Source organism: Hyperolius riggenbachi, chromosome 6 (genome assembly GCF_040937935.1).
Source record: "Hyperolius riggenbachi isolate aHypRig1 chromosome 6, aHypRig1.pri, whole genome shotgun sequence".
NCBI classification, from domain to species: Eukaryota; Metazoa; Chordata; class Amphibia; order Anura; family Hyperoliidae; genus Hyperolius; species Hyperolius riggenbachi.
This window is the reverse complement of record NC_090651.1, coordinates 245781729-246045981: the sequence shown is the minus strand read 5'-3', so window position 1 is coordinate 246045981 and position 264253 is coordinate 245781729. Positions and strand designations below refer to the sequence as shown.

The 264253-nt window shown below is 43.3% G+C and overlaps 2 protein-coding genes and 1 long non-coding RNA gene across 13 annotated transcripts in view; 2 read left to right on the top strand and 1 right to left on the bottom strand.

Moving 5' to 3' along the window:
* Window positions 1-78943: 78943 nt before the first annotated feature.
* On the top strand, window positions 78944-216517 carry NADK (NAD kinase). Of its 11 annotated transcripts, none has more exons than XM_068240634.1 (14): window positions 78944-79159; window positions 88311-88456; window positions 123668-123887; window positions 152550-152633; window positions 183555-183684; window positions 187448-187556; window positions 194605-194690; window positions 198681-198783; window positions 200920-201071; window positions 202200-202247; window positions 203854-203953; window positions 205237-205394; window positions 211190-211272; window positions 215553-216517. In XM_068240634.1, exons 3-14 carry the CDS (start codon window positions 123709-123711, stop codon window positions 215716-215718), a joined length of 1398 nt encoding a protein of 465 aa, XP_068096735.1. In that variant the 5' UTR covers window positions 78944-79159; window positions 88311-88456; window positions 123668-123708; the 3' UTR covers window positions 215719-216517. The 11 variants fall into 11 exon arrangements, with proteins under 11 accessions (XP_068096735.1, XP_068096732.1, XP_068096736.1 ...); XM_068240631.1 differs by having other exon boundaries at window positions 88311-88522; XM_068240633.1 differs by lacking the exon at window positions 78944-79159 and adding an exon at window positions 79295-79312 and having other exon boundaries at window positions 88311-88522.
* Window positions 216518-221697: 5180 nt separating this feature from the next.
* LOC137521423 (uncharacterized) lies at window positions 221698-226315 on the top strand. The gene is made up of 2 exons (XR_011022119.1): window positions 221698-222141; window positions 222227-226315. It is a non-coding gene; the product is annotated as an uncharacterized lncRNA (long non-coding RNA).
* A 20201-nt stretch (window positions 226316-246516) lies between these two features.
* LOC137521420 (uncharacterized) overlaps window positions 246517-264253 on the bottom strand; it is a 58301-nt gene continuing 40564 nt past the window's right edge. The window contains exons 6-9 of the mRNA XM_068240630.1: window positions 259578-259697; window positions 255222-255308; window positions 251682-251829; window positions 246517-247199 (exon numbers count right to left, since the gene is read on the bottom strand). Of these exons, the coding sequence (XP_068096731.1) occupies window positions 247168-247199; window positions 251682-251829; window positions 255222-255308; window positions 259578-259697 (387 nt within the window). The 3' untranslated portion in view covers window positions 246517-247167. The remainder of the gene's footprint in view (window positions 247200-251681; window positions 251830-255221; window positions 255309-259577; window positions 259698-264253) is intronic.

Below are 264253 nucleotides of genomic sequence, written 5' to 3'. Positions count from 1 at the left end.
ATTAAAGCAGGTAATGATATTGGGAAGATATTCATTGCTTCAATGAAGCCCCATTTAGTGAATGTTTTAAGAGTGGACCATTCGGAAAGTTGTCTTAAATGTGCCGCTTGATAGTATAGTTTTAGATTGGGTACTCCCAGACCTCCTTGTTCCCTGGATGCCATTAAAATCGTGGATTTGATTCTGGGTTTGGAGTTATTCCAAATAAATTTTAGGAAAGCACGCTGTAGTATTTTAAACTGTAAGGGTGGTATTTGTATGGGAAGGGTCTCAAACAGATATAATAATCGTGGCAATACATTCATTTTGAGGGAGTATATTCTGCCAATCCATGATATCTTATATGCCGTCCACTTATGTAGGTCTGAGAGTATAGATTGGATTAGAGACGGATAGTTTGCTTTATATAGTGTAGAGTAAGTTTGAGTCAGATGAATACCTAGGTATTTGATGGTATGTGTCCTCCAATTGTAGTGAAAAGTGTTTTTTAAGGTTTCAAGTAGGTTTTGTGGAATCTTAATAGGTAGTGCCTCCGTTTTTTCCTGATTAAGTTTAAAGCCTGAGATGGATTCAAAGTTCCGTAATATGGTATGTAGGATAGGAAGTGTAGTGAGTGGTTGGGTCAAGGTTAACAGGATATCGTCTGCGAAGAGCGAAATTTTATACTCTCGGGTTCCTTGCCTAATGCCCATAATATCTGGATTCTGTCGTATTGCACAAGCGAGTGGTTCTATACTAAGAGCGAATAATAGAGGGGAAAGGGGACATCCTTGGCGTGTACCATTGTGGATAGGGAAGGGTGTTGGGGACGCGAAGGGCAATTTTACTGAGGTGGATGGAGAAGAGTAGAGGAATCGTATTAGAGTTAGAAAGGGTCCGTTGAACCCCTGATGTTCCATAACTCTGAAGAGGAATGGCCATGATAATCTGTCAAAAGCCTTCTCTGCATCCAAACTTAGGAGCAGAGAAGGTTTCCCAGATCTATTCATTAGTTCTATCAAATTGATTACCTTCCTTGTATTGTCTCCTGCTTGTCGGCCCAATATAAAGCCAACCTGGTCATTGTTAATTAGGAATGTGAGGATTGTGTTTAAGCGGTTAGCCAGGACTTTAGTGATTATCTTAAGATCCGCATTAAGAAGCGATATTGGTCGGTAGCTTTGTGGAAGTTGTGGGTCTTTCCCTTCTTTAGGGATCATGGTAATGAGGGAGCTTAGAAATGAGTTGGGAGCAATTTTCCCTTCCATAAGCGTATTGGCTAGGAGGGTCAAATAGGGGGCTAAAATGAATTTAAACTTTTTATAGTAGGAATATGGTAGACCGTCAGGGCCAGGGGCCTTAGAGGAAGGTAAGAATTTAATTACTTCTAGAATTTCTTCAGTAGTTATAGGGGAGTTTAGAAGTTGGACGTTTTCTTCCGTTAGTTTTGGTAGGGGTAATTGATTTAGAAACTTGTCTATTTTAAGCATATGCGTAGGATGGTGGGATGGTTGGGGGAGATTATAAAGTTGTTGATAGCAATCTGTGAAGATTTGGGCAACTTTTTGAGGGTGGAAGTGTGTGGTTCCTTGAGGATCTTTAATAGAGTAGATATGTTGTTGGGATGATTTCAGATTTAATTTTCTAGCAAGAATGGTGTGGGGCTTATTACCCCTTTCGAAAAAGAGTTGTCTGGTCCATCTCAGGCTTTTTTCCAGTTGTGTGGTTTGGAGGGCTTGGATTTCTTGTTTTATATTGTGCAGAGCGGTGTAGTGTGTCTGGGAGGGTTCGTCTTTATAGAGGTTTTGTGCCTGTTTAAGTTTTGAATGAAGGGTTAGGAGTTTAGATGTCGCTGCTTTTTTACGTTTGGTAGCTTCCGAAATGAATACTCCCCTAATAAAAGCTTTGTGAGCTTCTCAGAGTGTCCCTACTGATGAAACCGAGCCCTTATTTATGTCAAAGTAAGATTGCAAATCATTTGTCAGACTTGAAAAAAGTTCTTTATCTTGTAACAAAGTTTCATTTAACCGCCAAAAATTTGGCCTATGGCTATGGGATAATAGGTCAATCTCTGCGGTGACAGCCTGGTGGTCTTACCATGCAATTGGTTGTATGTCAGCTTCCTTCAGCAAGGGTAGTACAGAGGCTGTTGAAAACAGATAGTCTAATCTAGAGTGGGATGCATGTGGTGGAGAGAAGAAGGTGTACTCTATAGAGGTGGGATTAGATATCCGCCATAGATCCAGCAATCTATATTGTCTCAGTAGTGTTCTAAATTTACGAGAATTACGACTGTGGGAGGATGTGGTGGTCTTATTAGGAGGAACATATCGGTCTTTTATATCAGAGAAAGCTAGGTTGAAATCTCCCCCTATCAGTAGGGTGCCCTTAGTGCTTTTAAATAGTTTCCTTAGGAAGGTTGTTAGGAACGATATTTGGTCTTGATTAGGGACATATACATTAGCTAGAGTGATAGGTTTTCCTACTAGAGAGCCAATTAGTATTAAATAGCGCCCTTTGGGGTCTGTGATAGTCGTGGAGATCTGTAGAGGGAATGTTTTTTTATAGATTATGGCCACCCCTGCTTTCTTTTTGGGACCTGAGGCTAAACACACCTCAGAGTATAGTTTATTGTATAGACGAGGTGGATCTGTTTTGCATATATGAGTCTCTTGTATGAAGGCCAAATCGATATTTAGTCTTCGCAAGTCTTTGAACAGAGAGAACCTTTTCTGAGGTGTGTTTAGTCCCTTGGTGTTTAGAGTTAGGAAATTAACCATTGTCAAAGATGATGTGAGCGTTTGCATATAATCTTAAGACAGACCCAATAGACCTAGAAACAATACCTAATATAGATAGAAAAGTAACAATAATAAAAAAGGCAAAGCTATAAACATATGTAATAATCTGAGCATTGATCTGGCAAAACATGCCACTGTTATTACAGTGGTCTGTTGTAAGGGCAACATAAAACTGCTGCCTGTATGGGGACCTCCCCAGGTTGGTCGCTCGTAGCAACGGGCGACCAAATTGGGAGAGAGTCCCCCGAAGGTACATGAGGAGTCTAAGGAGAAGACAAATAGCAATCAACATAGTGACTATGTGATATATTGGTGAGAGAGACCGATTTCCACCGCTAGCTTTGAAAGTGTATTCAGTTCGTTTCTAGAGTTAAGGAGCAGCAAGTCAGATAAAGTTTAACGGTTATAAAAAGGGGGAAAGCAGAAAAGCTGGGTGTGTGGAATGGGTAGGCAGTGTGAAAGCATTATCCTGTCTCTAAAGGAGACGTAAAAAGATATGCTGAGGTCCACTTTCAGGTTCCAGACGGTTGATCTTCCATATTGTCAGCTCTGTCAGGATAGGTGATACTGCGAATCGGACCTTGCGACCATTCTGAGACGTGTCGCACCTTCCGTGGGGGTGATGACATAGGTGACGAGCGGAACGTAGATGATGGTGTGTTAGGAAGTTTAAGTCCCATTTGTTTAAGGAATAAAGGTGCATCATCAAAATCAGATAGGGTGAAAGTCAGGCTCTGTCTGTTTACAATCAATCGAAAAGGGAAACCCCATTTATATGGCATATTAGCATCCCTGAGTAGCTGCGTAACCGGTCTGAGAGCTCTACGTTTAGCCAATGTTATTAATGATAGATCGTTGTAAATAGCAATATCGTCCCCTTTAAAGGAAGTAGTGGTTGTGCTTCTTAGAGCTCTAAACAGGGCGTCTTTGGCCTCATAGTAGTGCAGTTTCGCGATAATATCTTTGGGTCTTGAAGTACCAGGGCGCCGTTCATCTAAAGATCTGTGGGCTCTGTCGATCCTCCACATTTCTTCTGGCATATCAGGCAGAATAGTATGGAACAGTTCTTTCAGATGAGCCCCAATATGTTCACTTTTTATAGACATGGATACCCCTTTAATGCGCACATTTTGTCTCCGCTCTCTGTTTTCCATATCTTCTTGTGCTGTACGCATTGATTTTATATCAGTCTGCATGAGTTGCTGCTCTTCAGCTAAGTCAGCTTGTTTAACAGTTAGAGCATCCATCTTATCTTCTAGTGTCTGAATGCGCTCCCCCAGCCCTGATATGTCTGCCCGGAGCTCTTGTACAGCAGTTAGTATAACCTTTTGCAAAGAGTCATGGAGGCTGTGATAATGTTTGTTTAACGTTTGCTCCAGTAAGTCTGCTGTGAGAAGCTGCGTATTCCCCCCTGCACTTGCCTGGTCGGAGAGCTGGGAGTCTTGATGAGCTGCGTGGCCAGCGCCATCTTGGCTGGGAGGGAGGCGCAGGAACTTGTCCATGATGCCCGCTGGAGGGGTGCTTTTCTGGGCCCCTTTGCCCGTCATAGGTTGCGGAGAAGGTTGCGGAGGTCGTCTCCCTCAATGCCGCCCGTTTTTGAGGCTGGATATGCGGAAGTAATTGCTGCTGGCGGCGGTGGAGTACGGAGCTCCTCTCTTATGCGGCCATCTCCCGCGGCTTGCGCATGCGCCCTCAAGTTTTTGTCCAAATTTATTGTGCTACATGTCTTTGATTAAAAAAATCCAATAAGTGTATATTTATTGGTTTGGGTAAAAGTTATAGCATTTACAAACTATGGTACAAAAAAGTGAATTTGCGCAGTTTGAAGCAGCTCTGACTTTTCTGAGCACCTGTCATGTTTCTTGAGGTGCTAGAATGCCAGGATAGTATAAATACCCCCCAAATGACCCCATTTTGGAACGAAGACACCCCAAAGTATTTGCTGAGGTGCATGGTGAGTTCATAACAGATTTTATTTTTTTGTCACAAGTTAGCAGAAAATGACACTGTGTGACCAAAAAAAAAAAAAAATTTCCATTTTTGCTAACTTGTGACAAAAAAAATAAAATCTTCCACGGACTACTTTCCAAAATTGAGTCACTTGGGGGGTACTAGTACTGCTCTGGCATTTTGGGGGGGCTCAATTGTGAGCACCCCTGTAAAGCCTAAAGGTGCTCATTGGACTTTGGGCCCCTTTACGCAGCTAGGCAGCAAAAAAAAAAAAAAGTGTCACACGTGGGATCGCCATACTCAGAAGTAGTATAATGTGTTTTGGGGTGTCTTTTCACACATACCCATGCTGGGTGGGAGAAATATCTCTGTAAAGGACAACTTTTTCAATTTTTTTACACTAAATTGTCCATTTACAGAGATATTTCTCCCGCCCAGCATGGGTATGTGTAAAAATATACCCCAAAACACATTACACTACTCTTGAGTATGGTGATACTACATGTATGACACTTTTTTTGCAGCCTAGCTGTGCAAAGAGACCCAAAGTCCAATGAGTACCATTAGGATTTCACAGGTCAATTTTAATGATTTGGTTTCCAGACTACTCCTCACGGTTTAGGGCCCCTAAAATGCCAGGGCAGTATAGGAACCCCACAAGTGACCCCATTTTGGAAAGACACCACAAGGTATTCCGTGAGGGGTATGTCGAGTTCATAGATGATTTTATTTTTTGTCACAAGTTTCTGCTAATTACAGCAATATACAACACTTCGCGCAGCTACCGTTGACTGGCCGGTCCGTTCACTTCCTTGCATTGCGCGTCAGACATTAAGCTCCGCCGTACGCGTTTTGTCCTCACCCTGGACTCATCAGGGGCTCCGCTGCCTGACGTCGCTTTACATGTTCGTGGTAAGCTGGTGATTGGCTCAGAGTGCGTACTGCTTGATGGGCATTGTTTACATTAAAATACAATTGCATCACATCAAAATAATAATAACAGGTGGAAATTAGGGAGGCAGACTTTTTAGTAAGACGTAGCGTCACTCTACACAGTAATACCACACGGCAAGAGTATAAAGATAGTTAAGGATACCTTATTAAGCAATGGGACTCTGAAAGGAGTGCAACTACATGTCATCACTAGCCTGCCACAGAACTCCCTAGATCACAATTATTTTTGGTATGAGGGTTCATATTATGTACAGCAAACTGGTTGTGCGATGGGGGTCAAGTTTGCACCCAGTGTGGCTAATCTCTACATGGGAGAATGGGAGAAGCAAGTACAACAAATGGAACTTTATGGGAATGTAGTTTCCTGGTCAACATTTATAGATGACCTCTTTTGTGTGTGGCGAGGTCCAAAAGGACACCTCATACAGTTTTATGAGGCTCTGAATGACATATGGTCAGAAATCAATATAACGGTCAATATTAGCCAGCAGCAAGTTGATTTTTTTAGATTTACAGATTATTAAGGACAAAGGTGGAGTATTTACCAGGATATTCTTTAAAACAGTAGCCATACTATGCCAGGGAAAAAAACATATATATATACTGTAAGTAGATAAATACTTGATCTACTTACATAACACATGTATTATACTGTCCATGTTTTGATTTCAGTGAATGTTATATAGTAAATGACGAGAATTCTGTTCCTGGTGGGGGCCATGTCTTTTGCCCACAGTTAAGGCTAACTCGTGATGTCATTTCTGCCCTTTACTTTTTTTCTTGTCTCCTCCAATCGCTGAGTCGCCTCAGCCTTGCTTGTAAATACAAGTGAGTAGGGGATTAGGTTTCAGATAAGCAGCTGGCAGGGAAATAAAGGGAAGAGGAGGAATAGATTATAGATAAAAAGAACCCCCAGCATGCAATTCTTTGGCACGACTACTAAAGGGCCAGTACTCCTTAAAGGACTTACGATCCCAAATAGGTAAAAAAGAAGTACCTTAATCACTTTTAAATGCACGGAGGCCGCCATCCGCGCCCTCCGTGCAGTTCCGCTGGGTCCCCGCAGTGTGATAGCCCCCCGTGCCGCTCCCGACCCCACGGACGAGGTCGAGCTCCCCTTCCTCCCCTAAGATGGCCGCCGGAGCATAGAGACCTGGAGAAAATAATAAAGAAAAACTGGAACATTATAACAGCGGATGGAACACTAAAGAAAGTATTACCTGAGAAGCCTCAATTCATTTACAGGAAAGCTCCAACACTGAAATCCTCTCTGGTCTCGAGCTGTATTGAACCTGCCAGGGAACCAGGAAGCAATTTGCTGGGTCAGAATGTTTTTTTGTAGAAGCTGCATGGGATGCAGGGAAGCAAAGGCCATCCGGGGAGACCAGATTAGTTCAAGAAACACCAACAACAGTCTCAGGATTAAACAGTGTATAACCTGTAGAACGAAAGGGGTAGTATATATTTTGTGGTGCCCCTGTGGACTGGAATATACAGGGAGGACCACAAAGGAACTCTTCGAACGCATCAGGGAACATGTAAACAACATTAAAAAAGGATTAGAGAGTCACAGCATATCTAATCATTTCAGAGTCCACCACAATAAGAATCCTGCAGGACTAAAGTTTATGGCCCTGGAAAAATATGTGAAAAAATGGAGATGATCCAATTTGACGAAAGAGATTTCTCAAGCAGATGGAAGATGGATATTCAACCTGAAAACTCTGACCCCAGATGGATTAAACCAAGCATGGGCAAACTTGGCCCTCCAGCTGTTGAGGAACTACAAGTCCCACAATGCATTGCAGGAGTCTGACAGCCACAGTCATGACTCACAAAGGCAAATGCATTGTGGGATTTGTAGTTCCTTAACAGCTGGAGGGCCAAGTTTGCCCATGCCTGGATTAAACATAGAGTTTTATCTTAACTGTTAGGGGCGTAACTAGGAATCGCCGGGCCCCCCTGCAGAAATTCTGAGCGGGCCCCCCTCCCCCCTGGGGCCCGCTCAGGACCTTTTTGGGGGGGCTGAAGGGGTCGCAGCATGAGGGGAGAGCTTGGTGGCACATCGGTGGGGAGGGGGGACCAACTGCAGAATACCATAGCTGAAAACACCAACAGATGATTTAATATTATCTATCACATCACTAAGGCCTGCACATGTATATAATCAGTAGTTTACAGGATTGCACTTTAATAATACACTAAGTTTATTTATACATGGTCTTTGTAAGCATTGTTGAATACTAATTTTCTCATACTATAACCTGGAAGTAGGTGTAGTACACATAACACACCACAAGATGGTGGGTTCACAACTAGTGCCCACTAGAGAATATTAAATTGTGGCATAGAGTAGAATTTCAATTATAGTAGTATTTTTAGGGTCTTAATTGATTTTTACAATTCTTTTGATGTGATGCAATTGTATTTTAATGTAAACAATGCCCATCAAGCAGTATGCACTCTGAGCCAATCACCAGCTTACCACGAACATGTAAAGCGACGTCAGGAGGCGGAGTCCCTGATGAGTCCGGAGTGAGGACGAAACGCGCAAGGAGGAGCTTAATGTCTGACGCGCAACACAAGGAAGGGAACGGACAAGCCGGTCAACGGTAGCTGCGTGAACCAGAGGCTCACAAACGGCGGGATAGAGGACCCAAGCGGGACGCCACAGCACCCTCACACAGGACCCACTAAGCGGATGGGCGTTGGACAGCAATTTATGTTACACGCCATACTTTTACCTGGACGCGTAGGTGCAAATCTAATGGCGCCCAGAGGCAAACTTTTTACAGTTTTACGCTATGTTAATTTTATGTGTTTTATTGAGATCGTATTTTGGAATAAAAGAATCCTCAAGAGAGGCTAAGATTTTCTGCATATGCCGTCAAATGTTATTTGGAGATACCCTATGCGCATGATCCACCTGTAACCAGAGGTGGGCTATATCTGGTGAGCGACTAGTGTGGGCTGTGGGGTGAAGGGGACTGTCACTAACACATAGTGTGATCACTTAAGCACTATGGAAAAGTGTTGTATATTGCTGTATTTAGCAGAAACAGTATTACCCTATGTGGAGATGACATATCTTTACAGGACAAGAGTGCAAGCAAGAGGCTTATCATTAAAACTTAAGACCCACCTGGAAGCTGAGGTGGCTTTTTTCTGGTGAGCGCATAGAGTTAAAGGAAGTGGATTTATAAGAGAGGGGCTCACATTTTCACAAATTCACAGACACGGAGGTGGTGTGCTATAGGCAATCTGCAAACAGAGTGTTATTACCATATGTGGAGTCTCTTTATGTGTATTTCAGATCACGGAGAGCGCAGCAGTAATTATTGGATTGTTTGAATTTTGGACTTTTCTGCAGCGATCCCTGTAACGAGTAAATTGTGAACAGAACTTTGGGGACTTGTACAATTGTACACTTTGAATACTCCCCAACCCACTGCACCTTCACTTGAAAGGTGAATTCTCTGGAAAATTGGTGATTTAAGTATGCAGTAAGTATTTGATTATGCCCCCCTACCCATGGCACCTTCACTTTTTACCACAGCCTTTGGGCTCGGTATCCTTTAAAATACATATACATCTCCTTTAGGTCATTGATAGTCTTCCCTGGAAATCCAAGTTCAGCTTCGTGAACTGTCTGCAGGAGAAAGTACTAGTATTAAGACATGAAAACTTTAGGACTTGGGCCTTCAGGAAAACACAGAGATGTGTTTGGGCTCGTAAAAGGCATTGTTAAATGTCTTGCTTTAGGATCTGGATCATTGCCAAAGAGCGAGTTTCCCTGGCCATTGGTTCCATTTCTGGGTTGCACACCTGTGTAGGTAAGGCCCCTTTCAGACGGGGCTGAACTGTGCATTTGCCGGGCAGTTCAGCCTCCTGTCTTACACCCACCAGTGCAATTCAGGTGCAATTCAAATGCAGCTGAATTACAGCGGTTGTAACACCACACGTGTCAAGCGTTGACATGCAGTGGTGTTACTGGGTGGCAGAGAATCCATGTCGAGTCTAAGCATGGCTGCGGCCACACTCAGATCTCAATTCATGGGGTGGGGGGGCACCTATACAGTATAGTACAGGAGAGCAGCTGACAGGCTGACTTCACCGCTTGTCAGCTGCCCATGTGAAAGGGCCCTACACACCAGGTGAGGGATTAAAACCAAGCAGGCTCATGGTTAGGCAGGTCACTTGGTTCCCAGAGATTCAAGGAGTCAGATCTCTTGAAAACTTGCAGCCTGTTGTATCTTGCTCTAGTTAGTCAGAGAGCTGCAGTGAGTAAGGTGGAGATTCGGCCAGGCCACTGTTTTGTTTAATTATTGTTTGTTCTGTGGGAAACATTTGCAATAAAAAGCTACAGACAGGACTCGGTAGTCTTTTTTTTTTTTTTTTTTTCCTTTTACAGAGGATCTGGCTGTGTGCTGTCTCTTATATGAACATAGTCTACACTTCATTGCTACAGGTGATCTCACAACTTGTTGAGGATTGGGCAAAGTTCTCCTTGACTTTGTGTACAGCAGTAAAGATGCCTACAACTTTCCAATCTTGCCTCACGCCACCAGGGAAAGATTCAGTAAAAAAAAATATTCAGGTTAGTTTTTAGATGTTCCCATCAAGTAAAGTGTCAAGTGAAGTGCCTGCATTTACATCACAGGAGCCTCTAGACCAGGGATGTCAAACCGGTCCTTCGAGGGCCGAGGTCCTCACACATTTTTGACACAGCTCAAATTAATTGATGGGTCTGAATCAGGAAAGGTGTGGTCCATCAGGTAGAACACATTCCTCTATTTCTCAGTGTCCATCACAAACACTGGCATGGATCTGGCCCTCCAGACCTGGAGTTCGACACCTGTGCTCTAGACACAGATGACCAGGCACCCTAGACTCCGCCCCTCCATGAATCTACAAACCCCTGCTGAACTGCACCAAAAGTGCAAGCTGGCACAGTTGTCACTTCTCCCTTACTTCTCTTGCCAGTCATAGGTAGCTGCAGGTGCCCCTTAGTATTAGGTAGCCAGAGCTATCTTCAGTATTAAGTACAGTAGCTAGAGGTGCTACTGACTTAAGGGAGATCTGATCATTAGAATGCTGGTTAGTGGAATGCCTAGACCCAGGTGGTTAGCCTCTCATTTACACTTCGCTTGGGACTCTGTAGGCAGGAGGGGGAGGGGGAAGGCAGAGTGAGCTACCTTTCCATCATCAGCCGCCTGTAGGCATGTGCCTACGGTGTCTTATGGTAAATCCGTCCCTGACTGGTGATACTCAAGGATCTGATATCAATGGCAACACAATGCAAACAGTCTTAGGGCCCTTTTCCACTATGAAATGCGATTGCGATCGCAATTCCGATCGCAATCGCGTTTCAATTTCCACCATGCGATTGCGATTGAGCTACTATACTCATTATAGTCCAGCTCAATCGCATACAAAACGCGGCAGGACGACGATTGCGCTTTGACCAAAATCGCATCGCAATCGGATTGCACTAATGGAAATTGCTGCTGCAGTTTCCATTAGTTTAATGTACCTTGCGATTTGCGATCAGAAGCAAATCGCAAATCGCAGGCTAGTGGAAAAAGGCCCTTAAGCTGGGAACCCACTGGCAGCGCTTTCCTAAGTGTTTGTGACTTGAAAAGCTCTTGCTAATGTAATTCTATGTGTGTGATCCCACTAGACTATAGGGGATGTGATTTTTTTTTTTTAAATCTCCCAAAGCATTACATTATGAAGAGTTTTTCAAATCACAGGCGGCTAGAAAAGAGCTGCTAGTGGCTCCCAGGCCTCAAGCTGAATACTCACCTGCCAATGGATTGGGGAACCTCACAGCGACACCTCCTGATGAATGAGGTTCCCCTATCCATCTTCCTGCCCATCTTTCGCCTAATCGTGCATCTGTACCCATGTTTCGAGATCACAGAAACGATTGCTTCTCAATCAAAAAATCGTCAGTAGATGAAAGAATCACGGACAAAATCACAAGGTGGGTATGGGCCTTTTGGCCTCATTTACACGTTTTACTAGAGATTTCAACAGCTTTTTTCAATCGCTGGCAGTAGCTAGTGTTTTGATAGCTTTTCTGCAGTGTAATGTGTATGGCAGTGTTCACACTTAGCGATCGCCAGTGATTTGCTGAAATAAAAAAGCACTGCATACAGCATTTCTTATCGATTTTGGTGTGGATGTATTTCAATGTTATAGAATCGCAAAACGCAATTGCTCCAAAATCGCTTTCCTTGTTCCTTGCTGAAAAATCAATATGCAAAAAGCTAGGGATTTTGATAGCGTTTCACAATTCCCAGTGTGAAGGAGGCCTTAAGGATTGATTATGAGCCAATGTGCCTATCCGATCAATCACACTCCCATCAGAATCTGATTAGATTGTGTATTTGCTTTCTGCCACACACAGCACATCGATTTTCAATATGCTCCAGTAGGAAATCTACTGAAAATCAATCGAATGCAGCGCAGCGCAAATCAAATGCAATTTAAACGATCAGACATTTTGGGGTAATAGAACTTAACAGGAAAATCAATGGATGTATGAGTACCTTTAGGGCTGGTCCAGATGGGCATCTGAACCGGCCGTCCGGTGTCTTGCCTGAATGCCGATACAAAAGAATGCATTGTGAAAAACCAAGGTTTGGAATGTGAGCAGTCCTACCGTCTTTCCCCGAATTTAAGACCTCCCCCTAAAGTAAGACACCCCATATATTTTGAGAGTGCTCGAAATATAAGACATCCCCCTAATATAAACCCTAGTGGCAGACCGGCTCCTGCTCGCTTGCCCGCCCGCTCCCTCTACCTCCCGTTCTCGCCGCTGTCCCCTCGTTGAAGTCCGGAATCCTCTGCTGATTATGCCTGTCATTAATCACACCGCAGATTAGCGGTGACTCGCGGTGAAAGCAGCTACAGGAATGTATCAGGTAACAGCGCCGCCCTACAGGAAGTGATCTCTGTTTACTTCCTGTCGGCGCTGTTACCTGATACATCCCTGTAGCTGCTTTCACGCAAGTCACCGCTAATCTGTGATTAATGACAGGCATAATGAACAGAGGATTCCGGACTTCAACAAGGGGACAGCGGCGAGAGCAGGGGAGGTAAAGCGGGTGGGCAAGCAAGCAGGCGGGCAGACTGACAGGCATAATCAATCAGGAGAGGCTTCCGGAGTTTAACAGGAGGACAGCGGCAAGAGCAGGGGAGGTAAAGGTAGTGGACGGGTGGGGGAATCTATCTGGCTACCATCATTAAATTTAAGACCCCCCCGAAAATAAGACCTAGCACAAATTTTAAAAGACAAATTAATATAAGACAGTGTCTTATTTTCGGGGAAACCCGGTAGTGTAGACCATTATGGCAGCAGCAATTCAACTGTTTCTTCACCAGTCCTCATGTTATAATGGTCTCGATTCATAAAGCATTACCGCATACAGCAAAGCAGCTCACTTTACCAAGCACTTAGAAAAATGCCAATTCGTAAAGGCTGTTACCGTATGAAAAGCTAAAATTACTGAGCAGTGAGTCGGTAAATTACCGACTTGTGTGGTAAATACTTCAACAAATGTCAGTAAATGTCAATTCATAAAGACTACAACATGTGGTAAAAAACAGAAACATTACCGGCAACTCTGGTGTGGTGAAATCAGTGTGGAGACTGTTCGAGACTGTGGGAAGCCATCCATGACTCACACAAGCAGAGAGGGATAAGCTATGATTGACTCCTGGCAGAGCCAATAGAAACATCCCCTGTCTCCTGCAAGTCCTGCTGATTGGATGTTGATAGGTTGCGCACACTTCTCGGGTGGAACAAGCTTTTCTACCCGGCAAGCAGCGAGCAGAGAAAATAGAACAAAGGAGGTTTTCCCTGGAGCCCTTCGGCTGTTTATCCATTGAGGTTCCTGTTTGAAGCGGAGGGACTAGTGGGGAAATCACCTAAGCATGGCATGTGTAATGTCTCTTGCAAGTTCTTCTAAGCTGTGGCAATTTAATAAAATGTTAAGAAAGACTAATAGACAGATTCAGCGTGAACAGAGGCAGTAAAACAAACATGTACATTCTAAAGGGATGTCGGGATGCCTCTTACTATTGTAATGCTGTCACTGCACGGAGCAGCTTGTAACAAAACAGACAATTCCACACTCTTCTGCTGTTACCGAACAAGTTTTTGTCAATAGGCTTCCATAAGCTACCAAACTTCTACATTTTTATGAGTTAGCACACAAAAGTCAAGATTTTTTTAATGCACGGCCTTTTATGAATCAAGGCCATTGTCTGTTTTTGTCTCTTGAGCAATTGTATAGACACTATGGGCCATATGCAATTAACTTTTTCTCCTGAGTTTTCTCCAAGGTGATATTTTTAAACTTGTCAATAAAATGCCTTTTAAGCAACCAGAAAGCAAAAAGCATACTGAATCATTTTGATAGTACTCTTTCACCTACTTTTCAGTACTTTTTCAGTTGAGAGGTGCTGGAAAGATATTTCAAATAGAAGATGAAAAATTATCTCCTAGGAGAAAACTTGGAAGCAAATGGGAATAGCATATGGGCCTATAGCTCATCATTAAGGGTACTCTTATTAGATTTGTCTGATCTTATTACATTCCAAGCATTTGACAAGGAGAACCCTTAACCAGCCTATTCTCATTGGTAAGACGACAAACAACATTTATATTGCGCTTTTCTGCTGGCGGACTCAAAGCGCTTGAGCTGCAGCCACTAGGGCACTCTCTATAAGCAGTTGCAATGTTAGGGAGTCTAGCCCAAGTACTCTTTGCTGAATAGGTGCTGGCTTAATGAACAGGAAAAGCCAAGATTTGAACCCAGAAGAGAAAGTCACTAAAGTATACTAAAATGAAATCTTATCCTGGTCAGGAAACTAAAAGTGTTGCTTTGGGGATATCAGAGTCTGAGGCTTGACTAGGAATGTAGTAGAATTATAGACCAAACAAACCTATGAAGGAGGACTCCATTTACACTTTGTTAGCTGCTTGACGACCGCGTCATGCCGACGGGCGTGGCCGCGGCGGTAGCCCCAGGACCGCCTACCGCCGATCGGCGTAAAGTCCTGGGGCAGCAGCTGAAGCCTATCACAGCCAATCGCTGTGATAGGCTGGTGAGGGGAGGGAGGGAAAAATATTAAAGAAATAGGGGTTTTTATTTAAAAGATAATAAAAAAAATTGTCAAAAAAAACCCATGGAGGAAGCGATCAGACCCCACCAACAGAGAGCTCTGTTGGTGGGGAATCACTTGTGTGCTGAGTTGTGCGGCCCTGCAGCTTGGCCTTAAAGCTGCAGTGGTCCATTTTACAGAAAATGGCCTGGTCACTAGAGGGGTTTAACACTGCAGTCCTCAAGAGGTTAAACAATTAGGGATGGTCAATGAGATGCAAATAATTTCGAGCTGATGCAGCATTATGTGAATATTCTATGCAACATCATAGCCACAGTTTTACACTGTCTGTACAGCGTTAAATGCTGCTGGCATTTGTTGAAATCACCCACTCAACACACATCCTCCAACATGCCCAATCACACTTTTAATCAACAAACTGCTCAAAATTAAGTTGAACAACAAAGTGTGCAAATGCAGCAGATTCCGGGCAAATTCAGTCAAAGTGATCAATTTGCTTGGAAAAAATGATACCTGTATGGCCAGCCTTAGGCTTGAAGCCTACTATGAATCACTGGCAAAAGCACTATTCCAATAGAACCCTATCATGGGGATTCCTCTTACAAAATTGTGAGCCCTTGCGTTCAGCAATCGGGCTGCAGCAAAGATGGACAAAGAAAAAATGGGGCCCTTTGGCTCATCCTTATGGTCCTTTTGATAACCTAAGGTGGGGGAGAGGTCAGAGAAAGTGGCAATTGGGCCCCTTGACACCCACTAGGCCCTAGGCCAGTGATGGCTAACCTTGGCACTCCAGCTGTGGTGGAACTACAAGTCCCATGAGGCATTGCAATTCTCTGACAGCTCCAAGCATAACTTGGGGAGGGAGAGACATGATGGGATTTGTAGTTTTGACACAGCTGGAGTGCCAAGGTTAGCCATCACTGCCCTAGGCACATTCAAAAATGCATTTCCTGACTTCCGGTTCCGGCGCTGAGAGGAATGGCAGCACGGCGGTGAGCTCCGCTCTCAACCCTCCTCCCACTATATCTCCCCAGTGATCTGCCAAACAAATCCGCCCCAAATCGTCATGTCAGAGCCCGGGGACTACCCTACTATGGACGGCTACATTACCAGGTCGGTGAAAGACAAGGACAAGCGCCTTTCCGAGATCCTCTCGGAAAAATCAGCGTGAAGGCAAGATGGCGCCGGCTGATTCCGAACACGAGATCTCTGATGCAGACACAGAATACAGCGTGGAACACAGGCCGGGCATAGAGTATCATCACTTAGCCAAGGAGGTGGTCTCGCTATTACGCCCAGAACTAACTACGCTAATAGCCGATGCTATGGGCCAGCAAATGCGAAAGCTTCAGGATGCTCTGGAAGATAACCAAGCCAAGATGACGCAGCTGGAAAGGCGGGTGAGTGAATCCACCACTAGATCCCAGGAAGCTATTAAGCTGGCCCAGTCTGCTTGTAATAAACAGGTCATTGTCTTTGATCGACTGGAAGATTTAGAAAACCGGTCACGCCGAAATAATCTGCGGGTGATAGGCCTACCAGAATCCATTAAACCAAATGAGCTATCTGCTCTGTGCTCGACTGAGATACCACAGGCCCTAGGCCTAAACACCCTTATGAAGGTAGAAAGAGCTCACCGGGTTGGCCCAATAAACTCGGAAAGAAAGTCACCTCGCCCGGTTATTGTTCGGTACTTAGACTACTCGGAAAAGGCTGCCATATTGAAGGCCTATCGGGTCCAGAAGTTTTTGGAAGTACAAGGGAATAAACTCCTTCTCTTTGCTGATTACTCAGCCGAAGTTAACAGAGCCAGAAAAGCCTTCAATACAGTTTGTCAGCTATTGGTCAAACGAAAGACTCGTTTCTTTCTCAACTACCCGGCGACGCTGCATATTTACTCTGATGAGGGGAAAGTGTCTACATTCCTTTCACCCTCTCATGCTGAGGCTTTTGTTCGATCAAATAACAGCAATGGATCTATACATTCTCAAATTGAGGACTAGTTTGGCCAGCCGACCATGCCTTCAGCTGATGTGGCAACCACTACTCTATCGCAACAGGAGCCTTCCAGCCAGGATACAGCGGCATGGGAAGACTAGCGGTTCAGCTCAGTGCTTTGTGCTATGAGAATTACGAATCTCGACTGTTTGGCTCACAGGAATGCCTTATCTTCTGTTTTTACTAAGGGGAACTTTAAAAAAGTTTATAATTATCCTATGGTCTTGGTTCGTGGGGATTGATACTATGTGCATCATAAATCATATGATCGGCCCCTGCGACCAGACCAAGGGAGGAGGGTGAGACCTTGCTGCTCATATAGGGATTAGAGGATCATCCTCTCCCTTCTGGAACAGTTATATACGCTAGTTTGTCTTTGTTTAATTCTTTACATATTACATTATGTGGGAAAAGTTATTCTCTTAGAAAAAAGGAAGTCATTACGATCTTGGGATGGGTTAAAGGTTAGAGGAAAAAGGGATGCACTCAGTAATTTTGTAGCGTTCTGGCTCTTGGCCAGTTTGAGTGCCCCCTCAGATAAACATAGGATTAATGATGTTATGTGTTTTAAGTTTTGCTGTTTTGGGACGCCGCCTGCCCCTATTGCCCCCGCCTCGAAATTCCCTCAAGTCTCTCATCTAATTTTCAATTACTATGTCCTACTCATATTATTAAGTTCTGATTTGGGTTGGTGCTGCTGGGACACTACCCGAGTCTCATGTGTTTATGTTAACAAATGGGATTTATTGAAACCTTTTGCCTTGGAGCCTTTTCGGCCACCATGAAAGTTCTATCTTGGAATGTTAAAGGTCTCAATACACCTCAAAAGCGCACCCAGGTACTTAGACACTTAGACAAAATGAAGGTCGACATAGCTTTCTTGCAGGAATCTTACCTTAGGCAAAAAGACTTTAATTTGATGAGAAAATTCTGGGTGGATCAGGTTATAGGTGCTCCCTCGGAGGGTAGGAGAGCGGGGATCATTGCTCTAGTCAATAGAAATTTTACTGGTACAGTATCTCTTTGTGATTTTGATGCTAAGGAAGGCAGATGGATAAAACTCGAAGTTCAGGTAAATGGTATGACATATTTGGTCTGGGGTGTTTATGCTCCTAATTCTGATAATTCTCCATTTTTTCAAATGCTAACTCGTGAGGTATTACAAGCCCCTGATTCTTCCAAAATAATTGTAACGGGCGATTTTAACGCAGTCCCAAATCCTTCCATGGACAGGCAAACTTTAAGACTATTACCTAATACTATGCGGCAACAGGATCGCTCTCTGCAAACATTTCTGGAAACTACTAATCTGATTGATGTGTGGCGCCATCTTCACCCTTTCAATAAAGATTATTCATTCTACTCACAGGTCCATTCCTCTAGCTCACGCATTGATAACCTTTTAGTTTCCAAAAATATACTCACCTCCTTTCATTCTATAGACATTAAAGCTTTAGTGATTTCTGATCATGCTCCTATCTTAGCCACATGCCACAATAGATCAAAACAACCTATTAGGGAATGGCGTTTTCCAACGTTTTTATACACAGACGAACAGTTCGCAGCCGATATCATAATTTGGTGGAGGGACTTTTGCTCTAATAATAAACAACATTGGAAACAACCAGTCCTTTTTTGGGAAACTGCCAAGGCAGTCCTCAGGGGACAAATAATCTTTTATACAGCCTCATATAGGAAAAAGACAATGGAGAATTATCAGAAAGTTTGCAATGATGCTCGCCAATCATACTCCGCTTATATTGCTAATCCAGTCTCCTCTTCCTTAAAGAGACTCCGTAACAAAAATTGCATCCTGCTTTTTATCATCCTACAAGTTCCAAAAGCTATTCTAATGTGTTCTGGCTTACTGCAGCACGTTCTACTATCACCATCTCTGTAATAAATCAATGTATCTTTCTCTTGTCAGACTTGTCAGGCTGTGTCTGGAAGGCTGCCAAGTTCTTCAGTGTTGTGGTTCTGTGATGCATCTCCCCCCTCCCGGCCCCTCTCTGCACACTGCCTGTGTATTATTTAGATTAGTGCAGCTTCTCCCTGCTCTATTATCTTTTACAAGCTGGATAAATCGTCCTCTGAGCTGGCTGGGCTTTCACATACTGAAGAATTACATACAGGCACAGCTGTCTGCACTCTGCAGGAAGAAACAGCCTGACACTTCAGTGGAAGATAGCTGATGGGGGAAAGAAGCACACAAATGATCTCTTGAGATTAAAAAGGAAGGGTGTATACAGCCTGCTTGTGTATGGATGTATTTTCTATGTGTGGACATGCTGTACATCAACCTACTTCCTGTTTTGGTGGCCATTTTGTTTGTTTATAAACAAACTTTTTAAAACTGTTTTTAACCACTTTTAATGCGGCGGGGAGCAGCGAATTTGTGACAGAGGGTAATAGGAGATGTCTCCTAACGCACTGGTATGTTTACTTTTGTGCGATTTTAACAATACAGATTCTCCTTAAGAGATAAATGGATAGCTTCAAAAAGGGAGGCAGACTTTTGGCTGGAGAGGTATGACAAGACCTTTAGATCATTTAGAGCAGCACATTTTTTCAAATTTGGAAACAAGGCAGGAAGGATGTTGGCTAACTTGACTAAACCTAGATGGACCAAATCAGTGATCTCAAAAATTAAAAATCATCAGGGAAAGATTTGCACAAATCAAGAGGAAATAATGGAGGTCTTTCATAGATATTATTCACAATTATATGCTTCCAAGACTCCGCTTGAAACAGAACAAAAAAAATTTATCACTTCGGTTAATCTACCTAAATTATCTGAAACAGAGCTACAAGGTTTAAATTCCCCCATATCACCTCAAGAAGTACTTCGAGTGATCAAAACAATGAGTCTTGGAAGGGCCCCTGGGCCTGATGGTCTTTCCATTGAATTCTTCAAACTTCTGAAAAATGATGCGGTGAATACAATGGCAGCCTTGTATAATCATATGCTTAAAGATCACCAGTTCCTCCCCACAGCAAATGATGCCAGAATAAAACTACTGTTAAAACCAGGAAAGGATCCTGAGGAACCTTCTTCTTTCAGGCCAATCTCCCTTTTAAATCTTGATTTCAAGATTATGTCCAAAATCATGGCAGATAGGTTGGCCAACGTCCTCCCTGGTCTTATCTTAGACAACCAAGTAGGATTTGTGAGAGGTAGAAGCGCAGTGTTAAACATAAGGAAAACTCTGGCAGTGTTGGAATAAGGTAGACTACGAGGTGGATGGAAGGGAGCGGAGGCCTTCTTGGCCTTAAATGCCGAGAAGGCCTTTGATAGTATCGAATGGTCATGGCTATTTACAGTTCTTGAATCCTATGGATTCCAAGGTAATTTTCTCACCTACATTAGGTTGATGTACACTAGCCCTACTGCCAGGATTGCTATCCCGGGATCTCTAAGCTCTTTGGTTTCCCTGGGTAGGGGCTCGAGACAGGGCTGCCCACTTTCTCCTTTACTATTTAATTTAGCCTTAGAGGCGAGCCCCTGTCTCGTGCCCTTGTCCTATCGACTGTTTTTGAGGGAATTCGGATGGGCCCACAGACTGTGTATTCCTCCTTGTTCGCGGATGACATATTACTCTACATGGCCAAACCTAACAGGGATCTACCGCAGGTTATTGATTTTATAAACAGCTTTGGCAATGTCTCGGGTCTGTCCATTAACTACCACAAAAGTGAATTACTGTATCTTAATGAAAATTATAGAGCAAGCCCTTTATTCCACACTTGCTTTAAGCAAGCTTCATCTTATATTGTATACCTGGGCATTAAGATCCCTAGAGATATAACACAAGTATACGGCCTTAATTTCTCTCCAGTCATCACAAAAATTTTAAAAGAAATAAAAAATTGGGAACAGTTACCAATATCCCTTGCAGGAAGAGTTCATCTGATAAAGATGATGAGTTTCACCAGACTATTATATCCTATCCAAACTTTGCCCATTCTCATAAAACATAAAGACATTCAACGCATGGAAAGTGCTTTTGTAAAATTCTTGTGGAGCTCTAGAAAACCACGAATTGCTCTATCAAAGTTGAAGGCCCCTATCTCCCACCTAGGCTTAAACATTCCAGATATCCGGTCATATAATTTAGCATCTATCTTTAGGCATGTTCGAGACTGGATGGGAGATACTTCCTATGTCACTAACACGACTCTAGAGAAAGTATTGATAGCTCCTTTCTCTTTCCAAGGAATATTACACACCAAATTAAGTAAACTCCCACAATATGTTAAACAGAACCTTATCATTAGAGATACAATCATAAGCTGGAGGGAAATAAGGAAGAAACTAGGCTTAGAGGGACACATTTCTCCTAGGTTCCCATTATTAAATAACCCAGGGTTTACACCAGGACTACTGCATTCGGCCTTCGCTCACTGGTCTAGAGTGGGTCTAGTTAACTTGGGCGATGCTCTTCGAAAGGATATGTCTCTTATGTCCTTTAATGAAGTGATTGTTAAATTTCCTAGTCTGTCCTCTTATGGATTTTATTTCACCCAAGTAGACAGTTTTTTTTCCAGCATCTTAGGCAAAAAGGGAAAGTTAAAAGTACACATAACCTTTGAGGATATCATAGCTCACCCAAAAGAACAGAGATCTCTATCTTGGATATATGCACTTATAAGAGATACCACTTCACCCACTAGGAAAAACACCACACACTTGAGAAGATGGGCAGATTTATTAAATATTGACCTAGAACAAAGCACTGAAATATTACAAGACAGTTGGATGGCAGTGAGGAAAGCAATCTTGAGTAAAGACTGGAGAGAAATGTTTTTAAAGATTTTACATAGAGCATATATACCGATCAAAGGCCCATATAAGCATGAAGGAGACTCCACCCCTGAGGGCTCGAGAGTGTGCCCAAAATGTAAGCACCCTAATCCTAATTTGGAACACATGCTGTGGTTCTGCCCACATATACAAATAGTATGGGATAACTCTGTAAAGACAATGAATAGAGTAACGAGTTATAAAAGAAAAACTGATTTAATGTTTTGTATATTACATGCATCTAAATCACAACCTGACAAAAATCCACCTATGATATCTAAATTTGAGCACTTATACCTGTTGGCCACACAGAAAGCTATATTAAAGCAATGGATAGATTCTTCACCACCTCCATGTGCCTTAGTAAAGGAATTAGTGCACCATATTATGTTTATGGAATCTTTGCAGCTGGAAAAGGGCAATAAAAAACGAATGGCAAGATTTTTCAAAACATGGAGAAAATACATGGAAATTTGTCTAGACCCAGCGCAGATATACCATGCCATGAAACCATTTGAAAACACATCGTGGTATTTGCTACACAAGGTGGCTGGAACCCTGGGTAAACTAGAGGTTGTTGAAGCAAGAAAAGGATAAAATGAGGGGACAACCAGGATTATTAGCGAGGGATTGGGGAGGGGAGGGGGGTGAAGGCGGCTACGGTTGGGGTTAGGGTGGGAGTTTGGAAGGGGATACGTTAGTTGCTGTGCTTGAGGTAAAGAAGTGTTCTGGAGATATGTTCAGGTTTACTCTGAAAATCAGGAAAACATGTGTATGCTAATATGATTCTAGATAACAAGTTTATAGAACAACTACCGAGGTTCTGATGTTAATAAGAATAGGATATAATGTTCTGATAAATCTCGCTACTCCAAATGCACCTCCTGTTTCATGTGACTGCTTTACTTGTCTTATGTTCTTATAATTGGATAAAATCAACATTGTGTAATTGCTCTACCACTGTGCAATTTGAATCGTTTAATGCTCTGTATCATGTGAGTGCATCAATAAAAAAATTTATTTGAAAAAAAAAAAAATGCATTTCCTGAAAGTTCTCTAGAAGCCTCTGTGTTTACTGCAAAAATCGCTCTCACAAATGCTAAGCATTTAGCAATTCCTAGTGAGCCCCGGCCCTACTGTTGTCTTTGTAGTTGTTTGCCATTGTGCAAAACAGATATTTCATCAGACACCACCATATAGCGTTATCAGTACTTTGTTAGTTTTAGGAGCTGCATTATTCTAAAATGTATACTTATCACCACAAGAAGAAGGAAGGATTGGATCCTGTGAGATCTAGATAAAGCAGCTGAAATGCTACTGTCTTGGTGGCCTAAATTAGGAATATGATTTACTCTTGTTCCATTGTGAAACTAACTCATATATATTGAAGTGTGTATGAGTGGAGCTGGGTTGCAATCATTGAACTTTACGTTGTTGTGGGAATATACTACGTTTATGGTTGCCCAGGTGATAGAGTATGTAATTGATATTTGGGCCGCTTTGTATGCTATTATTGTTGTATTTGGGCTTGAGAAAGGATAGGGATTGTCTGAACTGTTCCTCTTTGCTCTGTTCTATCTCCTGTGCTGCTCTATATAGCCATGCTTTGGATACTGAAGGATAATGGTGCTATTATAATAATGCTAATACTGTGGAGAAATCACCATGACATGAAAAAGAGCTGCATCAGCTCCTTCATTACTGATGAGGTTTGCCCAGGTTACAGCTGTAATGACATCATTGCTGGCAACCTGAGCCCCCCTCTCCCATCTGCAAGCTCCTAAAGGGCTTAAGCCTACTTCTTCACTAATACAAAAGACTGAGGTGAATAACTGCTGAGGAGACAGATGGTGGAGCAGCCCATCACAGTGTTATGAGGTGTGAGGCGACTACCAGCTGGGGTCTCCCCACCTCCTTAACTGATGTTTACTATCAAATGCAAATCTGTGTCTCTGTGGAAATCAGTCTCCCCTTGCTTAGGGATCGGAGGTGTATTACAGACTGCATTGGCTCTTTCAACATGATTATTCATTAATTGGTTTACAGCTAGTGATTTTAATGTAGCTGCCTTGACTGTGTGAAATGCAGATACACACATAAAGTCCATGATTAGTGTAGATGTTAAGGTACCAGCAGTATCAGGACTACAACTAGTGTTAGGCTGATTCGTTTTATTAGTACCCATTTATATTTTATATACATTTTAGGCCATTAGTTAAAGTGATACTTAAGTGAAAACAAAGTGAAGAGATAAACAATTGTATCTATCTTCCTACTCATGACTTTTAGATATCCCACGGTTTTATGTTATGATTAAAAACTTAAAAAAATAACATTAAAAAACAGATTTATTGTTTTGTCCCAGTTATTCGCGTACGTTAAATAAGGGCGTTGGGAAAAAAGGGCGCCTGGTGTAAACCTTATCAGGAAATAACGTTTAACAAAAATTAAAACCTATTTTGACGATTAATTATAACGTTTATTCAAATTAAATCACTAATTTATGTTTATCGGTTCTCATTTGGTGGAAACGCTATTTATCGATTGTTGTACTGTTAAAAAGCTATTTTATAATTAAAGTATGTTAAAAAAGGCGACGGGAAAAAAGGGCGCGTGGATAAAACTTTATAATAAAATTTATTGCTGAAAAAATTAAATGTTAAAATCTAATTTACTTAGATTTAATCATAACTTTAAAAGTATAAATGTTAGAAAATTAAATTACTATTTACTGTTCTTATGCACCGGTTAATACTTACATTAACGTTTACATGATCTTATTAATAAATCATATTTTCACGATTAGTCAAAACTCAAATAAACGCTGTTTAATGCTTTTTGAGGAAACATACATTAACGTTTAACAGATACAAACTAAAATAAGCTTTTAGATGATGTTATGAATAAATCACTTTATAAGAATTCCGGATAACTCAAATAAACGTAGTTTGATATTTAACTTTTGATGTAAATCTAAGATAAAGATTTACAAAATAGATATCTTACAATGTTTATCACTTTTAAACTCAATTTAATATTACAGATCGAACAAGTGTATTAATATGCATTGTAAATGGACTGATAAAAATTATAATTTTTTTTTGTACTGCTGTAAACTTTTAAATTAAGGATACTTATCTTAACGTAATCACTTCTGAGTATATTGTCAGTACGCTCTATTTAAGAATTTAAGAATTGTCCTTATTTAAGAATTTAAATCATTAATACCGAATTCCAACAATTGAAATGTACCCCTTAGGGTGGCTAATAATTATTCATTCTTTTTAATCCAATCTTACCAAATCTATGTAGTGAAAGGTGAAATTCACTGAATTAACTGAATAGATACTTCATGCAGTTACCTTTATATTACATTGAAATAGCAAGATTGTATGAAAAAGATTGGATCATTAGTGGCCAGCTTTAATTGTACTATTTCATACCTTGCACGGTTTATATATTCTCCAATGACTGCTGCTGTGCCTTTTCACAAGTGGATTCCTTCTTCGGGTTCTTCTTCTTGACGCCTCATTGCAGTTGACTTGCCCTTAAAAGGGGGTAGGGGGGGGTAATGTGAAAATGATTTGAATTTACCCTGGGCTTCTCTTGGTACCACGCAGAGGACTCAGGCCACGCCTCCAGTTCACTCCCTTAATTTCAGACTTTCAAGTCTGTGAAGCACTTCGCCTGTGTATCCGGGTCCTCACTCCCGCTGATGTCACCAGGAGCGTACTGCGCATACACAGACCAAGCTGGACTTGTGCCGTACGCTCCTGTTGACATTAGCAGGAGGGAGGACACGGCAATGCAAGCGCATTGGTTTTACCACTTTAAAGTCTGAAATTCCATAAGTGCACACGAGGTGTGGCCCGAGCATCCGTGAGTGGCTCCGCGGGCACAGGACGTCTGAGGGGGCACCATGGCAACACCCGGGTAAGTTCAACACATTTTCCCCTGACCCCCTGCAGTGTCCCTTTAACGTACGCATAGTATGTTACCTTCATGTCTTCTTTTTCAGCCAACGGACGAAGAATTTGCTCATCGTGTATAACACTTGTGAATGTCATGAGGTGCTAATGGTGTGGCCTACTTTTCTGTCTTCGTAATGCTACTTGCTTATTTATTACTTATGAGTTGATATTAACAGTGGTCTGTGTTCTGTAAGGAAAACAGTAATAAAGATTGTAAAACATGCCACTGACTACATTAGCTGATGACCCTTTTCATCAGAGTAAGGTATTCATTTTCTATAATGGAGCATCAGTGGGCTCTTGAATGCTGTTACAATTAGTGTGGAATTCTTAGATTACACAAGGTACTTGGTGTACAAGCGCACTTAAATATAAATGCATGTACATAGTATACTTATTAAATTTTTAGGTATTTGTGTTGGTCTTGTACCACCAGCCCTTGCCATAAGTTTGTTGAACAGTACCTGGCTATCCTTCTCCATGCTCTATTTTTTTGGGGAAGTAGTTTGCAAGCATTGTCATGGTGTTTTGTGGCCTACCTGTGCTTATGCAACCACGGCCATGTGTGCACTTATTTGCGTACTCAACTGCATTAGCATACTGCAGTACCACATTATGCTAATGAACAGGTTATAGAGAAGAAGGAAACACGTGTACCTGTCATTTAAGTAAAATTTTAAAATATTAGTTACTGTAGAGTCCGAGCCGCTACAAAATTATTTCAGTGTACAAAAGTGATGCTTGGGCTGGTACTAGTTCAAGATATTTTTTATGTAGGCCTATGGGTATCTATAATCTTAAAGGGAAACAGAAGTAAGAGGTATACTTGGCCTGCCATAATAACTTCCTTTTCATCAATAAAATTTTCTTGGCTGGCCTTATGATTCTCTGGCTGTAATACTAAGAGCCATAGCCCCTGAACAAGCATTCAGCAGATCAGGTGTTTTTGACATTATTGTCAGATCTGACAAGACGAGCTGTATGCTTTTTTCCGGTGTTCTTCATAAAATATTGCAGAGATATAGAGCAGTAGGGCTGGCAGGCAACAGATATTGATTATAATGAAAAAAATATGGCAGCCTCCATATAGTAGTTTTTACTACAGTTACCCTTTAACATATAGTGTTAAAGGAGTACACACAGTTACCTTTTAACATCTAGTGTTAAAGGTGAACACGTCTAAATTTGAAGATGAATTTTTTTAACAATAGTTATTTCTCAACGATTACTTATGTTTTCTCTAACTCCTATAAGAAATTGTCCACACATTTTTCATTTCAAATAAAACTTTAATAGAACTGTAATATAAATTTTTTTTCTATTTAAATATACATCATACATAAACATTGAAACAGATGTAATAAAACATGTTTTTACTTATTACATACTTTCAACAATCGCATTTGCAAGGAGTGATCAAAACTTACCAAAAATTACAAAAATTTAGCTTTCTCCATTCCCTTGTTGCCGAAGATATACATGTATATCTTAGTTTGCTGTCCGCAAGCATGTTGTTCTGCATGCAAGTTGTAGAGCTGCATTACTCATTAAAGTGAACCTTGAAGAATACCACAACATACATTTGACATTATGAGAAAAAGATGTGTATGTACAGTGCCTAGCACACATATAACTTTGCTGTTCTCCTGTTATTTCTTTCCCTCCCTGCTTGAAAGAGTTCAATATCAGGTATGTAGGTTGCTGACTCGGTCTTGACTCAGACAGGACGTGAGTACAGTGTGATCCTCATTCATAATTAATTTCAACTATAAAACACTTTAATAGAATACAATGGCTCCAGAGAGCAAGACCGATGTGAAAATAGGCGAATTTCTTATCAGTGAGGGTCACACTGTAGTCACTTCCTGTCTGAGTCAGGACTGAGTCAGCCACTTACATACCTGATATTGTACTGTTTCAGGCAGGCAGGGAGGGAAAGAAATAAGAGGAACACAGTGTAGTTCTATGGTAGACGCAGTTGTATGTGTGCTAGGCACTGTGCATACAGATGTTTATTTCATTATGTTACATTTCTGTTGAGGTATCCTTGAAGGCCGAAAAGAAATGAGTGAAACTCAGCTGGGGCTTGCAAAGAGACACTGAAGTGAGACAAAATCTCGCTTCAGCTCTTATATATAGCAGGGGCACGTGTGCCCCAGCTAAAACCCCGCTATCCCGCGGCTAAACGGGGGTCCCTGACCCCCCAACCCATCCCACGCCAAATCTACGAACAACTTGGTCGTAGATTTTGTTCTTTCCTGGAGGCAGGGGCTAACGGCTGCAGCCCTGGCTCCATGCGCATATATCAGACGTGCATCGCCGCCTCTCCCCAGGCTCTTTCAGTCAATGAAGACTGAGAGGGGCGTGGTAGAGGCAGAGGTACGCCTCTGACTGACGCGCATGGGGCAGGTCTGCAGCGGTTAGCCCTGCCCATACCAGGAAGCGCTCACCCGCATAACGGATGGAATTTTGGGGGGTAAGGGACCAACATTAAGAGGCGGGATAGCGGCGTTGTAGCAGGGGCACGCATGCCCCTGCTGTATATGAGGTCTGAAGCGAGATGTAATCTCGCTTCATACTCTCTTTAAGAGCACCGAGCATCTGAAGGGTGCTCTTGAAGTCACTACATGTCCCCCATTGTACTGCGGCGGACACTTCTTGTTCTTTTATGAGAGATTTTGGCAACAAGTTTGTGCAGGCAGCGCTTTGTGAATGTAACATTATGGTTTTTGATTAATAATTCCTTTACAGCATCATTATCTTTAACAATAACTAAAAGAACACTATGTGCAAACAAACAGATAAACAACAACAATGTAAAATTTGGTGTACATTACTTTTCGCCTATGCTGATGTCACTTTCATTCATAAATGAATTTTTTGGACAAAGTCCATTTTTGGTTACTTGACTATGTGTTAAGCTTAAGCTATTTACCACATACTATTTCAACTAGATGCTGGGTGTGTTTCCTATTCTGGACAGACTCCTTTTCTGTCCAAAATTTTGGTCAATAGTGTATAAAAACTTTGTTTTGTCTGATATCGACAATTGACTGTAAGTGACAGTAACATAAGATAAAAGAAATTGTATGGCACCGCAGCTCGGCCGGTGCATTTTCCTCAATTGTGATCTTTTCTCAGGCCTTGCTCTTAAAGATAACCGGAGGTGGGTTTGAAATATATTATCTGCATACATAGGCTGGATCTGCCTATACAGCCCAGCCTCTATTGCTATCCCAAACCCCCCTAAGGTCCCCCTGCACTCTGCAATCCCTCATAAATCACAGCCACGCTGCTGACAAACAGCTTGTCAGAGGTGGCTGTGTTTCTCTGAATAGTGTCAGCATGCTGCTCTCCCCCCCTCCTGCATAACTCCAGTCCCGCCCTGCATCCCTTCCCTCCTTGATGATTGGAGGGAATGGACGGGGGCAGGGAACGAGACCGGAGGGAAGGGCGGTGGAGCAGCTGAGACTGACACTACTGATGTAAACACAGCCTCACACCACGGCTGTGATTTATGAGGGATTGCATAGTGCAAGGGGACTGGAGTGGGGTTTTGAGTAGTAACATAGGTTGGGCTGTATAGGCAGATCCAGCCTCTTTATGCAGATAACATTCTTTAAACCCTGCTCTTAAAGTTCCTCCTTAACTTATTGGATGTATATGACTTATTTGAGTAGGCCATGTAAGTATTGGTGTATTGTAGGCAATGACTGAAGTCAGTGAAAATGACAGAGCCGTTATAAGTATCCAAAGAATGGATACGTTAACTTTTACTTTTACAAATTAAATCTTTGAACAGTTGTGAAGATCAACTTGCATTACAACAACATAAATAACTGTTATTCACACTATGCTGAGATTGAGTAATCCAAAATGATTACTCACTGTGAAATAACCTGAACCAACTGTAAGAAATATCATCTTAGGAGTAAAAAATTTTTTCCATCAATGTGCATAGTTTGAATATGTTACCTTATTTAGCAATCTATTTTGAACATTGTACCCCAAAAATGTTTTTCAAGTAAACAGTAACGTGACATGTAAGCATGTGAAACCTTACACTTATGGATACACAGTGATGGGGTGGAGTGAAAAAGATTAGAAGCTTCCCGATGCTTGTAATGGTTCATACACAAAGACACTTGGTTCCCGCAGCTAATCACCGATGCTCGGGCTAAGCGTCGGCTTCAAGGGAAACAAAGAGGAAAGTGAAATTATTTTATACATACATGGATCTTAACGCAGCTCCACAAACAGTAATCGCTCCCACAACGCGGTCCTACGCTTCCTCCTTTTGCCTGGTGTGTGTCACATCCTTAAAGGGGAGGGTACACATTACGCCAGTGAAGTGCGCTCTGTGCGCATGTACAGCAGCCGCTGGAGAGGTAAGCATGGAGCAGACTTCCGACTGGACAATCGCCAGGGAAGGACGTGACCCACAATACAAAACGGAGTACACTGAGGACCCCGTCGTGGGAGATATTAGTCTTTATGTAGCTGCTGGAAGACCAAGGTATGTATAAATAACTTTACCGCTTTCCTCTCTAGTTCCATTTAATTTATGAAGATTAAGACTTTAAAGTATAAAATCCATGGGCCCTTCTTCCATCTCCTGAATCATGCTGATGTCACTAGTAGCGTACTACGGACACACAGAACACTGTGTGCCTGCGTAGTACGCTACAGCTAACACGAGCGCGAGGAATGGCACGCCAATGCTTGTATAGATTTTATTAAACTTCAAGGTCTCACATGCCTTTTTAGTAAACTGTAGGCCAAGCCAAGAGCATGGTTCATTACCTGGACGGTCATTGGATGCCCGCGAGTGACCATTACAAGCACAGGTAACCTTAAAAAAAAACAAATGTGTGAATCCTCATATTTTCCATAGTAAAATAATGAAATCCTTGATTTACATTGTGTTTACAGATCGCAAAAGAGCAGGGTTTTTTTGGGGGGTTTCTGAAAAAGAACTTCTTATTTTGTTATGGGCATATGTTAATTTTTTTGGCAATGGGAAAAAAAATGGTATTACTGTTGAAGTACTATTCCGTAGGTCTAATCCTCGAAATCGGAACTCTCTGCCTGTCTGTAATTGTTTTTGTGTTTTCTACGCTTGTTTTTTTGTTTCATTTCCTTCAGCATTCCCTTTTGGTTATCCAACATTTGTTTCTGTCCCTCAGCTATGGTAGCCAGTAACTGTAGAGTTGTTTGTTGTACCTCTAGTAATTTGCATGTCATATCAAACTCCCTGTTGTGAGCAGGCACTATTTGCATACTACCACTGCAAGGTGTAGTACTTAGTTGTGCATGTTTGTAATATGGTTGAACGGCTTGACAATCAGATTTGGCTTTACTTTTTCTACCTGATGGTACCTGTGACTTTTGTTTTCCTGCTCTGCCAATAACTATGTCTTCACTAATACTACTATTTTGTGAATCAGAGTGTAAATTACCACAACCACTATCACTTCCAGCATGTACTGCATCATGAACTTCAAAATCTACCGATGGTCTGCAACTTGGACGACTGACATTCGTAAGCACGTTATCAGTGGATTTTTCTTTACCTACACTTCGTTGACTTGATTGCTGCCTATTGTTTACATTGTGTGCACAATCATTATCATTAGTAACCAAACTATCACTGATGTTGTTAACATTTGTGGTAGTAGATTTTTTTTTCGAAACTTTAACTGTATTTTGTACTGCAGTTCCGTCTGTTTGCCTTGTATGTTGCGTATCAGAGACTTTTGTCACGTTAAGTACCTCACAATGTTCCTGGTTTTTACCGTGTCCACGCTTTTCTGATTTTCTGCCATTTTCTGCCATTTTGTTTCCAACACTGCTTTTATCTGCTGTTGCATTGCAAGAATTAGCTTTCTGTGGAATGATAGTGTGATTATTTACCTTCTTTACAGGTAAGTTCCTTGTTTCTTGGTCTCTTTCTGAAGGTTCTTCAGGTTGGTCATGCTGATTTGCAGTGTTTGACGAAGCGTAGCTTGCGTAGTCTGGTGGATTGGAGGTTTTCCTTTTTCTGTACGGTCTTGTAACTGGTTGAGAAGGAGAACATTGAGTTAATGTGGTTTGATATGCATACAACCTTCACATACAACAATTACAACTACAAAAAAGTGTACTTCAAAGTAAGTAAAGTTTCAAAAACCATTAATATATTAAGATGCATCGTAGTGACTGTTAGTAGTTGAAAAACAAAACCACAATGCTGAAATAGTCCTGCAAACACTGTTCTCTTAATATACATACCCATCTCATCAATTAGATCGCTGTTTTCAAAAATGTTTTAACTTTTCATACCTCACAACCTCCATTGGTCTTTATAAAAGCAATATAATAACAGGGCTAATACAACAATGGTAAAATACTGTTAGATTACGCCCCTTTTCACAAGGTCCATAAAATTTGCTTTTTTAGCTTATGGGCTTATAAAAAAAGACTATAACATATGCCGGATGAATTTTGAAGGTGAGCTGTTGTGAAGGTGACCTTGATGCCTATTTTGAACAATGGTTGTAAAGCGGAGTGAGGAAAGTAAAACTTATTTAAGAAGTGATAAAGAGTCTGGCATATATATATATATATATATATATACATGTAAGCAATGCTACTTCACTTGCACTGCTTGTGATCATCTACCTTTAAAAACATTACTACTAACCCTTGAATGAATAAGCAGGATTTTTTTATACATTACAACAGTAATGTACACTTAAAGACACCAAATGGATAACACGGTCATACATGAAAAAATTAAGGACCGCGTAAGACACATTCGGGGCGTCAAAGTGGCAGCCTTACGGACCGCCAAAGGCGCAAACGTGGCGGTTAACGAAGGCGTGCCCGGGTAGCCATCGCGTCACTGACGACGTGCGTTGCCCACTGCAACTGGTTCCGTCCACAAGCAGCTACAGCTTGCTGGCCTTTTCCAAGCGCTGGCGAGCTGCTAACTCAACCATCGACGCATACCAAGCATATGATTTGTTTTTCAATATATACTAAGCATATCATACAGGCTGCCTCCTGCCCTGGTGGTCACAATGTTTAAGGTACCACCAGGGCAGGCTGCAGCCACCCTAGTCTGCAACAAGCACACTGATCCTCCACCACCCCTGGCCCCTGATCGTCACAGCAACACTCCGATCTTCCCCCGGCCAACCGCCAAACCACCTACTTCAAAACAAAACATCCACCTAATCACCCATCAATCACTCCATGTCACTTTCTTTCAAACTTTTTATTTGTTTATGGACCTAACTGCCACCCGGGCCCCCCCAGCACCGTTCATTCTCCCAGACCACACCATCCACCACCCCTGTAAACTGTACACTGTCCCCCCTTGTAATAAGCCAACGAACATCACCTTTCAATCACCGATCAATCAGTCATCAATCGTTAGCTGTCACTTCCAACCATCACATCAGAACATAACATGGCGCTAGTGCGCATCTGATTACCCTTCCACGACATTATTACTCTCTAAAAACTGTCATCCTATATGCTCCCTAGTGCATTGTTTACATCTGTTCTTTCCTCTAAACACCCACTAATTAACCATCAATCAATTAACCATCAATCACCCATCAATCGTTCCCTATCACCCCCCCTAATACTTTGCAGAAGGGACATCTAGTGAACCTAAGGATGCATATTATTTACATTTATTGAACGTTAAAATAAATTTATTACAATTTGTCCTTACCGAACCGTCGAGCAACTTTGGGCATAGACCGCACTGTATTTCTAACTAATTCTTGCCAGCGGTTATACTCTGCATCCTGTATGTCTCGGTCTTCCATCATCTTTACAACGAGACGTCTACACTGTTGAAACCGCTTTCTGCATCTCTCTCCTGTACGCCTAACCTTTTTAATTTCGGAAACCTTGGTAAACAAAAATTTAGCAAGAAAATGAAAAGTTTAAATTAAGCAGTGCAACCCTTAATACATATACAGGCCATTGTGACGCAAAGTGCATACATAAACTTATTGGTAGTTAATACAGGCACATTATGATGTCAATGCAGAACTCTGCCTTCTTCATAGAGTTCTTCTAAATTTATCTTTTGACGGGTGCATCCAAAAATGCTACATATGCTTACATGTACAATTTTGAAGACAGCAGTATTAATTTTTAAGGCATAGTACCTGTGCCTGTCTTCTCTAGAGAATAAAGCGTGTATGGAGTATGAGGTGTTATTGTGAAGTCAACTTATGTCGGAATCAAAGAGTTGATAGTGCCTAAGCATCCCTATCAGTGTGCACCGAACATTTAAACATATACTGGAATATAAATTGAAGGCATGGCTATCAGAAAAGTGTTGTGGTTGACTAAATTCTCAACCACACAAAAATGTTGTTATCAAAAATTTTCAACTCCTGGTGTTCTGTTACAAAAGTAATTCAAATATTAACAGTCATTTGAATGAAAACAGCAGAGAGATGTGGTTAAAATTTCCTTTCTTGAATAAACATTAAAGGATACCGGAGACTGATGAAAATTAAAGTATTATACATACGTTGTGCTTCCTACAGCACCCTTCAGGCTAATCAGTCCAGCGCTGTCCTCAACCATCCGGATCTACCGCTATTAGTACTGGAAATTCAGCCAGTCATCGCTGTCCGTCCACATGTCGCTCCCACAGCCAGGAACATTTTTCACCTGCACAATAGTGCTGCACAGGTGTACTATGCTCCTGAGGACAGAGTGTGTATGCACAGTACATCCGACTGGCTCAAGTACCATCACTACATAGCAGAACATCACGTTGGATGGAGAAGGACAACGATGGACTGATTGGCCTGAAGATGGCTGCAGGAAGCACCAGGTATGTATAAAAAAATATTTTCTTCTTTCTCAGGTTTTCTTTGTTACACAGTAGTACTATACTCTACATATGCATTACTATCCGAGCTGCAGGGAATCCAATTACATTTAACACAGAGGTGTTGTTTTTTTACAATCTCCTCATTCCACAGCACACTACCTGCACATCATTCTTACATGAACCCACATTTTACTTGCCTAGGGCCTTATATTTGTCCTTTCTTCTGGATTGTACCGTTCACAAGTACTCAATCTTAAGAAGGACTATTTTTATTTTACAGTGAAACAATTTAGTACTCTACACTTCCTTCTCACTTCTGCTGTCTGTTAAAATGCATAAGATTTGTAATGTTAGACAAGAATGTAATGTCACTTAATTTTAATAAAAAATATTGTAATGTGCAAATTAGAGGAGTTTGCGTCGAGGAGTCTTAGTCGGAGGCTGAGTTGGAGGAATCTTAAACTGAGGATTTTCAGTTGGTGGTTTTTTGGACAAACTACACATGATGAGGGATAACACCGAGTTACTAAGGATGGCGTGCCAAGCCTCATTAGGATCCTGAGGCTTCACGCTACCTAGGTGAGTAGCCACGCAGGTGATATTTTCGGAATTTCAAATGTTTTAGAATTAATTATATTTACTTAATTCCTATACTATTATTGCTGTTACAAATATGCAGTATTTATGTATGTCAACTTGCAACTGTCTTCCAACTAGGCCTGAAAGATAAATCGAATTTAAATCGAAATCGCGATCAACAAGTTCACAATTTCGGATTCGTGTAAGTGGTCAATATCGTGACATTTCCACAAGGGGGAAGTTTGGAGACACTGCTTGAAACGTCAAAATCACCGTGTATGTGACCCGCAGTGTCAGTCAGATCTTCCACAGGAGTCCAACGCTGTCCATCCTCTCTTGCCGTCTGCTGGTTCTTGTGCACGGCATACTTCCTGGTTCCTGTATGTCATGTGACATACAATAAGTAGGCCATGCATTAGAGCCTGCAGGACACGAAGTTGATAGACTGGCATCGCTAGGCTCATGCTGGAAGGTAGGTATAGAACTACCGCAGCTTAGGGGACAGAGCGTGCACAGGGAGACAAAAAGGGAACAAAAAGAGACACAAAAGGGACAAAAGAAAGGCCCAGAGGGGGCACAGAGAGACAAAAGGGGCACAAAGAGAGACACAAAGGTAGCAAGACAGAGAGAGGCCAAGATGGTGCAGAGAGAGACACAGAGGGGACAAAAAAAAAAAACAGGGGACACTGAAAAAGACGGGGCACAATAGGGGGAGAGACAGAGAGAGAGAGAGAGAGAGAGAGAGAGAAAGGGGGCACAAAGACACAGAGTGCAGAAAGAGAGACGGGACAGAAAGACACAGAGGGGGAACAAAGCTTAATTTGAATCAAATCGTGAATCGAATCGAAATCGTGATTTGCAACAGAAATCGCTCAATTCAATTTTTTCATACAATCGTTCAGGCCTACTTCCAACTATACAGAATATTATAATCAGCTGCTTTCAAATGACCTTTACTGCGTATTCACTATCTTGTCTCAGGGGCTAAATGAAATGGAAATTTCTCATTACAAACAGGTAAGAGGAGATTTCAGTGCACATAACTGCGGTCAAGCAAATTACAACACATGTGAGGGGCATGTAGATAACAACATTATACATTTGAATGACAGATTTGAAAAAAGAGTATGTTACAAAGAGGTAGTACACTATTAAAAAGATACAGTACTTTTGGCGTTAATTCTCAGTATTGAAAAGTAATCAATGAATTGGTAATGATAACTTGATAGAAATTGTTGTTTACCTTTTCTCCTATGTACTTCCACTTCTGATTTTTCATCCGACGAACATCTTCATTCTTATCCCTCTTTAACAGAAACTCATAATCTGCACATACGAAGCGACACAACATCAGATTTTCTGCAATTGTAAATTTTGGCATTCTACTAATCCCACCTTTGGATTGCTGGGAATTATTAGTGATCGTTTCATTAAAACTCTCGTCCACGCTATTTGCATTGGCCTCTTCGTTTGTTTGCATATTACCATGCCTGCCCATGTCAGAATCATTCCTATGCAATTCAGAATTGTCTAGTACATTTTCATTCACAACAACAACATCAGAATTCTCTGGTGCACTGTCATTTGCATGATCTGGAAGCACTGCAATTCGTTGTCGGTTATGATTATATGACCACAGTCATTAACTTCTGAAATAAGTGTGTCAGTATCAACATCTTCTTGTGAATCATTATTATCTTCAGCACTGTCATGAAGTGAGTACTCATCACCAACAAAACTGCTATCATCATTTCCCCAACCGTCTGAGGAGCTTCGGTTTCCTTGAAAATCATTGACGCTGGTTGTAGGTTCATAATCTTCATCATTAGACGAACCTTGTTCACTATCCTGATCCTCTACACATTCTTGTCCTTCTGCAACATCCTGAACACTCTTATTGTCATCCTCCTCTTCATCATCACAATCTCTGTGTTTTGAATTATTGTTATGCTCCTGTACATTTTCTGCATCCTTAGATTGATTAAAATAATTTTCCTCATGCTCATTCGCTTGGTTTGCATCTTGGTCAGATTCCTTTTCTGTATGTCCAATGTCTAATTCCCTATCAAAACTAACATGCACATCATTCTCAAGGGTCTCCACCGTGTTTTGACAGGCAGGTCTTGTACTGAGATCTAATGCTTCCTCGCCCTCATCGTCAGAATCAATGTTATCATCTAGTGCAAGTTTGAAGTTCACAATCTCACTTGCGGTATCAATAAGTAATGGTTCACGCATAGAAACTGCTTCAAAATTGTCCATCAACTCCATATCTATGGGATTTTCACTACTAAGATTGACGTCATTATTAGAATTTGAGGCCTGCTCGTTCATGGAACCTTCGTGCGTTTCCTCAACTAGGCCCTGGTTTTCTAAGTTTTGGTTTTGTGATGATGAATCTTGATTATTTTCTAAATTCACAATATCTACAGGACTAGCCACAGTTGCTTTCTCCATAGGTACTAAAAAAATTGTAACTGTTTGGGATTGCTCATCTACCACTGGCATCAATGGCTGCTGCGTCACACTACTTGTATCAGACAATGTCTGACATGCGTCACCTGCATTGACGTTTTCGTCCTCGGGAATCTGCTCAGATACCTCTTTTTTCTTGTTAACCCGCTTTCCGTGAGCTGCACCGTGCTCGTCGTCGCAGTTCCCACATCGCCGCTGTCTGGAGATCCTAGTGGGACGTCCGCATTTGCCCGGCATTGTGTTTCGCTGTCTCGTCACGGCACGCCACCTCTTCTCCACCACAGCGCCAGAGGAAAGGGCGTAACTGGCCGCAAACCCTACGTAATCACGTGTGCGCGGGACTTAACTCCCGTCACGTGACTTCATTCCCGCGGTACCCGTACTTCAGAAGCGCAGATGAAGTTTCCCTGACGTCAGGAAATTTAATTTAGATTTTAGCGCGCCCATGACCAAAATGCGGGAGAGTATCTGATTTGTGAAAAAATGACACGTCACCAAATAAAGATTTTGCTAACCAATCACATGCCTATTTTTTTTTTTATTAACATAATTCATTTCTGCCTGTTTGATTGACACAAGTGAACACCAATGGGGAATTGAGAATTTTTTTATACTGTACATAAAAGCATCCTTCAGTGTGTGTTAGCACACACTTGTCCGTGCACCAGTGAGCAATTTATTAGTGAGAACTCCGTCAGCATAGTTGAAGAAGGATTCCAGCTTATGAATGTGAGTTCAACAATACTAATGTATTGAGTATATGTTTCTAAATGTAAAGGAGATAATGTATTTTTCTGTTTGCGGGTACAAATATTAATATTATCTGGGCAACCGAAATTTAAATTAAAATTTCACAATAAGTACCAATTACTTTCAAAGATGTTTTAAAAACAGGTGTTTGATAGGTTTTACAGTGGAATATCCTTAGTTTTCAATCGAAAGATGGGTAGTTGAGTCGAGTCTGCTGCAATAACTTTTTATTTACTTGGAAAACTTTTTTTTTTTTTTTTTTGGGTGAACAAAGTATAAATCAATCTTTTCCTGTATGGTGCAAAACCACATTATTTCATACCAATAATAAAACCTGGTTATTGTTGTTTATTGATTGGTTCTTTTGTGATTCGGTTATTTACTTGGAGTCGAGTGATCCAACTCTATGCAGTAGTATGCAGGAACATTTTTTTAGTAAGGAAGTTCCGCTGCAAATGTTCATTCGGCCCTCAAAAACAAAATTATTACAGTTATATTTTCTAGAAGAATACCATTGAAATAGAGACGTTGTTAATACTTGTACACAGAATTTAAAAAAAATTTTTGCTGAGGTTTTTAACATTTTAGGGATTGGGACGTGCCTTACATTTGGCCAAAAAAATATTAATGTTACATCCTCTTTTTAAAGTGATACTGTAGGCCAGTCGTGTGAAAATGAGTTTTAGTTAACCCGGCCTTGTAATGTTCCCCCCCAGACATCCCGTGACCGCAAAGCCACTCTACAATGCTCCTGCCCCGCCTCCAGTTGACTTTTGGTATTTAATACTTTAAAGTCTTAAAAACACTACAACAGCATTGACGTATCCTAGCTCCACCTGATAGCACCAGGAGCATAGTGCGCAGACCCAAGACCACAGTGGACTTCAGCTTAAAAATACATGTGCCATCAGCGGGACCGACGACATGGCAATTTCATGCGCAATGGTGTTATGACTTTAACCACTCATAACGCGCGTCGGCAAAGTGACAGCTGCAGGACCAGCGACGCAGTTCTGCGTCGCCGGCTGCAGGCTAATTAATCAGGAAGCAGCCGCTCGTGTGAGCGTCTGCTTCCTGTCAATTCACGGCGGGGGGATCCGTGAATAGCCTGCAGGCCGCCGATGCCCCCCCCCCGCAACATGCCTGCAGGCAGGAGCGATCAGACCCCCCCTGCACATCATCCCCATATGGGGGAAATAAGGGTGGCGATCTGATCGCTCTGTGTGTCCGTTGATCTGTGCTGGGGGCTGCAGAGCCCACCCAGAACACCTCAAAACAAACAGCGCCGGTCGTTAATGGGGGGTAAAGGGTGGGTCCTCAAGTGGTTAAAATCATAAATTCAAAAACAGAAATGGAGGCGGGCCCGGAGCATCGGTGAGTGGATGCGCGTGCACGTAAAGATTAAGTGATTGATGCCTGTACCTGGTTTGTGCTTCTCCACAGATTGACTTGGACTGCAGACAAACCGCCTGCCTGTCCGTTGCCTTCCTTTTTGTCAACCCGCCTGCTCCTCAGTGTCCACTCGGCACCTAAGTGCGACTGCCTGTTGGCTTGGTAAGTAGTTGAGATCGTGGGAGGAGCTGGGAAGGGCTTTTCTCTCAACTTTACCGAGCTGAAAGACTAACTTAGGCCTGTACCTTGTTTGTGCGTCTCCACAGATTGACTTGGACTGCAGCCAAACCGTCTGCCTGTCCGTTGCCTTCCTTTTTGTCAACCCGCCTGCTCCTCAGTGTCCACTCGGCACCTAAGTGCGACTGCCTGTTGGCTTGGTAAGTAGTTGAGATCGTGGGAGGAGCTGGGAAGGGCTTTTCTCTCAACTTTACCGAGCTGAAAGACTAACTTAGGCCTGTACCTGGTTTGTGCGTCTCCACAGATTGACTTGGACTGCAGCCAAACCGCCTGCCTGTCCGTTGCCTTCCTTTTTGTCAACCCGCCTGCTCCTCAGTGTCCACTCGGCACCTAAGTGCGACTGCCTGTTGGCTTGGTAAGTAGTTGAGATCGTGGGAGGAGCTGGGAAGGGCTTTTCTCTCAACTTTACCGAGCTGAAAGACTAACTTAGGCCTGTACCTTGTTTGTGCGTCTCCACAGATTGACTTGGACTGCAGCCAAACCGTCTGCCTGTCCGTTGCCTTCCTTTTTGTCAACCCGCCTGCTCCTCAGTGTCCACTCGGCACCTAAGTGCGACTGCCTGTTGGCTTGGTAAGTAGTTGAGATCGTGGGAGGAGCTGGGAAGGGCTTTTCTCTCAACTTTACCGAGCTGAAAGACTAACTTAGGCCTGTACCTGGTTTGTGCGTCTCCACAGATTGACTTGGACTGCAGCCAAACCGCCTGCCTGTCCGTTGCCTTCCTTTTTGTCAACCCGCCTGCTCCTCAGTGTCCACTCGGCACCTAAGTGCGACTGCCTGTTGGCTTGGTAAGTAGTTGAGATCGTGGGAGGAGCTGGGAAGGGCTTTTCTCTCAACTTTACCGAGCTGAAAGACTAACTTAGGCCTGTACCTTGTTTGTGCGTCTCCACAGATTGACTTGGACTGCAGCCAAACCGTCTGCCTGTCCGTTGCCTTCCTTTTTGTCAACCCGCCTGCTCCTCAGTGTCCACTCGGCACCTAAGTGCGACTGCCTGTTGGCTTGGTAAGTAGTTGAGATCGTGGGAGGAGCTGGGAAGGGCTTTTCTCTCAACTTTACCGAGCTGAAAGACTAACTTAGGCCTGTACCTTGTTTGTGCGTCTCCACAGATTGACTTGGACTGCAGCCAAACCGTCTGCCTGTCCGTGGCCCTTTCGTGACATTCCGGACCTTGATTGTTGGGAACCCGCCTGCTTGTCCGTGGACCTTCGGGACGTTAGTGAAACAGCCTGTTGGTTAGGTAAGTAAGTAATGTAAGAGAGTGATCATGTGCATTTTGTATGTATAGGTGAGACAAAAATAGAGGATTTATGGCACTGACTTGCTTTTAATTTTTCATAGGTTTATTTCGATTGAGTTGCGTCAGTTGAGGGCAAGCCCGTATCTCTGTCTTCATATCCCCGTCCTTCCTTTGTGGTAAATTAATGTTCAGCTTTGGTTCTGTGTAATTTTTATAAGATATCTAAAGAATAGGTCAATGATGCAGTTTTATTTTTCTTTCATAGGTTAACTCATTGTGTTTGGTCCCCGTTTAGAGTGATTTTAAATTTTTGGACTGTACTCGTCCTTTATCGCTGTAAGTATATGTAAATGTCGGTTGATATTTTGTTACATCAATGAAATTTGATATTGAAAACACTACAACATTATTCACATAACAATAATGTGCATTATTATTATAATGGATGTTAAATTTAGGTTAATTGTGCTGTAGGTCATATGGTTTTGAAGTAATGACCAAGCTCCATTGTGCTACCTAGAATTGTTTAGTAAAGAATACTCACACACAATGGGGTTGCCATGACCATGATATTAAGTAATTATATTTTGCTACAATTATAAGTTTTCACATATACTTAATAACACATTTTAAATATTAAATTATAACAAACTTTATCAAACAACAACGATAAATGCAATTGTTTACAAAAATAAAGTTGATAATTAAAAAAAAAAATTTTACTTACTACAAATTTACTTACTCATACAGGTTTCTTAATACTTAGATTGATGTTCATCTCTCTCTCTCTCTCTCTCTCTCTCTCTCTCTCTCTCAAACTCTCTCTCTCTCTCTCTCTCTCAAACGCTCTATCCATTTCTATCTCTCTCTCCACTCCCTCAATGACTCTCTCTCTCTGTCTCTCTATCACACTCTCCCACCCACCTCCATCAACGCTTCTACCCTCCTGCCATCTATGTAAATCTCTTTTTCTATCGGTCTCTCTGAATGTATGTTTCTCTATCTCTTTATCTCACTCATATTCATTTTCTTTCTCTCTCTCTCTCTCTCTCTCTCTCTCTCTCTATCTCTCTCTATCTCTATCTCTATCTCTATCTCTATCTCTAATTCTATCTCTATCTCTATCTCTCTATCTCTATCTCTATCTCTATCTCTCTATCTCTATCTCTATCTCTCTCTCAAACTCTATCTCTCTCTCAAACTCTCTATATCACTCTCTCTCTCACACAATGTCTACATCACTTGCCCTACCTACCTGCCTCCCTCGCTTTCCCTCACCACATCAAACTACGTCCATATCCCTTACACTCACTCACTGAACCCCTTCCCTCCCTCTTTCTTTACAACGCTCTATCGCCATCCAGTCCCTCCATCTCTCTCTATTTATCTATCTCTATTTAAATATAATTCAGAAAAGTACATAGATATATATATATATATATATTTACATATATATACACACATACAAATATATAAATGTATATATGTATATATGTATATATATATATATATATATACATATATATATATATGTATGTATATATATATATATATATATATACACACTTACAGTTACTTATCGATTAAGGAGAACTCTATACATAACTTGTTAAAAATTTAAATTTGGTTATGAAAGCATATTACACGCTTTACAGGTTATTACACAGGAAACTTAACCTTCTCAATTTGTTTTACTACAGCTGTGGATTTCTCCATTACTGTCAGAAGCAGTCCAAGACAGCTCTTCAGTCCGTCTTTGCTAATTTCTTTATTCTACTGCCGCGTTTTTTAAATTTTTGGACACTCAAGGACGCAAAATGGTAAATATTCTGAATTAAATATAGCGGTTCCTTGTTCAGATTTTGCCATGTGAATAGTTTCACACTGAACTTTAAATTTTACTGTGAACAGAGGCGCAAGCAGGATGAAATCCGATACAATGGTTAACACGTTGATTGGAGAAAGTGGTGTGCTTCTCTCCACATGAGCAGACACGAAATATTGTCTTATTTAATCCTGCCGCCGCCTCTGTGCCCATACAAATTGTATGTATCAAGTACCGGTTGAGGGAAATGTCCACCTTACCTTGTTCATAGGTTCAGAAAGATAATTTGTAATGCTCAGTGAGGAGTGGTGCAATCTCATCACTTGCCTATACCATTGGTTGACTGAATGTTAAAACCAGGTTTTTGATTATATTTCATCTCACTTAATTTGTCATTCACTCTAAAAAAAAAGTACCCAATATTGCCCTCTGAGTTCGTCCATATTATAAAATTAAAGATGAATGATTCACAAAGTGTAGTTCAATATTCAAAAAAAATAAAAAAAATAAAAAAATTAAATAAACTTCATTTAAACAAAAACTGAAAACCGAGTAAGATACATAAAAGAACAAAATCATAACCAAAAATATAAATATATAAATCTAATAAAAAAAAATAAAAAATTCTAGACTTGTAAAATTTTGATGTTAGTGACATTGTTTTCTCCCACAAATGCATAAAGTGAATGTAAGTTACGGAGAGTACCAAATTGGTCAGTAATATAGACCGTGGGTTCCCAACATGATGGGCCGTGGGATTTGTAATGGTGGGCCGGGTCGTCAACCTCTGCCACCCGCACAACCCCCCCCCCCACCCCGGACGCCACTTCTGTTACCTTAAGAGCGAACGGCTGCTTACTTACTTATTTACTTATATTGCCGATAGCCTTGACAGCATCACATACAGCAGTGCTTCAAGCTCAGCTGCTGGGAGGGAAGGAAGCAGGACAGCTGTTCACCTGATAGCGGGCATCGACGCTACTGAACGATGCTGACCCGCCTCCTTCACTCCTTCCAGCACATCTCAAGAGCAGGAAGCCCTGCTTTACGAGATGCTTCAAAGGCAATGGGGAATATAAAAAAGGAACTCAACCTAGATACCGACTTGCCGATATACTACATTCAGGATCTACAAAAAAGGTGGTGTTTGCCCAAAAAAGTTACAACGCACCCCCCAATGGACACAGAGAAACATTTGGGCCCAAGAGTGGCCACCGTGCTTCAAAAGGTTTGTGAACCCTGGTAAAGAAAACTAATAAAAAACACGAAAACAGAATGTAACTTCATTATGTATGTACCATGTTAACAGCGCAAAAGACCAACGTTGTCCTACCATTGTCAATAAATAGTTGGATGTTTTCTTTAATTAAGAGTTTTATAATTAACACGGCTTTTTTGATTACACACTGGCATTTTGATGATTCCCTTCATACAACGTTATATAATTTGGTTTATAAAGATTGGTACCACACATGCTCCCACCAACACCTTAAATAAAAATGTGCAATATATTGACATAGCACTGAGCTGGACGTAATAATGGAGAAGGAATGCTTTGTTTGGTACATCACTGTTATATTGGAAAAATAGTAATTGATTTTCTTATGCAATTACAGGCACAATCTTCTGTTGACCCCTTATTAAAATCAAACAAGGGGCACAATATTTTTGAACACGAAGGATACATTTACACCTTCGATAGAAAAAGCAAAGACGGACTGAAGAACTTCTGGCGCTGTCAGAAAAAAAATGCAGACCCGCCATGTCTTGGGAGAATACATACTGATGCTTCGACAGGGGAGGTGTTCAAAATAGTTCAGGAACACCTCCATGGGGAATCCATAGAGGCGGTTGAGGTAACACGAGTTCGCAACGCCATCAAAGAAAAAGCAATATGCTCAAAGGGTGGTCCCTCCACAATTATTAATTTGGCAATCCAGAATGTGGAACCTGCAGTACTAGCTTCACTACCGCCGAGGGAAAGTTTACGTCATATGGTCCAGAATGTCAGAAAAAGAGAAATGGCACATCCAACAAATCCTGTCTCTCTATCTGACCTTGTCATACCTGACGCGTACAGAACTTATTCTGTGTCAGATCTAGAGACCGTGCCATTTCTCCTTTACGATTCTGGACCTGATGATGAACATAGGATTTTGATTTTTGGCAATAGTTCAAACGGTGCTTGGATTAAAAATGTTAAACAGCTATACGGGGACGGAACATTTAAAGTTGCTCCGGTCCTTTTCAAGCAAGTGTTTGAACTATTGGGAAAAAGAAATGACTATGTTCTCCCTCTGCTGTACTGCTTGCTGCCAAACAAGACGCAAGCTGCGTACCTAAAAATGTTTGATGCTATCCACCGGATGTGGCCTGAACTGAACCCTGATCACTATTCCTCTGATTTTGAAGTGGCAGGCATCAATGCATTCAAAGCAGTTTTCCCCTCCTGTCGTGTTCATGGCTGCTTCTTTCATTTGAAGAGGAATGTGAAATCAAAACTGGAGGAAATCGGGCTAAAAAAACTCTACACAAGTAGTGCAGAGTTTTCTATGCAGGCAAAAATGATTGCATCTCTTGCCTTTGTCCCCCCTGTGGATTTGGAGGCGGCATTAGATGCAATCAGGTTTGACCTGAGACCCGATATTCTACCTTTGCTCAGATGGTTCAGTCGGGTTTACATTGGGGTCAGTGAGAGCGGGCTTCGTAAACCGATCTTTCCTCCCTCCCTGTGGTCGGTTTATGAGCGCACTCTTACTGGCTTGGACCGCACAAACAACTATGTGGAGGCAGCGCACCGTTGCCTGCGGTCACATCTGGGATTCGAACACTCGAGCATATGGCAGTTCATTGATGGCCTGCGAGAATTTCAAAAAGGAAGAGACCTGCTATACCAGCAGTATGTGCGCGGGGACCCAGCACAAGACAAAAGAAAGAAATACAAGGATTCGGATAAAAAATTGAAAAAAATTGCAAAGGAATACAATGACAGAACTTTCCAAGAATACCTAAGAGGGGCCGCAGCAAATCTTGCCTTAGATTAATGCAAGATATTTAATTAAAATTTTTTTGGAGTAATACAATTTTTATCCAAATCGCTGTATTTCTGTTAACCGCAAAGGAAGGACGAGGACAAGGATTCTGGCAAAAGAACACTTGAGTTGTTTCACATGCCATGTGCTGATTATTTATGATCGAATTTCGATCTACTTACACTGCTCGGCACATGAGTTCTTGGGATAATGACCCACTGAGCCATTTTACTTCACAATTATACCATCTAACATAACATTATATGAGCAAAGCTTCCAAAGCCATGGATCCACACCTGCCTACAATTGGAAAAAATGTTTTTTGGATAAAGCCAACATCAGGGTGGTGTGTACTATTTAATGATGAAAACCCATGGCACCTACTTCATGCAAGCCCAATGAAAATATCTGTTATTAACAAAAGGGTATTATTTAATACCTGCGCCTCTAGCATAATATTCAAAGCTAGACTGCTCAGTTTTGCACGCCATAGATAAACACCTGACCTCCATTGGAAAAAAAATTAATATAAAGCAAAAATCAGGGTGGTGTCCACTATTATATGATGAAAACACACGGCACAAACTTCTTGCAAGCCAAATGTAAATATATGTTAATACAAACAGGCTACTATTTAATACCACCTCCTCCGGCCTAATGTGTCAAGATACACTGCTAAGTTTTGCACGCCATAGATACACACCGGCCTACATTTGCAAAAAAAGAAAAATTATTATAAAGCCAACATCAGGGTGGTGTGTACTATTAAATGATGAAAACCCATGGCACCTACTTCATGCAAGTCCAATTAAAATTTCTCTTATTAACAACAGGGTATTATTTAATACCAGCGCCTCAAGCATAATATTCAAATCTAGACTGCTCAGTTTTGCACGGCATAGATAAACACCTGACCTCCATTGGAAAAAAAAAATGGTACTATAAATCCAAAATCAGGGTGGTCTCCACTATTATATGATGAAAACACACGGCAGCAACTTCATGAAAGCCCAATGTAAATATCTACTATTAACAACAAGCTATTATTTTATACCACCTCCTCCAGACTAATATTTACAGCGAGAATGCTAAGTTTTGCAGGCCATAGATACACAACGGCCCACATTTGAAAAAAAAAAAGAAGATGTATAATGCAAAAATCAGGCAACTGTATAAGATTTAATGCTGAAAAAACATGGCACCTACTTCATGCAAGGCCAATAAACATATCTATTAATAACAACAGACTATTATTTAATACCGCCACCTACGACATAATAGTTTAAACTACACTGCTAATATTATTGAAAAACAAACAAAACATCTATTTCCAAAACAATTTGCATTATTAATTGTTATAACTGATTACAACACTATTAGTTATAAACATCTTAGATATTTTAAAAAGTAATAATTTTTATGGGAAGATACAACACTATCTTTTGGCATGGTAATAGTACAGTTTTTTAATAATATACATACAGACTACACACAGTACAAAATGTAACTAGAATTTTACAAAGTCACAACCAGAAGGTGTTGCTTATACAACACTGTCTTATGGCATGGTAGTGGCGAGAGCCAAAGCAATGAGTACAGATGACTCAGCGTGACATAAGTCAGTGGGGTTGTAGGCCACATCTGTTGCTTAGACACTACAGTCTCTTGGCACGTTACTGTAGACAATAGGAATAAGAAGAAACACAGCCTTGCAGACAGCAGCAGGTGTTGCTTATACAACACTGTCTTATGGCATGGTATTTGCGTCAGCCAAAGCAATGAGTACAGATGACTCAGCGTGACATAAGTCAGTGGGGTTGTAGGCCACATCTGTTGCTTAGACACTACAGTCTCTTGGCACGTTACTGTAGACAATAGGAATAAGAAGAAACACAGCCTTGCAGACAGCAGCAGGTGTTGCTTATACAACACTGTCTTATGGCATGGTATTGGCGTCAGCCAAAGCAATGAGTACAGATGACTCAGCGTGACATAAGTCAGTGGGGTTGTAGGCCACATCTGTTGCTTAGACACTACAGTCTCTTGGCACGTTACTGTAGACAATAGGAATAAGAAGAAACACAGCCTTGCAGACAGCAGCAGGTGTTGCTTATACAACACTGTCTTATGGCATGGTATTGGCGTCAGCCAAAGCAATGAGTACAGATGACTCAGCGTGACATAAGTCAGTGGGGTTGTAGGCCAAATCTGTTGATTAGACACTACAGTCTCTTGGCACGTTACTGTAGACAATAGGAATAAGAAGAAACACAGCCTTGCAGACAGCAGCAGGTGTTGCTTATACAACACTGTCTTATGGCATGGTAGTGGCGTCAGCCAAAGCAATGAGTACAGATGACTCAGCGTGACATAAGTCAGTGGGGTTGTAGGCCACATCTGTTGCTTAGACACTACAGTCTCTTGGCACGTTACTGTAGACAATAGGAATAAGAAGAAACACAGCCTTGCAGACAGCAGCAGGTGTTGCTTATACAACACTGTCTTATGGCATGGTATTGGCGTCAGCCAAAGCAATGAGTACAGATGACTCAGCGTGACATAAGTCAGTGGGGTTGTAGGCCAAATCTGTTGATTAGACACTACAGTCTCTTGGCACGTTACTGTAGACAATAGGAATAAGAAGAAACACAGCCTTGCAGACAGCAGCAGGTGTTGCTTATACAACACTGTCTTATGGCATGGTAGTGGCGTCAGCCAAAGCAATGAGTACAGATGACTCAGCGTGACATAAGTCAGTGAGGTTGTAGGCCACATCTGTTGCTTAGACACTACAGTCTCTTGGCACGTTAGTATACACTATAATACAAAAAATAAACACAACCATGCACATACCAGCTGGTGGTGCTTATACACCACAGTTAGTGAGATTTTGATAGTTTAAAAGAAAAAAAACTTCTTATACACTACTCTCTCATAGCATGGTACTGAACATACTATCCCAAAATAATATTGGCCACAACTCTAACATTAGAACTTCTAGGGAATTTGAATACTATGTAAATTATGTATTTGAATTGCATGGTGTTTTTAAAGGTTATATTAAAGATGTAAAATGATAAAAAAAGGATATATATTAAAGATATATAAGAGAATTCTGTTTATGAGAAATGTTTTAATTGTATTACATCCAAATACTGTATGTGATATAGCAGTTGTATGGAATGGTGATTAAAATAAAGTAATACATAAGAAAGTTTAAATAAAGATATTGTACTGAAGTATGTGTTTCTTGGTAATTCTTGTAGAATTTAAGGTTTAGTACGTTAACAATACTACAATGATAGGCAAAAGCCATAACTCTATCGTGTGTAGGTACACTGTCAACTAGTCAGCCATTGAAGAGGTGTTTTGTGAAAGTGAGTCATGTTACTATTTGGAATATCAGGCCACACATACACAGTTACATTGTCATATATGTTTAAGTTATGTAAAAAACTAAGTTAGAATTTGACACAAAAATTGGAGGTGTACATGTATGCTGTAAAGGGAAATATAAGGACATGAATTATAGAAACCAGGAGAAAAAAAACTTTACACAATACTACAGTTAAAAAATTATTACGAGGATAAAACAAATAGTAACGAGTGACACAAGGAGCACAGAGGTTTGCAGCCAGAGGTTTACATACAAGATGAATAAAGAAGAGAACACAACTACAAAAGGGGTAATACAACGAGGGACATAAGGTGAAGTGACATTAGTAAATTAAAACGTTAAAAAGCTGCAATACATGGAAAGAAATTACACACGGGAATGGAATCAACAGAGTTAAAGATGAAAATATTTATAACAAGAGTGGAAAATACAAGTGTCACAAGAACAGTAGGCACTGGAAATTAAAAGTTTAGGAAATAATTTTATCACAAGTAATATAATACCACTGTCACAAGAAGAGTGGGCACTGAAAATTAAAAGTTTCGGAAATAATTTTATCATAAGTAATATAATACCACGTATTTCGGAAATTATATAATATTGGATTTGTAATTTAGTACAAAAATTTCAGATACAAAAATTAGGTAAGGATTTATTGTAAATTATTTTTTATAAATCAATTAGTAGCGTACATTTGTGAAATAGTGATTTATTGTACATATTAAAATTATAATTAATTGGTGGACAGATTTTTAAAGTGTTCATATAATGATTAAACAGAAATAGTATATAAACGTTAAAATATTTATGTAGTTAAACATATATATAAATTTGCAATAGAAAAATCGAAATAGGGTGTGAAAATTCATGAAATACTATTTAAGGTTTATTAGTTGTATAAACTCTGTATTAACATCTGCGCCCTTTTTTCACGGTTGAAATGAAAAAATGAAGGTTTATGAAAAGAATGCTTATAAACTAATTTAGAAGGTGTTTTTTAAATCATTAAATGAAGATTTGTTAATATGCATGTAAAACAGTAATTTATATGTTTGTAAAGCTAAAATGAGGATTTGTGTATGTATAAAACCTATATTAACACAGGCGCCCTAATTTCCCGTTAGGCGCCAGATAAACGCTAATTAATATGGCCGTCTATGGCGGCGCCCTTTTTGTCCACTAGCCCCATGCGCCCAAATTTCCCAGCTCCCAGTTATTCAGCTGTAACAGTCTGTCTCTATAGGCCTCAATTCACTAAGATCATGCTGGAGATAATAAGGCAAGATAAAACTTACCTCCACACAGTAAGAGAGTTATCTTATCTCTGCATTCCTTAATTTACCTCCTCTGTGTGAGGATCCGCTTGGCTGCCTGCGCAGGCAGGCAGCCTTTTGACCACTGTTCAGGTCTGCATTCTGCAGGTCTCTGGAAGAGAGACCTTTTGTCAGTATTGCAGCTTGCTGCTGAGGAATTTGCATACACGTTATGCAAATCCCCTACCTGCTTCCTTTGATGACTGGCAATATAAAGAGCTATGTTTCCCAGAGTTCTTTGCTGGTCATAAGGGTTAGTCCTGTGTACACTCCTGAGTGTCAGCCTTGCTCATTGTTTGAAGATTAGTTTAGAGTAATTCCTGGAACTGCACTAGGCAGATTCCCTAGTGCAGTTAGGATTGCATATCTGTTTTGTTTGTCTGTTGCGATTGTCCTGTCCCAGCGGTGGTCGACAGGAAGGCGTTCTGATCTTTGTTCTTGGAGTATAGCTGGAGCAGCGGTTGCTACCAGCTATCTCATCTGATCTGTCTTGCCAGGATCGCACTCGCCTTGCGCTAGTGCTGTGGATCTGTCTGATCTCCATCTCTCTTTCTATACTTGGATCGCCCTAGCCTCTTGCTCTAGTGCTGTGGATCCTTCTGTTCTGTCTTCCTGGATCGCACTAGCCTCTTGCGCTAGTGCTGTGGATCCTATCTCTCGCTTATTCCTGTTGTCGTGTATCTGTCTTGTCTGCTACGAACGCTTGCTGGAGGCTCGGTGAGGTAACCGTTTAGCAAGCGCTCGCGTCCTCTGTTTCATGTATGTCTGTCGGTGGTTAGTTAGGCGTGGTTGTCTCTGTTGTGCTTATCACGCGGAGACCGCACATAAACGCGTGCACTGTTGCGAATGAGTGCGGTGTTCGCGTTTAGCTAGCGTTTGTTATTTTCCTTATCTTCTCATTGTATGATTTGCTGTGCCTTTGCTACTCTCGTGCTCTGCCTTGCTGTAGCCTTGTGTCACCTCTGGCAACCGCCTCTCTCGCGATTGCGTTCCTGCTTCATATCTGCTGTTGTGTATGCACTGTCGCGGGTTGGCGACTAGTTTGGTGCACACACATACAATCTTTCCCTTTGCTCAATCTCATTCGCAATCGCTTCTCAGGCGATTGCGTTCTCACTCGGTTTCCTTTGTTGTGTGTTCGCCGTCGCAGGTGGCGGCTAGATTGGTGGACATACATACATTCCTCATCTGTTCTTCTTCGGTCTTGTGTCGCTGTTAGCAATCGCCATCTCTGGCGATTGCCTTCTCACTTTGTCTTCATGGTTGTGTGTTCATCGTTGCAGGGTGGCGACTATTTTGGTGAACACGCATACCCTCTGTCACTTTGATCTCTCTCTTTCAGGGCTATCTTGCCCTGCGTTTCTTCCCTTCGTACAATTCCTGTCTTGCGTCTGTGGCAGGGCAGAGGAGATGTTCCCTTGCACTCCACAGCTCCTCCTGCCGACAGGAATTTCCCTCTACAGGTGCATTGCACCTTTTGCTGGGTTCCCTCAAATTACACGCTTGTGGAGGATTTCCGCAGTGTCAGCGCACGTCTTGTGCGCTGATCACGGAGAGAATTCCACAATCGTTACACTCTGTAGTTAATTTACCTCCTCTGTAGTTATTTTCACACGCAGTTAATAAACAGCCTGTCTTTAACTGTGGAGTTATTTTAAGGATTGAGGAGTTAACTTAAAGACAGAAGAGTTAACTTTAGGTTTGCCTGAGGTAAAATGTTTCCTGAATATAAAACATGCCTCATCACCATGGTGACCACTCTAGAAACGTTATTAAAGACAGGAGATAAGCTTAGTGAATTGAGGCCATATGTCTTAAAGGAAACCTTAACCAATGTAAACTATTTATTCTAATGAATCATTAAGTATAGCAGACACTTACTGTAGTGTCTGCACTTTCGTTTCTGCCCCCATCCTCTGTATTAGCCTCCGTAGAGCCCCCTTGTCATTTCTTATCGACTGGCCAGTCGATGAGCCTGTCACTTACTTTCGGCAAGACCGTCCTGGGTCTATGCGCCGATGGTTCTGTATTTTCCAGGAACGCGCGGCTTTTTTCCCCTCCGCACACGTCACCTCTCAGTTTATGTGAGCGCGCGCTCACGTGATCAACTAGCGGTGACAGTATGCAGCCAACACCGCACGCATCAGCCAGCCCCTTCTTAAAAGTACGCATGTGCATGTTTTTCCTACCACGGCCACCGCGCGCCCGGCCAAGACGCCCGTGCACTGAAGTTGAACAGTGCACGAGCAGGGAAAAGGATATTCGTGCTCTGTCAACGGCTCTGCAAAGCAGAGCGGCTGAGCGCCATATTGCCTGTGGCAGAGAAAACAAAACCTGGGCAATACTGCTGCAACATACAATTTGGAGATACGAAAACAGACAGAATAGGCTGGAAAAATGATATGCTAATTGAAAACGTATTTAATTTATTTACTTAAATTTGGTTTAGGTTTCCTTTAAGCCTCATACTCACGGCAACGACCCAGGGAGATGGATCCAGCAACGTCTCACTCATGATGATCGTCCAGCGATTCATGTTTCTGCTGGCGGGTATGCACGATGTCACGATATTACACAACAGGCGCGAACGGGAAGTCAAGTGATCGCAGTACTTTGCGCTGTGTCGTTGGGGATCTTAAAGAATTGCTGTGACAGACGTTCGCATGAACGAGCACCTGTACCCATTTCACGCAGTTGTGTAAACGATCGCTCAAAAAATCGGCTGTCGTCAGGAAAATTATCGGGAAAATCGTGACGTGGGTACATAGCTTCAGAGTGCTCAAATATATGAACTATTGACCTTTTTCTCCTGACAGAGAACTGGGCTTCCTAGAGCAAAGTATTTTATGGCTGTAATTCTTTATCAGTAGTCGACTTGGTCCTGACTGAAGAAAAACTGTCAATTGTAGAATATTAACTCTTTCAAACAGAGAAAGAAGAAAAGCATCACAACATATTTATTTTTGCACTGTGCACTGTCTATCTCATCATGTTACATGTCACTTAAGGTTTCCTTTAAACATTAAAAAACTGCAATTTTGTGAGAAAAAAAAAATAAAATAAACAAAAACCACCAGTTAATATATCATTATCGTCTGAGCAATCTTCTCACCCTAGCTCGTTTCCTCCCTTCACAGACACTATCTATCTACTTAAAAGCTACCTAGAGAGACAAGTGAGATGGTGATACATATATTTCCAATGTTACTTAGAACTAGACTGTCTTCACAGTTTAATTTTTTTCACTATAAGAGTCAATTAATCAGTACATTATCTGTGCAACGGGAGCAGCCACCGCGCAGGCAGCTCTCTTAAAAACTAATTAGAGGCCAAAAAAATGTTATTTTCACTTCAAGGTTTGCTTTAGGGTTTGTTTCCACTTCATGCAGCTGTCAGCATTTTTCTTGCTTATAACGCTACCCTTCTTCTTCAGGAGAGGTAAGCCCAGCCCTATTTCTCCTTTTTAAGGCCTCTTTTTAGACGGACGACTGAACTGTGTGCTTGACAAACAGTTCAGCGTCCTGTCTGCAGCCCACCAGTGCAATTTGGGTGCAATTGAAATACAGCCAAATGACAGCGGTTGTAACACCACGCGTTTCATCGCTTGGCATGAGGTGGTGTTACCAGGCGGCAGAGGTAACATGTCGTGACTGAGCACGGCAGTGGCCGCACTCAGATGTGACTCTATAGGGGGCCGCCTGTCCACCTCTGGTACCGAGCGCTCACAAGCACCTGGCCGGTGAAGGAGAGCTGCTGAACGGCGGTAAATTCATTGCTTCTCTAAAAAAGGCCTAAGCTTGTTTTTAAGTGTTTTATACATAACGGGCTCCTCCACCAGTGCTTTTTGTAGCTAGAGAAAATACTATGTATATTATATTATATAAACTCTGTAAAGCGCTGCAGAAGATGCGCTATATAATAATAATTCCTACCATCTGTGCTATCATGCCATCATGCTATAGTAGCATTACAAAGTGGTCTTCATGAAATCCTAATTAAATAATAACAATTAAGATTTAAATAACAAGTAATAAAAACTTGGTTTTTTTTTAACTTTAATTTTGTGTAGGATGCTACAAAGTGGTCTTCATCTCCTTTCAAAACACAGTCTGCACTTTATTTTTCAAAATCTCAATCTTGCTGTCAAACCAAGTCCTCACGATTTTCTGGGTGTGCGCAAGAAGCTATTTGTGTGTTTGTTTCTACTAGTTTCAATATCTTAACAATCTTAATATGAAAAATTTATGGGGTGAAGTGGGAACAAAAAATGATGGATAACACTATAGTAGCGCCATTTGATGATAGCATCATTTCTGATACTGAGAACACTGCGTTTCTCCCTGAGCAAAATAACGTATATACTACTTTTTTCCCTAGGTTGCTGTCATTTACAGCAGATAGTAAATATCTGACAAATCCGACAGGCTTTGGACTAGTCTATCTTCTCATGGGGGATTCTCAGTATTTCCTTGATTCTTTATCAAAACACTCAATGGAAAGGATTTATGCAAAAAATATTGTCCATTTCACCCTACTGTAACGATCGGTGTCAGCACACAGAGAGAATCTGATTATTGGTGATCTGCAGTATCACCAAGAATACAGATTATACCTGATTATTGATGATCTGCAGAATCACCGATAATCCAAGTATAACTAACCTCTGGACACCTTATAGTGTGAGTGTTTGATGCAACAGTAATAACTTTGAGTAAGACCACCCGGGGAGCGGGTGGTCTTTGGCAGTACGGGCGATACTGCCTTTTGGGAGGAACAGAGACCTTCCAGTAGCCTGAGAACTCCAAAGGGGTGGAGTTTCAGAGTAAGGTAGGCTGAACCTGTGAGTGAGTGACACCTGATGGTGGTAGTCACTACCAGGTCAGGAGACTATCTCTTAACGAGAGAGATAGCTCTCGAGGTCGGGCAAGCCAGGTCGGCAACACACAGACAGATTGTAACGATCGGTGTCAGCAACCAGAGAGAGAATCTGATCCTTGGCAATCCGCAGTATCCCCAAGAATACAGATATACCCGATTATTGAGGATCTGCGGAATCGTCAATAATCAGATATGTCTAACCTCTAGACACCTGAGAGAGTGTAAGTGTTTGGTGCAACAGCAACAACTCTGAGTGGAGACCACCAGAGGAGCTGGCGGCCTAAGACTCCTGAGGAATTCACCCCTGACTGTGGGTGATATTCCTGTAGCCTGTGGACCCCTGGGCGAGGGACCGAGGCTGGGTTGCAGGAAGCCCTGCAGCTAATAAGAAAGGTATTGCCCTGGACTGGGCTAACGTAGTACGGAAATAGCACAATCCTAGTCTGGGTGTGAGGTCCGTAGTCACAACACCCTGGAACTAGTCTGGAATATAACATAAACGATAATACAATTCCCTAGTCTTTGGTGTGAGGTCCGTGATCGTCAACACCCTGGAACTAGTCTGGAATATAACATAAATGATAATACAATTCCCTTGTCTTGGGTGTGAGTTCCTTGATCGTCAACACCCTGGAACTAGTCTGGAATATAACACAAAGACAATACAGTTCCCTAGTCTGGGGTGTGAGGGCCTTGATCTCAACACCCTGGAACTATGCTAGAGAATACACAGAAGATACACAGTATTCCTAGTCTGGGGTGTGAGGGCCTTGATCTCAACACCCTGGAACTGGTCTAACAAATAAACAGTACAAGGTAATCTAGCTCAGTGTGAATTCCCAAGTCCTCTTGGTTTAAACATACTGTAAGGATCTGACTATGGTCTGAATGCTTCCACAAAGTGTTAGCAATGACAGACAACCAGGAACTGACAAGCAGCAGAATATATAGTAGCTGAACTCTGCTGCCCCGCCCGAGCCACTCAGCCAATCATGAGTCCTGCAGGAATCAGCTGATCTTCCTGATCAGCTGACACTTCCCCTGCTGGTATAAAGGTCCTGAGTTCAGGCCCACGCGCGCGTAGCTCTTCCATCTGCATATGTGCACTAACAGACCCAGCCACACAAAGCACACGCCGCTGCATGCAAACCGCCGCGTTGGACGCGGAAACAGCCGCTTTGCTGTCAGGACATGCGGCGGCCTTTCCGCATTCCACCATACTACCAGACACGTGTCTATGCGTGCAAACCGCCGCGCTGGACGCGGAGTCAGCCGCCTTGCTCTTGGCACATGCGGGGGCTTTTTCACGTTTTCTCACACAGATAAGGTACAAAGACAGAAGACTGATTCGGTATCCTAAACGAGCAGGGTTTGGCAACAGGTAATCAGAAGTGCGAGGTACCGAATCAGAAAGCAGAGGGAAAGTCAGAAATGCAACAGGTCATAACAGATAACAACAATGCCTAGTCTTGGGTGTGAGGTCCGTGGTCTCTACACCCTGGAACTAGTCTGAAGTATAACAGAATGGTAACACAAGTTCCTAGTCTTGGGTATGAGGTTCGTGGTCTCGACACCCTGGAACTAGTACTGAGGTATAACAGAATGGTAACACAAGTCCCTAGTCTTGGGTGTGAGGTCCGTGGTCTCGACACCCTGGAACTAGTCTGAGGTATAACAGAATGATAACACAAGTCCCTAGTCTTGGGTGTGAGGTCCGTGGTCTCGACACCCTGGAACTAGTCTGAGGTATAACAGAATGATAATACAGAGTCCCTAGTCTGGGTGTGAGGTCCGTGGTCTCGACACCCTGGAACTAGTCTGATGTATAACAGAATGATAATACAATAACAAACAGAAGTAATCTGGCTCAGTGTGAATTCCCAGGTCCTCCTGGTTCAAACACACTGTTGGATTTGACTAAGGTCTGAGTGCTTCCACGTAAGTGTTCGCAATGACAGACAACCTGAAAGTGCCCTGCAGTGACTATATATAGAGCAGTGCTCTCTAGCGCCACCCCTATGTGATCAACCAATGGTCAGCTGCCTTGAGATCAGCTGACCCCTCACCGTTTGACATAAAGGCTCTGCCTCTCGGCTCAGCCTATGTGAACTAACAGACCCAGCCACACCAGACGCATGCTGCTGCGGAGAAACCGCCATGCTGGACGCATGCTGCTGCGGACAAACCGCCGCGCTGGACGCGGAATCAGCCGCCTTGCTGCTAGTACACGCGGCGGCTTTTCCGCGTTCTCTTACACCTACCTGTTTGCACACTATTTTGCAGTTGGACTGTGTAACAACTGTTCAGTAGCTGTTTTTGACTTAAAGGACACCCGAGGTAAAAATAAACTAATGAAATAAACAATTGTTTCTACCTTCCTTCTGCTAAAAAATGACTTTTTAAGATATTAAGGTATATAAGAGAAACATAATTTATAGCTTCTTTTACTGTGGGCCAAATGCAGTGGCATACCTACCATAAGGCTGCAGGCGCTCATAGTACCGGGTGTAGCCATGGCTAGGGGTGCCGCTGTGGTGCTCAGTCACTGTGTTCTTCCACCTGGAACCTTTTTTCCTAGTTTGGGCAACTTACAAGAAAATAGCAGCAGGCAGTGCAGGCAGTGCAGGGGATTGTACTACTTCCTGCACTAGATGTAGCACCCCTCTCCCTTCCTATTCCAAGGGCAATGTGTCTCCTCGCTCTCTACACACAGCCTGCAGAGAGCGAATGTGCAGAGCAGCAGGGTGAGTGGAGAGAATGATTGCAGTGCTGCAGCTGGGACATTAGCAGGGAGAGGAGGAAGGATGTGTTTAGTGCTTCAGAAGTTGCTTGTCATTAAAGGTGCGTACACACGCACTACATCCGGCAACGACGGGTCCGTCAGACCCTACCGCTGGGTGGACGTTCAGCCGACAGTAGTGCATGTGTACGCGCTGTCGGCGCACTGAGCGGATCGTTCAGGAACAGCCTTATCAGTCTGCCGACAGCGCGTACACACGCACTACTGTCGGTAATACCAGAGTGCAGTAGACTATTGATTATTTGTCCTGATCAGCAGTCCACCGTTGCAGAAGCCATTGATACAGGTGCTGACAGCCGACTTCTGTAGTGAGCAGAGAAGCAAGCTCCAGGCAATTTAGATTAACTTAATTGCAGGTAATCCTATCTCTTTTCCCAGTTTCCCTTCCCACCCTGTTGTCTTCCCCTATGCCCCTTTCCTATTTTCAGATTTTAGTGGCTTCTGTTAACAGCAGGGGCATTCCTAGGGTCCTTGGAGATTGGGGGCACCTATGGGGACTAGGTGGTGGGTATGGCCCAAAATGGGCGTGGTCATGCAGTGAGTGGGTGTGTTCATGGGTGGGGCCAAATGTACATGAACTTAGCAGCGGTGTAAGCTACAGATAACGGGCCTGCCCATCGAAATATTAGACGGAGCCCCCTGTCCTTTATTTAGATGATTTTGATTGGTCAATCACTGACCAATTTTACCCCCCCCCCCCCCCATGCAGTAAGTGGGTCAACAGACAATGAATTTGATGAACAGAGCTAAAATTGGCTAATCAAAATTGTATGTTTGTACCAGGCTTTACAGCTAATACTCTACATACTGAAAGTAGCAGGGATCAGCATACAATACAGCTGGTTTGCAATCAGTAAAGGCACAGAGTAACACCTTATACTGTACACACTGGAGGTAGATCAGCACACAGTGCAGGCACTAGAGAGCAGCTTATACTGTACATACTGTAACCAGCAGAGATCAGCACACTGCAGCTAGCGCACCGAAAAATATGAGGATTACGTTGTGCGGCGCGCATAGCACGCCACGCCGAAAAATAGGTGTGGCCATGGGCCAGAATGTGGGTGTGGTCACGGGTGGAGACAAATTTGCATGCTTAGCAATGGTGGGCCATTAGATTAGGACAGTGCTGGCAAACTTTTTGGAGGCCGAGTGCCCAAACTGCAACACAAAAGTCACTTATCTATCGCAAAGTGGCAACAGCAATTTAAACTAAATACTGTGCAACTGTAAAACTGAATGTTTTAACACATACAAGAACATTATGGAAAATCCAATTTGAAAATAAACTGTGAAGATAAACTATTTCATCCATCCTACTCCTGGAAAATGTATTCATTTTTTTTAGAACCTCCCACTTTTATTTTCTGTTTTAAAAAGCTAAAAAAGTAGGTTTAATGCTATTGTCTCATATGATGATGATTCAGCTTTTCCCATAGCCTCGCAGTTAGCAATCATGTGACCCCCAACAAGACAAATTCAGCAATCATGAGGCCCCTATAGGACAAATTCAGCAATCTTGAGGCCCCCAACAAGACAAATTCAGCAATCATGAGGCCCCCAACAAGACAAATTCAGCAGTTATGAGGCACATACCGGTAAATAGGCAGAATGCTCCCTTAATATGGTAGACACCTCTAATCCTGGCTTCTGAATTCTCGTCTACTGGCTGCTGTGCCTCGCAATACTGTTTTGGGCTGAATTGGGGATGATGTGTGGGCTGAAAGGCCTGGCAGTGATGCTGTGGCCGGGTTGGCTGGCGGTGATGCTGTGGCCGATGCTGTGGCTGGGTTTGCTGGCGGTGATGCTGGGCTGTGCTTGGCTGGTTGAAGTAAATGCTGGCCTGACTGGTGGTGATGCTGTGGCCTTTTTGACAGTGCTCCTGGGCTGGTTGGCTGGTGGTGATGCTGGGCTGGCTGGCCTGCATAGTTTAGGTGGCAACAGGTGAACCCTAGTTAAGGTAGTGCTGGGAGTCCCCCAGTTTAGGTAGTGACAGGAGCCCCCAGTGGCGTAGCTAAGGAGCTGTGGGCCCCGATGCAAGTTTTACATTGGGGCCCCTATGCACTCTATTCATAACAATTGATATGACACACCAAAACCTGCCAAGGACAACTACAGGGTCAGAGGTGCAAGAAGGGGATGGGGAACAGCTTGTTAATGATTACCACTATTCAAAGTATCTATAGAAGGGATTATTATGAGCACAGGACCAATAGAAAGCTAATACTGCAGTTGAGGGAAGGGCCCTCGGGGCCCCTCTGGCCCAAGGGCCCCAATGCGGTCGCAACCTCTGCACCCCCTATTGCTACGCCCCTGGGAGCTGTGGTGCTCAGTCACTGTGTTCTTCCACCTGGAACCTTTTTTCCTAGTTTGGGCAACATACAAGAAAATAGCAGCAGGCAGTGCAGGCAGTGCAGGGGATTGTACTACTTCCTGCACTAGATGTAGCACCCCTCTCCCTTCCTATTCCAAGGGCAATGTGTCTCCTCGCTCTCTACACACAGCCTGCAGAGAGCGAATGTGCAGAGCAGCAGGGTGAGTGGAGAGAATGATTGCAGTGCTGCAGCTGGGACATTAGCAGGGAGAGGAGGAAGGATGTGTTTAGTGCTTCAGAAGTTGCTTGTCATTAAAGGTGCGTACACACGCACTACATCCGGCAACGACGGGTCCGTCAGACCCTCCCGCTGGGTGGACGTTCAGCCGACAGTAGTGCATGTGTACGCGCTGTCGGCGTACTGAGCGGATCGTTCAGGAACAGCCTTATCAGTCTGCCGACAGCGCGTACACACGCACTACTGTCGGTAATACCAGAGTGCAGTAGACTATTGATTATTTGTCCTGATCAGCAGTCCACCGTTGCAGAAGCCATTGATACAGGTGCTGACAGCCGACTTCTGTAGTGAGCAGAGAAGCAAGCTCCAGGCAATTTAGATTAACTTAATTGCAGGTAATCCTATCTCTTTTCCCAGTTTCCCTTCCCACCCTGTTGTCTTCCCCTATGCCCCTTTCCTATTTTCAGATTTTAGTGGCTTCTGTTAACAGCAGGGGCATTCCTAGGGTCCTTGGAGATTGGGGGCACCTATGGGGACTAGGTGGTGGGTATGGCCCAAAATGGGCGTGGTCATGCAGTGAGTGGGTGTGTTCATGGGTGGGGCCAAATGTACATGAACTTAGCAGCGGTGTAAGCTACAGATAACGGGCCTGCCCATCGAAATATTAGACGGAGCCCCCTGTCCTTTATTTAGATGATTTTGATTGGTCAATCACTGACCAATTTTACCCCCCCCCCCCCCCCATGCAGTAAGTGGGTCAACAGACAATGAATTTGATGAACAGAGCTAAAATTGGCTAATCAAAATTGTATGTTTGTACCAGGCTTTACAGCTAATACTCTACATACTGAAAGTAGCAGGGATCAGCATACAATACAGCTGGTTTGCAATCAGTAAAGGCACAGAGTAACACCTTATACTGTACACACTGGAGGTAGATCAGCACACAGTGCAGGCACTAGAGAGCAGCTTATACTGTACATACTGTAACCAGCAGAGATCAGCACACTGCAGCTAGCGCACCGAAAAATATGAGGATTACGTTGTGCGGCGCGCATAGCACGCCACGCCGAAAAATAGGTGTGGCCATGGGCCAGAATGTGGGTGTGGTCACGGGTGGAGACAAATTTGCATGCTTAGCAATGGTGGGCCATTAGATTAGGACAGTGCTGGCAAACTTTTTGGAGGCCGAGTGCCCAAACTGCAACACAAAAGTCACTTATCTATCGCAAAGTGGCAACAGCAATTTAAACTAAATACTGTGCAACTGTAAAACTGAATGTTTTAACACATACAAGAACATTATGGAAAATCCAATTTGAAAATAAACTGTGAAGATAAACTATTTCATCCATCCTACTCCTGGAAAATGTATTCATTTTTTTTAGAACCTCCCACTTTTATTTTCTGTTTTAAAAAGCTAAAAAAGTAGGTTTAATGCTATTGTCTCATATGATGATGATTCAGCTTTTCCCATAGCCTCGCAGTTAGCAATCATGTGACCCCCAACAAGACAAATTCAGCAATCATGAGGCCCCTATAGGACAAATTCAGCAATCTTGAGGCCCCCAACAAGACAAATTCAGCAATCATGAGGCCCCCAACAAGACAAATTCAGCAGTTATGAGGCACATACCGGTAAATAGGCAGAATGCTCCCTTAATATGGTAGACACCTCTAATCCTGGCTTCTGAATTCTCGTCTACTGGCTGCTGTGCCTCGCAATACTGTTTTGGGCTGAATTGGGGATGATGTGTGGGCTGAAAGGCCTGGCAGTGATGCTGTGGCCGGGTTGGCTGGCGGTGATGCTGTGGCCGATGCTGTGGCTGGGTTTGCTGGCGGTGATGCTGGGCTGTGCTTGGCTGGTTGAAGTAAATGCTGGCCTGACTGGTGGTGATGCTGTGGCCTTTTTGACAGTGCTCCTGGGCTGGTTGGCTGGTGGTGATGCTGGGCTGGCTGGCCTGCATAGTTTAGGTGGCAACAGGTGAACCCTAGTTAAGGTAGTGCTGGGAGTCCCCCAGTTTAGGTAGTGACAGGAGCCCCCAGTGGCGTAGCTAAGGAGCTGTGGGCCCCGATGCAAGTTTTACATTGGGGCCCCTATGCACTCTATTCATAACAATTGATATGACACACCAAAACCTGCCAAGGACAACTACAGGGTCAGAGGTGCAAGAAGGGGATGGGGAACAGCTTGTTAATGATTACCACTATTCAAAGTATCTATAGAAGGGATTATTATGAGCACAGGACCAATAGAAAGCTAATACTGCAGTTGAGGGAAGGGCCCTCGGGGCCCCTCTGGCCCAAGGGCCCCAATGCAGTCGCAACCTCTGCACCCCCTATTGCTACGCCCCTGGGAGCCCCCTAGCTCATTTAGTGACAGGAGCCCCCCAGTGTATGTAGTGACAGGGACCCCCTGTGTATGTAGTGACAGGAGCCCCCAATTTAGGTAGAGACAGGCACCCCCCAGTTTAGATAGTGAGTGACAGGGACCCCCAGGTTAGGTAGTGAGTAACAGGCGCCCCCCTGGCTAGGTAGTGAGTGACAGGGACAACCAGGTTAGGTAGTGAGTGACAGGGACCCCCAGGTTAGGTAGTGAGTGACAGGGGCCCCCAGGTAAGGTAGTGAGTGACAAGGACCCCCAGGTTAGGTAGTGAGTGACAGGCGCCCCCCAGGCTAGGTAGTGAGTGACAGGCACCCCCCAGGTTAGGTAGTAAGTGACAGGTGCCCCCCAGGTTAGGTAGTGAGTGACAGGGACACCCAGGTTAGGTAGTGAGTGATAGGCGCCCCCCAGGTTAGGTATTGAGTGACAGGGACACCCAGGTTAGGCAGTGAGTGACAGGGACCCCTAGGTTAGGTAGTGAGTGACAGGGACCCCCAGGTTAGGTAGTGAGTGACAGGAACCACAGGTTAGGTAGTGAGTGACAGGGACCCCCCAGGTTAGGTAGTGAGTGACAGCGCCCCCAGGTTAGGTAGTGAGTGACAGGGACCCCCAGGTTAGGTAGTGAGTGACAGGTGCCCCCCAGGTTAGGTAGTGAGTGACAGGCACCCCCCAGGTTAGGTAGTGACAGGCGCCCCCCCCCAGGTTAGGTAGTGATAGGGACCACCTGGTTAGGTAGTGAGTGACAGGGACCCCCAGGTTAGGTAGTGAGTGACAGGGGCCCCCCAGGTTAGGTAGTAAGTGACAGGCGCCCCCCAGGTTAGGTAGTGTGTGACAGGGACCCCCAGTTAGGTAGTGAGTGACAAGTGCCTTCTTCACCTGACAGCCAGCCAGCAGCGTGTCAGACCTCGATCAGCGGGCACCAGTTAGAGTGGGCACCGGGCGCACCACGCTGTATATGACATCACTTCCGCATATCAGCTGTGTCCGCTAGGCCCTAGCGCCCGCTCTAACTGGTCGCCCACTGATCGAGGTCTGACGCTGCTGGCTGTCTGGCAGCGGGGACAGAGGGGGGGGGGGGGGGGCAGGATGCAGCGGCGGCTGGGAGGGGGCAGCGGGCACCCCTGGAAATAGATTGGGGGCACCCCAGGACATGGGGGCACGGGCCCCCCAAAATAGGGCTAGCGACGCCCATGGTTAACAGTATGTCCCTGCCAAACAGCACTGGTAATGTCTGTAGTCCTGGTGAGAGGTGTTCCTTCCATTTCTCCTCTTCCACCAGGCTCTCTGTCTTGTGCCTTTACATCTTTATTCCCCAGCCCCCATGCATCCCCCTTTTTCGTAAGTCCCCCTTTTTTGATTGTCCTTAGAGGAGCTCAAAATCTAATCGTACCGTAGTGATAATCTAATGTCCGGATAATCTAATGTCCGGAAGTGACGTCAGCCGCTAGAGGGAGAAGTCTCCGATGGAACGCACGGAAGCAGGTATGTATCTGCCCGTCGCTCGCTGCCCACCACAGCCCCACAGACACTTACGAGCTGGAGGGGAGCGCAGAGGGGAGAGCCCCGAGGTGAGGGAGAGGGGGGAACTACCCCTCTCCCCGCCGACTGTGGGCAAGGCTTTCCCCTCATGCTGCCACCCCTCCAGCACCCACAAAACGGCCCCGAGCGGGCCCCAGGGGGGGGGGGGGCCGGGCCCCCCCGCGGGCGCAGGGGCTGCAGGGCCTATTCCTACGCCCCTGGTGCTGAGGTGTGTTGCACTGTGTAGCACTATGACGTATACCACAAATAACTACAGTGTAATGCCATGTGACGCATACAAAGACATGTGTATGTGATTTGGCAAGCAACCAAGTGCATATACTGTGTTTCTTTTCCTGAAAGAGTTACTATTCGGCTATGCAAATTACAGTTTCTCTCCAGTCAGAACTCAGTTGGACTATCGCGTCTTTCACTAATAAGGAATTACAGCCATAAAACACTTTCCTGGCAGAGAACTGGGCTTCTGAAAGCAGGGTATAAATAAAAAAGGTCAATAGTTTATATATTTAACTTTCTGAGACATGAGACAGACTTTGTCATTGAGCTGAGGTAAAACAATAAATCTATCTTTTTCATTTTTTAAACATAACATAAAACTGTGGGATAGCTAAAAGTCATTTTTAGGAGTAGGAGGATAGATATCATTTTTGATCTCAAACAATAGCAACCTTTCTCCATGCTGCAACCCAATTTTTAGTAACACCAGGAAGTAAACCAGTCACCACCCGTATCCACACAAGGGGCCATATTAGTTTTTTCTCCTGAGTTTCCTCCTAGGAGATACTTTTTCATCTTCTATTTCAAATTACTTTTCAGCATTTGGCAACTAAAAATGTACCAAAATGTTGGTGAAAAAGTACTATCAAAATTATTTTGAGTATTTTCTTGTTTACTGGTGGCTAAAAAGGGCATTCTATTGATAATTTTGAAAATATCACCTAGGAAAAAACTAAGTAGAAAAAGTTCATTGCATATGGGCCACGGTGTGCAGCAAAAGAAAGATGGAGTCTTGACCTGGATTTACGCCAATTGGCCGGTTTATTTCAAGTAACAGTGCAGAGCATGATGTTTCCACCAAAAGGCCTAATTCCAGGTCGAGACCCAGTCTTTCTTTTGATGCATAATTTTTGAGCTTTACTTTTTGAGTTATGCATTATTTTTGAGCTTTACTTACCTGGGGCTTCTTCCAGCCCCTGGCAGCAGCTCTGGGGGCTCCCGGTCCCCTCCATTGCAAATGCTGACCTACAGCGCCTGCGCAGCTGTCAATCACTTGCATGTGGTCTGGAGTGTTCTGCGCAGGTGCAGAACTACTGTGCCTGAGCAGAACACTCCAGACCACATGCGTGCGATTGATAGCGGCGCTCACGCAGGCACAGTAGATGCCGACCTCATCTGCAATGGAGGGGACCGGGAGCCACTGGAGTTGCAGCGAGGGACATGTCGGCTGCCAGGGGCTGGAAGAAGCCCCAGGCCAGGTAAGTAAAGCTCATTTTTTTTATTTTCCCTGGTGATTCCTTTAAAGATGAACTCCAGTGAAAATAATGTAATAAAAAAAGTGCTTCATTTTTACAATAATTAAGTATTTAGTCAGTGTTTTCCCATTATAAGAATCTTTCCTCTCCCTAATTTACATTCTGACATTTACCACATGGTGACATTTTTATTGCTGGTAGGTGATGTCAGTGAAAGGAGATGCTGCTTGATTTTTTGGCAGTTGGACCCAGGTGTAAACAGCTGTTATTTCCCACATTGCAATGAGGTTCACAGACAAGAAACTGTCAGGACCATGGTCCTGACATCACGCTGTGGGAGGTGTTTCACCACAATATCAGCCATACAGACCCCCTGATGACCCGTTTGAGAAAAGGTAAAGATTTTTCATGGGAAAGGGGGTATCAGCTACTGATTGGGATGAAATTCAATTCTTGGTCACGGTTTTTCTTTAAGGTTCACTTTAAATTTCATTACAAAAAGATGTACTTTTCATGGAATTACAGCAGCAAAAGCACATGGGGACCATCAGTAGAGGCAGCATGTAATTGATGACCACATAACTTTATACTGCATTAAATAGACGAAGGTAGTGTAACTGCCTTCCGATCAACATTCATTTACATTTCTTTCTTCTAACATCTTAATTTGACAGGCCCAAGACAATAGAGCAATTGATATTCCTTGGTAGGTCAACAATACATTTGCTAGTGTTACGGTAGAACTTGGTGTTATCTTATAATTCAACATGACCAGAATTTCTGTATAGATTTTTGGAAACTGATCTTCATTGGTCAGATCATCAGAACATTACTGGGATGTAAGCAGTGACAGCCCAACAAAAAACATAAAAAAATAAAATGTACACGTTTCAGCTAGTAAGTAGCTCTGACTGTTATGAAAAAACCAGGTGAAGACACATAGCTGTAACCAGTTGCTGCACTGTGGGTTTGATTTACAAAGTTATTGCAGAGACAGAGATCATTAGATGGAACTTCCTAGCCTAGATACTTTATATTAAAAAATGTCTGCTATTAGGCAGCAACAAGATTTGCATCCATCATCTGATTCTGATTCATAGAGCTTTCCCAGTAGGCGAGTGAATCTGTTAGGCCTGGTTTCAAAAGCTCTTCCCAATGTAATGCTATGGGTTTTTTTTACAAAACCTTATTGCTCCAGTGTGCACAGACACATAGGATAACATTAGCAGCAGATTTAAAAACTTAAAACGCTCAGAAAAACTCCTCTGGTGTGCACCAGGCCTGAGAATGTTTAAAGCAAAACTGAACTGAAAATCAAAAGTCAAAATAAACATACACAGGTCATACTTACCTCCCGTGTAGTCTACTCATCAATCTCTTTCTCCTCTCCTGTTTGTCCACTGTGTAATGGCCATTACCCCATAACCTTTCTGGTCATCAAACTGTTAAACTGTAATATTGCCCACTTGAGCCATAGGTAAACATGGACATCGCCTTGCTTATCAGTTGTCCTCCTTTCAGTTATAACAGCAACTGATATATAACAGACATCAACTGCTATATTTCAGCTCTGACTAAATATTGTCAGAACTGGAAGGAATTGTTGTAAGAAGAAAATGGCAAGCTCAGAGAGGAGGTGACAGGCAGGTAAGTTTGTCATATTCATTTGCAGGTACATCATGTGTTTATTTTAAATAACTTTGCTCAGTTCAGTTTCACTTTAAAGGACCGCGAAAAAAGCGAAAAAAGTTAGCAGTTAAAATCTGACAAAACCAATCGGTTTTGGACAATTCCATCTCCTAATAGGGTCTTCTCGGGGTTTTTTCCTGAATGGCCATTGCTAAGTCTAACTACCAAAATAGTGTGCAAATGAGTGGGGAGGCTGGCTGGTACCTTACTATTTTGGCAGTTAGGGCTGGCTGACATGGACGTCCACTCTGCATTTATTGCCGGCGTTTGGGACTCATCGTTAAACGTTCCTATTCAAGTGAATGGGAGCGTTTGTACCGGGCTTTTACGGGCGTTTGCGTAAACCCGGCTTCCTGAACCCGATTTTCCCTGGCGTTTGAGACGACCCTGGATGCTACATGTTGCTTCCAGGGTCGGTTAACCGCGGCAGTTCATGTCCCCCCGTGTGGATGAAAATGCTGCCCGCAACAGAAACCCGCTGAAAGCCCAAACGCACCACCACCGGAAGTCGAGCTGACATCCGTCTGAGCCAGCCCTAAGACTTAGCAACTACCTTTCAGGCAATGCTTTTGAAAACAAAGAAAACACTATGAGGAGATAGACTAGTCTGAAGCCTGTCAGTGTAGTAAGGGCTGGTTCACACTGCAAGAGCACACTGCTCAAGTGAGAACAGACGTAGCATTACGTTAGCAAGAGTTTTTAAAATCACAAGCACTTAGAAAAAGCTCTTGCAGTGTGACCCATCCATTAATGCAATCTGCAATTTCCCTGTACAGTTATGATTAATGCCCACAAGAGGGCACTCCAAGGCTTGAAGTTTTATTTACAGCACTTGGCGAATGCCAAATATATTTTTCTCAGTACATTATTTACTGAACATGGCTGTTTTCACACCTATATATTCCTATACTGGAATGGAATTTCTCTTTCTCCATTGTCAGTTATGTATGTCTGGTATATAATTAGGTATAAATAAATGCACTGTGTAATTGATAAAGAGGCCATGCTGCTGAAAAATGCCACAAGAGCAAACTTACGTTTTTTATGTTGTTGGTTTTTTTTTTATTCAATGCTCTCATTACCGGGGAAACATATCCAACACCCTTTGGCAAGCTTAGTAAAGTCCAAAACAATATATATATATATATATATATATATATATATATATATATATATATATATATATATATATATATATATATATATATATAATCCTGATGTTAACGCCTTAAACTAGACAGCTTCAGTTAATCACACTGATTTACTGTATCTTTGACAGATATATGCTGCTCTGACACCATTGAACCATTTGGGTAAAGGGTTCAGCCACTGATTAACAGTTCTGGTGGTGTGCTTCAAACAACACAAAATAAAATTCCAATATGCAATATTATAATAGCACACATACAGTAGATCGCATAAGTCCTTATGCAGAAAAATTGCAGTATTCTTCCACCAAGTAACACCACAGTGGATTCAAAGTCCAAAGCAACCTTTAGACTATTTTGAAGTAAAACATCAGCACCTCACCCTCAGAGGTGGGCACTCACCCTTTATATCTGACCCTCTGCTAGATGGGTCCACAGCGCACCGGGGGCATCTGGGCTCCTTATGAGTCGCTTCAGGGGATGAAACTAGTAGAGTAGTGCAGTTGATGTGGAAACAGTATGACGTAGACGTGCTATTGGAGGTTGATGCAGCCAGGAAAACGGCGCAACCCAAGCTAGCCCAGCGACCCATGCAAAACTCTGCATGATTTTATGCATTGTTTTATTGTAAGAGTGCACTCTTATTCATATTCAATTTTCCATACGGTTTTACGCTATGGTGACATGAATGTTTTTTATCTGAGGTGTATTGATACATGAGAACTGTGCAAGAGGAAGCCGTCTAAAATGGAAATCACTGACGCCAGCATTTTTGATTTTTTGCGTGATAGTTTTTTGCGCCTCCCAGCGCTTACCTGCGCGCTGTGATTTTTATAAAGTGATTTTCTAAGTGCTTTTGCAGAGCGATTCTTTTTTTTACACTTCCTGACTTCAGTCAGGAAGTGAAGTCTTTCACCCGGAAATGAATAAATACAATGTATTTAATAATGAAAGCGCGGGGGAAATAGACATAGAAAGGTTTTTTCAAGCGCTTTGCAATTTCCCCATTCCATTGAGGCAATCTGCCACAAAAATGGTGAGTGGATCGGTATCGATCCGCTCAGGTGTGAACACTCTCATAGAAGGCTTGCTTACACATAGAGAATCATTGTGCAAGCGCTTTTAGGGCGATTTTGAAAATCGCCGGCGCTTAAAAAAAGGCGAAAACGCCCTAGGTGTAAGCAAGCCCTCAGAGAGTCCTGAGAGGCGGGAAGTATATCACTGGGCGAGGGGCGGCAAAGGGCATGTGTGGGGGCGGCACTAGGCATATGGCCCTGTTGGCACACTCTGCCGCAGGGTCATATGAATTTTGTTTTTTGTGTTGCGTTGCAATGGGGGTGGAGCATTGCACTGCAAATGCAGTGGCCTGGTGTAAAACCACCTGAAACAAGCATACAGCTAATCTTGTCAGAAACACCTGATCTGATTGTTATTAAGTTGCATGAAATTAGCAAAAACAATTATGTGACCATCCCTAGTATTTTAATGTTGTCAAAAATGACCTATATGGAGTACAAGTGCAACAGTTTCCATTGGTTGGGATCTATTGTTTACTGCACACAAAGTCCTTATTACACACACTTCCCTAGAACACAGAGATAGGTAGGTACGGTAGGTAGGTAGGTAGGTAGATAGATAGATAGATAGTCATCCTCTGTGCACTGTCCTACTGAAATATCTATCTAATGGTGCCCATACATGCTACAATTTTTTTCATCCAATCTTACCATTTGTATGTAGTATTATGGTGGCCATACACGGTACAATAAAAACGTTCGATTTTCCCGTTTATTCGATCTAAATGATTGAATTGAATGAAAGTTGAAAATATTTTTTTTTTCGATCAAGAAATTTGAACGATTATCCCGTTTTTTTCGGGAAAAATGATCGGACATGCTGGAAAAATCTTTATATTCGATCTAACAGAATAATCAAACTAAATTATCTCATTGAAAAATTGTACCATGTATGGCCACCTTAAGGGTAAATTAAGTGAATATTCCGAAAGGATAATTTAGGCAGTTCCCTTACATATTACATAGAAATGGTAAGATTGGATGAAAAAAATGGTACCATGTATGGGCACATTACACTTCTGGACAGGCTACTGCTTTCTGTTAATGCACGCTCTTTATAGATATTCATCTCATTGCATAATAAGATTACCTTTCTGAATCCAAAGCTCCCTTCTTACACACCATGCAGTTTGTTCATCTGTGCAAGCACCTAACAGATTATGGGCTTGATTTACTAAGACCTGTTCAGTAAAAATGTAATGTGAGAAACAATTTTTTATAGTATTCAATATGTTTTCACACATGTGGTGGCAGTTTGGTAATTTACAGAAAAAAACATGGCATCAATTCACTAAGTAATAATAGTAATACAGTAATAAGTAGAAGTGTGGAGTAGGTCTTGACAGTAAGGCCTGGTGCACACCAAAAACCGCTAGCAGATCCGCAAAATGCTAGCAGATTTTGAAACGCTTTTTCTTATTTTTCTGCAGCGTTTCAGCTAGCGTTTTGCGGTTTTGTGTAGCGGTTTTGGTATAGTAGATTTCATGTATTGTTACAGTAAAGCTGTTCCTGAACAGCTACTGTAACAAAAAACGCCTGGCAAACCGCTCTGAAGTGCCGTTTTTCAGAGCGGTTTGCGGTTTTCCTATACTTAACATTGAGGCAGAAACGCATCCGCAATCCAAAATCTGCAGCAGCCCGGGAGTATGCGTTTCTGCAAAACGCCTCCCGCTCTGGTGTGCACCAGCCCATTGAAATACATTACCCTAGCGGATCCGCACCCGCAAGCAGATCGCAAACCGCAGCGGAAACGCTCCGGTGTGCACTAGGCCTAAGCTGTAATTTGCTATGTTCTCTCACTTCTGTGCTGTGACAGCAAAACAATAGTAAGCGGCATCCTTGGCATCCCTTTAGACCTGCATGCCCCCTTCTAGTCCCTCTGAATCTATCAGGGTTCAAACCCACTAGCAGCCACTAGCAGCCTTTTCTAAGTGCTAGTGGTTTGAAAAAGCTCTTGCTAATGCAATGTTATGGGGGATTTTTTTTATAAAATCACATCGTTCAATTGGGATCATACCCATAGCATTACATTAGCCAGAGCTTTTCAAATCACAACTGCTTAGTAACGGCTTAGTAATGTGCTGCTAGTGGGTTCCAGGCCTTAGTCTTTCTTAACATTTTGTTTTATAGATTGAGTTTACATTAACTTTCAATAAACATAAGACACATAGGGCTTGATTCACAAAGCGGTGCTAACCCAGTTAGAGACTTTAGGCGTGATAACCATTGCACCACGCTGGTGAAAAGCCAGTTTAGGCGTGATAAGTTTAGGCATGATAAGTTTAGATAAGTTTAGATTGCGTGCAAAGTCCTGCACGCAAAGCAGCGCCATTAAACTATATAGGCGAAGTGCACCAGACTTTGCTAGCGCAAAACTTTTGATCAGCTGTGCACTGCGGTGCTAACCCAGTTGGTGCTTAAACTTATCACGCCTAAACTTATCAGGCCTAAACTTATCATGCCTAAACTTATCACACCTAAACTTATCACACCTAAACTTATCATGCCTAAACTGAGTTTAGGCGTGATAAAGGGCTTTTCACCAGCGTGCTAACTGTTAGCACCGCTTTGTGAATCAGGCCCTAAATGCCTGGATGATTTCACCAGTTGCTCCTCGGCATCTTGGAGCAGGAATCTAAAGGGTTCAAATCTAAAGGGCTGCAGGGGAAACCTCTTCCTTCTCTAGCTTTCTCCTCTGTGTCTGAGGCAGAGAAACTTGTCCTCCCGACAGTATATCAGCACCAAAGGAGGGAGTAGCAGGACAGGGTGGCTCCTCCCAGTGGCGTACCTAGGGCATTTGACACCAGGTGCTGGGTATTAACACCCCCCACCCAAAAAAAGCAAAGGAGCAAGTACGGCATGCTGAGCTACGGCAGGTAATGCCAGGTATAGATGCCCCCAGTGTAGGTAATACAGTTGCTTACAGTATATGTAATAAACTTGCCCCCAGTATAGGTAGGTAGTGTAGTTGCCCCCAGTATAGGTACTATAGTTGCCCCAGTATAGATAGCTAGTATAGTTGCCCCCAGTATAACTAGTATAGTTGCCCCAGTATAGGTAGCTAGTATAGTTGCCCGAGTATAGGTAGTATGGTTGCTCCAGTATAGGTAGTATAGTTGCCCCAATACACAGTAGGTCGGTAGTATGGTTGCCCCGGTATAAGTAGTATAGTTGCCCCAGTATAGGTATAGTATAGTTGGCTCCAGTATAGGTAGTATAGTCGCCCCAATATAGCTAGTATAGTTGCCCCAGTGTAGATAGCATAGTTGCCCCTAGTATAGGTAGCATAGTTCCCCAGTATAGGTAGCTAGTATAGTTACTTGATTTTTTCTTGCTTTTAGGGTCTAAAAGCACATGAAAAAAATTGTACCGCTTTTAGACCCTAAATTCAGGAAGGAATCATACCGCCAGGGAGGGTAAAGGGCCACGATCGTGAAAAATTGTAAAATTTAGCATACATGTAAACACATACAAATAAGAAGTATGTTTTTTCCACATTAAAATGAGCCATAAATTACTTTTCTCCCATCTTGCTGTCTCTTAAGGGGCCCATACACTCAGCCGATTTTCTGGCCGACCGATCGATCCAAATCGATCAATCGATTGATCGATTGCAAATCGGTTGGCCAATCGACCGATCGATGGCCGATTTCGATCGATTTCGATGGTTTTCCATCAAACTGGCAGGGTGGAAAATCTAGGTCGATCTGATGAGATTGCTTATCATTTTGCATTGGCCTTAATGGAAATCTGATGGCAAAAAAATGCCATCAGATCGAATTTCAATAGATTTCAAACTGAAATCTATTGGAATTCTATGCTGGTAAAATATTTTCTAAAAACGCATCAGATAGATCATCAGATGCATTTCTTATCTATCTGCTGCCAATCTGACGAGTGTATGGGCACCTTTACAGTAGGCAGTAGAAATCTGACAGAACCGACAGGTTTTGGTCTAGTCCATCTCCTAATGGGGGATTCTCAGCATTGCCTTAATTTTTTTAAAAACATCCCTCGAAAAGGATATGTATATATAAAGATGCTGGCCAGCCTCCCTGCTTGCTGCACAGTTTTTTTGCAGTTGGACGGTGCAACTGCCATTCACTAAGTGCTTTTAAAAATAATGAAAACCCTGAGAATCCCTCATGAGGAGATTGGCTAGTCCAAAATCTTTCGGTTCTGTCAGATTTCTACTACCTACTGAAAGTGACAGCAAGGTAGGAGAAAAGTAATTTATGTACTTTTTATTGGTATGTATTTACATGTATTTTAAGTTTTACAATTTTCGCAATAGTGGTCCTTTAATGCTAACCAACATTTTGTATCGGTAAGTTATTAAGGTGGCCATACACTTATAGATGGCCACCAGATTCGACCATCAGATAAATCCCTGTCAGATCAAATCTGATCTGATATGGACCTATTACTGTCACACACTAGCCATAGATTTTTAATACGGTAGATTTCAGTATGAAAAGTGTATAGTGTGCAGCTTAGCTAGTAGGCCATTGGCTTGCCTCCTTGATTGCACTACTGTGATTGGGAGTGCTCTGTGCATGCGCACTATGTTAAGACTCGTAGCGGTGCATGCGCAGAATGTGTCCTTTAAGATACTTATCTCATCAGTGTGAAGTCTCTGGATAGTCCAGAGGACACTGATCAAACACTGGGTCCCTCTTTATCTTCTGGCTGGGAGCATAGCTATAAACAAGTGCATCTGCAGTGGGCCTGTGTGAGTATGGTCCATGCAAGTCCAGGAGAAGGAAGCCCTCGTGCACAGGATTTTTCCTTCATAAACGAGTGCTTCCCTCTACTGGGTTTGTGCGGACTTTACTCCACACAGTAAGGTCAGCTTTATTCTTGGAACAACAAAAAGAAATAAGCACCTCTATGCCTCTAACAGAGGTTATGACAGGAAAAAAATCTAATATCATAGGGCCTGCTGAAGAAGACTGAACAGGTGCAGATGTCCTAGAATGAGGTTTTATAGAAAGAGCTTTTTGGGACTCCATAGCACCCCTTTCCTTTATACACCATACAGCCTCCTTTTCACAGATTACTGATGATTTCCACACATCCAAAATCCTCCCCTTTAAATGTTCCTCAGTCAGTGCTGCCAGGAGGGGCATAGCAGTTAACTTCTGCTGTACTCCATTAGAAACCTCACCAGTAATGACCAAAAGATATAACAGAAAACAGGGAAGCTGAACAGATACAAAACTATGAACGCCTTCCTTCCTGCTTGCCTACCTTCTCCATGCTAAGGGTGGAAGGCAGGTGCGGGCGTAACCAGACTTAATATGGACCCCCTTCAAAAATGATAGCATGGGGCTCCCTTGGTCCCCAAACCCCTTGCAGGTCATGTGATTGGGTGCTGATGAATGGCAGCAGAGAGTGTTCTGCTGTGAAGTAGCATCTGGAAGCAGGAAAAAAATTACACACGCTCCTGCATACAGTTTTTGTGAACAAATGGGGAGGGTTTTTTTGCTAATTGACAGCACTTGCGGTTGGGGAAAGGGGGGGGGGGAAGGGCCCCCAAAGCATATGGGCCCCCCTGCGATGGCAGGGGTCGCAGGGGTGATTACTACACCCATGATGGAAGGCAAGGTTGGTCTACCAGATTATACAGGGAGCAGATGTGTGAGAACAGCCTGCCTCCATAACTGCAGCCTTGGTGGTCTATCTCTATCCCACAGGATTTCCATTTTCTTTCTTTAAAAACCCAAGGAAAAGCACTGTCCTTTCTGAAAGCATCAGCATGGAAAGATGAACTGATAATATTATTTAATTTATATGGGGAGTGCTGATGGTTCCTCTGTTTGAGGAGGATCTAGTCTCAGGGCTCTTTTTCTGGAGGGTTACTTGGGAAAGTGCTGTTATTTTATTCTGGCGAGCAGCTGATCACCACCGTTATACCTTGGCCCTTTTGTTTTGTTCACACGCAATGTGCAATTCCTGCCATCGGCAACACTTACAAAAATCAGATCTAACACAGTGGCCCTTATTCAATTCACTTTTTCTCCTAAGTTTTCTCCTAGGTGATATTTTCACACCTTATCAATAAAAAGCCTTTTAAGTTGGCCATACACTGGTCGAATGGATCAAGAATCGAGTTGTCATTTTGATGTAGAATCGATTCTTATTGGCCGATATTCAATCAAATTTTTAAAATGAATCGATTGAGTATGTCAGGTTATTTTAATCGATGGAACAAGAATCGAGAGCTTTTCATTATGTATTTGATAGACCTTTACTTGATCAGATATCATCAGGGTGCTTATTTTGTGATAGAAAATAACTTCCGATCAATTAAAGGTATAAGGTGGAAAAATGGAACAAAATCGACCCTAGTGTATGGGCAAAAAATTGATTCATATTCGAATGATTCATTAATTTTGATTTTGAATTGATTCTAAGAATGGATAGCTCAATCGATCGGCTCCGTGAAGCTGGCCCTCCTACAATCAGCATGAATAAAAATTTCGTCATGTTTGGTTAGTGCTATGTTTGTGCCGCAAAAATAAAGATTTGTGCTGCTTTTGTTTTGAAGATAATAGCACTTATTTTATCCAAAACTATAATATGACCCAGCCCCCTTACAACAATCTATAGGCGTGAAACTGGTATGGATGGATAGTGCTTTGTATGTGCTCATTTGTGCTGCAAAAATCATCTTTCTATTGTTTATAGTTTTTGAGATATTTACGTTTTTATAAAGGTCAAAAGTTCACTCAGCCTTTGTGATGCTGTGAAAGGGCTGAGTGAACTTTTGACCTTTATAAAAATTTGAATATCTCAAAAACTATAATAGATACAAACAAACAAACCGAGAGCCCAATATAGTGTAAATGGTCAGTAAACCATTTACCAGTGGTTTTGGCACTGTGAGCAGGTGCCAGGTCATGCTGAAAAATGAAATCTTCATCTCCATAAAGCTTTTCAGCAGATGGAAGCATGAACCCACTTTTGAACCAGAAACAGCGGCAGAAGCGCCTGACCTGGGCTACAGAGAAGCAGCACTGGACTGTTGCTCAGTGGTCCAAAGTACTTTTTTGGATGAAAGCAACTTTTACATGTCATTCGGAAATCAAGGTGCCAGAGTCTAAAGGAAGACTGGGGAGAAGGAAATGCCAAAATACCTGAAGTCCAGTATCAAGTACCCACAGTCAGTGATGGTCTGGGGTGCCATGTCAGCTGCTGGTGTTAGTCCACTGTGTTTTATCAAGGGCAGGGTCAATGCAGCTAGCTATCAGGAGATTTTGGAGCACTTCATGCTTCCATCTGCTGAAAAGCTTTATGGATATGAAGATTTCATTTTTCAGCACGACCTGGCACCTGCTCACAGTACCAAAACCACTGGTAAATGGTTTACTGACCATGGTATTACTGTGCTCAATTGGCCTGCCAACTCTCCTGACCTGAACCCCATAGAGAATCTGTGGGATATTGTGAAGAGAAAGTTGAGAGACGCACGACCCAACACTCTGGATGAGCTTAAGGCCGCTATCGAAGCATCCTGGGCCTCCATAACACCTGAGCAGTGCCACAGGCTGATTGCCTCCATGCCACGCCGCATTGAAGCAGTCATTTCTGCAAAAGGATTCCCGCCCAAGTATTGAGTGCATAACTGAACATAATTATTTGAAGGTTTACTTTTTTGTTTTAAAAACACTTTTCTTTTATTGGTTGGATGAAATATGCTAATTTTTTTTAGATAGGAATTTGGGGTTTTCATGAGCTGTATGCCAAAATCATCAATATTAAAACAATAAAAGGCTTTAACTACTTCAGTTGTGTGTATTTGAATCTAAAATATATGAAAGTCTAATGTTTATCAGTACATTACAGAAAATAATGAACTTTATCACAATATGCTAATTTTTTTAGAAGATCCTGTATTACTGATATTCTACTCCAGCTAAATCTAATGCTAATTTCAAACAGAACCTTCCCTTCTTCAATGTCTAACCCTAACCAACCCCCCTACCACCGACACCTTACCTTAAAACTTGACACTAACCTTAACCGCTCCCCCCAGCACAACCCCCTTTCTGGTGCCTAACCTTAACAAACCCCCCTGGCGCAAACCCCTTTCCTAATGCCCAACCTCAACCACCCCCCCATGCAAACCTCCTTCCCAAACGCCTCACCTTAACTCCCCCGTCGTAAATGCCTGACTACTAACCTTGTTTCCCAAGCTGCAATTCTGCTGCAAACATCTCCCCCCCCCCCCCCAAAAGAAAAGTACTGGAGTAACTACATAAACAATAATATTAATGATGCATTTTACCATTGCCCCAAATTCTGCTTGGGTGCCCAGTTGTGCCAATGGCTGCGCCCAGATTGTCCATTTGCCGCAGGCGCCCCAAATTTCCTGTTGCCTTTTTGAATCCCTTTCAGCCATTTGTTACATGCAATGTATTAAACAATGTGTATTATTTATAATAAACTGAATATATTTTCAATAGATAGCAAATTCAATGAGTTAGTGAGTAAGTAGCGAAATAAAAATACATGTTTAGCATCTTTCAGTATTCATTAAAAGATCCCAAAAGTTCGGAGTGTATTTGTGTTTACTACTAAAATCGTCATCTTTACATGATCACACAGTGAACAAAACAAAATACACAGGGCGTTTGTAGGACTCCAGGGATAACAGCAAACACAACTGCTTCCAGTAAGAAACATGGCAGCTGGAGAACAGCAAGCATTTCCTCTTTGCATCCTACACATGCGCACTGCCTATTCTAGGGCAGCTTCGGGCCGGGTATGGTATAGCCCTCCGCTCGGGCCCATTGTGGAGCGGAGGGTGGGTGAGAGGATCGTCAGAGTGCCATGGCGCCGACGTAGACTGCAGACACTCGGAAAGACGCCGCTTGGGGCGGAGGCCGCTATGTAGCACCGGAATAGGGCAGCAACCTCTAGAGGAGCCACCGACTGGACACTGACAGTGAGTCACGTGTGTGTATGTGGCAGCTGGGGCTGTGTGCGCCAGACACGGGGCACCTTCCTGGGTAGCCTGTGCTGCGGGGACACTACAAGCAGCAGTGCGCTAAGCTGGGACTTGTAGTTCTATCATCTGAGGAGCGGCATACTGCACCTGGTACTGACAGCAACCATCTTTCCGCATAGAAGACGCTTGTGTGTGTGTTTATATTGGGATCAGGGAGTGTGCCCTGTGCAGCCGTGAGATGGCTCTTGCTGTCAGTTTATGAATTGTTCCCTTGGAAGGCAGTTGGTTGTACAGTGTGAGGCTCAACTCTTGCAGATCGGAATGCCTCTTTTGGGGTTTTATTGCTGTCTCTGTTCTTGTTGAGGTTTACCTTCACTTATAGCACCGGAGACCTCTTTTTTTAATGGAATTGAAGTTACACAAAAAACTAGCTTTGAAAGTAAACATTTGTGGGTCTAGTATGAAAACTCAATCACATGTCCCTCATTCAGAACCAGATCCTTCCGTCCCTCTTTCTCCCTCATTTGTCCCTCTTTTCAGGACTCATTTATGAAAATCCATGTGGTTTTTTTTTTTCTTCTTTTGTACTGAAAAATAAGTTTGACTCTAAACCTCCCCCCCCCACCCCCCCCCCCACCCCCAATCCTTTAAATTGATACATTTCTTATTTACAAATTTTAATATGAAGGAAAATGAACCAGGATAGAAAGGACCAGTGTGGTTTGAATTATAAAACCACTTATTTTTCTTAAGGAAAACCTGTAACAAAAAAAGAACCAAAAACTCCTCTGGGGGGATTCTTACCTCAGGAGGGGGAAGCCTCTGGATCCTAACGAGGCTTCCCCCTTCTCCTGCGCCCCTGCAATTCGGCGCCGTAGCCGCTCTTAGGGCTAATTGGAAATCGCCGAGTCCCTTTGTATTCTTTCTACTGCACAGGTGCGAGACCTTTGCGCTGCGCAGTAGAGCGGATACGTTCGGCTATTTCCGCCCTAACCCGAACGAATAGCCGCTACTGCGCCTGTGCTGGATCACGGTAGGTAAATATTGCTGCGCAGGCGCAGAACTTGTCAAGGAGGTTTTGGGGGAGCCAGCGCTGGATTCCCCCAAGCTACAGAGGACGGGGAAGCCTCATTGGTACAGTGAGGCATCCCCCTACCAAGGTAAGTATCCCCAGAGGGTTTTTTTTTTTAACAGTCTCTCTTTAAGAAATCCTTATGGTATGCATGACTAGGGGTGTGGCAGGGGTGTGGTTAGAGGTGTGGCTTAAGTGTTCCTCTTTCTGATCTCAAAAAGTTGGGAGGTATGCTATCATGTATTTTTACTTGAAGTTTTGGCTGTTAATTGTAGTGTTGTAAATGTTGCTAAACGTGGAGTTTTAGTCTTGTTTACTGGTTTTGTCAGACACTGGGAAACAGTATCTGCTTGTAGTAAGTGGGGCTAGTCTAGTTTAGGGGACCCAGAAGGAAACCTCTTAGGGAACATTGTAAAAGAGAACAGAGGCGCCAAAGGATAAAATGTATTAAAAAAAGTTAACATTTTCCTGGGAGGTAGTGGTGGCCTTACCTCCCCGAAGTAGACATACAACTGTCAATATTCGCACAGAAAAATTTATTCACATACTCCCAACATACAATGCAATGCGTTTCACAGGTATATTCCCGCTTCTTTAGGCAATAACAGGGAGGAGTATAACAGAGTATAGTCTCAAGGTCACTAATAAGCGCCTCTCTCTAAACCATTGGCTTCCGGTTCCCGACGGTGCAGAGGCCGACCTCGCCAGGTCGTTCTCTACTGCGCCTGTGCGATGTCAATTACTCACACGTGGTGTGGAGTGCACTGCGCAAGAACGTAGTTCTCCACACCACGTGGGAGTGACGAGGGCTCTGCACCGGCGGGGACTGGGAGCCAGCAGCTGGGAGCAGAGCTGCGGCAAGGGACATAGCTGTTGCTAGGGGCTGGAGGAAGCCCCAGGTAAGTAGGTGTCATTTTTTTGGGCAGCTCGGACATTCCCTTTAACCTCCCTGGCGGTGTATTAAAACCGCCAGGGGGCAGCGCAGCATTTTAAAGTTTGTTTTTTTTTTTCTTTTTTTTTTTTTTTCTTTATCATGTAGCTAGCCTAGCGCTAGCTGCATGATAGCCGCTGTGCAGCGGCATCCCCCCACCCCCTCTGATCTGTTCAGAACGGGATTTCCTGTTTGGCTTCCCCAAAGTCATCGGGAGTCCCGATCTACCTCTCAGCGCTGCCTGGTGCTGATAGGCCAGGCTGCGCAAGGGGTCGGGGGGGCGCAGCGAATCGGAGCGGCGGCGATCCGTTTGTACATGCAGCTAGCAAAGTGCTAGCTGCATGTACCGAATTAAAAAAAATATATATGCAAATCGGCCCAGCAGGGCCTGAGAAATCCTCCTGCGTGGCATAGCCCGACCTGAGGTCGGGCTTACCGACAGGAGGTTTAGCCTAGTACTCGTGATACAATTTTCCATCAGATAGAAGGATAATCTGATAAGAAGCTGCATGGTGTGTAGACATCCAAACAGTTCCCGATCGATAATGCGACCGATTTTCGGTTGAAAATCGATCTTGTCATCGATTGGGATCTGATTGGACCAGTCGGAAATTATCAGATCGATCTGCCGGAAAATTGTATCGTGTCTACTAGCCTTTACAGTTAATTCTCTCAACTGGCAGATTTTATTTTTATTCATTTATTTATTTTTTTTACATATTTCTAACTACTGTACTAAAGCAATTCTGAGATTCTGGGAAACCTAGTCGGGAATTTTTCTCCTATTCACAGCAGCTTTACACTTAAAGACCATGCAAACATGTGCATGTTAACTGGTCAGTTGTTCTGAGCTTTCTCTTTTAATTGTGTGCATAATGTGCTTGTGCACGTACATGTTATTTCAAAACACGCACAATGTCTATGCAATGTGCATAAATACGCTCACCACTTCCTTGGTTGTTTGAGTCACTCTTTGCATAACTGGGCACTTTCTACCATTTATTGGCATTATTGACTTGGGTGAGGCTGACCATATTGATATGAGATCTCTTCCAGATTTCTGAGGAACTCATAATTCCATGTAATAAAATGACCTAATTTTTGTTCTGTCTTGGGAGTCACATTTATTGGCAATCCTGTGTCCCTTGTTGCATGGACTGTTTATTGATCATACTGTGGTGCAAATGAGAACTTGCTTTAGGTTTACAGATTCTTACTGTTCAATAAAACAGTGTAACAAGGCAGGCAAGTTATCCAAAGACATGGGATGACCATTGCTCAACTTCAGCTATAACACTGGACAATGTTTTGTATGTAGGGATTCAGGTAGGCGCCCTTGAATCCTGTTGGGGCAAAAATACATTTACCAGACTGGAATACTTTGACTGCTCTGACATTGGTAAAATGTCCCTCTCCATAGAAGTGTGGCTGCTCAACTGAGCAAAGCTGGTATATCAATGCTGTGTCCTTGGTTCTTTTGCATATTGTGGGCACATTCAGCTAACTTCAGTCATCATCTGTAGCCAGCCTCAATAATTCTACAGAAACCAGATGGCAGACACTGTTTCTGCCCGGTCAGCCTCAATAACTCTGTCCATTTTAGTCCTGATAATGTAGGAAGGCGTGTGACAGATCATTAAAGGGGAACTGAAGTAAGAGGTATACGGAGGCTGCCATATTTATTTCCTTTTAATCAATACCAGTTGCCTGGCTGCCCTGCTGGTCTATTTCTCTGCAGTAGTATCTAACGAACACCAGAAACAAGCATGCAGCTGGTCTTGTCAGATCTGACAATGTCAGAAACACCTGATCTGCTGCATGCTTGTTCAGGGGCTATGGCTAATAGTATTAGAGGCAGAGGGTCAGCAGGGCTGCCAGGCAACTGGTATTGCTTAAAAAGAAATAAATATGGCAGCCTCCGTATACCTCTTACTTCAGTTCCCCTTTAATAAGGTGAAAGCTTAGCCCTTAGTTTTACATGGAATGAAATTTGCAGTCGGTAGAATATGGAGGCTGCATCTTTATTTCCGTTTAACCCTTTGACTGCCATTAACTTGATGGCTCTCGTCAAGACTGTACTTGTCATTGGCAGCCGTTAATGAGACACTTATTGTTGTAGCCGCGAAGGGGTATAAACAAACTTATGATGGCATTAACAACTGCACACTATTGTTCACCTTTTGATCACTGTCAAAGCAGACCTGAACTCAGATCTTCCTCTCTGCTTTAAAAAATAAGCAACAGCATAATAACTTAACGAAAAACATTTATTTGTTACAGCTTACAGAACTCCTACAATAAATCTGCGGTGTCTACTTCCTGATTTCACGGAAGAAGACAAAGGGTTAACCTTCTGTGTTTACAAGTTAGCTGTGTCTGCAAAGGACTGCCGAATTTCTGTGCTTACACAGCTGAGAGATCAAATTATACTGTGATTACTTCAAGATGGGGGTGGGGGGGGGGGGCTTAGACAGGCTCTTCACACACACACACACACACACACACACACACACACACACACACACACACACACACACACACACACACACACACACACACACACACACACACACACACACACACACACACACACACACACACACACACACACACACACACACACACACACACACACACACACACACACACACACACACACACACACACACACACACACACACACACACACACACAGTGCATTTCTCTCTGTTTTTTGTTTTCTGTGTGTGTGTCAGAGTCGAGGAGTCGGAGCAATTTTGGGTGACTGGAGTTGGAGTCGGTGGTTTCATAAACTGAGGAGTCGGATGACTTTTTTGTACTGACTCCACATCCCTGCCTGTGCGAGAGTTCAGGTCCCACTTTAAGGGTGATGTTGGCAACTCCAGCTCTGACTGTTACAAAGTGCTGCAAAGTCATATGCCTCAAACACAATTTGTTTCAGTATGAACTCTCATTGTTGCTCAGCTCTGTGAGCTCTTGCAGTGTGTGATGGAGGATGGTTACGCTCTACTCTTAATCTCCAGAACTGACAGGAGAGTCACAGAGGCTTGACCCCTGGTGTCTCTAGAGAAGTCCTGTCACCAGTATGTACTGCCACATAGCAGTTATGCCAGCTCTTTCTAAAACGAAAGTCAAAGTAAAAAAATAATACAAGTTTCAAGCAGGTAATGCTCCCATTGACTCAACTCAAATGCAAGTGTACCAAAAAATGCAGCAAGGAATGTTTGCACTTGGAGAGAAATCACATTGCAATAGAGAAGACAGCACACCAAGATATATACTATCTTTGCGATTGTAAAATCGCATACACTCTGAAAATCACATGGAAACACATGCAGTGTGCATGGCCCCCTAAAGTAAAAGGATTGGTGCAGGTCTCTGGAGGTCCCTTCACAATGGGAGTGGAGATCCTTCGGTCTGTAGAAAGGGGGAGAGACTGGGAGCCCAATAGTGTAGTAACGTCTGGTCTTAAACGGTGGGGGATTGTGGGTAATTTATACTCACAAGGATGGGTTGCAGTCCTGCAACCACCATATAGGCATGCGGAAAAAAAAACGTTCCCGCTCGGTATCGCGAAACCTTCTGGAACAGGGTAGTTGCTCTCATCCTGTCTGCTTTACCACTGGTATGACGGATATACAAGTGGGAAGTCCTAGTACCCCTTTTTGGGGTGTGGGTTTAACAACTGTTAAAAAGGTTTGGGGAAGCGCCCAGATTTTCTACTAATGGGTCTGAGTGTATTACTGTATGGTATTATAAAAAGAGGTCAAAGAAGACTCACTCGAATGTAACGTAAAGATTCTTCGTTATCAAGTTGTTAATTGTAGACAACATGTTTCACTGGTCGCAGCCCGCTTCCTCAGGTCGTTGCAAACAAGTAACCTTAAATAGAAGTCGTGTGGGGCAAGGGCGCCTTTTAAAAGTACAGTAATATACCCTACTAATGGGTAACAGACCCATTAGTAGAAAATGTGGGCGCCTCCCCAAACCTTCTTAACAGTCCCTAAAGTAAAAACACTTGAGCAGGAGCATTTCCCAACACATTTCTATAACAGAGAGCTGCAGGCTGTGTTTGCCAGGGCAGATGGAGCGATGCACGTTATTTGGATGCCAGGAAAACAATGGAGATGGTCCGTACAATGCCACGGTTTACCATTTATTTATGGACATATCCGGTAGCTACACATACTTATTTGGATGCTATTTGTGGTCTGGGAAATTGGGTGCTATCATAGGCGGCACCAATGTTAAATTGTGAAGTGAACAGCACAGCAGGTAGCTTGGGCAGCACTGGAGTTCAGATATTATGTAGTAGTGGGAATACAGAAATAGCAGCGGTAAAGTGGCAATGGAAATAGTTGCTGTGGCGTGGACAGAGGAAATGACGGTAGTGACGTTTGGCTAATGTAGCTGAACTCCGTGATAGTGTTAGGCAAAGGCACGTAGTAGAATAGTGTTTGGCATAGGTAGAGGGGGTAAGTTGGTGTTCATAGATGGGGGGAGGTTAGTGTGAGAATAGAATGCAATAAACCGATATGAAAATATCGGTAATGCTAACCATAATTTTACAATCTGCAGTATCTCGTGCCCAAATTAACATGCATTGCTTTAAAATGTACGTCAGACTCTGTGCTCTGTATCGCAAATTGGTGATATTCAGACAAGCAGAAGCAGCAGCCCTGCCCACAGGCCTTGTTCACGTTATGCAACACAAGTGGCCGTGCATTTGCAGTGCAACACATAGTACCTGTGTTGGTCTCCTTTGCTGTCTGATGTGGTGCTGATGCCATTCACTGACAATGAGTCAGTGCTGCTTTTGGATAAAAATGTACTACTGTGCAACTCAGACTTGAGAACACCAGAAAGTGCAGTCTATGCACTTCTGATATCCTTGCTTATCGCACACTTTTTGCGTTGCTGTGCGCATTTCAGTATAATTTAAACAAGGCCTAACTCCCTAAGCTCTTTTGCTTAAAGGGAACCAGAGAGGAATGGAGCCTGAAAATTGAAACCGTTTTTATACATACCTGGGGCTTCTTCCAGCCCCATAAGCCTGAATTGCTCCCTCCCACGCCACTGTCCTCCGCTTCCTGGATCCGCCGGTACCGGGCCCATCACTTCCGGCGGACGCGGCCAATTGTCCGCATCACAGGGGCTCCCTCCACACCCTTACGCATTGCGGCTGCGCAGTACACAGCGGCAAGCGTAAGGGTATGGAGGGAGCCCCTGTGATGCAGCCAATTGGCCGCGTCTGCCTGCCGACTCGCGGCAATGACGGGACCCGGTACCGGCGCATCCAGGCAGCGGAGGACGGCGGCGTGGGAGCGATCCGTGCGTATGGGGCTGGAGGAAGCCCCAGGTATGTATAAAAATTTTTCTGTCCTCCCCTCTGGTTCTCTTTAAGGGAATTTGATGTGAAAATTAAACTTATGATATAATGATTTGTAAGTGTGGTACAGCTAAGAAATAGAACAATAGTAGTACAGATATGAGTCGCATATTCATTCCAGTACAGGAAATGTAAAGAAACGTCAATTATCTATGCAAAAGAAAGGGGAAGAAAAAAGAAGCGCTCTCTGGTGCATTAACTTTTAATATGCTGCCTTTTGAGCAAGTAAAATAACACGTACAGTGTAAGAATAAAAAAGTGCACTTATCACACTAGAGATGCGTATCACCACGTCCTCTGGATGTTTACTCCGTCCTGCACGCCTCCTCACTATGGCCAGTAGCGGGGGAACCAATGGGATTCTAGCGACGGCGGGTCAGAGAACGCGGAGAAGCTAATGGCAGCTGCCTTGCGCCTATTGCGTCATGCGTCATAGTTTAAAATGCAGAGTGTAGTGTGTAAACTGCAAATGCAAGTATTAGAGAATAATGCAATGTTATATATGTATATATAAAAAAAAAAACCCCAAAAAACTACTGGTATATAACTGAAAATAAATGAGACCATTTTCTTTGCTACTAATGTTCTATGAATTATTCGTGATACACATACAATACATCAAGTTTTTTTTCTGTTTCAATGTCACTTTAAGATCACATGACCTACTTCCAGACATTATTTAAAGCAGCACATTGCTTCTTTCAAATGGAACAAGTACCATATCAACACTCTGCTTATTAAGCTATTGTGCATGTATTTACATGTGTATGGTGTGTAATTATTGCTCACCTATTGTATCTGTTTAAGCTCTGTACACACATTCCACAGTCGTCATTATAAAACAAGTGATCCCTGACCGTTAGCAATAAACATCGTCGGTGATGTTTCAATTCTCCATTGAATCATTTATCATTTGATACAAATGACCAACAGCAATTATCATCCAAACCAATCCGAAAGGATGGATCAGTGTACATGGGCAATAATCGCTGTCTTTCATAGGTGTTGGGAAACGGGTTTTTTTTTTTTTTAAGTATTTGTTTTATTGTACCAATAAGCACAGACATGATGGAGGGGGGGGGGGGGGTAGAGGGTACACCAAATATGCTACAAATTGGCATCAACAGGACATCCTTTAAAACGCAAGCGAGAGGTAGACGGTAGATTTATTTATTTTTTAAAATGTTTCGCAGTAGACCAGTCATTTTCAATTCGTTTTGAGAGACATCAGTCCAACATGTGTACAGAGCTTTTATAGTTGTGTGTCTGCTTTTGGATGATTATTTGACACCTGGTAGTGGGAGATGCATCTTCCAGGGTGTGATCTGTCCCTTCCAGCAAGGGTGGAACGTGGGCAGTAGCTATCCCCAAGTTGCTCCTCTGCAATAACTTTCATCTTGCTGTATCCTTGGAAAACCTTCTGGATCTGCTCCTCTTCTGCATGCCTGAGCTTTTCATCCATGTAAATTAGGTGCATTATTGTATTCCGATGCATATTATTGGACTTGGCATTGGGCAGTTTTACACTGAAAATCACAAAACTCAATCGCAAATACAATGTGATTTACTCAGGATTTTAGCAATTCTGTTTTCTACATTTTGTCAGAGATTGCTTTTTGCGATTTTCACTAGATCCTCGGAACACGAGCACAAATGTTGGAAAAATGTAACAGGATCGAATTTTCCGATAAAAGTAAAAACGGAATCGTGTAGTGTAAATTATCCCTAAAGCATATTTCCCCCTCTTGTTTTACAGCTGAGAAAACCAGTCTGCTGGCATTCCAAGTCAGTGTGCAACAGCATCTGGGCGGAATAAGGAAGTGGCAGAAGGAAATAGAGCAGTGATTGGACTAGAGCAGTGATTGGACTGATAGAAGAAACTGTCCAGGATAGTCATACTTGGTATGTTAATGGCTTCACTGGATATCTGCAGACTAGGCTGTGAAGTCTGAGCTGATAGATTTACAGGTGATATATATATCCATTACTATTTCATGTTATTGGTTTTCAGAATGTATTGCTGGCAGGCATCTCTTGGATCTTTTGTTGTCTTGAAAGTATCAGTGTAATTTGTATTGTGAGAATTTTTGTTTTTGTGTCTTTTGTATGTAGTAGACTTCCAGTTACCAGTTTTTCTGGTCTGGTAATTCAACTGTAACGTGGCTTTCTACTTGTAGTTGACATTCATACAGCTATTCAGGCGGGACTATGGTTTGAAACAAATCCTGCATCTAATAAGTCTTTTCTAGGAATCTGAATCTCTACTTTAAAAAAATTTTTTTTTTTAAGCAGTATGTGAATACAGATAAATTGGTGATGTGAGGGCACTCAGTAGAAGGGCTTGCTTATTTTGTGATTAGCAAACCATAGATCACTTTCAGCCGAAATTAGTATATCATGTGTGCACACCTCTTAGTTGGGAGAAAGAATGTCTAGAAGTATGAAGTCAGGCAGTACAATGGAAAGCCTTGAGGTGCCCATACAGATCGACCAAGAGACATAATCTTTCTCTGATCGAATCCTAGCCCATTCACCACGGACCGATTCCCAATGGACAGGAATCGTTCTTGAGACTTCGCTGATTTTGCCCCCTGGCCTCCCCCAAATGTAAATGTCTCCCTTCACCACCCTCACCTGTCCAGCTGCTGTGACTCCTGGTCTCCTCTGCGGTCTCCACTGAGTGCTGCCGCTACACAGAGCGACCTTGTGGTGGCCCGTATACAGCGTGATGCTTGTGTGACACTACACATACTTGGTTCCACACAAGGAAGACAGTCGAGGATCGGAAGGCGTGGCAGCTGGACAGGTGAAATTTTACAAAGCATGGGCACTAAGAGCGACAGAGGCTGAGGGGTCTGTCACGTTCTTTGATCACTGCAATATTGCATGCTGTAACCCCTGCGCACCTGGTGGACCATGTCAAACCGACGTTTTCCAGTTTGCTTGATCGATACATTCAATCAACTTTGGCTCGAAATCTGTCAAGTCATCGATTGGGCATGCTTGTTGTGGCACTGATTTACATCTGATTGGATTAAATACTTGTATAGAATGGTCAAACAGGTCACAAAATCGCTAGATGTGTGGCCCCCTTTACTCTGCTCTTTCAGACAGATGTTAGGAAAGAAAGTGCTCTTCAGTAATTGGGTGAACAGTTACTAAAGGAAGGTTAAACTTCTTTTTAAATATTTTATTGACCAGACAGACATATTATATTACAGCATAATGTAGGCGAGGTACAATGCACAAGTATTGGTTTCCAAAATTTTGTATTGATGTAACTCATACACATAGTGACTGCTGTTTCTTGAAATGTGTGGGGAACGAGGTGTCATAGGTGTGTGTGTGTGTGTGTGGGGGGGGGGGGGCTCTCAGTATAAAAACAGAGGAAAGTTAAATATCCTTGTTGGGGCAGTTTCATAGTAAAGATTTAGATTATTACAAGTGTATGACATCCAGGCCCATATGTTTCTCATAAGGGAGTCAGCAGTGCCTCCTTCAACTTTCCTCTCACATTTTTCTTTAAAGGATACCTTAGCCTTTTTGAAAATTCAAAAATGGGGTTAGCAGGCATTTGAAGGAGGCTCTGCTCATTCCCACTGTTCCCTTTGTTCTCCATCAAGGCCTAATTTCCCCCTGAACCTACTTGAGGGTCGGTGTGCAATGCGCAGGTGCTGCCTGGGCGACGTTTGCCCTTGATTACGTGCCCACGGCTGGGAACGCTCTGCACGTGCACACTACGTAGTTGTGACAAAGTGCACATGCGCAGAATAAGCCATTGATTTTAAGCAAATTAGTTCAGTATCAACAACCCTCCCTACTACACTTTTACTCTACAAGACTTTTTGATACTAATTTAGAGTACAGCAGCAGATTCCATAAAGTGATCAAACCTGCTAAAAATAGATCACTTCGCCGAAGCGCTAATTTTTGATGCACTGGCATACGTCACAGCACAGCAGTACCATTAACGTCAACAAGCGTCGGGAGCGAAAGAGACTTTAAACCATTGCAGTAATTATGTGCAGTTGTAAAGGGATCCTGAGCTGTAATAAAAAAAAAAAAAAAGGAATCTGGACTTACCAGGGGCTTCCTCCAGCCCCCTGTAGCCAGTGAGGTCCTCTGGGATCCTCTTCTTCCTTCCCCTGGTCCCACTAGCGGCTCGGTAATCAGCAACTTCAGGTGAAGTCGCATGTGCGCGCCCCCACCACACGCCTGTCGCCATAAGCCTCCTGTGCATGTGCGGCTCTCTAAAGAGTGAACCTCTCGTGCGCAGGAGGCATACAGCAACTGCCGTAATGACGCAAAGGTTGCAGCAAAGTCGCTGATTACTGGAGCCGCCAGCCAGAGCAGAAGAAGAAAGAAGAGGACCTCACAGGCTACTGGGGGCTAGAGGAAGCCCCAGGTAAGTTCAAATTCAGTTTTTAAGTACAGCTCAGGGTCCCTTTAATCTAGCTCTTGTGCAGTATAGAATCGCTCAGAGGGATTTCTGGAAAGGCTAAGGAGGTAAGTGGACCGGGGGGAGGGACCCTGAGGAGGACAACAACTTGCATCTGGACATGTAGGAAAAGGTAATCTAGCCCACCATGTTTCCATTATGTTTTTCATGGGTCAGGTGTAGTTTAATGCTGTGCAGTGTAGAAAAACAGCAGTAAATAGAGCTGTCATGACAAAGAGCCCCATAAGAAGCGTAGGCGTATGAAACAGTTGTAGGGCCATCGTTCTGCTTAGTCAACCACAGCCCAGATACTCAGCTCTATTTAAAGTAAATGTGAAGTGAGTTGGTAAAAAAAAAAAAAAAGTCAGATACGTATGGACAGGGAAGTTTCTAGATACTATAAACCCTTCCCTGTCTTCTCTTACACCCCTCGTTCCAGCGCTGTCACCCCTGTTAAGCGTACTCGACTAACTGGTCGAATACACGACTGGGAGGCTTGGGAAGCACTTGTGTCCTCAAGTGCTTCCAAAAACTGGCGGATCCGTATTCGTGCATGAGTATACTGCACATGCGCTCTCGCGCAGTACAGAGCCGCACGTCTTCATAAGAACTCAGGGAGGGGACACAAGTACTTCCAAAGCCTCCCTAGGCAGCAAATGTAAACGGGGGTGATAGCGCTGAAAAGAGACGAACAAGAAAAGACAGGGAAAACGCTATAGGATCCAGAGAGCCTTCCCTGTCCATAGCTATCTGTCTTTTAGATTTTACCTCACTTCACATTTACTGTAATGTACATTAAACAACCCTTTCTTCACAGTGTTCTTTGTCTGCAATTCAAAGGCAGTGACAATGCAAAAAAACACAAGGAAGTACCGTAAATCAAGTACCGTAAATCGAGCTGATCTGGAAGCAGTATAGTCACTGATGAGAGCTACTCAAAGTCAGGGCCGGTTTAAGCAACAATGGGGCCCCAGGGCAAAATAAACCTGGGGGGCCCCCCCAACATATACCTCGGAACAAAAATCGGCATTAGGGGACCTATTTTGCAGCTGGTATAGTCAGGGTGTGAAGTCCCAATCGGTCAGAGCTCCACATTCTGGCTATCCCAGCCTGCATGGGGGACAAGGGGTTAAAAAGTTTCAGGAGGGGGGACCCCACATAATTTTTTTTTAAAAAAAATTCCCACACTCTAAACAAAAAAAAATTGGGAAAATAGGAAAAAATGCCAGGGATCTTCATACAGCCATATTGCGGCTGTATAGCGATCCCTGGCCAAAGCACTGCGGCTGCGTATAGACCCCCTGGAAACCCCGTCAGGAAATTTATTGCGTTTTCGTTTGATGCATGTAAAATTACACTACCGTTAGGTTTGCTACTGAGTAGCTACTACTAAGTTACATTTACCACATTTAAAACTATACTTTTTTCCTTCTAAACTTTAAAATCGATTTACTCAAAAACTATAAGGTCTTTTTGAAAAATAGTTTTTTCCTCTTATTCCTAATGATCTCCTTAACATATCCTGCAAATTTAGGGTTTCTAGCATTTAAGGTGGATTTGCTATTAACCATTAAAGTCGGCAGGTTTTTAAGTGTTTTTTTTTCCTTTGAAACTTTAAAATCGATTTTCTCAAAAACTATAAGGCCGATTTGAAAATTTTTTTTTTCCTCTTGTAGCCACTGGGGGCCCCTACAAGCTCTGGGGCCCTGGGGCAGCTGCCTCCTTTGCCTTAATGGTAGCGCCGGCCCTGCTCAAAGTGCTACTCTTTACTGTGATGTTTCATTATCACACTACAGGTCTGCTGCCTGTCAGCTTCAGCGTGTGACTCCTGTGAGCTGGGAGCTGACCTTACTGATAACGATCTTCTCCTGGTCTCCTCTGCCCCCTCTTAGCTGCAGCTGCGCTGACTGTCACTGAGGAAGACATCACAACATTGAGGAGCACGGACAGATCTTCCCTGTTCTGCAGCGCGGTGCTTTGTTTCTAAATTGTGTCCCTCCCTCCTCCACTCCTCATTGGATAGCCTCAAGCAGCAGCTCCAGCATTGGCTAGTGCAAAGTTGCTGCTGCTATTGGCTAGATCTCTCCTTCATATCAATGACACTTCTGTCTGTCATGACTTAGATGCAGGGATTTTCCGGCAGATGACGTGCCGGTATAAATTAGATACCGGCTTCCGGCTTTTCAGTGAAAAAGACGTCAGTACCGGCCATATACCGTCTGGGTGGCAACCCTAAGTACCATAGCCTGGAATGCTAAGAGCAGCTGTGTTGTGCTGGGGTGTTTAGATTTGGCATTACCCGGCTGGTGGTATGTGACATCACCCTCCCATTCCTGCTCCCTTTGCCGCAGCTTACCATTCAGCCTCAGACCCTGAGGGAATTCTGAAGGCCTTCAGCACTGCAGGCAAAGTAACCTTTTGGATTGGTTGGTGATTCCACACACAGTACAATTTTGATTGTACAATCAATATAATCTGCAATCTCCTATAGAAATCTGGTCTCTGCCACCAATTCACACTTTAGCGTGCGGATATGCAAATATACCTCTAGCTAATACTGTAGGAACAATAGTTAATTCCAGGGCTATGGAGTCAGTCGTGGAGTCGGAGCAATTTTGGGTGCCTGTCGGGAGTCAGGAAAAAATGCACCGACTCCTAATGTATTTAAACTGTAATTAAATTAGAAAATATGATAAAATGTTCTACTTCTAAGATAATAGTCATCATAAATAATTTGCATATACAGTAAAAGCTGTGCTTAGTCCACAAAAATGAAATAAACCAATCAAAATTAGTTACTTGTGCTGCTTCAATAAAGCAGTCCCCGTATTTTTAAAGTCAGATATACATATCTGATGGTGCCTGTACAGTATATATGATGTGTACACAGGAATCTCTTATAAATACTTAATAACATCTAAATAAGGCCCGGTTCACACTTGCGTTCCAGGTCCGGTTTCCCCGGAACGCACCGTATACTGTACGAACGGACCTGGATGTGAATGGATACATTGTTATTCAATGTATCCATTCACACCCGTCAGTCTGTCAGGATCCGGATCTGGATCCGGTCTGCGGTCTGGGCTGCGTCAAGGATTTTTCCAACATGCAGCATTTTTCCGGAACGCAGGCTCCGGCCGCCGTACCTGACCCGGAACCTGACCATTTTCCCCGCACCATAGGAAGTCATGAGAAACGGAAGTTTCTCATCACACTGGCAATAGGAACGGGTGCTTACGGCACCCGTCCTTTGCCACATGGGGGTCCAGGCATGGACAGATGGGGGGGAGACGGCAGCGCTGACAGGACAACAGCCCAGGTATGTTTATTATTGTATTGTGGGCTGTTGTCCTGTACTGTGTGCACTGTGTCTACCCCGACTCCCCCCATGCCTGTCTGTGCTGCCGCACCTGTTTAAAGTGCAGTATCGGCAATCCGGAAGTGTTATTTTCCGGATGCCGAACTGATACTTTTTTGTTTTTTTTGTCCGCAACCTGACTGGATCCTGAGGGACCCCCCCCCCCCCCCCCCCCGGACCCGGACGTACGGCCCGGTTTCACACATAACGCAAGAGTGAACCGGGCCTTACATCTATACTGTAAGAATAGATGAATATGGAAATAATTCTGCGTTGATTCTGATTTATGCAAAGGTATGCACTCTTTTTGCTCATGAAATCAAATGATTTGATATGTTGTTAAAATTTGGTTTGGTGACTACGAATTAAAGGGTACCTGAGACGGATGAAAATAAATATTTTATACGTACCTAGGGCTTCCTCCAGCCCCCTTCAGGCCAATCAGTCCCTCGCTGTCCTCCACCACCACCTGGATCTTCTGCTATGAGTCCCGGTTATTCAGCCAGTCAGCGCAGTCTGGCCGCATGCCGCTCCTACAGCCAGGAGCATTCTGCACCTGCGCAATAGTGCTGCGCAGGTGTAGTACGCTCCCGGCGGCGGAGTGTGTGCATGCGCACTACGCCAGACTGGCTCAAGTACCTGGACTCATAGCAGAAGATCCAGGTGGTGGAGGAGGACAGCGAGGGACTGATTAGCCTGAAGGGGGCTGGAAGAAGCTCCAGGTATGTATAAAACTTTAATTTCATCTGTCTCAGGTTTACTTCCTCCCTGCGTCCTCCAGGACGGCCCTCCTGAGATTGTGTTAGTCTCCCCTCTCAAATTGGAAACACCTTTAAAGAAATTAAACAATTAGCTCAGTATAAAGCCCACCCCCACACAATCTTCCTCAGTTTTTAGTTTGTTTCACAGACTCTTCATTGAAGCACCTGGATTGTACTGCTGTAGGGGAGCCTGTTGGCACCTACATGTGTTTGTTAGTACTGGTTTGGTTTTGTAATGGGAGGCGGTTTAGGTCAGCATGGTGGTGCGACCTGCACATGGAGGTATGGACAGAGGTACCTGGACTCCTTGTGGATCGGAGGAGGTTCGGAGAGACCCTGCTCGGTTCACCGCTTTTCTGGCTCTGGCGGCTGTACCGATAGACGCTACTGACATTTCCGGGTGGCGCCGGATGTGACGTATTGTACGCGTCATTGGACGCGACGCGTATCATGTGACGCATTGGCAGAATTTGCATGCGTCAACGTCACGCATACGGTACAGCGTGTGCAGGCGGGGATAAGAGCCATCCCGGAAGGAGGCAGTGCGGTTTGTTTGGACGCACTTGCAGCACGCCTTGCACTAACTCCGGAGTCTCTAGGGGGCTATGCAGCAGTCTATGGAGCCCGCCTCAGAGATACAGGAGCCGCCTCCAGCTGGTAACCCTGAGCAGCCGGGATCTCAACCAGCGGTAAGAGGCATTATTGCTATATTGTATTAAGCAAGTCTTTATATTTACATATATAGTAATACACAATTGGGCCTGTATCTTGTTTATCTTTGCAGAAACCAGCTAAGAGCACCTCAAAATCAAAAAAGTGTGCTAAGTGTGGTGTCAGGCTACCTGAGGGGTCTAGTAAGACTGTATGTGGGGATTGTGATAAGGCTAGTAGGTCTAGCAGATCAACCTCTTCCACAGCTAATCCTGAGAGTACCACAGTGGCTTTATTGGATCTAATGAGATCCATGAAACAGGAATTGGCTACTACATTTACAGCACTTAGGTCAGCCTTTCCTAGTTGTCCGGTTCAATCTGCCCCGGTAGTTCAGCTAGAACCACAGGGCCAATTAACCGCTTCTCCTGTAATACAGCAGGTAATTACAACTCAGGCTCAGGTACCCCAGACTAGCACGTCAGGGGAGTCGGTACCTCCAAGGGACCCTCCTTTACCGTTGCACGGTTCCTCCCAGGGGGGTGCGGATGAGGATTCCGCGCCTTTATCCTTGGAGGAAATATCAGATGAATCAGAGGACGGGGAGGTCTACTCAGATTCATCAGTACCTCAATCTGCGGGTAAAGTGCCTAGGTATTTATTTAGTGCCGAAGACACCTCAGAGCTTCTTAAAGCAGTCTATGACTCAGAACAGATTGAGGTGCCCAAATCTACTACTACCCCTCAGGACGAGATTTATAGGGGTTTAGAGGATCAGGGGCCCAGAGTTTTTCCGGTGCATAGAGCCATTAAAAGTATTATAACTGCTCAATGGAAGGATCCAGAGACTAAACTCTTTATTCCTAGATAATTTAAACGAAGGTTCCCTTTTGATTTAGATGAACAGGAAGCTTTATTGTCCGAGGCTAGACGCACCCCTCTCCCAGTATTCCAAGGATACTGACCTATCCTTTTGAAGACATGGGAGCACTAAAGGATCCCATGGATAAAAAAGTAGACGTTCTGTTGAAGCGGGCTTGGGACTCAACATCGTTCTCTTTTAAACCGGCGATATCGTCTATGTGCATTGCTCGCAATTTGGATAAATGGGTCAGAGGTCTACAGACCCATTTAGAATCAGGCACAGCACATATTAAAATTTTACAGAACCTACCGGTGATTCTAAAATCGGTTGCCTTTTTGGCTGATGCGGCTACAGAATCTTTAAGAGCAGCAGCTAAAACTGCGGCGTTGATAAATTCAGCCCGCAGGGCAGTTTGGTTGAATACATGGGAAGGGTATGTGACATCAAAACAGAAGCTCTGTGGCATGGAGTTTCAGGGGAACCTACTGTTTGGTAGGGATCTTGAAACAGTTTTGGAAAGATCTTCAAATAAGGCTAAGAAATTTCCAGATAAACGTAAGAAAGCAAAACAGCCCTTTCAGAGTAAGAAGCCCTTCTTTAGACCGAGTCAGGACCGCAGAAAACAAGGACAAAATAAGAGATGGACTTATAATGCAGGAAGAGGACGGCCGTTTCTCTTCAATAGGCCCCAACCTACCACCACAACTAAGCCTACAAAATGACTCGTTGATACCGGTAGGGGGGAGACTACTTTATTTTCTTCAGTTTTGGAAGGAGATCACGCAAAACCCTTTTATTTTGAATCTAATACAATACAGTTACAGGATAGAATTCTTATCCGTGCCCCCCTCCCAGTTTGTAATAACAACCTTACCCAGGGAGCCAATCAGAGCAAGAGCACTGATGGATTCAGTCTCATCTCTCCTTCAAAAGAAGGTAATCTGTCCGGTTCCAGTTCTGGAACGGAACAGGGGATTCTACTCCAGGGTTTTCCTGATTCAGAAACAATCAGGAAAGTTTCGTATGATTTTGAATCTGAAGCCATTGAACCCTTACATTGTGGAGAAGAAGTTCAGAATGGAAAGCATAGCCTCGGTCCGGAACTTGCTTCTTCCGGGCAGTTTTTTAGCGACGGTCGACTTGGAGGATGCTTACCTCCATGTTCCCATCCATCCGATCTTTCAGCAGTTTCTAAGATTTGCGATTCGGTCGGGGGACTCGGTATGCCATTTTCAATATCGAGCCCTTCCGTTTGGGATTTCATCGGCCCCGCGGATTTTCACAAAAGTAATTGCGGAGGTTATGTCTTTCCTTCATCTCCACAATGTAAGGGTTCTCCCTTACTTGGACGATTTTCTGTTTGTAGGAGAGACGCTGGAGATTTTACGCGAGCGGCTCAATTTTTCTCTCCAGGTACTATCCAAACTGGGTTGGATTGTGAGCAAGGAAAAATCACAGTTGAACCCAGCACAAAGTCTGGTATTCCTGGGGCTCCGGTGGGACACGACGGTGAGGTGTGTCTTCTTACCGGACGTGAAAGTAGAAAGGATAATTTCGGAAGTCAGGATCAGTTCACGGATTCCGCTACGGAAGATAGTATCGCTTCTGGGGCTGATGTCATCAGCCTTCCCAGCGGTAGAATGGGCTCAGGCTCATTCGCGAGAACTTCAGGCATGGTTCCTGTCTATTTGGAACAGGAATCATCACTCTTTGGACGCACGAGTAGATCTACCGGTCCAGATATCAGGGAGTCTGGATTGGTGGATGCTTCCGTCCAATCTCAGTTTGGGTCGCAAGTGGGCCCAGGAGTTACCCCTAAAGCTTTACACGGACGCCAGTGCATGGGGTTGGGGGGCTCATTGTCTGGGACATCAAGTCCAGGGCAGATGGAATCTGGAGATGTCTCAGAAGTCGTCAAACTTCAGGGAACTCAGTGCAATCTTTCTAGCACTGCAGGCATTACATCCAGTCATTGCCAACTCAGAGGTTCTGGTGCTTTCGGACAATTTTGTGTCTGTGTGCTATGTCAGAAAGCAGGGAGGAACCAGGGTGCGGGAACTCCAAGAGCTAACATCTCAAATATTAGCATGGTCAGAGCTGAATCTGGAATCCATTTCAGCGATACACATTCAGGGGATCTGCAACAAACGTGCGGACGCACTAATTTGAAATTGGGGTCAGGAATCAGAATGGGAACTCAATCCGGAAGTTTTCCAGGAAATAGCATCCAATTGGGGGGTTCCCACTCTAGATCTGTTCGCCACGCCAGAAAACGCAAAGGTGGACGATTTCTGTACCCTAGATCCTTCTTGTTCAATGAACCGCCTAGATGCGCTGTCAATACCTTGGCCGGAGGGCTTGCTTTATGCATTTCCCCCGTTCAAGTTAATTCCGAGGGTTCTAAAAAAGATCCAATCGGAGAGGGCTCATGTGATATTCATTGCACCTTGGTGGCCGAAGCGGGCATGGTTCCCGCTGATTCAATACCTAGCAGTCAGGGGACCCTGGCACCTACAAGTCAGGCCGGATCTCTTGATACAGAGTGGACAGTACCATCCGAATCCTCAATTCCTGAGACTAACTGCATGGATCCTGAGGAGCAGATGTTAACCACTTGAGGACCCACCCTTTACCCCCCCTTAAGGACCAGCGCTGTTTTAGGTGATCTGTGCTGGGTGGGCTCTGCAGCCCCCAGCACAGATCAAAGAGCACTCAGAGCAATCAGATCGCCCCCCTTTTTTCCCCACTAGGGGGATGATGTGCAGGGGGGGTCTGATCGCTCCTCCTGGCTGGCATTTTGCGGGGGGGGCACCTCAAAGCCCCCCTCCGCGGCGAAATCCTCCCCCTCCCTCTCCTACCTGCCACCCCCGGGAGATCTGGGCTGCACAGGACGCTATCCGTCCTGTGCAGCCAGTGACAGGACGTCCCCTGTCACATGGCGGCGATCCCCGGCTGCTGATTGGCCGGGGATCGCCGATCTGCCTTACGGCGCTGCTGCGCAGCAGCGCCGTACAAATGTAAACAAAGCGGATTATTTCCGCTTGTGTTTAAATTTAGCCTGCGAGCCGCCATCGGCGGCCCGCAGGCTATTCACGGAGCCCCCCGCCGTGAATTGACAGGAAGCAGCCGCTCGTACGAGCGGCTGCTTCCTGATTAATTAGGCTGCAGCTGGCGACGCAATACTGCGTCGCTGGTCCTGCAGCTGCCACTTTGCCGACGCACGGTATAAGCGTGCGGTCGGCAAGTGGTTAAAGGGTAAAGGGTTTTCTGATCCAGTGGTTAAGACGTTATTAGCCTGTAGAAAACCTAGCACTAGAAGGAAGTATAACAAGGTATGGTATACTTTCTCATCCTGGAAGCAGAAGGATGCTTCCCGGTCAGATAATATTTGCTCCATACTGGAATTTTTGCAGCAAGGAGTGCATCTGGGACTAACAGCAAGTACTTTAAGAGCTCAGGTGTCGGCACTTTCTGTATTTCTAGGTAGACCTTCATCAACAGATACCCATATAAGAAATTTCTTAAGGTCAGTGGAACGCTCTCACCCGGTCCGGCAGAAGTTGGTTCCTCCATGGGACTTATCTTTGGTTTTAGATTTTCTAACCACAGGGAATTTTGAACCATTAGATTCAGTGGCAATAAAGTTCCTTACACTCAAGGTAGCGTTCCTTATTGCCATAACGTCAGCCCGTAGAGTGAGTGACATACAGGCTTTGTCAATTAAGGACCCGTTTATGGTCATCCACGCAGATAGGATTGTTTTTAGATTAGACCCTTCCTATCTACCCAAGGTTTCCACTTCCTTTCATAGGTCCCAAGAGATCATCCTGCCCTTGTTCGTTTCCAACCCACAGAATGAGAAGGAAAGGAAATTGAATACATTAGATGTGAGACGAGCAGTATTAATTTATCTAGATAGAACCAGGGACTGGAGGAAGTCTAACAGTCTGCTAGTAGCATTTGGTGGTTCGAATAGGGGAGTTCAAGTGACAAAATCCACTATTTCTAGGTGGATTAAGGAAGTAATTAATCTAGCTTATAGGGAAGCCCAGATAGAGTTGCCAGCTCAGGTCACTGCACACTCAACGAGGTCGCTCTGTACTTCCTGGGCGGAAAGATCAGGAGCCTCACTGGAACAGATTTGTACGGCGGCAACCTGGTCCAGACACTCAACGTTCATAAAACATTATAGAGTGGAACTCCTCTCCAGCCAGGACCAGGCTTTTGGGCGTAAGGTTCTGCAGGCAGTCATCCCACCCTAAGGTAAATTTTTCTCGCTGAATCTCAGGAGGGCCGTCCTGGAGGACGCAGGGAGGAAGTGCCAGCTGCTTACCTGGTAGCAGTGTTCCGGCAAGTCCTCCAGGACGGCCGCCTAGTTCCCGGCCCTATTGATGGAATATATATATAAAGGGGTTATAAACTGTACAGTCTTCTCTTTTAATAAACTGAGGGAGATTGTGTGGGGGTGGGCTTTATACTGAGCTAATTGTTTAATTTCTTTAAAGGTGTTTCCAATTTGAGAGGGGAGACTAACACAATCTCAGGAGGGCCGTCCTGGAGGACTTGCCGGAACACTGCTACCAGGTAAGCAGCCGGCACTTTGTTACACAGTAGTACTATACTATACTGAGAATGTTGTGCACACCAAGGTGTTGTCTATCACCCATAAACCTGGTTCAGATTGTGCATGAAGAATGTGTAATAGAGGAAGAATCCCCTCATTCCACTGCAGAGTACCTGCACATCACTCTTACATGTACCCACAGTCACATTGCCTAGGGCCTGATAGATGTTCTTCCGGTCTGTACCTTTTACAAGTACTCTTACCAAGGGCTAGTTTTAGTCTATGACTTAGGGCTCGTTTCCACTATTGCGGTGCGGAATCCCCTGGATTCCACTGCTGATGAAATCGCATGCGGATGCGATTCCCCATGCGTTTTTGCCGCGCATTCGCATGCGATTACGCATAGGTGAGGGTATATGTGATTTTAACCATGTCACTGCCTGTGTGAATTTACATTGGTACCTATGCGAATTCGCGGCAAAAAACGCATGGGGAAAACGCATGCGATTTCCTTATTAAATACATTGCATGCGATTCGCATGCATTCCACTCGCAGGCGAATTCTGCGGCTCTTTTGTGCATTTTTTCACAGCTGAAAAAAACGCACCTCAACAACGCTTCAGTGGAAACAGGCCCATCCACTTGCATTACATGTGCGAATCCGCATGCGTTGGACGCATGCGGATTCGCGATAGTGGAAACGAGCCCTCAAGGGAATAAATATGCCAGTCTACATATCCTTCTCACTTTCAGTTGTCTTTTACAATTCCGAAGCGTTGGCAGTTAAGAGACGATTTTCATGTTACATACTTTCAATCAACAAGATTGTAATATGCAAATTAGAGGGGTCGGAGTCCAGGAGTCGGTGGAATCCTAAACTGAAGATTCTGAGTCGGTAGATTTTTGTACGGACTCCACAGCCCTGGTTAATTCAGCATTCTTTCTAGAGATGGCAAAATATAACTATCAATACAACAGTTATGGTAACATTCTCTTAGGAAATGCGGAACTCTTTGCAGAGATTTCAGAACAAGCGCTTACATAAACTATTTTTAATTGTTTGTTTTATAGAAAACTAATTCATAATATGACTATAGAAAATGAACAGATTGATATGGTATATAAAATAATGGGAATTAAAAGTGAAAAATCACTGGATAATATCTGAGGCAGTCTGTAGAATTACCTTGTCCTTTGAAATTGTAAGTCCAAAACCGAAGTTTGAAAGTTCTGTGGGTAATAGCCCAGTGGTCAATTCTTGATTGTATATGGATTGGCAAAGGAAGGACACTCTGATAGCCTGTGTCCAGCAGTTTAACCCTCTCTCCGCTGGAGGGTGGAGATAACTAGAGGACTAGAGAGACCCAAAGGATATGAGGTGAGGTTGTTCTGCTTTAGGGTTTATTCTCCTCTCTCTAGGGGAGAATAAACAATCACTTCCTATAGAGCCTGGGCTGAAATAAACACTTGTTTTAAAGCAAAGCTACGTAGTTAAGGGGACACTCTGAATCATGCTTTGTGTGCCTGATTTTGTGCGATTGCACAGGCAAATCCATGACAGGTGGCACTATGGCTATGAGTATTGGCAAGTGGTGGCGCAACTGCTATGACATTTGTTAAGCAGCACATGGTTGATCAGTAAGCGTAGTAGAAGTAAGGTAGGTGCAGTGGCAGGAAGGTTAGTGTTAATTTCAAGCCATTCCCCTGTTCCCCTGTTTAGTTTTCAGGAGAGCTGCTCTCCTACTTCAAACATCAAAGGTGAAGAGGCACCAAGGATAAGATAAAATTGAGTTAAAAACATTTAAAAAATGAAAAAAGTACAGGTAGCTTACCTCTCAGGATGACATAAGCATTTTGTAACGAATAGTTTTTATTTACACTGGCATTGCAAATAAAAACTTTGTTTGCTACAAATTGATTGTGTCATCCTGAGAGGTAGGCCACCTCTACTTTTTTTTAATTTTGTAACTGTTTTTAAAGAGAATTAGAGAGGAATGTTAATAAAAAATAGAACAAGCTTTTATACATACCTGGGGCTTCTTCCAGCCCCATAAGCCTGGATCGCTCCCACGCAGCCATCCTCCGCCTCCTGTATCGGCGGTACCGGGTACCGTCACTTCCGGCGGACGCGGCCAATTGTCCGCATCACAGGGGCTCCCTCCATACCCGTACGCATGAGACTGCGCAAGTAGGCAGCCTCGTGCGTACGTATAAGGAGGGAGCCCCGTGTGATGCGGACAATTGGCCGCGTCTGCCGGCCGACTCGCGGCAATGACGGGACCTGGTACCGGCGGATCCAGGCAGCAGAGGACGGCGGCGTGGGAGCGATCCGTGCGTCTGGGGCTGGAGGAAGCCCCAGGTATGTATAACCCCCCCCCCCCCCCCCCCTACGTCTCTGGTTCCCTTTAACTTGGTTTTATCTTACCCTGGGCGCCTCTTCATCCTTGTCGTGCTAGCTCACCTCCCCTACTTCCCAGACGGGGGAGGAAGTTATGGTCGACAGCAGCCTTTCTCAACCGGTTTACCCTGGAGGAACCCTGCAATTAACTTTTAGGATCTCAAGGAACCCCTGTAAGTAATTTTTGGAACTCAAGGAACTCCTGCATTTATTTTGCAGGTGGCATGGTCTTTAAAAGCTGGTGTGGCTGTTTTTGTTTGTCACTACCCCCTATTACAGTGCCCTTGCAGAACTTATTCTAGAGCTTTTTATTAATGTGCTCATAATTATTATTAATTTAGTGTGCTCTCTATCATACTTCCCCCAACCCCCACGATAGGGGAAAATGCCAAGGAACCCCTGCAGAGTACTCCATGAACCCTGGAGTTCCAGGTTGAAAAAGCCTGGTCTACAGTGACTTTGCCACCAAGTTTCTCCTTTTTCTAAGAGTGCGATCACCCTGCATCCAGCCATTCCTTGGGGCTCCCTAGTGGAGACAGGCTTGTGTTCTCCACCTGCTTCATGCAGTTGATTGCCCCTCATGCAACCTACCCTTATGAGTATATTTCTAATACATTGTTTACTTCCACAAACTAAGTGACATACTTCCCTGTTGGGCTCCCGTTGTCTCTGTGTATTTTTCAAGGTGTACATCACCCAATTCTTTGTGGCACATTCTAATCAGCATTTGTTTATGGTGTTGGTGGAAGCTTGAACTAGTCAGCACTGTACTAGGAAAGTTGGTAGTTTGAGCTTGCTGTGGCAAAGAAATTCCCTTTGTAAACATTAATCACATGACCCAGAGATCTGTGCACACAGCTGAATGGGAGTGGAGCTCAGGAATGTGTGTGGTAGAATGAAAGCCTGGCTGGTACCCCCTTCTAGCTCCTCCATGATTACTTTGTGGGTGATGATGGGATGTGGGAGGGTTTTGGACAGATCACAGGCTACTGTTTAGTCTAATTAAGCTGCATCTGAAATTATTACCGGAAGTCTGCATTGCAAACCCATCCAGGTAATTAAAGGGAAAAAATAATACAAAAATGATTTATGCACCCCTCACAAAATTGTATGTATTTTATCTTCTGTACAGTGCCATAAAAACATGACCCTAACTAGGGACTTAATGAAAAGTAATAGAAAATGCTTGTGATTTATACATAATTAAAGTATATTACTCGTAGATGTACATTTGTCTTGAGGTATGTGAGATAATCTATACCAGTGCACACTTAGCAGTCACAGGCTTGCAAAGTCGGGTACATACTCAAATAGTGTTGAGAAATGCTAATATAGATCATGATCTTGTGTATGTGTTAGCCATATGATTTAATAAAGCTTTGGAAATGTGATTTCCTCCATCCATATCTCATTGCATACATGGCACTTTGATCTCTATAATGAATATTCATGGGGAGAATTGGCTTTATGTCAGCTCTAGCTGTGATGTTTTGTGGAGCGACTTTCCTTTTTATGCTGGATCTGGTGCAGTTAACCATTAACAACCTGCATCTTGTGACCAAAGTGTCACTTTAGCATGAAGCTGCGGTGATCAGACAACTGCTATTCTTCTAGTGCGTTCACACAGATTTTTTAAATTTTTGAGTCTTTTTAAAGCGCATGGGATGGATTCTTCTATATTGTGCTGCAGAGGCTTCTGGGCAAAGGTAAAACAAAGTGATTGCGTTGCTTTTCGCATTCTTGGATTGTCTCATGTTCATTCATTTCTTCATGCATATGTAGAGCAGTAGTTCTGTAATGCTCTTATAGGCTGTAGCATTAAGCAACTCACACAGCTAAGTCACTGAAAACATTCTATATATTATGTGTCACAGATATAATATGTAGAATGTTGTTTACTGAGATGCTAATGATCAAGACTGGTGCAAAGAAAACAAAGAAAAATGGACCAGTTGCCCAGAGCAACCAGTCAGCTTCCAGCTGTTTAGTAAGTCCACAATTCTGATTGGTATGGGGGTATCCAGTCTGACAAGATCAAGATGGAGCTCCAGTGACCAGAAAGAGAAAAGACAGAGAAAACGGACTTGGGGGTTGATTCGCTAACAGAAATAGCGCAACCTCCTGTTACTTGCGCTATTTAAACAGCTTGCCTCAAATGTAAATAGATGCATGCTACGTGCGCTACTGGCCGCGTCCCGCTGTAATTACCCTCAGCCACAGGATTGCAGGTAGTGCAACATAGCGAGTGCTAGTAACTTACACACGCTCTTCCTGCAAATAATGAGCGCTCCATTTGTCCAGCCCTCAGCCCCTTCGTGTCCAATCACTTTAAAGGATGTGATCTCAGCACTTTAATTAGCCCTGTCAATTTGCAGGGAGAGTGGGTGTAAGTTACTAGCGCTCACTATGCTTCATTACGGTCAGCATAGCGTGCGCTCCTGTGTTGTAACCTTGACCATATGCTGTTATATACTCCCTCTTTTTATTGCCTGATGAAGCAGGATCACACCTGTGAAACGAGGTGCAACATTGTAATTGGAGTATGTCAATAAATTTGTTTTCTGCTTTAAGGAGGTAAGTCCACCACTGCCTCCTAACCGATTAAAAAAAAAATGAAGAGAATTTTAACCTTTTGGCGCCTCTGTACGCTGTATACTATACCCGTGTCCTCCACAGGTGGATGGGTGTTTTACCCCCTTCTTTCTTCTGATCTACAGAAAGCAACTTCTTAATCCTGAGTGGGGACAGGTCTAATCTCCCCACCTGCATTTACAGTGGTTGCCTTTGAGGTAACCCTGGTTTGTGAGTATTACTTATCTACTCTACATTCACCAACTTGTACCAGTACGTACTACATTATATTGGGCTCTCGCCGTCCTCTCCCCTTTGTATTTCTGTTAGTGAATCAGCCCCTTGGAGCGCCAATAGTTTAGTATGTTCGCAAAAAGGGGAAATTCTTCCACAACAAATACGACTTACAAACACAGGTTGCTATTAGGCAACCACTGTTTTGAGCATTTGGAGAAATCCATCTCCACTTGGATGCAAAGTCCTCTTCCGGACTTGGGTCTCACCCCAATCGAAAAAACGTCCACTGAAACCACTGATTATTGGCTGCATGGATGACACCTAAGAGGGGAGCTAGATGCTCACATTGGGTTGCCTCCTTCGACCCAGTATAGCAATTCTGATTAGTTGGTCTGGATAAGATAACCAGAATTGTTGTTTCACTAATCATTTTTTGGTGGCTTTCTTTCCACCTGTGTAGATACATCAGCCCCTGTGTATTCACACAGCATGAATGTGCGATGACAATGCAAAATAAACAAAATGTGGTTACAGATCAGAACAGCAAGCGACTGTCATGGTAAATATACACAGACGTGATGTCAGTCACCTGATTCGGCTTTGTGCCCACAGTCAGTGCCAGTGTAACGATCGGTGTAACACAGAGAGAATCTGATTATTGGTGATCTGCAGTATCACCAAAAATGCAGACATACACCTGATTATTGATGATCTGCAGTATCACCGATAATCAGATATATCACTAACCTCTGGATACCTGAGTAATATGAGTGTTCGGTGCAACAGTAATACTTTGAGGAGAATACCTGGGGAACAGGTATCAGGGCAGTAGGCAATACTGTCCTGGAGAACAAGTACCTTCCAGTAACCTGGGACTCTCCCGAAGGGAGGAGCCAGGCTAGGGGTAGGAAGGACCAGAGCGTGAGTGACACCAAAGGCAGAATGTCACTGACTGATCTGTGAACCATCTCTTAACTGAGAAGATAGTTCTCGAGGTCGGGCAAGCCAGGTCGGCAACACACGGACAGACAAAGTACAAAGACAGGAGACTGATTCGGTAATCCTAAGGCACGCAGGGTTTGGCAACAGAGTATCAGAAATAGCGAGGTACCGAATCAGTGATCAGAAGAGTGGTCAGGAAAGCAGAAAGTCATAACAGATAATAAACAATGCCTAGTCTTGGGTGTGAGCTCCGTGATCATCAACACCCTGGAACTAGTCTGATATATAACAGAATGGTAACACAAGTCCCTAGTCTTGGGTGTGAGTTCCTTGATCATCAACACCCTGGAACTAGTCTGGAGTATAACAGAATGGTAATACAGATTCCTAGACTTAGGTGTGAGGTCCTTGATCATCAACACCCTGGAACTAGTCTGAAGTATAACAGAATAACAACACAGATTCTGACAAAAGGGTCTGAGTGCTTCCACGTAGTGATCGCAATGGCAGACAACCAGCAACTGACAAGCAAGCAGAATATATAGTTGCTGAACACTGCTGCCCCGCCCGAGCTACTCAGCCAATCATGAGTCAATGAAGGCTTCAGTGACTTCAGACCTATCTTCCCACAAAATAGTACAAGGAAGAAGCAAACGTTTATCATCTAGGGGTAACAATTGTACGCCTAGGGTATTACCCCCAACTACACCTAGGCAGTAGCATTTCCCGATTTCTTAGTCCAATTCTGCACTCTATGACCCCCCTCTGCACAATACAGACAGAGCTGCTCTGATATTCTGCGTTTCCGCTCCACCTGAGACAATTTAGACCGACCAATCTGCATTGGCTCAGGGGGAGGTGACGCGGGGGGAGGTGGAGTTACTGGGGGCGCAGCATGGGACACCATTCTCACATGGTTTTTACCCCGGGTCTGCCTCTGATAACGCAGCCGGTGATCTATCCTGATGGCCGATGAAATGGCCTCATCGATGGATTTGGGTTCAGGCTGACTTAACATAAGATCAGAGACCTCGTCTGACAACCCTGATAAAAAACAATCTAAAAGGGCAAAAGTATCCCACCTGGCCGATACCTACCATCTCCTAAATTCAGCAGCATAATCTTCAACCGGACCCTTGCCTTGACGCAAAAGTTTGAGCTTCCGCTCAGAAGTCGAGGCAATGTCTGGGTCGTCGTAAATTACAGCCATAGCTTTAAAAAATTCTTCTACAGAGGCCAGGGCCAGGTGACAGATGGGAAGACTGTACGTCCAGGTCTGGGAATCGCCAGATAACAAAGTTTTGATAAATGTAACCCTTTGGGCCATAGTGCCTGAAGACTTAGGTCTTAACTCAAAGTATGATAACACTCTACTTCTAAAATTTCGGAAGTCAGATCTGTGACCAGAAAATCTTTCGGGTACAGGCATACGTATGTCTGTGCTAAGAGGAGATCGCACTGATTGAAGTTCTGAAATAGCCCCAAATATCTGACATATCTGGGTCTGTTGGTTCAAAACTGCCGCGGAAAGTTGATTTACCGTGGTGGTCAGGACTTCAACATGGCTACACAGTGCGTCCATTTGGGTTCGGTCTGCCATTCTGTAACGATCGGTGTAACACAGAGAGAATCTGATTATTGGTGATCTGCAGTATCACCAAAAATGCAGACATACACCTGATTATTGATAATCTGCAGTATCACCGATAATCAGATATATCACTAACCTCTGGATACCTGAGTAATATGAGTGTTCGGTGCAACAGTAATACTTTGAGGAGAATACCTGGGGAACAGGTATCAGGGCAGTAGGCAATACTGTACTGGAGAACAAGTACCTTCCAGTAACCTGGGACTCTCCCGAAGGGAGGAGCCAGGCTAGGGGTAGGAAGGACCAGAGCGTGAGTGACACCAAAGGCAGAATGTCACTGACTGATCTGTGAACTATCTCTTAACTGAGAAGATAGTTCTCGAGGTCGGGCAAGCCAGGTCGGCAACACACGGACCTCACACCAAAGACTAGGGAATTGTATTATCATTTATGTTATGCTCCAGACTAGTTCCAGGGTGTTGTGAATACGGACCTCACACCCCAGACTAGGATTGTGCTATTACTGTATTACGTTAGCCCAGTTCAGGGCAAAACCTTTCATATCAGCAGCAGGGCTTCCTGCAACCCAGCCTCGGTCCCTCGCCCAGGGGTCCACAGGCTACAGGAATATCACCCACAGTCAGGGGTGAATTCCTCAGGAGTCTTAGGCCGCCAGCTCCTCTGGTGGTCTCTACTCAGTTATTACTGTTACAAAACACTCACCCACTCTGGTGTCTAGAGGTTAGACATATCTGATTATTGACGATACTGCAGATCCTCAATAATCGGGTATATCTGTATTCTTGGGGATACTGCAGATCGCCAAGGATCAGATTCTCTCTCTGGTTGCTGACACCGATCGTTACAGCCAGGAGTTCAGGAGCAACAATTGATCCAACAGGTTGATGTATATTTTCTGATTCCTTTCTCATTTAACTTTTCAGCACTCTGCAATTGAAACAGTTTCAAAAAGTACTTGAAAAGTGCTGTCAAAATTATTCTGATTATTTTCTTGCTTGCTATATTGCTGTTTGCTTTTTCAGTCCTGACAAATTCTTGTCTGAACTGGAAGGAGTCCTTGTTAGAAAAAAAAAAAGGTGAGCTTCCCAGAAGAACTGACGGCGAGGTAAGTTTGCAGGTACATCATGGGCTTGATTCACAAAGCCGTGCTAACTCTTTAGCACGGGCGTGCTAAACAGTTAGCACGTGAAGTGCCGTTCGCGGATTTTTGCGCGCTCAAAGTGCCGTGATTCGTGGCAATTTGTGCGTGCAAAAGTCAGCGATCGCGCGAATCGCGGCACTTTGTGCACGCAAAAGTCCGCGAACGGCACTTTACGTGCTAACTGTTTAGCACGCCCGTGCTAAACAGTTAGCACGGCTTTGTGAATTAAGCCCCATGTGTTTATTGCAAATAATATTACTTGGCTCAGGTTCTCTTTAACCACTTAACATCTCAGGGACGAGTGAGTAGACCCTGCAAAATCCCTCTACACCTCGCAGGGACGTAGATACTCGTCCCTTGCCACCGCGCACTCCCGCTCGCGCGCTCATCCTCGCCGATAATCGTTAGAGGGGAGATCAATGAATGGGAACGTAGTTCCCATTCATTGATCTAAGTCCTTGTGTGAATGATTGCTGCAATCAATGAGATGCCGCCATCTTTCATAAAAACTGATACTTACACATCCACGCATTACTTCCTGTTTGCGTACTAATAGTATGCACAGGAAAGTTATGCGCAAGGACATCTTGTGGCCAAATAGTACAATTACACCTACACACATTATTCTTCTTATTTTTTTTAAATACCTATATTTACATTTAAAATTAACACCTTACCTCCCCAAAAGTTACACAAATTAAAACTTTTGTTAAAAAAAACAAAAAAAAACACAGTTACCTTAGGGACAGAACTTTTTTTTTTTTTTTTAATATGTATGTCAAAAGGGTATATTACTGTTAGTTTTTAAATTATTGGCTTGTAATTAGTGATGGACGCAAAACTGAAAAAATGCACCTTTAGGCCTGGTGCACACCAGAGGAGTTTTTCTGAGCGTTTTGAGTTTTTAAATCTGCTGCTAATGTTATCTTATGTGTCTGTGCACACTGGAGCAATGAGGTTTTGTAAAAAACCCCATAGCATTACATTGGGAAGAGCTTTTGAAACCTCTAAAAGCTCTTCCGAATGTAATGCTTTGGTTTTTTTTTACAAAACCTCATTGCTCCAGTGTGCACAGACACATAGGATAACATTAGCAGCAGATTTAAAAACTCAAAACGCTCAGAAAAACTCCTCTGGTGTGTACCAGGCCTAATTTCCAAATAAAATATTGGCACCGTACATTATACTAGGGAAATATTTTAAACGTTGCAATAACCGGGACAAATGGGCAAATAAAATGTGTGGGTTTTAATTACGGTAGCATGTATTATTTTAAAACTATAATGGTCAAAAATTTGAGAAATAATTTTTTTTTCAATTTTTTTTAAAATTATTATTCCCATTAAAATGCATTTAGAATAAAAATAATTAGCAAAAAGTACCACCCAAAGAAAGCCTAATTGGTGGCGAAAAAAACTATAGATCATTTCAATGTGATAAGTACTGATAAAGTTATTGGCAAATGAATGGATGCAGTGCTGAAATGTGAAAATTTCTCTGGTTTTTAAGGGGAAAAACCCTTGAAGGTTAAGTGGTTAAGAAGGCTAACTACACTGAGCATTGACTCGGTACAAGAATACAGATCAGGTAGTCTGACTCCATTGGCCTCTTGCCTGTTCATAGCTTTCAATGTCAAAACGATAAAATGAAGACAAATTGCTGACACATGCTGGATTTTTTTTTTTGCAGAGGTGGCCCTTATAGGCTGCCTCAGCTGAGAACCATCTAGGCTCTGTTCCCACTGTAGTGGAAAACTGACTTTTTTTTTTTTGTCCGTTCTCCACTCATTGCTAAGCGGAGAGTGAATGGCTCCTGTTATCCATGGGAGCCTTCACAATTGTCACACTGCAACAGATTTACGGGATCCTTTGCGGTAAGTGGGCTGGCACTTCTGTGCAGTCCACGATAATCCCAGGCCAGGCGGATGCATTCCCCCATATAGCCTATGGGGGAAGCACATCTGCCCCGTGCTATAGCCGGATCACTGCGGACCATCAGAGCGGATATTCTACTGTCCGCTCCTGCTGTCTGCATGTGATACGGAAGCAAGTGGGAACGGGGGCTATGGCTAAAACCACAAAAGTCCCTCATTACTGTCCAACTGGTGTGTCTGTTGCACACAGGCTGCAACAGTGGCTAGCAGAAGGTACATGTTGATTTAAGAACTTAGCACAGCACATATGAATGTTATCAGCTCTTTTATACCTGAGAATGTTATTTTATTTCAGCGTCCTTCAGAGGGTTCTGTGCTTAAGTTCATGGTCCTGTAACTCTGGAAATGTTGACTTTTGACCTCCTTTGCAAGTCAGTAACCTGAAACACAGTGACTAGTGATAAAGCTTATCTGGGCTCAGGGAATCCTGCTTGGTGCAGCATTAGATTATATAAGCTTACTGTTTTCTAGCTTAAATTGTTAACACTTTCACTAGTAAATATCTTTTTATATTCCTTAAAAGAATACCTAGAATACATAAAAAACAATATCTGATCAGAGAGGGATCTATTGACTGTGTACACACTACACACCGATTTCTAATATATTTTCAGCATGAAATCTATTGGCAAATGTGCTTCTGCTGCTACTCCCCCCATGTGCAGTGTTGAAGGCTTTTCTGTCTGCAATAAAACAATACAGAAAACACTGCGCTTTGCACAACCAAACCAATTAAAACAGTAGAGTAAAATAATGGATAATAGTTCTTGACGGTGCGCTATTGTAAAGACTACTGAATCTCCACATAAACTTCTATTGAGCACAACAGTGCTGTCACGTCAGATTCCCCAGTCGTCCAATGCAGTAGAGCTGTTTCTCTGTAGAGTTCTGGGTTTTGATGCCTCTGTAGTGGGGGATATTCAATGCTATAACATGCAGCTGGATTGGAATACTATCGCTGGGCAGGAAGAGGTGTTGTGTTGCTGAACGAGATAAGCCATAGAGCTAGGTTGGGGGCTGAGACCCTTCCTGCGCTTGCTGACTCCTGTGACAAGAGTCAGAAGATCTGGTGAGTGAGCCTTCAATTATTAATCACTACACCAGGCGTATGTAGTGCCATAGCACGGCGAGCACCTGTACCGCATGACACCAGGTGGATGTAGGGACATAGCTGTATTGCCCCAGTGTCACGGCGAGCACCTGTACTGTGTGACACCAGGCGTATGTAGCGCCATAGCTGTATTGCCCTGGTGTCACGTCGAGCACTAGTACCGCGTGACACCAGGCGTATGTAGTGACATAACTATATTGTCCTGGTGTCACGTGGTACAGGTGCTCACAGACTCCAGAAGAGTCTAGGATTTGTGCCGGCGGCAGGTGAACCGTGAGTACTGCACACAGAGGTGGTGGTGGGGGAGAGGGGGTTTGCGGTACACATACACTTGGGGGAACACTGTCTGGGGGTCCGTTGGTTGTCAAGATTTTAAAACGCTGTTATCAATCCTTGCGACAGTGATTTTCCAGCATTCCCAATTGATCCATATGACCGCTTTCCACTGGAAATCAAATGAAAGATTGATCGGGCGGTCATTTAGCGGCACCTATTCTCTTCCAATTCAATAAAATTGGTAAATTGGATGGTCGATTGTCCTGCAGTATCGAGTAATGTATGGGCACTAAATCTCAACAATTCGATTTGTGAAAGCTTCATTTGTTTACAGCATTTTCCACAACTGCCTAAAGGACTTTGTGTGGTGTGTTGTACTGTATATTAATTGGTGGTTAGTAAAATACTCTCCTGCAAATCTTCACTAAGCCAAAGCTAGTAGCTTCTGGTAAATCAACCACCTGTCAGCTTCTGGATGCGATTGGCTTAAAGAACACCTGAACTGAGAGGGATTTGTTCATTTTAAATCATACTAGTTGCCTGGCTGTCTTTCCAGTCATCTGCTTCTTAAAGAAAACCTGTAACGACAAAAAGTTCCACTGGGGGGTACTCACCTCGGTAGGGGGAAGCCTTCGGATCCTATCAAAGCTTCCCCCATCCTCTTGTGTCTCACAACGGTCTCGCTCTGGCCCTCCGAACGGCGGGGATGTGAATATTTACCTTCATGGCTCCAGCGCAGGCGCAGTATCTGCTCTCTGCTTGGAGATAGGCGGAAATAGCCAATCGCTGTCGGGCCACTCTACTGTTCAGGTGCAAGTCTCTTGTGCCTGCGTAGTAGAGCGGACCCGACGGAGATGGGCTATTTCCGCCTATCTCCATGCTGAGAGCCACAACAGCGCCCCCCGCTGGAGTCAGGGAAGGTAAATAAATGTAGCTTGTCAGGCTTATTGAGCCTGGATTGCCGGAGCCTGCAGCTACAGTGGAGGGGGAAGCCTCATTGGGACCCTGAGGCTTCCTCCTACGGAGGTGAGTACCCCCCAGGGGAACTTTTTTTTTGTTACAGGTTCTCTTCAATACTTTTAGCCATAGACCCCGAATAAGCATTCAGATTAGATGTTTCTGGCTGAAGTCTGACTGGATTTGCCGCATGCTTGTTTCAGGTGTGTGATGCAGCCAAAGAGATCAGCAGGATGCCAGGAAACTGGTATTGTTTAAAAGGAAATAAATATGGCAGCCTCCATATCCCTCTCAGCTCAGGTGTACTTTATTTTCTATTCCTTGGTTGCCAGAAATGTGCATGTTGGGAGGTTTTTCTCTCCATTATTTTCAAAAGTTAAAAAAAATTGTATAGCATGTTTCATGAAGAGCTGGACATAATCCCCATAGACTTCAGTACATTTTGTGAAACTGACAAACTTTCACAGAAAGGTAAAGCAAAAATCAGCAGTTTTGCTCATCACTAGTGCTGACTTGTTTCACAGAGCCGCCTTGTCTCTGCTGAATTTACTGCCATGGGGGTAAGGCTGCTGAGTACGCAGCTTTACTAGCAGTGTCTCATTAGCTACACTGCATATACACCCTGCCACAGTTGACTTTTTTTTCTTTAACATACACTGACATAGTTGTAAAAGCCAGCTTTAACCACTAAGTGCAACGTAAATAAACCTGTTCTATTCAGCTCTTTTCTACAGGCATACTCACCAGCACTGTTGCAGTACTGCTTTCAGTTTAGTAAACCTTGATACATCTTCCAGTCACATTGCATGAAGCATAGTCCGGGTCAGAAGGCAGATATGTAAGGATTTGGCCACATATGTGGATAGGGCAAAAAAAAAATCTGAATCTTGATTGCCTAGTAACCAAGCAGAGATTTGTCAAGCGTAGGAAGTCCTCTACACTCCATAGTCATACTGACTACATGTGTTTAAAGCACACCTGGCCCGAGGCAAAGCTACCAAAGGTAAGTGCAGAGGTATTTTCATGCGTGAGCCACATACACTTCTGTGTGTTGTCTGGTCCTCCTGGTCCCTTAGTCACTCCTTGAAAAATGTGACTTTAAGTCAAATTTTCAGTCAGGAAAAGGCAGGCTTGCTGGAATCTACCTTCCTATTGCCCTCTCATTCCTTCTCTTTGCTGCATTCATACCTCTTAAAGCAAACCTAAAGTGAAAATAAACTTATGAGATAATTGTGTGTGTAGTACTGATGATAAATTTAACATTAGCATACAGTACTGAGTGTCATATTTTTATTCTCAGTTTAATGGCTTCATTTTTAAGATTGGATTCTGAACATAAGCTGTGACAGTCTGAGGCAAACTCTGCAAGGTTTAGCTGAAAAAGAAGCAGTAGTAGTAACCCTTGAACTTTCCTGCACTAAAATCTTATCAGAATCCCCCTCCCCGCACCAATAATAGCCTTTTTGCTTCTATTTACTGTTTAAGAAACCATAACTGGGAGCGCACTGCGCATGTGTATGATGTCACTACGTCATACAAAGTGACATCATACGCATGTGCAGTGCACTCCTGGCCACGGGCGCGTGCTGTAGGACTCGCGCAGCCCGGCTGGCACCTGTAAGCCTGACCTGGCCTACTGGAAGAGGATCCTGGGGGGCTTTTAGGTGAGCTACAGGGGTAGATAGAACAGGGGGAGCAATGGGCATCAGCACAGGTGGTAGTATATGCCTGCTCCCCACGTTTCTCACAACATTTTGAGCTCTGGTATTTTTGACTCTTGCTGTATTTAAAAAAAGAAAGGGACTTCAGATAATGTCTTAGTGGGACTAGTACTATACATACTTACTGTATATACTCTAGTATAAGTCTAGAAATTTAGGTCTGATTCACTTCATAAAAGTATAGGGGTCGACTTGTACATGAGTCATGGACAACACTGAGCACACTGAGTAATGTGTGTACTAATAGTGACATTCCCATTTGCAGCAATTTACCCAGTGGTAAGTGGTACTTTGAGGAAATGAAATGCCAAGAAAACACAGGTCTGAAATTCCTGGCCACAACAATTAACAAGGAAAGTGGCAGGGGGGAAATACTGGGCTGCATAAAAGGGAGTGAATAATTGCAGAACCTGGAGGGGTACAGGAGGGGTTAATGGCTGCCATACCATATGCAGTGCAGTCATAACCTCTCCTGAGCCCCAGGTGCAGCCATTAACTTTGCTGGGTAGACTTATACTTGAGACAATAAAAAATTACGCGGGTCGATCGGGATTGATTCGACTATTTCCGACGTGCTCGATTTGGGTTTTGATCGTTCCCGTTGATTTTGCATACTTAAAGGGGCACTACAGCGAAATACTGTAAAATTTAAATATGTGCACACCTACAGTGATGTGAAAAACTATTTGCCCCTTCCTGATTTCTTATTCTTTTGCATGTTTGTCACACTTAAATGTTTCTGCTCATCAAAAAACGTTAACTATTAGTCAAAGATAACATAATTGAACACACAATGCAGTTTTAAATGATGATTTTTATTATTTAGTGAGAAAAAAACTCAAAACCTACATGGCCCTGTGTAAAAAAGTGATTGCCCCCTGAACCTAATAACTGGTTGGGCCACCCTTAGCAGCAATAACTGCAATCAAGCGTTTGCGATAACTTGCAACAAGTCTTTTTTACAGCGCTCTGGAGGAATTTTGGCCCACTCATCTATGCAGAATTGTTGTAATTCAGCTTTATTTGAGGGTTTTCTCGCATGAACCGCCTTTTTAAGGTCATGCCACAACATCTCAATAGGATTCAGGTCAGGACTTTGACTAGGCTACTCCAAAGTCTTCATTTTGTTTTTCTTCAGCCATTTAGAGGTGGATTTGCTGGTGTGTTTTGGGTCATTGTCCTGCTGCAGCACACAAGATTGCTTCAGCTTAAGTTGACGAACAGATGGCCGGACATTCTCCTTCAGGATTTTTTGGTAGACAGTAGAATTCATGGTTTCATCTATCACAGCAAGCCTTCCAGGTCCTGAAGCAGCAAAACAACCCCAGACCATCACACTACCAGCACCATATTTTACTGTTGGTATGATGTTCTTTTGCTGAAATGCTGTGTTACGTCTACATCAGATGTAACGGGACACGCACCTTCCAAAAAGTTCAACTTTTGTCTCGTCGGTCCACAAGGTATTTTCCCAAAAGTCTTGGCAATCATTGAGATGTTTTTTTTAGCAAAATTGAGACGAGCCTTAATGTTCTTTTTGCTTAAAAGTGGTTTGCGCCTTGGATATCTGCCATGCAGGCCGTTTTTGCCCAGTCTCTTTCTTATCGTGAACACTGACCTTAATTGAGGCAAGTGAGGCCTGCAGTTCTTTAGATGTTGTCCTGGGGTCTTTTGTGGCCTCTCGGATGAGTTTTCTCTGCGCTCTTGGGGTAATTTTGGTCGGCCGGCCACTCCTGGGAAGGTTCATCACTGTTCCATGTTTTTGCCATTTGTGGATAATGGCTCTCACTGTGGTTCGCTGGAGTCCCGAAGCTTTAGAAATGGCTTTATAACCTTTACCCGACTGATAGATCTCAATTACTTTTGTTCTCATTTGTTCCTGAATTTCTTTGGATCTTGGCATGATGTCTAGCTTTTAAGGTGCTTTTGGTCTACTTCTCTGTGTCAGATAGCTCCTATTTAAGTGATTTCTTGATTGAAACAGGTGTGGCAGTAATCAGGCCTGGGGGTGACTACAGAAATTGAACTTGGGTGTGATAAACCACAGTTAAGTTATTTTTTTAACAAGGGGGGGCAATCACTTTTTCACACAGTGCCATGTAGATTTGGAGTTTTTTTTCTTACTAAATAATAAAAACCATCATTTAAAACTGCATTTTGTGTTCAATTATGTTATCTTTGACTAATAGTTGATTTTGATGATCAGAAACATTTAAGTGTGACAAACATGCAAAAGAATAAGAAATCAGGAAGGGGGCAAATAGTTTTTCACACCACTGTAAATCTGGCTAATGGCATTTTGTGGAAGGGGAAGACAATGGAAACCTCTATATTCTTCTCACTTTTTGATTTTGTTAAATGATAATTAATGATACATATAGAGCTGGTATCTATTTGGTATTTGTTGTTTTGTCCAGACTTCTTTAAATCTCGCTGGGGAAGTAATAAGCTCCTGGAATGCAGAAGTGTGGGCTCTGTGGTTTATGCAACTATGTGGTGTAAGACAATTCATCAGAACATGGTGTAATTGATTTGTGCATTGTAAAATGGGAAAACCAAACAATGTGACCTGAAATTGAAACATTTAGATTGGGTATTATTCTACCATAAAGAAAAACTTAATGCATAAACGTTTTTAACCATTACTTTTTATAGAAGAATCCAGCTTTTGCTGGCTTGGCTTTAGTGGTGTTTGTTGCAGGACTCCCAACCTTACTCCTGCTTTGCCTTGAGCTATTGGCCTGCAGCTGGATAGCAATATTTTCTCCAGACTCTATTGTAATGAAGAGCTAGACTGGATTCACACTATACTAGAGCATTACTACATCCATTTCATTGGATAAGTTGTAATATGTTGGTTTCCGTTTCAAACCTCCATTGTGGTCCATTGATACCTGCGCTGCAATGTCTTTCGTTCCACAAAGTGCGCACACCATAAAGCGAGAACAATTCTTTATTGCTTCTTCAGGTAAATGTTACATCACAAGTTGTCGATAACCGACAATCGTTTCTGGGTCATAATCAATCAAGGCACAGACAGACCATCTTCCGCAATGGATGTGTGTTTGCTGTAGGATCACGCAAGGCCAGGGTGTTGAAATCTCCATCCTGGCAGAGATAAGAGGCTGCAAACGTGACATAATTTTCAACAGCATGCGTCCGGAAGGGGTAAAATAAAAAGGCGAGAGTTCCATGTATAGTTATTTTGAAAAAGGTCACCTTTCCAGAAAACCTAGATCAGTGCTGATATGTTGACATTGTAACCTTCTGGTTTGCTCAAGGCTGGCTACATTTATGTACGAAGCACTACCTAAGGTATCTTTTCAAGATATATTCACTCTTTTACTATGGAAATCTGGTAAAATTGTACAATCAAGATTGTATCATGGACGTGAACGTTGTAAATACAGCGCAGGAGATTTTGGCGCAGCCGGCGCCACCATAGGCTGTAATAGTAATTATGGCTATAAAGCTCAGTGAATCATTTGGGCGCCATCAAAAGACGGAGCACAAATTACTAAAAAAAAACCACCTTAATTCATCCGCCAGCAACAATAGCTGGAAGCTGAATTACATCTTTACCCCACTATCCATGGCCGCCTGGAGGGTAATAGTAATTTATACAACTAGGACGTGTGCAGAAGCAGGGTAAGCGGTTTATCGGCTTTACTCTGCACCCAAATCTCCCGGCGCATGTTAACTGAAACACCACAGACAAAATAAGAAGTTTTGAATCAGGATGATACCATTTATTGGCTAACTTATAAGAGTAAGCAAGCTTTCGCTGTATAGCACAAACCATATTGCACTTACTAGAATGTAAAAGTTGCAGGCATATAATAAAATTAGTATAATCAAGGATTTCCCTCCAGTGGTGCCAAGTCCTCTCCAAAATCTGATGAAGGCTAAGATCGCCGAAACGCATTATAACACAGTAGCATGCTGACACTGGATCCACCTCTCAGATGGCTGCTCTCGTGGTAGATCTGAATACTCCAATTTACACCCACGCTGCTTGCCAAGGCTTGAGGAGGTCGGATGCCACCACTGGAGGGAAATCCTTGATTGTATTATATGCCTGCAACTTTTACATTCTACTAAGCGCATTATGGTTTTATGATTTGAAAATAAAAAAGGTTAACGTACCCCAGAACTGGATATTTTTGAACCTACTTTTAATCCTGATTAACATGCGGCGATGTGACATATGTCACAGCACTATCCTCAACCTCCAGCACCCTTTTTGCCCCCCCCCCCCTCTGCTGAGCCGTTCTCTCCAGTAAAACGATAGTGCACTGATATTAGTGCACTATTGTTGTGAGCTCAATCTCCCTACACCCACACAAGTCGCAGCTCTCCTGCGCTGCGTGTGGTTACACATAGTGATATCTTGACCAGTGGGGAGTGAAGGGGATGTTCCTAGTAACCGGCTAGGGGAGAGGAACTGCCACATTCTCCGCGCTTTTATTCAACGTTCTGCTTGAAAATGGACCAATCAAGTCCCACCCAGGTGGATTGGTCCATTTTCAAGCTGCATATATTTGCATAAAAATGCACATAAATCTGCAAAAATTATCTCATTGATCATCCGTGGTAACAATTTATGTATTATTTTTTAAATTCCGTCACTTTGGATTTATCTTTTACAAGTGTTTTATAGAGAGACAAGGGATGTATGTATTTTTTAATGCAGGAAGTAAGTAAGCAGGAAGTGATTTTTTTTTTTTTTTTTACACTTAATGATCACTGTTACTGGTTGCAGCAGTAATCAGTCATTTATTAATTCATCAGACACTTTGGCTTCAGGAACACATGTTCCCATTCTCGAATCTCTGCATTGCCACGTGATGACAGGGGCACATGCGGCGCTTGTAAAGGTGGCCATGCAATTATAGATTTGCTGCAGATTCGACCATCAGATAGATTTCTATCAGATGCCTGTCAAGTCGAATCTGACAGGAATCTATCTGATGTGTGCCACACACTAGGAACAGATTTCCAATAGATTACAGAATGAAATGTATTGGAAACCGATCTAAATGCCTTTTTGGACCATTAGATCCAATGCAACTCTATGGGCAATAGATCTGCAGCAGATAGATCTAGATTTGTCAGATCAAATCGATTAAAATCGGCTGCAGATTGATCGATAGATTTGATAATATCGATGTCCGATTGATCAATTCCTCAGAATCAATCGATCGATGGCTGAAATCGCCCAGTGTATGAGCCATTTTAGTATACAAGGAATGAAGATCTTCGCCCCTGGGAGCTAAAGTGAAGTTGTTAGGGGGGTAGATATTTGTCCCAAGGGAAGGTAAGTGGTTAATGGGTGTCAGATAGTAAATTACATGCAAGACACGAGTCTAAAGTGTTCACTAATTATATAGAGCACGCATTCAGCTGAGTTGTTTAGACTATACTTGTATTCAAAGAAAGAAAGGCGTTAATATGTAACTTATTTTTAAGTAATATCACATGAAAGCCCTTAAAACTGATACTAGATCATTATCACAGGCTGTCGCCAAGCTTTTCAAATGTTCTTTATATAAGAAAAGCCTAGTATTGATTTAACAGTGCAATGCGAGTTTTCATAGAATTTTTTTCAGGGTTCTTTTGTAGTTGATAATCGATGAGAATCCCAGCCCTTAGAAAGCAAAATAGTCAAATATGGCTGCTGTAATGAAACCGGTCACCATGCTGTAGTTTCTACTGTGTTTGTTCCCTCAATTCTCAATTGCAACATTAGCCCTAACGAGGAGTGCCACAGGGAGGCTCCCCAATGCTCCCCCATACAACGGGCCCTCTCACCGCTCGGGAACCACACAGCAGAACCCCGGAGGGGGAGGCTGGGGGGGTGCAGGCGACCCCCCCCCCCCCCAGCGTGGCCAGCGCCGGACAGAGCCGCCCGCACCCGCCTCCCAAAATTAAAAACAGGCACTTACCTTTCCATCCATTGCGTTCTGCTACATGTGCATGACCTTGGCACGACACATTGGAAAGGAGTGACGCATGGGCCCCCCAAGCTTGTAGGGCTCAGGGGTAGATCTCACCCAACACTCCACAGGGGCGGAGGACAGGCGCAAACAGCCTGCTGCCGGGCTCTCACCTCCTAGAACAAGCCATTCACCACCCGCCTCCAAAGGATAGAAATACAAAACTTAGTACAACAAGGAAAATGTGTGCATCAACCAAGTTAAAACCTGATAAATCTGGCTTAGCAAATTTGGCCAAATTGGCTTATCATGAAACATTGCTCATGGTTTACTAGGGGCAATTCCCAGTCGCATTTATTTTCATAGCAATGGATGTAAATATGCTGTTTTCAATATCGAAATAGTGAGACTCAACCAAAGTTTTCTACACCTGGATCTGCAACTTACAATGTCACTGGTTTCGGTAAAGCATGAAGTTTAAAGAATGTGCATATATGTAGTGCTTTACTTATTATATCATGCATTGTTATGAGGACTAGCTTATCAATGTCTGGTGATGCCAGTTTTACATCAGTGCAACCTCAGTTTGACATTCCCTTATCCCTAGCATCAGTGAAACATCATTTGATGTCAAGCTCAATGTGAACTCAAAACAAACTGAAGTCATAAGCCCACATACACTTGCCCTATAGACCCACCTACCCTCTTTCCCTGAAAATAAGACCTAGCTGGAATTTTGCGCATGCTTCAAATATAAGCCCTACCCCAAAAATAAGCCCTAGCGGAAGTTAAAGAGGAGGAAGAGGCAGCCAGTAAGTGGGGACACAGCGGTGCAGTGCCAATCGGTCGCTGAACCTGTCATCCCAGCACACAGCAAGGTTTTCAGTTGTGAAGGGAAGACAGGCCAGGTGCCTGATCAGTACAGTAGCATACTTTCAAATCCATGAACATCACAGTACAAAGGAACAGGAAATGTTCTGCTGAGAGACTCTTCCTAATAGAAATATAAGGCATCCCCTGAAAATAAGCCCCAGCACATCTTTTAGAGCAAAAATTAATATAAGACACTGTCTTATTTTCGGGGAAAGACGGTAGAATCTGTGGCCAGGCTTAGGGTAGTGCAAGGCAGAAGGAAACATTAGCTAGACTTGTTTTGTAACGTTTTCACAATGGAGAAGGAAGGTGGATTTGTACCAGAAGTGCGGTATATTCTGCAACTTTGTTGCAATGCTGCTATGTTACAATCAAAAAAAGGTTGATTTTGTTCCTCGTTTAGCAACACGGTATCCTGTTTGTGTACTTAATTCTGCTCTCAGACTCCCACAGTTCTCAGTTCTAACCTATATCAGGAGAGAGGAAGCTGGGTGGAGTTTCCTCAGTTCTCTGACTACACAGGGAAGCTGTACGAGGATTAGGCTTATTGGTGCACTCAGGTATTTTTACTTCTTCCACTTCCCTATTCATGGCGTGCCTTTTTCTGCTGTCTGATTATTTGGGTGGAGATGGCACGGAACAAGCTAGCTTTACAAGTGTGCAATGTGGAGAAGTGACAAGGCTTGTTGCTGTATCTATTATGCAATGCCTGCTGTGTCATTTATGTTTAATATATAAAATATTTGGATTTTTCTCCTTATTCCACAGACATCTTCATTGTACCTGAGTGAGCCTTTCCTGATTGCACTATGGAGAGACCCCAGAGCAAGGTTTGTGACAAAGACAAGAGCCTAAGCTCAGATGAGCCGCTGATCTTCGCACCCTGCGTCTGCGACGAGGACGTGACTCGTGGGAAACCCATCCGAGGGCGGGCGAAGTCCCGAAGCTTGTCTGCTTCCCCAGGACCTGGAAGTACTAAGGAGTTCAGGTATGGGGTATACTAGGCATTGCTTCTCTAAAGTGGACCTGTTACCAACATTATATCTCACAAACTGAGCTCATTATAATCTTGTGTCAAAATCCACCTCTTTTTGCCATGAAGATAAATATGGTTGCAACTTCCTATTCTGGGAATGAATAAAAATGGCTACCTGCAAGCCTCACTTTTGTACATTCAGCAGTAATGTGTTCCCATGCCTGGAATAAATTGCTAAGGGCCTTTTTCCACTACCCTGCAATTTGATTCTGATTGCAAATCGCAAGGTACATTAAACTAATGGAAACTGCAGCAGCATTTTCCATCCATGCGATGCAATTTTGGTCAAAGCGCAATCGTCGTCCTGCCATGTTTTGTATGCGATTGAGCTGTAGTATGAGTATAGTAGCTCAATCGCATGGTGGAAATTGAAATGCAATCGCGATCACAATGGCGATCGCATTTCATAGTGGAAAATTCCTTAGGAACCCGGCTATCTAGACATCACATTATCTTCTCTCCTGCTGATTGCTAAGTGCTATTCTATGCAGCTGTGAATAGAGGAATGGGAGAGAGTGTGGAAGTCTAACAGGCCTGCTATTAGGATATTCTGAGGTAAGGTGCATACACACACACTACCGCCAGCAACGACGGGTCCGCCAGACCCTCCCGCTGAGTGGACGTTCAGCCTACAGTAGTGCATGTGTACGCGCTGTCGGCGGACTGATAAGGCTGTTTCTGAACGATCCGCTTATAGAGGCTGACATATTTACTTTTAACCACTTTATCTACCACTACAGTATATATGTCCTCTGTGACTTAATCTAAGCCACGAATCAGTAGATAAACGTCTTGTAGCAGAAGCAGTGCTGTGCAGGATTGGGCTTGCTCCTGTGCACATTTCTGGCACTATCTGATGCAGCACTAATTGGTGAACAGGAATGTATGTCTCCTGAGCTAATGAGATTGATTTTTACCATTAAAAATACTTTTATTTTCTCAGTTCATAGTGAAAAATACACATGTAGCATTCAGAATCAAATATCTTCACCATAAATTGTGACAGGAACATAATCTAAGTTTTGTGATAAGCGGTAAGAATAGCCAAACAAAATTTTTTTTCCCTATTTTTTTTCCTTGTTTTCCCATTAAAATTCATAGAAAACAAAATTGTTTGAGGGAAAAAATGGCATACAATGAAAGCCTAGTTTGCCTTTAAAAAAACATATATGTTTCATTTCTGTGTCATAAGTAGGGATAATGTTATTTCTTATTAAATATGAACCTAGCTAAACTTTCAAAACTGCTCTGGTCCATAAGTGGAAAACAAGGTCTGGGTGCGAAGTGGTTGAACAATGCCAGTTGCCTGGCTATCCTGCTAATCTTTCTGGCATTAGTATTGTCTGGATCACACACCTGAAACAAGCATGCAGCTAATCTAGTCAGATTTCAGTCAGAAACATCTGATCTGCATGCTTGACCAGGGTCTATGGCTAAAAGTATAGACACACAGGATCAGCAGGACAGACGGTCAGTTTGTAATGTTTAAAAGGAAATACTGTATTTTTGGGACTTTAAGACGCACTTTTTCCTCCCCCAAAAGTGGGTAGAAAAAGTCCCCTGTGTCTTAAATTATAAATACAGGGAATCTCTAACTTACGAACGCCCGCCTATATGTACTCTTAACCCGCCACAATGTCAGGAACTCTCTGCGTCGTCCCCCTGTTCTCCTCCGCTCCTCTCCATGTACTGTAATTGGCAGCGGCAGCCAAGTGCATGTCTCACCTGACCCGAGGGAGCCTGTGTCGATCAGCTGCTTCTCCTCTTCCTCACTTCCCCCCCCCCCCCCCCCCCCTGCGGGTCGCGTAATGACGTGATCAGCAGAAGCTGGGACTAGGGGGGGAGAGTGAGAGAGGAAAAGCAGCTGATCACCGCAGGCTCAGTCGAGTCAGGTGAGTGATGCATGCTGCTGCCACTACCAATTACTGTACATGGAGGGGGATAATGCAGGGGGTCCCTGACATTGTGGCGTATAAGTCTAACTATTCCGATATCCAATAACTACATCAAACCTTAAAGGTTTGTAATGGCATTTAAACTGGCACTGCTTTTTACATGCATGTACCACAAGGTGGCTGTAAGTACCTTTTGGTGTATATATGTAAATGCTTTCTTGTGTAGCCACAGTTTTTGTTTGATAATTGTGCTGCATAAAAGACCGCTGTTGAGCGTGTGTATGGGGCTAAAGTCCTGGGCCTAATTAAAATTCAGCCTTGGATACACAGTCTTGGGGGTAATGACACCACATGCAGCTACTTCCTGATTTGCATAATGCTAATATTTAAGCCCAGATATCTCAGCACTCTGTGGCAATTTGAAGCCCCACTAGTTCACAAGATAGCTTTGATATACCCTATCTCAGGAACCAGCAGGACTTGGGGAATGCAATTTTGCACAGAGGTAGTTTGGGGGAGCCCCTACCATCAAAGTTTGAGTATGTAGGAGGTATGACTGCTGAGATATGGTGGCTTAAAGCAGATCCGAGATGAAAAACTACCTATCATAATTAACTTGTCTATATATATATTATCTAAAGTTTAGATAGTTTACACAGCAAATCTAGCTGCAAACAGCTTTAATTGAATATGATTATTTCTTCCTGTGATACAATGACAGCAGCCATGTTGTTTGTAAACATTACACAGAGGCAGGCTTATCTGCATCTTGAGCAAAAAAACCTAATCCCCCCCTCCTCCTCCCCTCTGCCTCTGAAATCTCTGGCTAGTAATACCTCCCCCTCCTCCTATCCAGACTGAGCTCCCATGAGCCCTTGCTACTGTCTGAAAGTGCCTTTGCTCTCTGAAAACCTGTGGGCGCGGCTTGTTTAGTTTATAGGGAATTAGAGTATTAAAACAAAAACAAAAAAGTATTTGGCTTGAGGAATGCCCTATAAACAATAGGAAAGGAACACAATTATGCCATGAGTAAAGTTCATCTCAGATCCACTTTAAATACCAGTAAACTAATATAATACTGTAGAAAATAGAAAATGGGATCAGACACAGTATTTGTATAACAGCCTAGTGGAGAGCAGAGAAATAGCAGACGGAAATGGCAGAAAATAATCGTGTAAAAACCAGTCTTGCATACTGAAAATCATGGCCAAATTGTGCTGCAATTGCATTTGCAATTCTCATTCAGGGAACTGCAGCCAAATAGATCATCAGGGCTGCCAGGCAACTGGTATTGTTTAGAGGGGAGTAAATATGGCAGTCTCTGTATACCTCTTGCTACAGTTGTCCTTTAACCACCCTGGCGTTCTGATAAGATCGCCAGGGCGGCTGCGGGAGGGTTTTTTTTAAATTAAAAAAAAACTATTCCATGCAGCCTCCGGCGGCCAGAAGTAACACGGAAGGCCGCAATGAGCGGCCTTCCGTGTTTCGCTTACCTCGTCGCCATGGCGACGAGCGGAGTGACGTCATGGACGTCAGCCGACGTCCTGACGTCAGCCGCCTCCGATCCAGCCCTTAGCGCTGGCCGGAACTTTTTGTTCCGGCTACGCTGGGCTCGGGCGGCTGGGGGGACCCTCTTTCGCCGCTGCACGCGGCGGATCGCCGCGCTGCGGCGGCGATCAGGTAGCACACGCGGCTGGCAAAGTGCCGGCTGCGTGTGCTGCTTTTTATTTCATTAAAATCGGCCCAGCAGGGCCTGAGCGGCAGCCTCCGGCGGTGTTGGACGAGCTGAGCTCGTCCAGACCGCTCAGGTGGTTAAAGAGCAACTGCATGGTGGAAATGAACTGGAAATGGCTGGTTTGTCAGGAAAAACCCAATTCTCCGAGGGGAAAAAGTCATGCAGCTAATGCAAACCCAGCTAAAAAGACGAAGCCACTCCCACAGTGTAGGCCTAATTAAAATTTGGTCTGCTGATGCACAGCCTTGTGGATAATGACATCACATGCAGCTCATTGCTAATTTGCATATGCTTATATTAACCACTTCAACATTAAAGGGAACCGAAATTGAGAAGGATATGGATTTTTCCTCTTAAAATAATACCAGTTGCCTGACTCTCCTGCTGATCCTGTGTCTCTAATACTTTTAGCCACAACCCCTCAACAAGTGTGGAGATCAGGTTCTCTGACTGAAGTCAGACTAGATTAGCTGCATGCTTGTTTCAGATGTGTGATTCAACCACCACTACAGCCAAATAGCTCAGCAGGACTGCCAGGCAACTGGTATTGTTTAAAAGGAAACATCCATATCCCTCTCAGTTAAGGTTCCCTTTAAAGGAGTTTTTACCCTTATGAATCATAGCAGTTTTTACCTGTCAGTGCTCCTCCCTTTCATTCAACACTAACTTTAGCACTACTTATCACAACAGAATGATCTATACCTTGTTTTTTTCAGTACAAATAAGGCTTTTTGGGGTGATATTTGTTTTTAGTAATTACTTTAATTTCTATTCATTTTAAAGGGAAAACTAGTGGAAAAAAATACTGTTTCTCCAATTCCATCTCCTATAGTTTTAAAATAAACAATGTTACTGTAAATAAAACCTACACATTTTATTTACCCATTTGTCCCGGTTATTACAAAGTTTATATTTTGTTCCTAGTACAGTTTATGGTGTATGAGTTTTTTTTAGTACCCGATTAAGAATTGCAAGCCCTTATTTGCAGATCTAAGGCTCGGTTCACATTAGCGTTTTTTTTACGGAACCGGACATACGGATCAGGCCAGCTGGATCCGGTGAAATCGGCCCATTTTACAGCCAGTGTGCTGTAAAACATCAATTTCCATTGGTTCCTACATACTGCAAAACCTTCGGTTTCCGTTCCGCGGTGCGAAACGGTCCGGAAAATTGGGTCCTGCAGCATTTGAACCGTATGGCCGGTTCCTAATGTGAACCGGGCCTAACAGTAATATTCCCGCATGATATACATAGTAAAAAAAAAAAAGCTGAGTCCCTAACGTAACTATGTATTTATTTTTTAAATGCTGTCATTTTTTTAACAAGCACTTTATTGTGGTAACTATGGGGGCAGGGGAGTGGGGAAGGAAGGTTTAATTTATCTAATTTATATAGTGTAAAATGTGTATTGATTTTTCTTTTTTTTTTTACCACTAGATGTCCCCACACACACTCCATGCACAATTCCATGTGCTCTGAACATAGTTCAAAGCAAACAGTCAGTATTGTTACAGGAAAGATCACCGGCTTCTCTTTAAAGCCATGATCTTTCCCTTTCAGACACTTTGATTGGTGAACAGAAACAGGTTTCCTGAGCTAAACAAAGATGTGTCCGTCTTGGCAGGTATGCACGGCAGGAGTTCACACAGGCATGCACGGCGGCAGTAGCCAGTGATGTGTTAAAACTTCCTTTTGCCGTTAACAGAGACAAACGTGAGATTTTAATACTACCAGGGGTCCTGTAGTGGTTAAGGGCTTGATATGTCAGCCCTCCTAGCTCTTACATACTCCTACAATTATGAGAGTAGGGATTGAGCCCCCCAAACTACCTCTGTGCCAAATTACAGCCCCCCCAACCCCATTGGTTCATAAGATAGCATCGATATATACCCTATATGGAGTGTGTAGAAGCTATGAGTTCTGAGATATTGAGCCTTTAATATCAGTAGCATAATATACTGTAGACCTAGGAGGATCGGACACAGTATCGGCATATCAACCTAGTGGTGAGAAAGAGACATAACAGCAGCACTGGATCAGACATACAGTGGAGAAAAGCGGAAAATAAGTGTGAAAACTAGCCTTTCATACTGATTTTTTTTTGCTGTGATTGCGTTTGCAATTGTTCAGGGAACAAGCATTGCTCCCTGAATGTTAATTACAAACAGAATTGTGGCAAAATAGTGGGGATTTTGCAGTGATTTTCAGTGTAAGGCCTGGAACCCACTAGTAGCGCTTTTCTGAACGCTTTGTGATTAGAAAAGCTCTTGCTAATGTAATGCTTATGGGTGTGATCCCACTTGAGCAATGTGATTTTATAAAAATCCCCCATAGCACTGCATTAGCAAGAGCTTTTTCAAATCACTAACACTTAGAAAAGGCTGATAGTGGGTTAGAGCCCCAAGTCATAGACCCTGAACAAGCCTGCAGATCAGATGTCTATGACAAAATCTGACAAGATTAGCTGCTTGCTTGTTTCAGGTGTGTGTGATTTATACTCACCAGAAAGATCAGCGGGACTGCCAGGCAACTGGTATTGTTTAAAAGGAAATAAATATTGCAGCTTCCATATGACTCACACCTCGGGTTTCTTTTAAGTCTACCTTTGAAAAAGGCCCACTGGATACATAGTGGTGAGGAGGCAGAGAATGCAGCCAATATTTTGCCCTACTGAAGTTTTAATGAGGTTTCAGTGGACACAACCTACAGATGGCTAGGACTATGCCTACCCTAACTCATGCTTTGTAAAAATACGAAGTTAAAAAGCAGGCATTTTATTGGGCATAAAATCAGTTCGGTCAGTTATCATTTTGGCATGTTATTGCAAATATTACTGCAGTGGATAACAATGGTTAAGGGTTAGGCCTCGTTCACATCAGGGCAGTTTCTGTGCGCTTTTCACAGCGCAATGCCCTGTGTGTTCAGCAAGGTATTGATTTTCCCATGTAATTAAATGTAGCTGGTTCACATCTATGCGCTGCGCTGAGCAGCGTTACAAAAACGTAGGGTTGCATGCATTTCTGTGCGTTGAGCTGTAAAGTGCACATCAATGCAAGTGAATGGGTGCTCTTTTTAAGCGCGTACAAGGGCATAGAAGCGCATGCGTATTTTACCCCTAATTGGAATACATCTACAAATAGAAACAAAGCTTTGACAACTGTTACAATAAGCAAAACGTGCTTTAAAAAAGCGCAGCGAAACGCACAGAAATGCGCACTAAAACGTGCACAAGTGCATGCGGTTTTTACCATGCGCTTTCACACGTTTCTCAGTGCAGCAGATGTAAATGAGGCCTTAGGCATTGATAAGGAAGGCTAGGGTTGGGCAATGGTTAGTGAATGATAAGAAAGATTACCTATATAACCCCCTAACCCCATATGCACAGAGATGCACAAAGTAATGGAGCAGAGGACATGTCAGTGAGAATATGAAGGATGGCTGGAGCCAGCAAAAGGCATTGCACTCTTAGTGGGTTCCAGGCCTTAAAGTATTAGAGGCAGGGGATCATCAGGACAGCCAGGCAATGTGCATTATTTAAAATGAAATAAACAGGTCAGCCTCCATAACCCTCTCACCTCGGGTTACCTTCAAGGGATTCCTGGTGGGTACTCAGATTTTAAGTGAGGTACACAAGCCAATATTTACTGCTGATTGCTGAACGATCTGATCACCATGATCTGATTGCCTTTTGATTGAGTGTAAATTCTTATGCCAGAGAAGACTGAAAAACCATAAAGCCAGCAATACATCTAGTGATGATGGGCAAGAGACAAATTTCTCTAATCCAATCTGATTAAAGAGAGATCTGTCGACTGCCCATACACCGCAGGTCGATTTCCAATTAATTTCATGCTGCATCCGACCGCCTCAGCTTCCCGCTGCTGTCTGCCCTAATGTTTAATGTCCCCACCGGTGGCCAGTGCATGCTATACATTACCTGTCCGCACGGCCTTCGCTTGTTTTAGGCTCCTTCCATTGTCCATACCCGCGCTCCCCACTTGGTTGCCTAGTAAGGGCGCGTGTGTGACACGGAGCAAGTGGTGGCCACGGACAGGTAACGTATAGCATGCTCGGGGGAGGGGGCAACATCAGTTGTTGTGTTGCGTTTGTCGCTCATCCCTATATCGCTTGCCATTACCGCTGTGCACCCGGTTAAGCAAGTTGACCCTACATCTTGCAGCATGTCCTACCGATTAATACGACCAATTTCGGTCGCACATGTATGTGTTTTGTGTGAGTGACCAATCGGTACAGCCAAGAGCTAGTGGCATGCATGCTTGAAAGAAGAAAAAAAAACGCTTCCTGTTTATATCCCTATAGTTATATATCAGAAAAAAGATAACCACTGGTCACTTCATTGTAGAATGTACAGAATAAAATTAAAAAAAAAAGAAAGGAATTTTAACTGTGGCTTTAACATTCTGGAGGGAGGTTGGTGGGTGGGGGGAGGCTGACTGGCTGGCTTTCACTGAGCTCTGGGTTCAGCATTTGTAAACGCTAAGTTCAGAGTTGGTTATGCAATTGTGCTGGCCTGATCAAATTTGTCTAAAAGGTGGAGTCAGGATTAACAGCCTGATATGTAAAGGATGATTTTGGCTTGTACTCCACATAACTCCCTTTCCAACAAACAAGAGCTTGTGACGTCGCAAAAAGACGGAGAAACCATTTGCCTTTCTTCTTACCTGTAACCAATGCTATGCAAGCCTCACTGTGAGTATGCAAACTAAGGGAAGAGGACCTGTAGAGAAACTCTAGCATATGCTGTATTGCTACACTGGTTATAGAAATAATTACACCAGTAACAGCAATACCCAGCTGCTTCTTCCAGGGCCGGCAGTGGCAAGAGAGGATCCACCCTTTCGGGGCGCAGTGTAGGAGGGGGCGATTGTGTTTTAAGCAGAGAGAAATAAGAAAAGCAAATACATGGCAGTGACTGTAAAGGTGCGTACACACGCACTACTACAGAGAACGACGGGTCCGTCAGACCTTCCTGCTGGGCGGTCGTTCTCTCCTGCTGAGCAGATCGTTCAGAAACAGCCTTATCAGTCTGCAGACAGACTGTACACGTGCACTACTGTCAGGAGAACGACCGCCCAGCGGCAGGGTCTGACGTTCTATGTAGTAGTGCGCGTGTTGGGGGCCCTGGGGGGGCGCCTCTTAGTCTAATGGCAATCAGTGTGTGACGGCTGTGGTGGGAGGGATGGAGGGGCATATTTTAATGTCTCAGCCTTGGGTGCTGGAGGACCTTGTTTCGGCTATGGCTTCTTCCTCCTTGTCTGGATGGTGCTCCCTATGACAAGACACGAGCACTTACTGCTGATAATGAAGATGTAATGGGGAGTACATACTAAAGACAAATGTCTCCAGCTGCAAGGCAGACACAAAAGATTTCAGCTTGACGGCAGAAGCGACGGTTCCTCACAACGAAGAGTTGTACACACACGACAATATCCTTAGCGATAATCACAGCAGATGTTGTCTTTCAAGACTACATAACGACGGCTGTTGCACTCTGTAACTAGCGACAATTGTCTTTGCACAGTCTCTAGCAAACTGTCGTACACACGTCACAACTCTGTCTTTGCGACGGTTTGCGCAACAACAGTTGCGAGTGAACGGAATTTTCAATCACTCGGAATGGACGTAATCTGATGAGTCTTTCTCACTTGCTGCACACAATGCAATTGTCGCATGAACCATTGCTCGTCACGTTTGCATAGACATTTGTCTTCCATGTGTATGAGCCTTAAAGCAGGAGGATTAGCCATACTATGCCAGGAAAAAACACATATGTAAGTAGATAAATACTTGATCTACTTACATAACATGTATTGTACTGTCCACATTTTGATTTCAGTGAATTTTATATGGTAAATGAAGAGATTTCTATTCCTGTATTTTACCCACAGTTTGAGGCTAAATACTAATGTCATGTCTTCCCTTAACTTTTTTCTTTTCTCCTCCAATCGCTGAGTCACCTCAGCCTTGCTTGTAAACACAAGTGAGCAGAGGATCATGTTTCAGCTAGGCAGGGAAATAAAGGGAAGATGAGGAATATATTATAGATCAAAAGAACCCCCAGCATGCAGCTGAATGGCAATGGCCAGTGCTCCTAAGCTATGTGATAACTTCAAACCATACCAGCAGAAAGTTTTGAAAGCCAATTGCTTTCAAATTTGATTTTTTATGGTGACAATCCCACTTTTAAGGAGTGCAGAGCAAGACAAAGGTGGGAGAAGCAGGATGTCGGTACATGCCAGGGACAGGTGAGTATAAAAGTACTACCCTGCACTGTACTGCTAAGCATGGGGACATGACACTACTGGAAACAATGACTAAACTGCCATGGTGGAGGCGGGACTTGGGATCAAGGAGGCTTCACATCCTGTGGGTGGGTTAAGGGTATTATGGCTGCACCATTACATGGGAGGCGGAGTAATATTGACCACACTTGTATTTGAACGATGGCTGCAGGTAAAGGAATTGGGGGAGGGGCATGTATGGAGATGCCCTACAAAATTTTTCTGAAGGGCCCAGTGATTTGTAGTTACATACATAACGTTTCTGAGGCTAGCTTATGGTCATTTGGGTGAGTAGTAGCAGTACGGATATGCCCATGTAGCCTTGTCCTCTCCCTTCATCTGACTACAAGGTGTACTTTGGAGTATGGTCAAGTAGACACAGTAGCTTGACTTGCATATTAGAAAACCAACATGTAGCATGACCTGTCACGGATTACTACAGTCTTGTATAGGAGTGCAGCAGAAAATTTACATTTGCTTTTTTGCAATGCATCGACCCTTTGCTTAAAAAACTTCAAGACGCTCTTGTGTAGATTGTACTAGAAATTGCACAGAAATATAACAAAGGGTTCTTATGTACCTTGTGCTTTTGCAGTAATTATTTTTTGTGATTTTAACATGTAAGCATTACAATAATTACATGGACATATACAGTATATGTGTGAAAACTTTACAAAGACAGTAGGTTTACTTTGAAGTGTAGGAGATGGATTTTGTGAGACTATCTCCAGTGTCCAGTGCTTACAGCGTGCATTATTCACACAATAGACGGCTTGTTTTCTGGTGGATACAAACCCCTTGGCCTCCCTGAAGGAATGTCCGTTTCATGTAACTCTTGGCACCATGTAAGCATTGTGATCTTGTGCTTCTGGTATGATTTTATTGTTCGGCCTTCCAAAACGCAAAGTACCAACTTCTAAATTCATTTTCAAGGCTGCATTATGAAAGGAGCTTTGGATGATACAAAAATGCTACTTCTAAGGAAAATGTTTTATATATTCTCTAAGCAGCCGTGCACTATAAGCAGATAGTCAGCAATGTGTTGCAATCCATTTAGGATAAATAACTAGCGTTATTCTAACCAGCTTTAAAAAGCAAGATAATTACAGGATATGCAGTTCTATTTATTGATGTCCATTAAATCATTCATTAGTTTTAGTTATGAAAGCAGTGCCCTAACTGATGACTGAGAGAGACCATCTTTGTAAGTCAGGGTGCTTATAGACTTAAGATGACAGATCTGTAATAGGGCCACTGTTTTACTGGACAGACTAGCCAGCTCTGTCTCCTACATGTCAGACCCATTTTGCATTTCACTGGTCAGCCTGAAGCGGAATTCTGCTCAAAAACAATTTTGGAAAAATACTCCTTTGTGAGCAAAGCTTGTTGCTTGCTGTAGGTCTAATGATATTCACATGATTGTTTGAATGTCCATCTGAAACCTGAGGAAGAGGAATTGGACCTTTACCTCAAAGTACAGTGTATAATAGTTTAAAGCGCATCTGACCCAAGGCAAAGCTGTCTAAGGTAAGCACAGAAGTATGTTCATGCTAGACTCTCATATCTCCGTACATTGTCTGTTCCTCTCCTCTGTTACTAAGGCCACCGAAATCGCTCCATAAAAAATTGATTTTTGGTCAAAGTCAGATTTTCAGACAGGAAAAGACAGGCTTGGTGTGATGTTTCCTTCTATAACCCTCCCATTCCCTCCTCCTCTCTGACCTATTTACTCACCTTAGAAGGTAGAAATGTGACAGCAAGCCTGCCTCTTCCTGTCTGAAAATTTGACTTTATGCAGGGAATACACGGCTCGATACTGAGTCATTTAGATGGCCCAATAGATCATTTCCAACACGTCCGATCTCCCGCCTGATCGATTCTGCATTGAGGCCAATGGAAAAAGATAAGAAAAATGAGCGGAAGATAAAAGAATCGCCCGCAGAATCGAGTGGCAAAAACGATCGGGCGCAGAATCGAGTGCCAGAAACGACCTGTGTATTCCCAGCATTAGTCACATTTTTCATGGAGTGATTACTGTAGCTGGGGAAAATGAGGCGAGAAGGGTCACTGCACTGCACAGGTATGTGAATCCAGCATGAACGTACCTTTGCTTACTTTAAGGCAATATTTGACATTTATTTTCAGAAGGTTTGGTCATTTTCTTTGAATCTGTTTAAAAATGTCTGCTAACCTGAAGATCCATTGATGACTTACGATTTTGGTTTCAGCTGTCTGATTGATAAGTTGGACATTTAGACTGAATTTTCTCCAAAATGTTCACTTTATATTGTTTTGTGATGCACAAATGATTGTAGAATAGTACAGAATATTCAACCAATTTTCATCTGAGCATATTTTTACTGGTTATTTCGGTAATATACAATCTTTTAAATGACCGATTTATTCAATCTATATTTTCAGATAATTTTACAATAATACTGTTCAGTTACTGCTTTTGAAAATAAATAAAAAAAACCTTGAGAATCCCCTATGAGGAGATCAACTAGTTCAAAACCTGTAAGATTTTTACAACCTACTGCAAGTGACAGCAACAGAGGACAATCTATAGTGCATTTAAAGAGACTGAAGTCTCCTAAAAACGAGGTTTTTACTTTAAAAATGCCGCATCCCCGCCGCTGACAAAGCCATAAATCACCCCAAATTACATGGTGGGGCTCCTTCCGCATAGAGGCAGAGCTTTCAGCTGCAGCTCTGCCTCTACATGCGTCTATCAGCGCGGATCGCTGCCTCTCCCCCGCCCCTCTAAGTCTTCCTTCACTGAGAGGGGCGGGGGAGAGGCGGAGATGCGCACTGATAGACGTGCATGGAGGCAGAGCTTGCGGGGGTAATTAGGGGTGATTTATGGCTTTGTCAGTGGCGGGATGTGGCGTTTTAAGAGGGGCAATTAGGTTAAGGAGGTTTTTAAAGTAAAAACCTCGTTTTTAGGAGACTTCAGAGTCTCTTTAACTCTAGGACAAATGTACACCTTACACGTAGCCATATACATGGATTTTACATTTTACAATTTTTAAAGTACGCCTGTTAAAAATGTTACATACTTACCTCAGTTGGTGGATACTCCAGAGGCTTCCGTGATCCTACATGACCCCTCCGCTGCTGGCTGGGACCCTCTTCATCTCTCTGTATGAGCGTGGCCACGCTGCACAGGTGCCAGTGCATTTGGGCATGCGCAGTAGCATGGAAAAGGAGCGCACAAGTGGCTCCATGCTTTTGCGCAAGTTCTGGCTGTCCATGGGGCTTGCACAGTGCAGCCGAGCTCGTACACAAATCGGAGTGTGGTCATGAGACATTAATGTCAAAGATTTAGTCCAAGCGCATCGCAGGAGGGGGTGTAGGAAGCCCCTTGACCACCTGAGGTTAGTATGTAAACTTTTTTTTCCCCTTATGCTTTAAATTAAGAAACAGCGGTACACTCTATAAAGTGTCATATTTACTACAGTACAAGTTTAGTTGGCATCGTTCCCACTCTTTTCTAAATAAACCTCAAGCGGAGTTTCAGCTCACGTTTTTCTGTTGTCTGTAAATCATGTGATTACATTTCTCTCAAACATTATTTTACACGTAGCATTGTGTGCTATAGCGCTGTCTCCTAGCTGCAGGTGAATAGTGCGCTTCTATACTGTAAGATTTTTTTACATTCTCATACAATAAGGTTGACTTGTGCTGTGATCTGCCTCACTAATAATGAATGCTCTAGTAACTCAATAGATTAATGACAGAACTAGCCTATGAATAATGAATGTCAGGTAACATATTGCACACAGAAGCCACTGATTATTCTGTGAAGGTCCAGCACTCGCTGTAACATTTGGGACATTGCGTAAAGCAGGAATACTATACAAATATGCAATGTCTAATGGATACATTTATAATGCCTTATGCCTCACAGATTGATTATGATCCAGTAATGCAGTTCTAATGCGTTATTCATTTTCAGTCTCAAATCAACTTTATCAAAATGAAAATGTTGCCAAAGATAGATTTTGTCATGCAAAAACAGGTTAAAATTGTTCTTTCGAAGGTTTGTTTTAAAGTAGTATTTTACTACCATAAACAGTATAAATTCGACCAGACTTGTATGCTAATATGGTCAAAATGTATTGAATTTGCAACTTTACAAATTATTTTTTTTTGTACATCTCAATTGAGTATAAAGCAAACAATTTGGAGAAAATTAGATCTAAACTTGCCCAATTGCAGTACTAGTTGATCAGTTGTACAGGGTTGAATTTTTTTTGCATCTGAGCAACTTTCACCTCCCATTCATTTGCCAATAACTTTATCACTACTCATCACAATGAATGGATCTATATCTTGTTTTTTCCGCAACCAATTAGACTTTTTGTGGGTGATACACTTTGCAGAAAATTAATTTATTCTAAATCCATTTTAACAGGAATATTAAGAAAGAAATGGAAAAAAATCATTATTTATCAGCTTTTGGCCAATATAGTTTAAAAAACATACATGCGACCATAATTAAAACCCATGTACTTTATTTGCCAATTTGTCCTGCTTATTACACCATATAAATTATGTCCCTATCACAATGTATGGCGCCGATATTTTCTTTAGAAATAAAGGTGCAATTTTTCAATTTGCGTCCATCACTATTTACAAGCCCATAATTTAAAAAAAATATATTCATATACTCCTTTGACATGCATATTTATAAAGTTCAGACCCTTGGGTAACTATTTATGGTTTTTTTTTATTATTGTACATTTTTTTTTTAATTAAATATTGTATGTGGGTAATTAGTGGTGTGGGAGGTAAACAGTAATTTTTAATGTAAAAAGTGTGCATGTATAATGTAACATGCATGTGGGTGTAGTTTTACTATTTGGCCACAGTCAAATAGTCCTGGGAGCGATCGAGCTCGCTCCCAGGAAGAAGAAAGAAGACCTGGAACTTTTTTGCACGCAGAAAAGCTGCAGTGTCTGGAGAGACGCTGTCTGCTTTTCTCCGGGGGGATGCGATCGGTGAAAGGGATCTATAATCCCTTTCACTGATCGCTGGGTAAACGGCAGGTAGCGGGAGCGCGCACGGGGGGGCCTGCGGGAGCGCGCGCAGCCTAACTGGACGAGAAATCTCGTCCAGTTAGGCTTAAGTGGTTAATTACCCACTTAAAGAGACCCTGTAACAAAAAAAATTCCCCTGGGGGGTACTCACCTCGGTAGGGGGAAGCCTCAGGGTCATAATGAGGCTTCCCCCTCCGCTGTAGATGCAGGCAGTCCAGCGCTGGCTCCCCCGGAGTGTCCCGGAATCCTCCGTCGACAAGGCTGATAAACGCTGATTTATTTACCTTTCCTGGCTCCAGCGGGGGCGCTGTTGTGGCTCTCCGCACGGAGATATATATTTGCAAAAATGGCCGATCTCCGTTGGGTCCGCTTTACTGGGCAGGCGCAGAAGACTTGCGCCTGCACAGTAGAGCGGCCTGACAGCGATCGACTATTTCCACCTATCTCCGAGGCGGAGAGCAGATACTGCGCCTGCGCTGGAGCCCGGGAGGTAAATATTTACAACCCCGCCGTTCCGAGAGGATTTTCGCACCCGCCGTGGGACCAAAGTGGACGGGGGAAGCCTCAATAGGATCCGGAGGCTTCCACCACCGGAGGTGAGTACCCCCCAGGGGAGGTTTTTCTCATTACAGGTTTACTTTAAGGACCACAGCCTTTAAACCCCCCCAGTGACTGGGCTATTTTTTCAAATTAGGGCTCTGCAGCTTTAATGCAGCTTTAATGGCTTGCTGCAGAGCCACACATCCGTGCACACAAATGACCCCCCCCTCTTCTGCCCACCAACAGAGCTTTCTGTTGGTGGGCTCTGATCCGCTGCTGCAGGTTGTCGCTGCGCTGTACTATGTAAATAGACAGCACTGGGAGACTGATGAAGGAGCTGAGCTCCGTCATTCAAGTGGGGATGCGCGCGCGATCCCCAGCAAAACACCACCCCCAGGACTTGATGCGCGGCCCTGGGGGAGACGCCACGTTCATGCCAATCGACGTGACGCGGTCGTAAAAAAGTTAAAAGGTTGCAAGTTATCAAGAAATCTTCAGTACAGTGGAGAATTTTAGAAAGTTTCAAACAAAACAACCGGTTCTGCTGAAAGTTCCAGTCACACCATGCATGTTTGTCTTAGGCCACTTTTACACTATACGCTGAAAAACTGATGTGTTTTAAGAGAAACCGTAACCAAGAATTGAACGTCATCCCAATCAATAGCTGATACCCCCTTCCCCATGAGAAATCTATTCCTTTTCTAAATGGATCATCAGGAGGCTCTGTATGGCTGATTTTGTGGTGAAACCCCTCCCACAAATTGTCAGCGACTCAGCACTGAGGTACTGACATCACACTGTGGGAACCTTGTTGCATTGTGGGAAATAACAGCTGTTTCCAACTGCCAAAAAAGCAAGCAGCATCTCCTTCCAGTGACCAGCAGTAAAAATGTCACCATGTGATAAATGTCATAATGTAAATCAGGGAGTGGAAAGATTTTACAATGGGCAAACACTGACTAAATCATTTATACATAATTATTGTAAAAATGTAGCACTTTTTATTACATTATTTTCACTGGAGTTCCATAGCAATGCATAGTGAAATAGCTTTCAGTTAACGTGTATGGTAGGAACTAAGCCATAGGAAAACATGGACATAACTGTGAAAATCAGTTGTCCTTTCAGTTATAACTGAGAGCAACTAATTGAGTGTAAAAAAAAAGGACAATCAAAGAAAGAGTTGACTATGAGGTTAACAGTATTGACTGGATAGAGTTACAGTACTTATTGAAATATTAAAAATAAAAAATCAGCTAGTACACACATCCAATCTTGATTGGCCAATTTTACCATTTCCATATAGTATGAGAGCTTACCACTCAATCTATTCATAGTATTAAAAAAAAATCTGTCGCCTTTCATACGGCAAGGAAGTGTTACAATTGGGCAATCAAAATTGGATGTTTGTATTCACCTTTATGCTAAATGACCTCATTCAGAGGGCACTTTTGGATTAGCAAATCTACTTATAGCAGCTTGTCTGGTTACCCTGAAATGCTGTTAATTGTTCAGTGATTACACAGTCCCTCCTCCCTTCCCAATTGCTAATTTGCATGATAGGTTAAATTTTCACTCATCACTAATTACCATGTCTCTGAGCAGCTTAATATACACAACAAACCTGTGGCAGGTTTGATGCTTACATTGTGCTTACATTGAGTCATGTCTGCTTTAACACATAACTTGTATAAGTGGTGGTCTTGCGGTCTAGAGAAGGATTGCACTGTGGTCTGATTGGTCATGTGGGCCAGTATAGTGCATTGACTGTTACATCCCATTGTTCTTCCTGTAGAATAAGACTGCTGTGGACCCCTGTATGGCTTGCATCAGTGTATTCAGAGCAGGGCAGGGGTTGCAGACAGGTCTCTTATATAGCCTTTGCTAAAAAAAAAAAAAAAAAAAAAAAAAGGTTTTATAAATCTGCTTAAAGAGACTCTGAAGTCTCATAAAAATCATCTTTTTATTTCAAACATTTCTTTAACATGATAGCCCTAACTAAAACGCTGCATCCCGAGGCTGTAATCTAACTAAATCCCCCCAAACTCCCCGGGGGGCAATCCGGGCAGCGCTTCAGTGAGAGGCAGAGCTTTCAGCTACAGCTCTGCCTCTCCACTCGTCTATCAGCGCCGGATCGCCACCGCCTCCGCCCGCCCCTCTGTCTTCCTTCACTAAGAGGGGCGGGGGAGAGGCGGAGATACGCGCTGATTGACGCGTAAAGAGGCAGAGTTGCGGCTGAAAGCTCAGCCTCCTCCAGCAGCAAAATCCACGACAAAGAAAGTTGTGGATTTTGCGGGGGAAAGGGAGGGGGAGTTAGGGGGGATTTAGTTAATTTCAGCCACGGGGATGCAGCATTTCAGTTAGGGAAATCATGTTAAAGACATTTTTGAAATAAAAAGATTATTTTTATGAGTCTTCAGGGACCACCTTCTGGATTTCAGCAGGGAAATTCTGCTTTAGTGTGGACTGCTAATGTTTATTTGTTCAGTTCAAGTGATCTTAATTTCTGCTACTGACCCATGAAGGCTGCAGCAAACCAGCAGCCTTTTGATTGTACTTTTACCAACTACAGTAGGCTTTTCTTCTTCTTTGTTTCGTTAGCTTTAGAGTCTCTAAAGCTATACATTCAATGGATTTTCATCACCTGGGATGATCTTTTGTTATTGTTTCAAGTGACCGTTTAGGGTTAGTACAGTAATCCCCAACATCGCTGTTAATTTGGGTGCCAGAGGCGCTATAGGCGCCAGTGTAAATAGTTGCTATTAGCAGCAATAAGTGTCGTTTTGTGTGCCGGAGGCCACTTGCTACACAAATTGCGGCTACATATAACGAGAGCATTCCGTGCCCAATGTAACACTTGCATCTATGGCGGCAAGAGGGGGTCTTTTGGGCTAGGCATCAGTTTGGGGTCGTTTAGCATTAGGTATGGGTTGGGGGGGGGGAGGGGGGGAGTTGCTTAGTTAGGCATAGGTTGGAGGATGGTTAGTGTTAGGCACCCATAATGGGAGGATTCCAATGAGAAAGCAGTCAGGTTAGGGGAATTGTAAACTATCAGTAAAAATTACAGTTGTTTTATTATTGTAATTACAAAGCCTAAGGCTACTTGCACACTAAGACGTTGCGTTAGGTGCCACGTTAAGGTTGCATAACGTGCACCTAACGCGACGCCTGGTGCTCTTCTATGTGGACGTCAGAGTGAGCTGCGTTGTGCAGCTCACTCTGGCGTCCGTGATGCCGTGATGCGTAACGTGCGCCTGTAACGTCCCTGTGTGTAAGCAGCCTAATAGTAGGATATCGGTAATTTTACTCATATTGCACTAGCGAATATTTCCAGCGCCCAAATTATCTTGACACCCTTTTTACATGTATGACCCTCTGCTTCAACTCCAAAAGAGATTAGATACTTCTCTAAGCCAATTTCTGGTGGAGTCCCTTCTGCAAGTTGCAGTAGAGGGGGATACTCACTACTTCACTTCTCATCCGACTCCATTCTGAATGGCCACCTCGGCCAAGTGTCATCTGTCGTGTGTACCTAGCTTCCTTTTTAGAGCACAAAAACAGTGTCTTCCTGACTCCTATACAGGGCTATATATATATAAATTGAATGATTTTTTTCCATGCATGGATCAATATCACATCTCCATAACTATGTACCTTTTTCTCAAACAATATTGAGCGTGACTATGCTCTCTATATTAATCACCTATATATAAATAACCAAGCTGCTGGGCTGATATGTTAACAAGGCATTCACATGTTTATTTCATTCAAAAAGTGATAGTGATGAAAAATACATAATAATAAATAGTGATAGCACCCAGATGTGAAGAATTATATGAAATCATCAAATTGACAGATTGTTTCATAAACAGGTCTTCTTTATATATTAATACTGCTCATTAGTTCTGTAGAATGCAAATACAGGTAATAGTTCTCTAGCCAGAGATATTGCACATTCGCTCACGCATTCACCCACTAAAGTACAGTGTGCTGTGCAAATTATGGGGGGGAGAGGGGGGCTTTATACGTCAATTCAGCAGTAACTGCATTAATCCAAAGGACTGTATAACACTCTGCTACTGATCACCCAACAGTTCAACTACTGCCGCCTCCTGGCAAACTTTAGAGTGGTCTCATCCAGCTTTATTTTGCAAGAAGCCTGCGGCGTAGAAGTGCCCGCTGAACTGCCCAATACAGCCGTAAGGTGCTCGCCAGTACATGTGGTGAGGACACAGTTGAGCTACACACACTTGCGCGTTTTGAACCACCCACAGGTTCTTTGTCAGGGTGCCTGAGAAAGAATAATGGTCACTATTACACTGCAAAAATGATCTCATACTGTAAGTAAATGGAGCAGTATTTGCAGCCATCACTTGTTGGGCAGCTGTAGTCTGAATTACACTCTCCTTAGTATGCACTGTGCTGATGCTGAAACATTAGGTGCAGCTTGGCACTAGCATAATTCTTCCAGCAGTAAGAAGCACTATTTGACCTCAGAACACTTCACTAAGCTTGTTAAGAGTCGAAGGTAAAGCTTTATGACTGCGCAGTGCAGACAAGGATTCAGAGCAGGGAAAAAGGCCAAATACTTGAAGCAGGCTTTGCCTTGGATTACAGCATATAGTGCTATTCATACAGCAGATACGGTAGTTACTTTGTATCCCGATGCTAGCAGTCCAGTGTAAGGAATCCACATCTAAAATATAACGTGAAGACTAGGAATGGAATTGGCTTTAGTAATTTTGCTGAGTAACTTGCTTCTCCATTTTTGCCCTCTGTATACAAGAATTACAGTAAAGTTACCTGTAGCTCAGCAACACAGCAACTGTGGAATCTGATCCTTCAGTCTTCATGCATCACTAAGCTTTCCTGTACTTGCGTCTGAGGTCATTCCTTGCCTCTAATGGTTGATTGTCCACAAAACTCTATAAAAGATTATGAAGAGAAAAATGTTCTCTGTCAGTGGATCTCCACATTAGGGTTATATATATATATATATATATATATATATATATATATATATATATATATATATATATATATATATATATATATATATATATATATATATATATATATATATATATATTGACTATTTAAAACTATTGACTTGGTACTTGCATATTATACCATCTACTGAATTTGACTGACCCTTTTTAAAAGATGTTACTCCTTTAGAAACCTATCGAGGTGAGATTTAAAAATGACCATAATATACAGCTCTGTGTCTTCTAAGCTGCCAGGATCAGTGGGTGGTAGGGTTAATAACTCGCCTGCTCACCCGTAAATCATTAGCATTGTGAAGCTCCTCCCCCCTTTGGCAAAACAGCTGTTGCAGTATTTATTTTTTTAAAGTGTTTCGAATCTCTTTGGCTACCTCAACCTGCGTTGCCACGGCGCTCCCCAGCTCAGCAGCCACGTCCTAATTGGTGGCTGCCGAGTTGGGGCGGGTGTGGGCAACTGCGAGACCCCATTAATCACAGCCGCGCTGTCGACACGCAGCATGTCACAGCAGGCTGTGTTTACCTCTCTAATGCCAGTCTCGCCGCTCCCCGCCTCCTGCATCGCTCCGGTCCCCGCCCACGTCCCTTCCCTCGCCGCTGATTGGAGGGAAGGGACGCGGGCGGGGACCGGAGCGAAGCAGGAGGCGGGGGAGAGCGGAGACTGACACTAGAGAGGTAAACATGGCCCGCACAGCGCGGCTTTGATTAATGGGGTCTGGCTGAGCGCAGGGGGGGGCTTAGGGGGAATCTGACTAGCAACAAAGGCTGGGCTCTATAGGCAGACCCAGCCTCTGTATGGGGATTACGTTCTCAGAACCCCACCTCGGGTTCTCTTTAAAAGGAAATAAAATAATTCCTGAGAAAAAAAAACCCAATGAAAGTCTAGTTTCTACCCAAAAACCCTGATGTATATATTTCTAAGGTGTGGTAAGCGGTGATAAAGTTATTGCTGATTAAGTAGGGGAATAGCTAAAATGTCGAAACTGTTTAGGTAATTAAACAAGAGGGGATCTAATTAACATGTATAAATACATCAGAGGGCAATATAATAGCTTGGCGGATGAGCTTTTTGTCCCTAGGCATTCTCAAAGGACTAGAGGACATGATCTGTGCATGGAGGAAAAACGTTTTAGCCATTTATTTAGGAAAGGGTTCTTTACAGTAAGAGTGATTAAAGGGAACCTTAACTGAACGGGGGTAAAGAGTTTTACTTACCTGGGGCTATTACCAGCCCCCTGCAGCAGTCCTGTGCCCTCGGCGCCGCTCTGGAATCCTCTGGTCCCCCACTGTCACTTAGTTTCGTTTTTGACGACTCACCAGTCGCCGGCCGCCATGCGTATTATTGGACGCATTCACCAATGCAATTAGCGCTATTGCGGACCGCAACGCCTACAAAAATACGCGTTGTCGCATATCTACGCATGCGGAATGCTGCAACGCGTATTTTTGTACGCGTTGCGGTCCGCAATAGCGCTAATTGCATTGGTGAATGCGTCCAATAATACGCATGCCGGCCGGCGACTGGTGAGTCGTCAAAAACGAAACTAAGTGACAGCGGGGGACCAGAGGATTCCAGAGCGGCGCCGAGGGCACAGGACTGCTGCAGGGGGCTGGTAATAGCCCCAGGTAAGTGTAACTCTTTACCCCCCGTTCAGTTAAGGTTCCCTTTAAGATGTGGAATGCATTGCCACAGGAAGTCGTTATGGCAAACTCTATACCTGCATTTAAAGAGACACTGAAGCGAAAAAAAATATATGATATAATGAATTGGTTGTGTACTATGAATAATTACTAGAAGATTAGCAGCAAACAAAATATTCTCATATTTTTATTTTCAGGTATATAGTGTGTTTTCTAACATTGCATCATTCTATAATATGTGCAGATTACACAACACTCAGCATTCAAAATGAGTCTTTCAGAGCAGTCTGTGAACTAATGACCTCTCCTCTGCCAGATAAAAAGAAAACTGTTCACTTACAGTTGAGATAATAAAAGTCAAAAGACAGCCCTCTCCACGACTGAAAGTCGTAGAGATTAATGGCTTTTTTGCATAGAGATAACAGGAGTTTCTTAACTCTTCCTGTACTGGAAACAATTACACTGATGTATCTGATCTTAATGTTTTATTTCTTAGCTGTGCTATACATACAAATCATATTATCGTATTTTTTTTTCGCTCCAGTGTCTCTTTAAAGGGGGCTTAGCTTGGCTATGTAACTTGGCATATGGACGAGCTCAGCTCGTCCATGACCGCTGCGCTGGATTGCTCTGGCCCTGGTGGGCTGATTTTAATAATTTTTTTTTTTGCTAGCTGTGTGTTTATACCGATCGCCACCGTTCGCTGCCGATGCGCCGCTACTCGCCGCGCCAGGCAGCGCTAAGGGGTGGATCGGGACTCCCTCCGACGCCATGACGTCGACGACGTCATACCGATCGTTGCCAGGAGAAGCCAAACAGGAAATCCTGCTCTGATCGCTGGAGGCGATCGGAAGTTGGGGGGGATGCCGCTGCACAGCGGCTGTCATGTAGCTAGCGCTATGATTTAAAAAAAAAAAAAAAATCAAAAAAATGTGCTGCGCCGCCGCCCTTGGTTAAGGGGAAGACAGGCAGGGATGCGAAGTGTTTAATCGTGATTTTGAAAGGTGACAGTATTGTGTGTACAAGGCTTTAATGTTTGGACATTGTTTACATACAATGTTCTCTTTTTTTTTTTTTTTTACTTTTTTTTTACTTTTTTAAGTGTTTACTTGTGAAGTACATAATTGCACATACATATTTACTCAATATTCCTGGTCTTGTGTTCCTCTTTTTCTATCTGTTGCTATTGCTGCTAAGGTCTCAGTGTTAGTCATACATCTGGACATGGTTAATGATAATGTTGGCTTATGTTTTGAAGTAAGCATGACTCTGCAAGTCCCAGTGCCACTCCTACTCTGCCATTGTTGTTTCTGGCCTGCTATAACGTTTATCGGCTCTGAGGAGGACTACGCATTTGTCATTCTTGTTTTTTCTTTTTTTTTTAGTTTATGGCAACTTGAGCGAACACACACACACTCACACACACACACACACACACACACACACACACTCACTCACTCACTCACTCACTCTCATTCTCTCTCACACACACACACACACACACACACACACACACACACACACACACACACACACACACACACACACACACACACACACACACACACACACACACTCACTCTCATTCACACACACACTCACTCTCATTCACACACACACACACACACACACACACACACACACACACACACACACACACACACACACACACACACACACACACACACACACACACACATACACATACACATATACACACACACTCTCATACACACACACACACACTCTCTCACACACACACACACACACACACACACACACACACACACACACACACACACACACACACACACACACACACACACACACACACATACACATACACATACACATACACATACACATACACATACACACACACACACACTCTCATACACACACACACACACACTCTCTCATACACACACACACACACACACACACACACACACACACACACACACACTCTCATACACACACACACACTCTCATACACACACACACACTCATTCTCACACACACACACACACACATACACATACACACACACACACACACATACACACACACACACATACACACACACACACACTCTCATACACACACACACACACTCATTCTCACACACACACACACACACACACACACACACACACACACACACACACACACACACACACACACACACACACACACACACACACTCTCATTCTCTCACACACACACACACACACACACACACACACACACACTCTCATTCTCTCTCACAGGGCTGTGGAGTCGGAGTCGGGCAATTTTGGGTGCCTGGAGTCGGAGTCGGGAAAAAATGCACCGACTCCTAATGAATTTGTAACTGTAATTAAAATAGAAAATATGATAAAATGTTCTATTTCTCAGATAATAGTCATTACAAATAATGCATATATACAGTATATATACAGTAATAGCTGTGCTTAGTCCACAAAAATGAAATAAACCAATCAAAATTAGTTACTTGTGCTGCTTCAATAAAGCAGTCCCCGTATTTTTAAGGTCAGATATACATATCTGATTGTCACTGTATATATGATGTGTACACAGGAATCTCTTATATATACTAAATAACATCTATGCTGTAAGAATAAAGCCTGATGTGTAGCTGTGTCACTAATAGAGATGGTCAATGAGATGGAAATAATTCTGCACTGATGCTGATTTATGTAAATGTATGCACTCCCTTTGCTGATGAAATCAAATAATTTGATATGTTGTTAAAATTTGGTTTGGTGACTACAAATTAAAGGGTACCTGAGATGGATGAAAAGAAAAGTTTTATACATACCTGGGGCTTCCTCCAGCCCCCTTCAGGCTAATCAGTCCCTTGCTGTCCTCCACCACCCAGATCTTCTGCTATGAGTCCTGGTAATTCAGCCAGTCAGTGCTGTCCGGCCGCATGCCGCTCCCACAGCCAGGAACATTCTGCACCTGCGCAATAGTGCTGCACAGGTGTAGTATGCTCCTGGCGGCGGAGTGTGTGCATGCGCACTACGCCCGACAGGCTCAAGTACCTGGACTCATAGCAGAAGATCGAGGTGGTGGAGGAGGACAACGAGGGACTGATTATCCTGAAGGCGGCTGGAGGAAGCCCCAGGTATGTATAAAACTTTAATTTCATCTGTCTCAGGTTTACTTTGTTACACAGTAGTACTATACTCTACATATGCACTCCCCACAGAGCTGCAGGGAATCCACTGAGAATGCTGTGCACATTGAACACAGAGGTGTTGTCTGTCACCCATAAACCTTGCTCAGATTGTGCATGAAGAATGTGTAATAGAGAAAGAATCTCCTCATTCCCCTGCAGAGTACCTGCATCATTCTTAGATGTACCCACACTTACATTGCCTAGGGCCTGATAGATGTTCTTTGTTCCGGTTTGTACCTTTTACAAGTACTCTTACCAAGGACTAATTTTAGTCTAAAGGGAATAAATATAGTAGTCTACATATCCTTCTCACTTCAGTTGTCTTGTAAAATTCCTAAGCGTTGGCAGTTAAGAGACGAATTTGATGTTACATACTTTTAATCAACAAAATTGTAATATGCAAATTAGAGGAGTCGGAGTCGAGGAGTCGGAGTCGGAGTCGGTGGAATCCTAAACTGAGGAGTCGGAGTCGGTGGATTTTTGGACCGACTCCACAGCCCTGCTCTCTCACTCACACACACACACACTCACTCTCATTCTCTCTCACACACACACACACACACACACTCTCATTCTCTCTCTCTCACACACACACACACACACACACACACACACACACACACACACACACACACACACACACACACACACACTCTCTCTCATTCACACACACACACACACACACACACACACACACACTCATTCTCACACACTCATTCTCACACACTCATTCTCACACACTCATTCTCACACACTCATTCTCACACACACACACACACACACACACACACACACACACACACACACACACACACACACACACACACACACACACACACACACACACACACACACACACACACACACACACACACACCTTGATTACATCTCTTTTCTAATCCTTTGTAGCATATGTTTCCATATGACCTTCTTTTTTTAACTAATGTTGGGTAAATTACTTTTAAAGTACCCGGCCAGAAGCTCCTGCACCATTCACTTCCTGTAGTGTAGTAGACTGCCAGAACTACAAGCTGTGATTTTGGAAAGCCCTGTCTGCACCATGCCCCTTTTGAAGTTTGAATGGAAAAATCATGCCAAGGTACTAGAACAGTCTAAACAAAGGCAGGGCTCTTAACACCTTTAGAGCTGCTGCAGATCACATGACTACATTATTTATATAGTGTTTTTATTGGCCAAATCCTGGTTTAACCCATAGGTCAACTTTTTGATGCTCTGTATGCTAATCGATCAAACTATGAATTTCAAACTTAACATAGAGTTGTTTGTTCTTAGGAATTATTCCCATTATTTGTGGTTTACATAGTCTGTAGTCATGCTCAGGAAAAGAGTGACTTTGTCTACAAATAAAGCAAAATCTTGTCTGTGACGAAGTGTGATCAGTTCTGGCCTATGTATAGTAACATCTCCTTTGCAGCTTGTTTCCAGCATGCCTGCTGTGAACCAGTTTCTGTTTTTTCTTTTTTTGTTATGTAAAATGTATTGCTCCGTTCTCACTATTATGATGGGAGGTTGTTCCTGTGCTTATTCTGACCAAGTGACCTCAGACCACTCAGCGAGAGCCTTCAGTCAGCAGTCTTTAAAGGGAACCAGAGACGAAGCAATCTCATGTATTTTACCATATATATCAGTGGGAACAATAGAGAAATAACCTACCTTGCTTTCTGTTTCATTCTGCACTGCACAGCTTGCTTCTAATCAGCCCTGATAAAATCCCCGACTGAGCATTCAGTCTGGCTTTGCTCAGGAATATTTATAGCTCAGTCTGTGTTCTCTCATGTCTTTTCAAGTCCAAGCCTGCCCCCTGCTGGCTCTGCTCAGAAATCATTATAGCTGAGTCATTGTAGCAAAGACAGACTGAATGCTCAGTCGGGGATTTAATCAGGTCTGTAAGAAACAAGCTGTGCAGTGCAGAATGAAACAGAAAGCATGGTAGGTGTTTTCTCTAATGTTCCCACTGATCTATATGGTAAAATACATGAGAGTGCTTCGTCTCTGGTTCACTTTAATGAATGTGAGTAATCCCCGTACAGCAGAGAGATTTTTCAACAATATGACTGCAGTCCTTATTGGGTGGATTGCAAGTCCTCCCTTATTGGGTGGAGTGCAAGTCCTCATGCCAGTTGAACAAATTGGTGCCCATACATCAGGCGATGTTTAGGCAAACTGAAAATGACTGAGTACTCTCGGTTTGAATCTGATCAGAGAGAGATCTGTTGCCTTTCCATACACCACAGACCGATTTCCGATAGATTTCAGCTTGAAATCTATAATAAAAGGCCTAGTGACTCCTCCTCCAACCCATGTAAAGTTGATAAAGGAATGGTCCCAATCAGTGTGTGTTTAAGTCATTTTTAGAAAAAAAAATGGTCAAGAAAGGCTTTAGTTTTTAAAGAGAATCTGTATTGTTAAAATCACACAAAAGTAAACATACCAGTGCGTTAGGGGACATCTCCTATTACCCTCTGTCACAATTTCGCCGCTCCCCGCCGCATTAAAAGTGGTTAAAAACAGTTTTAAAAAGTTTGTTTATAAACAAACAAAATGGCCACCAAAACAGGAAGTAGGTTGATGTGCAGTATGTCCACACATAGAAAATACATCCATACACAAGCAGGCTGTATACAGCCTTCCTTTTGAATCTCAAGAGATCATTTGTGTGTTTCTTTCCCCCTGCATCTCTCATGCATTGAAGTTTCAGGCTGCTATTTTCTTCCTGCAAACAGCTTTGCCCTTGTCTAATTCCTCACTATGTGAAAGCCCAGCCAGCTCAGAGGACGATTTATCCAGCTTGTAAAAGATAAGAGAGAAGAGAGAAGCTGCTCTAATCTAAATAACACACAGGCAGTGTGCATATAGGGGCCTGGAAGGGGGAGTTCATAGCAGAACCACAACACTGAAGAACTTGGCAGCCTTCCAGACACAGGCTGACAAGTCTGACAAGAGAGAGATAAGTTGATTTATTACAGAGACTGTGATAGTACAAAGTGCTGCAGTAAGCCAGAACACATTAGAATAGCTTTTGGAACTTGTAGGATGATAAAAAACAGGATGCAATTTTTGTTACGGAGTCTCTTTAATCAACTTTCATTTCATGTGTGTGTTGTATCCACACTCTAATTAATTTAGTGAATAATTATCGTATATAGTGAAAGACTACCTTATAATGCTTGGTCAGCACTAATTCTCAAATATACAGATGTGGAGTTCAACAATTTTGTACGGAATTGACTATATCCCCCTTTTTTCTGCAGGAGGACGAGATCCATGCATGGACCATGCCCAGTAACCACATTCGGACCAAAAGCCTGTATGCTGCAGAATCCGAAGGCAATCATGTGAGTACAAGTACTTTAGAATTGATATTATGAATTATATTTGCTTTGCAGTACCTAGGGGATGTGGGATTGTTTTGGGGTCAGCAGGAGAACTTTATAATGGCAGCACCCCCGTTTCTGCCCACCATCGCTTTAGCGATCTAACGGGAACCCCTTGTAAAAGCTTTTCTAAAATCTTTTACCTGGGATTCCCATTGGTCTATTGAACTGTCCAATGAGAATCCTTTGAGTTGAGGAGTTTAATGGCTAGAATTCAGAGTTGCTTTCTGGGGTTTCCTGTTACTTCAACATAACACTGAAAAGTGATCCCCAGAACAAGCAAACTTTGAATTTGCCGTCTTTTTTCATCCATCCTCTGATCTTGGGTAATGAGAATCCAAGGAAGATTCAGTGGTCAGAAGAAAGGGCTAATGAGGAACCCCGCTGGGAGATTCAAAGAAGCTTATATCGGGGCTCACTTTAATCAGTAATGTAGTGGTATGGTATGTTGTCAATGGTTCTTCATTGAAGATTGCAAGAAGAATTCCAGAGAATGACCACTTTATATTTGATTGATAGGGAAGATTATAGCAGGGGGCATAAGAAATGTGTTCTTTTATGGAAACGCAGAATGTTATGCAGGCCTCATAACCTAAAATCCATATCTGGCTTTGCCAATAGCATTTTTCTGCATTCCATTATCAGTATTACATCAATCAGGATCAGGACCTGCATTCCACAGTGTTCCAATTTATTGATCAAAAATCGATTGAGGGGGTCCCAATATTTATTTTTATGTTCAACATTTTCATTATATCTAAAATGTACGAATATTGAACAGTGTATGCCAGGATTACTGCACCATCATACTTTAAAGTGGTTTACATTATTTTATTTGAATGTCTTGTAAGCATGACTTGCAAGTTAGTAACATGTAATAGTTGCAAAGTCATACATGTACTGTTGAATCGAGCATGTAGTCAGTAGACACAGAAGCTCATGTTTAGTAACCTGACTCTGAAATCTTTGTCAGTGAAAGACCATGTCTGCTCTTTCAGTACCTGTTGGTATGGCACTTGCGAGCTTTCTCATTGCATAGCTGGTAACTGGATGGTAAGTGAAGCACAATGACGTTTACAGTAGAGTAAGCTAGTGATTCACCTCATACTAGGATTTTATACAGTACTATTGACGCATTGCAACTAGCTTTACCGGACAAACACAGGATCATAACACTGCCCATACAGGGCCTAAAACAGCAAGTGGTATAACTGATTCAAGCCTCACAAAAACTATGTATAATGTTGAAAAATTATCTACCTAATAAAACGCAAGTGTCTCTGCGTGTCATGTCCCTGTGTGTGTGTGTCTTTGTTGTGCGCATGTGCAGGGAGGGACGCAGATACTCTGAGGAGAGCTGGGAGAATGATGAGGATGGCGGCCAGGAGGGGTGTGTGTGTGTGTGTGTGTGTGTGTGTGTGTGTGTGTGTGTGTGTGTGTGTGTGTGTGTGTGTGTGTGTGTGTGTGTGTGTGTGTGTGTGTGTGTGTGTGTGTGTGTGTGTGTGTGTGTGTGTGTGTGTGTGTGTGTGTGTGTGTGTGTGTGTGTGTGTGTGTGTGTGTCTTTGTTGTGCGCATGTGCAGGGAGGGACGCAGAGACTCTGAGGAGAGCTGGGAGAATGATGAGGATGGCGGCCAGGAGGGGCAGGTGTGTGTGTGTGTGTGTCTTTGTTGTGCGCATGTGCAGGCAGGGACGCAGAGACTCTAAGGAGAGCTGGGAGAATGAGGATGGCGGCCAGGAGGGGCAGGTGTGCGTGCGTGCGCGCGCGGCATGAGAGGTGGGCGTGTGCGCTCACGTGAGCGGGCGCGGGGCGGTTGAACGTTGACAGACCTAGCCTGTTTTTAAACGGGTTAAGGTCACTAGTATAAGTATAGTAGGGATAATCATTGTCTGAAAACATTTGGGAACATAGATTGTTCCCCTTTCCGTACAAGCAAATGTTTTCCTCTAACAATTATCAAGGCACTTAAAGAGAAACTGTTACCCAGGATTGAACTTCATCCCAATCAGTAGCTGATACCCCCTTTCCCACAAGTAACCTTTACCTCTTCTCAAACAGATCATCAGGGGGCTCTGTATGGCTGAAATTGTGGTGAAACCCCTCCCGTAGTGTGATGTCAGCACCTAAGTACTGACATCACACTGTGGGAGCCTTGTTGAATTGTGGGAAATAACAGCTGTTTCCAACTGCCATAAAAGCAGCATCTCCTGCCACAGACATCACCTGCCAGCAGTAAAGATGTTGCCATGTGATAAATTTCAGAATGTAAATCCGGGAGAGGAAAGATTTTACAATGCGCAAACACTGACTAAATCATTTATAAATTATGATTGTAAAAATTAAGCACTTTTTTTCATTACATTATTTTCACTGCAGTTCCTCTTTAAAGTAAACTTGTAGTGAAAATTAATCGATGACATAAATAATTGTATCTATAATCCTAAGCCTAGATCAGACTTTTCTAAAATCCCACAGTCTTATTTTGTACTTAAAGGGGCACTATGGTGAAAAACCGTAAAACTTTAAAATATGTGCAAACATATACAAATCAGAAGTACATTTTTTTCCAGAGTAAAATGAGCCATAAATTACTTTTCTCCTATGTTGCTGTCACTTACAGTAGGTAATAGAAATCTGACAGAAGCGACACGTTTTGGACTAGTCCATCTCGTCATAGGGGATTCTCAGGGATTTATTTATTTTCAAAAGCACTTAGTGAATGGCAGTAGCTCTGTCCAACTGCCAAAAAACTGTGTAGCGAGCAGGGAAACTGGCCAGCATTATTGTTTAAATCCTTTTTAGGGAATATCTGTATAACGAATTAAAGCCTTGCTGAGAATCCCCTATGAAGAGATGGACTAGTCCAAAACCTGTCACTTCTGTCGGATTTCTACTAGCTACTGTAAGTGACAGCAACATGGGAGGAAAGTAATTTATTGCTCACTTTACTCTGGAAAAAACATACTTCTTATTTGTTTGTTTGCACATATTTTAAATTTTACAATTTTTCGCCGTAGAGCCTCTTTAAAGATAATGGTTTAGCTCTGGCTAGTTGCTGTGTAATGCAGCTGAATGGCAGCATTTGACCACACTTTTGAATGGTTGACACACAGTGTGGTTACTGTGCAACAAATTACTGCAGTTGTAGCATCTTGCAGGCGGGTATTGCCTTCTCAGATCTGTATAAAAGGGACAGGCGCTGAGCACTTGAAGCTGTCTGCAAGCCTTTGCCAAATCCATGGGAGCAGCTAACAAGCACTGGACCCACCACTCTCAACTGCTTGTGTGAAAGAAGCCTTAAAGGGGAACTGAAGAGAGAGGTATATGGAGGCTGTCATGTTTATTTCCTTTTAATCAATACCAGTTGCCTGGCAGCCCTGCTGGTCTATTTCTCTGCAGTAGTATCTGATTAAAACCAGAAACAAGCATGCAGCTAGTCTTGTCAGATCAGACTTATAAGTCTGAACCACTGAAACACCTGATCTGCTGCATGCTTGTTCAGGGGCTATGGCTAATAGTATTAGAGGCAGAGGATCAGCAGGGCTGCCAGGCAACTGGTATTGATTAAAAGGAAATAAACATGACAGCCTCCATATACCTCTCTCTTCAGTTCCCCTTTAAAGAGAACCCGAGGTGTGTTTAAAGAATGTTATCTGCATACAGAGGCTGGATCTGCCTATACAGCCCAGCCTCTGTTGCTATCCCAACCCCCCCTAAGGTCCCCCTGCACTCTGCAATCCCTCATAAATCACAGCCGTGCTCTGAGGCTGTGTTTACATCTGTAGTGTCAGTCTCAGCTGCTCCCCCGCCTCCTGCATAGCTCCGGTCCCTGCCCCGTCCCTTCCCTCCAATCAGCAGGGAGGGAAGGGATGCAGGCGTGACTGGAGTTCTGCAGGAGGCGGGGAGAGCAGCAGACTGACACTATAGAGATAAACACAGCCCGCTCTGACAAGCTGTTTGTCAGAAGCGTGGCTGTGATTTATGAGGGATTGCAGAGTGCAGGGGGACCTTAGGGGGGTTTGGGATAGCAACAGAGGCTGGGCTGTATAGGCAGATCCAGCCTCTGTATGTAGATAACATTCTTCAAACCCACCTCGGGTTCTCTTTAAGGCAGCCATACACTGGTCGATTGCCACCAGATCGACCAACAGATAGATCCTTCTCTGATCGAATCTGATCAGAGAGGGATCTAATGGCTGCCCATACACTGAACACAGATTTTGAATCGATTTCAGCATGAAATCTATTCACAACCAGTGGAAGTGCCGCTTGCTCGCCGCCCCAGCTCCCCTAGCCAGCCGCAATACATTACCTGTCCGCCGACTCCATTCCCTGGGTCCCTGCAGTCTCACTTCTTCCAGTGTACTTCATCTTGCCTTCACTTCCTTTTACTTGTAATTAGTGATGGCCTGAACCGTTCGCCTGGCGAACCTTTCTGGGCCTCTTACTACTTCCGGGACGCAATGAGCCGGAGTAGTACGCCTGCGCTGCCCGGCGGAGCGCGTCCTAGATCGCGCTCCCGTTGCCGGGCACTTCCTGCGCATGTGCGTGACGTCATGAGCAACGGGAGCGCGATCTAGGACGCGCTCCGCCGGGTAGCGCAGGCGTACTACTCCGGGTCATTGCGACCCGGAAGTAGTAAGAGGCCCAGAGTAGCAGAGCGGTTCGCCGGCGAACGGTTCGGGAACCGTTCGCTACATCTCTACTTGTAATAGTAGCACCTGCATGGAAATGGATGAGAGCACAGGTTATGTACAACAGAATGAATTGGCTGAGTGCAGAGGGCTTTTTCTGATTCAGGACTCCTCGGTGTGTCTTTTTCTCTAGAAAGGGGTGTTTTCTTACCTTGTGGATAGGTCAGGTTGGGTTCTTGCCACAGTCCAGTTCCAGCATCATTGACCTGGAACAGCCATTGCATCTGCCAGGAGCTAATCGCATAAAATGAGCTTTGAACAAACCAGGAGGATGGTTTAATGAAACACTAGTGAATCACGCAGCTATAAATAGATTTTGTGTACAGAGTTTTTATGATCTTTGTAGTCCTGTCCTTATTGGTTTACACATATCCATTTCCCTCTTGTTCATCACATATAGAGATCTGTCAGGCAGGATCAGCATGTGTCCAGCTTATGTGATAATCACCTCCCTTCATCGCACAACTTAATCTGAGCCCGTGCACAGGAACGTGGCCCTGTCCAGCTTCTCTAAAATGGTCATGTTACCTGTTCAAACACTGAGGTTATAACCTGAAGCTTTATAGCTGCAACCCATGCAAAATATTTTCCCGGGTGTGTGTAGGCACTCAGTTCTAAGGTTTGATTTTGTCTATAGAGCCTCCGTGATTAGCTGATGCCAGATGAGCAAAGTACGTGTTCAGTGGTCCAACCACTATCCACTTTACAACAGACTGTCTGTGCTGCCATCTTCTCAGGAAGATTCAGACTGTGCCTGACCTCTGATGAGGCTTTACATATTAGCATAATACTACCTGAAAGAAACTTTTATTGTAAAATTAAAATACTCAACAGTATTTATAAAACATCAGTTTGTAGCATGGGCATCCACAGAAAATTTTCCAGGGGAGGGCAAAAATGAGGGGGGCTGGAGTTATGAGGCGCGCACAGCTTTAAATGGGCGTGGCCATGAACCACGATGTGGGTGTGGTCACAGATGGAGCCAAATTTACATGAACTTAGCAATGGTGGGACATTAGACTAGGGCTATGGTAGGGATTAGATTGTGAGTGCCCCCCAGTTTAGGTAGTGACAGGGAAACTTAAGCCATGCCCCCGTGTGGCATTAAGCCACACCCCAGATTTTGTAGGAGGGTGCCAGTGGGTGGGAGAGGGTGCCAGTGGGTAGGAGGAGGGTGCCAGTGTGTGGGGAGGACAGCAAAAAGGCAGAGAGAGACTGCAGAGAGAGACAGCTGAGAGGGAGAGTGACAGCTGAGAGGCAGAGAGAGAGAGACGGACAGCAGAGAGAGAGAGAGAGAGAGAGAGAGAGAGAGACAGACAGACAGACAGACACAGACAGACAGCAGAAAGGCAGAGATAGAGAGAGCAGAAAGGCAGAGAAAGAGACACTGGCTGGGGGAGGCAGCAGCTGGCTAGGGGGGGGTGGATGCCCCATTTTGCCCAACATGCGGACACCTATGGTTTGTAGCCAGTTAAAACTACCGTCAAAATCATGTTTCTGTTAGAACTTCTTTCCATCATAGAGGAAAGCCTTTTTCTTCAGGTCCTCCTAAATATGTTGCTCCCTACTGGATATATATAGACATGCGTGTTAAGAGATTTGTATTATAATGGGTGTGATTTGCTATGGAGAACATTGGGGAACATTAAATGCTAGAAACTATATTTTTCTTTTTAAAGGACATCTGAAGTCATAGCAATATGGAGACTGTCATGTTTATTTCCTTTTAAACCATGCACATTGCATGTTTGTCCTGCTGTTCCTCTGCCTTTAATTCTTTTAGCCATATACCCTGAACAAGCATGTGAATCAGAGGTCTCTGACAAAAATCTGTCGAGTTTAGCTGCATGCTTGTTTTAGGTGTGTGATTCATACACTACTACAGCCAAAGAGATTGGCATGGCTGCCAGGCAACTGGTGTTAGTTAAAAGGACATAAATATGGCAGCCACTATATCCCTTGCACTTAAGTTGTCTTTTGAAACGCATTAGGCTCCCTGCACACTGCAAATCCATTTTGCGATTCTGATTTTCAATTCCGATTTTTCCCTGAATGCTATCAACAGAAAAACGGAGGAAAAAACGCAGCATGCAGTAATGATTAAAAATCGGAATCTGATGTAAAAAACGATTAAAAATTGGAATCGCATGCAGTGTGCAGGGAGCCTAACAGCCATAGACATTACAATGTAAACTAATGATAGTAGCCTTTGTATTCCTGTCAGCTCCAGGTATCCCTCAACATGGAACTCCAGGGAGACACCTAATTGCACAGATGAAATGCAGTATATGTATTTAATTATGTGAATAGCTCTTTGTAGTGTAAAAATGTCAGTGCCATTAAAAGTATAAGGAAACAAATGAATAGATAAAGGCAAATTATCCCTCCAGATTCAGGTAGCCCATCACAGCACGTTCAGTTCTTTGCCCTCCACTTTATCACTTGTGCAGTCCAGCATTAGGATGTGGGCAAAGCCTCTTCCAGTCTGCAGGATGGACAGGGCACGTTAGTAGATGATTGACCGTTTTATGCACCCACTTTACCTGTCCTGTAAGGGCCTGAGCCCACTAACGCCGAAGCATGGCTTTTTGGTGCCTGCTTCATGCAGCATGGCGCTGTAGCTTGGCGCGGCTATAGCAGTAATGCAATAGTCTGCGCCCCACGCACGGATAATTTGGGGATACAACGATTGCCGGAGCAGGAATTACTTCTCCCTCTAAGTTGTGATGACTCGGAGGAGGAATAATATTTATCACCCCCCAAAAGGCAACAGGGTGAGCTGTCATTTGGCTCACCCTGCAGAAAAAAGAAAAAAAAAGCCCAGTCGCCGAAAACCAGTGTACGCACTAACGCAGTTGTGTCCGCTTTTCAGTTACACATCAATGTTACAGATGCTGAAAAGCAGACAGAAGCAGACACAACTGCGTTAGTGGGCTCAGGCCTTCTTAAAGGACAACTGAAGAGAAAGGGATATGGAGGCTGCCATATTTATTTCCTTTTAAGCAATACCAGTTTCCTGGCTGTCCTGCTGATCATTTGCTTCTAATACTTTTAGCCATAGACCCTGAACAAGCATGCAGCAGTTCAGGTGTTTCTGACATTATTGTCAGATCTGACAAGATTAGCTGGATGCTTGTTTCTGGTGTGATTCAGTCCCTACTACAGCCAAATAGATCATCAGGGCTGCCAGGCAACTGGTATTGTTTAACAGGAAATAAATATGGCGGCCTCTATATTCTTCACACTTCAGTTGTCCTTTAACATTGCCATATCTGTTTTATAAAGTTATTAGATTTCCATATAAGGTTTGACATAAGCGTCTGGTCTACTTGAGGCACAGAAACGTACTACAACAATACTATGTGTGGTTTATAATGTAACTTATTTCTTAGTCTACCAGAAGGAAGTCCAGTTTAACTTGTCAAAGGTCCCTAACATTATATCAGTTTTGTAGAGTCATTTCCTTTCCATATAAAGTGACGTGAGTCCAGCTTGTGTCAGAGAAAGCCATCATAACTGTGTGGGTATTAAAGTAATTTCCATATAAAGTTTTACTGGAGGAAGTCCAGCTTTCTTGTGAATTATGTTATTACTGCATGGAGTTTATAATGATGCAAGAAGGCAAATTACCCACATCTCTTTCCACTGTATTCTTCTTACCTTGCAGTGGGTGTGTCAGTTTAGCTTACACTGCGTCCAGCCAAATCCACAAACCATCATAAAGTGCATTACATTCAGTGCTGATGCTTCTAAGATGGGTATTTTGATGTAGAGGTATTGGTGATGAAATAAAGTCACTGGTATCTGACCAGGTAGATAGTTTAATTAGTGCCCTGCCTCACCTCCAAACCTTGACTATTTTTAACCTTTTGCCCCTCACCTTGGCCAAAGAATAACATTGTTCCTTATGTGTTCCCCAGTATGGGTGCATGCTACCCTCACAAGACATGCACCACCCAGCTACACCATCAGGACATGATCTGCCTTTAGAACCACATGAACTACAAAAACCTCTTCACCACTCTCATTTTGTTATCTGACACTAGAATAAGCGGTTTCTCCTACAGAGCACCCCTAAACCCTAAAGGGGTCCCAACTGATGTGAGTCATCGTCAAACCACTGGTGTCTGTCATACAGATGGGGAAACACTGTCCAACTGTATCCTGCAAATGCATGGGGGCAGAATAGTGCCCCATCTCCACTTTTCAGTGGTTATTTTTTATTCATACCGGAGGATGGGATGAGGTGGGATGATCCAAAATGAACAGGGTTGAACAGAGCAGGATCATGCATTAGGCAAACTAGGCAGGTGCCTGGGGCCTAGTGTGTGTCAAGGGGCCCAACAAAAAGACCACAAGGAGGCCTAAAATCTACTACCTTGCCTAGGACCCCATTACATCTTAATCTATCTTTGGGGTAGAGATGGGGTGACATTATGTTCCTGCATGTCTCCACTATGTACATAACTAGCATAGACATTACCCAAAACAATCTTTTATCTATGATCAGTGTTCCAGAGTAGCTGCTTGCTTCTCTTGAGAAGCACACGCTGTCCTGTGGAGTGTGCGAGGGTGTGTGTGGTGGTGGGGAGGGTTACTGAGCAAAAGGCGTCCTGTTGAGCTTCCTTTCTTCAGGTTCACTTTTTGTGTTGTAGATGAGCTTTAATAACCGAATGTAGTAACTTGTCTTTAGCAGATGGAGATTACTCAATGTTCTATACCAAACAAATATGAGCTGCCTCGAACTCAAAGATCTGACTATTTATTTATCTTTAAGTATTTATATAGCGCCCACATATTACGCAGCACTGTACAGAGTATATCGTCTTATCACTAACTGTCCCTCAGAGGAGCTCACAATCTAGTTCCTACCATAGTCATGTGTCTGTACCTTGTAGTGCATGTATCATAGTCTCTTTTGGGATGTGCCCAGAGGAAAGCAGACACAGGGAGAACATACAAACTACTTGCAGATTTTGACCTGGCTGGGAATCGAACCGGTGACCCAACACTGCAAGGCAAGATCGCTAACTATTAAGTCATATGGCTGGGAATTGACGTTCTCCCAATCTCTCCACCTTCCACAATACGGGGGTATATATGAAGAGTGCAGTAAGCGTGTAAAATAAGGGCATAATATCCAACACATGAGTAGGTTAACCCTCCCCCTCCCGTCCCCACAGGTGCTGTAATTTACTTTTCTATTCCGAGTAGCTACAAGTAGGTAGCTACTCAGAAGAGCATGCCTACCCGTTGCCGCTTGTGGACCCCCAAAGATTTATGATAAGAGGAGATCCGGAGGACAATGGGGGAAAGTTCTGGAGGATGTGATTTTTGCTTTCACAAAGATTCTGAGGTTAAAAATAATTTTAAACAAAGATCACATTAGTTGAAGCAGCCCAGCTGAAGGAGTTAGCAAAAGACACTATGAGCAGAACAGCTGTTGCTTGACTCAGCATGCTATAGCCTAACTCCATCACCCAAATTACACATAGCCTCATACTGCATTGCTGCCAATGGCAGGGCCCAAATTACTAGTCATGGCAGGCGCCCATTTTACATGTTTTAGGGGGAAGTGTGTTTTTCTTTAACTATTTTTATCTACACTGTGGTGAATCCCTCTATTGGTTTTCTAAACATTTTAGAACAGCCTTAATTTGTTAGTTGCATTTCTGCTAAATCAATACAGTAGTAAGTTTAAAAAAAAGTATCTTTTCATCCTTCTGTGAGGGCGGTGACATCAATGGAGGTGCGTTGTCAGTGACGTAGCTAGGGAGCTTTGGGCCCCAGAGCAAGTTTTACATTGGGCCCCCGAGGATCCTATACATAACAATTCATATGGCACGGTGGCGTAGTGGTTAGCATGCTTGCCTTGCAGCGCTGGGTCCCCGGTTCGAATGCCAGCCACAGCACTATCTGCATGGAGTTTGTATGTTCTCCCCGGGTCTGTTTGGGTTTCCTCTGCGTACTCCGGTTTCCTCCCACATCCCAAAAACATACAGATAAGTTCATTGGCTTCCCACTAAATTGGCCCTAAACTATACACTACACGATACATACGTAGACATATAACTATGGTAGAGATTAGATTGTGAACCGCTCTGAGGGACAGTCATGCGACAAGACAATATACTCTGTACAGAACTGCGGAAGATGTTGGCACTATATACGGTAACACTAATAATCCTATACAATAAAAGGCAAGTGTCACTGCGTCCGTCCGTGTGTCAGTGCTTTTTTCAGCACTGCGCATGTGCAGAGACACTGCCGAGAGCCGGGGGAGGACGGGGCCAGAAGGTGTGTGTGTGTGTGTGTGTGTGTGTGTGTGTGTGTGTGTGTGTGTGTGTGTGTGTGTGTGTGTGTGTGTGTGTGTGTGTGTGTGTGTGTGTGTGTGTGTGTGTGTGTGTGTGTGTGTGTGTGTGTGTGTGTGTGTGTGTGTGTGTGTGTGTGTGTTATGCGTGAGGGTGTGCACATACGTGCGCGGCGGGCAGCGAATTAAAGACAGACCTAGCCCGTTTTTAAATGGGCTAAGGTCACTAGTAATATATAATATTTATGTATAATAAAGCAACAAAATCTGCCAAGGACAACCACATTATGAAAGGTGTAAGCAAAGGAGGGGAACACTTTTGTTAATGAATACCACTATTCAAAGCATATATAGAAGTGATCATTACCAGCATAGCACCATTGAAGAGCTAATATTGCAGTTGAGGGAGGGCCCCAAGTGGGCCCTTTGCTTCAAGGACCCTGATGTGGTGGCAATCACTGCATCCCCTTTTGCCACACCACTGTAAATGGAAGGGCTCTGGATCCAGCTGGGATGAAGGGGTCTGTTGTGGCAGCAGCTCAGTCCCTCCAACACCCTTCCCAACACCACACAACTCTTCTCTTCTGTGAAGAATTGTATTAATCAAAGTAGAGAATTTTTAAAAGTTGACTAAGCACAAACTTTAGTTTAGATCTTACATACTTACATACTTTTTTTTTTTTTTTTTTAGAATACATGTTTACTTCTGTGCTGATAAAAGCCAGTGACCTGCTGTGAACCAAAATGGCTCCCATCTCTGGAGTGCATCCAGAATAGGGAGTACTCCTAATATACAAAGGTTGTGTCCTAGGAATGTGTCATTCAAGTGACAGCTCTTAATTTGAGCATAGAAGCCCTCTTCATAACAATGAAACCTATTATACTTGTGTTCCACATGTATTATTTTGAATGTAATTACACCCTTTAGAAGGGAATGATAGGAACTGCAAAAACTGTGTTTACAAACACGTCACATTGAAAGTCAGATTGTATTGAGAATCCCTGTAATGTGCTGCCTGCACTCATCTAAATTAAACAATGCATGTATGACCACCATACACCAATATATGTATGGCAAATGATGGATATTTGACTGATACTGATCATTTACCTGGGCACTGCCATGCACCCCTCGGTATTCCATTACATTGTCAGCAGCTTCAGTTATTCAGTTTTGTAATTCAGTACTAAAAGTATTTTGGAGCCTGCTGTAAATTTCCAGGTCTGTAAGCTTGCGTTGCATGGAATCTGTACATTCTCTTGGGCCATGTTCACAGTTGCGTTGCATTCCCTTTGACAGCAAGAACGCACCGCAACCGATCAGGACAGTGGCGCTGCACATTATACTCACATTCCGTCGGTACAGTGAAGTAGAGTCAATGAAAAGTATGCTTTACTTTTACTGTAATCGCACAACTTTAGCGGTAACTCATTGCGTGCAATGCGTTGTGATGCTGCAACCCTTTATAACGCAATTATCCAGCCGCACTGTGAACTTCACATAGGCGGTGCATTGCAGTGCAGTAAGCTTCGTTAAAGTGACACGGAAGCGAAAAAAACTCATGATATAATGAATTGGTTGTGTAATACGGATAATTAATAGAACATTAGTAGCAAAGAAAATAGTGTAATATTTTTATTTTCAGGTTTATAGCTTTTTTTTTATAACATTGCATCATTCTCTAATAATTACAGTTTCCACAATACACTTTGCATTTTAAATGATTTCACAGAGCAGGCTAATGATCCTTTGAACTTTTCTCTGCAGAAAAAAACATAAAGAAGAAACAATGAGAAACAGTTGAGATAAGAGCTTCAAAAGACAGTCCTTACTTTCCTTGTACAGCTAGAGAAGCTCTTATGCATAGATAACAACTGAAGTTTCTTACCTCTTCCTGTACTGGAAACCATATGAGTCTCATATCATAATGTTTTTTGCTTAGCAGTACTACACATACAAATCATTATATTATAAGTTTATTTTTACTTCAGATTCCATTTAAAAAGCAGCAATTAAACCAGGCTCCTACTCACCACTGTGGACGTGGCCATACACCTCCCGATCTGCCACCAGATCAAGCATTAGATAGAATGAATCTGATCAGAGAGGGATCTATTACCTGCCCACACACTGCAGATAGGTTTTCAGTATATTTCAGCATCAAATCTTTTGGAAAATATCTTGAGGCGCCGCCCCCTCCTGCCACACCCCCTTCACATAACGATCTATCTGCCAGATATCTGTATTCAATCATCATTCTGATCGAATCAGCTGGATATCGATGCCAAAAATCCTGTAATGTACAGGTGTCCTTACATAAGAACTGCCTCAAAAATGACCATCTTCCGCATCAATAATTAGCTTCTAAAAGCAGGAGTTCTTCTGCAGTTCATATATCTGTTTGTCTAGCCAATTTCTGAGCAATCCCATCACTTTGATCTAATCTGCCAGTAATCTATTACTTAAAGACATCCGGTTTATTGACGTGTTCAATTTCTGTGCAGTTTATCAGTCGAAATTCTGATTGAACATGTTTGATAATCTCTCTGTGAGGAAAGCAGGAACAGTGGGGGACCAATGGCCACATACGGTAACTTCTCACAGTATTGAGCAGTATGAGGATTGTGGTTTAATTGATGCTGAATAGAATTCTGCTGAAACCTATGGTAATATAAATTTGCTGGGTAGGGTAACGCTAGCTTTACAAGGAATGCTTTGGAATGACATTTTGTATGTGGGAATAAAAAAATCAAGCTGGATAATGTTTTTCGTGGTCAAGTACTGTTGTGCTTGCGCCGCGGTTTTAAAATTGCATGCGTTTTTAATTGCAAGGCCTTTTGAAAAATCGTGAAGACCTGTACACACTGGTGCAATGCGAATTTTCTATTTTCATGAAGGCTTTGCATTTTAAAAATCGATTTTAAAAGCGCAGCAGTGTGTACAGGCCCCAAAGATGTGAATTTTTTTTTAAACAATCTGAATTTAAACTGAGGACCTCTGGTGGTCACTGAGGACCCCTGGTGGTGTTTTTTTTTAACCACCAGGGGTCCTCAGTGTACATTAGCAGGCATCTATGTACCTTGTTTCTCCGAGTGTCTATTTCATTATAATGAATTAGTATCCGCATACATATGTAGGTGTGCTAGTTTACTTGGAATATATTTGGGAAATGGACCACTTCTCTCTTTTTAACCCTCTCTTTCTTCCCCACCACTTGGTCATGTTGTGCTGGCTCCCAATAGGGCTATAGATAGGAGGCCTTACTTACTTATGACGTCGCAGCAGCATCCGGGTTGCTACGGTAACCCGACGTCTCCTTCTCTATGACGCGACCGCGTCACATCTACTGGGCATTACCTAGCTACATTTTGATTAGACGGCAGGGGGTTTAAAAGCGGATAGACGCATTCAGAAATTAGCCTCTTTCAGAAGCGGCTTGAGCCCGTGAGATGCATTAAGGCAGCAGGCGGTGGTCTTCACTCTTACCTTCTCCTCCTCCAAGTAAGGCCCAGTGCACACCAAAACAGCTAGCAGATCCACAAAACGCTAGCGGTTTTTGGAGCTGATTTCAGAGCGATTCTAGGTATGTTTAGAGACGTTTTCTAAACACACCTAGTGGTTTTGGGTGCGTTTTTGGGTGGCAGATTACACATATTGTTACAGTAAAAGCTGTTACTGAACAGCTTCTGTAACAAAAACGTCTGGCAAACCGCTCTGAAGTAGCGTTTTTCAGAGCGGTTTGCGTTTTTCCTATACTTTACATTGAGGACGAAACGCGTCCGAAAACTGCAAACGTGCAGCAGGAGGCGCGTTTGCGGCTTGGCAAAAACCTCAAACCGCCGGTGTGCACTATCCCATTGCAATACATTAGCCAAGCGTTTTTACAGGCGGATGCGGCCGGCGGATCGCTCCAAAAACCGCTCGGTGTGCACTAGGCCTAAGTGTCACTTTTTACTCTATCTTTGCACGTTAGCACTTTCACTTTACATAGGATTGTGTGTGTGTATGTATATATAGAGGGATCCTCTGTGTCTGTCCCGTTATGATTATCTGGGACCTCTTTTTTCCCAGCCTCTTCACATGTTTTGAACCTTTGAATTTAGGCAGTATTCACTATTTTCCATGTTATTACAACTCTCCTTTGTGATATTTCTATTTGTAAATTGTGGATAGATCTTTATATCGATTTATTTCAGAGGTGGTGAAGATGCATATTGTACGCTTTATTATTATGACCAGTTTACCCCGCCGCCTTTCACCGTTGGTGATTTTTAATTGTTTTTATTATGAAGTTTGTTCCCAATAAAATTTTTGTACCATTTTATAATAATGGCTTCTTTGTGCGGTTTCAATGGGTACTTTTCTTCTTGTAAATTGCTATGTCCTAATTTTTGCCCATTAGCACACTCCACTTTATTTATTGGTTCCTACCTTATTGTGTGTGGGGGGACCTCAATATTTATTAATTTATTCTACTTTTGTTATGTATGGTGCTTGTCCAATTGTAATGCTCATGGCCTGGCTGTATTGCTGATCATCTGCCTCTAATACTTTTAGGCTGGTTTCACACCAGAAACCAGCGTCAGCGATGCAGTGCGCCACGCCCGACGCATTGCACCATCAAAAACAGGCCTTCAGGGAAACCGCACTATTGCACGGGGTTGCCTGTCTGGCCACCTGCCAAACAGGAAGTGACGTGCGCTTTCCATCACTTCCTGTTTCGGGTATGCGGAAGTGCACGGAAGCGTATTGTTAATATACGCTTCCACGCATGCGTGCCACAACTCCACCCGTCGCCATAGACCAAAATGACTTCTGAGCCGACACAGATTGCCGCAAATCGATGCAGCGCCGCAGCGTTAATGTAGTTCTTGACCTGCGTCAGGGATGCGGCGAAAAGTCACTTCCTTCGCACCACGCAAGTATGAAAGTCTCCATAGACTTTCATTGCCCGGCGGTGGGGTGCAGAAAAAATTCTGCACTGCATCGGTGTGAAAGGGCCCTTAGCCATAGACCATGAACAAGCATGCAGCAGATCAGGTGTTTCTGACATTATTGTCAGATCTGACAAGATTAGCCACATGCTTGTTTCTGGTGCTATTCAGACACTACTGCAGCCAAATAGATCAGCAGGGCTGCCAGGCAACTGGTATTGTTTAAAAGGAAATCAATATGGCAGCCTCCATATATATATCTCCCTTCAGTTGTCCTTTAATCCATGCAATGTGTACACCCTAACTGCAGGATTGCTTCTTTCGCAGCTGTGTTTGGGCAGAATATTGCAGTCCACTGCTTTACATCCCTTTAGCTAAAGCTGATGTTTAGCACAAACACAGCCATACAATGACCGATCCTTGGAATCTATTCAGCATATAACTGTTTTCGGATTACCTAACCCTCGTCAGTGCAAAATACCCATTTCTATGGCTCTGAGGAAAACCGGATTAAAAAGTTAACATCACAGGATCTTCAAGCACATTCAGATTATGTACTTTATTTTCATGTTTAGATTTAAAAATAATTAAATTGGTTCTAGCTTCCCTATTACAGCCTCTTCTGTTTCCAAGAACATTGATAGATAACTGTGTAGCTTCTGTAATTGGAGAAAGGGATGTTGCAGCGGACAGCTTCCTTTATTACATTATTACATTACAAAGGAAAAAGTAATGTGTGTATCTAAACTGGCCACATGATATACTCATGGTACAGTTTCAGAAGACAAGTACTGTGTGTGATATACACACTAAGCCTCTCTGTTGGGTGCAGGGATGTGGAGTCCAAGCAATTTTTGGGTACCTGAGGTCTGAAAAAAAATGCACAGCCAGCGGGTAGTCGGTGTACACAGAGAAGCATTGGGATAATGTCAGGCAGACATAACTATAAGCAAGCATTCTTTTTTCTAACAAATAATCTGAATTTAAGCTGCACAAACACTGAACTGGTAAAAACATTATTTTAGTTGTGATAGCCCCCTTGAATTAGTTTAATGTTTTGTTTAGAAATAAAGCACCTCTGTCAGTACTTATGGCAGTGCAATGCAGTTGAGCTACCCTTTGCCTGTCTGCATGCAGAGTGTTTTCCAGTATGTCAGTTTTTAGGTTTGTACGCACAGTGAAAGGGAATCTTATTTCACGCCCTGCTGCATAGACATAACAGGCGGCGTCCTTCATTCTCAGCATATTCTGGGGCTCGGCCTGGATATGTAGTGTACAGGTGTGTGTGTATTAATGCCAGCACTTCCTGATGTACTGAGTGTCCAACCAATCAGTTGTGGCCCTCCCATCTGTTTGCAGACTGAGCAGAACAGGTTTCCTCCACCTGACTGCTACAGCCTCTCTCCTCCTGCTGGGCAGGTCCTGTTCTATGTCATGCACTCTGCATGTCTTAAGAGGCACTGCTGTAGCTGCCTGCCACTCAGAGCCTGAACATGTTATAATTCTGTCTTCTGCCTCCGGGATCTGTGGTGTACACTTGTCTTTGGACTGCACATGCCACCTGTGCATTGGAACTTCTTAAACTCTTCCAGACTGTTTTTGTTACTTTGAGGCTTTCCATCCAGACTCTACCTTGCTTTCTTCCAAGTGGAATGGCAGATAACTGTACACTCTCCAAGCAAGCATTCAGTGTGCTGCATCCTCCACACAGGGACACGTGCAGCTGTTTTTACTTCGTTCTGCAGGACAGAAGATTTCAGCTAACCCGGCTATAGAAATGACTTGAGATTGCTTTGCTTCCAGGATCTTTCCTGCCTTTCATCCTCTCTCCACGGTCCCATATTTTCCATATTCCATTTTTCTTCTTTTTTCCAATGTCCAGTCAGTAGCATCCTTCCACTATCAAGAAATTCAGGTGGCTGCTTCTCCGACGTGTGAGCGGTTTATGCAAAGCACCATGAAGATTTTTGATTGCAAGAAACCCAGACCCCTCCCCAGGAATACCTGGCATTGGTTAGTATCCAGTAAGCCCGCTCACTACCCTCTGGGGAGATGTGTGGTGCCTCATCAGCGTGAATAAGTATTTGTGGGCAGACTTGTTGAACTGAGTGGAGAGGAGGAGGGATACACAGATATCAGGGCAGCTGTCCAAGCTTAGGTTAGAGCTGCCTGGCCTCTGCTTATTCTGCATTTGTCTGATTTACCAGAAAGTGTGCAGCTGAAAAGGGATGGGCAGCAATGTTTGTATACTTTGTCTGTTTGTTCTTTTTGCTGTGGTTGCATTGACAAGGTGTGCATTTTATTTGCTCCCTGTGTTTACTAGATCTGTAGTGTTCATTATGAGCAAAGTCTGAATTGTATTATCTTGTGATTACATATTTATAAAGATTGTGTTATCCTTCAGTATAGGTTAAGATAATTAAAAGTTAGGTTTGTTTTTTAGTAACTTTGGTTACACTGTTTCTGGGATTTCTTTATTATTATCGGTTAACCTAATGCTATATCCTTCAGTGGCTAATAATAGAGGAGAATACATTTTTGGTTACAATTATCCAGGGCCGTTGACATTCTTGGAATATAGGTTTTATAGTTAACTGCTTAAAATATTTGAAATAATTTAGGTTACAAGTGAGCTGTTAAATTGTCACTCTGCAGTTACCATTTAAATACCAACGCTATTTATATAATACGCATTTAGGCAGTTTCAGTAATCATATATAAGGTTCTGCCTAAATGCATGCATGCATTCCTCGATAGTGCACTGGTTAAGTAAGGGCTTTTCCTGTTCAGTAAGCCAGCTTATTCAGTAAGGAGTCCTTGGGCTAGACTCCCTAACACTGCTACTGCCTTCTGAGCGCTCCCTTTTGGCTGCAGCTCAAGTTTGAACTTTGAACCCGCCAGTAGAAAAAATTTACCATATAAATCTTATTTGTCTTGTCTTTTTTGTCTTGCCATTTTGCATGCAAAACAGTAAGATGCATCCAGGTATGGGACATCACACAGTTACTAGGTACAAATTAAGATACATTTTACACAATATAATTTTTGTTGCCAAAAACAATCTTTCATGATTGTGTCAGGTGACTGCTCTCAAGTGATCATGGTAGAGATTTACTACGGGCTCCCATCTAATCAGCTTGTTCTGTCCTATAGAGCATTTGAGGACAAGCAAAAGTAAACGCATGGCAGCATCTGCACTGAAATACAATATAAAGCAGCCACAAATGTCATGGGGGTCGTTTGTTACACACAGGGGCTTACTGTGAATATGTAGGTAGGGTATTTTGGTCTTATCGTTTTTGCACTAGTTCACAGTGCTCAGTTGCATTGCAGAATAATCTTGCATGTCAACTCGCTGCCTATACAGTTCTATGGGGCTGTTCACAGTGCTGCGTTGTAACTGGTCACGTTATGCTAACTTGCTGCATGCAAGCTTTACATTAGTGTCTATGTCCAGTCTCCATTGCAGTTCACACACATTTTAACCCATGCGCTATGCAACGGACCACTGTGAATCCAGCCTTTGTGTAAGTAGATTTTACAGAAAGAATGAAAATACCTTGATTTTAAACATTGTCTCTGGATTTTAGACTGTCAGGAGTTCTATACATCAGATCACCCTGAAGTATTTTTTTTTCTGATATATTTTTAGGTGATGTATTTTTAAATTTGGTTTAGTTTAGTTTTAGTTTTTAATTTAGTAGTTTCAACATAGCAGTAAGAGGGTGGGGGGATTTCCTTGCAAAGTCTGATTGCCTTTAGATTGAAAATAAAAAAACAAAAAAAATATCCTCTACCGTGTTACACCAACCTATAAAATTGGCGGAATGTACCAAGTCTGTGTAAAGGGGAAGTAACAGGAATTGAGAAGCAGCAAGGGGTGATGAAGCAACAAGTTAAATCAACTGGACCACAGAGCTGCAAACATCAACATAGCTGGTGCTTTGCCTCACAGGGCCACTAACCCCCACCACAGAACCAATGAAGGCTGCAACCCACTGGCTGCAATAGTTGCTTAACGTCAAGAGGACTGCATACTTCATGTTTCAGACCTCCTGGACTTTATAGACAAAGTGAACCACACCGTACAAACCAACTCACATGGTCATGTTTCAAAATAAACCCATTAGTGTCCTTGTTAAAGGACAACTGAAGTGAGAAATATATATAGGCTGCCATATTTATTTCCTTTTATGCCTGGCAGTCCTGTTGGTCTATTAGGATGCAGTAGTGTCTGAATAATGCCAGAAACATACATGAGGCAAATTTTTCAGATCTGACAATAATGTCAAACACCTGATCTGCTGCATGCTTGTTCAGGGTCTATGGCTAAAAGTATTAGAGGCAGAGGATCAGCAGGATAGCCAGGCAACTGGTATTGCTTAAAGTGACTCTGTAACAAAAATTACAACGTTTTTTCTACCATCTTACAAGTTCCTAAACCTATTCTAATCTGTTCTGGCTCACTGCAGCTCTTTCTACTATAACCATCTCTGTAATAAATCAATGTATCTTTCCCCTGTCAGACTTGTCGGCCTGTGTCTGGAAGGCTGCCAAGTTCTTCAGTGTTGAACCGTTCCTCTATGCACACTCCAGTGTGTGTTTTATTTACATAAGCCAGCAGCTTCTCTGCTATCTTATCAGTGATAGAAGAGAGCTGGATAAAAATCCTCCTCTGGAGGCTGTGAAAGGAGCTGGTCTGTCACATACTGAGGAATTAACGACATAGGCAGAGCTGTCTGCAGGAAGCCTGTAATGTTCAGTGCATGAGAGAAGCTGGGGACAGAAGGTAAACACACACAAGTGATTTCTTGAGATTCAGAAGTAAGGCTGTATACAGCCTGCTTGTGTATGGATGTATTTTCTATGTGTGGACATGCTGTACATCAACCTACTTCCTGTTTTGGTGGCCATTTTGTTTGTTTATAAACAAACTTTTTAAAACTGTTTTTGACTACTTTTAATGCGGCGGAGAGCGGTGAAATTGTGACAGAGGGTAATAGGAGATGTCCCCTAACACACTGGTATGTTTACTTTTGTGCGATTTTAACAATACAGATTCTCTTTAAAAGGAAATAAATATGGCAGCTCCAGATCACTCTTGCTTGAGTTGCGCTTTAAAGAGGCACTCCACACGGCAACACCATCTATATATTTTTTTATTGATCGGTCTCTCCACATTATGTCTACCCGTGGACTGACCTACATGATGAGAATAAGTACACAATAAAAAATATACTTAACTTGAAACAAACACATTTGGAATTTTTCTGTGCCTTTCTATTGCCCTATTATAGGTGGTTAGACAAATAATGCCAGTAAGGGCCCATTCACACTAGAAGTGCTTTTCTGAGCGTTTTGCGATTGATTAGCGTTTTTAAAATTGCTCCCATTCACTTTCGCGGAAAAAATCAGCGCAATTTCAAGATAGTGTACGCGAAAATCGCTGTGATTTTTGCACAATTTTTACCACGATTTTAATGAAAGTGAATGGGAGCGATTTAAAAAAATGCTAATCAGTTACAAAACGCTCGGAAAAGCGCTTCTAGTGTGAATGGGCCCTCAGTGCTCCGATACGTCCGTAGGTGTTGTCAGGAATATAGCAGCTAGTTATAAGGCTGAAGATGTAAGGAATACAGGAGTATATTTCTATCATTTTTCTAATCTGCTGTGTATTATGTCAAAGGTGTAGATATGCCAGGCTAGATTCATGGACTTTCGTAACTATAAACAAATTTCTTGCGCTCCTGGACTCAGGCTATCACATATAGATGCTTCCTCTTCAAATGAGCGCACTGCGACGCTCCGTTAGGGGTTGCTTGGCAAAGGATCTCTAGAAAAAAGAGGAGCGCGCCATAGTGCGTTACATCCAAGAGGGAAAATTTATTGTGGTTAAAAGTTATACTCACAATGTTACAGATATAATAGGCGTGTCAGCGGGTTAGCCAGCCGCTTCAGATCTCTGACGAAGGTGCAGAGCGCCGAAACGCGTAATGACGTCATACGCGTGCTAAGCGCCAAGCCACGCCCACTTCCAGTGCGACGGAACCCAGACGATCGGGACTCGCGCTGCTGGCCACAGCGCGCCATCCTCCACTGAACTGAAGCGGCTGGCTAACCCGCTGACACGCCTATTATATCTGTAACATTGTGAGTATAACTTTTAACCACAATATGCACTATGGCGCGCTCCTCTTTTTTCTATAGATTCATGGACTGTTCATGTGATTGTGTGTGTGGGTCAATAGACCTACATTTGCATTGAATTCCTCTGGAAGCAGGGGGCTGGGACATTAGCATACAGTTCCTCTGGACAGCCAGAAAACAGGTAATTAGGAAACACTTAATCAGACAGTTGCTTTGAAGCCTATACAGGTGGTCCGACCCTGTTTGAATACTGTGGCAGAGGTGTATGGTGCTTGGAAGCAATTGTCACCTGGACTGGCTGCAGTATGCTTTGAAGCAGATCACACCAGCCTAAGCCAGGACTTTACACATAACATCCTGCTGCACTGTAAAAACCCTAATCAATTGTCACCTTTAACCTGGGGAAATCGGATGTTAAGGAAGTCTTTTGTTGTGTGTGTGTGTGCTATAATACACTTTTCGCATGTGGATGTTAGATCTCTGGGAATCAAATTATGTCTGAGGATGTAATTAAAACTAAAAAATAGTCCCCCCCCCCCCCCCCGTCCAAACAGGAACCCTTTAAAGTTCGCATATCACAGGAAGACTAGGACAAGCGTTCGGTGATGTCACAAACGGGGAAATTGCATTAGTTCCTGGGGGCTGGACATTAAATGCCCCAGGGGACCCTTCGGACTATTTAAGTTGGTCCAGGACAGTCACAGGTATCTTCTCCTGGAGGTAGCACATAGCTAGGGACGATCACGGCGTCCTCCCGTCAAACAACGTTCTAACCTAAGCTGGTAACGTTCTCTTTTTTTCCCCCGTTTATTTTTACGCAAATATCCTTGTGTGTATTTTTGTAACTTTTATCTGTGTAACTTTTTTACTTTGTTTTTTTGTACATCTTTTGTATATATTAAGTTCTGCATTGTTCCACGTTTTCCTGGAATACTAAAACGTTAATTAAATAAGTTTGACTTCTGCTGTACTAAACCAACACTCATAGCCTAGAAGAGACTGAAGTGCAACTGTGTATAAATCCATACCTAATTGTACGTTTGAGTAACCCTACCGTATGAGATTGTAATTGCATTGTGTGTGGGGGCGTTTGTCATACGTTGGCTTAAAGCGAGCAGCTGACCCAACGTACGAAAACGCCAGTGCGAGTAGCTCGACAGCAGAGTAGCTAACAGTATCGTTCGGAACGACTGTTAGTGGTTTTGCTTCACTACAGTGTAAGATTGCAACTGTGCGTGTGTGTGCGTGGCGTTCCCGTATTCGGCCTAAAGCGCAAAGCTGATCCGAATACGAAAACTCGGATTGCGTGCTGAGCACCCGACAGCCGAGTGGACGTGTCTAGCAAACCGCTAGTGGTGGCAGTAAGGAGCTTTTGAGGGGTCACGGCCTTGTTTGTAGCTCGAATAAGGCTGCTCCCCGCTTGATCTGGTCAAACCCGCAGGCGGGAACCGTATACGCAGGCGTGCCGCGGGCCGGTTCCTGACAGGTGTGAGTACTATTGAAGCTTCATGAGACAGTGTTGAAGTGTACCTGTCAGGACAGAACTATGGTAGCTGCCAACAGCAATCTCTTCCTGAAAATGCTAGCTGTTTTGCTGGAATGCTTACATTGTGACTTCAATATGTTTAACTGTTTGCCTGCCACAAGTATGCATGTAGAAGGCCAGAATGACTCATCTGTTTCAGATGAGGGATTTATAAAGCATTTAACCCAGAGCTGCTCTGTTGCCATAAAGCTAGCATTTACTAGGTAATCAGCAATGGGCACTTCTGCAGTTCTCTCTTGACAGATGTACTTTTCAGCTCATGCTACTGTGCAGTCTAACCTCCTTCTGGACATTATCTTTCACACAGCACATTGTCTTCAGTGTTAGACAGGCAATTACCTTAAGGGGGGGGGGGTTAAAGAACTCCATAGCATTTTATTAACAAGTGTCACCCTAATGTGTGTGGAGATTTTTCATGCAGAGATTGCTGCACTGGGGATGCCGGCTATGTCCCCTTCACTATAGATTGCTTCTTGCCTACCTGCTTCAGAATGAGCCTCAATAAACCCGCTATGTTCTCAGTACTACAGAATTAATGGGGGAGTGAGTGAGATCACTCACGAAGACCCCATCAAATAGCACAACCTGAAAATTCCAGTTGATGATCTTGTCCCCAAGAAATCAAGGATGGTAGTATAAAGAAGCAGTCCTCCGGTCTCCTATTCTTAACTGAAATATTAGGTTTCGGTGGCCAGGTTCACTGATGGTAAAGTAGAGACAGTATATTATGTAAGCTCTGGGGTTGGGCAAGCTTTGTCAGCTGGTTATGTCATGCAGGTATGTTAAGTCCTCTCCATCTGATAGTTAGAGTGGGCAGCTTCTGGGTATCGCATTAAGTGGAGGACCATTGAATGGCATATGTTCAATGCATTGTGCTGTCAGTAGCTTCTTGCTGCCTGTGCATAATTAATCTCATTTATATTGATTGAATCTACATTATATTTTCTGGGCGCCCTTTAACCCTTATTGTGAAAATTAAAAAAAAAAAAAGTAAAGAAAGCCCAGAGAATTAAACAAAAACACAGTAGTAAGAATTGTAAAATTCACTCATTGTAGTCCACAGAAGTGTTTGAAAACTTGCCTTTTGCCCCAATGGTCCTTTTCTGGATGATGCTTGTTTGTTGTCCTGAATGGTGGTTATTGGTGTAGCCTCCATTGTGTCTCGTTGTAAAAGCATATACTGTACACTGTGCCTCTCCCCTAAGTGTGCTGCATGGCAACAGGCCTGATTTACGCCTCGTTTGCATTAGTCAATACAGAAGGCCGTGCATATTCAACGCAATGCACGCCATCTGTGTTGCCATCCGTTGCGCTGTGGATCCCATTCACTGACAGTGAATAAGTCAGTGCTGCATTATGAACAAAAACGCATGCAGTAGTGCGTTACTGCAGCGCAGAAGTTAGAATGTCAGACAGTGAAATTATGCACTTTTGATGATGTTGCCTATTGCACACTATGCACTTTGCTGTAATGTAAACAGCCATGGGTATAGTGTGAACAAGGCCTTAAAGGAAACCCAAACTGAGAGGAATATGGAGGTTGCCAAATTTATTTCATTTTAAACAATGCACATTGCCTGGCTGTCCTGCATATCCTCTGCCCTTTACTACTTTTGGCCATAGACCCTGAACAAGCATGCAGCAGATCAGGGACTCTGACTTAGCTGACTCATGTTTTACTGGATTAGCCATATGCTTTTTGCAGGTTTTTTATATATATATTACTCAAAAAGAAAAAAACCATAACCCACTCCACCATGTACGCAGATGGGTGAGCAGGATCATCCGACACTTCTTGTGCCAGAAGATCAACAGGGCTGCCAGGCAACTGGCAGGGTTTACAAGTAAATAAATATGGCATCCTCCATATCCCTCTGACCTAGAGTTCCCTTTGAGACATCTCCAGTTGGGATGCTAGAAGTAATCCACAAACATTGGCTGTATTTATTGGAGACTGTATTATGTGGTTAGAATGTGCCACCCTCTGCTCGGTGCTCTCTGATGAGAAAGGCTTATGCATTAGTGGTTGTGTGATTGCAAGAGCATGCAACACTCACAACAAGAGTTTATAAATAAAGCTTGTTTTTCTGAAATAGATTGGCTATAGTATCACTTTCAAGATACCAAAGAGCACATTTTGCAGTGTAGTTGGTACAATAATGCTTCTCGTACTGATTTAACTGATATAAAGAATAATCGTACTTTTAAACTTTCAGGACCTCCTTTATGACTCAGGTAAAGGCTGCAGTTTTGTGCTACACAATAGAGGCAATTTTCTATAATCCAATCAGTTAAGAGATTACTTATGATATACCCCACTTGACATGCATCGACATCTCTGGTAATGTCATATTAATTTGGGTCAGTGAGTCAGTTTTAAATGCCCAAAATCTCTGTTTATTAAAGCTTGAACTGTGCAATTTTATAAGGTAAGGCTTTGACTGTTTTCGTTTTGATGCCAGTTTTACATCCCAGCTAATGGCAACCTGAGGTCAGATGAAAGATATTCTAATGGCAAACTGACACTGGTTATGTGCACAAACTCTAAGCATTGGTTTTAGAATAACTTTGCTATGTTCTGGATAGCTATATTCTGCTTTAAAGCGGACCTGAACTCAGAACTTCCTCTCTGCTCTAAAAGATAAGCAACAGCTTAATAACTTTTAAAGAAAACCATTTATTTGATGCAGCTTACAGAACTCCTGCAATCAATTTGCAGTGTGTCTACTTAATACTTCTGTGGAAGCTGACAAAGGGTTAACATCCCGTGTTTACATATCATCTGTGTCTGCCCAGGACTGATGAAATTCTGTGGTCACACCGCTGAGAGATCAAATTACACTTGTGATTACTTGAAGATGAGTGGGAATTAAACAGGCTCTTCTCTCTAAAACACACAGGGTGCATTTCTCTCGGTTTTCCTTATGTCCTGTGCAAGAGTTCAGGTCCACTTTAAGTTGCTTGTGGGCAAAAGAAGGCCATTGTCGATTTTCTCATTCAGTATACCTATATGTTTGTACAGACCTAAACAGATACTCCAAAATAACAGGTGTGAAGGGAGAAACAAGCTATGGCTGGACAGTGTAATGGTTAAGGGCTCTGCCTGTGACACAGGAGACCAGGGTTCAAATCTCTGCTCTGCCTGTTCAGTAAGCCAGCACCTATTTCAGTAAGGAGTTTCTTGGGCAAGTCTCCTTAACACTGCTACTGCCTACTGAGTGCGCTCTAGTGGCTGCCTCGCAAGCGCTTTGAGTCCGACAGGGGAAAGGTGCTATACAAATACTGCCATTATTATTATCATCATCTGGTTTGAAGATTTTGGCCAGTAGCTTTACTCCTCCCAGGGTAGGGAGTGGTTTATATTGCACAAATACATTTCTTCTCACTGTATAGGTAAAACAACGTGATCAAAAATCCTGAGGACTTGTTATGTGTTAAATAACGAAATGACTTTGAGTAAATAACTTAAACAAACTGAAAAGCAGCTGTTAGCACTGCTCCCATGATCGAATAGCATGTGTTTATTTAACAAGCAAGTCCAGAACAAGTAAATTTGGTGTTCTTTATGTTAATCCTCTCAGAAGACTTCTGTACTTGCCTTCATTAAAGGCTGCTGTACTTCTCTTCCCTATGGTCATGCCCAAGACTGCAGCTTATAGATCCTGGTTTTCAAGACGTTGTCATCTGGTCTATAACACCTGAGTGACAGAGGAGACCAGGAAGAATGTGAGTGGGCTGGGCGCTTAACATGGTGTATGATCTGGGAGGAGGGCTGCACAATTGAAAATGTGAAGTGGTGGATGACTGGTGCGAGTGGAAAGACAGAGCAGAGGGAATTGATTGATGTGATGATGCATCCTCCAGCTGTGCAGGAACTAGTGGGCAGAATCCAGGACAACAAGCAGAGATGTAAACTCTGGACAGGCTAGTGTTCTGAGAACACCACATAGCCAGAAGGAAGGAGGATTTCAGCAGTAGTTTAGATGTTGTGCACTAAAGCCTGGAGGAAGATAAAGTCCTGTGCAGGTAGGTTCTTCCATGTATCCCTTTTCCTAGTGTGTATCCTTTAATTAACCAAAACCGTTTAGGTCTTGTATGGACATTAGACTTGCCCAAACCAACTATATATGGATATATATGGAGCTATTTTGCTGTCCTTGGTTTTATGGATGCACTTCTAGCAGCTAATGTACTTGTGTTTCCCTATGTTCATGTAGTGACTGACAATTTAACTCTGCTCACTTGTGTGTGACTGTGGTAAGGTCATTAGAATATAAGCTTGCCTAGATTGGTTCAGTTTAACTTTAATCTTAAAATGTACATAGCGCATTTCTGCTGTCAAACTCAAAGCCCTTGAGAGCTGCAACCACTGAGGCAGGGGTTACACTTATTGTCAGTTTCCACTTGTGCGGATCGTCTGTGATTCCCTGCATGGGGAAACGCAGCCTATTACAATCAGTAGGCTGCTTTCCATATTTGTGTGCAGGGGAAATAACCAGATGGCATGCAGCTTAATTTTGCATCATGCATGCAATTTCCAATAGCCATGCATGGTACAGTTGGAGGGAATCAAACGCAAATCTGGTCTCGCTTCCGGTTCGGACACTCATGCGGCAACCTAGTGGAAATGAGCCTTTATTATGAAAAATTAAACACTTTTTATGGTAAAATTTAAGTTTGTGTGCAAATTTTTGTACGCTTTTTTTAACCATAGCTAATGGAAGTCAATGGGACTATGCATGCGATGTGCACATTTATGCAAGATGTAAGGTTTTTTTTTCCGCACATACAAAAATGCAAATGTAATTTTGTGAGTTTTAGCAGAAGCGCGAATCTCTGCTAGATGTTCAGGAAACTCTTTTTCACACATATGCAATTTGCATGCAAATTTTAAAAAAGTGACTTATTTAGAGTGCCACCTTGAAGCATTAAGGAGTCTTGCCCAAAGACTCCTTACTGAATAGGTAGCTGCCTGCAGTCAGGATATGAGCCCTGGACTCCTGTGTCAAAGGTGGTGTCTTTAACCAGTACACTATCCAGACACTCTTTGTGGCTTCCTAATATGTGTGAAATATGGGAATAGGAAACAAATATGATTGGTACATCATTTTACCAATAGTATAAACATTGTATTGCAGAGTTTTGACTTATTTATTCCTTCAGTCCTGAACTCGTCATTTTGACACATTTCTAAGTCCGTTCTACTATTTTTTTTTTCTTCTGATTGCTTCAGATGCTGACAACTGCAATATTGTTGCCATCTATAGTGAAGTTAGGAAACTTTCTATCTGTGTAGGTACTGCAAGTCCCAGCATGCTCTGAGGACCCCTGTAACTGGTTGTCTACATCATGCAGTCGTTTATAGCTTTATTTGTAACAGCCGAGCCTTGGTCATGATTTACAAGCACTTTGAAGGTTCGGATGCCATTCCTATTTCCACATGATTTTTTTTCTCTGACATCCTTCAGGCTTTGCGAAGTCAATGAAATGACTGTGGCAGGTTGAGCAAGGAAGGAAAGCTTCTCACACCCTCTTAACATTTTTAATATTTTCAAATGTGATTCTAAATGTTAGCAGATCTGCTCAGAATTTTGCTTGAAACTAGTGGTGAAGTGGAGAGTACACTTGCCTTGATGCTTTAGGGTCCTTGGCTTAAATCGGCTTTGTGGAGAGTACGCTTGCATTGATGCTTTAGGGTTTTTGGCTTCAATCAGCTGGGTGGAGAGGACACTTGCCTTGATTCTTAGTGGTGCGTACAACTTAATGCCTGATCGTTTTGGCTTGGTCTTTTGAAACAACAAGTCATTCAAACGTCCTGTACACACTGAACAACAAAGCAGCTGATAAACTAATTTACATGGCGTTTAACCAACTTGCTAATGGACTGAATCTAACGACTGTATGTTTGCACGTCTATTAGTGCGTCAAATCACTAGAAGTCGCTTGTACACATGCACTGACTTGAAAGTCATTTTCCCAATAGTCGTCCCAACTGATCTGCAAGTTGGATCAGGCAAAACCGCCTCTTATCACTTGGTCGTTTAGGCGTCCACACATCCAACTTAAGTTTGAACGATAGTTGGAAAAGTTGGACGTGCGTACGAACCTTTAGGGTCTTTGGCTTAAATATCTAGCAAGACCTTATTTGCATACCACTTGTTTGTACAATTGTGTAGATTTTCTCTGGCTGCACCAGTATTTGTGTGTTTATATAGTGTATTGATTGCATTGTGAGCTTCTTTGGTGACAGTTGTGGTCGTGAATGGTTCTGTTTAGACTGTAAACCTCTGTGACACGCAAGCTTAATATAATTATGTAAAATAGTTGATAAAACTGATATACCAGCTGCTTAAGAAACTTGTAAAAACTTGCTGTTTTTTTTTTTTTTTTTTATTAGATTGTTATAGAGGAAATCATTGTTTAAAATTATCACTTACCACAATAAGAAAAATAACAAATATATACACATACACACATATATATACACACACACATGCATATGTATGTATGTGTGTATATGTTAACTGGCTCTCTTAAGATTTGTGTATATGATGCATGTGAGGGATGTATATGGTATGTAGTAGTCTCCATCATGTTACTATATATCGATAATCAGGTTACGAAAAAAGTGAACCGCTGTTAGCTGATCAGTGCATGCTGATTGGTTCTTGAAGTCTTTCTGCTAAGTGTCTCGCATTTATAAGTCCATGTGGACCAGCCAAGATCAGAAACTTTTAGCCCATTGCCCATCATAATCGTGTCATCCCACTTGCAGTCTACTCTGATCCAAAAGGCGCTGTTCTTTATTGTGCCTTTTAAATAGGAACACTTTTTCAGTGCAGACTTCCTGCTGTGAAGATGTTCAGCATTTACCTATCTGCTAAATGTGCAGATTTTATCATGAGACAGGTCACATCGATTTGTGGTCAATACCCACGGCTCTGCAGAAAGGTGGAAGGACAACCAGTGATAATGTACGGTATTGAATATCAACTCTTCTGCTTATCTGCTATATAAGGATAGATGTACAGAACTAAATCACTTACCTAAGCTAAAAATGTTTTAGCAGGCTAAACAGTTAAACTGATTGGTTGGTAAAGTCTAATTGGTTGTTAAGGAATATGCAGTTTCTTTTTATTAATCTTCCTGTTCTCAGCCTTGCTAGACAAGAGCAGTGAGGGTGCTTGTGGGAGTAATACCTGATTGAGAACTTGCCTCTAGAAAGTGACAGCCTGTATTTCTGATTTCCAGGCATATTCAGGACCCAGCAAGCCAGCTGCTTACTTGGAACAAGCCACCAAAAAGTGTGCTGGTCATTAAGAAAGTCAGAGATGCAAGTTTACTGAAGCCCTTCAAGGACCTCTGCGTGTTCCTTACTGAGGTGAGAGATTGTGCCTTGCTTTATCTATGGAAAAGCAGTTTGGCGGCTCTATAGGACTCTGATTGCTAAAGATGCAAATTATTGTTTTTCTATATTTATGGGTTAAACATGTACTGATGTGATTTTATAAAGTTAAACAGTTGCACTTAAAATACCTTCACCACCTTCAAGGTGGGGAGTTCTATCAATATTATATGGAATTTACTGATATTCCTAGTTCCTTGAACTATAGAAATACCGGTAATATGATACGCTTTTACTGTTACTACTACTACTAAATATGATGCCTCTACAGGGCCTGCAGAACAGGCTCTGTAGACCAACTTTAGGAAGAACACCAAACAGAAGTTCCTCCTCTAAGAAGGGACATCTTAGTTGCATATTCTCCTCTCATTCCTGGTACGTTGTGGCAAAGAAGGTAATGCTCAGCTTCCTCTTGCCTGGGCATTGGTTGCACTGTGTCACATGATGTAAACAAATGTTAAAAATAATAATGCAGAGTTCTGCAGTGATGTAATGCAAAAAAGTTTGCGGTGTATTACATTGAGTTCATTTTTGCACTCCATTTTAACCTCAGTCCATTAGAAATAGCAAAAGTCCCAGTCACATGATGTAGGTTACTACCACTGCCAATATATGAATGTATAAGTAGGTGTAGAAGGATGAAAAAAAAAAAGCTATAGTGCATGCTAATAATAAACAAATGAAATCCTGCATTACATCTCCTAGGTTGCATGTTGTTGGCACACTGGGAGCAAAATAACTTGGTTCTGCTTGTAATGTATACTGCTTGAACTTTATACAGGGCTTTGTCATTCTAGATAATGGGGCGTTAGTAAGCTCGTATGTTACTCTTGGCAAAGTTCACTAACTCAAACAGCAAACACAAATCCACTATCCAAGAGTACCATGTTGCATGTTCTGAACCTTCAGGCTAAGAAAATATAGGGAAAAAGTGCAGGGGTCATTTTAATTTTTTATGTGTTTCTGATCTCAGGAGCACTTTTACATGCCAAAGCTGTGGGCGAGTTTCTCTCACAAAGACAATACCACACATAGCTTTTGTTTACACTTCTCTGCCTGGTTAGAAAAGAACACTGTTCACATACTGTGAATGTCTACAGTGCTTTGATGTAGCAACATCATTTTCAGAATTTGCAAAAAGTGTAATGGCAGCCCCTGTTAAAATGACACAACACATTATGCTGCTTTGTTCAAGAAGGTTACACGACACAAAGGAACGTTTAGCTCAGGTTTACTTTAAAGGGTAGCTGAAGTGAGAGGCATTTGGATTTGCTGATCAGCCTCTACATGAGTATAATATGCCTGAGCAGTGTTATAACAGTAATGTGACACATAAAAGTATTGAATGCATCCACAGTAGTATTTTCACAAACAGAATAAATGTAAGTATATATCATAATACAAGTGCTTTAGATTATAAGGAGATGCAGTGCAACCCAAAAAAGGAGATGAAAAAGGCCAGGCAGAGGACATACAAACTTGGTGAACACCACCTATGGTGAGGGGGGAGGGTTTCCCATTAGCCAGCTTGTATTTTGGCTGATGGTGTAATGATTAAGGGCTCTGCCTCTGACACAGGAGACCAGGGTTCGAATCTCGGCTCTGCCTGTTCAGTAAGCCAGCACTAATTCAGTAGGAGACCTTTGGCAAGTCTCCCTTACACTGCTACTGCCAATAGAGCGCGCCTTGGTGGCTGCTGCTCTGCTCTGGCGCTTTGAGTCCGCAAGGAGAAAAGCGCAATATAAATGTTATTTGTCTTGTCTTATTTGTCTTGTCTTGTATTTCCTTTATGCATTGTGTGGTTCAAGATCCACTTGGTCAGAAGGACCCACAGGGAATGACAAGGAGTGGAGCTTAAAGGTCCGTACACACGCCGGACTGGAGGCAACGACGGGTCCGTCGTCACCTCCCGCTGGGTGGGCGTTCCAACGACAGTCCGGCGTGTGTACGCACTGTCGTCGGACTGATACGGCTGCTTCTGAGCGATCCGCCGGGTGGATCGCTCAGAAGCAGCTGTATCAGTCCACCGACAGTGCGTACACACGCCGGACTGTCGTTGGAACGCCCACCCAGCGAGAGGTGACGACGGACCCGTCGTTGCCTCCAGTCCGGCGTGTGTACGGACCTTAACACTCACTATTTGTAATCCCCAGAGCTTATTACACCCACATTAATTTACCACAGTTGCATTCAATTCGGCACTGGGGGGGGGGGGGGGAGAAAACAAGATTCTGTCAAGCCGCTCATTCAGTCAGCGGCAGGCAATCAGCAGCTGATGACACATAGGGAAAGAAGGCGTCGCCGCATTCCAGCATGGTTAAAATAAAGCCATGCGAACAGCGGTATAGCGGCGCCAGTGGCCAGGAGGCCAAATTGCGTTTGTATTCTATGCATAGAAGTTCTCAGCGAGTGGGGAGGAAAACTCTGGTGGATGAGTCAGGGAGATAAGGGAGGGACAATAAAGCAAATACCACACTGCCATTTCAATGAATCCCATTATTGACAATCCCATTTCACATTAGTGGCTCATTAAATAGAAAACAAGTACACCAGAAAGTGGGAACAAAGGGGAGGAGGAAAACAAGGGGGGGGGGAGGAGAGGGAGCTGTGTGCATCAGTAAGTCACCAGATAAATATAAAAATAAGAAAACACAAAAATAAAATAAAAAAGCTAAATAATATGAATAAATATTAATAATGATAAATGTGCAGCATCCCAAGAGGCAAAACACAAGGGCAATCCGATCTTTGTAGTTCTTAGTTTCAGCCGTCAGGGTCACAGAGTGAGTCCATGAGGCAAATAGAAACAAATGAAAGTACATCATATAAGTGTAATGTAAGTTAACAATCCACACTTAGCAGATAGAACATTAGGACATAGGGAAAGGCGTCCAAGGGAAATAGGATAGGTGGTGATAATTTATTAAAGAGATGGGAATTACCACCCACAAGAGAATGAATAAGGGATGTGCAAACACATCCATAATACGTACTATGAGAGTTTTTGGTTATATTCCCTTACATTAACATTTTATTTATGTATTAAGGCGCCTGCTACACAGTGTATTTTCTGTTACCAATAACTTCTACTCACCAAGGGAAGCCAAAAAGCCAAAACAAATTTGAGGAGGCAAGTGTCAGTCATTGGAGTCAATGGACTTCTACAGTACACTGGTTGCGTTGATAGTTTTAAAGGATAGTGGCACGTATATCTCATTGTTTTGTCCCTACTTCCTGAAGCTTCTAATACACAACACAATTGTAATACTCATTTGTGGTGTAGATTTTCAGCTGTTCCATACCTTGGGTACTTTGAGCTGCCAATGAGCCAACATATGGAAAGATCTCCAGCTCTTCCAGACACTAGAGGGTGCTACTTGGTGTACAGATTGGACTCCTCTTCAGAATGACAGACAGCCCATGTATCCATGCATCATGCAAGTCCTAGGCCTAGACAGATGGAAGAACCAAAATCCTGTACAATTGTCCGATATTAAATTAAAAAAAATTAACAGGCACCAACAGTAATTTAAAAGCATTATCTATACTAGAAGTACCGTTTTCTTTGAAAACTGCTGAAGGAGCATTAAACAAAAAATCTAAAACATTTTAATAGTTCAGTTGTCCTTCAATTACTTTGCACCTAAAATTCTATGCTGTTACCCTTGGGTTCATATTAGACTTTTTTGTACTGCATATTTAAATCCATCACTTATAACTCCATATTTTGCTTATTCAGCAAAAGAACATGATAGTCTATGTGGAGAAGAAAGTGTTGGAAGACCCTGCCATTGTAAATGACGAAAACTTTGGACCAGTGAAGAAGAAGTTTTGCACTTTTCGAGAAGGTGAGATTTGTGCATTCAGTAACAGTTATCGAGCAGACTTATTTGTGGACCACATACAAGATTCCAAACTAAAACATGTCTGTCTTTAAAACAAAACATATGCTCAATGAACTGAAGATTTAAAATTTTGTTTAATCCAGTTATAAGTCAGTCTTCAGTTTTCAAAAGTCCAATGGTGGTAGTTATTAGCCTCTTCTTCTAATTTTGCACAATTACTGTCATTGTTTATGATTTCTCCATTAGTACGATACTGATCACAAAAATAGTTTTCATTAGAGAGTTGTAAGGTGAAGATAAGGAGAAACATAAAGGCCGGTTTCAGACTGCTGATTGGCGTTAACCCAGGGGCCGCACCGCCAAAAACATGCATTCAGGGATCATTGCGTTAGTACATGGTAGTCCCAGTCAGGCAGCCGCCCAAGCAGGAAGTGACGCTTACTTCCTGTGGCTGAAGCGATCACGTGCGCGGAAGTGTATTGCTAAAAATACCCTTCTGCGCATGCGCAACACGTAAAACCTGCATCGAGTTTTCACGCACAAATGTCGCCACAGAGATGCATGACTTCCTGTCCACCGCACGTCGCTGCAGAGCTGCATGGTAATGTAGATTTAACCTAGCGTTGGGGATGTGGCAAAATATCACTTCTGTTATGCTTCCCACAATAGGCCTATATGGGCTGACATTGAAAATGACTTATTAAATCCAATTGACTTGGCCGCCCTCCAATGGTCCCTACACCTCTCACCCGCAAAATATAAAAAAGTGTCGCCCTTAACGGCTCACTCATTATCTCTCTGGCAAAGATTGAGGTTTACTAAAAAACTACAATCTGTAGCCCCAAAGCAACTTCCAATATTCGGAAATCCTGATTTTCCACCAGGATGGCAGTCCTGCCCCTTCCAATGGTGGATAAATCACAACTTTACCACACTCGCAAACTTTCTGGTCAACGATCAGCTCCCAAATTGGCCCGCATTTTGTTCTCACACTGCCTTCCCCCCCAGGGAATACTTCAGAGCGCTACAAATTTATCACTTTATAAAAGGTATAATGCACAAGACACACACTACTCCAACTCGTACTATATACGAGCACTGGTGTGATCAGAGGCCCCTCGAGGGGGGGTCTCATCTCTCACCTATACTCTGTGTTTTCACAACCCTTAGAGGCCATCAAAACCCAAACGATGATTGCATGGGAGGAGGACCTGGGCCAAACTCTCACTATAAAACAATGGACCAATTGCTGTCTCACCTTAGCTAAAGGAAGTAACTATTTCTCACATATTGAAACTAACTTCAAAGTATTGCATCGCACCTATCTTACCCCACAAAAACTGCACACCATTTATAGGGACAAATCCCCTCTATGCTTCAGAGGATGCGGCCAAGTGGGGGATCTTGCCCACATATGGTGGTACTGCCCCATAGCAAAAAGATTCTGGGCACGACTGGCTTCTGCCATAGGTACAGCTCTTGAAATAGATATCACCCCGGACCCCATGCAACTTCTTCTAGGACACAAGCCTCAGAGGTGGAAATACCCACAACATAGACTAGCCCAACATGTTGCTAAGGCGGCCCGCCTCCACATTGCCCGCCAATGGCTTAAACCCTCCCTATCATTTGATCAGGCAGACGATATCATAATGAACATTCTTATTTCTGAAAGATTGCTGGCAATAGTTAATGACACAACTTTGACCTTCACTCGAACTTGGCAGCCTTGGCTCTCAGCCTCGAATTCCCTTGGTCTGCGGTCCTGCGCCCTCTCATTTTAGGTGCTACTCCCAACCTTACGGTTGACCCTACAAACGAACAATGAAAATACCTGCATTTCTGGTTAATGTTTATTTTTATTGTTAATTGTTGAACTGTTTGACTGAAAGAATGCCCTTTGTTAAGGGACTAATCAAAAAGCTGTAAGTTTTAACTGAACTTCTTATTCAATAAAAATATTTTGAAACTAAAATATCACTTCTGTTGCTACGCACCGTACCGTGTCGGCATGAAAGTCTCCATAGACTATTATTGCCCTGCAGTGGTATTTTTACCACACCAGCCCAGTGTGAAAGCATCCAAAGGGTCATCAAACACTTGCCATAGAACAATTCAGTTGCCAGGAACCCTTTGGAAAAATGTTCTGTGGACATATGAGACAAAAGTGCTTTAGAAGGGATGAGTCTTGTTACATCTAAAATTACGCTAACACAAATTACAAAAAAAAAAAAGTGCGCAGGCTGACCTTGTGGTCATGTGCTGCTGTGGACATACTTTGCTTATTCAGGACATGGGTCAGGGGCAAACGCAGGATTTTTAAGGGGGAGATTCCTAAAAGGTCCAGAAGCACTTATGTCCTCAAGTGCTTCCGAATACAGGTGGCTCCATACTGCCCATGCACAAAAGTGCTCTGGCGTATTACGGAGCTGCCTATCTTTGGAAGTACTCAAGGACACGAGTGTTTCTGAGGGCTTCTGGTAGCAGCAAATTTGAACTGGGTACAGCGCTGGAACAACTCCCCGAGAGAGGAACGGGAGATAGACTTAGTTTGGACAATTCAGTGGAATATGCCACATAGTGTCACATAGCGCAAGCGATAGCCATATGATGCAGGGTTATATGCATCTGCGGAAGATGGCGGCGCTATATTAATACTAAATAATAATATTTTGCCTCACCAGAATTGCACTTTTATTTAGCTTTACTGTATGACAAGAAGACACAGTCAGCTCTAGGGGAAGAGGGAAACAAAGGTGAATGAAGGAGGCTGGTGCACACCAAGAGTGCTTCTGAGCGTTTTTCAAATCAACAGTGATTTGAAAAGCGCTTGGCTAATGTTACCCTATGACAGTGTTCTCACAGCAGCGTTGTGACTTTTTCAAAATCGCATGTATACTGCATGTAGCATGTTTTTGAGCGATTCATTAAAAAATCTGTCTGAAAATCGCTTCACAAAATCACACTGACAAATTGCTAGCGATTGCTATTGTCATTTTGGCGTTGCACTAGCCAAGAGATAGGAGTGGAGAAATTGAGAATAGCCTGAGATGGAGCAGAGAACTTATCTGTATTGCAGTCCCACATCACACAGGCTACTTGCCTGCAATCGGACTCCTGTCCTTGTCAGTCTCTCACACAAGTCAGAAAGAAGCCCTCCTGGAGTCTAGGGACTGTCAAAAACTTTTCAGCTTGTTAAACACCTTACCCACACATGCAGTCATTATAACAATGGGGAGAGACCAGACAGATGTTTGCCCACAGACCCTGAGTCCAGGCAAGCTCTGCATCATGCTGTGCATATTTACCAGCTTGTCTGCCCTCTAATTGCATCATGTCTGACACTTCTGTGCTGTGGAGAGTCCGGGACTCCAGAATCAACATTCTCTCACTGCAGGCTGCATCTTCTGGTCGGGGAAGCTTAGCTGCCTCTCTCATTCTATTAGCTGGAGGGAGGCACCAGAAGTAAGAAGGGAGGGAGAATGAGGCTGTTTATATTATGCGGGCTTCCCTGGCTGAATACACAGCTCAGTGCAGGGGGGGGGGGGGGGGGGGGGTGTGTTCCAGACACCTGGAATAGTCCCCTCCGTTCGCCAGTGTGGGTGACTTGATATAAATAAGGGAATACTGAATCCTATGAGATGAGATCCGAATAATTCCGAGCTGATACAAAATTACGCTAATTATATACACAAATGTATGCAGCTTGAAAATGTACACGTCAAAACTTACATTGGCATCATTCGATTGTTCTATTTTCAAGCTGCGTACATTTGCATACACAATTTGCATAATCCTGGTTCAATTCGGAATTACTTGCATCTCATTGACAATCTCTAATATGTAACTTGGGTGCATGTGAGTTATGTAACAGGAGAAAGAACTCAAGCACAAGAGCAAGTCCACCTCAGAATAGCTAGAATAGCACAAAATGTAGATTTTAGAATTACATTGTCAAAATCCTGAACTGAACCCCAAACTATCATTTTTGCCTGGAATGCTTAATACCCTTATACAGTGCCAGTGCAGTGCTATTTGAGTCAGAAGAAACCATAAGCAGCAGTGGCGTAATTAGAAATCACAGGGCCCCCCTGCAAAACTTTTCATGGGGCCCCCTTGGCCCACATGGTGTGCTCCTAGCCTCAGCTTATTACACTCACTCTGTCCATCTCTGATGGAGCAGAACTGGCTCTGCAGACTCCTCCAGCATCACTAAAGTGGGGGCTGGGCATTGTACAGAAGAGGAGCCTGCTGCACACTGAATAGGATTGCTTGATTTATCAGTGGCTGAGCAGATGCAGTCAATAGAACAATTGTGCAGAGAATAGAAGAAACTTTTCCTCTCCTTGCCCTTAGTTGTCAGTCTCTCTGGGTGGGGCCCCTGTGGATTCTGGGCCCCCCTGCAGAAGCATCCTTTGCAGGGTCTATTGTTACGCCCCTGATAAGCAGTATAGTATGGCTCAGGCGCAGATAAGACAAGGGATCATCGTGAGATGCTATATATTCATGACAATAGCCATTGTAATTGGCAGAGATTTAATACCACAAGCCAGGTAACCAGTGTACACACTCTTAGATTCTATGCTAAATTATGATTTCAGTGTAAAAATGTGTGTTGCACAATTGCTGTGTGTTTTATCCATGCTTACACATAGTTGTCCTCTATTGAATGGAGTCATTACTGACTACAAGATACTTGCCTGGCTAGTGTGCTGAATTCTGAAATCTATCTGACTTTTAAGGTACCCATACAACTAGCGATGATGGGCATATTTGACCAAGAGACAAATCTCTCTTTAATCTAATCTGATTAGCGAAAGATCTGTCGGCTGCCCATACTCTGCAGGCCAATCCTGATCCGGTTCATGCTGAAATTGATCTGGAATCAGCCTTGTGACGCTGTCCCACCAATGTGTAATGTGCCCCCCCCCCTTGGTGCCCAGTGCACTATACATTACCTGTCCGCTGCTTGTCCACAGCTGTCTCCGAGCACTCTCCTTGCACCATACACGCACTTCACATGGTTGCCAGAGTAACAGGAGCACAAGTGTGGCATCACACATGGAAATTGGTTGCCGGAGTAATCAGCCTGAAATTGGTTGCATTGTCGATCGGGCATGCACTTGGCTGCACCAGTTTTCATCCGATTATAATAATCGAATCAGATGGTCAATCGGCCACCAAGTCGCCGGATGAATGGCCACGTTTACCTTCTTCTCCAACACATTAACCACACCATTTAGAACTTCTAGGAACAATCTCCTATTTAAAAAGAATTGAACTGAGAGGGTTACTAAATTTACTTTTGCACCAGACTTATTAGTCACTTTGTCAGTGCTGCAGTTAGCTCCCAGGTAGTTTTTGGTTACAAATTACACACGCACTATTATTGTTTATTATTATTTAGTATGTATATAGCGCCAACATCTTCTACAGTGCTAATATAGAGTCTTGTCACTTTACTGTCCCTCAGAGGGGCTCACAATCTAATCCAGTCATATGTCTGTTTGTATCGTATAGTGTGGGTATCATAGTCTAGGGACAATTTAGGGGGAAGCCAATTAACTTATCTGTATGTTTTTGGGATGTGGGAGGAAGAAACCCACGCAGACACGGGGAGAACATACAAACTCCGTGCAGACAGTGCCCTGGCTGGGATGCAAAGCGGGGACCCAGTGCTGCAAGGCGAAAGTGCTACCCACTACGCCACCATGTGAGATGGTTCCCGGCCAAAGCAGATGATTGGGGCCACCTCTGCAGAAAAAAAATCTACTGTGTGTACAGCAGCCCTGTCTACCAATTGTCTGAATAGCCAGCGTTTCCCCATCTGGCTTGCATGCTGCATATTTTGAGGTAGTGGAAATGGGCCCTTAACCACTTGAGGACCCAGCCTTTACCCCCCCTAAAGGACCAGCGCTGTTTTTTATGATCTGTGCTGGGTGGGCTCTGCAGCCCCCAGCACAGATCAGGTGGCATGCTGAGTGATCAGATCGCCCCCCCCTTTTTCCCCCCTATGGGGATGATGTGCATGGGGGGGTCTGATCGCTCCTGTCGGCAGACATGTTGCGGGGGGTGGGCACCTCAAAGCCCCTCTCTGCGATGAAATTCCCCCCCCCCCCCCTCCCTTTCCTACCTGTCCCCCCTGGTGATCGGGGCTGCACAGGACGCTATCCGTCCTGTGCAGCCTGTGACAGGATGTCCTCTGTCACATGGCAGCGATCCCCGGCCGCTGATTGGCCGGGGATCGCCGATCTGCCTTACGGCGCTGCTGCGCAGCAGCGCCGTTCAATGTAAACAAAGGAGACATACGTCTCCTACATACATTTAGTCTGCGAGCCGCGAGCACTCCGCGCTCGCGCGAGCGGCCTTTCCTGATTAATTAGGGAGGCACCTGGTGACGCAGATCTGCGTCGCTGGTCCTCCAGCTACCACTTTGCCGCCGCGCGGTATGAGTGTGCGGTCGGCAAGTGGTTAAGGAGGTAGGTTTTTATTGCATGTTATGCCAGACTAGAATTCTGCTGATTAAATGACTTAGAGCAGGTATATAGAACCACGCAGGGCAGTTCTCCCATGTAGCAAGGTGAAACAGTTGCATCAGGTGCAGAGATTTCAGGGGCAGCATTTTTGTATTGTGTGGAGGAATGGATTGGCTGAGGGTGAGCAGTTTGTTTGTCACAGACTCCCAGCCAGCCAGTGTGCTATTGTGTTGAGCTGCAGCATGTCATGTGAGAACATTAAATGAAGCAGAGTAAATTGTCTGGTGCTGTGTGATCATTCCAAATTGAGGTGGGGGCATCCTCACAAGTTTGCCTCAGGCAGCAAAAAGTCTAGAACCGACCCTGGCACCATGTGTCTGAACACTGCTGGCTGCATGCTTGTTTCAGAAACTACTGAAGCCAGATGATCTGTATGACAACCAAACAAGCAGCATTTTATTATAGGGATACAGATATGACACACTCCATATTCTTCAGTCTTCTTTTTTACCCTTAGCTGAAAAAGAGAATTTAGGTTTTGTTTTTAATTTACTTGTTTAATGTTTTTATTCTAGATTTTGATGACATCTCTAATCAGATTGACTTCATTATTTGCCTTGGGGGCGATGGGACCTTGCTGTATGCATCATCACTTTTCCAGGTAAGAAGAAAGCTGTGTGACAGTGACACATATGGAAAGGCTATTGCACATTATGATCAGTTGTAAGCTGGTGGCTTACAATTCTGGCCAGAAGTGGGAGAACATTTTCATAGCAAAGCACAGCTTGCTGCTGAGACCTACTCCACAACTGGTTAGACTTCTACATTTTACAGAACAGGTCTTAGTGAATTTTTGTGCAGGGTTTTGGTTGGTTACCGAATGATTGACGCATATGTGAAACTCTTGGTGAATTCAGCAAAAATACTAAAATATTCAATGCTGTATTTTATGGACCTATTCTTTTTTTTTTTTTTTCCTGAGAAGGTCTTGGTGAAGTAAAGCCTATGTTTAAGATACCCTCTTGTATAAGAAATCTTAAGGGCCTAGTTATCCTATCTCATGTATTTTATGATTACTTCAGTAGATGCCATGAAAATACTCTGGCTGTTGTGGAGTTGGGGGAGATCAGACAGGAACACACATCCTGACCAATGCTGTTTACCTCCTGTTAGGCAAGTTCTGCTTCTTGCCCCTTTCATGTCTCTCCGTGGGTATAAGCAGGAATTCTTGCCCAAGATGAGCATAATTGGTAAAAGATGACTTTAAAAGTGCAGTTATCTTTAAATTCCTGAGATCGGTGTTGTGCGTCTCACAGAATGCTCCCAGCTGGAATCAGGCCAGCATCATTTTAGCTGCCTGCATGAATCATGACAACGGGACAAAATGTTTTGCAAATTCAGCATGAGAGCACAAGAGGTTACCCACAGCTCTTAGTGATTGCCAATTGCTGAAGGCTTTAATTCATGATCATATTAAAATCACATTCCCAAGAGCAAATCGGAGAGCTATTTAAGTCTAGCCCTATGTTCCCTTGCTCAGTGAAGTTTGTCCTCACTTACCATCCGTTCACAAACAGTGAGAAATCTAAATATTGTAAGAACAGGTCTGGGCTGTTTGTTTACTGTGAAGTACTTTGTGTCACATTTGTCTTCTGAAGATTAGGGCTCGTTTCGACTAGGGCGAATTCGCATGCGTGGCCTGCATGCGAATTCGCATAGTCAATGAAAGTGGATGGGACTGTTTCCACTTGTCTTTTTAAACGCACGTTTTTATGTGCAGAATTTTTCTGCACGGTAGGGCCTGCAGAATTCGCCTGCGTGAGGAATGCAGGCGAATCGCAGCCCATGTATTTGATAGGGAAACCGCGCGTGCGTTTTTTGCCGCGATTTCGCGTGCGAATTCGCACGCAAAGTAATACAAATTGGACCAGGCAGTGACATGGTTAAATTCGCATAGACCCTGCCTATGCGAATTCGCACGCGAAATCGCGGCAAAAAACGCACGCAGAATCGCATCCGCATGCGTTTTTGTCAGCGGTGGAATCCCAGGGATTCGCACCGCACTAGTGGAAACGGGTCCCCTGTGGCACTTTGTTAGACTGTGACACCTGCCTCAGCACCTACTCATTTTCTGCTTACTTCATACTAAATAATGAGCCTAGACCAGCAGGGTTTCAGTAGTTCACTGCAGTTAGTCAGCCTTTGGGTGGACTGAAACTATGTTGCGCTTTTAGGTAGGGCATGTTTTCAGTTGATAGTTATGATTAACTGTGTCATATATTTTCAGTTGATCTGAGATGTATACAGCTGGCTGTTGTTTGTTTATCACTGGCCCAGAACAAGCATACAGGTCAGGTATTCTGGCTCCACTTAGAATTCACTGGCTGCATGCTTGTTGTTAGTGTGTGGCTCAGACACTACTGACACCAGGCATTTTTGGCAAGTTAACAAAGATGGCAGCCTTCTATCTGCCTCTTTAAGGCCAAGATTGCATACTGTGAAGTCTTGCCAATCTCTCTGCTCTATTCATTTTAGAAATTAGGTATGCAGACAGCCATGTTGTTTTATTCATCACAACGTCTTGGTATGGTGCTCCAAGTACAGCAAAGATAGCCATGGTGTTATCTGTCTGTACTCTGCCTATACAATAAGCCAGCTACAGCCGTAATTCAGAGGCTAATTAAATGAATAGAGCATGATCTGGTCCCATGGCCACATCCCCACTTTGCTATAAGTTAGCATGTGAAGAGGCTGGCATATGGAAGTGGGTGGACAGGGAGTATGGTGATTGGTATGGCCATCCTCCTACTTAAGAATCCTTGATTTGGCTTGACCCAACAGGTTTGTCAGCCTCTTTTTAAAAAACGACTACAGGGATGGGGGTACAACTGCCTAGGATACAGATTTATCCTTGATTAACTTTTGAAAATATATGTACAGATTTGTAGTTAATAAAAATATTGAAGGTTGTGGTAAAGTTGCATATATGGTGTTCATGTTTGTCAGTATTACTAAACCGAGATTCTAGTTCACAACATGTAGGGTAACAGCAACAGGCACTACAATCGCTAGTGCGCTGCAGGCTTAAATTTAACTGTGGAGGAACAGAGTACTAGATCGGGTGTTTGGTATCACAAAGTGTGTGCTCAAACCCATGAAAAAGTACATAACAGTCTATAATCAAGGAGAGAAAGCAGGTTGGCACATACAACTTCTTAGTGTAAAAAGCAGCTTTATTCTATCCGGCTGTAGCAGTACAAATGTTGCTTCATAAAAGTTCCTACCCGATCTAGAGGCTGTGGGGTGAGGTGGGAGCGATGGACCGCCTGATGAACGTTTCGCTCACCTAAACGCAGTGCCTCAGAAGACGCTCAGGTGAGCGAAACATTTGTCAGGCAATCCATCGCTCCCACCTCACCCCACAGCCTCTAGATCGGGTAGGAACTTTCATGAAGCTACATTTGTACTGCTACAGCCGGATAGAATAAAGCTGCTTTTTACACTAATGTTGCATGTGCCAACCTGCTTTCTCTCCTTGATTATAAATCGAGACTCTATTAGTACATGGAGACCCCAGAGTGGGAAGGCCCATTACAATCCCACTCTTACCACATTTGCAAGCTTCCACCTTGGTGCAGAAGCCATGAATGACACAGGAGGGATGGGAGGAATATGGCTGGAGTTTCAAACATAGAGGTTCAGCCAGCTAAGGAAAAAGACTAATCTTGGGATAGGAGAGGAGATAAAGCTTCCTGCAGAGAGCCTTACTACCATCTCCCTTTAATGCTGGATACACAGCATGAGATTTCCTGTTCGATTCCCGGGATCGAACGGATCGAATCGATTATTTCCAACATGCTCGATTCGGATTTTGATAGTTTCTGTCGTCTATTTGGCATACTTAACATGCAAATCGACGCCAGAAACGATCGAAATCCGAATCGAGCATGTTGGAAAAAATCGATTCGATCCGTTCGATCCCGTGTGTATCCAGCATTAGGGGGTGTATTAAAGTGGACCTCCTAGTCATTAGCATAACAGAGTAAACAGTAGTAATATGACTAATAGTTAAAAGCCTGACACATTCTCTATTTTGTAAATGTATTTTAATCTCTCATTAGACAAATTGTACATTTATGAGTTAATAACACAAATGAAGCCCAGGTTTTAGATGTTTCTTCCAACTAGAATTCAGCTGTTTCATGCTATTTGACTAGCTTTGTGTGGTGATAAGCTTGATCACTGACTTACAGTTTACCATAGGTGGCAATGAGGTATAAGAGAGAACAGCAAGGTTTGCCACAGATTGCCACTTTAGAAGTAGTGCACAGTGCAAGTCAGTGGGCATGTCATGCTACTTCTTCTAGGAAGAAATAAGTGTCTTGGTTAGTGATCAGTTATTCCATTTAAGCATGTTTGCTAGTTTATATTAAATGCAGTACTAGTGATCTGCATTGACCAAAATGTGATTGTTTTAAAAGCAGTAATCCTATTTTTTAGCACTGAAGAGCAGAAAGTGAATCCCACAAACAGGTTCTGTTCCGGGAGATTCCACTGAATAGTCATTATTGTGAATACATTACTATATAATATAGTGTTTGTGTCTTGTATGCTGTATTTGCAGGCAGTTGACTCTCTTGTCTCTCTGCAGGACAGTGTCCCTCCTGTGATGGCGTTCCATTTGGGATCATTGGGGTTCCTCACCCCCTTCAGCTTTGACAACTTCCAGACGCAAGTCACTCAGGTTATAGAAGGTAAGAACACTCCCGGAGGTCACCACACGGGCAGCCAAACTCCTCTTCAGCGGGCAAAGCATTGGCATTTCTGTATTGTCTGAGCGGAGTTAATGATAACTCGGTGAATAGCCTGTGCCTGCGATTGGCACATTCTTTTGTCTGAGTGCAATTTGCTGAAAAAAAGAACAGTTACCTCTGCTGATCTCTCTAGTGGGGACTAGTTGGCACTCAGTAAAAGCACTCAGTCCTTTTGTTTATGATGGGAATAATCAATTTCCGCATAAAGGAGCCATGTACATGGTTGTGGCCATCCCCTTATTATACTATATGAAAACTACAGCCCTTTCTGTAAGATCTGAACTGGATGCTGCTCCTCTGTTTGCTGTCCACTCCTGTGACTGGAATCTTACCTGCTGATGTACTTGCAGTCAGAGCCGGGACAAGATCCTCCAGTACCCAAGGCTGAGACACCAAAGTATGCCCCTCCATCCCTCCCACTTCAGCTGTCATACACTGATTGCTATTAGACTGAGGCGCCTCAGGGCCCCTAACATTTTAATCTCTAGTTATCTGGCTTGCAGTCACTGCCATGTATCACCTTTTCTTATTATAGCTCTCTGCTCCAAACACAATAGGGGAGTGATAGCTGAGTGAGTTGTGAGCGCCCTCCTACACTGCGCCCTAAAGCTGGAGCCTCTCTCGCCTCGGCCCGGCCCTGCTTGCAGTGCTGGCTGGGCATGTCAGAGAATAGTAGCTGTGAGGCTGGAATTATATTGCTCTTCCACTGTTGGTCAGCATGATCCTATACTGGAAATACAGGTAGTTGTGGGAAATACTACTATGGTGGACTGTATTTACTATTTGCTGTTGGTTCAGCTTTAAAGGAGTACTGTAGGAGGTCGGGAGAAAATGAGTTGAGCTTACCCGGGGCTTCTAATGGTCCCCCGCAGACGTCCTGTGCCCGCGCAGCCACTCACCCATGCACCGGTCCCGCCTCCGATTCACTTCTGGGATTTCCGACTTTAAAGTCGGAAAACCACTGTGCCTGCGCGGCCGTGTCCTCGATCCCGCTGACCTCACCAGGAGCGTACTGCGCAGGCGCAGACCGTACAGGGCCTGCGCAATACACTCCTGGTGACATCACTGGGAGCGAGGACACAGCCACGCAGACACAGTGGTTTTCTGACTTTGAAGTCAGAAATTCCAGAAGTGGGCTTGAGGTGGGGACCGGAACATCGGTGATTGGCTGCACGGGCATGGGATGTCTACGGGGGACCATTAGAAGCCCCGGGTAAGTTCAACTCATTTTCCCCCGACCCCCTTACAGTATTCCTTTAACTCTACTTTTATTAAAACCACTTAAGGACCGCATGATTTATCTACTATCTGTGCTGGGTGGGCTCTTCAGCCCCCAGCACAGATCAGATTTCAGGCAGAGCGACCAGACTACCCTCCCCCCTTTTTTTCCAACTAGGGAGATGTCCTGCTGGGGGGGTCTGATCGCCGTGACAGCAGCGCCGTACGCTGTAAATACCGGGGATTTCTTCCCAGTGTGTTTACATTTCGCCTGCGAGCCGCGATCGGAGGCTTGCAGGCTGTTCACGGAGCCCCCCGCCGTGAACTGACATTCGTTTGAGCGGCCGTTTCCACGGAAATCCACAAACGACCAGCCGCTGCCTATCGGCGTTGCCTGGTCGTTAAGTGGTATAAAAATTGGTTATACAAACTTGCTGGTACTCCTCCCTGCAAAAAAAGAGCTCACATTCCTCTCTATAATAAACTGAGAAACATAACTTACACCTATCTTTGTTCCCTATTTAACAAAAAAAATCAAACTTTACTTTAGCATTTTGTTTCAAAATAATATTTCAAATAACAGACATGAAACCAGTTTGGAGGAACCCTGACCTGAAAATGAGAGCTTTATGACACTGGGCAGTACGTGTTACTCCTCTTTGACAGTATTCTATGCACGCTCTTTTTAAAATTTGCCAGAAAGCTGAAATATTTTCTTATTTGTAACCATAGTAACTAGCTTAAGGTAACGAAAAACTCTCCAGAAAGTTTCATCATCCTGCAAGAGTAGCTGCACACAGCAGAAAGCTTTGCATGTTTAAGGATATGGCAGACGGAAGTGTCTCTGTTTTCCTGCAGGTAATGCCGCGCTGGTCTTGCGCAGCAGGCTAAAGGTGAAGGTGTCAACTGAGCACAGGGAGAAGAAATCCATGGTGCAGAATGGTGTGGAGGAGAATGGCCTTATTGTTAGTAAACCTGTGAAGGAAAAGGTCAAACAGACCAAATATCAGGTGAGTCTTGTTTGCCAGATTTACTACTTATTAGATGCTCGTGAAAGAACTAAAATGATGCTTAGTTTAAGTAGAACGCCAAACACACCTTTTTTCTTATCATTTTGTGGATGGATTAAAAGCTTTGGAGGTTTGTTTTCTTTTCTTTTGTATCAGAAATGTTAATGGGGTCAAAGCCCACAAATAACAACAACAAAGTAAAATATACATAGATATACATTGCACAAATAAATAGCAACAGATAAAGGGGATAATGGAAAGAGAGGCAGACCATTACAGCACAAGTCTCTAGCTATGACAAATACCTGAGAGATTCTGGATGTTCCAATAAAGCAGTTCTTAGTCAAGGATTATATACATTAAGATTTTTACCTTACATGATCCTATATCTAGGTGAATATTCGAGAATATGATCCTGAAGAATCTCAGCTCCCAGATAAAGGCCCAATGAGATCCATATCCGGAATGCCTGGAGTATATCCAGACGCCCCACATTTTTCTGTAGGTTTATTTTGCTGTGCATCCTATGGCATGCAGCATCCAGTATAACTAACATTCAAAACAACGCGGATCTAGGTCGTTATGCCGCCAGTGGACAAATGCTGGATTCAAGCCCTTTGCTATCTAGCTAGCATCACTTGACCAGTCATTAGTAGTTCTGTGTGTGGAGGCGGAGTGTATGAGTGTTCCGGCCGCAATGTGCAGTAGGATCTCCACTGCTTTTTCTTATTTTTAATTGGTTTTAGTCACGCTTTTGCATTCAATAAGGCTAATTGTATAATATATATATGTATAATATTACACTTTATACTGACCTAGATCTGTGTTATCTTGCATTTGAAACACGGTTGTGTACTCCTTCATAGATGAGAGAAAATCATCCATAGAGCAGAGTGAATTATCCTCACCTATGTATTAATCCATCTTATGGTTAGACCAATTGCAGTGGTGACAGCTTGTTTTCCCTTGTTTTCATACCTGTTACAGTAATAATTAAAAACATGCAAGTTGTAGCTGAAATGTTATTTTGCATTCTGTACAGAAATCTTGAGAAGCAGTTAACATGCAGCTGAAAATTCTAGGGTCCTCTACAGACTTCAGTATAAAGAATATGATTTTTTTTAACAGGGTGCAGAGTCCCAACAGCGTGCTAAAGAAAAGTGTTTTTCAATTACAGTAAGTCACAAAATGGTTTTTGTAGCTACTCTATCATAAAAATGTCATATCCTTTTCTGAATTTAATCTCTAGGCAGAAATCTAAATACCCCATCTGATAACTTAGTATCCTGAGTGCTCAAATGTACCAGAGGGCTGTGTTGATGAAACTGCAGGTGCTCTTTCACTTGCCATCATCATAATATACAGACTGCAAGTGTACAGGCCACAGACTCAGACTTCTCGAAAAGGACTCGGGAAGAGCTATGTCCAGTAATAGGCTTTATAAAACCCAGCACCATAATCACCATATGATGGAGTGTTTGGACTTAATCGTTGATATCATTACTTTTCATCTTCCTAACAAGATGTCCAATTTTACCCTTAGATGTAACTTATTGTAACTTATAGTGGTACTGTGCTTTCAAATAATAATTTTTCTTAGATATTATGTCTTCTGTGCTGGGGCAGCACGGAGTAGTGGTTAGCTCTCTCCCTTTGCAGCACTGGGTCCCCAGTTCGAATCCCAGCCAGGTCAACATCTGCAAGGAGTTTATATGTTCTCCCAGTGTCTGTGTGGGTTTCCTCCAGGTAAACTGGTTTCCTCCCACATCCCAAATACATACAGATAAGTTCATTGGCTTCCTCCTAAATTGGCACTAGACTACGATACATACACTACACGATACATACATTACACGATACATACATAGACACACGACTATAGTATGGTTTTGATTGTGAGCCCCTCTGAGGAACAGTTAAACAAGACCATCTACTCTACAGCGCTGCGTAAGACGTTGGCACTATATAAATAATTATAATAATAATTCTGTGAAGGCACATATCGAATATAGATATATAGATTTTTATTTTTTTTAAATAGTCTTCTGTGATCTTAAACTGTGTAGATAACTGATGATTCATTTTGGTAGCAGCAAGATCATTTCTAGGGAGCAGAGAAAAATATATTTGGCAATCCCAATGGTTATGGATGGAATAACTATCATCTAGCAGATAAGAGAATTAGTGTGGCGTTAGATGAGGTGGTCAGATGCACTAAGATCTGGGGTCCCTGGTTGGCATTTAGAGTGGGGTGTTCTCTGTGTCAGTGTTCTAGTTACACTGTTCAAAGTATGAAAGTCACACTGATTTCCAGTTTGTGAAGTGGAAGTTTTTTTAACTAGATGCTAACTTCTCTTTGAGAAACTGGACAAATTCAGGTGTATAAAGTATGCAGTTTGAGCCTGATGTTATTTCTTCTTTTCCCCTCTTGTAGAGTATTGAGCTTGATACATCATACATGGTGGTCTGTTCTATATAAGAAAACCCTTCTATAAAAATACAGTGGGAAAGAAAAATATTTTGTGGTTAGTTTATTATAAAAACATATTTAAGAAAATGATAGTGATGAGTCTTGCACACAATAACCATGATTCCTCATACAATTTTTCGATTGCTCCCCGGGGCTTTTGAACTACACATTAAGTAACTTGCAATGCTTAGGGTATCTGCATCTCTGGAAATAATGATGTAAATAATAATGTTAATGTTTGTTTCTATTACTTGTATCGTGTAGTGTATTCTGGTGACTTGTGGAAGTAATATAATGTCTTTAACTTTGTAGGTTCTGAATGAAGTAGTGGTGGACAGAGGTCCTTCTTCTTATCTATCCAATGTAGATGTCTTCCTAAATGGTCACCTCATTACTACAGTTCAAGGAGATGGTAAATATTTTGAAGACTGCATAGATGCAGTTTATGGTTTCTTAAAGATAATAACTCCTTAAACCATAACTGTATTAAAGCATATAAATACAATATTCTGGTTGTACCCCCCAGCTCCCAATCACATAAAAAATTATATTAGATCTCCTACTAGGAACTTGCTAATATAGAAATGCAATGCAACTCAAGGCTGTCGGATGTAAAAAAAAGTCTGTAATTTCTTGTCAATCTACTTGTCAAGGCACATGCAAGATTGCTGTCACCTGTCGGGGATCAGGAACAGGTCCCCCAGGCGACATCGCTGGGCTGAGGCTGTACAGACACGTAGCCAGCCTATAGGCTGACAACATGTTCCGTTGCAACGTCGGGGGGGGGGGGGGGGGGTGATGTAGCGGCACAGATGTGACGTCACACAATGGGAAGAAAGAACAAAGCTATCAGCTGTTGAACCGCCTGGCCGGTCCCTGGCCGGGTGGCGGTCTTGGGCTGCTGTGCACACACCAGATTATTAGCATAGGAGGTAGTTATCACCGCCTCAGTCAACTTTAGTGTGTGTACAGGCCAGGAGATATATAAATGGGGCAGAGCATCTGATGGCAGTGGTTGAAACAGTGGCAGTTCATAGCTGTGAGGTTTATCCCTGACCATCAGAACCACAACTGGAGCCACCACTAAAAGTTTGCCCTCTGTCTAACCGCTAGATTCTTAGGGTAGACACAAGATGACTTTACTATTGGTTGTAACTGGTATTTTGGTTTGGGGGCCAGAAAAACAAATGGCTGAGTAGATATGCCTTCAGCATATTCACCCTACACTAAAAAAAATCCCATCTCACAGGTTGGCTGCACAGAGTTTAAACTCGCCCATTTATCCAGGATAAGAGTACATGTCTAGGAAAACAATCATTCCACAGAATGATTGTATGGCTTTTGTATTGCTATCAAGGAGTTTTGAATCAGGATGATACCATTTATTGGCTAACTTAGGGATGGATAAACAGTGAGATTCTGCCTTATCCATCCCTAAGTTAGCCAATAAATGGTATCATCCTGATTCAAAACTCCTTGCTTTTACTCATGGCTAACACGGTACAACACTCTACTGCTTCTGTCTTGCTATCAGAAATCCAAGAATCCACTGATGTCCACTCACAAAGCATAATCTAGAATGCTGCTGTTCAGAGTGTGGCAAGGTTTTATTTGTAGGTGGCAGTATTGAGTCAACCACTTTTTTAAAAGTATTGCTTATTATTTCTGTTATTTGTCTGTTTGTTATTTCTTTAGGGGTTATTGTGTCCACGCCAACGGGCAGCACTGCGTATGCAGCAGCAGCTGGAGCCTCAATGATTCACCCCAATGTACCTGCTATTATGATCACCCCAATTTGTCCCCATTCCCTCTCATTTCGGCCAATCGTTGTCCCAGCAGGTGTAGAGCTAAAAGTAAGTAGTATTTATTTCCTGACTGAGCTATATGGTTTAAGCAATTATATTGCAAGCATCATGTACAGAAGAAAGTAGCAGACGCATAGCACAAGAGGAACTTTTGTGAAAATCTTAAAATTTAAAACACACAAAATAAGAAGTACATTTCAGAGTAAAATGAGCCATAAATTACTTTTCTCCTATGTTGCTGTCACTTACAGTAGGCAGTAGAAATCTGACATTACCGACAGATTTTGGGCTAGTCCATCTCTTCATGTGGAATTCTCAGCATGGCCCTTATTATTTATAAAGACATTCCCTGAAAATGATTAATACAAAGATGCTGGCCGGCCTCCCTGCTCGCTGTACACTATTTTGGCAGTTGGACAGAGCAACTGCCATTCACTAAGTGCTTTTTAAAACAAAGGAAACACTGAGAACCCCCCATGAGAAGATGGGCTAGTCCAGGCATGGGAAAACTTGGCCCTTAGGCTGTTAAGGAACTTCAAGTCCCACAATGCATTTGCCTTTGAGTCATGACTGTGGCTGTAAGACTCCTGCAATGCATTGTGGGACTTGTAGTTCCTTAACAGCTGGAGAGCCAAGTTTGCCCAAGCCTGGGCTAGTCCAAAATCTGTCGGTAATGTCAGATTTCTACTACTTACTGTAAGTGACAGCAACATAGGAGAATAGTTATTTATGGCTCATTTTACTCTGAGAGAAATGTACTTCTTATTTGTATGTGTTTTACTTTTTAAGATTTTCGTGATGGTTCCTCTTTAAGTGATTTTTAGTTCAGCAGGTGCTGCTAGTAACAATATTAAAGTTGACACATTTAGATTGCCTCCCAATGTGACAAACAGATCAATTCCCTTTTAGATCTGAATTTGATTAGAGATGCATCAAATCCATCCATACACTGCACACAGATTTCCAATACATTTCACCATAATATCTATAGAACCGCAGCATTGCACTTGTCGATACAGTGCAATGCTACGGGCTGTCAGTTTACTGCCTTTTCCCAGCCATGTGTTATTGACAGGACTTTTCTGTCTGATCATAATTTCATATTTTGTGGCAAATTACTATTGATGCGGCTTGTTGTGATCTAGATTTACAGTAGATTTAAATCAGTGTACGGCCTGTTTAAGTCATTAGTATCTAGATTCAGATAAGTGGGGAAAAGGATCTGCCAGGTTTTTATTGTAATTTATGTGAGTTGGCGAGATTGCTGCTCACTTTCTTTTCCAATGACATTTGTGAATGAAAATCTCCTTAAATGACCTGATGTCTTGCACAGGACCGAAGGAAAACATAGAGAATTGCTCCCTGTATGTTTTTAGAGAATTTAACCTGTCTAATCCTCCCTCATCTGAGTAATCTCAACTGTAATTTGAGCTCTCAGCTGCATCGGTAGAGCAGCTAATTTGTAAACACAGGATGTTAACAATATGTCTGCTTCCATGAAAGCAGGAAGTAGACAGACTGTAGATTTATTTTAGGATTTGTATCAGCTGTAACAAAGAGAGGTTTTTCTTTACAGGTTATTAGGCTGTTGCTTATCTTTTAGAGCAGAGAGGGAGTTCTGAGTTCAGGTCCGCTTTAAAGGAAACCTAAACTGAGAGGGATATGGAGGTTGACCTATTTATTTAATTTTAAATAATGCCAGTTGCCTGGCTGTCCTGTTGATTTTATAATACTTTTAACCATAGACCCTAAACAAGCATGCAGATTACATTTTTTTCAACAAAACAAGTTTAGCTGCCTACTTGTTTCGATGTGCGAATCAGTCACTACTGCAACTAAGAGATCATCAGGATGCCAGGCAACTGGTATTGTTTAAGAGGAAATAAATATGGCAGCTTTTTATATACCTCACTTCAAGTTCCCTTTAAGTGGCTGGGTAGTGTACTGGTTAAGGGCTTTATCTCTGACCCCCAGGGCCGCCATCAGAATTTTCTGGGCCCCATTTTTGGCAAACCTACAGGGCCCCCCTCACACCAAATAACAATCTGATAGGTAGATTGTGTGGGGCAGAGCCACGGTATGTGGGGTAGAGTCAAAGCAACCTGCCGGTGCCCATAACTCCCTCCCCCCTGCATTGATGCATGTTCACCAATCACGCAGCAGGGAAGAGGAAGATGACCACTCAACTCCTGTTATGCCACAGTAGAATAATTGCCAGCAGATGCTTGAGTGGCACTGCCACTGTTTGGGCCCCAGACCGTTCCTGGGCCCTATACTACTGTCCCTCTTGTACCCCCCCTGATGGCTGCCCTGCTGACCCCTATTCAGTATTCAGCTGACACGCATCTGTACAGGCTGGCCAGCCAACAATGTCGCCCTAGCGGATTGTGTCCTGATCAGGAATCAGGAATTCTTTATTTCGCCAAGCATGACTAGGTCATGCCCGGAATTGGTTTTGGCACAATTCCCGACGGGCGACGTGTATGCACCTTAATGAAAAACATATCATACTAGTGATAATAAGGCAGGTGAAAACTTATCACCACACATCAATCAGTATTTTAAGGTTTTCACTAAACTCACTAATTCACTAAGGGTTGGACCACACTTGTCAGGTTGCAGATCGGAATGCATTTTTAAACAGATCCTTTTATCTGAAAACTAGTCTGTTTTTCAAAATGTTGTGCTTTTGCAGCATACATTTCCACATGTCAAAAATGTGTCCTTCCTTCCTGTGTGTTTCTATTGGATAAAGAGGTCCGCAAAGATGACGCTGAGGGGAGGAGCAGGCAGTAGGCAATCTGCTTTGGCATCCGTTTTGTGTGCAAAAGTACTCTGTGTTGAGGGAGAGACGTTTTTGTGTTGCCTTCCTCTGTGGGTATCCGGGCTCCATAAAAATCTGCAAAATTCAGACTCCCCATTCAGTTTCCTAAAACTGAGCCCACTGATCGTTTTTTTGAAGTGTGTAAAGATGGGCACTATTTTTAACATTAGTATCCGTGGCTCCATTTTTGTCCAGGGTAAAAAAAAAAAAACGGAGCCACTAATACGGTTTTGAAACAAGTGTGAACTGACCATTAAGAAGCTATAAGGTGCAGTGATAAGCTTTCACAGTGAGAGTGTTGTCTTATCACTCCTTTCCTTAAAGGAATAGTATCAAACTTCATCAATTTCTGGCAGTAGCATAAATCAAAATTCAATCAACAGTCTGATGGAACACAGCATATCTTTTTGCTGTGCAGTGTCTTATTTTATTTATTTTACCTTATAGATTGCGTCCCCTGAGAAACTGACGGGGAATGGGGCAGCTCATTATATGAGAGGGGATTCCTCTATGACAGTGTAGCAGTGCCTATCCTACTTTCCCCACATCATAGCGCATTATTCAGCGCATGACCCGCCTAAGTAGCCTGCTATGAGGAGCGAGAGACAAGACAACCTCTCTCGCTCCTACTCTGCCCAGCCAATCTGCCCCAGGAGGCTTCTGTGTGTCGGGCTCGGGCTGCCGCCGCCGCATCGTCATTGCTGTTTGCTATGGAATGGCAAACACATTAGCTGGAGGAGGGCGTGTCATTGCTCCTGAAAGCATTGGAAGCAGGAGCGGAAGGGGAGGAAGGCTCATGACACGCCCTCCTCCAGCTAATGTGTTTGCCATTCCATAGCAAACAGCAATGACGATGCAGCGGCGGCAGCCCGACACACAGAAGCCTCCTGAGGCAGATTGGCTGGGCAGAGTAGGAGCGAGAGAGGTTGTCTTGTCTCTCGCTCCTCATAGCAGGCTACTTAGGCGGGTCATGCGCTGAATAATGCGCTATGATGTGGGGAAAGTAGGATAGGCACTGCTACACTGTCATAGAGGAATCCCCTCTCATATAATGAGCTGCCCCATTCCCCGTCGCCGTCAGTTTCTCAGGGGACGCAATCTATAAGGTAAAATAAGACACTGCACAGCAAAAAGATATGCTGTGTTCCATCAGACTGTTGATTGAATTTTGATTTATGCTACTGCCAGAAATTGATGAAGTTTGATAGTATTCCTTTAACCTCCTCAGCGGTATGGACGACTATACACGTCCATCACCGCCGGAGGTCGCCGCTCAGGCCCTGCTGAGCCGATTTGAGCGAAATAAAAAGCAGCACACGCAGCCGGCACTTTGCCAGCCGCGTGTGCTGCCTGATCACCGCGAGCAGCGGCGAAAGAGGGTCCCCCCAGCCGCCCGAGCCCTGCGCAGCCGGAACAAAAGTTCCGGCCAGCGCTAAGGGCTGGATCGGAGGCGGCTGACGTCAGGACGTCACTCCGCTCGTCGCTATGGCGACGATGTAATCAAAACAAGGAAGGCTGCTCATTGCGGCCTTCCTTGTTTATTCTGGGCGCCGGAGGCGATCGGAAGAACGCCTCCGGAGCGCCCTCTAGTGGGCTTTTATGCAGCCAACTTTCAGTTGGCTGCATGAAACAGTTTTTTTTTAATTAAAAAAAAACCCTCCCGCAGCCGCCCTGGCGATCTTAATAGACCGCCAGGGAGGTTAAGTTATCACCTCAGTAGTTCTTTTCAGATGCAGTAGATAGGGAAGGGAGGAGCACACACGCAGGATGTAGCTCCAACCCTCCTGCTACCAGGACGATTACAGCCTGTGTAGGACAACCAGGGAAGGAGATTGAGAGGCTGTATGTTTGTGACTGAGTCTGTTTGTGAATTTCTGTTTGTGTGTATGTGTGGTTGTGTATGTTTATATGCATCGTGTCTCTTTCTCTCCTTCCCTCTTTGTGTGCCCACTGTGTATTAATCTCTACACAGAGTTCCCTTATGCATAAACTAGTAAAAAATAAAGTGGACCGCTCAGAATGCTTCACTTTACATTGCAGTCTGTAGTAACGCTCCACTTAATGACAGCTCAAGCCTGGTAATAATTCCTCACACACTTTACAGTTATCACTTGCATTTCTCTCTGTGAATTAACATCATGTCTTTATTTTTAGAATTATGTTGTTATTTTTAAAGGGAACCTAAACTGAGGGAGATATGGATGTTTCCTTTTAAACAATACCAGTTGCTTGGCAGTCCTGCTGATCTTTGACTGCAGTAGTGGCTGAATCACACACCTGAAACAAGCATGCAGCTAATCTAGTCTGACTTCAGTCAGAGTACCTAATCTGCATGCTTGTTCAGGGGCTGTAGCTGAAAGTATCAGAGACACCGGATCAGCAGGAGAGTCAGGCAACTGGTATTATTTTAAAAGGAAAAATCCATATCCTTCTCAGTTTATGTTCCCTTTAAGGATTAAGACCTTAACTTTTGAAATAACTCCTTAACTTAAGGAGAGAATCCTTATTTTAAGTTTTGCCTTAGGTAAATTGCTTAGTGAATACTAAATGCTTTATCACCATGGTGATAACAGTAGAAACAGCACAAAAATGAAAAGACAGGAGAGGAGCTTAGTGAATTGTGGCCATTGTGTGATTTTTTCCACCTCCAGCTCAGGAAATATCGTATACAAGTGGTTCACTATTTACATTTATTGGATATCATCCATCTCTCTCTATCTTCTATCTATCTATCTATCTATCTATCTATATCTATATATATATCTATATATCTATATATCTATATATATATATATATATATATATATATATATATATATATATATATATATATATATATATATATATATATATATATATATATATACACATACACATACACATACACATACACGTCACGTTACGCATTACATGTAAGTGTTGATTGAACACTGTGGTTATACATCATCTCTTGTTACTTATGAATTTGGTCTTTTTTACCATTCATGAGAAGTTACCTGTGGAAACTGCTTCTTTTCAGATCATGCTATCTCCTGATGCACGGAACACAGCCTGGGTCTCGTTTGACGGGAGAAAGAGGCAGGAAGTTTGCCATGGAGACAGGTGAGAGCTGGCTGCGTAACAGAGTTGGCAGTAGGAAGCGATATCTGTGACATATAATACACACAGTCTGATGTGTTAAGAGCGATTTGTCAGAATTGAATTGTCCTACATTTCCTTAAGGAACTTTAGCCTAAACAAACATACTGTCAGTAAGTTACATTAGTTATGTTAATTAAAATAGATAGGTAATATAATCTCTTACCCACCCTGTTTTAAAAAAAACAGGCAAATGTTTGTGATTTCATGGTGGCAGCCATCTTTTTGGTTGAAAAGAGGTGACAAGGATCATGAGACACAGTTCCAACTGTCCTGTGTCCTGATAAGCCCTCCCAGTTGCTAGGCAACAAGAACAACATCAGAAATCCCATCATGCTTTGCACAGTATCGGGAAAAATGCCCGGGCTGTTTTCTTTGATGGGGTGGAGCTTAGCTTCTGTGCAGCCAAAAATGAGGCTTGGATAAGAAAAACAAAGTTCTGATGCTGTGAAACTGTTAAAGAAACACCAAGCCTTTTCAGTGCTGCTGAGTAGATTTTTAGTCTGGAATTTCACTTTAATGTATTTGGGCAAAAGCTGTATTTCCAGTTCATACAAGCTGATTATGCAGGTACTGTATAATTATCTTGTTTGACATCTTTTATATGCCAGTGTGTTGAGTTCCTGGATGGAGTAATGTAAGGACAGGGAGCTGTGGCAAGTGAAGAAAAAAAAACACAGGGACACCGGGAGCCCTTATGGTGTATTATCTCTGGCTAGATGACAAAAAATAATTCTCACACGAGTGGGTTGATTAAGGAGGCATCCCTCTCGCATTTAACCCTTTTGGGACCAGAGTCTTCCGGCATCTTAAAGTGCCACTATCGCGAAAAAGATGTAAAATTGAAAATACATGTAAATACATACAAATAAAAGTACATTTCTTCCAAAGTAAATTGAGCCATAAATAACTTTTCTCCTATGTTGCTGTTACTTACAGTAGGTAGTAGACATCTGACAGAACCAGCACGTTTTGGGCTAGTTCATCTCTTCATGGAGGATTCTCAGCATGGCCTTTATTCTTTATAAAGACATTCCCTGAAAAATATTTATACAAAGATGCTGGCCACACTCCTTGCTTGCTTTGCACTTTTTTGGCAATTGGAGCAACTACCGTTCGCTAAGTACTTTTGAAAATAAAGTAAATCCTGAGAATGAAGTAATTTATAAAGGACGCAGGAGCCCTTACTTAAAAAAAACGGTGCTTCCATAGGCAGCTATGTTAAGTGGCATTAGACGGAAATTTGAGTGCATAGCGGCTGCCGTAATTTCATAATATATGCCGCAAATTGCAGTTTCCACAAAGCCACGATATGCAGCTATGAATGTAAATTGTAAATAATTGTAAATGAATGTAAATAAATGAATGTAACCCAGAGGCGCCCGATTACTGGCAAGAGGGGACATTTTTTTTTCCACACAGGCTTGCTGAAAAAAAAAATTGCTTGTAGATACCTATATTGCGGCATTACATAGCGGGCAAGTCCCCTCATGCTGGTAATATTACTTTTATAGCCACATATCGTGGCGGGGGGGGGAGGGGGGGTGGTGGTTAGGTTTAGGCATCACCAGGGGGTTAGCAACACTGGGGGGGGGGGGGGTGAGTTTAGGCACCACCAGGGGGGAGGTTAGGGTTAGGCACCACGGGGAAGGGGGGGGAGGTTTGGATTAGGCACCACCAGGGGGGATTTTAGGGCTAAGCACATCCGATGGGGTATTAGGGTTAGGGGGGGTTCTGTGTGAGAGTAGGGTTAGGTTTAGCAATAGTCAAATATCAGTACATTATACCAATATTCTACTATGGACATTTCGTAGTAGAATATCGCTAATTTTAGCAAGATTCTACTACCAGCAAACCTGGCGCCCTTTTCCCCCACACGCCTTTTTACATATATGCCCCTGAGAACCCCCCATGAGGAGATAGGCTACTCCAAACCTGTTGGTTGTGTCAGATTTCTGCTAGCTCCTGTAAGCAACATCAACACAGGGCAAAAGTAGTTTATGGCTCATTTTACTAGGGAAGAAATGTATTTCTTATTTGAATGTGTTTACAGGCATTTTACAATTTTGCAATAGTGGTGTTTTAAGGATCAGGACTGTCCTTTCCTTATTGTGCTGTATGATTACTGTGATTGGATCACAGTAGTCACAGGGTTATGAGCCAGTGAAATTGGCACCTGACTGAGATACAGAAGCTCAGCTGTCAACAAGACAGCAGAGCGAGGAGGCAGAGCAGTGACAAAACTGCTGCACAAACGCAAGGACAGCAGTAACTATTGTTAAAATTGAGAGAGTGACTTTTTACAGTTCTTTCAGACAATGGAAGTAAGGAGCGTCCCATGTTTCAGGATACTTGCACAGCACTCTGCAGGATAAGCAATCCCCCCAGAAGACACATATGGTTCCTGGCATAGCAACCCACCGCTCTTCTATCTACCGCTGCAAATACCAACTTCCTACAAGTGGTTGCATAAGCATGTACTGATCCTCCTGCTCTCTTCTTCTCCTGCTCTCTGTGAAGCTGCAGGCACAGTGTTTTAGTGTGCATTTGAAAGAATGTTATTTTAAATTAATTTTGCACAAACTTATTTTTATTTTATAAAAATCATGATGTTGGCAAAAAAAGAAGCTGCTGCACTGGGTCCTACATTCTCAGACACCTACAGATGCCTGGAATGCGTTGGAATGACAATAATTTATAAACTGGTGCAGCTGGTATTTCCCTTGCAAAAACAATTTTCAATCAAATTTCTACTAAATGTTTTTGATGCTTAATAAATCTAAAATACGTTTTTATTTAAAGGACATCTGAGGCTTAAAAAAAACAAACCGAGATAAACAATTGTATCTGTCCTCCTCCTTCTAAAAATGACATTTAAAGTTATCCCACAGTTTTATTTTATATCTTAATCAACTTTTTAAGCTTTTACTGTTTCATGGCCTTTCTCAATGACACATTGATTGAAGTATGCCAGAGCTAAAATATATGAACTACTGACCCTTTTTTTCTCTTTCCTGCTCTTAGAAGCCATTTACTGCCACAAAAGTGTTTTATGGCTGCAATTCCTTATTAGTGAGGGTTACGCTAGAGTCCGACCCGGACAGGAACTGCCACTTACATACCTGATTTTTAAGTTTTTCAGGCAGAGAAAGAAAAAAAGGAACGCAGCCTAGTTATTTGTGTACTAGGCTCTGTACATACCCATGTCTATCTCATCATGTCACATGTCACCTCGTGAGTCCTTTAATGTTTATTAAAAACGCTATAAACTCAAGCTTCAGCTGTAGTTTATGTTCATGTTAAAGTGTACCTGAGATGAATCTGGGGCCAAAACCACATACTTGCCTAAGAAGAGGTCCTGTAGATGCTTCCAACGTTGTCCTGTGGGCCTCTGTTGCTATTCACAGACCCTCCCGAAGAAATCTCACCAAAGCTTGCCTGATTTAAGATCCAGGCTGCGGTCCACTTCATGCACGAGCATGGCCATACTGTGCCTGCACAGTAAGCCAGAGTTGCTTGTGCTGCTGTGCAGGTGCAGCATTGCCGTGCTTGTAGAGGAGTGAGGCCCGGATCTTCCAGAGGGTCCCGGCGAGGAGTGACCGGGAAGCCTCTACAGGATCCAGAGGTTTGCCTTGGCTCACTTTAACCTATATAAGGAAAAGGACCTGCTTCTCTTATATTGTTTCACAGCAGCTCTTAAGCCTTGTACACACCAAGGGACTTCTGTAGCCCTGCAGGTTTTGGAACTCCATCCTGTTTAGGCAACAGTGCAGAGCTGACGCTGTACCGATGCACCACTAGCCTCCAGGCTAGTGACGCTTTTGATTCTATGGGAGGGGGCGAGGAACAGCAAGCTGTGTACGGTGTAGCAGTTTACCGTGGGGAGAACAATGTGCTCGTCGTGCATTGGGGATAACTAAAGATCCGACAGCCACTGTACACACTCTAGATTAACTCAAGATTCTCAGCCAAGGCGATCTTTATTGGCCGCCACAGCTGAGTTCAGTCCAGCATGTGTACGTCGCTTTAGAGTTCATGTGGAGGAAGGGGTCAAGCTGATTGCATGTATGTGGTTAATATATTTTATGAGTGCAGATGTGTATAAATTTGGACATGCATACACATTAGTTATGCATTTTCTTACTGGACAATATTATGTCTACAGTGTAATGCATTATATTGGTTTTGCATATTCATATCCTTAAGCTAGTTGCCTATTAACACCTTGTGTCCTTTCCTTTCAGTATTACCATCACTACCTCTTGTTACCCAGTTCCTTCCATCTGCTTCCGGGATCCAGTGAGTGATTGGTTTGACAGCTTGGCTGAGTGTTTACATTGGAATGTGCGCAAGAAGCAGAACCATTTCACAGGTGATGAGGAAGAGGAGGAGGAGGAGGAAGAGTGCTAGCCCTGGAGTGACTCAGAGGCCCAAGTGAACGGGGCCTCCCCCCTTTTCCATTTCCAGTGATCTTTTCCTGCGGGCCCCAATCACGGACAATAGACCAAACCGGACAGAAGTGCTTTTATGAGGCTACCAGCTGCAAAATACTGGTCGACCGATAACCAGCTTCCTTTATTTATCAAACTAGTGTTCTCTCTTAAAAATTTAAGACACTTTATATTTGTGTTTCTTAACAATGAAACTTACAAAAAAATCCAGTAACATTTTGCTGCTTGCAACACATAGGGACTGATTTATGAAAAAAAGGGGGTGCTGAAATGCTTGTGTTGTCTGTAGCAACCAATCAGATTGCCATTGCATTTTTAGAGCTCTGTGGAGAGGGAAGACTACAAGGCCAAGTGCCCGCCAACATTGATATTTCCTTTGTGAGTGGATCTTCCTATGTCTATGAAGGACTGCAGGCGGAGGGATTCAGCCACCAGGACTGCTAGCTCTGTCTCCGTGTTGCAGCAGCATAGAGGTGTTATCACCCTTCTAGTGGCCTTGGCAGAAGAGCGCGTTGGTTGGCTGTCTGCAAGTTGTGCATTCCACTACTAGCTAGCTACCCATAGCGGAAATATACATTTGGATGATCTTGCCTTTTAAATCTAGCTGATTGCTATGGTAACAGTCTGTTTTTATAAATCAGCCCCACTGCCCTGTACTGTGCAGCCAGATGCTAACAGCAAAGTGGTTATGTAGAGTTGTTTACATTTTATAATCGTCTCATAGCAGATGCATTCTATAAAATATATTTGTTCTTCTATCTCTGGAGGTTATTTTGATTATCCTGCGCTACACTTGCTGTACATTCATTTACAAACTATTTGCCCTTGTTACAGTATGCTTATTTTACATACCCAACTTACAGTCCAGGTTCCAGCTCTGCCCGTCACTAGAGACCAAACCAGTTCAGATATAAGATAAATGTGGTCTGTAATCCCCACAGCAGAACTCTGATTTGGGAAAGCAGCCCTGGGAGCAAATCAGATGCATTGCACAGGGCTGTCAATGTAACACTGGAGTCTGCTGTCAGGAGGAGAAATCGGTAATAATTCATCAGTTGGATGCTCTTTTGCTGTCCATGCATCACATTGAGAATAGATGGGTGGCCAGTTTGCATTGCTTAACTGGATTGGAGAAAAGTATTGTTCCCTGTAAGGGTTGGTTCACACTTGGGCGCTTTTGAGGAACATTTCAGCGCTATCCCTAACTGCAGAAGTGAGTTATACAAATTGCAAACGGACTGCATGCAGCATGTGGGTTGCAATCACTATGTCATTCGTGTTCCCGCGAAACTGAATCGGTGAAAATTTGCATCGCAGAACGATCTGAGTGTGAACCGGGAATGTCCAAGCAAAATAAAAAAAAAGACTTTCACTTACCTGGGGCTTCTACCAGCCCCATGCAGCCATCCTGTGCCCTCGTAGTCACTCACTGCTGCTCCAGTCCCCCGCTGGCAGCTTGCCGACCTCGGAGGTCAGGGCCGCATTGCGTACATTTTTACACATTCCTGCTAGTGCAGGAACATTAACACATACATTTTTACGCATTACTGGTTCAATGGTTCGTAAAAATTTACGCATTGAACCAGTAATGCGTAAAAATGTATGTGTTAAGGTAGCCATACACTGGTCGATTTGCCATTAGATCGACCAGCTGACAGATCCCTATCTGATCGAATCTGATCAGAGAGGGGTCGTATGGCTGCCTTTACTGCAAACAGATTGTGAATCGATTTCAGCCTGAAACCGATCACAATCTGTGGAGCCGCCGCTGCGCCCTCTATTCGAACTTCCTGGTCACTGCAGTGACAGGAAGCGCCGGGATGGAGCGGGTGCAGCGCGGAGAAGATGCGGAGAAGACGCCCGGGAGCCAGCGTCAGGTAATGTATACCTGATCGGATCGGCCGCCGCTAGCGACGCGCTCTCTACCCACAGGCGATCAAGGGTAATTTCCCGCACGGCGCGATCGACGGACCGATCCGATTTCGGGAGGAAATCGGATCGGCGGGTGCGTTTAGGATCGAATCTGCTGTCGAAACGGCCGCGAATCGGGCCAGTGTATGGCCACCTTTAATGCTCCTGCACTAGCGAGAATGCGTAAAAATGTACGCAATGCGGACCGCCGACCTCCGAGGTCGGCAAGCTGCCAACGGGGGACTGGAGCAGAAGTGAGTGACTACGAGGGCACAGGATGGCTGCATGGGGCTGGTAGAAGCCCCAGGTAAGTGAAACTCATTTTTTTATTCTGCTTGGACATTCCCTTTAAGGCCCGGTTTACATTCCCTCTAATATGTACAGTCTTGCAGGCAGAGCAGTGTAATTTATGATCAGGTTTTTAAACTTGGTAACTGTGCTTAATGTTTAATATGCATTACCACAAGGAACATATAGACATAACTGTGTTTGAATAACATTTAGTCAGTGCCTTCCTTTCTTCCATGACAAAATAACAAATTTGAATCTTCTCTAAAGTTCAGCAGCCAAAATGTTTGGTATAACGTTTATACAATTAGCAAGGCAGCCAATCTGTTGAAATTGGTTATGGGTACCCTATTTACAAGACCCAAAACCAGTCTGTAGGTCCGGTGTCAGAACTCCACCAGCATCATGTTTGCTGGAGGTACGCAGCACAGAAACCTCAAGCAATAGCATGACAGCCAGGTAACTGGCATTTCATAGATGAGATTTAAAAATGGTGGCCTCCATACTCATTCCATTTTAATGATCCCTTCATGTGGCCACAGACTTGAGATAAACATCTTCTGACGAGACGATTTTTCATCTGCTAACGTGATCCATTGATGCTTATCAAGGTGCTGATTCATTTTGCTTTTTGCCTTAATTAATCATTACACAGAGCAGACTGCTGGCAGATTTGATGAAAACATTTGTACCTGTCTCCAGATGATGGGGATGACTGCCACTGTGTAACTGGCTTTGTACTGCCTCACATTTCTTATAAATAGGTATTTTCCTACACATCTGTGGAGAAAACTGTTAAAAAACTGCTGTGATTGCCAGTTACAACACAAATTGTATCTTGATTTGCTGAATGCTGTCAATCTCACACATAACTTGTATTATATCCGCTACAAATGGGTTCAGCTTTGGTGCTGCACATTGGTTATGTGAGAGTGTGACAGTTTTGCTGACATTTGGGTGTTTCTGCTGTCATTCACCTATCCCTCCCCTGACCCTTTAACATAACACAACTTCCCAATGCCTAACCTCTTTCCTCCTAATGTCAAACACCCCCAAAACTAACCCTCCGCTTCGCTGTCCTCTGACCTTACTAACAGAGGCCTAATCCTAACTTTGCAGTATTCACTTACAAACCGTTTTATTGCTATTTAATAAGGTAATCCATTGTTTCTGTACCATAAAAGACCCATTTAACAAGTCTATCAAATAAGAAGTAAGCCCTGTAGTGAATTGAAGTAAAAAAAAAATTACCATTACCAATTCAAATGTAAATGGTGGCATATTGGCAAAAACACAAATCTTCAGTAAAGGCCCAGTAAATTGATGTCGCCGACTGGGAATGGGCCCCAGTCACTCCGCCAACTTCAATCTAGTGTATATGGGCCTTAAAGGAAATATCCAGGGACTATGGGGCCAAAATAAAAAATCCAAATCCACTTACCTGGGGCTTCCTCCAGCCCGTGGCAGGCAGGAGGTGCCCTCGCCGCCGCTCCGCAGGCTCCCAGTGGCCGACCCGACCTGGCCCGGCCGGCTTCCTGATCGGGCCTCTTCTGCGCTTCAATGACGTCCCTTCTGCGCTCCACGCGGGCGCGCTGACGTCATCCGGGCTGTACTGCGCTGGCGCAGAACTACTGCGCCTGCGCAGTACAGCCCAGAGGACGTCCGATGACATCAGCGCGCCCGCGTGGAGCGCAGAAGAAACCGTTATTGAAGCGCAGAAGAGCCCGACCTGGCAGCCGGCCTGGCCAGGTCGGGTCGGCCACCGGAGAAGATCTGGAGCCTGCGGAGCGGCGGCGAGGGCACTTCCTGCCTGCCACGGGCTGGAGGAAGCCCCAAGTAAGTGGATTTGGATTTTTTTTTTTTTGCCTGAACCTTCCCTTTAAATGTTGGCGATACAAAATATTGATCTGTATATTGCAGTTGTGTTAGACTTGTATGTGTCCAGGGTGATGGGCAGCAGAGAGAAGACTGCTCCATACACATCATCATTGTGTGCACCAACTTAGAAATGTTCCTGGGCATTTGGAAGAATATTTCCCATTGTCATCTGTTGGCATTTTGACAAATATTTCCCATTGTTCTGTTGGCAACTCTTGCTTTTGAGTCTTCCTTGCAAGTCGATGGTTTTGGTGGTCAGATTAGGCTTCCTTATCAGACTGCCATCTAGTGTCTGTAGTTTGCTTGAGATAATATTGCCCCATAGAGAAGTTTATAGTGAGAAATACAAAGCTTATATGAGAAATGTCAAAGCCCTGAGCTGCACTTTGCCTAGCCAACTCCTCTATCTGAACAAGAATGGAGATAACTGGAGAAGTCAATAATTTGCATTGTACAAGGACAAAAGAAGTACACAAATACCTGCATGAAGCAGCTTATCGGGTGGGGGGTGGTGTGATGAGCTCCAAGAATACAGGGGCAGGAACAGGGGATCACCTAACACCAGTGCACTGTTCAGCTGTTACAGCCAGTCTCCATACTCAGGCTTGTATTCTGAGGCACCAGAGTAGATTAGTTGCATGGAACTTGCATGTGCATGGCAGACATGCCTGGTGATATCACAGCTGGTGGTGGTATATGGAGGTAGAAGAGAGCAGCCCAGTGTATTCAGCCAGATGGAGGATGGTGGGTCCTGTCTATTCATGCTGGAGAAGCAGTGACCTTTGAGCTGCGTGAGATGTGTCTGATGGAGTGCAAGGAGCAAAATGAAAGTGGAAATGCTTTTCATGCTGTGCATTATTGACTTGGTTCTCCAAAACACTATCCTGTTCCCATACTGTACAGTGCTTATCAATCTATTCTACACATTATTCACATTCTCCAACTGCACAAAAATCACTTTAGTGTGAGTGACATGCAAGGTGAGGGTGGTCCCAAAATGACTGCTCCTTAGATGGCTCTATGGTGACAGGGTTATCCTTTCATGAGCAATATCTCTGCTGTTGATGTTTTTTAAAGGGATAATGAAGTGAAGAGAAAAGAGGGTGTATTTGTATGCAATAAATGTCTTTTTCACTTCCTTGATAGCATATCCTGCTTTATTAAGTCTGACAAGGTGAACACATCCATGTATAGGAGCTGCTCCCATCATTAATCTGAGTGCTTTGGGAGGTTTAACAAGCTTGGTGTATCCTATTTTACAAGTGGATGGTTCCAGGTGAGCTCCTTAATCCAGTCCCAAGTCACATTCCTGGCTAGCACTCTGTACATGTTTAAGTTTTTCCAGTTAGTATGGGCTTCCTCTAGGGACTCCAGTTTCCAACCACATTCCAAAACCATACTGGTAGGTTAATTGGCTTCACCCTATATTGGCCCTAGACAATAATAGAGACATAAGACTGAACCGCGCTGAGGGAGATTCAGTGACTTGAATGATTCATTGGAAAATTGAACATATCTATGCTGTATAAATGCATAATAGTATTACATATCTCTCAGTAACTGAGATTCTACTTCCTCAATACCAACCAAATACAGATTAGATTACTTCCTACTAATGTTTCCCTCTGCTAATTCAAGAAGCTGAGCTAAAGGCATGTAAGCATTTATATAGTTAGGAATGTGCAGAATGAAGCAATCCTGTTTTAGCTAAAGGAAGAATGAAAATTGTCTTATGAGTGCAATGATCATTCTTTGACTGAGCAGAGTGTAATAATAAGGCTAAGGCCATGCTCTGCTGGGAGTTGCATCTCCAGTAATCGTAAGCAGCTGTGCCATTTTGTAGTTTGCCTGGACTGGGTGGGTTTATGGGTGGGAATGGAATACTTTGGATTAGTCTTTCAAAGCAGTTGTGTGAGGATTTAGTTAGGTATAGGAAGTGAGCTCTCCTTAGAAACTGCAGTCTGCTTAGTCAATCATTATGTAGATGTAAAGTGGCTAGATCTTGTATTTATTGGAATTATACTGGAATTGTTATCTTGGGGCTTACATACAAGAGAGGTTAGTGATTTTAGTCAATGAACGGCTCATATTTGAGATATTTACAGGAACTGTGACATCAGCCCTGCAGTTCTGTGATATAAAAGCCATCTAATGATTCTGCAGCTCAGTAACAGCACTTGTGGATGGACACCACACTTGATGTAAAGCTTAGTACACACAAGGTTTCTGTTGCCCGATAGGAATCTGAACACGATCCCTCAGTGAACAGTGGCTTAGGTTGTGCAGACACATCCTTAACCAGCAGGCTAGTGACACATCCTGCCACTGTGGAGGGTGGCAGACACAGTGTAGGCCCTACACTGTCTGTCTGCCACCCTCCACAGTGGCAGGATGTGGACTGGGCCACGGCCCACCGGCCGCAGGCTGCTCTGAGCTGGGCCGTGCAGTCGGTCATGACTCATCACAGTGCAGCTGAAGTTTGCCAGAAGCTATAGAGAAGAGCCGTCTGCAGCCATTGTTACTGCTGCCACCTAGTGTCTGTTATTTGTAATGCAGCATGCTTTCTGTCTGTCTGGACACCAGGTGGCAGCAGTAAGGATGACTGGGACACTCTGGTCTCTTGCCAGCCACAGAGTTCAGTCTGGGAGGTGAGCAGCTGATGCTGGAGGCTGGTGTGGGAAGAAGAATGAAAGGGTAAATGCAAGTGTTGGGAGGAGGAAAGTGTGAAGTGGATGTAGAGAGGAGGAAAGGGTGATTTGAGTGTGGGGAGGGAGGGTAAAGGGGCTGTAAGGTGGAGGGAAGGGTAAATGTGAGGGGAGGCAGATGAGGGTAGGAAATGACTGTGCCTGTAGATAAGGAAGCCCAGGCAGTACCCCCTGTCACACCACTGCCCAGGGGCGATGAAGATAGTGGTTAGGTAGGGCTGGTGTTCCCAGGACTTCTTTATGTAGTGACCCTGCTTGTAGAACGAGCACGCACCCCCCCCCCCCCCCCACACACACACACACAATAACACCCCCATCCCCCGCATCCGCCCGGTCCTTGAAAAATTGCCTGATGCTGAAGTGGTCCTTAGGTCAAAAAAGGTTGGGGACCACTGGTGTAGGGTGCATGACCAAGGGGGTGGGGCACAGGAGAGAACAAAGAAGTCAGGCTGCATTTAGCATGCAGCATGCCAGATCTCTCGGTGAGATATCGGAAAGGGTCGGGTCTGCTGTACACAACTGGATTCTCGGCACAGGTGACCTTAGCTGAGTTTAATGTAGTTTACAGCACTTTTATACTGAGTGCAACCTCTTATGGCCTGTGAGTCTGTCTTGTCTGTCCACATGGCCAGACTGTGCAGGCAACAGTGGGGTAAGTGTATGAGGTTGGTCCATGGACAATGAGTACCGGGAATGACCCTGTCTGTCTCTTTCTACAGATTAGAGGAGGATCCAGTTGAACCCCTAAATGGCCACAACCAGAACACTATGTACAGATTGTTTGGCTGTGGAGAAATTATTAGTATTTGTATAGCATTGACATCTTCTGCAGCTCTTTACAGAGTATATATAGTCATGTCACCAAATGGCCCTTAGATGGGTTCACAATATTATGTCCATTGTAGACTAGGGACAATTTATGGAGAAGCCAATTAACTTATCTGTATGTTTTTGGGATGTGGGAGGTAACTGGAGTGTCCGGAGGAGAACCTTGGAAACCATACAAACTCCATGCAGCTAATGCCATGGCTGGGATATGATTCAGGAAGCCAGCCCCACTGTGCCTCTCAACAGAAATCAGAAGATATGGGCTAACATTGGTGGGTTAGGGCTATAGAGTGTGCCCACTTTCTCCTGAAGCTCCTCAGCCTGGCTCTCAGCCAAACTTGAGAAGAGGAGGGGAGTGCATAACAGTTCACATTATTGTTCACACAACATACATGTTGCACTTACTCAAGCTTAAAGCGGACCTGAACTCACAACGTCCTCTCTGCTCTAAAAGATATGCAACAACATAATAACCTTTAAAGAAAATCATTTCTCTGTTACAGCTGATAAAAATCCTAAACTAAATCTTCACTGTTTCTGATTCATGGAAGCAGACATATTGTTAACATCCTGTGCTCCTAAAAAGCTTATCTGCCATTTCTGCCATGGTAGTCATGTGACACAGGGGAGAGAATAAATTACAACTTGTGATTAGACACAGATGAGGGGTAATGAAGAGCATAATCACATCTCAAGGGCATTCCCCTTTTTAATCCTGGAGGGCATGCTCCACTTTAATGGGGGAGTTCCCATAGCAACTAACCACTCCCCCATCCATAAGTGCCAGTGATGTACAAGTCTCGGACACACCAAACATGTAGTAACATCACTGGGTGAAAGCCTGTGTTGGCCACAGCAGCTGTGAGAGGCTGCACTCCAGGATTAAACAGGCAGACGCTCTTGTGATGCATTTATGCTTTTACACTTGAGCAAGTGCAAATCGTATGTGGTGTGTACAATAAAGTAAGCTGTGTTACACTGTTAGATCGCTCCTCCTCTTCCTTCTCTCTTTTTATGGTTCTATCTTCTGCTCAGAAGCAAGATTCCATTTAACTATAATATTAATTAGAAAGATGATTTTTTGTTGTTGTTGTTGTGCAAACTTTTTTTAAGGTACCTACATTAGTTGTAATTGAAATTTGGGGTGTTGGCAGGGCCGGATTTGTACTTTTTACCGCCCAAGACCACTGTCACCAGTCGCCCCCCTTCAGTATAGGTAGCCTGATGACCCTCCCCAGTATAGGTAGCAAGATGACCCCTTCAGTATAGATAGCCAGATGACTCCCTTAATCCCTACTTTTCCCACCCACTTTTTCTGACCCATAGCTTCTGACCTCCCAAAAAGGCAATTGGGCAGATAAAAACAACTCTGCTCTGCCCTTTTTCTCCAAAACATAAATGTGCCAGGAGCCACACTTCTCCCACTCCTACACAACAGTGTACAATGTTCTAGGCACAATTCCTTGTTTGTCCTTCGGTAGCAGGGAACAGTGCAGCACTAAGCATTGTACCTTGCTATCCCTTTCTATTTCTTTACTCACCCTCTTCCTCCATAGGACTGCATAGTTAAGTCATCTCTTTCCTTGCTCATAGTTTCCCTACTCCTCCAGAAAACTAAACTGAGGCAGCAGGCACTATTCCCTGCTCATCACTCTTCTCTTCCTTCACTTAATAGAGGGGTTTAAGACACTTCTTTGCTCATCCCTTCTTCCTTCTCCACAGAAAAATGTGGCTGCAGGTACCATTTCATGTTCATCTTACCTCCTCTTTAATGTTAAAGGGGAACTTCAGCCTAAACAAACATACTGTCATCAAGTTACATTAGTTATGTTAATTAGAATAGATAGGTAATATAATCTCTTACCCACCCTGTTTTAAAAGAACAGGCAAATGTTTGTGATTCATGGGGGCTGCCATCTTTGTCATGGGGGCAGCCATCTTTTTGGTTGAAAGGAGGTGACAAGGAGCAGGAGACACATTTCCAACTGTCCTGTGTCCTGATAACCCCTCCCAGCTGCACACACTAGGCTTCAAATGTCAAATTCAAAATGTAAAAAAAAAAAAAAAAATCACCAAAACAGCAGAACGAGAACAACAAAATCAGAAATCCCATCATGCTTTGCACAGCATCAAGGGAAAAAAGCCCGGGCAGTTTTCTTCTGTGCAGCTAAAAATGAGGCTTGTATAAGAGAATCAAAGTTCTGATGCTGTGAAACTGTTAGAGAAACACAAAGCCTTTTCAGTGCTGCTGAGTCGATTTTTAGTCCGGAGGTTCACTTTAAGGAATAGAGCGAGTCTATTCATTTCTTCTTCTTCACTCCACTTCCATAGTGGGGATGGTCAATGAGATGCAAATAATTCTATGCAAACTCATGTCCCACCTCAGCTGCATTGGATTGTTCCATTTTGAAGATGCATAAAATTGCATTGGAAATTAGCATCATTGTGCATCAGCTTGAATTATTTGCATCTCATTTACTATTCCATAGCGATTATTGAGCCTACTATAGTAAGCTGCTGAGCATGTTTGTTCCAGCTGAATTACCTCACTGGCTGCAGTTCCCTCATGGTGGACAGATCATGCCTGCATGTGCTTGTTTGGTTTTTTATTTTGCCTTTACCCCAAACATAAAATGCGGTTAGCTTGTTGCAGTACCTTTCTTTAGGTGCAGTAGTCAAAGCATTGTCATAGAAATCTGTGTTATTGAGCCGTTTCATACAATGTTTATTGCATATGTACAGTCCTTATTTTGTCCATTTTTATATTCAGATACAGGTGCAGTAAGCAAAGCATTTTCAATGGACACAAAAATCTGTTTTATTGTGCAATTTTATATTCCGCTTTCTTGCATAACATGTGCAGTCCTAATTTTGTTCACATAGTTTTCTATTCTAGAGCTTACCTTTCAGTGCAATGAATTTACTATAAAAACATAAAAACCCAAATGGAGTTGGTTTTAATTTATGGAGCATTTTAGGTTCATATCTATAAAACTATAGCTCAAGAGAAGAAGTGCACACCGCAGATCAATCCAATTTGGCCCTTTTCAGTCGGCTGGCTGAATTGCACGTTTGCTGGAAGCCGGTGTCTGCCGCCCATTAGTGCAATTCGGGTGCAATATGAATTGCAGTGGTTGTAACACCATGCGTGTCAAGTGTTGACATACGTTGGCGTTACAGGGCAGCGGAGGAACGCAACATGTAGAGTCTGAGCGCTGCTGCAACAGTCACTCTGTGTGTGTGTGGGGGGGGGGGGGGGGGGGGGGGAGGGTACTGGGCGCCAACTAGGTATGCACTGAAAATCTACATCATAAAACCAGTTACAGGCGCAGTTAAAGGGGCACTATGGTGAAACATTTTAAAATGTAAAATATGTGCAAACATACAAATAAGAAGTATGTTTTTTCCAGATTGTCAAGGATTTATTTTCAAAAGCATTTAGTGATTTAGTTGCTCTGTCCAACTGACGAAAAACTGTAGCGAACAGGAAAGCTGGCCAGCATCATTGTTTAAGTCCTTTTTAGGGTATATCTTTATAAAGAATAAAAGCCTTGCTGAGAATGGTAGTTGCTCCAATTGCCAACAAAGTGCAAAGCAAGCAGGGAGTGTAGCCAGCATCTTTGTATAAATCTTTTTCAGGGACTGTCTATATAAAGAATAAAGGCCATGCTGAGAATCCTCCATGAAGAGATGAACTAGCCCAAAACATGTTGGTTCTGTCAGATTTCTACTACCTACTGTAAGTGACAGCAACATAGGAGAAAAGTAATTTATGGCTCATTTTACTCTGGAAAAAACGTACTTCTTATTTGTTTGTTTGCACATATTTTTAATGTTACAATTTTTCATCATAGTGCCCCTTTAAGCACAAAGGAGAGTGGAAATCTGGCACTATGCAGTTTAATTGCAAAAGTGCAGCATACAATATAGTGCAAATACTTTACATTCAAAAGTCACAATGTCCAATGCAACCAATTGGATTAGCAGATGTGGCTACTTATCATGACTGTGCTGTGGTCAGGAGGAGGCACTGGACGCCTGTGGTACAAGGTAATACTTGCGTTCAGAATGGGATTTCCTTATGGGCAAGCGGCGATCTGACGCTACGGGGGGACGCCGCAGGGAGGGTGGGGGAAGCATGTAGCTAGCGCTAGGCTAGCTACATGCCAAAAAAAAAAAAAAAAAGTGAAAAAACCCTCCCGCGGCCGCACAGCCACGGGTATCATACCGCCAGGAAGGTTAGGAGGCGATAAATATGGTAGCCTCCACAGCCCTCTCACCTCGGGTTAGATAAGTGTATAAATCTGAGCTGCCTTGATTAGGACCAAGTTACGATGGCTAGGTGACTGGGTCAGATCTTCTCCTAATGGCAGGTCTTGTGGGATGCTACCGGTATGCAGTGGTTAGTCCCCTCCAAATGTGATCCAGGGAAGGACAAACAGCTGGTGACAGGATCATTGGTGCCCAGGGATCATTGATGTGCAAAGGAAGCAGAGTCCAGCCTACCTTGTCGCCACAAATCGGCTACAATAGCAGAAATTTCTGAAAAACGTAATGCTGGACGTGAGCAGGAGCGTAGCAATAGCTATAGAAGCTACTATGGGGCCCTGAAGCAGAGGGGGCCCAATGATAGATGTTTTTACTAATAACTTTGTGTTCATTTAACCAATCAACCCATATCCATAGGGTAGGGGAAGGTGGCATTGCTTCTGAAGGCCTCATAAAAGTTGTGCTATGGAGCCCCATAATATCTAGCTACGCCACTAGTCATGAAATAAAGGTGTCAGAACTCACAGGTAATCAAAACTTACTGCAAAGCAGCAGCCAGTCAGGGTGCCCATGCTGACCCCTGTTCATTGCTGGAAGTGCCTGCTGTGCGCATAGAGTGTTCAAACTGGCCCTAGGAGCAGTGGAAGAAATTGAGATGAATCCTGTTTTCTTCTATTTCAGTCTCCCTGGATCTTGGTGTTTGCAAGTATCTGTGGGATGTACTGGAAAAAGTCAAATCTTGAACCTGCTGCTAACATTGAAGCAAAATCCAACTAAACACTTTCAGAGGTCTAGTGGAGTCCATGCCCACCTTGGGGAAGGAGGGGGTGTTCATTATTTGGATGTTTGCTAGGACATAGATGGGAAAGTTTTATAAATCATTGTGAGGGAGTTACTTTAGAAGGTAGATTATTATGTAATTTGAGAGGAATAGGGGTGGATTGCTAGAAAATGAAGGGAGATAGTATTTTACTTTAAGGGAATTAAGGCCGGGATGAGGAAAAGAACAAATTGTTGGCCTTTGCCAACAATGAGGCCAGAAACCCACTAGGAACACTTTTCTGAGCGCTTTGTGATTTGAAAGCTCTTGCTAATGTAATGCTTATGGGTGTGATCCCACTTGAGCGGTGATTTTATAAATATCCCCCACAGCATTGCATTAGCAAGAGATTTTTCAAATCACTAGAACTTTGAAATCTCTCTAAGGGCCAGTCCACACCAAAAACCTCGAGCAAATCCGCAAAACACTAAAGGTTTTTGAAGCAGATCGATTCAGAGCGATTCTAGGCATGTTTAGAGAGGGTTTTCTAAACATGCCTAGTGTTTTTTGGAGCGTTTTTGTGTAGCAGATTTCATATATTGTTACAGGAAAGCTGTTACTGAACAGCTACTGTAACAAAAATGCTTGGAAAACCGCTCTGATGTAGCGTTTTTCAGAGAGGTTTTTCACTTTCCTATACTTTAACATTGAGGCAAAAACGCTTCAGAAATCTAAAAAATGCTGCAGCTCCCGAGTTTGCATTTGTGGAAAAAACTAACCGATTATTTATCTTATTATTTTTATAATAAATTTTGCTATTTATTTGTGGTCCCCGCCAGCCGATCACCCCTGAGCTGCTGGAGGGGACAGCCATGTCACACGGCTGTCCCCAGTACAGCGGTGCCTTAGATTGCAGTGCTGTACGGGGTAATTAGACGGCACGGGGGACTGCTTGGTAGGCAGAGCTACGCCTCGCCTTCAGAGATGCGCGCGCGATCTCCTGCAAAACAGTCCCACAGGACCTTGCGCCAATCGGCGGCAAGTAGTTAAGAGCTCTGAAAACATGGAACATTCTTCTATGGCAACTGATTCTAGAGAGTACTGTACAACGATAAAATGATTGTTAAGAGAACAAATTATACAGCTCTACTTACTTTTCAAATGAGTATAGTAGAATGCTGATCCAGGAACTTATCCGATTACCAGGAGGAAATATTTTCTTCCTTAATGCAGATTAGTTCATGTTTCTCAAGGATTATTTTTCCTCTCTGTCCTCTAGATCAGCTTTTCTCAACCTTTTTAACCTGGAGGAACCCTGCAAATATTTTTTTTTTTGATCGCTAGGAACCCCTGCATTTATTTTGCAGGAGGCATGGACTTTAAAAGTTGGTGTGGCTGATTATTTCACTACCACCTACTGACATTCAAACCTGTTGTGCTTTCTAAATTGCCAGTATTCAATAGGCTGATATCTTATTTACACATGTAGTATAGAGGGTTTAGAGAACTTGCTAAAGATCTGTTTGTGATGTTCACCACACCCAGTAGCAATGCTCAGTGAAACAAGAATTCCTTGGGTGTAATTTTGTTACTAAAATAACTTTAATGACATCAGTATAAATATATAGTGCTGATAGCTAAGCTTAGATCCAGTACATAATCAAATCTCTCCTTTTTAAATACAGCACAGGCATGTAATAGCCCCGTGACCCTTGCAAGATGTTGTGCTTTTGTGCCACAGTTAAAAAGGAGATAATTGGTCTTGTAGTCAGATCATACACTCATGGTACAGTATACATTACATGTATCCCTGTCCTCTGTAACATCTGCCCACCTCTCTTCAGAGTTGGTGGATAGCTCCACAGAGATGACAGTGGATGTGACCAAATGCTGGAAGCAAATATAGTATACTGTTCCCTGCACCCCACCGAATGTCTGGAAAGTTCAAGGGGGTGTCCCAACCAGGGTTTGCAGGGGGCTTAACCAGTTGTAGTTAGTCCCCTGCTGTGGAAGGACAAAATTCAAATCGTATGCTTTGTAAACGTAGTCTGACACAACTCACCTGCCTCAGATACTTTATCAGATAATGCCAGCAAACCTGAATGAAACTAGAAAAGTTGTAGGTGAGCAAAGTTTTAAATCTGTTTTCTTGAAAACAGTGATCTGACAGTCACCTGACCTGCAAAGGACAGAGATTGTGCTGAGCAGTGCAGAGTCCTGGAGAACAGATAACATGGTTGTGAATGACAAATAGGAAGTACGTTTCTTCCAGAGATAAATGAGCCATAAATTACCTTTCTTCTATGTTGCTGTCACTTACAGTAAGTAGTAGAAATCTGACATTACCAACATATTTTGGACTAGCCCATCTTCTCATGGGGGGTTCTCAGGGTTTTCTTTATTTTTAAAAGCACTTAGTGAATGGCAGTTATTATTATTATTGATTTATAAAGCGCCAACATATTCCATGGCGCTGTACAAAGTAAGAAACAAACATGGGGTACATAATACAGACAATGGTGTACATTATACTATACAAGATACATAATTAGTGACAAAATACAAAAATGATACAGCATACAGAGTACAAAATACAGAAGTGGTAATGACAGTGATAAAAGTAACATGATGAATAAAATGTATAATCATTTCCATGACACAAAAGGGGGAGAGAGCCCTGCCCTTGTGAGCTTACAATCTAAAGGGAATGGGGGGAAACAAGAGGAGGGGTAGTATATGATAAAATATATAAAGGCAGTGTGTTGTAGGATACCTAGTAGGAGTGCAATTTGGTCTTAGGACAAAGGGAAGTGGCCTAGGGTAGCACATATGCTTGTCGGAACATATGAGTTTTTAGAGAGCGTTTAAAAGTAACAAAGGTTGGCGAGTGACGGATGTGTTGTGGAAGGGGATTCCAGAGAAGGGGTGAAGTGCGTGCAAAATCTTGTAAGCGGGAATGTGAGGAGGTGATTCTAGAGGAGGACAACAGAAGATCGTGTGCAGCTCTGAGATTGCGATTGGGTTTGTATCTGGAAATGAGTGATGATATGTACCGGGGAGAGATTGTGGAGAGCTTTGTAGATTAGGGTTAGGGGTTTGAACTGGATCCTCTGGTTAATTGGCAGCCAGTGAAGAGCTTGACAGAGAGGGTCAGCTGAGGAAGATCGAGAAGAAAGATGAATGAGACGAGCAGCTGAGTTCAGTACTGACTGGAGCGGGGCCAGTTTGTTAGAAGGTAGTCCACAAAGTAGTAGGTTGCAGTAGTCCAGACGAGAAATTATAAGAGCATGTATTAACATTTTGGTTGTGTTGGTTTGGTTGTGTCTTGAGTGAGAAAGGGACGGATACGAGATATAAATAGGAGTGTTTTAGCTTGTGTTTACTTTTTAGGAGAGTGGGAGCTGCATTCATCTGCTTCATTTGCATAAGTAAAAGCACTGGTTTATTTTTGCAATGGAAAAAAAGTGGTTGAACCTCAGAGATCTGAGTAGGACTAGTTCACTATGCATTCATATTTATCTCATGTCATGTGTTCAGGTACTCTTTGATTTCCTCCCGCAATCTAAAAACATGGATAACTTAAAGTAAACTGAAAAAAAACCTTATAAGATAATGAACTGCCTGAGTAGTAGTATACTGGTAAATAGAACATTTATAACAGAGAGCAGTTTAAGGTTCAATTTAGATCTTTTCATAACTAAATCCTAGCCTATCAGCATTGCTTCCTCAGCAAGATGAGTGCTTTGCATTTTATTTTTTCAGGACATTCCGCTAAATTTGTCTTTGAGCTCAAAGCGCTTAGAAAAGGCTGCTAGTGGTTTGAAAATGCTCTTGCTAATGCAATGCTATGGGGGATTTTAAAAAAAACGCCCATACTATCACACCCATAGCATTACATTAGCAAGAGCTGTTCAATCACGAAGAGCTCAGAAAAGCGCTCCTAGTGACAATTACTTAGTAGGATTAGTACTATATGTACCTATGTTTAGCTTACCATTTCACATGTCAGTTTAGGAACACTTTAATTCATTCTCTCCAAAATTGGCTTAAAACCTTGATAGGGACATCAGACTATACCTATGGCAGGGATTAGACTGTGAATTCCTATGATAGACAGCAACATAATACAGACTCTAAATTACAAGATACTACAAAAAAAATGTAAAATGTATATGAATACATATAAAATAATGGGTGCTAGTAATTGATTATTGTACTGCTTCTAAGTGACCACATTGTGCACTCTATAAAGCTAACACACACACATAGCATCAAACAATGACCTGATGTGGTGAAGACTTAGATTCTTCAGTACGGTTTACCATTCTTGGCTTAGGGCGCTAAGAGCTCCAAGCCTTCTATACACTATGCTAATAGCAAAGCTATTTATAGAAAAGCAATAGAAGGACGCTGTTCTGAGTCCACAAATGTTCGGAGCTCCTAGAAGTCTAAGCAAGACCTTCATCACTGAGGTTTTAGAAGCCATTACCAGCATCATCCCAACTATTCTGAGATGTGGTTTCTGTCATTACATTTGGATTCGAAAAAAGCCATTCTCACCAGACCCAAAACTCCCACCTTGTCGCCAGACTTACATAAAGGCTTTTACAGCTATTAGCGATGAGGAAGATTTTTCCTGCAGTATTGCATACCAGTCGGAGTTCTTAGATATTTTATAAGATTGTAACTAGTATGGAGGCCGTTAATGAGGAAATCCAATAAAGAGAGACAATCTACATCTTCAAGCATTCAATAATGTTAGGATGAAATATATGTTTTCCAGGGACTGCATATTGGAGAGTAGCAGTTCGTATATCTCTGTCCAGACAACTTTTCTTTAATAGCAAAACATAGGCTGTTATTTACAGGCACATGGTAGATTTAAGACGCTTGAAATGAGCGGTGAACAATGGATCTGTGATCCAGGGCAGGTATTTTGAAACTACTGATGTGCAACAAGCCCAGAAGACTGTAAGTGACAGTTCAAAATGGGAAACATGGAATGTCTGCGATATACAGCATTACATACTTCCTTTTTCACGCATAGCCTCACATTGTTGTAAATTGCAAGATAATCCAATGCTCCAGATAGCAGTCTGGGTAACTGTTTTTAAAGGACCACTATCGCGAAAAAAGTAGGCAGTTAAAATCTGACAGAACCGACAGGTTTTGGGCCGGTTCATCTCCCATGGGGATTCTCAGGGTTTTCTTTGTTTTCACAAGCATTTTCTGAACAGCAGTTTAACTGTCAAAATAGTAAGATACCAGTCAGCCTCCCTATTCACTTGCACACTATTTTGTCACTTAGACTTACAGCTTGATTCACTAACCGGCGCTAAGCCGGTTAGTGAGCCTAAACACATAGTGGACACAAACCACGGAGTTAAGTGGTTTGCACCCATATATCGCGACGATAACGCTGCACCCGGTGCGACGAAAACGGCGCATCAGGTGCCCTTCGAAATGGTGTATTACTGCTGTCATATTTTAACTGCAGGACAGGTCAGAGCACATGGAATTGAATGTAAGGTTTGGAACTTTGTTCCATTCCTAATATGAGCTGTAATAGTGTAATGGCCTCTGACACAGGAGACCAGGGTTCAAATCTCAGCTCCTCTTGTTCAGTAAGCTAGTGTCTATTCAGTAAGGAGACCTTGGGCAAGACTCCCTAACACGGCTACTGCCTATAGAGCGCGTCCTCGTGGCTGCAGCTCTAGCGCTTTGAGTCCGCCAGGAGAAAAGTGTGATATAAATGTTCTGTGTTTGTAATGTGTGGTCTATGAACAAACATTTTGCTTTGGGCATATGAGTTTGTTATTGTTTATGCAGGGGAAGTATGTTGGGGGAGGGGGTTGAAGATAAAGCGGACTCCAATTGCACTCAAAGCTTCTAAGCACGACAGTGCCAGTCAATGACTCTGGTAAGGACAGCAGCAGTGGCATAATACCATTTGATGTTGGGCACCGCTAGTCCCCTGCCCACCTTAATCCTGAACATTACCCCAGCCTTTATACGAGGTGGCTTCTGTATCAAAATGAATTTGGAGATTTCCCTCTATGTCACTTGCAGATAGTGTGTGGAGACAAGAACCAGTAAAGTTTGGAAGAGGCAAAGATTCTCAAGAACCAAGGTCCATTTTTATGATGACCACCCTACCTAGGCATGAGACCTATTCAGCATTCCTCTGGTTTAGGTTCCTTATGAAGGGGTCAAAGATCAGGGTAAAATTAAGCTGAATCAAGCGCCTAATGTCAATGGGAAATGGTGCCAAGGTAAGGCATCACTTTGTGGTACCATTTGAAGGAGTTTTCCAACTGTGAACAGATCCTTGGGGATAGTTTATTTTATTTTGGCCTTGGTGGGATTCGAGTGATCAGTTTTCAAGCTGCATAAAATTTGCATACAAAATTTGTATAATCCTTAAACTTCCTGGCAGCAAGCCCGATCTGAGCTCAGGCTATGCCGTGCAGGAGGATTTCTCAGGCCCTGCTGGGCCGATTTGCATAATTTTTTTTTTGTACACGCAGCTAGCACTTTGCTAGCTGCGTGTACTGCCAATTCACCGCTACCCGCCGCGCTGCCCCCCCCCCCCCAGACCCCCCATGCGCTGCCTGGCCAATCAGTGGCAGACAGCGCTGAGGGGTGGATCGGGACTCCCTTTGACGTCGGTGATGTCATCCCGCCCGTCGCCATGGCAATGGGGGAAGCCCTAATGGAAATCCTGTTCAGAACGGGATTTCTGGATGGGCTTGATCGCCGGAGGCGATCGAAGAGGGTGGGGGGGATGCTGCTGCACAGCGGCTGTCATGTAGCTAGCGCTAGGCTAGCTACATGATTAAAAAAAATTATAATTATTTGCGACTCATTGAGATGGAGGCTGATAGTACTACCGTCCTTCCCCGAACATAAGACACTGTCTTATATTCTTTTTGGGTAGGAAATATGTGCTAGGGCTCATTTTCGGAGGGGGGGGGGGGGGGGGGGAGGGGCTAGACGCTTTGTGTATGGGGAGGTGTGTGGGCTCTTACCGCACCTCCCTTGTGGCTGCGTGCCCCTCCGTTCCAAGCAATTTCTCCGGTAGTGGCGGCGGCGACATGGTATTCAAGCTATGAGGGTGCCCTTCGACCCTCACGTTGCACTCAGTATGCTTTTCCGGCTCTGCACTGACGCTCCCTTCCTGTCATAATCGTGCACCTGGCTGATGCGTCATAGGCGCACATTGATTATTACATGAGGGGAGCGTCAGCACCAAGCCGGCAAAGCGTACTGCGTGCAGCGTGAGGGTCAAAGGGCGCTCTCATAGCTAGAATACCATGTCGTCGTCGTCGTCGCCGTCGCCGTCGCCGCCACCACCGGAGGAATTACATGGAACGGAGGGGGACGCAGCCACAAGGGAGGTGCGGTAAGAGACCACACACCTCCCCATACACACAGTGCCCCCCCCCCCCCCAGCTAGGTCTTATTTTAGGAGTAGGTCTTATATTTCAATCATGCTTGAAAGATAAGGGAGGCCTTATTTTCGGGGTAGGTCTTATTTTAGGGGAAAGACGGTATTTCTACACATTTGTTTTCTAAGCTTACATCAACAACCAACCTAATGAGAACTGTTAATTTCAAGTTGTTAATACACTATAGTCAATTTACAAGGACACAGAGTTGGCACATTGCTCTACATGGAAGGGCCATTTCCCCCTTGTAGTATCTGCATTATTGTTTTTATTTTAGAAGATTTATATAGAGCCATCTTCCATGGTGCTGCAATATGTGTCATTTTATCACTAAAATGGTTACAAATCCATGGATTAAAGGAGTTGCGAGGTGAGACCTCAGTATGTAGCTTTACTTACCTGGGTCTTCTTCCAGCCCCTAGAGGCCTGTCTGGTCCTTCGCAGCAGCTCTGTCTTGCTTAAGGTTCCCACTGTTAGCTTCTCTAACCCAAAGGGTGGGTGTCTCATGCGCATACACAGACGCAGAGCGATCACAGTGATGTAAGCGCGAGCACGCCTGCGCACAAGACACCGACCAATCGGTTTGGAGATCCTTAAAAGTCTGATATCAGGACCTGCAAGACAAAGCTGCTGTGAGGGACCAGACAGGCTTCCAGACGCTGAAAGAAGCCGCCCCAGGTAAGTAAAGCTACATAGCAAGGTCTCACCTCACAACTCCTTTAAGATCTTTGTACCATGCCAAGTACCCACTTTACCTTAGCATAGAAATGCTCTAACAATTTCTGACTATGTGGGCCTACTCCCCCACTATGACGACACCCAATCTTCTGCAGTGCCTCCAGCGCCCAAATTTCCTGCCTCAGAGCTGTCAGACCAGCAGGCAGCACTGCTGTAGAGCTTGGTGTGGCAGTCCGGGGATTCAGAGATTTCTTCAAGGTAAAATATTAATCCTAAAATCCTGTGCCAAGGAGTGGAGCCAAGCAAACAGTAATGATTTGATAAATTGAATAAAGGCAGACCTTACAATATAGCACTCATTTGCAGCACTGGGAAGTCATTTTTCTGTATCTACTGTACAAAATAAATGTTTTCTGAACTCTACAACAGGGATATGTGAGGGAGGAGTCTGGTGTTCTCTTTGAACTTGATGGACGTATGTCTTTTTTTAACCCAAATAGCTGTAACTATGTAACAATGGACTGGAGGGAATTGTTATTTTGTCAGCAATGCTGGTGCATTAATTACACTGAAGTACTGCCTACAGCAAGGTCTACACTACTCCCAGGAGATGAGTCACCTCTTCCCCATGCAGTGACCTCACCTAAGGCTGGGGATGGCTATTTCAGGGTCCTGCTCTGGCCAGTTTACACCACAACTCACATGCTACTACCATACAAAACACTGGAGTAGTGACTCATGACTGACAGGCAGACAAAAGGCTGAATTTCTAACAGAATTACACAGGGCTGTGGAGTCGGTACAAAAATCATCCGACTCAGACTCCTCAATTTATGAAACCACCAACTCCAGGTACTAAAAATGACTCAGACTGACTCCTCAACTTCGACTCCTTAGTCTAATACTTAGATTGGATTCAAAAATTCATGCAACTACCACTCTTAAATTTTATGAAACTACCGACTTCGATTCCAAGTACCCCAAATTGCTTCGACTCCATAGCCCTGGTTAAACATCGCTTGCATTATGCCTGACTTTCCTCACAACACCTGGGTATCTTGTGCGAGAAATACCGTAAGTGCATTTATAACAACCTTTTGCAAGTCAATTCGCAAAGGCTGTTACTGCATGAAAAGCTAAAAATACCAACTTGTGAGGTAAATACCTCATACATGTTAATTCACAAAGAATAAGGCATATTTGCTATTTCACTTCTAGCTAACAGCCATTTATTAAGAATAAGAAAGATATTGAAAATATTTTCCTAACTTTACATAAGTTGTATATCACAAATCCACAATATCAATGTATAGTTATTAAAAGGACCCTGAGTTTAAGCTAAAGCCGCAATTTGGACTTACCTGGGGCTTCCTCCAGCCCCCCTGGCATCCTCCTGGCTCCTCTCTTGGTCCCTCTGGCGGCTGTTAATGACTTCAGCCGGAAGTTGCCTGTGCGCGTTCCAGACGAGCAAGCTACGCATCATCATGCCGGCTGGCACAAGAGTCCTGCGTATGTGCGGTTCAGTCTTAGAGAACGGCGCATGCGCAGGACTCTCAGACCGGCCGGCGTGACGGGCCGATTAATGGAGCCACCAGCGAGACCGGGAGAGGAGCGGGATACGAGGGGTCTGGAGAAGGCCCCAGGTAAGTCTGAATTGTGGATTTAGCTTGAGCTCAGGGGCCCGTTAACTACTTCATCCTGGCAGCCTCTGGCTCCTTAACCACTTGCCGACCGCACGCTTATACCGTGCGTCGGCAAAGTGGCAGCTGCAGGACCAGCGACGCAGTTCTGCGTCGCCAGCTGCAGGCTGATTAATCAGGAAGCAGCCGCTCGCGCCTGTCAATTCACGGCGGGGGGCTCCGTGAATAGCCTGCGGGCCGCCGATGGCGGCTCGCAGGCTAAATGTAAACACAAGCGGAAATAATCCGCTTTGTTTACATTGTACGGCGCTGCTGCGCAGCAGCGCCGTAAGGCAGATCGGCGATCCCCGGCCAATCAGCGGCCGGGGATCGCCGCCATGTGACAGGGGACGTCCTGTCACTGGCTGCACAGGACGGATAGCGTCCTGTGCAGCCCGGATCACCGGGGGGGGAAAGGTAGGAGAGGGAGGGGGAGAATGTCGCCGCGGAGGGGGGCTTTGAGGTGCCCCCCCCCGCAACATGCCTGCAGGCAGGAGCGATCAGACCCCCCCCTGCACATCATCCCCATAGGGGGGAAAAAGGGGGGGCGATCTGATCGCTCTGCGTGCACCCTGATCTGTGCTGGGGGCTGCAGAGCCCACCCAGTACAGATCACAACAAACAGCGCTGGTCCTTAAGGGCGGGTAAAGGGTGGGTCCTCAAGTGGTTAAAGGAGTTCTGTGGAGCAGTAAAAAAAAAAAAAACCCTGACACTTACCTGGGGCTTCTATCAGCACCCTGTAGCTGTCATGTCCCGCACCGTCCTCCTCCATTCACCCATTCCCCGCCGTCGGCCCCGGTACAATTGATACAGATGATCAAAAGCGGCTGCACGGCGCGTGCTTGCTTGATCCCGCTGCGTCATCGGGAGCTTACTGCGCAGGCACAGTACAAGAAAACCTTGTACTGCACCTGCGCAGTAAGCTCCCGGAGACACAAGCTGGAGCGAGCATTATTCGTCTTGTTAGGCGAATAATAGACCGGTGGTGAGAAACCGAGGATTGTAGGACAGCACGGGATATTACAGCTGCAGGGGGCCGATAGAAGCCCCAGGTAAATATCAGTTTTTGTTCTTTTTTCTGATCCACAGAACCCCTTTAAAGGGACACTTAAGTCTGTGTAAAAAAAGAGTTTCACTCACCTGGGGCTTCCAGCAGCCCCCTGCAGCTGTATTGTGCCCACGCAGACTCCATCAGATGCTCCTGGCCCCGCCGGCAGCCACTTCCGGTTTCGGCGACAGGAGCAGACAGCCACAATAGCGACAGGAGCCGACAGCTATAGCAGTATAGAGGGTTCTATTGTGGCTAGGAACGCGAATAATCACTTGCGTTCCCTGCCTGTCGGCTCCTGACACCGAAACCGGAAGTGACTGCCAGCGGGGTCAGGAGCATCTGATGGAGTCTGCGTGGGCACAATACAGCTGCTGGGGGCTGCTGGAAGCCCCAGGTGAGTAAAACTCATTTTTTTCCACAGACTTAAGTGCCCCTTTAAGGACCCGAGACATGTTTTCTGAAAATGAAGCTGTGATCACTGTGTTTTTCTTCAGATGCTTTGACTCTGGTCTGGTCTAATAAAAAAAAAAAGATTTTAAAGTGGAAATTAAAGGTTAAAAAATAAACAGTGTTTAACTTACCTGGGGCTTCTGCCAGCCCATTGCAACCTTCCTGTCCCGTGCTGGTCCTCCTTGCTCCTCTGTTCTCCCGCCGCCAGCTACTTTCATTTCAGTCAAACCATCGACTTGTAAGACGATGGCAAATGCGCCTGCGCGCCCCGAGTCACACATATATTTCTTTGCGTTCCAGCCCGCAATAGCGTCCTGCGTTAATAGCACAGGACACTGTTGCAGGCGGGAACACGAAGAAAGATACGTGTGGCCCGGGGCACGAAGGCGCAGTTGCCTGCTTTGGCTGAACCGAAAGTAGCTGGCGGCGGGAGAACGGAGGATCGTGAAGGACCAGCGCTGGGCAGGAAGGCTGCAAGGGGCTGAAAGAAGCGACAGGTAAGTGAAACACATAAAACACATACAAAATAAACATGCACATCATACTCACCAATCTCTTTCTCCTCTACCGGTTTAAGTGAACCTGAGATTATTATTTAGTATTTATAGAACGCCAACATTTTCCGCAGCGCTGTACAGAGTATATATTGTCTTGTCACTTAACTGTCCCTGAGGGGCTCACAATCTAATCCCTACCATAGTACTATGTCTATGTATGTATTGTGTAGTCTATGTATCGTAGTCTAGGGACAATTTTAGGGGGAAGCCAATTAACTTATCTGTATGTTTTTGGGATGTGGGAGGAAACCAGAGTACCCGGATGAAACCCAGGCAGACACGGGGAGAACATACAAACTCCTTGCAGATGTTGACCTGTCTGGGATTCAAACCGGGAACCCAGCGTTGCAAGGCAAGAGCGCTAACCACTACGCCACCGTGCTGCCCATAGATAAAAGACATCTCAGGTTCTATACTTACCTGGGGCTACCACGCCACCATCCTCAGTCTTCTCCCTCTTCAGTAGCAGGTCCCGTAACTTCAGTCAGTTGTGGCCAGTCTGTGCAAAAGAAGTGTGCCCTCTACGTATCACTCCGGCGGCTGCCGAAGAGATACCTACAGGGCACACTTCTTTTGCACAGACTGGCCACGACTGGCTGAAGTTATGGGTCCCGGTACCGAAGAGCGAGAAGACTGAGGACGGCGGCATGGTAGTGATCTGTGCGCATGGGGCTGGAGGAAGCCCCAGGTATGTATAAAACTTTTGTATCAAAGCGTAGAAAATCATTGGTATAAATGTGTATTTAAAGATAAATATCAAATTTTATTAGTAGCAAAAGGTGATATAAAACATACAAACTAATTTTAAATCAGGGGACAGTTGCAGAGCCTGATGTATGCAATTTTGGCCAGCCAGGAAAGCAGTATAATCAGGCTCTGCAACTGTCCCCCGATTTTAAATTTGTTTGTATGTTTTATATCACCTTTTGCTGCTAATAAAATTTTATATTTACCTCTAAATACACATTACACCAATGATTTTCCACCCTGAACTGGTTCCCTGAACTGGTTGTGTATAAATCAGCTATTATTAAAAGCAATTATATGGATAGTCGTCTTTGACGTCCTGTTAGTTTGGTAAAGCTAGGCCTGCATAACTTTAGATCAAGCAGAAGCTGTGTATCTGCATTGCTTACAACATGTATAAAACTTATCTCAGCTCTGGTACACTTTAAGCCCCCTTAACGCTCATTCCCCTGCCGCATGCATGACAAAGAGCAACCCGACAAAGCTTTTTGGGCCGTATTGTGGGGGAGAGGAGCCATCCAGGGAGACGGAGAGGGACTGAGCGGCCTCAAGGGGGCTTAAGGAAGCTCCAGGTAAGTATGGTACCTGAGATGTCTTTCATCTTTAACCACTTCGCATCCAGACCTTGTTTTCTCCTTATGGACCAGAGCGGTTTTAACGTTTTGGCTATGTCCCTATTTAATCAGCCATAACTTTATCCTCACTCATGACACCTAAATGATCTAGATATCGTTTTTTTCAGGACAAATTAGACTTTCAATGGGGGGGTATTTTGTCCCATGAAAAATGTTGTTTTCTATACATTTTAGTGGGGGGGGGGGGGGGGGGAGAGGATACAAAAAGAAAAAATGCAGTATTTCTCAGCTTTACCAAATCTAGTTTAAAAATAAAAAGTGTTACCGTATATAAAAACATGCCACCAGTATTACCCCCCCCCCCCAAGGTAGATAGCCAGATGTGTCCCCAGTATCAACCCCCCAGTATAGCCAGATGTGTCCCCCAATATCCGCCCCCCCTAGTATAGTCAGATGTGTGCCCTGGTATTAGGCTCTCCCAGTATAGATAGCCAGATGTGCCCCTGGAATTAGCCCCCCCCAATATATAGCCAAATGTGCCCCTGGTATTAAGTCAGCCCCCGCCTATGTATATATAGCCAGATGTGACCCTGCTTTTAGACCCCCTTCCCCAAAGCATAGCTAGCCAGATGTGCCCCTTGTGTTAGCTCATCTCACAGTTTAAACTGGAGAAAGCTAACTTTTCTGGTCCCCCTGGTGTATGGCTAGCCATATGTGCCCCCATAATTAGGATTGCCCCCCAGGACTATACATTAGAAGCCCCGACCACTCCCCCCCCCCCCCATTAGGCAGCCTCCCCCTCCGTGCAGAGAATTGTTCAAAAAAGCATGTCCAGCAAGCCTGGCTCACCTCTCCTTTATCCAGCGATGATCCTGCAGCTGCAGCCTCTGTATTCAGCTTCACAGCCTGTGAAGCTGAATACAGAGGCCGTCGCTGCAGGATCATCGCTGGATAAAGGAGAGGTGAGCCAGGCTTGCTGGACATGCTTTTTTGAACAGATCTCTGCCAGGAGGGGGCGAGATGAAGGATCACCACTCCTACATCGGTGATCGTTCATCCGCGGGGGAGGGGGGGGGGTGCTAGTTGGTTAAAGGGCCTTATTTTCCCTTAGACCAATTAGTAATGCAGCTTAAAGTTCCGGGGGCACGCCCGATCGTGCACAGGGATGCCACCAGTACAAAACGTATATCTACGTGGTTGTGGCTTGGATGAGCCCACAGATGACGTAGATATACTTTACTGGTGGATTAAGTGGTTAAGAATGGCAATGACCCTGTAACAGCTTCCAGGTCAGCACTGTGTTAATCTCCCGCTTGAGCTACAGGCAAACATGGACATTACCCTGCACATTAGTTGTCCTTTCAGTTATAACTGACAGCTACTGATTTAGACTAAAAGGACCCTCATTCACACTAGTGCGCTTCTGTCCGCTTTTCAGCAACTTGTATCAATCTGTAACATTGATGCACTGATAAAAAGCGACAGAAGTGCACTAAGTGTGAATGAAGCCTGAGGCTTCCAGGTCCGACTAGATCTAGGGTGAGCACCATAAACATAGTAAGAGCAATAGTTCTGTTCCACCCCACAATATAGCCGTATCCATTTTCCACCAAACAAAAAGCACAGTGTTTTATATGAACAAATTCTGTTTATTCTTCAATCAATAATATCCTGAGAGTTGCGGACTGTACGTATGGACATCAATACAGGATTCCAAATCACATAAAAGACTGCCTGGCACGTGTTTCACGGCCAAAAAGCCGCTTCCTCAGAGGCACACTATATACAAACATCAGTTGTGGACCATGCGCAATATGTAACTACAATCTGTGCTCGGAAACGAGTAAACATTCAATGCTATTTCCATGCGTGGTGTGTGCGTCCATGGACTGAAAGGAACTTCTGTCTCTCCGATGTATAGTCTGCAGAGGTAGGCAACTTGCGACTCACCCGGCTCTGCTTTGAATGTTGCCCCGCTCTGCTCTCCTCTCCTCCGTCCCTCCAATGTATAGTATGCAGAGGCAGGCTTGATGACCTAATCAAGCGAGGACTCTTAAAGACACAGAGATGTATGCAGAGCATAACCATTGTCCTGCTATCAGGAATGAAGGGTCAGTGACGCTGCCTGCCTCTGTATACCAAAATTCGGAAGATCGGATGGGAGCGGAGTGTGGCCACATTCAAAGAAGAGCTGCAGCATTGGGGTGATTGATATACTGCCTGCTTCTGCATACTATGGTACACGGCACATCAAAGGGAGGGAACAGAGGACAGCACAGGAACGCAAAGGAAGGGAGCCCGGGGACCAGTAGACTGCCAGGGACATGGGGGGGGGGGGGGGGTCTCAAACCTGCCCTTGGGAGATTAGTCTAATCCATGCCTTCAGGAGTTTACAGTCCAATCCCTGCCTCACATCACTGACCTCAGGTGCTTGGGGGAGATGCTCTACAAGATGCCCCTGCACCATAGCACACCAGGTTTAGTATCTTTTTCCCTGGTTTTTGTCCTCAAAGAGTTGGTTTACACTGAGAGCAATTGCACTCTGTTTATTGATCGCCAGCAACCAGCAAAGCGCTAGAGCAGAGTTACTCTGGAGGTGTTCTCACAGCAACGTTTTTATTTTTGGAAAATTGAAAACTTGCTGCCTGTACCATTTTTTAGAGCAATATTTCCCAAGTGATTAGCGATTGCATTTTGTAGAGTGAACTAGGCTGAAACCTAGGTGCATCTTATGGTCCAAAAAATACAGTATGTAGTATTCATTTGCAGGTTCATCTTGTGTTTATTTTAAATAATTTTTTTTTGTTCACATTCCCTTTAAGCCACAGCAAAAGCGTGTCAGCTCTTCTTGAAGGGTGAAAATTGCGCAAAAGGTGGATCAGCGCAACACCAGGCCGCCTTCCGAATGGCCTCCATCAGAGATGCGCTGAGCCCCCCCAGGATCCTCCCATGGAGGATTGACTTCTTCGCAGTGGGAGGGACGAGTACTTAATAGGTTGCATGCAAGCTGTTAATGGAAACCAACATCCTCCTCTAGTGGTAGACAGGCCATGTGTATGCTTGGTGTGTATTCGACCCCACAAGTGGGGCTTGCACTCTTTTGCAGGTAGGCACTAGTCTGTTTTTAAGTAGCGCTGCTCATTTCCTTGCTATGTACTAATGTAATTCGTTTTTGGTCAGCTGCTCCCACTTAACAGCCATGCTTTTGGTGTATATGCAGAGCTTCTGTTTGGGTTCAAGGTGCGTTTGTAGTTCCTGGGGGGGCTCAGCGCATCTCTGATGGAGGCCATTCGGAGGCGGCCTGGTGTTGCGCTGATCCACCTTTTGCGCAATTTTCAATTTTATTTGATTAGCCGCACCCAGGCTATGCATATACATAGGTTAGGATTTAGTTAGTGTTAGGCCCCTCCCATGGAGGATTGACTTCTTGCCAGTGGGAGGGACGAGTACTTAATAGGTTGCATGCAAGCTGTTAATGGAAACCAACATCCTCCTCTAGTGGTAGACAGGCCATGTGTATGCTCGGTGTGTATTCGACCCCACAAGTGGGGCTTGCACTCTTTTGCAGGTAGGCACTAGTCTGTTTTTAAGTAGCGCTGCTCATTTCCTTGCCATGTCTTCTTGAAGGGTGTAGTATTACTTTCGTTAAAGCAGAAAGTTTTGAACTGGGATGACTCCAAATACTGGCTAACTTAAAAGCGAGCTGGAATCATCCTTTTTACAACCTTTTTGCTTTACTCCAGGATTTTTTTTTCAAGTACTTTATGGAATTCTCCTTAAAAACCTCAGTAGTGCAAAATAGGCAGGTTCTATCTTAAAGAGACTCTGTAACAAAATTTTCAGCCTTATTCCTTGTATCCTATAAGTTCCTATACCTGTTCAAATGTGGTCTGGATTACTGCAGCCTTTTCTAGTTGCACTGTCTCTTTAATATATCTAATCTTCTTTTCTTTGTCGAGCCAGGGAGGAATGTGCTGCCTCTGCTGTAATAGGGAGAAGTTATACACGCCCTCTGCAGGCTCTGTGTGACTTTACTACTCACAGACAGAGCTCTCTGAGGGGGAAGGAAGCTGCCTGTCTCATGCTGAGAACTGTGAGAATCCCAGACTGGAGTGCAGATAATTCTCTATGTAATAAAAACTTGTAGTACACTGTAACATGAGATATATACAAACATCACTTCCTGGTTAGCTGCCATGTTTTTTGTTTGTAAACGCTGCCTAAAACTGGCGATTAAAAGCCAGAATCGCGGCGGGGAGCTGCCGAAACATCACAGAGGGGCCCAGGAGAACATAATGAATAGAATGGTATGCTTTTTATTGTAAGAATTTAAGAGTACAGATTCTCTTTAAAACCACGTTTAAATGGAGTATAACACAATTATTGGTGTTTTAGATCAGCACTGACAGCTCAGCTCTGTTTAGTTCAGGGCCGAGCAGTGCATAGGTTGAATGATGGCAGAAGACAAGTAAAGTAGTCCTCACACTGCTGGCATTACAATGCAGTCCCCCAGTTTTCTGATACTATCTCAGTCTCCTTACCTGTTGGCACAATGTTTCCCCACTGTGTACTGCAATCTTTATTGGGAAGGGTCCTCTTCTCCTCCTGTATAAATGTCTGTACTTACAATGTATGCAGGTTTCTCCCATTATATATTGCACATAATATGCTGGTGTTAGTAATAATGGTCACCTTGTGGAAGCTTGCCTGATGTTGCCGGTCTAGTATAGTTCATTTCAGTCACGGCATTCAATGCAGATGGAGTTCCAAACACTTGAACTGAAAAGTAGACTCTGTACCATGAGATGACAACTTCACACCACAGCAACCACAGGAACACTGATCACTACTGATAAATCCAGAAAATTAAAGACGAGGGAAAACAAAAAGTAGTATAGAAAACAATGAAACATTAAAGAGCCAACCGAGAAACAAGTCTTGCAATGTTTACTTATAATTAAAAAAAAAATCACTAAAATATGAGATTATTTCATTGTAAGTACAATTACCCAATAAAACAGAACATTAAAGAACAATATAAAAAGACTCATAAAAACTGAAATAACTGAATATTATGTAACATAAGGTTCCCAATGTCTGGCTGCAGTGCAAAAGAAACAACAAGGTGCCATCCAGCCATTATAGAACAGTGCAGCAGACCCAACAGCTTTGGCAGCTGGATAGCAAAAATTAGTTAATGAGTGACATAACAGAAGCCATGTCTTTGGTCTAAATGAAAGTCTAAAAACCGCTTAGATCCTCCAACATCCAAACAAGTTCTTTTTATGTGCGCTGGCTGGTTTGTCAAGATGTACCATATGTGAAACCTACAACACCACCTAGTGGAGCCAGTGAGTTGCTGCAATTCTTTGCAACTTGCAGACAGTGGCAGGCAAAAGCCATGGGAGTGGAAAGGCAAAATACTGAACAATTAGGCCATGAAACACTGAGGGATTCCCTTTCATTTGTCAGTACAGCTCTGGAGTGCAGTACACAGCCACGTCATTGTCCATTAGGCAGCAGCACAGCAGTCCACCCCTGTAGATCACTGAAAAAATGGCTCTAGAAAAGTGTCTGAGGTCATTCAGGAATCGATCCTTCCATAGGAAGAAAACACTGGAAGAGAAAGAATGGACAAAGTGAGAAACTCAAAACAGAAATTTAAATAAAATGATTTTTTGAAGTGGAGAATTAGCCCTTGGCTTATTCTACCTCCGTGCTGGTTACACTTGAGTACAGAGCTCAGGTCTAATACCTGAGTCATTCAGTTTTATGTCAAGTGCTACTTTAGAGAGTAAACACTATGAGAACACTACAAAATAACACAAGACTAGCCCAGGAGACAGAGTTTAGATGGATTAGTAGGATTGAAATGGCTTGAAACGAGACTCTAATCAATCATGATATATACTTGTATTACTAATTTTAATCTAAAACGAATTGTATCCCCGCTTTAAAGCACTGGGATGTTACTGCCATTATACTAAACAACCCCTTATCATCCCCTATCACAAAAAATTGTAAAATGTATAAGTACATTTCTCCCAGAGTAAAATATACTATAAATTACTTTTCTCCTATGTTGCAGTCACTTACAGTAAGCATAATAAATATTTTGAACTAGTTTATCTCCTAATGGAGGGTATCAGTACTTCCTTTTGAATGTGGTGAATGAAGCAAAGGGCAAAGTCCAGGGTGACACCCAGGCATGGGTCTGAGAGGTAGGGCAGATGGTTGTGTTATCGATTGTGAGGTGGAAATCTGGGAGGGGTGCAGTAGAGTGGGATGGAAAGAACAGGAGCTCAGTTTTGTCTAGGTTAATATTCAGAAACCTAGCTGACATCCACGAGACATAGTTGAAAGGTATAAGGAGACCTTGTCCATGGTGGTGGCGGAGAGATCTGATTATGGAGGTAAATCTGAGTGTTGTGTACAGTGGGTTGCAAAAGTATTCGGCCCCCTTAAATTTTCCACATTTTGTCATATTACCGCCACAAACATGAATCAATTTTATTGGAATTCCACATGAAAGACCAACACAAAGTGGTGTACATATGAGAAGTGGAACGAAAATCATACATGATTCTAAACATTTTTTACAAATAAATAACTGCAAAGTGGTGTGAGCATAATAATTCGACCCCCTTTGATCTGAGTGCAGTTAGTTGCCTATAGACATTGCCTGAAGAGTGCTAATGACTAAATAGAGTGCACCTGTGTGTAATCTAATGTCAGTACAAATACAGCTGCTCTGTGAGGGCCTCAGAGGTTGTCTGAGAGAATATTAGGAGCAACAACACCGTGAAGTCCAAAGAACACACAAGACAGGTCCAAGACAGGTCAGGGATCAAGTTATTGAGAAATGTAAAGCAGGCTTAGGCTACAAAAAGATTTCCAAAGCCTTGAACATCCCATGGAGCACTGTTCAAGCGATCATTCAGAAATGGAAGGAGTATGGCACAACTGTAAACCTACCAAGACAGGGCCATCCACCTAAACTCACAGGCCGAACAAGGAGAGCGCTGATCAGAAATGCAGTCAAGAGGCCCATGGTGACTCTGGACGAGCTGCACAGATCTACAGCTCAGGTGGGAGACTCTGTCCATAGGACAACTATTAGTCATGCACTGTACAAAGTTGGCCTTTATGGAAGAGTGGCAAGAAGAAAGCCATTGTTAACAGAAAAGCATAAGAAGTCCCGTTAGCAGTTTGCCACAAGCCATGTGGGGGACACTGCAACCATGTGGAAGAAGGTGCTCTAGTCAGATGAGACCAAAATGGAACTTTCTGGCCAAAATGCAAAACACTATGTGTGGCAGAAAACTAACACTGCACATCACACTGAACACACCATTCCCACTGTCAAATATGGTGGTGGCAGCATCATGCTAGGGGGGTGCATCTCTTCAGCAGGTACAGGGAAGCTGGTCAGAGTTGATGGGAAGATGGATGGAGCCAAATACAGGGCAAACTTGGAAGAAAACCTCTTGGAGACAGCAAAAGAATTGAGACCTTCTAGCAGGACAATGACCCTAAACATAAAGCCAGGGCAACAATGGAATGGTTTAAAACAAAACATATCTATGTGTTAGAATGGCCCAGTCAAAGTCCAGATCTAAATCCAATCGAGAATCTGTGGCAAGATCTGAAAACTGCTGTTCACAAACTCTGTCCATCTAATCTGACTGAGCTGGAGCGGTTTTGCAAAGAAGAATGGGCAAGGATTTCAGTCTCTAGATGTGCAAAGCTGGAAGAGACATACCCTAAAAGACTGGCAGCTGTAATTGCAGCAAAAGGTGGTTATACAAAGGATTGACTCAGGGGGCCGAATAATTACGCACACCCCACTTTGCAGTTATTTAATTGTAAAAAATGTTTGGAATGATGTATGATTTTCGAACCACTTCTCACATGTACACCACTTTGTATTGGTCTTTCACGTGGAATTCCAATAAAATTGATGCATGTTTGAGGCAGTAATGTGACAAAATGTGGAAAACTTCAAGGGGGATATACTTTTGCAACCCAATGTATAATATATATATATATATATATATATATATATATATATATATATATATATATATATATATATATATATATATATATATATATATATATATATATATATATATATATATACACACACATACATGAATACATACATACATACATACATACATACATACAGTGGCTTGCAAAAGTATTCAACCCCCTTGAAGTTTTCTACATTTTGTCACATTACTGCCACAAACATGAAACAATTTTATTGGAATTTCATGCGAAAGACCAATACAAAGTGGTGTACATAAGAGAAGTGGAACGAAAATCATACAGGATTCCAAACATTTTTTGCAAATAAATAACTGCAAAGTAGAGTGTGCGTAATTATTCAGCCCCCTGAGTCAATACTTTGTAGAACTACCTTTTGCTGCAATTACAGCTGCCAGTCTTTTAGGATATGTCTCTGCCAGCTTTGCACATCTAGAGACTGAAATCCTCGCCCATTCTTCTTTGCAAAACAGCTCCAGCTCAGTCAGATTAGATGGACAGCGTTTGTGAACAGCAGTTTTCAGATCTTGCCACAGATTCTCGATTGAATTTATATCTGGACTTTGACTGGGCCATTCAAACACTTAGATGTGTTTTGTTTTAAACCATTCAATTGTTGCTCTGGCTTTATGTTTAGGGTCCTGGTCCTGCTGGAAGGTGAACCTCTGCCCCAGTCTCAAGTCTTTTGCAGTCTCCATGAGGTTTTCTTCCAAGTTTGCCCTGTATTTGGCTCCATCCATCTTCCCATCAACTCTGTCCCTGCTGAAGAGATGCACCCCCCTAGCATGATGCTGCCACCACCATATTTGACAGTGGGGATGGTGTGTTCAGAGTGATGTGCAGTGTTAGTTTTCTGCCACACATAGAGTTTTGCATTTTGGCCAAAAAGTTCCATTTTGGTCTCATCCGACCAGAACACCTTCTTCCACATGGTTGCTGTGTCCCCCACATGGCTTGTGGCAAACTGCAAACGGGACTTCTTATGCTTTCTGTTAACAATGGCTTTCTTCTTGCCACTCTTCCATAAAGGCCAACTTTGTCAAGCATGACTGATAGTTGTCCTATGGACAGAGTCTCCCACCTGAGCTGTAGATCTCTGCAGCTCGTCCAGAGTCACCATGGGCCTCTTGACTACATTTCTGATCAGCGCTCTCCTTGTTCGGCCTGTGAGTTTAGGTGGATGGCCTTGTCTTTGTAGGTTTACAGTTGTGCCATACTCCTTCCATTTCTGAATGATCGCTTGAACAGTGCTCCGTGGCATGTTCAAGGCTTTGGAAATCTTTTTGTAGCCTAACCCTGCTTTACATTTCTCAATAACTTGATCCCTGACCTGTCTTGGACCTGTCTTGTGTGTTCTTTGGACTTCACGGTGTTGTTGCTCCCAATATTCTCTTAGACAACCTCTGAGGCCGTCACAGAGCAGCTGTATTTGTATTGACATTAATTACACACAGGTGCACTCTATTTAGTCATTAGCACTCATCAGGCAATGTCTATGGGCAACTGACTGCACTCAGACCAAAGGGGGCTGAATAATTACACACACCCCAGTTTGCAGTTATTTATTTGTAAAAAATGTTTGGAATCATGTATGATTTTCATTCCACTTCTCACGTGTACACCACTTTGTATTGGTTTTTCATGTGAAATTCCAATAAAATTGATTCATGTTTGTGGCAGTAATGCGACAAAATGTGGAAAACTTCAAGGGGGCCGAATACTTTTGCAAGTATATATATACTTTTGCAAATATATATATATATATATATATATATATATATATATATATATATATATATATATATATATACACATATATACATACATACACACATATATATATATATATATATATCAAAATCCCCAAATGCACAATTCCCAAACAACTCTCTGCACTCCTCTTGAATAAATGCATAAGGCGGTTACTGACAGGGTGGACATATAGAAAAGGCCAATGAACAGCTAGAGACAAACTAAGCGCCTCTTGCTTCTGGACCCCCTAAAAGCCGTTCTAGCAATTGCTAAATCGCTGACTTTAATACTTACTTCTCTCCCTCAGTCCCTGGCCGAAGCTGCGATATACATTGAACAGAGACCAAAACAGCACAGACTTGATGGCCACCGAGATAACTGAGCCCATCACAGCTGCAGCTTCTAAAGTATAGGAGTCTCCTTTTCCCCACTCCATTGCCACCTAGTGGTAGGAAAGTGAATATCAAAGTTGTCAATACTGAAAGACCTTTTACATATGAACAAACAAATATTAATCTTTTGGACTAAAATTACATACAAGCAGCAATCTGTGACAAGAACAGCAGTCTGGAGAAGAATGGCTAAGGGCTCTTTCACATCAGAGCTTGCGTTGGAGAACGCTCAAAGCATACGTTTTGTTGTATGCATTTTTAATGCGTTTTCAATGCGTTACAGCACATAGGAAAACGCGGGTAATTTTTTTTCTTAAGTTTTCAACTTTCTACATTGTTCCTCTGTTGCATTCTGGGACTGATTGCCTGCGTTAACGGATTAAAAACGCGCATAGTGTGCGTTTTACATTGACTAACATTGTAACGCATAAAGCTAGCGTCAGCCGAAAAACTGCGCCTGGGCGCAGTGTAACGCAACGCACAAAAAGTCTGCGTTATATGTGAAAGCTAAAATGAAAGTCTATGGACTTTCATTTTACCTTGGGTAACGCAAACTTTACCCGTTGCGTTGAAACGCAGAAAATCTGCCCTAATGTGAAAGAGCCCTAAGGCATGGAGCAAGAGCTGGTAAAACCTTACTCTAGAAAAGTCACAGTCAGGTCTTATTTTAAATAAAAAAAAAAATTTCTGTCAACTTTAACGTCTGACATGCATGTGTGCTGATCTAGTTTGAACCCTGTGAACCACTCTATTTAGATCACTTTACTGGTAGATTAAGATAGTGTGACCACTTCTTTTGTCGAGTACAAATGCCTTAGTGTACACACAGTGATATCAATTTTCCTCAGTATATATGAACATAGCGTGCATTTTGTCTTCTTTTACCACTTGCATTATTCTCATATGTTGAAAATTCCTGTATGGATGTTTAAAACAATCAGCATTTTGATTTCCAGTAACCAATAATATTGACTGAAAAAAAACTTGTGGAGTAAAATAAGACCTGATTATGACTTTTCTAGATATAGATTGTCAAAGCTCTTGCTCCATTCCATCAGCTAACCACGGCGCTTAGCCCTACAGAGGTCGAAACGCGACACAAAAATCATATGATGGGAAGTGCCACCTGAAGATGCCCAATGCTTTTCTGCACACTTGCAGAAAAGCATTTGCACAAGATACTGAACAGCTGATTCAGACACCAGTCTAAACCAATCCTTCACTTGTATCTGAAACTATTGGATTTGTGTTGAGGTGCCATAAAGTTTTTTTGTTCTTACTGGGCTCAGAAACATGATTTTGTTTCCATTTTGTGGAGCTGTGCGATAATGCCTCCTTTCTGGCAGGAAGTGCTTCCATTACTAATACACTTTCATTACTTACCTTAGCCAGCTCCCCACTAGTGGCATTACATTTCATGTGCCCTGGTCCACTTTCACAGAAGGGAAAAGATATACAGTATTTACATAGTGTCTCTTCTAAAGATATAATGCTCCCCCCACTGGACATCAGAAGTAACTGCAAATGTCCAGAAGGATCACCAGATTATGAGAATGGAGCAATTAAATGTCTCAGTCAATGAAAAGATAATATCTTTCATACATTTATGGCAGTCATAGGGCCTGATTACATTTTTTTCCTCACTCAAGGTGATTTCATACCTTGTCAATAAAATACATTTTAATTCCTCAAGAAGCAAAAAAATACTTACCTTGGGCTTCTACCAGTCCCTTACAGACGTCCTGTACCCACACGGGGACAAACCGATTCTCTGGTCCCATGCAGTGAGCCAGTTTCCTTTACGGTAACTGGCTAGTCGGCAACGGAAGCGTGATCAAGGATACGCACGGACAGTGTCCACAGGCACAGTGGCATGCAAACTAGTCGGTCGCTGGAAACGAAACTGACTCACTGTGGGGCACGGAGGATCGGTTTGTCCCGGTGCGGGCACAGGACATCTGCAAAGGGCCAGTAGAAGCCCCAGGTAAGTTAAACTTTTTTTTTAACAACAGTTAATTAAGGTTGTTAAGGACCAGAATTTAATTACGCTGTTCTCACCGTGATCGACTAAAATACTTTTTTTTTTTCCTCGAATCTCACAGTTTTATTTTGTGTTTAAAACCTAAAAATGTATGGTTTATTTTTTATTTAATGTCTCAGCTGAATTACAGTCTTCCAGAACCACAATCTATTCTATAATTATTGACCTGTTTTTATCTATTCCAAGCCAAGCAAGAGTTTTATGGCTTGTAATTAGTTATCAGAGTTAAGGCCCATTCCCACCATGAGATTTTCCTGACAATTTTTTGAGTGAGGAGCCGTCGCTTCGGCTTCCTCACGACGTGGGTACAGGCGCGCAATTATGTGAACAATGTTTAGCAAAGCACAGTGATAACCACTGTCAAAGCGTATAAGATCTTTAAGGTCCCCCACGACTCTGCGCAAAGTACCGCGATCGATTGATTTCCCGTTTGCGCCCATCATGTGCTGTCGCAAGCAGAAAGAGGAGTCGCTAAACGCTTGTCATCACGGAGACGTTGCTGGACCCTTCAGGTGGCGAGTACTCAGCTTAAGGATACTGTCCAACTAGAGACTGTCATTTGAATACCTGAATTCTTAACCCTTACAGTGAGGAAAAATAAAAAATAACATAGTATAGTTCTATCTAGACTTGGGATTGTACCTACACATGTTTAGCTTAGGTCAAATTTCCGTTCAGGTACATTTTAACCCCATGTGGTCCCCAAGGAGTTAAAGGGATTTTGTAGATAAATATTTTCTGGAAAAAAACTCAAGAGAAAAGTAAGCTCAAGGTTTGTATTTCCTAGCTTCCCCTGGAATATGAAACTTTCTTCTCAAGACTCACTTTCACAAAGTAATTTTTTTTTTTAGATTTAAACAATAGTTGTACTTATAAATATATGGAACCATTCCCAAATTGCTCCCAGATCAATCATTTTAATGCATTATTAACTTTAGCCCTCTGAAGAGATCCAAGATCCCTCTGGCTGCCTGCTGTTTACAAACACTACCTTTTCACAGCAGCCTGTAGTCACTGTACACTGTGTTAACTACTTGTAATATCACTGCATCTCTGTGTGAAAGCTTTACTTGTATTTTCTCTGCATCTCTGTGTGAAAGCTTTACTCACATGAATGGTAGATCAGGTCTCATCACTGCTATGTGCTACACATCCTTCCTGTTCCTGTGAATGCCCCTTCTGCAGTGCACTCACAGGAACTGGAAAGGACATGCATACAGCACTGAACAGTATTAGTGATTGGTGAGCAATTGGAGGCTAATATAGTATATCTAATGAGTACTTCTATCCTTCACATACAGAACATTACTAACCAAGGGTTGGTGTACAGCATGATTATCCTGCAACTTCAAGCTATATAAATATTTCCACAGTGAAACACATTCAGATGGCATTAAGTACCTTGTACAGGAGGTAGACCAGATAAGCCACTTCAGGAAGGTTCTGTAGCAGAAAGACCCACACCAGCGGCTTCAACTCTTTCAGAATCTGCACTTACAAAACATTTTGAAAGACTTATTTATCATTGTTATCTATTTTGTGGCTAAGAAACACTGCAAAATGGTACACTGAGTGTGAAGGGTTCAGCTTACTGGCAGTGTAAATGGCCCAATGTCTTCCCAGTAGAGACAGTTCTACCAGGATTCCCAAGAAGTCTGAATTCCCAAGTCTTATGATTTGAACATTTACTTAAATAAACTGTAGACACTCGAGGCTTTCTGTAGACATAATTATGTGCAGAATCCCGCAGCACATCGCATCATGGTATAAAATCCAGTATTGGCACATCCAAACAGACAAGTACAGCAGCTGACGTGCTTCAGACAAGGTTTATAGTCATACCTCATGCTAAGGAGCTTGTCCCATATGCAATTCCCCTTTTCTCCTGAGCTTTCTCCTAGATAATTTTTAATCTTTTAGTTAAAATAACTTTTCAGCACTTTGCAACTGAAAAATACCAAAAAGTTGGTGAAGTACTATAAAAATAATTTTGAGTATTGTCTTGCTTGCTGGTGGTTTAACCTCCCTGGCGTTCTATTTCCCCAGGATTTCCGTGCAAAAAGTGGTTCAATTAATTTCCAATAATTGTCAACCTTTTTTTTTTTTTTTTGCAATCATTTTTTTTTAAATATTGAATTCAATACAGGTTATTGTATTGAATTAAACTAAAAAAAAAAGTGTTTACTGTGAGATGTTGATGACACTGTGTGACCCTGGTGTCATCAACGCTGATCGCCGGGGGACATGCAGCAAAATCTGCCAAGGGACATGGAAGAAGGCACCGAGGAAGCTATCAGAGGTACGCAACGAGGGATCAGCACGCCAATGGTGAATATAAGACCCAGATGTGTAGCCAGGTGTATAGTTTTGCCAGATGTATAGGTAGGCAGATATTTTACCAAATGTATAGGTAGGCAGATATTTAGCCAGAAGTATAGGTAGCCAGATGTTTTACCAAATGTATAGGTAGCCAGATGTTTTACCAGATGTATAGGTAGCCAGTTATTTAGCCAGATGTATAGGTAGCGAGATGTTTTACCAGATGTATAGGTAGGCAGATATTTAGCCAGAAGTATAGGAGCCAGATGTTTTACCAGATGTATAGGTAGCCAGATGTTTTACCAGATGTATAGGTAGCCAGATGTTTTACCAGATGAATAGGTAGCCAGTTATTTAGCCAGATGTATAGGTAGCGAGATGTTTTACCAGATGTATAGGTAGGCAGATATTTAGCCAGAAGTATAGGTAGCCAGATGTTTTACCAGATGTATAGGTAGCCAGTTATTTAGCCAGATGTATAGGTAGCCAGATGTTTTACCAGATGTATAGGTAGCCAGTTATTTAGCCAGATGTATAGGTAGCCAGGTGTCCCCCCTCGCCCCCCCCCCCCCCCCCGATCCCCGACCCCCCAGTCTCCTCCAGCCCCGATTTACTAACCCGAGGGCTGTCTCCTGCGGCGGCTTCTGTGCAGGGGAGGGGGGGGGATCCCTCTTCCTTGTGGGCTGGTGGCTGGTCGGGGATTCCCCCTTCTGCGCAGGGGGGGGGGGGGGGGGGAGATCCCCCTTCTATGCGGGCTGGTGGCCGGGTGTCTCCCTTCTGCGCAGGGGGGGGGGGGGGGGGGGGGGGAGATCCCCCTCTATGCGGGCTGTTCGGGGACTCCCCCTTCTGTGTATGGGGGGGTCCCCTTCTGTGCGGGCTGGCTGGGGGTGGCTCTTCCCTCTTCCTCCCTCCGGATCCCACGTGCGTTCCCCCGTACCCCCCCCCCCCCCTCCTGATCTCCTATCCTCCCCGGTATCCAGCCCTGCACTACTCACCCGAGGGCTGTCTCCTGCGCCGGCCGCAATTGGCACCCTCCTCCTCCATCACTGAAGTCTCGGTTCTGTGTAACTACAGTACGAGGCTTGGTGACGTCACCAAGCCGCGTACTGTAATTACACAGACCGGGACTTCAGCGATGGAGGAGGAGGGTGCCAATCGCGGCCGGCGCAGGAGACAGCCCTCGGGTGAGTAGTGCAGGGCTGGATACCGGGGAGGATAGGAGATCAGGAGGGGGGGGGGGGGTACGGGGGAACGCACGTGGGATCCGGAGGGAGGAAGAGGGAAGAGCCACCCCCAGCCAGCCCGCACAGAAGGGGACCCCCCCACACACAGAAGGGGGAGTCCCCGAACAGCCCGCATAGAGGGGGATCTCCCCCCCCCCTGCACAGAAGGGAGACACCCGGCCACCCCCTCCGCACAGAAGGGGGAATCCCTGCCCGCACGCACTTTCTCTGCCCGCCGGCTGCACAGGGATTCCCCAGAGTGGCTGGATGCTAGTTCTGCACGCTGGGGGTAGCACAGATCGCTACCCACAGCGTGCTGACAGGCATCCAGCCACTCTGGGGAATCCCTCTGATGAGGGAAAAGTGGAGTCGGCGGTGCAGAGAAACAGGAAATCTCCCTGGCAGTATTGACGAGCCCAGCTCGTCATTACCACTTTCAGCATGTTTCTGCTGGACGAGCCAGGCTCGTCATTACCTCCAGGGTGGTTAAAGGGTATTTTTTGACAAGCTGTGAAAATATCACCTAGGATACAACTCAGGAGATAGTTAATGGCATATGGGCCCTTCTGAAACGCGTCAGCTGCTGTAGTTGTCTTTGCCAATAAAAGTGACTGGATTTTATGCCTTAATGTGATGTGCAGTGGGATTGTGCATAATCCATGTTGCTGCTTGTGGAGGGCTGGCTAGGCACCATTGTGTTTGGGGGGAGGTGAGAGCGGTCTACTTGCTTGCTTGTAGACAAAATTAGGTGTATGTATTACTACATTCTGGTTTTCCAGATCCCAGTTGCCTGCTGTACATAAATCACAGATCTTCAGTCAAATCTTAGCTACTGCACTCTCTCCCTTCCATAAAGTGCCACATAATACCCAATATGCTCTAGTCTAGTGCAGGCATGGGCAAACTTGGCCCTCCAGCTGTTAAGGAACTGCAAGTCCCACAATGCATTTGCCTTTATGAGTCATGACTGTGGCTGTAAAACTCCTGCAATGTATTGTGGGACTTGTAGTTCCTTAACAGCTGGAGGGCCAAGTTTGCCCATGCCTGGTCTAGTGATAACATGCTGGAGGTCAATAGGGCTGATTTATCAATACAGGTGCAAAGTATACTGAAACAAAAATAGAGCATTTACCCAGAGCAAACTATCAGATCTTCCTTTCAATCAACAGCGGGAGTGCTACTCAGTCTTAAACACACTCACTGTGAAAAGCTCTATAGAAGCAACAGGTGAAATCAAGCTTTCTACATCAACAAAATAGGTCAGTGTGTAGACATACTTAATTACAAGCCTGTTTCTTAGAAAAGAGCTCAACTGTGTATAGACACCTGCGTTGCAGCTACACCCCCACCCTAAAAAAGGAACCCTGTGAGTTAGTCACCCCAATGCTGTCCCTAACACCCTGTCAAAGGAGGACCGTTCCCCACACCTCACAGCTAACAACCAACACATATCCAATGCCGGCAATCTACCACACAGCCTTCACCAACTGGTGCCCTGGTTTAAAAGTCCGCTGGTCACTGATGGTGCTGTGTTTTTACTGTAGTTACTTTGCAAAAGGATGTGTAGCGCTCAGCCCTGTGCCATCTCCACACCTGATCAAAAGTGTGTGAAGTCACCGTCATCTGGGGTCCAGGATCACTGCTGACACATCTTTTTGCCATGAACCATAACAGCTAATGCACTGAGGGACAGTCTCACAGCCTGCAAAGTAACTACTGAAAAACCAAACATCTGTCAATGAACAGCGGACTTTTAAGGCCAAGGCCCCAGTTAGTGAAAGATGTTGTAGTCAAGGTGTAATAAAATAAAAGTATGTCTTATTACACACTGAACTGAGCACTGTGACCTTTTTTTGTTGATACATCTATTTTACTCTTACCATAACAACATTGGTCTTGCAGAAAAAAATACTTATACTGCTAGGTGTGTTTTTCTCCCACCATGCTTTCACATTACCTGGTGCCCCATTGCAGGGACTGCAATAGAAGAACAGAGGTTGTTCTGTATGCCCTTAGATACATTCCCCACCACCACCACTCTCAGAACAACCCCTCATCTTCCTGCACCCCCACCCTTCACCCAGGATGACATCACCTCCTCGGCAACCTGAGCGTTCTTGTTTGAAAGTGACAGACAACAGAAGCGGACAACCTATTTATTAACGCATTAATGAGGTAATTGCCCTGAAATACATTCATGTACAAAGATACTCACAGCTAGAATGCCAATGGTGACTTTCAAACATGCCCAGAATAAGCCGATGCCAAGTATGATGCTATGAAGCGTGGAGATTTCATACAATCCGGAAACCAAGACCAGAACTGTAAGGCAGAGCTGAAAGGAACCACAAACACGGACATCAGCATTCGCTTGGGAAGGATGTAAACACTCTATCGAAGAAGCATTGAAGGATAAGGGTACCCCCATAGTATTATTAACCATACATTATTCATCAAGCCCTGTACCAAATGTATATACATTCATTCACAACAGAAAAATGCAGTTTAGTAAAAATAAAATCTAGGCAATTCCTGAATGTAAATAACATTGCTTGTTTACATGTTAGATGCAGAAAAGGCGAGTGCCTGAGAATGCTGTGACCTCAGCAGAGCAGCTAGGCAAACAGAATGCTTCCTTATGGTTTTTCTGAACAGCCAATTTTTGAGCAGGACATCTGAATACAACTAGTTGCTAACCAGTGTAAACCAGTTGTAACCCAATGTGAGGGCTGGGACCCACTACAAATCCCATAGTGCTATCGCTAGCGTTTTGTGGTAGTGCTTTGTAAGTGGATTTAGAAGCTATTCCCATGCTCTAATACAATACATTAAAGCACACATGCTCTCAAAATGGTGCATGTCCTGCGATTACGATAACATTTAATAGTAATCGCTCCAGTAGGTTCACTACCATCCACTTTCATTGTCAAGGCATTTTTGAAATTGCTGTCGATTGTCGGCAATCCAATAATGTTCACAAATGCAATCTAGTGGGTCCCAGCCATAAATGTGCAATTTAACCTTGAGCAAGGCAGAAGATAACCATAGATGCAATGGTCAGAAATTTAACACCCTACAGGCACTGCAGTACATGGCTAGGCATAGTCAACGAGACACAAACAATTCTGTGTTTATGCAGGATTACACCAAATGTATGTAGATTGTACATGGGCCAATCAAATCCACCTCAGCTTCTTCTGACTGGTCCATTTTCAAGCTGCATGCATCTGAATAAAGAATTTGCATAATCCTATATCAACTCAAAATGATTTGCACCTCATTGATCATCCCAATTTATGGCAAGGTATGCAATCCTGGAAGTAGGAGTGGCCTGATGATAATAGTCTTGCTGGGCAGATTGTCCTGCCTTCTGATGTGGTCTCTCTGTATGCCTACCAGTGGCTTTAAAGTGGATCGTAAATGCTGGAAGATTAATGTAGGGATGTGTGGAGGAGAGAAGTGTGCCAGAGACAAAATCAGTACCCCCCCCCCCCCCCCCCCCAAAAAAAAAAAAATAAATAAAAAAAAGCAATGAAAATGCACATTTTTATTATTAACATGAGGGACAGATTTACTGTCAATCCAATGACAGCTTGCAAGGTGTGGTATAATTTGCTTCAAGGATGCGGTTATCCTTTAACCCTTCATCTTTATATCTGCCTGACCTGTGATTCTGTCTCTGGCTAGCATACTTTCTGCATCCCTCACCTGGAACAAGTATGCAGATCAGTCTAACTTAAGGGAGAACAAAGTCAAACTAAGGTGAGAACACCTGACCTGCATGCTTCTTCCAGCAGTGTAGTTGAGACTAGATTACAGCCAGAGGATCAGCAGTACTGTCAAGAAACTAACATTTCTTTAGAAGGAGAACAACAATGGTCCCTTTCACATTCCTCTAATGACCGGTACACTTCAATCTACTCTTTCCTTCAGTTTTTCCTGTTCAAAGTGGTTACACGGATAATGTAAATATTCATCTTGCAGAACATTTAAAGGGTCATACCATTAGCAGAACTGGGCGAGCAATGTTTACTGGAAAGGGTCATAAACAACGTACTGCAAACACACCACCACTCAATCTTCACACCACGGCTGAAGTATGCAAACTTCACGGACATGGCTGAATTATTGATGAGCCAGCACATTACCATCCCATATAAAACATTACAGGAAGCGGCTAGGTCAGTTCTTAGCAAGTTCTTTCCATTTCTGCTCTGCTAATCTGTGATGTGGACATCGCCCAGACTTTCACAGAATTACCCAAACTTCCTTGTTCCTTGAAGTTCTGTCCTGAAGATCTTCACCATTGCTCCTCAGGGGGCAGTAATCTGACAGTGCGGGCAATAAACACTCACTTATATATGGCAAAATGCGATAAACATAGCTAATCTTCATTGTGAATATAGCAGTGATATAATGGAGACTGTAATAATAGCAGAACACAAGATGGTATTTTTTTTTTTTTTGTAAGAACAATTAAATGTTCTGCAGTGGAAATGCAGATCACAGTTATGAAAAATGCCGACTTTAAGTATAAAGAGAACCAGTCACAAATTATTATTATTATTGATTTATAAAGCACCAGCATATTCTGTGGTGTTGTACAAAGTAAGAAACAAACATGGGGTACAAAATGGTATACACCAATATACACCAATGAGTTGGTACAGAATACAGAATTGGTAATTACAGTAACAAAAGTAACATGAATAAAATGTGTAACAAATTCCAAGAAACAAAAGGGTGAGAGAGCCCTGCCCTTGTGAGCTTACAATCCAAAGGAATAGGGGGGCTTTAGTAATCTAAATTCCTATTCTGAGACTGATCAAATGAAAATCCGTATACATGTCTATCTCATCACGTCAGAAGTCATTTTGGGTAGACATTCAGGGCCCGTTCTCACTTGGGAGATTAATGGGCGATTCCCGCTAATCGGCAAAGCGCTAGAGCAATATAAACCTAATGGCAGTGATCTCACTGACGCCATTGCCGCGGATCGTGGGTGATTTGCGATTAGCAGCAATCGCAACTTTTTTCCGCGATTCTCAAGTGATCGCGATACAGTACGCGATTCTAAAAAGTGATCACGATACAGTGCTTAAAAAAAACCGCTGATAGCGATCGCTTGAGAATCGCAAGTATGTGAATGTACAGTGATTTTACCGCATTAATCGCGGTAAAATCACTCGTGCAAAACATTTTGCGATTGCTATTGTGAATGAGCCCTAAGGTAATTGTTAAAGAGACTCCGTAACAAAAATTGCATCCTTTTTTTTATCATCCTACAAGTTCCAAAAGCTATTCTAATGTGTTCTGGCTTACTGCAGCACATTCTACTATCACAGTCTCTGTAATAAATCAATGTATCTTTCCCTTGTCAGACTTGTCAGCCTGTGTCTGGAAGGCTGCCAAGTTCTTCAGTGTTGTGGTTCTGCTATGAACTCCCCCTTCCAGGCCCCTCTATGCACACTGCCTGTGTATTATTTAGATTAGGGCAGCTTCTCTATTCTCTCATCTTTTACAAGCTGGATAAATCGTCCTCTGAGCTGGCTGGGCTTTCACATACTGAAGAATTACAGACAAGGGCAAAGCTGTTTGCAGGAGAAACAGCAGCCTGAAACTTCAGTGCATGAGAACTGCAGGGGGAAAGAAACACACAATGATCTCTTGAGATTCAAAAGGAATGGTGTATACAGCCTGCTTGTGTATGGATGTATTTTATATGTGTGGACATATTGTACATCAACCTACTTCCTGTTTTGGTGGCCATTTTGTTTGTTTATAAACAAACTTTTTAAAACTGTTTTTAACCACTTTTAATGCGGCGGGGAGCGGCGAAATTGTGACAGAGGGTAATAGGAGATGTCCCCTTACGCACTGGTATGTTTACTTTTGTGCAATTTTAACAATACAGATTCTCTTTAAATCAATTACTATAAGGAGGTACTTAAAAGTCACAAAATCTCTGTTCATCTTAAAATCATTTTAAACAATATTTTATCACCTTAAATTACTAGTAGCTAGCAACAGTACTGTGTGACTCTGGCTTTGGGTGTGCAGGGTATAAACAAGCATATTATGAATACCCTGCTGTCAGCTGGCATTTAAAAGAAGACTTGCGTGACTTCTGTGTCCATTCCGCTATGTTTACATAGGGGCAATCTGTAAGACTATACACACATTATACTGCAACACAGGTAGAGAGAAAATGCTGTTTCATAAAGTTAACAATCCCACCACAGCATAAAATGAGGGTTAGTTAACAAGATCAGCCTACTATTAAAAGGAATGCAGACTTGTCACTCCGGACAGCCATTCTGTGGTATGGTTACATCACGAGAGCTGATGGGACATAAATATGTCAAACCGGTTTTTTGCTTCCATTTAACTGTACAGTCATGTGAAAAAAAACAAGGCCACCCTTTGAAAGCCTGTGTTTTTGTGACATTCTTGGACATATGAATAGCTAATCTCAATTTTAACAATTTGTCGCCTGAGAACAGACTCACCTAGGACTGTATGGTTGAGGGACTACAAGGACCAGCAGGAAGCTGAAAACTGACTCACAGGGACACCATGATTTGAACAGCAGGAATCTAGCAATGGTCTCCTCACCAGTGAATAGGAATATCATACCCTCCCCATGAAAATGTACAGCATTGGGAGTCATGAATATGCCTTGATTGTTAAATTTCAATTGAAAACATTAGTTATGAAAAAATGAACATAGAACCTATTTAGAAAATATTTAAAAATGGTACAGATCACAAGGTCTTTTTTGATCACTTGCAATCCCCCCCTACAAGGTGGTGCCATTGATGTCGCTGCCAACATCCTGCTTCTATCATGCTGCTGACATAGGGTTACATTATCAACTGGCTGTAAAAGAGG

Bases quoted from the DNA above. Each gene is read 5' to 3' on its own strand.
- NADK (XM_068240635.1), top strand. From the start codon at position 123,709: ATGGAGAGACCCCAGAGCAAGGTTTGTGACAAAGACAAGAGCCTAAGC. The intron at 194,691-198,680 runs GTAAGAAGAAAG...GTCTCTCTGCAG, and splicing joins ATGCATCATCACTTTTCCAG to GACAGTGTCCCTCCTGTGAT. The intron at 202,248-203,853 runs GTAAGTCACAAA...TTAACTTTGTAG, and splicing joins AAAAGTGTTTTTCAATTACA to GTTCTGAATGAAGTAGTGGT.